The sequence below is a fragment of the Diabrotica virgifera genome, chromosome 9 (genome assembly GCF_917563875.1).
Source record: "Diabrotica virgifera virgifera chromosome 9, PGI_DIABVI_V3a".
NCBI lineage: Eukaryota > Metazoa > Arthropoda > Insecta > Coleoptera > Chrysomelidae > Diabrotica > Diabrotica virgifera.
In genome coordinates, this window is record NC_065451.1 from 67,838,847 (window position 1) to 68,127,204 (window position 288,358).

General features: G+C 33.1%; 5 protein-coding genes and 6 long non-coding RNA genes across 12 annotated transcripts; 5 read left to right on the top strand and 6 right to left on the bottom strand.

Annotated features, from left to right (window-relative positions):
- Positions 1–7,017: 7,017 nt before the first annotated feature.
- Positions 7,018–30,524, top strand: LOC126892478 (autophagy protein 5). Its single transcript, XM_050662011.1, has 4 exons — positions 7,018–7,872; positions 17,079–17,203; positions 25,316–25,513; positions 30,284–30,524. Exons 1-4 carry the CDS (start codon positions 7,511–7,513, stop codon positions 30,391–30,393), a joined length of 795 nt encoding a protein of 264 aa, XP_050517968.1. The 5' UTR covers positions 7,018–7,510; the 3' UTR covers positions 30,394–30,524.
- Positions 30,525–51,849: 21,325 nt separating this feature from the next.
- Positions 51,850–55,547, bottom strand: LOC126892477 (protoporphyrinogen oxidase). The gene has a single exon (XM_050662010.1). The coding sequence runs from the start codon at positions 55,529–55,531 to the stop codon at positions 54,059–54,061; it is 1,473 nt and encodes a 490-aa protein (XP_050517967.1). The 5' UTR covers positions 55,532–55,547; the 3' UTR covers positions 51,850–54,058.
- Positions 55,548–82,111: 26,564 nt separating this feature from the next.
- On the top strand, positions 82,112–85,695 carry LOC126892484 (uncharacterized). The gene is made up of 3 exons (XR_007700860.1): positions 82,112–83,378; positions 84,115–84,272; positions 85,515–85,695. It is a non-coding gene; the product is annotated as an uncharacterized LOC126892484 (long non-coding RNA).
- Positions 85,696–93,594: 7,899 nt separating this feature from the next.
- On the bottom strand, positions 93,595–94,667 carry LOC126892062 (uncharacterized). Its single transcript, XR_007700659.1, has 2 exons — positions 94,095–94,667; positions 93,595–94,038 (listed from the first exon to the last, which is right to left on the bottom strand). It is a non-coding gene; the product is annotated as an uncharacterized LOC126892062 (long non-coding RNA).
- Positions 94,668–99,368: 4,701 nt separating this feature from the next.
- On the bottom strand, positions 99,369–102,699 carry LOC126891799 (uncharacterized). Its single transcript, XR_007700574.1, has 2 exons — positions 101,860–102,699; positions 99,369–99,686 (listed from the first exon to the last, which is right to left on the bottom strand). It is a non-coding gene; the product is annotated as an uncharacterized LOC126891799 (long non-coding RNA).
- Positions 102,700–107,947: 5,248 nt separating this feature from the next.
- LOC126891855 (uncharacterized) lies at positions 107,948–108,369 on the bottom strand. Its single transcript, XR_007700596.1, has 2 exons — positions 108,282–108,369; positions 107,948–108,210 (listed from the first exon to the last, which is right to left on the bottom strand). It is a non-coding gene; the product is annotated as an uncharacterized LOC126891855 (long non-coding RNA).
- Positions 108,370–114,069: 5,700 nt separating this feature from the next.
- On the top strand, positions 114,070–191,528 carry LOC126892873 (aspartate--tRNA ligase, mitochondrial). The gene is made up of 8 exons (XM_050662692.1): positions 114,070–114,284; positions 128,163–128,423; positions 136,210–136,353; positions 141,717–141,938; positions 149,848–150,204; positions 164,534–164,842; positions 175,097–175,306; positions 191,083–191,528. Exons 1-8 carry the CDS (start codon positions 114,207–114,209, stop codon positions 191,437–191,439), a joined length of 1,938 nt encoding a protein of 645 aa, XP_050518649.1. The 5' UTR covers positions 114,070–114,206; the 3' UTR covers positions 191,440–191,528.
- Positions 191,529–198,797: 7,269 nt separating this feature from the next.
- LOC126892754 (protein CNPPD1) lies at positions 198,798–225,201 on the bottom strand. The gene is made up of 5 exons (XM_050662438.1): positions 225,020–225,201; positions 224,869–224,962; positions 209,366–209,571; positions 209,178–209,306; positions 198,798–205,459 (listed from the first exon to the last, which is right to left on the bottom strand). The coding sequence occupies exons 1-5, from the start codon at positions 225,059–225,061 to the stop codon at positions 204,719–204,721; spliced, it is 1,212 nt and encodes a 403-aa protein (XP_050518395.1). The 5' UTR covers positions 225,062–225,201; the 3' UTR covers positions 198,798–204,718.
- A 244-nt stretch (positions 225,202–225,445) lies between these two features.
- Positions 225,446–230,392, top strand: LOC126892756 (uncharacterized). The gene is made up of 2 exons (XR_007700993.1): positions 225,446–226,037; positions 229,004–230,392. It is a non-coding gene; the product is annotated as an uncharacterized LOC126892756 (long non-coding RNA).
- A 1,052-nt stretch (positions 230,393–231,444) lies between these two features.
- Positions 231,445–240,989, bottom strand: LOC126892755 (uncharacterized). 2 transcript variants are annotated; one of them, XR_007700992.1, is made up of 4 exons: positions 240,727–240,989; positions 240,457–240,617; positions 240,102–240,335; positions 231,445–231,972 (listed from the first exon to the last, which is right to left on the bottom strand). It is a non-coding gene; the product is annotated as an uncharacterized LOC126892755 (long non-coding RNA). The 2 variants fall into 2 exon arrangements; XR_007700991.1 differs by lacking the exon at positions 240,727–240,989 and having other exon boundaries at positions 240,457–240,676.
- A 33,977-nt stretch (positions 240,990–274,966) lies between these two features.
- On the top strand, positions 274,967–276,244 carry LOC126890996 (uncharacterized). The gene is made up of 3 exons (XM_050660176.1): positions 274,967–274,973; positions 275,039–275,393; positions 275,530–276,244. Exons 1-3 carry the CDS (start codon positions 274,967–274,969, stop codon positions 275,768–275,770), a joined length of 603 nt encoding a protein of 200 aa, XP_050516133.1. The 3' UTR covers positions 275,771–276,244.
- Positions 276,245–288,358: the final 12,114 nt, after the last annotated feature.

A 288,358-nucleotide genomic window follows, 5' to 3' on the forward strand; every position in this document is an offset into this window, starting at 1 on the left:
TTTTCAAAATTTTGGAATGCATTTAAATCGTAGAACAATTTTAACTTTTGATTTTAATACAGATTTTAATTCTCTACAAGTATTCTCTCATAACTTTTGATGTAAAATAATTAGGGAAGCAGGAATTCAACAATTCAGACTTTTACATTGAGTTTCCTATGGCCCTTTTTACGATTCACCACCCGGTATAAGATAAAATGTGTACTATTTGTCTTATTATTTCATAATAACACAAATAATACACATATATACACAATAACACATTCAATGATCGAAAATCATTTAAAAATATGGGAATGTAAACTCTTGTGACGTAAAGTCAAAAATATAAGTCTCCCCACCACCGTCGGACAAGGCAACCGTAATAAAGTCTAATAACCGTGGGTATGGTTTGTTCCATGATACTATAAATAACAAGATAGTATCTTCCCGTAGCGCAAATACGTCCGAGTTCGCGCATCGCATGACGTAACTGGAGACCGGAATTTGAATTCTTGTTGTTAGCTTATAGTCCAGGCTATATCGTCGCCCCCGTTAGGTAACATATTCCGATTCGATTTTGTTGCACAAACTCACTTAAAAAGAGTTCCTTATAACAAATATACAGAGTGCCGGGAGGTGCCGTGGTCGGAAAATTGTTTAAACAATTTTTTTAAACAAATTAAAAAAAATCAATTTTTTTACTTCAAAAAATCAATTTTTTCACTTCTTATAATTTTTTTTGATTCTTTGGGTCATTATGAGCCAAAAAGGTCTCTTGTAATTTTTCTCTAAAATTTATTGTTGTTGAGTTAAACTCGATTTAAAATTTGAAAAACGCGAAAATGGCCATTTTCAAGGCTTAATAACTCGGTTCAAAATTATTATTATGAAAGTCAAAAAGTGACTGAATCAAAGTTGAAAGCCCCACTACAGGATTCTGAAGAAATTTTGTCATTATTTTATTACTGAGCTGTTATTTTTAATTGTTAACCAAGAGCGCTAAGTGAGGCGGCCGTCAATGTGAGTGCAAGTGAGATGCACCATTAGACGGCCGGAATGGTGCATCTCTTTCGAACTAACTATTGACCACCGCCTATATGCAGTTAGCGCTCATTGTTAATAATTAAAACTAACAGCTTAGTAATAAAATAATGACAAAAATTTCTTCAGGATTTTGTAGGGTGGAGTTTAAACTTTGATTTGGTCACTTTCTAACTTTCATAGTAATAATTTTTAACTGAGTTATTAAGCCTTGAAAATGGCGAATTTCGCGTTTTTCAAATATTAAATAGCGTATAACTCGACAAAAATAAATTTTAGAGAAAAATCAAAAGAGACCTTTTTTGTTTATAGACCTGGATCCCGCTTACCAAAAAAAAGTTGATTAACAGCAAGCTGAAAATTTTTTAATAGCTTAACGGTGTCTAGTCGGACAAATTTTGATATATGGGAACAGTGCCGGCGCTAGGGTATAAGGTGCCCGCCTGCAAAACTAGCACAGGCGCCCCCCACCCCACACACAGATACTCGTACAAACCCAGCCTCGGGAACATTATGTGTGTTCAAATAGAACAGTGAGACCCACATATCCGAAGATCAAACCGGTTACACTGCTAAACCTGACCCCGTATCTGACCCCAAGCTGTACCACCACCCCTCCCCATCGCAGTACATAACGAATAAGGAGGCTTTGTACTGAACGTTACCTTATGTAGATGCCCTGGGCAATGGAACATCCTCTGTATTACTTTATGTGTTAAACCCCCTGATTTTAGGGGTAGCTAGGAGAGCTTTTCTCCCTATTAATGACTTGATTTTGGACTTGTGTCCTAAAAATGTGTGTTCCGGGCAGTGACTTAAGTCGGTGTCCCGCTATTCGCAAATGTACCCGGTAAATAAAGTTCGGTAACAGTTTTATTGGACCCATCATCTGACACAACAACTTCACTTTAACTTTTTTAAGAAATTGAAGAGAACTGACGTTGTTTTTTTGTGTCATTTTTTCTTTTTCGGCTTTTTCTTTTTCGATTTGTGCCCTAGATTCCTAGATAATTTTTTTTGGATCCATTTTTATTTACCTAAATAAAAATAATAACTTAAGTGTAGATTAATAATAGTATGTATCTACTGAGTACTTAACAAATATAATTTTATATTAATTGAATGCTAATAGATTCTTTAACTGCCGAGTACAACTTACAAACTATTCTGTATTATAATCACATGAAATAATACTAAAAATCTAAAGAGCTCTAAGCTAAATTTAAAGTAAAATCTTTATTTTAAATATTATGTTTTTATGGGATTAATACTTAACTTGATACCTACCTATTAATAGGTATTATTAAATTAGACAGGCGCGGGCGGCAAGAAAACAGTATCACAATCTTGTTTACTTTACTAGAAATTATTCATTTCCTCTCATAACTGATGATACAACACTAACAACTTGCAAGAAATTTGAAGAACATAAACAAAGCATTCTCATAGCAAAGTTGTTTGGTTGAAATATGATATCTTTGACCAATAAATTATATTAATTTTTTATTTTAGAATCTTTAAGAAATTGTATGATAATATCATTAATAGTTTTGGTATTGAAGCTTAGTAGATGTGAAATATTCAGCGGTAAACTTACATTCCGCTCCTGAAGTCTAGAAAGCACTAATTGCTAGACTTCAGGAGCGGAATGTAAGTTTACCGCTGAATATTTCACATCTACTAAGCTTCAATACCAAAACTATTAATGATATTATCATACAATTTCTTAAAGATTCTAAAATAAAAATTTAATATGACATCTTCAATCCTCCACTTTCAAATATCTGTGGCAAAAAGTTTATCTAATGCCATCCCCTCTTTGTGAACACACACACATGGTAAGAAATCGCTGCGGCGTTGCATATTTTTGTGTATTATTTGATATGCAAAACTAACAAACACAGATTAGGGTATTTTGACGAAATTAAACCACATTTAAAAAAATTAATTTTTTTATTTTAGTATTTTACATAATACCAGCAGAAAAAATGCTCATCCTGGCGCCCCCCAAACAGGAGCGTCCGCCTGCAATGCATCCCTTGCAGGCCCGTTATCGCCGGCCCTGTATGGGAATACTGGAACAAGGGAAGTTTTAATTGTGGAACAGTTTAAAAATTTGGAACGTCAGATTACGAAAACGTTCCATGTGTTTTGTCGGACAGAACTTCCAATTGTTTTGTTACCATTTCATTAAACCCTCATGCAAAAATCAGACCGGTGTTTATAGCCAACTGGGCATTTTAATGAGTGGAACACGAAGAACATGTCAAATGACAGAAATCATGTTGGTTTGTAATAGCAGTCTGATTTTTGCATGAGAGTTTAATGAAAGGGTAACAAATCAATTGGATGTTCTGTCCGACAAAATACATGGGACGTTTTCGTAATCTGACGTTCCAAATTTTTAAACTGTTCCACAATTAAAACTTCCCCTGTTCCAGTGTTCCAGTACATCAACGTTTGTCCGACTAGACACCGTTAAGCTATTAACAGATTTTCAACTTGCTATTATTCAACTTTTTTTTGATACGCGGGATCCAGGTCTATTATCATGATCCAAAAAATCTAAGAAAATTGAACGAATCGAAAAAATTTATGTTTTGAATTTGTTTAAAAAAATTGTTATAAAATTTTTCTGACCGCGGCACCACCAGGCACCCTTCGGATTTGTTATAAGGACTTCTTTTTTAGTAAGTTTGTGCAAAAAAAATCGAATCGGAATAATTTACCTAACGGAGGCGACCATACAGCCTGGACTATACAACCGCGAGCAGTTCAAACTAATCGGAAATCATTCGGTCATTACGAATTATTACGAACTTGGGTCTCCAGTTATGTCACAATTCCCTTCTCTTCGAGATGCGCAATATATTATCTTGTTATTTATATTATCATGGTTTGTTCAACAGTAAATGGTTTGAGTTCAATTAGTGCGGTCGTAAATATTATTAAATTTATCTGACCTGCCCATTGTTAAGACCCACCCGGAGCGATAAGCCACCGAGGTAGACAGAGTTGGTCTTTTGCAATTAACACTGACTAGACAGTACTCCCATAATAAAGCCTAAAATAAATTTTACCTGAAACCGGGCCTTTTATACTATTATCGGTTAATCCGGGCTGTGGTAACTAATTGAACTTAACCATTTACTGTTTAAGAGGATCGGTACGTATTTTCGGCTGCAATGCTATTCAAATGGGGATTCATTTTTTCGAATCCTGAGAAAACTAATAAGTATTTTTGAAAAATGTAAACGCAGAATGAAAGATCATGTTATTAGCGATGGCCGAAAGTCCCTGAGAATTTCTATAATGTTTATTTTAATAAGTTACAGGGGTGAAAAACTAAGAGAAAATTTAGTGTGATTTTTAATTTTAAATATATCATTCAAAATAAACTTTTTATTTATTCTAAGGGACTTTCGGCCCTCGGTAATAATTTAGTCTTTCATTCTGCGTTTAAATTTTTCAAAAATATTTATTGGTTTTTTCAGGATTCGAAAAAAATAAACACAATGCCGTGGTAATATTTTCCAAATCTATCTTTGTCACAACGCACTCAGCCGAATAGGGCTTTTCATCGATTGTCATTTGTTTAGAGCTTCTGTCATATGTTGTATAATCTGTGTATAATATTAATATACACGGATTATACGACATATGACAGAAGCTCGAAACAAATGACTGTGAATGAAAAGCCCTATATAATATTGTCAGCATATATTGTCAGTCAGACACTGACAATCAGTGACAATTTTAAATATTTGACATTGCATCGGGAATATGTTGAGTTACTGATTAAATATTATTGATATATACAGTCGAACCCGCTTATTGGAATAGCCTTTGTGCAAGGCAAAAATATTCTTATAACCGGGATATTCTAATAACCGATCATTGGTGGCTAATCGAAATAAGTGTTACCGAATATACGTAGGTATAGTAGGTAATAATATTATTTACATACTATGCCAATGTGTAGTTTTACATACTATGCCAATAATGTAGTTTTATTACATACTATGCCAATATGCCAATATGTATATCATATATGTAGGTACCTACATAATCAGCGACATTCGTGAAAGAACAAAGATTACTGATGTCGCAGAACGTATAGCAAGGCTCAAGTGGCAATGGGTCGGACATGTTGCCCGAGGTAATCCCGAAAAATGGACACAGAGACTAACAAACTGGAGACCAAGAGAGAACAGGCGAGGAGTAGGCAGACCGCAGAAGAGGTGGGCAGATGATATCAAACAAGTCGCGGGCAAGCAGTGGATGAGAATTGCCAAGAGTAGAAATCGATGGAAGCAAATGGAAGAGGCCTATGTCCAGCAGTGGACGAACACAGGCTGAAGAAGAAGAAGAAGACATAATCAGTGTATGTAAATGGTTTTAGGTCTTTTTACGTCAATAATACAGTAGTGTAACTAGTACTTATCTATGTATGTGTTAAATACCAAATTACATTACATGTATGTGAATGAATACATTAGGTAATTAATATGAAATGTATGCAATATGTGGATATGTAAATATTTTCTTATTAAAATGGATATATAACAAAATTACTTTTTTTTTTCTTGAGAAATTATTGGTAATTATAGCTTTTTGGTTGTTAATCCGTGTGGTCATCCTTAATCCTTAATCCATTGGTTGAATAGAAGTTTTATTGGCGTCAAGAAATGGATTGTTACATTCTTGTTCTTTTCCCTCCTTTTCGAATTTAACAAAGCCATAATTCCCATCTTGTAAACAAGTAGGTACTCTCTGAGTGAATTCTAAATAAACTGCTTCTAACAATTTTATAACAGGCAACAGTGCCTTTGTGTAGACAAATAAAAATTATTTTATGACCCATGCATTTGTCGGCCATGCTGCCTGCCCATGCTAAAGATCGAATTGGTATTCGTAACAAGTAACAAAGTAATAATTATTACCCTAATAATATCTACGTTGACGACAAACCATAATACCAAACATTTTAGTAAATTGTAAAAAAAATTCTTTGACCTGCAAAATATGCTAATAAGCGGTATTATCTAGTTAGATCCTATTCCAATAAACAGATAAATTTATTAATGAGTAAATAGAAATGTTTCGGGAACTTGAATTTATATTCCATAAACCGGGATATTCCTATAACAGGGATTCTAATAAGCGGGTTCAACTGTAGTGTATTTGATAAATAATTTATTTAAGACGTGAACTTAATAAAAAGTTATTTATTGTGTATTATTTGTGGAAGATCCAAGCAGAGAATACATCAGGATAATATATTCTGTGATCCAAGTATTTTGTTGTTAAAGATGTTCAAAATTGTAAGCGTTCCATAACAATATATTATTAAAAAAGCACTTTAACACTTTTCCTCTTTTCTCGATTGAGTATTAGTCTTGGTTGTACAAATAAATTATTACAATCATTGAATACATGGTTAGTGAAAAAATTATCACATTTATTAACTGAATTAATAATTTGCAATTATAAAAATAACAGTTATCCAAGAACATTCAAAACCCAAAATTAATGATGACATTTTCAAGTAGAATGACATTCTAGTAATGTTTACATATCCATACCAGTGTGAATTTTACTACACGTAATTTGCCGTGTAAAGACAGAAAAAGTAGGGATACACGTAAAATATTTGCGAATTATGTACCCATAGGGCTTTTCATTCACAGTCATTTGTTTCGAGCTTCTGTCATGTGTCACATAATATTAATATATATCTACGTCATACGTTATTGGAATATAACAATGATACAAACCAGAGACGTATGACGTAGATATATTAATATTATGTGACACATGACAGAAGCTCGAAACAAATGACAATCGATGAAAAGCCCTATTGGGACCGTGCAAGTTCGGCAAAGCGACCTCTATTTCTACGCTCTGTACTTTTTTTCGCACTTTTAATTATATTGGCCAATTATATTAGTCCTGGTTGCTGGATAATTGTCAAGACCATAGTCCAAAAAAATAATAAGAAGAAAAAATAAGATGCAGGTTATGTTTAGCAAACGTAAACAATTGTATGTAGTAAATAAAATCAGTTATTAAAATGCAGTACTGCAAGCAAAATACAATTAATTAAATTTACCTTTATATAATAATTGCATATCATATCAATATTGTGGAGCAATATATAATTTTTCTGCGTCAATGACAGAAGGTATGAAATATACGTCAATTTGACAATTTCAATTGACAATATGAATTATTTAAGATAGATGCAATATTTCTCCGCGACTCGCGCACGGTCGTTTCTCGTTTCCCTTTCCAAGTACTTGCACACCGCGGATAGCCTTAACATACCATACTACTGTGATCTGTGATCGACTTTTTTGCAACATAAATATTGACTCCTTTTTACCCAGTGCGGTCCTGGTTTTCAATCCTTTGAAGAAGAAGAAGAAGAGTGAACATTTTTTCGTTTTCCCAACCTCATTTTATAATCTGTCAGATAGAAAAAATAATGGCGAACGATAGAGAAATTCTTCGAGAAATTTGGGAAGGCAAATTGCCGATTTGTTTTCGATTAGACAGTGAAGAAGTTGCAGATGTTCGCGAACCAGACCCATTTTATTTGATGGTTCCAAGACTCAGTTACTTTCCGTTAGTAACAGACAAAATAAAACGACACTTTCTCAAATATGTAGACTGTGAGAAGTCTGAACAAGAAATGTGGCTGGAATACAATGGACAACCCTTAAAATGGCATTATCCAATCGGGGTGTTGTTTGATCTTTCGTTTGACAAAGACGAGATTCTGCCTTGGAATATAATTGTGCATTTTGACAAGTTTCCTGAAGCTGAGATTTTTAGATTTAGTAATAAGTAAGTATCCTAATATACTCATTTATTATAGGATCACCCCGCAATGTTTATATGTTTTGTTATGCCATATGAATATGTCAATACAGTTAACTCTTTCGCTGCTGATGACTCGAAAGATGTTCACTGAGGCTGAGGATATACTAAAGTAAGTTATATGCACGAGCTGATGCACTTATATGCACGAGCTGATGGCGTTGAAAGACATCATCCACCTGTGAGTTAAAAAGCTAATGACATCTTTTTAAGTCATATGTAACGAAAGGGTTAACATATCAGAATATCAACTCCCTGCTGTAAGAAAGTTAAATATGGTAGAGGGAGTACAAGTAAGGTGTTACAGTATTTATGTTGTCAGTTGTAGCATATCAAAAAATTATCGACGCAGGTTGTACATGAAGAAAAAAAGAAGGGAGGAAATGGATTACATCGATACAGTCGATGGATACATTTTTCGAGGAAAAATGTATCCATCGACATAAGAAGAGGGAATATAAACAGAACACTCTCAATGAGATACAAAGTTTATTTAATAAAAATGAAATGAGAAAATACTACAAATCCTTAAATAACAGCCGTCGAGAATTTAAACCATGATTAAAAATTTGTAGAGACACTAACGGTGAAATTCTACATGACAATAGCTCAGTTCTTAACATCTAAATATAAATGATATTGAAGAAGGTTACAACATAGAAAATCAGCAAAATCTACATCATCAACTACACTGTGAAGACCCAACAAGAGAAGTGTCAAATGCCATCCTAAAACTCAGACAATAAAGCCCCAGGAATCGATGAAATCTGTTCTGAAATGTATAAAAAAGGTGGTGATCAACTATTTGCAGCAATCCATAAATTAATAGTACTTATATGGCAGAATGAGCTGGTACCAGAAGAGTGGCTAAAGGGAATAATATGTCTGTTGCATAAAAAAGGTGATCAACTGGATTGTAAGAACTATAGAGGCATTACTCTTCTAGCATCTACTTATAAAATTTTCGGCAATGTATTGTTTGAAAGACTGAAACTTTTCACAAAGGATATTGTTGGTCAAATCAATGAGGATTCACTGCTGGAAGTGAATCAAATTCAAGCACGTAGGGAGAAAGTCACTAGAATATAACATAGATACCCACCATCTCTTCGTCGACTTCAAAGCAGCCTATGACAGTGTTGAAAGAACTGCATTATACAGGGTGTCCCGAAAAGATTGGTCATAAATTATACCACACATTCTGGGGTCAAAAATAGTTCGATTGAACCTAACTTACCTTAGTACAAATGTGCTCATAAAAAAAGTTACAGCCCTTTGAAGTTACAAAATGAAAATCGATTTTTTTCAATATGTTGAAAACTATTAGAGATTTTTTATTGAAAATGGACATGTATCATTCTTGTCGCAGGAACATCTTAAAACAAAATTATAGTGAAATTTTTCCACCCCATAAAAATTTTATGGGGGTTTTGTTCCCTTAAACCCCCTTAAACTTTTGTGTACGTTCCAATTAATTCATTATTGTGGAACCATTAGTTAATTACAACGTTTTTAAAATTTTTTTGCCTCTCAGTATTTTTTCGATAAGGCAGTTTTTATCGAGATGCGGCTTCTTTTTTAATATGTCTACATAAAAAATGTATGGGGGTTTTGTTCCTTTAAACCCCCCAAATGTTTGTGTACGTTCCAATTTAAACTATTATTTTGATACCATGAGTTAAACACAGTATTTTTAAAAATATTTTGCTTCTTAGTCTTTTTTTAATAAGTCACCTTTTATCGAGATGTGGCTTCTTTTTCAAAATATAGCTAAAAATGTAAATTATAAATAAATTTTCAGACTATTAACAGGTCTCTATAATCGTACTTAACCATATACAAATATGTGGTGGATTCGATAAATATTCAAAATATCTCGATAAACAGTGGCTTATCTAAAAAGTCCTGAGGCAAAAAAGTTTTAAAAACATTGTGTTTCACTAATGGTGCCACAATAATAATTTAATTGGAACATACAAAAAAGTTTGGGGGGGTTTAAGGGAACAAAACCCCCATAAAATTTTTATGGGGTGCACAAATTTCACTTCAATTTTTATTTAAGATGTTGCTGCTATAAGAATGCCACATGTCCATTTTCAATAAAAAATCTTTAACAGTTTTCGATACATGAAAAAAAAAATCGATTTTCATTTTGTAACTTCAAAGGGCTGTAACTTTTTTTGTGTGCACTATTGTATATAGGTAAGTGAGGTTCAATCAACCTATTTTTGACCCCAGAATCTCTGGTATAATTTATGACCAATCTTTTCGGGACACCCTGTATAATGCAATGATAGACTTTGGGATCCCATCTAAGTTGGTCTAGTTGACTCAACTAACAATGCAAAATGTAAGCTTATGCATTAGAATTCAAGGAGAAAACTTGACATTCTTTGACATTAATAATGATCTAAGACAGGGGGACACGCTGGCGTGTCTTCTCTTTAATATTGCATTGGAAAAGGCAGCCAGAAAATTAAATATTAGAATGAATGGAACTATTTCTAATAGATTGACACAAATTCTCGCATTTGCTGACGATATAGTTATAGTGGGCAGAATCATGAGAGACATGGTGCAGTGTTTTACAAGACTTTCGGACGCAGCGTATGAATTAGGACTTGTGGTAAATGAGGAAAAAACCAAATATATGTTGGTTTCTAAAAACTCCCAAAATATCGAACAGAGAATTCAAATTAACAACCATACCTTTGAGCAAGTCAAGGAATTCACATATCTTGGATTGCTAGTAAACTCAATAAACACGATGAAATAAAAAGGCACATAGTAATAGCAAACAGCACTGTTCACAGTCTCCAGAAACATTTAAAAAATAAAAATATAAAACGTGCAGTAAAGCTTAATATATACAAGACCTTAATAAGACCGTTTTTGATATATATGGGGATATATATGGATATATATGGGGATATATATGGATTTGATATATATGGGGCTGAAACGTGGACCTTATCTGAAAATGATGAAAGACTTCTTGGTAATTTTGAGAAAAAAATTCTTAGAAAGATTTTTGGTACAGTAAATGAAAATGGGTCGAAGATACAACTTTGAACTGTATGAGGTAATATACCGAAACTTACTGGACTTAGATGGGCTGGACACATTGCTAGAATACCAGATCATGAATACACTAAGAAATTAACTTTCACAAAACCAGAGGACATAAGAAGTAGAGGATGACCACGAAAAAAATGGATTGATGATGTAGAAGAAGACCTAAAGATTCTAGGGGTCAGAAGATGTAGGGAAGGTGCCAGGAATCGACAGGAGTGGCGACTTCTTTGCGAGTAGGCCAAGATCCACAACGGATTGTCGAGCCACTTATGGTGATGATATTGTCAGTTGAAACACCCAAACAAACTGGTGGACAGCAAATATTAAAGGAATACAGTAGAGCGTCGATAATCTGAACTAATTGGTACAGGGGTAGTTCGGATTATCGAACATATGTTCAAAATACATACAAAGCTCATAAACATAGTACATATGTACATACGTTTTAGTTACAAGGAATAAAACACCTGCATAATAAATAAATATATTGTATGTACTTCTGCATAATCAAAACAAAAATCTGCGGTCATATTTTGCCCATATTGTCATACTTAATCCAAAAATTCGGTGTGCAATCATATTTTTTAATTTTATAATTTTTTTTTGCGTTCGGATTAGCGAACGTTCGGATTACCAGGGTTCGGATTATCGACGCTCTACTGTATATCATATTACGAGACATGGGCACATCATTATTTATTTTTATATTCAAGTATGGATTTATAAGGAACAGTAATGACAATTTTGATGAACATAAATTAATGGTTGTAAAAAATAAACAAATATTTGGCTGTAACAGCACTGCCATGAGTCAAGACTACTCAAATGTTTCATATCTGTACATAATATGTAATGTACACTTGCTGGTGATGTAATTTTTTGGCTGTGTGTTTTTTCCATATCTCTCCTATGAAGTATGGGGACTATTCAAATAGGTTTTAAATGTTAAGGCGTGTTATTTATAATTAAACTTCTTCTTCGTCTATGGCAGTGGTTCCCAACCTTTTTCCCTCGAGGACCACAAGATCTATAAGAAAACGTCTGCGGACCACATGATTTTATAACTAGGTAAATTAAATTGAGAACTAGAGAAATATATTTTAAATCCTTTAATATACATTGTATTAAGAGTAAGTAATTAGAAAAAAAACATAGTTATAGTCTTAATATAGTTATAGAAACATTATAAATCTATTGTAAAACGCTTACAAAATATGACACTAAGTCTCTCAGTGACTTCCTTGGTTTTGCATTTTACTGGCAAGATCTTCGATATTTGGCTTCAAAGAGGTCAAACTCAACCTGAATGGAGCATCCAATTTCAACAAACTGTTACGATGCTTATTCTTAATAACATTTAGTGTTGAAAATGCTGTTTCACAAAGATATGTAGAATTGAAAGGAAGTAGAATTTTCAAGGCTTTTTGGCTGAGGGTTTGGTACTCATCAAGTAACTTGATCCAAAAGCTTGCAATATTGTCACATTGTATTTTGACAACTTCAAGCTGAGGATCAGAAGATATCTCAATAAGTTCTTCCTGTTCATTAAGTGTAAGATCAATATCCTTGAGTGGTAAAAAAGGATTTGCCACCCACAAGTTTTTAGAACTGACGTCAGAACTGGCAGGGAAATAGTTGTCAAAATACCCTTGAAGCGATGCTATGTAAGCCTTTACCAAAGATGACAGCTGTTCTTTATTTATATTCATACCTTCCGTTTCTATTATAAATTCAGAAAACAGATTAAACATAGCAAAAGATCCTTTCTCTACTTCAGTTTGCCATAACTTTAACTTTTGTTTGAATGCAGCAATTTTTTTCCACAGATCGAATACTGTGTGTGAGGGCCCTTGAAGACCAAGATTCAGCACATTTATAATTTCAAATATATCAGTCAAAAAAGCAAGTTTAGCCACCCATTGTCCATCCCGAAACACAGCCGCTAGTTCTGGATTGTTTTTGTCAAGGAACATACAAACCTCCTCTCTAAGTTCATAAAATCTGGCCAATACACGCCCTCGGGATAACAATCGTACTTCAGTGTGGAGGAGAAGTTTGGAATGAAGCGAGCCCATATCATCACAAAGCGTAGCAAACAATTTTGAATTAAGAGCTTTGCTCCGGATTAAATTCACAGCCTTTACAACTGTAAGGAGGACTTCATTGAGTTCAGGACTCAACTGTTTGGTTGCTAGCATTTCTCTGTGAATAATGCAGTGTGTTATTTGTACTTCGGTTCCCGCTTCTTTCAGTACAAAACTTTTAAGGCCTTGTTTGGAGCCTGTCATAGCAGCCGCGCCGTCAGTACACAATCCAACACAGTCTTTCCAAGATAGTTTATGCAACTTTAAATACCCATCAACAGCATTAAAAATGTCCCGACCTTTTGTATGACCTGGCAGTTCAATAGATGTCATGTATTCTTCATTTAATTTTTTTTCTTCATGATCAATGTATTTTACATACACCAGTAAAATTGCTTTATTTGTAACATCGGTAGACTCATCTAATTGCAAAGAAAACCACTTAGATTGGTGAAGCTTTATTATGAGTTAATTTTCAACATCTGCTGCCATCGATTCAACTCTTCTAGTAACTGTATTATTTGATAGAGCTATGTTTTTCATTTTTTTAGCTGACTCTTCACCAAGTACTTCTTTAGTGGCTTCAAAAATACAGGGTAAAATTAAATCTTCTCCTATTGTAAATGGTTTTTTTGCTTTTGCTATTTTCAATGAAATTAAAAAAGATGCTTTTAAAGCAGCCTTATCCTGAGAAGAATACTGTTTCATTACTTGTTTTGCATTTTTAAGCTGAGTTTCCTTGCGCTTGAAAAAATCCAATGGTTTTTGAACAAGTTCTTTGTGTTTTGTCTCAAAATGACGCATGAGTTTGGCCGGTTTCATAGCTTCATTGCATAAAACCTCTGAACATACAACACACTGAGGCAAATGAACATCTCCATCTTCTTTAAAAGTAAATCCATATTTTAAGTATTCTGGGCTGTACTTACGATTGGCTGGTTTTCTACTTTTAGGTTCACTTGAAACAAACCTGTCACTAACACTCGTACTAGCACTAGGTCCGGGTTCACTTTCATCATGTGCTCTTTTTAAAAACTTAAACAAATTCACTTGCTTACTTATTGCAGTCTCTCACTCTGTACATACGGTACGTGACACTAGACACTACGACAGACAAATGGCCATGGAACTCAGGAGAAGGTAGACAATGCTGGGCGGGGGTGCGGCTACACAGCGGCGGAGGGGAATGACCGAGCTTGAGAGTGGTGGAAGCATGTGTCCGCCCGCCCCGCAGTGACTATTAATAGCCTACCCTCTCCGCGCTCGCGCTGTGCCACTGTCACTCCACGCCTAACATCAGAAATAAAAACAGCATTACTCGTGTGGCATACTTTCATAACAAACGTATCTCCGAGGATGAATGTCTCATTATATAGCCAGTAAAAACATTGTTATACTCGTATTGATGAAGAAAACCGTGAATTATAAGACGTACTCTGAAACAGCCCGCGGACCACACGTAAACTCGGCGCGGACCACAAGTGGTCCGCGGACCACGGGTTGGGAACCACTGGTCTACGGCACCATAGCCCAAATTGAGTCTTGACCTCCTTTATTTTTTACCTCCACCCTTGTTTGTCTGTGGCTGCTCTTCTCCATACAAAGACTCCTAAAAGTGCTTGTGTGTCGCTACTTACTGTGTTTCCCAGTGCTTTCTTGGTTTCCAACCGGTCTCTTTTCTTGCATTCTAGCGTTCAGTGTTCTTTTTGGTAGACTATCCTCTCCCATTCTTATCACATGTCCGGCCCATTGCAATCTTTGTATTTTAATGAAGTCTGACAGTGGTGTTTCCATATAAAGTTGATAAAGCTCGTTGTTGTATAAAATTCTGAAGATTCCGTTTTTCATCACAGGTCCTAGTATTCTCCTCAGTACTTTCCTTTTGAATGTGTTGAGTTTGTTTTTGGATGTTTCATAATTAAACTTGATTACTGGTAAATGTGATATTGAACTGCTCTCATAAATCATGTCAGAGTGAAATGTTTCAACTGAAGTTATAAAAACTACACCAAGGAAACAAGGAACTTTGAAGATTTGGCACAATTTTTAAAGAGTATGGATTGGTACATTATCAAGTCCAACTTAATGACAGCTATTGTCTAAAACTTCACATTAATCAAATTCGTAAAACCATGTTAACTAAAATGAATGTAACCTTTGTAAGCAAACCAAAAGTAATTCGTTATCAGCCACAATATCAAGGGCCTCTTCTACATTTTCTACCGTCTATCCAACTTTCAGTTCCTTCAGTTAATTTACATCCATTATAAATAAATCATCAACTGGTACCCATTCATGATTCTGCTACTGAAGAACGTATTTCTCTTAACAATTCACTATGTAGCTGCATATACTTGAACTAATTGAACATCCCGATTCAACATTTCAGAATTACATTATTTAATTCTTTTGTAATTTTATCTTCAAAATAGTGTGGGAGACTATAATATCCTCCTTTATTATAGGATTACCTGCAATGTTTATATTTTTTGTTATGTCATATCGCCGGTCCGGAATAAGAATGACGTAACTGCAAAAAGCCAAATTTCTCAGGAGAGCAAAAATTTTTAAATATTTAAAATACGGAAAATGAGGAGTAATCATCGAGGAGCATCGGTATGGCGTTTATTCTTACAATGATGGCTTTTATTTTTATCCCTGTCGGTGGGAATTTCATTATCTTAATTTAATCCCCTCATTTTCAACCCTTTTACAGTGGCGTCATTCTTCATCTAAATTTTTTTAAATATTTAAAACAGTGATTAAATAAAGAGTAGCCGCCCAGAGCATTGGTATGGCTTTTATTCTTACAATGGTGGCTTTTAGTTTCATCCCTATTGGTTCGAATTTCATTATCCTAATTTAATCCTCCCATTTTCAATACTATCTACAGTTGCGCCATTCTTGATCTTAAAATTTTTCTGTACAAAAAAACTATTTTCATATACTTAGTTTGCCGTTTATTCTTACAGCAATGGTTTTTATTTTCATCCCTATTGGTCCGAATTACATTATTTTAATTTAGTCCCCCCATTTTCAACCCTATTTACAGTTGCGTCATTATTCGTTATCTGAAACAAGGTCTAAAACGGTGCGTATTTCAATAACGACGCAACTACCCTGTAGTGGCTCACATAGTTACAATTCTGTCACTTTTGTATCATCTTCACACAGTATTTTAGAAGTTAATTAGGCAATAAACAGGAATTGACAAAATTTGCAGTTACGTCATTTTTATTCCGGAACGGCGATATTATGAAAATGTCGATGCAGTTAACAGTTGTGACATTAGGATTATAAAAATGGGCTAATTATTTTATTGAAAGATGTAATAGTAAGATAGGAATTTGCTTATCATAAATATAAGTATTACTACATATGTATAACTGAAATAAATATTAAGAGGAAACAGTAGCGATCAACAGGTAGCGAAAACGCGTTCCAAGATTGCGGCTGTAATTTTGAATATTTTTTCGAGATATTTGGCACACATATTCGTAATATAATAAAGAATTGCGGTACAGAGCCCAATTTGAAAAATATATTAATATGTGGAAATTACTCTGTAATTAAATACAATATTAAAAAAACGAGCCTGTACCGCCATTAAGAAGAACAAAAAAATACACTTTCTTCAAATAAACTTTTTTATCCGATGCCTATATTTTGTGTCATTTTGGAACTACTAAAATTTTTTATTTCATTAGTAGTTCCAAAATGACACAAAATCTAGGCATCGGATAAAAAAGTTTATTTGAAGAAAGTGTATTTTTTTGTTCTTCTTAATGGCGGTACAGGCTCGTATTTTTAATATTGTATTTAATTACAGAGTAATTTCCACATATTAATATATTTTTCAAATTCGGCTCTGTACCGCCATTCATTATTATATTACGAATACGTGTGCCAAATATCTCGAAAAAATATTCAAAATTACAGCCGCAATCTTGGAACGCGTTTTGGCTACCTGTTGATCGCTACTGTATCACCTTAATATTGATGTATTATTTTTAGAGATATGGTAGAGGCTTATTTTATGTCTTGTTTAAAAGAAGCTGATGTACTTAAACATAGAGGACAAATTGCAGGTAGTATGCAGAAAAAGGACCACAATCAGTTATGGTTGGGATTGCAAAATGGTAAGCAAATCTACAAGAAATCAATAATTTTTTGTGTATATCTATTTTTTGTGTATATGAGTATTGTTTATTTCAATTATTATTTTACTTTTTCTTGTACTATTATTTTTAAGACAGGGTTGTGTGTTATCAACTTTGTTTAACGTATACTCAGAAATAATTTTTAATGAAGCCTTGGAAGGACAATGTGGAGTTCGAATCGGGGGAGAAACTATTAACAACATCAGATATGCAGACGACACCGCGATCATGGCTGAAAATATCGAAGATCTTCAATTCCTTATAGATCGAGTCACTAGAGAATGCTCCAATAACGGATTTAACATAAATGCAACAAAGACAAAGTTACTTGTGGTTAGTAAACAAGACGTCGGCCCTATGCAACTAATTGTCAATGATGAATCAATAACAAAAGTTAACCATTTTAAATACCTAGAATGTTGGATAAACGAGACACTAAATCCGGATGAAGAAATTAAAACTCGTATAGAAATTGCAAGAGGAGCATTTATGAAACTTAGATCTATTCTGAGCAACTCTCAGCTGAACTTACAACTAAGAATCAAGTTCCTAAAATGTTATGTGTATCCTGTATTACTATATGGATGTGAAACCTGGATCATGAAGGTTAACATGATGAACAAATTAGAAGCCTTTGAGATGTGGTCGTATCGTAGAATGCTCAGAATATCTTGGGTTCAACGCATTTCAAACAGAGAAGTCTTAAACAGAGTAGGTCAAGGCGAAGGTGACTTAATGAAGATGATAAAAAAGAGAAAACTTGAATATCTGGGGCATATAATGAGAGGTAGCAGATACAGGATGCTGCAGTTAATACTCAATGGAAAGATCGACGGAAAAAGAGGAATTGGTCGAAAGAAATATTCATGGCTCCGAAACCTTCGTCAATGGACTGGCTTATCAGCAGATCAATTGTTACATGCCGCACAAGATCGAGAACGATATCGGCAAATTGTTATGGAAGCTACCTACGCCTAAAAATTTGGGCACGGTACTTAAAGAAGAAGAAGATTATTTTTAAGATTTATTATTTCTTTACTAGTATTTTTTCCAATAAGAAAATTAGAAAATCATCAAAATTTTTTGACAGCTTCTTATATTTGTATGCATAATATTAAGAGGTTGTATTAAATTATTAAGAGGATCGGTACGTATTTTCGGCTGCAATGCTATTCAAATGGGGATTCATTTTTTTTTCGAATCCTGAGAAAACTAATAAGTATTTTTTTAAAATTTAAACGCAGAATGAAAGATTACGTTATTAGCGAAGGCCGAAAGTCCCTGGGAACTTCTATAATGTTTATTTTAATAAGTTACAGGGGTGAAAAACTAAGAGAAAATGTAGTGTGAATTTTAATTTCAAATATCTCATTCGAAAGAAACTTCTTATATATTCTAAGGGACTTTCGGCGCTCGATAATAATTTAGTCTTTCATTTTGTGTTTAAATTTTTTAAAAATATTTATTAGTTTTTTCAGAATTCGAAAAAATAGACACCATGTCCGTGGAAATCGAACATTCGCTATCTTTGTCATACAACGCACTCATTCGAATATAATATGTTATGACAAGACTCAAGAAAGTGACAAGTAGAGATGTGTCCGACCCGCTATTTTGATATAGCAGTTCATTCTGCTACTGCTTTTTAACGCTTTTACGATGATAATAAAATCAATCAAAGAGTTGTTTATTAAAATAGCATTGATAGTGTATTTGAAAAATAATAATTGATTTAAGGCGTACAATTAATAAAAATTGTTTATTGTTTATATATTATTTATGGAAAATCCAAGTATTTCAAGTCTTAAAGTTCAAATAAAAGTAAGAGTATATAAGAGTTTGTTCCGATAACCGTAAATAGGTATGAGTTTAGCTATAAAGTAAAGTGCCCATGGTGGCATAAAATGTAGTAAATACTAATTCTTCAAGTACGTACTACATTTTTGAAGATTTCACTACACTTAAAAAGCATTTGCTTTTCTCCGTAGTATTTGCTACTATTTACCAGCCTACATAGAAGAATGTACTACGCTTTTGAAGTATGTGCTTGTTTAGTAGTATTTTGCTTCAGTTCAAGTGAAGTTGGTGGGTGGACGTCTTCGGCGTAGGTATTTTTTTGTTACAATATGGCAGCATTTATGAATGTGTGTCATAGAAAAATTTACAAACTAAGAAGAAGATTCTTAATTTTTGGGGTCATTATTTTATCAAATAAAATTTAATAATTGTGAAGAAGATTAACAAATAACAATTGTTCATTTTTATCCTCGCGTAACTCTTTTGTCGCTTCGGATCTGAGTCACTCATTTTTACTCATGTACAATTCTAATAATTTGGTACGCAAAAATGTGAATTTACAAATCACAAGCACATAGAAAACTAATTCCATCACGATGGGTGTAATGCAGACACGGCTGGCGTAACGCTTTGTAGTAGATACTTCTGGTCAGTAGTAGGTACTTCTGTTGTGTAGTAATAAATAGTTTACTCCTTTAAATGAGAATAATATTTAATGCGAAAATTATTGATTTACCGATAGATTTTATAGATCATATTTTCACTATAAATTTAAAATTAATTTGAAAAATACAAAAGTAAATAATTTGATTTATGTAAAAAAGTACTTACTTCAATTGAGCTAACTGTCTATTTCTTCGCTTTTCAGTAACACATTTCTTATAACAACGTCCCATATTTTAATTTGCGCAAATAAAGAAATAAATAAAGTCTTTATAAATTAATTGAGTAATACTACATTTATACAACGCAGTTCTTCACATGTTCAAACCTTATCTAAGCTTTCCATGGTAACAGGACATTATTAAAATAATTTTACAACTTTTTTTCTTTTTCGACTATTTGTATAGTATATAAATAATGGTAACCACTGAATACATAATTAGTGAAAAAATAATCCTATCATTTATACAAGTAAAGGTTATCCAAGAACATTCAAAAACTGAACAAACCGAAATAGCCATCTCTACCTTTCTAATGACAATGTCACTGTCAACTTAATGTTTACATATGCAGTTTCCATACCAGTGAGAATTTTACTACACGTAATTTGCCGTGTAAAGACAGGAAAAGTAGGGATAGCCGTAAAATATTTGCGAATTATGTACCCATAGCCTTAATTAAACCATTAAAGTCATTCATTCTAATATGCACGATGTTTTATCAACTACATACTTCATATTATTGAATAAATGCATCCATATTTAATAAATTGAAATTGATTTCAATAGTTAAAAAATGTTAAGAAATGTTAAAATGTTAATACAAAGAATATAAATAGTTATCAAACAAATGTTAACAAATAGTGTTTTGTGGAAACAAAAACCAAGACAAACGATGAATTACTTTTAAATACATATTTCTTGGCCTTTGTTTAAACTTATAACATTAGTTTGTCTATTAGTAACTTGTAGTCCCAGTAACTTTGTTGTTTTTCGTAGTGTCTTGAGAAGTTATATATTTAATAGAGATATGTTGAATCTCTTCGCTTTCATCACTTTCAGCCCCTTCTTTGTTGATATAATGATCGTCTTTGTCTTTTAATGGTTCTTGGTACTTGGTGTCGATGGTTTACTTATGGTTTGCTGTGTGGTTGTGCCAAGTTGTTTCAAGTTATCAGTGGTGTAGCTGGAACCATTAACGTAAAGTCTATTCCCTTTAAGGGGATGGGTACGTAGTTTCTGCTCCAATGCTGTTTAAATAGGATTCATTTTTTTCGAATCCTGAGAAAACTAATAATAGTATGGTATAACTAGACCCAAACCCAGACATCCAAAGTGAAAGTTATCCTCCAACATCAAATTGTTCTATAATGGTGTGACTTTTTTCTGAACATTATGTGGACCATATTATGGTCCACATTATGGCCGAAATTTTGAGCGTCGGGTTTGGGAGGGTGAGGGGGGGGGGGGGGGGAGAAATCTGTAAATTCGTATTTTTTTACGTTTTTCGCCAATATTTCTAAAACTGTGCTTTAGCATAAACAGTGTCCTACACAAAAATGTTCTACATAAAATTTAAAACAAAAAAGGTCGTTAACAGAATTGTTATAAAATCAACGGTTCCAGAGTTACGGAGGATGAAAAGTGGATGTTTTCGATACTTTTTATATTTTTTGGGCAATTTATAATATTATTACCGCTGAAAGAAATTTTCTTTAACAGAATTGTGTTTTGTAAATAAAATTTGTTGACGATGGTATGTTAGTGATATGCTCTTAAAGAAATGTCAACCTCACACCCCAAAATCATCGTCATTTGCCCAAAAAATATAAAAAGTATCGAAAACTTCAACTTTTCACCCTCCGTAATTCTGGAACCGTTGATTTTATAACAATTATGTATAGGACCTTTTTTCTTTTAAATTGTATGTAGAAAATTTTTGTATAGAACATTGTTTACGCTAAAACATAGTTTTAGAATATTGACGAAAAACGTAAAAAACTACTAATTTACCGACTTCTCCCCCATCTCCCCCCAAACCGGACGCTCAAAATGGTGTAACTTTTTACTGAACAATATGTGGACCATATAGAACAATTTGGTGTTGGAGGGAAACTTTTACTTTGGATGTCTGGGTTAGGCCTTCTTTTTGGACCAATTATACTATACTACCTCCGTGACTTTGGAACCGTTCATTTTAGAAGGATTATGCATAGGACCTTTTTTATTTCAAATTTAATGTAGAACAATTTTGTATAGAGGGTTGTTCATGCTAAACCTCTTAGTTTTAGAAATATTGACGAAAAACGTAAAAAACTACGAATTTGCAGATTTCTCCCCCCTCTCCCCCAAACCCGACGCTCAAAATGGTGTGACTTTTTTCTGAACATTATGTGGACCATATAGAACAATTTGGTGTTGGAGGATAACTTTCACTTTGGATGTCTGGGTTTGGGTCTAACTATACCATACTATCAAGTGTTCTTTTAGTGTTTTTGCTTCTCTATTTGATTATTTGTTAGGTTGTTAGCTTATTTACAATGTAAACTTTCGTGCCTTTTAATTGAAAACAGTTCTTTAAAATTTCCCTCTTTTTTAGGTTTGATATAAAATTTAATTTAAGTGGTGTATTGCAAAACGTTTTTTAAACAATAGTAATTATTCATATCATTTACACTCAATTTAATTTTCAAAAGTTGATTCATTTTATTGCAAAAACGCTTATTTCCAAGTTTTTGGAGTTTTCAATACCAAATATTAATAAAGTATTTTTAATTTGGCCCCATTCTAAACATTCAATTTCCTCTTTCAATTGTGAATTTTCCTTTTCTAGGTTTTTTTATCTTCTCATTCAAGTTTTCAATGTTTAATAATATTCTTACTTCACTTTCTTGTACTGCGTTTTTTAGTTCGGTTCTAATTTTCCATATTTCCTCGGTTAGCTTATCAAATTCACTTAATTCATGAACCATTTTAACATAACAGCAAAAATTTTTTGAGATAATTTTTCAATTTGTGCTTTTTAATTTGACAGTTTTTTGACAATTTTTCATGACATTGTTTGATTTTCATCTAACTTTTTGTGTCACCCTCGTATATTATGTTTATTTATGAGAAAGTTTGTATAATATGTTATATCAAACTCATAATCAAAATTGACGGTTGTATCATCGATACTACTTTTTATTCAGTAGTTTTTAATTTCACTATAAATATTCTTTAAATAATTTTTTGATGAATGATGAATGTTTATGTGTAGAGCTATAGACCAGTAAGGATCTGTTTTTAGGTGGATGTGAGAGGTGGCATTCAGATTTTTGCGGATAAAGTTAGGTGATAACTTCGTTAATAATAATTGATTTATGCTCCTTCTCAAATATGCCCGGAACATTAATAAAAAAATAAAATATTTAAAAATTTCAAAAAATTTCGTTTTTTTTCTAATTTTTTTGCTTATAACTTAAAAACTGTTCATTTTAGAACAAAGTCCTATAGGAATAAAACAAAGATAATTAAATTTTCTATCAGACGCGATTGGTTAAAAATGTCTTAATTTATCACCCTTGCTTCAAAATAGCAATAAATATAAAATAAGGGGGCAAAACAAGCCTGTCCTTATTCAATGATTTTCCATCACTTAGGTTACACTTGGAACCTTCCTAATTCGCTTAGAAAATTTTTGTAATGTGCTAAAACCGTACACCAAATTTCGTTAAAATTGACTTACTAGATTTTGCATAATAATTTTGCAATCTAAACTTTTTTTTAAAAATTAAAATTTTTTAAAATCTTGCACAACAAAAACTAGAACATACAAAGATTTGTCAATTTTTTTACATATAAAGAAGTACTCCACCTATCTAATGCACTTTACAGAATTGAAATCGGATTATTTAAGCAGCCTCAGCAATGTTTTAAAGTTATAAACAATTTTTTGGCTTATAAACAAATTAGTGCTGTGGCTAGGAGGGAGTGCTACGGGCTCCTTTATTTAGATAGACTTAGCCAAGTTTTTTATGTATTTTGACCCGTAGAACACGAATTTTTTGGGTAACAGTTGATCCGGATGTCGATAAGATTGTTATAAACAAAGAACTTGAGGAATTACATAAAATCGATTTTTCGCAAAATAAAACATTTTTTTTTATTTCTTGGGTAATTCTAAGCAAAAAATGTTCTTACAAGTTTTTTCGTAGGATGCATAGTTTTCGAGATAAACGCGGTGGAACTTTCAAAAAATCAAGAAATTGCAATTTTTGAACGCGAATAACGTTTGATTAAAAAATAAAATAGCAATTCTGCTGACAGCATTTGAAAGTTTAAGTCAAATTATACCGGTTTTAATTATTTGCATTGCTAAAAATTAATTTTTTGATTATTAAACAAAGCTATTTGTTTATAAGCCAAAAAATTGTTTATAAATTTAAAACATTGCTGGGGCCCCTTAAATAATCCAATTTTAATTCTGTAAAGTGTATTAGATAGGTAGAGCACCTCTTTATATGTAAAAAAATTAGCCAACTTCTAAATAATCTACTTTTTGTTCAGAAAGATTTTAAAAAATTTGAACTTTTTTAAAAACATTTAGATTGCAAATTTATTATGCAAAATTTATTAGGTCGATTTTAATGAAATTTGGTACACGATTTAAGTATGTTACAAATAATTTCCTAAGCGAATTACTAAGGTTTTAAGTGCCACCAAAGTGGTTAAAAAATATTGAATAACAACAGACTTATTTTGTATTTATTGCTATATTGCAGAAAAGGTAATACCTTAGGACATTTTTTACCAGTCGTATATCATACAAAATTCAATTATCTTTATTTTATTTTTCTACGCCTTTGTTCCAAAACGAATCCTTTTAAAGTTATAAGCAAAGAAAGCAGAAAAAAATCGATGTTTTTCGAAATTTTTAAATATTTTAATTTTTTTATTAATGTTCCGGGCATATTTGAGAAGGAGCATAAGTCAATTATTATTACTAAAGGTGTCACCTAACTTTATCTGCAAAAATCCGAATGCCACCTCTCACATCCAAAAATAGACGTTTTTTCGCAGATGCTTACTGGTCTACTAGCTGATCTACAACATATGCTGTTAGAATGCCATTTACATTTTATTGAAATATCAAATTTCTATACCAATCTAGTTCAATTACCTTTTAATCTTACGTATCTTTTAGAGTCAAACAATCTAGATGTATATAAAATTTTATACAGCCATGTTAATAATTGTTTAAAATTAAAGCTCCGATAAAAAAATTATAAAAAAAAATAATAAAATAAAATAAAAAGTTACTAAGCAGATCTAAACCTCCGAGGTATTGAATCAAGTTTATGTCTTAGCGTAGTAAAAAAATATACAAAAAAAAACAAACGAAAAAAACAAAAAAAAATAATAAAAAAATATAATAAATAAAATAATTGTAAAAAATATGATAAAAAATAATAATAAAAAAACAGAGTAAAAACTTAGTAGTAGTAATAGTTTTAAATGCAGATACTAAGCACATATTTTGTAAAAGAGAGAGCTCAAAACATTGACTGGCCACTTGGTTGCTAAAACCAGTGCCAATAAAACACAAACACACACACAATAATTTTTTAAACTGTAAATTTTAATTTTTTAGACAAATTTGATCAATTTTGGGCTGTAAACAGGAAACTAATGGAAACTACAAATGATCAAGATCATTTTAAATACATACCGTTCAGGTGCTATATGGATAGTGGATATAAGCAAAAACTGGTAAAGCCTGTTACAGAAGGTGGTGCTAAAAAGACTCTACAAGACCTAATTAACGAAATATTTCCAGAAAATGGCGATGGTGAGTGATAATTTCAGATTTAATAAGTGACAGCTTTCTATATAATTAAGTGTTTCATTCAAACTGTGTATTATCTCATATCTGCCGAATTTAACTATGGTGTATGCTAGAAAACCTTACTCCAATTATGCTAAATTAGTACATTATAGCTAGTTTTATGGCTGTTTTCCTTCAGCTTGGTTGGAATTTTCTGAGAATGGACCCTATGACGCGCTTAGGGATATTGTTAAAGATGAAATAGGGTATTAAAAATCATGAAATTATGTACAAAATTATGAGACGAAACGACAGTGTTCTTTATCTATAAAGAAATACAAAAACGAGAGAAAACACAAAATTTATTTGATAAAAATTTTTTCTTCTTAACAGCCAATAATGGATGTGGTGATATAATCTGAAAAAGACGAGGCCTCAGATTCAGAATCTATTTCTATCATTAGCTCATCCTGGTCATCTAAATTCTACATTTCAATGTAGTGATGAGGAGTTGTGTCATTTGGTTTTTCACGAGTTGCCAGCTCAGTCATGGATTGGTCTACGTCTAACAATTTTAATTTGTGAGCAATAAAAGTTACCTTACCAGCCTGTTCGGCAGTAAGCCGGTTTCTTTTAGAGGAGTGGCCGATTGGATAAAGCCATAAGTACTGAAACTTCAGTCGCTACACTGGATGAAGGCATGCTTAAGATATCAACTGCTATTTTAGTTAATTTTGTTCCTAAACATGTACCTTTCCACCATATTTTATGATTGGGTCTAGTTTTTCGACTGATTTTGCAACGTATGGTTTTTCAAAAAATCCCTCCTTAGACGGATAAAGTGCTAAATCTGTCATTATTTCAGCCGAGGCATCACTATATCTTAAAGTCGCTAAATTATCTATAAATTCAGTTCTCTCAACTTGTTTTTCTCTGCTTAAATGGAACACCATTCTAAATATTTGCACGTTAATATAGCACCATAACAATAAATACTAACACTGTAAACACCCCAGCTAGTAGTTCATGGGATTCCCTCGCCCCAGCTACTTCAATATACATGTTTTTTAAATTACAATAATTCTCATATCTAGTTTTTATTTTTATTTCGGTTTTTGTAAATATAGAAAATTCTCACCGAGAATTTTCTGGCCGAGAATATTGCGAGAACGAGAATATTTTTTTATGTACTTTAATATAACTTACTTTTTCGTGTCTGGATCCGACTACAGTTTTTCTGCCCAATATCGGGCTACGTCTACACCCTTTGAATTTGCGAGCCATAAATCCTCGAGGGTACACTGTGATGGGCAAAGTCTGCATACTCTTAGGTGCTCCAGGTTCTGTATTTCCCCACATTCACAAAGTGCGTCGTTATCTGTCTTGATGCCCGATTTAATGAGCTTCTGTTTTACAGGGGCAACACCGTTTTCCGTTTGGGTGTCCGCTAGGTTCTCCAGTCCAGGTTTATTCCATTAGGTCGTTCTGAATGTAGGGGGAACAGTTCGGATGGTTCGACACTGACATTTCTCATAAACCTTTTCCCTGATTTAAATTAGCTGATTCTTGCCGGTTCGTCAAACCCGTATAATTGGTGCCTTTCATCGAAAGTTTGCCTGAACTTCACATATTGTGAGGCGCATCTACGGTCGTCTGGTGATGCGAATCCAGCTGCCAGGTACAGTAGAGGTAAAGGGTAGGCTTCATAAAACCGGTAGTTATTTTACATGTGTCATTTAAGGGCATAGCCGCAAAATGTCGCCTGTCAAAATGATCAATGTGTTTTAAATGTATTCATTTTTTTTAATCCTTTTTTAATCTCATTCAAAAGAAACTTTTTGTTTATTCTAAGGAACTTTCTGCATTCGGTAATATTGTAGTCTTTCATTCTGCGTTTAAATTTTTCAAAACACATTTCACATAAAACACATTGAACATTTTGACAGACGATATTTGGCGCCCATGCCGTTAACGTCCAGGGCCTCGATTTTTGACCCTTCGCTTCGTTATCAAACGTATTCGTTTCGTATCTGTTTAGTATACAAAGCGAATACGTTCGATAACGAAGCTAAGTTTCGTTTCCTTCGCTTCGTTATCGAACGTATTCGCTTCGTATCAGGGTTCTCGATTTTTGACCTTTCGCTTCGTTATCAAACGTATTCGTTTCGTATCTGTTTAGTATACAAAGCGAATACGTTCGATAACGAAGCTAAGTTTCGTTTCCTTCGCTTCATTATCGAACGTATTCGCTTCGTATCAGGGTTCTCGATTTTTGACCTTTCGCTTCGTTATCAAACGTATTCGTTTCGTATCTGTTTAGTATACAAAGCGAATACGTTCGATAACGAAGCTAAGTTTCGTTTCCTTCGCTTCGTTATCGAACGTATTCGCTTCGTATCAGGGTTCTCGATTTTTGACCCTTCGCTTCGTTATCAAACGTATTCGTTTCGTATCTGTTTAGTATACAAAGCGAATACGTTCGATAACGAAGCTAAGTTTCGTTTCCTTCGCTTCGTTATCGAACGTATTCGCTTCGTATCAGGGTTCTCGATTTTTGACCCTTCGCTTCGTTATCAAACGTATTCGTTTCGTATCTGTTTAGTATACAAAGCGAATACGTTCGATAACGAAGCTAAGTTTCGTTTCCTTCGCTTCGTTATCGAACGTATTCGCTTCGTATCAGGGTTCTCGATTTTTGACCCTTCGCTTCGTTATCAAACGTATTCGTTTCGTATCTGTTTAGTATACAAAGCGAATACGTTCGATAACGAAGCTAAGTTTCGTTTCCTTCGCTTCGTTATCGAACGTATTCGCTTCGTATCAGGGTTCTCGATTTTTGACCCTTCGCTTCGTTATCAAACGTATTCGTTTCGTATCTGTTTAGTATACAAAGCGAATACGTTCGATAACGAAGCTAAGTTTCGTTTCCTTCGCTTCGTTATCGAACGTATTCGCTTCGTATCAGGGTTCTCGATTTTTGACCTTTCGCTTCGTTATCAAACGTATTCGTTTCGTATCTGTTTAGTATACAAAGCGAATACGTTCGATAACGAAGCTAAGTTTCGTTTCCTTCGCTTCGTTATCGAACGTATTCGCTTCGTATCAGGGTTCTCGATTTTTGACCTTTCGCTTCGTTATCAAACGTATTCGTTTCGTATCTGTTTAGTATACAAAGCGAATACGTTCGATAACGAAGCTAAGTTTCGTTTCCTTCGCTTCGTTATCGAACGTATTCGCTTCGTATCAGGGTTCTCGATTTTTGACCCTTCGCTTCGTTATCAAACGTATTCGTTTCGTATCTGTTTAGTATACAAAGCGAATACGTTCGATAACGAAGCTAAGTTTCGTTTCCTTCGCTTCGTTATCGAACGTATTCGCTTCGTATCAGGGTTCTCGATTTTTGACCTTTCGCTTCGTTATCGAACGTATTGGATTCATAAACTAAACAGATACGAAACGAATACGTTCGATAACGAAGCGAAGGGTCAAAAATCGAGGCCCTGGTGACTTGTTGGGCGTGTCTAAATCTACCCCAGACGGGACAAGCATATTTCCCTGTTGAGAAACATAAGGCTTCAGCTGTTGACTTTAAGACCTGTAGGTTTGCACCCTCCCTACAAGTTTCCGGAGAAGGTTGTTTCTCGTAGAAACCTTTTGTTTTGTACTCTGACAGTGGAATTTATATGTTACTGACCCGTCTAGTATCGCTCCAAGATATTGGGGCCTATCAGTATGTTCCAAGCGTTGTCCCTCCCAAGAAACATTCAGTTTGACATGCGCCAAATGGTTGTTGAGATGGAATGCACATACATACTTGGGTTTTAGTAGGGTTTGTCTTTAATGAGTTTTGTTTGTAGTAAGTTGACATCATGTTTAAAGGCTCTTCCTTTGTCAACTGTACTTGTGTGAGTGTTTTCCCTTTTACGGCGATACCGTGTCATTAGCTTTCAGTCTGGGGGTGCATTGGTTGGTTGCTGGTGTAGATATTAAATAGGTACGGCACCAGAACGCTTCCTTGGGGTAGGCCATTTTTTTTGGATTCTCCATCTGCTCCTTTCCATTTAGCACAACGTAGAAGCGTCATAGTCAAGCACAGTGTGATAGATCTTAGCAAGGTTCTGTGGTTTATTGTATCATATGTCGCTGTGAGGTCTATCAAGGCTACTCCCACTATCTCTTTTTGCTCAAATCCCTCCTCTATGTACTCTGTTAGGTTCAGCACTTGGTCTGTGCACGATTTACCTGGCCTGAAGGCTGCTTGTTGTGGGATTAGTTGTGCATCTAATTTTTCCTGGATGCGGTTCAAAATGAGGCGTTCATACAACTTAGTGTGCATAGCGGAGATATCGGACTGTAGCTACTCGGTAGTTCAGAGACTTTCCCAGGTGTCAGAAGGGCTACTACTTTTTGAATCTGGTAGAGCGACATATGTTAAATAGATCGAGCACCTATTGTCTCGCTTTTTGTCCGAAGTATTTTATCTGCTCTGTTAGGATTTCGTCCACCCCAGGTGATTTTCCATTTTTCATAAGGTCCATTCCATTTTTGAGCTCTTCGATGGTAAATGGGTTTAGCAAGATAGTTGTTTCCTGTTCTTGAATTCTTATAATCTTTGGGGCTTTGCAACGATGGTTTGCTTTGCGGACAGAACTCAAAATTTTTGTGATAATAAAAAAATGCTAAATATAATTCCTTATATTATTGTTCTCAATGAAAATGTATATTTTCCAAATATTTTTTGATGGATTTTAACAAAAATTGCATTGCTCTTAATACATACTTTTCTTGTTCCAGTAAAAGTAAAGACACATGGACTCATTCCTCCTTCAGATACTCCTCTACAGTGGCTGTCGGAACATTTAAGTTACCCAGACAACTTTTTACATCTTTGTGTTACGAGTTGAAGAGTGATATAAGATACTATATTTATTTTAGATGTATTGTTGGATATTCTGTTGCATTTAAGGATGGACCATTAGTGTACAAGGACCCAATTTTTTCGGATGTGAAAGTAAAACAAAAAACAAATATTAAACCTTTGTAAAAGCGTTCATTATAAGTAATCAAAGAAAGTATTACTAGAGAAAATTGCCTCGTAAAGCAGTTTTCTACGATATAAAATTAATTACGTGGTTGGTCCGATAAGTACTCAGCCTCTCCGCCCGATGGCGCCACTATCACAAGAGAAATATACTATCGTATAATTTAGAGACGGCCTATATCAAAATCTCAGCCGAATCAAACTCGTAGTTTTGTTTTGACCGCATGTGGAAGCGAGCGTATTTTGGGATTTTAGAAAAATAAAAAAATAGTCTGGGCTGATTATCGGAGAATAGGCCATTTTTGGGAAGTTATTTACCAGCAATTTTATTGCTGGAATCGAATTATAAGATCCTATATATTAATAATATAGGTATGCAAAGTCCTCAGATAGTGTGCTACTTTTTTTATAAACAAAATGGCGCCCGAAAATCGTGTTTTTTTCAATTATTGCTCTATAACTCCGAAGATTTTAATTTTACAACAAAAACACCCAAATAAAAATTCACCGTGATTAAATTCTGCATAGAGACGTGTTTTTCCAGATCTGCTCGGATGAAAATTTTCCTCGGAAAATGCGGGTTTTCCCAACAAAATCTTTAATTTTCAAATAAAGTTTTAGATAAGTAATTATCTACCAATAAGTAAATAATTTGGTGACTTAAAAGCCTTCTTGGTAGTCCTGTCGCCAGGGGGGGTACAACGGCCTCCTTAATTCAGATGGACTTACACCCAAGTTTTTTTTTATGTATTTTGACCCGTGGAACACGAATTTTTTGGGTAACAGTTGATCCGGATGTCGATAAGATTGTTATAAACAAAGAACTTGAGGAATTACATAGCAGCGATTTTTCGCAAAACCAAATAATTTTTTGTATTTTTTGGGTGATTCTCAGCAAGAAATGGTCTTACAAGTTTTTTCGTAGGACGCGTAGTTTTCGAGATATACGCGGTTAAACTTTCAAAAAATCGAAAAAGTGCAATATTTGAACCGGAATATCTTTTGATTAAAAAATAAAGTAGCAATTCTGATTACTGCATTTGAAAGTTCAAGTCAAATTATATCGGTTTTGATTGTTTGCATTGCTAAAAAATAAGTTTTTATTTGTTAAACAAAAGTATAAACACATAGTGTTTCTCGGGCCCAATGCATGCGTTTTAATGGACGTAATGTACGTAGAAAATCTGTATGCGCGCCTACTCGTTCGATTTCAAATTAGAAATGCATTGAAAACATCATTCAATCACTATGTGTTGATAGCTTTGTTTAACAATAAAAAAACTAATTTCTAGCAATGAAAATAATCAAAACCGATAGAATTTTACTTGAACTTTCAAATGCGGTAAGCAGAATTGCTATTTTATTTTTCAATCAAAAGTTATTCGGGTTCAAAAATTGCAATTTTTCGATTTTTTGAAAGTTCAACCCCGTTTATGCCAAAAACTATGCATCCTACCAAAAAACTTGTAAAATAATTTTTTGCTTAGAATGACCCAAAGAATACAAAAACATGTTTTGTTTTGCGAAAAATCGCTGTTATGTGATTCCTCAAGTTCTTTGTTTATAACAATCTTATCGACATCCGGATCGACTGTTACCCAAAAAATTCGTGTTCTACGGGTCAAAATACATAAAGAAAACTTGGGTAAGTCCATCTGAATTAAGGAGGCCGTTGTACCCCTACTGGCGACAGGACTATGGCTTAGATTATAGTTCCAGAAGCTGATGAAAATTAAACGAATATTTTAGCAACAATTCAATTGTTAATTAATAATTTAAGGTCGCAATAATAACCAAAATAATTATGATACACTTATCAAACTTTGAAATCTTATAAAGATGAGATGCCTATTTAACATTTTGTCGACAAAATATAAATTTTTTATTTTTTTGCATAATCTTTAAATGTTAAAAAAATAGTTCTAAACAAATTAACGTTTCTCAGAAAGTTTTTATTATATTGTAATTTTAAAAAATAGCTAAAATGCGCATTTCAAATATCTTGAAAATGAATGCTTTAAAACTTTTTTGCAACCATTTGCAAAAAAGTTATGAAACAGCAAAGTAAACCTACGATTAATACGGTGTTTATAATTTTTTTTAATTCTTTCAAAGCGTAGAAGTGAGTTTAAAGTACAAGCTAATTATTTACACATAAATATCGATTATCAGTTTAATGGTTATATTTTAATTAAAGATTATAAATATATTCTTTTGTAATTTACACGCGCGAAAGTAGAATAATACAGTACTGTAGCTAAAATTTTCACTCGGAGCGACGACCGGCCGCGCGAGACGTACACTTTTATAAATAATGTATGCTGCGTGTCAGTCGCTTCGAGTGAACATTTTAGCTCCGACTCTGTATCAGGCCTACTTTTGCGCTAAAAATTACAAAAAAAGTATTTTTAATCTTTGATTAAAATATAACCATTGCACTAATTTTTGACATTCTTTGTGAGTAATTAGATTGTACCATAGACTCACTTTTAAGCTTTGAAACAATTAAAACAAATTATAAACAACGGAGCTATCGTATATTTACTTTGCTGTTTCATAACTTTTTTTCAAATGGTTGGAAAATTTTTTTAAAGCATTCATTTTCAACACCTATGAAATACGCATTTTAAGTATTTTATAAAATTAGAATATAATAAACAATTTCTGAGAAATGTTAATTTTTTATAACAATTTTTTTTAAACATTTAAAGATTATGCAAAAAAATGAAAAATTTATATTTTATCGACAAAATATTAAATATGCATCATATCTTTATAATCTTTCTAAGTTTGATCAATGTCTCATGATTATTTTGGTTGTTATTGCGACTGTAAATTGTTAATTAACAATTCAATTGTTGCTAAAATATTCGTTTCATTTTCACCGGCTTCTGAATTTATAATCTATACCAAGAAAGCTTTTATTTCACCAAGCTATATAATTATTGATAAATAATTACTGGCCCAAAAAATTTATTTGAAAATTCGAGATTTTGTTGGGAAAACCCACATTTTCCGAGGAAAATTTTCATCGGAGCAAATCGGAAAAAACATGCTTCTATGTAGAATTAAATTGGGGTGAATTTTTATTTGAGTGTTTTTGGTGTAAAGTTAAAATCTTCGGAGTTATAGAGCAATAATTGAAAAAAATAAGATTTGTCGGCGCCATTTTGTTTATAAAAAAGTAGCATACTATCTGCGGACTTTGCATACCTATATTAATAATATATAGGATCTTATAATTCGATTCCAGCAATAAAATTGCTGGTAAATAACCTTTCTTTGTACTTTACTAATAATACCAGCGTATTATAACTATTTTTTTTCAAAATTTAAAGATTATGCAAAAAAAAGAAAAATTTATATTTTGTCGATAAAATATTAAAGAAGCATCTCATCTTTATAATCTTTATAAGTTTGATCAATGTATCATGATTATTTTGGTTATTATTGCGATCGTAAATTGTTAATTAACAATTGAATTGTTGCTAAAATATTCGTTTAATTTTCACTGGCTTCTGGAATTACAATCTATACCAAGAAAGCTTTGATGTCACTAAGTTATTTACCTACCTAAAACTTTATTTGAAAATTAGAGTTTTTGTTAGGAAAACCCGCATTTTCCGAGGAAAATTTTCGTCGGAGCAAATCGTGAAAAACATATCTCTATGCAGAATTTAATTGCGGTGAATTTTTATTTGGGTGTTTTTGTTGTAAAGTTAAAATCTTCGGAGTTATAGAGCAATAATTGAAAAAAATACGATTTGTCGGCGCCATTTTGTTTATAAAAAAAGTAGCACACTATCTGCGGACTTTGCATACCTATATTATTAATATATAGGATCTTATAATTCGATTCCAGCAATAAAATTGCTGGTAAATAACTTTTCCATGAATTTTGCTAATTAGCCCAGAGTAAAAAAGCAACATCGGCTGGTGATTCGATTTTTGTTTTTGGAAGGGAAACCGCATATTGAAATTAAAGAGCGCTTGAATGCTGTGTACGGTGACTCCTTCGATGGCGACCGACAAAAATTAGTTTATCGAGTTTCAATGTGGACGAATGCCGCTTTTTGATAAGTCACTTGATAAGTCGAGGCACAAGGTCCCTCGAAAACAGCTACCACGGAGTATAACGTGAAAAAAGTCCACGATCGCCTATTGGCAGACCGTTGATTAAAGCAGGGGTCACCAATTATATTCCCTGAGGGTCCGTTTCGAAAACCTATGACACTTTCGGGGTCCGGATTTAATGGTACCTGTGTCTGATTGTTCTGATTCGGTTTCGGAAATAAATCAGAAGGGCGCCGAGCGAAATTGTTGAAACAATTTTTTTAAACAAATTCAAAACAATACATGAAGAGAAGCATCCATTCTCAAATGTGGTCTCGAGGTAAGGAAGTACAAAACGCAAAGAAGTACATGTGGTACATTTTGTGGTACTTCTTTGAGTTTTGTACTTCCTTCAAAACAATACCTTTTTTGTCCCCTAAAATATGATTTTAGCATTTTTGGGTCATCTTGAACAAAAAATATCCTGTCTCATTTTTCTCAAATATTGATAGATTTCGAATTTTGAGTGATTTAAAATCTGAAAAATGCGAAAATAGGTATTTTCTAAGCTTGAAAACTTATGTGCAAATTATTATTTTTGAGGTTGTCAAGTGCGTAAATTGAAGTTGAAACATTCAATAGGGCTTTTCATCGATTGTCATTTGTTTCGAGCTTCTGTCAGGTGTCACATAATATTAATATATCTACGTCATACGTCTTTGGTTTGTATCCTTGTTATATACCAATAACGTATGACGTAAATATGTTAATATTATGTGACACATGACAGAAGCTCGAAACAAATGACTGTGAATGAAAAGCCCTATTTCAAGATTCTGATAAGTAATCGGGGCTTATTTCAATTTAGACCGTTGTTTTTAATTATCAATTATGGCCGTTTACTCGACTCTTTAGTCGCCGCCCGGCGCGTCTCACTACATGGTGCGTATTGCATGATTGGCGTATTTAGTTAGCACATTGGCAATAATTAATTGAATTGATAAAAAAATTATTTAAAAAAAGCTATGTTAATAATATATTATACAAATAAATGTCAAGTACTTGTTGGGAATTTTTCGCATAAGTAAACGTAGTATAATACGTATACGGCGTGCGACAGAGACACACCATAAAGTGCGACGCGGGACGAATAAAAATTTAAAAAAAAAACGGTCTATATTGAAGTAAGCCCAGATTACTCATCAGAATCTTGAAATTGAAGGTATAAGCTTCAATTTAGGCACTTGTCAACCTGAACACTAATAATAATTTACACATGAATTTTCATGCTTGGAAAATGCATATGCATATTTTCGCATTTTTCAGATTTTAAATCGCTTATAATTCGAAAACTATCAACTTTTGAGAAAAAAATGACCAGAAACTTTTTTGTTTAAAATCACCCGATTACCCAAAAATGCATTTTTCGGGGAAAATAGGTGATTTTGACTTTGTTTAAAAAAATTGTTTCTTATGTAAAAAATGCACCACATATCTGAAATTTGGAATGAATTTAGTGCAACTGATTATCATTAGGGAGTTGAGATTCATCTGTTAGCAGATATCTGTACCTAGGGCTTACAATACCGGGATTCCGGGATCCCGAATACCGGACGATTTTTGTCCGGTATTCGATACCAGTATTTATAATAAAAATACCGGTATTTCGGTGTTAGCTTAATTTATAAAAAGTGAATTGATGCACAATAAACTTTCTTCTAAAATATTTTTTGCTATTACAAGAAATTATTTTTGAAGATAAACAACCAATTACATTGTAAAAAATAGTTATTAAACACTTTTATTACACATACAAGTCAAGTATAGCGCTTTCTAAAAGCGTGAATGTCGTTAATTTAAGGCGAAGGGTTATATCAGCTTCTATAACCAAATTATTAAATTTTGTCCATACAAATACATAAAATGAGTTATATAAAAATTATTAAATATTTAAGATAAGATTTATTAATCAGAATTCTTTTTACATTTTCAGATCTATTTTTCATTTTTTTGTGTATTGTGGTGTATAAATTAGGCTCACTCATTTTCTAAATTATTAATGATAATTGAAAATATATAGGTCTAAATACAGAGTAATCCATATAAAATATTTGTCACAGTAAGTTAATTTTTGTATTAATATATTTCAAAGTTAAATTAATTTACAAATAGCAAATCATAAGTAAAAGTACTATCCCATTATATGCAAAATTTATCCTAGAATCAAATATATAGTTTTTCTATTTGCCCATTTTTTGTATCTATCTATTCCTACTCTCTATGAAATGTTGTAAACAACATCTACTCATTTCAAAACAAAATTTAATAGGTTTCATATATAGTATGGTATAACTAGACCCAAACCCAGACATCCAAAGTGAAAGTTCTCCTCCAACACCAAATTGTTCTATAAGGTTCACATAATGTTCAGAAAAAAGTCACACCATTTTGAGCGTCGGGTTTGGGGGGGGGGGGGAGAGTGGGAGAAATCGGTAAATTTGTAGTTTTTTACGTTTTTCGTAAATATTTCTAAAACTATACGATTTAGCGTAAACAACCTTTTATACAAAAATATTCTACATTAAATTTTAAATAAAAAAGGCCCTATGCATAATCCTTCTAAAATGAACGGTTTCAAAGTAACTGAGGTAGTATAATATAATTGGTCCAAAATAAGGCCTAACCTAAACATCCAAAGTAGAAGTTTTCCTCCAACACCAAATTATTCTATATGGTCCACATATTGTTCAGTAAAAAGTTACACCGTTTTGAGCGTCCGGTTTGGGGGGGAGATGGGGGAGAAGTCGGTAAATTAGTAGTTTTTTTACAGTTTTCCTCAATATTTCTAAAACTATGCTTTAGCGTAAACAATGTTCCATCCAAAAATGTTCTACATAAAATTTAAAACACAAAAGGCCGTGGACATAATTGTTATAAAATCAACAGTTCCAGAGTTACGGAGGGTGAAAAGTGGAGGTTTTAGATACTTTTTATATTTTTTGGGCAATATAGGACCTTTAGGACCTTTTTTGTTTTAAATTTTATGTAGAACATTTTTGTATAGAACATTGTTTACGCTAAAGTATAGTTTTAGAAATATTGACGAAAAACTTAAAAAAAAAAACTACTAATTTACCGACTTCTCCCCCATCTCCCCCCCAAACCGGACGCTCAAAATGGTGCAACTTTTTACTGAACCATATGTGGACCATATAGAACAATTTGGTGTAGGAGGAAAACTTTTATTTTGGATGTCTGGGTTAGGCCTTTTTTGGACCAGTTATACTATACTACCTCCGTAACTTTAAAACCGTTCATTTTAGGAGGATTATGCATCGGACCTTTTTTATTTCAAATTTAATGTAAAACATTTTTGTATAGAAAGTTGTTCATGCTAAACCGCACAGTTTTAGAAATATTGACGAAAAACTTAAAAAACTACGAATTTACCCATTTCTCCCCCCTCTTTCCCCCAAACCCGACGCTCAAAATGATGTGACTTTTTTCTGAACATTATGTGGACCATATAGAACAATTTGGTGTTGGAGGATAACTTTCACTTTGGATGTCTGGGTTATGCCATCTTTTGGATCAATTCTATCATACTAATATTATTTAATAACAAGTCGATATAACAACTGAGGATAGTATAAATATAACGTGTATAGTTTTTATTCATAATACCGGTTTTAATACCGGGATCCCGGTATTTGAAATTTTAAATACCAAATACCGGTATTGAGATTTTTAATAAACTTAATTCTTGAAAAAGCGGCTTCGCACAAATAAGTTGAGTCGAATATAGTACACAATTTTATGGCCAAACATTTTCAAAATTGCAAAACACTATATTCTGAATTTAATCGCGGTCCGTACAAAACTAGGCCACGGTCCGAATGCGGACCGCGGTCCGTTAATTGACGACCCTTGGATTAAAGGATCGCGAGATAGCTGAGACAGTAGCACATCTCAAAAGGTTGCTTGGATCATATCGTGGATGAAATTTTGGGCATGAGAAAAGAGCTGTCGGCGCGATGGGACCGCGTTCTCACACTCAGGCCTACAAGCGCCACCATGAGACCACTTCACAGCATTTCTGAGGCTGTTTAAGCGTAATCTGAAGGAGTTTCTATGTTACTTCATAACCGTCGACGTGAGTACCGGTGCATCCACCGGTACTCGCCAAAAACAAACAGTCGATACAGTGGACGTTACCCCGCGAACGTGCTCCGAGGAAGGCGAAGACTGTCCTATCGACCGGAAAGGTGATGGTCACCGTTTTCTGGGATTCACAAAGTGTGATCTCTATATAGACGAAGCAATAAAGCACTAAAATTGGCCTTACCTGCGAAAAAAAGAATGTGTGTGTACTTTGTACGCACGTAAGAAGATATTCTTCTACACTCACCGGCAGAGAAAACGGGCACCCCAAAAAATGGGTCATTTTTAATGTCTTGTATTTCCTAAACCTGATGTCCGATTTAAGTAATTTTTTTAATATGTTATAGCCTTATTCTTTATCAATATCGCTGTAATAATATTGTTGCTAGACAGGTACATTGTCATTGTATACAGGGTGTACGAATCAAACTGTGTTTTTTTCTCAAACTTTGGAACACCCTGTGGAATGTTCTAGCTTTTATAAAATACTAAAATTAAAACCCAACTATAGCCACAGATTTTCTTAATATTATGTTTTTTTATTCATTCGCTTATGTTGGATAATAAAAAAGTTAGGCACTTTAACAACTACCCCTGTTTTTCGTCAATACAGGGTGTTTTTCAATAAGTACGGCAAGCTTTAAGGGGTAATTCTGCATGATAAAATAATGCCAGTTTGCTTTACAAAGTTAAAACTCAATTGTAGCCGTAGGCTTTCTTAACATTTTCTCTTTTGATTAATTTGCTTATTTTGGATTATAAAAAAGTTAGGTACTTTAACAACTAGCCATGTTCTTCATCAAAACAGGGTTTTTCTAAATAAGTGCGACAAAGTTTAAAAGGTAATTCTGCATGAAAAAATAATGACCGTTTGCTTTATAAACATATGTCCACAAATGCTTCATTTCCGAGATACGGGATGTTGAATTTTTTCTTACAAACTGACGGTTTATTTGTTGCTCTACAACCGGTTGAGATATGCAACTGAAATTTGGTAGATTTTAAGAGCTAGTTATTGAGCATTTTTTGGCATACAATTGAGAATTTTATATTCACCATTGGCGTGCATACGGGATATATCTAAAATATTTATACCCGTATGCACGCCAATGGTGAATATAAAATTCTTAATTGTATGCCAAAAAATGCGCAATAACTACCTCTTAAAACCAAATTCATTTGCATATCACAAACCGTTTTAGAGAAATAAGTAAATCGTCAATTTGTAAGAACAATTTCAACACCCCCTATCTCGGAAACGAAGCAACGAAGTCATTATTTTATCATGCAGAATTACCCCTTAAAGTTTGCCGTACTTATTTAAAAACATCCTGTATTAACTAAAAACAGGGGTAGTTGTTAAAGTGCTTAACTTTTTTATTATCCAACATAAGCGAATGAATAAAAAAACAGAATGTTAAGAAAACCTGAGGCTATAGTTTGGTTATAATTTCAGTATTTTATAAAAGCTAGAACATTCCACAGGGTGTTCCAAAGTTTGAGAAAAACACACAGTTTGATTCGTACACCCTGTATACAATGACAATGTATCTGTCTAGCAACAATATTATTACAGCGATATTGATAAAGAATAAGGCTATAACATATTAAAAAAATTACTTAAATCGGACATCAGGTTTAGGAAATACAAGACATTAAAAATGACCCATTTTTTAGGGTGCCCGATTTCTCTGCCGGTGAGTGTATTATATAGGTAATTTAAACGAAGTAAATATACTTAACAGGTTATTTGTATTTTATTTAAAAATTAAACTAACTTTCTTATCTACCACTTTAAAAAAAATTTTATTAAAACAACCAAACATAAAAAAAATATGAATCGCCCAGGATTCGAACCCGCGTTCTTCCAATCTCGGAGCTAACGCCCTACCAACTACTCCAGCGATTTCCTTGTAATTGACAAATAAGTTTCGGATATAATTACACAACACGGCGACAAATAGTGTAAAAATGTTATGCCTACATAATATTTTATTATTTTACTACAGAGAAACACAAATCCAAAAACACAAGAATTATAATAAATAATATATTTACTAAAAAGACTAATATATTCTTTTAATGACTTATTTGCACGGTTACAGATACATACATACCTATCTTGAAAGATTAGCAACGAACTACAAACTGTCTGTGTGCGCAGGCGCGCAGATTTATGTACAATTTTACCCTCAATCGAATCGCGCCTAAAGAAGAATATCTTCAAAAAAGGACAAGACGGATCTTAATAATTCTTTTTGCATTCGATTCCTGAATGCGCCAGGAAACTTTGTGACCCGGAGCCGTGATATAATATTGAAAAACTGTGTAAAAAAATGCATTCTTAAAGTGCATCTCAAACAGACAATAAAAAAAAAATCAGAACTCGTCAATTATCGACGGAAATGAGTTCAATTTTGTTACTCGGGGGGTTTTGGGGTCGCTGAAAACGAATATGACGTCAAAAGTGATCTCCGGAGTACCTGGTGCCCAGGATACCTACTGTGTACCTGGTCTTGTGAAGTTTTCGGCATATTCATTAAAAATTAGGCAAAAATCATTACTCGGGGGTTTTTGGGGCCGCTAACTACGAATATGACATCGGAAGTGATTTTCGGAGTACCTGGTGCCCAGGGTACCTACTGTTTACCTCTCTTGTGGAGTTTTCGGCAAAAAATTTATTAAAAAATTAGTCAAAAATAATTACTCGGGGTTTTTGGGGTTGCTAACGACGAATATGACATCGGAAGCGATATCCGGAATACCTGGTGCCCAGGGTACCTACTTCTTATGGAGCATTCGGCAAATTCATTAAAAAATTAGCCAAAAATCATTACTCGGGGGTTTTTGGGTCGCTGACGACGAATATGTCATTGGAAGTGATCTACGGAGTACCTGGTACCCAGTACACCTACTGTTTACCTCGTTTTCTGGAGTTTTCGGCAAATTCATTAAAAAATTAGTCAAAAATCATTAGTTACGAGATAAACCGTAGGTACCCTGGGCACCAGGTACACCGGAGATTACTTCCGATGTCATATTCGTCGACAGAGACCCCAAAAACCCCCGAGTAATGAATTTTAACTAATTTTTTAATGAATTTGCCAAAAACTCCAGAAAGCGAGGTAAACAGTAGGTACCCTGGGTACCAAGTACTCCGTAGAGCACTTCCGATGTCATATTCGTCGTCAGCGACCCAAAAACCCCCGAATAATGATTTTTGGCAAATTTTTTTTAATGAATTTGCCGAAAACTCCATAAGAAGTAGCTACCCTGGGCACCAAGTATTCCGGAGATCGCTTCGGATGTCATATTCTTCATTAGTGACCCCAAAAACCCCCGAGTAATTATTTTTGACTAATTTTTCAATAAATTTTTTGCCGAAAACTCCCCAAGACGAGGTAAACAGTAGGTACCCTGGGCACCAGGTACTCCGGAAATTACTTTCAATGTAATGTTCGTCGTTAGCGGCCCCAAAAACCCCCGAGTAATGATTTTTGACTAATTTTTAATGAATTTGCCGAAAACTCCACAAGACCAGGTACACAGTAGGTACCCTGGGCACCAGGTACTCCGGAGATCACCTTCGACATCATATTCGTTTTCAGCGACTCAAAAACCCCCGAGTAACAAAATTGAACTCATTTCCGTCGATAGTTGACGAGTTCTGATTTTTTTTTATTGTCTGTTTGAGATGCACTTTAAGAATGCATTTTTTACGCAGTTTTTCAATATTATATCATGGCTCCGGGTCACAAAGTTTCCTGGCGCATTCAAGAATCGAATGCAAAAATAATTATTAAGATCCGTCTTGTCGTTTTTTTTTCGGAGGTTCAGTGCTTTATTGCTTCGACTAATAAGCTTCATGAAAAAGTGCAAAACGGCCACAGGGCTTTACTATGCCGCATTATTGGTCGATTCGACGCCGATTTGCAGAAAAAACAGTCTCAATTATTATTGTTGAAGACAAAAGTGCTCTTTCACCATGACAACACACCGGCTCACACCTCCGCCGTCGCCATGGCCAAATAGACGGAGAGGCAGCGCTGAAAAATCTATTTCAATTTACTAAAGCTAGATTTTTCACAGTTGATTACTGTGAGTGTGTAGAGAAACATACTGCGGTCGGTCAAGCGAAACGTAGAACAGGGGTTACTGAGAGGGTATCAAAGTTGCATTCCGACGAAGGTAATTATTTCCATTTACTAAGGCTGAAAATCAGTACACACATTCTAAATTAAATATAAATAAAAGTTATTATAGTCGGTCAGCTGTATGACGGGACATAGCCGGTCGGTCGGCCCCAATAGTCGATTGAAGAAATGAAGCATTTTGGCTCGCAATTTTTTCGTCCAGCATGGATTTACTTGAAATTTTCACAGAAGGTAGGGAATAGTCCAAGCATCATTTTCTATATCATGCCACTATCATACGCTAAAACCTTGGGGGTGGTTACCACCCCATCTCGGGGGTGGGAATTTTTTATTACATTTTAACCATGCAATTCGATGGAAAAAGTGATTCTAAGAAAAAAATGTTTTTTACATTTTCTTCGTAAAACTAATATTTTTCGAGTTATTCGCGCTTGAAAATAACAGTTTTTCGACGAAAAAATCGACATTTTTAGAGGGTTTTTTGAGAATACCTCGAAAAATATGCATTTATTACAAAAAACTGTAGATATCAAAATTGTACCTTTTAGTAACACAAACCATATTATTTTCCAGTAATATATTTAAGACGAGTACAAACCGAGATACGGCATGTTAAAGATTAGCTTTTTTCGTAAAATGGAGAATTTGAAATATTTAAAGTCAAATAATGGGAAAAATTTGCATTTTTAGAGGAAAACGTAAATAATCTTTTGTCAAGTAAACACTTGGACCTTTCAAAAAATAATAATAAAAAGATTCTAGCATGAAAATTAAGCGACTTATAATCAAAAAAATGTCGGTACCTGCTTTTCTCTACGACAAAATCAGTGAGAACAACCCCCTAACTACCTTCCTAATTCAAAATTGGTCTTTACCTTACTGTAGTTCCTTTTATATTTATATTATCAATATACTCAAGGAGTTTGATCTATTTAAATGGCCTAATTTTGGAAAAATTGGAGTTTTAAAGAAAAATTGATTTTTTGCAATTTGGTATTTTTCACCTTTTACTTCATAATATCTCCGAAAATACTGAAGATACGGAAAAAATTATAAACTACTAAATTGTAGCTTTTTTAATGACTAAAACTACCCTGTACATAGATTTTCATTACAGTGAACAGTTAGCCAGATATAGCTGTTTAATACCTCTATTTACCAGCAAACACCCCCTTATTTGAGCCCTTTAAACCCGCCCCAATTAAAAACTAAGCGATCTTACGGAATTTAATTTACACAATCTTATAGCTCTTTAAAAATCCTACAAAATCATTTTTGAAGAAACTTTTTATCGCCAAAAATATATAGAATATTTTTCGAGGTATTCTCAAAAAACCCTCTAAAAATGTCGATTTTTTCGTCGAAAAACTGTTATTTTCAAGCGCGAAAAATATTAGTTTTACGAAGAAAATGTAAAATACATTTTTTTCTTAGAATCACTTTTTCCATCGAATTACATGGTTAAAATGTAATAAAAAATTCCCACCCCCGAGATGGGGTGGCAACCACCCCCAAGGCTTTAGCGTATGATAGCGGCATGATATATAAAATGATCCTTGGACTATTCGCTACCTTCTGTGAAAATTTCAAGTAAATCCATGCTGGTCGAAAAAATTGCGAGCCAAAATGCTTCATTTCCTCAATCGACTATTGGGGCCGACCGACCGGCTCTGTCCCGTCATACAGCTGACCGACTATAATAACTTTTATTTATATTTAATTTAGAATGTATGTACTGATTTTCAGCCTTAGTAAATTGATTTAATTACTTTCGTAGGAAAGCAACTTTGATACCCTCTCAGTAACCCCTGTTCTACGTTTCGCTTGACCGACCGCAGTATGTTTCTCTACACACTCACAATAATCAACTGTGAAAAATCTAGCTTTAGTAAATTGAAATAGATTTTTCAGCGCTGCCTCTTGGTCTAAAACTGATCGATTTGGGCTAAGATCTACTGTCTCATCCATCGTATTCTCCAGATTTGGCCCTGTGCGACTTTTTTCTTTCCAAACTTAAAAAAGTCACTCGCCGGGCAGAAATTAAAGTCTAATGAGGAGTTCATTGTCGACACGGAAACCTGCTTTGCAAACTTCGAGAAAACGTATTTTTCAGACGGGTCAAAGAAGTTTGAGCATCGCTGAGTTAAGTGTATCGAGCTAAAAGGAGACAATATTGGAAAACAAATCGCCACTTTTCCAAAATTTTCGTTCTTTTTTTTAGGCTAAGTACTTATCAAACCGCCATAGCAATTTCAAGATTTTGATTAGGCCTGGATCCAGCGTATTAAAAAAATATTAATAGCAAGCTTAAAATTTATTAAAAGCGTAACGGTGTCTAGTCGGACAACCTTTGATGTACGAGAACACTGGAACAGGGGAAGTTTTAATTGTGGAACGTGATTTTAATTGTGGAACATGTCATCCTGACAAGTTTATTAATGTGAAAACTAGCAGATTGTTTTTAAGTTTATTCAATAGCAATATTTAAGTAATATATACTCCGTCTAATATACTTACCGTTGCACGTCATCCGCGTCATAGCCCGTGCCGTCACATGATACCAACAAGAAATATTAAGGCGATAGGTGTGTTCTTCTTTAGAATCATTTTGCCGAGTACACTGGAATTACAGCCACTAGACATATTTTATTATATACGCGTAGAAATAATATTTAAACATTTCTATTAATATTAACTTAAAGAAATACACAATAATATGTTTCATTTAATTTGTGTAAATGGATTATAAAGCGTTTTTATGAAGCACATTTGTTCGGAACACACTGTAACTGTAATCGAACGAAGGTGATATTTTGGCATAAATTGGTAACATTTATTTGACAGTTGCGGTGATTACACTTCATATTTGTTTTTATTCTTTACTACAATATATTGTAAGTATTTGTTTTATTATATTTATTGTTTTTTTATAATCTTTCAATGTCAACTTATATCTCTAATATAGATAATGACGTGCAACGGTAAGTATATTAGACGGACTGTATGAAAAAATGTTTGTTCGACAGATATGTTGGCGACTTTAATAAGTCCGACACCTAGAATATAAAATAAACAGGAAGGAGTCTGTCATATATCAACAACACCTTAAATTTCTAGCGGAAGCGGCCATCTTGACCGTCTGTGGATGACTCATAGGTTTTTGTCAATGAGGTAGAAGGTGTTTGTGTATTGGATCAGCTGTGTGCATAGGCGTACCATCTGGTAAAGCTCCTGTATATGCAATCAATTAACTGTATCCGTATGTATCCGCCATGTTTTACCGTAAGGCGCTACGGTAAAACATGGCGGATACGATTCGTATGGATTGTTCATAATCCCCACAGCTGGTTTATTTTATATTCTAAGGTCCGACACGTAGAACATGTCAAATGACAGCCATGATACTATAAATAAAGAGATAGTATCTTCGCGTAGCGCAAATACGTCCGAGTTCGCTCATTGATGACGTAACTGGAGACCGGAAGTTGAATTTGAATTCTTGTTAAAGTTAAATGGGAAATGTATGCATTATGTGATGAAATTATTCACTTAGCAAAATAACATTAAACTTCAATGTATTCGAAAAAAATTTAGTATCGAGATTCCAGTCAAAATAACTGTTAAAGATAAAATATAAAACACACTTAGCTTACAACCGCGAACAATTCAAACTAATCGGACATTACGAATGATTACGAACCATTACGAACTTGCGGGTCATGACTTCCGGATGTGCAATAATATATATTATCTTGGTATTTATAGTATCATGATGACAGCAATTATGTTGGTGGTAAATAGCAGTCTGATATTTGATTTTTGCATGAGAGTTTAATGAAAGGATAACAAATCAATTGGAAGTTCTGTCCGACAAAATACATGGGACGTTTTCGTAGTCTGACGCTCGAAACTTTTAACCTGTTCCACATTTAAAAGTTACCCTTTTCCAGTACATCAAAGTTTGTCCGACTAGACACCGTTAAGCTATTAACAAATTTTCAGCTTGCTATTAATAAACTTTTTTTGGTATGGTGCTTCTGAGGCTTTTTTCAGTGCGACACAAAAAAGGTACGTATAGTATTTTTACTACAAAAGCAAGATTATGTAGGTCAAAATTTCTGACGTAAAAGCACTGTCAAAACATTAGATTGTGACTTTTTATCATGGCTACGTTAATGTCATTACTTGGCAGATATTTTTCTTTGTTTTTGTTTACTATAAGAATAATATCTATAATTCTTTATTCTAATTAATGTTGTCAATCGGATTTCATCAATTGCCGAAATATACAGTGTGTCCACGGATAGGGTGCCCAATAGGAAAAACTTTTTTATTTTCAATTTTAGCGAAAAATGTCATTCTTGATAAAAAGTTTTGCTTGTTCTAAAACCTCATAAAATGAAATAAAATTCAAGTTTTTCAAATCCTGCTTAATTTTATACCCAATTTTATGTAAATCCCTATAAATTTTTGCACAAGTTCTAAATTGTAACAATAATAACTTGGGAGAACAATTCTTTCGCTTCTCTGAATTATAAAGCCAGACTTTGTCGTTCTCCTTGAATCATCCAATTATTTACTAATTAAATAATTATTAATCCAATAATTTTAATAATGAAAATTATCACAAGAGAAATTCTTTATTGAACGCTTAACATTGTCGAAAAAAAAATGACAATTCGCAAATTATTTATCGGAGTTGACAGTTACTAAGCTACATTATGTCTTGGCAAAACTAGATTATTGTTACGATTTCGAACTTAGTGCAAAAATTTATAGGCATTTACATAAAATTGGCTACAAAATTAAACAGAATTTGAAAAACTTGAATTTTGTTTCGTTTTATAGGGTTTTAGAACAAGCAAAACTTTTTATCAAGAATTACATTTTTCGCCAAAATTGAAAATAAAAAAGTTTTTCCTCTTGGGCACCCCAACCGTGGACACACTGTATTAATCATATGCCAAAATATTTGTTAATGTTAACGAAAATAATGATATTCCATAACATCAACTCTAGAATTGAAATTTGTGTAGCACAGCTAAAATACGACACCAACACGGAACTGCCCGATCTTGTATAAGCGTCCACATGGTATTTTAATAAAAAAACGTAATCGCGATTACATTGAGAATTTTAGAATTATATTAATTAAATAACCAAAAACATTTATCATTATCAATAATATAAATTTTCTAAAACAATTATTTAAGTTCAATATTCCAAAAAATAATAATTTTAGTTAAATATTTTAGACATTCGTACACTACTCATACATTCAAACGCAAATGACAGTTCAGTGTTGCTGGTTGCGGTCAATAATTATGCTGTGAGCTGTGAAATAATCTATGTTAATGATTATACCTACACTATGATAATATTGTTGCTAATTAATATATTTCGGCAAGTAATGAAAACCAATTGACATCATTAATTAGAATAAATAATTATAGATATTATTTTTATAGTAAACAAAAACAAAGAAAAATATCTGTGACTATTGTTTGTTTTTTAACCAAGAGGAGTGATTCAAATTTACCGCGCTGTAATGCTTGTTTCTAATTGGTCTAACCGCAGGCAAGTTTACTCCACTGTTATTAAATTTTGACACTAATGACATTTATGAAATTTTGGCACTTCTGTCATTTTATAGGTTATTTAGGAATATCGGCGATTTTTTGTGTTTTCTGCATTATTCCTTTAATTTTTAGATTTTTAGTCTACTTTTATATAAAAACAGTTGTTTTTAGAACTCTTTAGCGATGTGTTAGTATAATATAATATGTATGGATTATCATCGAAAGCTGATATGATCAACGAAAAAAGAAGATGAATTTGGTGACTTTTCTAGTAACTTTCTTGGGTGTGAAACTGTATTTTTAGTTTACTCCTTTTGGTTAAAAAATCAACTATAGTAATGACATAAACGTGGCCATGATGAAAAGTCACATTCTAATGTTTTGACAGTGCTCATACGTCAAAAATTTTGACCTACGTAATCTTGCTTTTGTAGTAAAAATACTATACGTGATACATACACATTTATTCCAGTTGTTGATAGATGGCGCTATAATCGGAAAAAAAGATTTGGGCATTTACCCATTATTTACCTTCTACATATCTATACGACTATAATTTAAAGTTCTTCTCAGTCTTTCAGTGTGTCATTAATGACGTAATATATGATATTAAGAATGTGGAAAATCAAAGCATGACATTTTAGTTAAATCTGACAGTTGTCAGAATCGTAATTGTAATTTGGTATAAAAACAAATCAGTTGTGTTTATTTCATTTATAAAAAGGTATGTTCTTTGATTTGTATAATCTTATAAATTGTACAGATTATAGGCGTATAGATAGATAATACATAAATCATTTTTTTGTTCGATTGTAGCGCCATCTATCAACAAGTAGAATAAATGTTATAAATGACTTTAATCATGGACGTACCTTTTTTTCTGGCACTTCCAACTTAATGCTTTAGAAAGAAGTCGAAAAACTTTGACGCACTGAAAGGTGCCTCTGAGAAGGAGTATATGCGGGATCCAGGATATATTTGCAAGGTATTTTTTAAAGTTGTCCGTCTTCTAAGTTATGGTTTTAACATAACATACATATAAATAAATTAAATAGTAATTTATTGCACATTTTTTGTTTTTGTTTCACTAATTTCTCGTAAGTACACTGTATATATGGTATTGAGAGAGAATTATAAGCTTTAATTATGTATGCAAAATGCTTATAATGTGAGCACAAATATATTAATAAGTTTCTATAAACATTTACAATGCAATTCGTGCCAAGATTTTTTTTATTTTCCTTTCCGCAAAATCTTTCACTTTTAAGATCCAGAGGACGCGTTTATTCACGTATAGATTGTTCATTGCTGGACGAAGACCAGTTTTTACATTCCACAAATATATAAAATCGTGATTTTATATAAAATATATAAAATCATTCCACAACATAATCTCCAGAAAATTTAATACGCTAATTTCCTCCCAAAAGCCAAAATGCATGGTTATAGCAGCAGATCCAATAAGATGTAAATTGGAGCTGGAAGGTCAGATAATAGAACAAGTGATGGAGTTTAAATATCTAGGCATCACACTATCTGGCTACGGAAGGCTCGAAACAGAAGTGGAAGATCAAGTGAATAGAGCAAACAGAGCCGCAGGTTGCCTGAATGACACAATATGGAGAAATAAAAATATCGGAAAAGAAATGAAAGGCAGAATTTACCAAACAGTCATCAGACCAATAATGACATACGCGGCAGAAACACGACCCGACACAGAGAGGACAAAAAGATTGCTCGAAACAGCGGAGATGAAAACCCTTCGAAAACTCGATGGCAAGACTCTATGGGACAGAGCTAGAAGTACAGATATACGACGGAGATGCAAGGTGTATAACATTAATAACTGGGTAAGAAACATAAGAATAGAATGGAATGACCACATAAGCCGAATGACAACAAATAGGATAGTCAGGACAGCGAGAGACGGTTCCCCAATAGGAAGACCACGAAAACGATGGAACGACAACTTACTAGAGGCATATTGAAAAAACAGACAGTCATGTCTATACAAAAAGAAGAAGAGAAATATATAAAATAAATATAAATACAGATAAAAAAATGGATAGAATCAGAGGAGGCGTAAACTGGGTGGAAGCTCAAAAAAGAATAGAACAGTTACAGGAAGAAGACATAGAAACAATAGGGGATGAGATACAAAGTACATTGAAACAAGTACTGGAAAAAGTAACTTTGGTAAAAGGGACGGAAGAAAACTGCCACATTGGTGGAACCAAGAAATAGACATCTTTAGAAAAATATGGATAGAAATAAGGATGTCATAGGCAAGAAGAGAAAAAGAATGTGTGTGTGTGTGTATTTTGTACGCACGTAAGAAGTTATACTTCTATTATTATGATTTCAACGAAATTAATATACCTAACAGTAAAACGATACCAAAAATATAAAAAAAAAAATATGATCTCCGGTCACACGCTCTACCACCGAGCTATATTCTCTTTGCTTTGACAGGTTGCAAGATTTCTCATACATACTGACAAATTTAATAGACCAAGTGAAGTATACAAAAATACTTTAAATATATGTACTTACTATTATTATAAAATATCTTATTCCCGAGGAAGACAAATCTAAAGACACAAAAATTATAATAAATAATACATTTACTAAAAACACTAATATATCCTTTTATATGATATAATATGACTTATTTCCGCTGACAGCGCGGATACATACATATCTTGAAAGATTAGACTGTCTGTGTGCGCATGCGCCCGGCATTATATAATTTCACTCTTGATTGTAAAGAAGTATAACTTCAAAAAATGAATATGAGGCGAAGAAAATAGAAAGATTCTAAAGATGGAAATAAAAAAGACCAAAAAGAGAATCTTGGAAAACTTTATGTGAAGCACTAGAATGAGACGCCTGGGGGATGCCTACAAAATAGTTGTAAAAACAGTAAAGACGAAAATGCTTAAGAACAAAGCGGAACTAAAACCACGTTAGAGAAACATCAATATGTCATTTCCAAAATATCCGTTTTTGTTCATTTTATCCCTTAGTAAAGCCATTTCCTGAGAAAAATGAAAACCATGCTTTGAGATTTATTTAGAATATTACGAATAAAATATTAATTTACTATGACCAGTTTGGACACAATACATTTTTACATTGCTTGTTTGCTATTCTCTTGGTCCCATAGAAGCAATCTGTCCAGTTATCACCACGTCAAGATGGGTAACTTTCTGAACATAGATGCCTAGTAGTGTTTATCATCTGATCGATAAGTCAGTACAAAAAAAATGACCGATTCATTTTTTGTATTCATACCATACGTCTTATAAAATACATGCAGAAATAATAGTCATACATTGTATCTGTAATGTAAATTGAATAAATAAAAGAAACTTTCAGTAATATTAATCTTTAATAAAATATACAAGGCGACAAAAGTCTTAACAATTTATTTGGAATAACGTTCTTATAAATATAAAAATGTTTGTTACTTTCTCAACAGTCTTGATCTTCTGATTTAAAGAACTAATTAATCAGTTAATATCACTTTTGAACAGAGCCTATTTATTTTACTTCAAATCAGGCCCGAGGCACTGCACAATTTTCGGGCCCCTAAATATGATTTAATGATAATATGTAATAACTTTTTTATATGAATTAATAGAATAGAATAGAATAGAATAGAAATATAGTTGCACCAGAAATTTAAATTTTTATCTATTCTTATTTTAACCCCACATAGCAAATTGCATGAAAAAATTCGCACTTTTAGTTTTTGTAGTATGTGTAGTCAGGACCCTAAAATTCATCTCAGTTGTCCCGAGATGCATGTCGGGCAAGTCAATTTTAAGTTTTAGGGCACTGATTACAAATGTTGAAAAAACTAAAAGTGGCAATTTTGTCATGAAATTTGGTATGTGGGGTTACAATCATATTTGGAACAACTTTTTCACATAACTTTTTCCGATATCTCTAACGTGAAGGAAAATATCGAAAATTTATCCTGTTTGTGGAGTAGCAGTATTAGCAAGCAGTAGGCTGCGTTTAAAATTTAAATTTCAGCTCATAAAAAGTGTGAACATTCAACCTGTATCACTCTGCAAAATTTTAAGTCTGTATTTGTTTTGATAGCCAAAATATAGGGCTGTCTTTATCTTAAATGCGACACACTGTATATATGTCATTTCCTTTTATTTGTAAATAATTTGGTTCTTGAACCAGAAAAGAGTAGACCATTCTTGGAAAAAAATTGAATGGTTGCTATTATTTGTTGAAGAACGTTTCTCCAATGTTCATTTTCTTCTAAATAACTGTTTTTCATTAATGTTACAATTTGTCCTGCTGTAATTACTACTTCTCTTGACTAAATTACCAATTATGAAATATGTTCCGGAGATCGCTCATATTGAATAACTGTCCTATTGATATTTTTCCAGTCATTATAAGCATTGAAAGTTAAAAGAACAATAATTTTCGTGGAAATCAGTTTACAAACGTAACAAAAAACACTGCTATATTTAGGACTGTACTCTAACCACTCGCGAAGAATTTTTTCCCATTAGCTTTCATTTTATAAAAAAATCGCAATTTGCAAATGTCTCCTTTTGTTATTATCCAGTTGTGTAACTCATTCACTAATTTTATCAATATATTGAGTAGGCCGATTATTTATAAAATATTATTGAAATTCCAGATTTAAATGTTTTGGCCAATTCCCTATATCGCTAGGAAAAGAGTTATTGACATTGTCGTTTTCTATAGGAGATGACGGAGATGTACTTGTGACAGGTGAAGTCGCTTGAAAATCAACAGTGGAGTCATCATTTATCATTTTCTGTTCATAAAATGAAATAATTTTGATATTGCAATAAAACACTTTCTTTCCGGGCCCCATTAAAATGTAGGCCCGAGGCAGGTGCCTCACGGGCCTGGTGGTAAAATAGGCCCTGCTTTTGAATAGTACAAAATATTTCTAAAAATATTTTGTTATTTTAAGATATCCTTCAGTTTTCTTTAAATGAACTAATTTTTAAATCAAAACATTAAGGGGTTAATAATAATAATTCTTTCACACTAAAGAGCCTACTAGTCCACTTTAATCACACAAAAATCTCGACAACAACCCATTATAAACATATGTATTATAACAGTGGTCACTCTCATTGTGACATCAATAGAAGACGGTCGGCCGATAGTGGCCAAAAATGAACAATGTATAATTCATGAATTTCACTTTCTTTTTTACAAAATTTTGAGTTTTATTTCAATAAAAATCTTATAAAATTTTCATGGAACTTAATTATGATTTTTTTATTACCATCAAGGAACTGTGAGAAAGGAATATTGTTTGACAGTTTTACAATGAATTTCTATAAAAATATTCAGTTTCCATTTATTATAACAAGACAATTGCCAAAAATACATTTTAACCTCTTCAGGGTTTCTGACGAGGTCTCTTAGACCTCACTCCACCATATGTGAAGCCTTATAAAAATTGATTTTGCCATATACGAAGAACATTAATGGGTTCAAATACACCTTGTCCCGCAGTTAATGTGTTAAATCTTTATTGTGCCAGAACCTGATACTCAGTTTTCAATTATTAAACAATTTTGTCTACAGCATTTTTCGCAGATAAAATTACATCATTAACACCAACACCATAGTAGGAGGACCCACAGAGATACAGAGGTAACTTTTTATCATCAATATACCGATTAATCCTTTCTACAGTTTCGTTATGTCCAACCCTATACTGAGGAATGCACTTTTCAAGTATGCTCACTTTGGACCTTACTGGTTCTTCATTAATATTTAATATCGATCTTATTTGTTCCTTAGCAGTTTGTAAGAGTACATCTGGGCTGGGGTTTTTACCAAAAAGTTGTTCAAACCAGGCACCACCCATCATCACTGTCAGTACTGTGTTGTTCCCTTTAGGAAAACAACAACTGTCGTAAGTAACACCCAGTATCGGAAGGTTTTCTCTAGGAGGAACTAAGAAACCAAATCCTTCTTGTATTATCAGTTTTTGGTCGTACTGTAAATTAACGACACCTACAGTAACACTTTCAATACTGTCTAAAAGTGAAGATAATTCTGGATGTTGATTTCTTAATAATTCTCCTAAGTTTTCTGAAGAAATACAGCTGATTACTTTGGATGCTTCTATGGATTTTCCATTATTTAGCTGCAAAAATATTTTATTGGAAGCAATCTCTACGTTGGTACATCTTGTGTTCAATTCTACTGATATCTTGTTTTTCAAAGACATTTCTAATCTTTGTGTAAGGCTCTCCAAACCATTTTTAAACGAATAGACACTCCAGCGTTCTTTTTTAGATCTTATAGCTAGTTCACTAAGGGTAGATTTGTTGGACTTAGACTTAAAAAGATTGCCTATTAGTCCCCTAAATATGCTTCCATATTTTTGTTCGTAGTCAAACAAAGTTTTCATTAAGAAATTTACACTTATCTCTTTAGCATTGCCAGCACAAATACCACATATCATCGAACTTATTAAATAGTCGGCAAACTCGGTTCCAAATCTCCTCTTTGTAAAGTCATAAATAGATTCATCTTTAACGCTCTTTTTAAAAGCAAATAAATCTTGTGCTAGATACCTAACCAAAGGCTTCGTAAAGGGTGGTATTGTTTTAAATAAACTTCCTGCAGAAGAGGGAAGTAGGTGCAACTGCCCATTAACATATATCATACGATTTTTAGCTGCGGATTGTGTTGAATAAATCGGTAAAACTTCTTTTGCCAAACCAATCTCTTCAATCAAGGACAGGGTGTTTGCGGCGGCTGGTCCGTGGGGCCTAATTGTTCGTGGACCTTCTTCAAAAATGACATTGTTATCCAACGAATTAGTTTTTATCCAGCCCCCTAGGCGATTCGAGGCTTCCAATAGTGTTACTGGCTGTTTAGGAAATTTTTTCAGTAAATAATAACCGACTGAAAGACCGGACAATCCACCACCAACAATAACAGTTGACATTTTGACGTTTAGTGTTATTTTTAGGTTAGTGTGTCCGAGGTTAATTTTAACTTCTTTTTTTTTAATTATTTTCATTAGATCTTTTCTAGCGACCTTAGACCGCCATGCTTGAAGTTTCGAGATGTGGCAACACTGTCAAATAGAGGGCCGATCTATAGATGATCGTATATCGCATAAAGTCCCTTTCATAAGCATTTTTCAGTGCGTCACAGTGTTTCGACTTCTTTCTAACGCATTAAATTGTATGTGACAGAAAAAAGGTACGTCTGTGTTTACAGACATTTATAACATTTATTTATTGTATGTGACAGAAAAAAAGGCACGTCTGTGATTACAGACATTTATAACATTTATTCTAGTTGTCGATAGATGGCGCTATAATCGAAGAAACACTTATTTACGAATTATATAATATATCTACAAATATAATATGTACAATTTATAAGATTATGCAAATTAAAGAAAATACCATTTTATAAATGCAATAAATACAATTGATTTGTTTTTATGCCAAATTGCAAATAAAATGTGACAACTGTCAGATTTAACTAAAATGTCACGTTAGAATAAATGTGTATTATCACACACGGTTATTAGACTTTATTACGGGTGTCTTGACCGACGGTGGTGGGGAGACTTATATTTTTGACTTTACGTCACAAGAGTACACAATCCCATATTTTTAAATGATTTTCGATCATTGAATGTGTGTTATTGTGTACATATTTGTATTATTTGTGTTATTATTATAAGACAAATAATACACATTTTATCTTATACCGGGTGGTGAATCGTAAAACGAGCCATAGGAAACTCAATGTAAAATTCTAAATTGTTGAATTCCTGCCTAATTATTTTACATCAAAAGTCATGAGAGAATACTTGTAGAGAATTAAAATCTGTATTAAAATCAAAAGTTAAAATTGTTCTACGATTTAAATGCATTCCAAAATTTTGAAAAGTATGATACATTTGCTACAATAGCGTGTAAAAGTTAGGCCACACGTTACTATTTAACTGACAGTGCTCACACCAGTGACTGAATAAAAAATCTTTATTATTAATACTTTCTCCGCAACTGAGGGTATATTATCAACTGTATTGTTTTTAAACAATAAATGATAATTGATGGATTCGACCGTTACTTGATGGAAGTTCACTTTATCTAACAATAAAACACTGAAAACGTTTGTTTTCTATACTTCCACAAAATTTATTACAACTATGTGACTACAGCTGTTTCGGCAGAGTGCCTTTCTAAAGTGATATAGTTTACAATGTGTTTGCCTTTTTAAGTCTTTAACTGAAGAGGTTGAGGAGTGGGGAGCTGTTTGTCTCGAGTTGGTCATTCAGAATTATATCTGTATTTTTCAGTTTATTAATTTCCATAGATTCTAAAAAAGATAGCTTTAAGGCCTTTATTTTGAATACGCACAATTTGAAACTCTTCATTGAAAGAATGATTATGATCTAGAAGGTAAAGTGCGTATGTAGAAATGTCTCGTTTTTCTATTGTTGAAAGCCCTTTTGTGTTCTGCTATCCGTTTGTTTGTTATGCCTTGTAAATGATTTATTTTGAGATTGACTGACTTCAAAATTACAATTTAGTTAGCAAATTATAAAATTATTCGCCGGATCTTTTTACAATTTATTTAAAATAAAACGTTAATAAATTGTATTTTGATAGTTTTGGCGATATTGCATTGTGAAGAAAGTCATTTATAAAACGATACCTAGCTAGGAGATACGGCGGCAATATAATGAAAAAATCAATTGATTTTGCAGTTGTGGCCATATTGAATTACATCGGTTGTATAGGGCTTTTCATCGATTGCCATTTGTTTCGAGCTTCTGTCATAATTTGTATAATCTGTGTATAATATAATGTAACAAAACGAGCGTTCGGGTATTTATTTACGACTTTATTATTTATTTATACAAGTTTACTTTACAAACTTTAGCTTAAGACTATAAACTCTATTTACAAATATGCCCGTATTTATACCCAGTTGTTATTCTGGAACAATCGACGCCCATCTCTAGCTATCAGCTTGTTCCGCCTACGGGACGTACGTTCGAGAAGTCTCTCCTCCTCTCCACCGAGGCCTAGATCATTCGATTACGTCATTCTCGAGGTGTTTACTGTTATACGGTGGTCGGCCAAGATTTCTCTTTCGTTACACTGCTCCCCTCTTAAGATCTGAGCGTCCCGATCAGCAACTCTAGATGAAGGCCCAGGATGGCGGAATCTACAGGATTCTCCAGCTCTGCATACACCCCTAGAAAAGAAGTAGCAGTCTACTGTCTTTGAAGGGTATGACATCTTCGGGTTCACGCAACACACAGTAATTCGTACGCCAGTTTCTCTGAAGATCACTTCAAGCATGCTTCTCACAATCTTCCAATCCAGATTTTCTACTGCATGGCCTATTTTTGGTAAAGCCAAATCTTTGATGTCATAATTACACACGATTTTCTTCAAATTAGTTAGAGCACGCCATATGTTCTCGTAGCTTGGCGTGTCCGTATAAGACTTCCTGGTCACCATATACAGCAAAGATCTAGGACCATCTTCCAATCGCAGTAGTCTTCCAATTTTAGGGTGCTGATGTCTTAACTCGTCCAGGCGGCCGAACTTTCTATTGAATACGGACGAGATTCCTTTAGTCATCTCGAGGTCTTGGGCAACACAGTGGGCTAGAGAGACGTTTTCTGGAACACCAAACAGATCTTGCTGAACTTCTGTGGTCACGCCGAATCTAGCACTCTTTCTCGCTGCGTAATTTGACATAAATTGATTAAAACTTGGCTGTGCGGCGTCTTTCATCTCCTGTTGGAGGACTCGAGCTTCTTCTGTTTCGTTTGAGCCAGCATATGGTGCAAGACGATTTATGTGAATAACTTTTGGTTTACCGTTTGGCAACTTCTTAATTCTGTATATTACGTCATTTATTTTCTTCTTAACTTCATACGGACCTTCCCATTGTCTTTGCAGTTTAGGACACAAGCCGCGACGACGTTGTGGATTATAAAGCCAGACAAGATCACCTACTTCGAAGCTTTCATTCTTGCATCGAGAATCATATTGATCTTTCATTCTGTCACTGGCTATCTGGATGTGTTGTCGAGCAAATTCATGAATGTTGTTCATTCGTAACTTCAGGCGGTCGACGTATTCTTCGCCTGCAACATGTTCCTCGGAAGGTCTGCAGCCAAACTCTAGGTCGCAGGGCAAACGAACTTCACGACCCAACATCAGGCAGGTTGGTGTTTGACCTGTAGTTTCATTTACGGCCGAGCGGTAGGCCATCAGGAATAAATGAATGTGTTGGTCCCAATCTCGCTGATTTTCAGATACAACTTTGGACAAGTGTTTACCCATCGTTCGGTTCATCCTCTCGACCATCCCATCTGATTGAGGATGCAGGGGTGTTGTTCTGGTCTTATTGACACCAATCTTTGACACCAAACAAACGCTTTGGAAAAGAGCTGACTCAAAGTTTCGCCCTTGGTCGGAGTGGATCTCCAAGGGAACACCAAATCGGTTGAAGAATTCTTTAACAAGTACCTCTGCAACGGTAGCAGCTTCTTGATTCGGTAATGCATAGGCCTCGGTCCATTTCGTAAAATAATCCATGGCTACCAGGATGCATTTATTTCCAGCATCGGTTTCTGGAAATAGACCTGCAATGTCGATTGCTACTCTTTCCATAGGACTGCCAACATTATACTGTCTCATGGGTGCTCTCTTTTTACCAACTGGACCATTACCGGATGCACACAGTTCACATTTCTGGCACCATCTTCTTACATCATCTTTACAGTTCACCCAATAGAACCGTTCTCGAACCTTTTGCAGAGTCTTCGTAATACCAAAGTGTCCACCTGATGTACCGTCATGCAACTGACGCAATACTTCTGACACTTTACTTTTAGGTACAATCAACTGAAGCTTAGATTCTGTACTATCATCGTTCTCAAAGGTTCTGTACAAAAGATCATCTTTTAGTATCAGGCAATTCCATTGGCTCCAGTAGGCCTTGACTTCCGGACTACATGCACTAATGTTCTGCCAACTAGGTCTCACACCTCGACGCATCCAATCTAATACTCTATTTATACATGGGTCATCTTCTTGGGCGTCTTGTAACTGTTGGGGCTGCCATTGCTCATTAACGAGGGTGGTTCGTCTCACAGGGCAAATCTGCTCCTCTACTTTAAGCCGGTGATTACAACTTTCACCGCATGGCCGTATTGAGGAAGCATCTGTATTTGAACCAACTCTTCCAGCCCTCTTCACGCGTCTCTTCGGGATCGTGTCACGAATCACCCTCCGTACCATTTCCACCAAACGTTCATCTATTCTCTTATCGCCTTTTTCCACGGTTATTACTCGATTGTTTCGTGAAGCTTGGCTAGCTGCTTCGTGTTCCAAGGCAATAGCAAGTGCTTCATCTAAAACTTTCGATCTTGCTAGTCGTAAAGCTTTCTGTAGTTCACTATCTTTCTGCCCATTGACGAAGGTATCTACCGCAATTTCTTCTAAAACGCTGTCTGGCACCTCTGGATAAGCCAACCGCACCACACGAGCCACATCTGCTTCAAATTCTTGCAGATTCTCACTTGCTCGTTGAACTTCTACTTCTCAGTTGTGCTTTGTATACTTGTAGATGGGCATCTCCATAGCGTTTTTCTAGACGAGTGAACAAGGTCTGGTAACATTTTTCTTGGCCCTTAGGAATTGACCTTAATATATCTGCAGCATCACCTCGTAAAGCAGCAGTCAATGAAACAGCCTTTTCTTGTTCGGTCCAATGATTGACGGTCGCAATAGCTTCAAATTGTCTAAGATATATGGACCAAGAGGACTTTCCATCGAATGGTGGTAATTTGAATCTCATAATATGCGACGTGTCGTCTCTCGGTAGTTCATCTTTCACTACAGGATCTAACGCTACTGCATGAACTGACGGTTGTACTTTTGTATCGGTTATCATGCTCTCTAGTTGTTTGATCTTTTCTTCTACGGTCTCTACACTTTTCTGCATCTTATCGAATGTTCTAGAAACCTCTTCAAATTTCTCGTCGTTCTGTCTACAAACGTCTTTAATTACTTGAGAAACACTTTTAAATTTCTCGTCGCTTTTTCTAGAAGTTTCATCGATCTTTTGAGAAACACTTTCAAATTTCTCGTTGCTCTGTCTACAAACTTCTTTAATTACTTGAGAAGTCTCGTCAAATTTTTTAGCAACGTTCTCGAATTTCTCGTCGCTTTTTCTACTAACTTCTTCAAGTTTCTCGTTGTTCTTTATAGAAGTTTCATCGATCTTTTGAGAAACACTTTCGAATTTCGATAAGATTGCTTGTTCTGCTGACTGGAAGTGGAACGTCTTTGGGTCTTCTCCGTTCTTCGTGAGGACATCCTCGAGTCGTGCTTGTAGGACTATCTTGAGCCCACTGCTGTCCACATCCCGTTCCTCTAGCTGTTCACGGAGCTGTTTTACTGTAAGTTCTTGTAGCAACATCTTTGGTCGGCACACACGTACTTTCCAAAATGTCTTTTAAAAGTCTTTCCGAATACCGAACAATCAACGCACTTTAACTATTCCCGACGAATAAAGTCCAAAAGTCTTTTAAAGTCTTTCCGAATGCCGAACAATTAACGCACTCCGGTTATTCCCGACGAATAAAGTTCAAAAGTCTTTGTCTCTGTAATTCACTTATTTATATCGCACTAAGTTTACCGAACACCGACACCAACTGTAACAAAACGAGCGTTCGGGTATTTATTTACGACTTTATTATTTATTTATACAAGTTTACTTTACAAACTATAGCTTAAGACCAAGCTCTATTTACAAATATGCCCGTATTTATACCCAGTTGTTATTCTGGAACAATCGACGCCCATCTCTAGCTATCAGCTTGTTCCGCCTACGGGACGTACGTTCGAGAAGTCTCTCCTCCTCTCCGCCGAGGCCTAGATCATTCGATTACGTCACTCTCGAGGTGTTTACTGTTATACGGTGGTCGGCCAAGATTTCTCTTTCGTTACAATAATATACACGGATTATACAACATTTGACAGAAGCTCGAAACAAATGCATGACTGTGAATGAAAAGCCCTATTGTGGCAGTGTGTATTACCGCCATATCTTACAGTTATGGCCATATTGCATTTCAAAACCCACGTTATTACCCTATAGTGTAATACAGAAATATCTTACTTCGTACTTTTTCAAGACAATATTATTTCAGTTAAGGCTGTATTGCATTAGAAGGGGTATTATATTATAGGCAACCTTTTAAAGCCTTAACCCAAAATTCGAATTTTTTGCAGTTGTGGCACTATTGAACTAGATGTACGATATAGAGGTACAGATAGAGGGAAGAATACAATTTTGAAGAGTTTATATTATTTGATTGAATTAACACAAAATATTATTTATTTTACTTCTTATATAATGGACTCGGTCGTGACTTCGTGAGTACACAAAATAAACTAATTATTAGTGTATTTAGTATTTATATGATACAAAATAATATTTTAAAAGAAAAGGTAGCCAATTAAGATTAAACTCATCAAGAAATGTCTTAAGCACTGAAATTTAGATATTTTTCTTTGTGCACTTGTCTTTTTTTATCAGATTGTATTTTATCCTGAATTTATTTAGTACCTATGCGATAATTCTGAGTTACTTCTTCATCCAATTAGATGTAAAAACTAACAATTTTATTGGAAAATTGCGAAAATAAAATTTCTTCTGTACTTTTTGTACCGATGCTATCAATTCTGCAATTTTTATTCTTTGTTTATCAGTACCTATTAGTAACTAGCAACCACCAAAACCCGGTATGATCACAAAAAATGCAATAGACGTAGTAAGCAGGAGCAGATGGTTGATGATTTATTTCCGGACATAAAAAATGCCTTCAACTGCCTGAGCAGTGGAGTTATAGCTGGTATACAGTCGAACCCACTTATTGGAATAGCCTTTGTACCAGGCAAAAATATTCTTATAACCGGGATATTCTAATAACCGATCATTGGTGGCTAGTCGAAATAAGTGTACCGAATATACGTAATAATATTATTTACATACTATGCCAATGTGTAGTTTTACATAACGTGTGATCCAAAATTATTGTCACCATAGGTGGCTCTGAACGACAGAGATAGCTATACAGTGCATGTCTATTCTTAATTCAGATATACTTTCCAGCTTACGTCAACTTTGCGGTATACGGTATACGTCAACTTAACAAGAAAAGTTAGGTTATGTAGAGATCTTGTTTGATTTTATTTATTATTGTTACTTATAATTTTGTTAATTCTTTTTATATTTAATTAAAGTTCTGGTTTTGACTGATTTTTTAAGTTTTATAATGTTAATCAAAGTTAATTGATAAACCAATGATATAAATTCAGATGAAAACACGACATACGTAATTTTTTGCAAGGCTAGCTTTGATCCCAATAATTGTGGATCGCTCGATCGTTACTATGCCAATATGTAGTTTTACATACTATGCCAATATGTATATCATATATATACCTACATAATCAGTATATGTAAATGTTTTTAGGTCTTTTTACGTCAATAATACAGTAGTGTAACTACTACTTATCTATGTATGTGTTAAATACCAAATTACATTATATTATGTATGTGAATGAATACAGTAGCAGTAGGTAATTAATACAAAATGTATGCAATATGTAGATACGTAAATATTTTCTTATTAAAATGAATATAACAAAATTACTTATTTTTTCTTAAAAAATTATCGGTAATTATAGCTTTTTGTATTGTTAATCCGTGTGGTCATCCTTAATCCATTGGTTGAATAGAACTTTTATTGGCGGCAAGAAATGGATGAATTTAACAAAGCCATAATTCGCATCTTGCAAACAGGTTGGTAAATACTCTCTGGGTGAATTCTAAATAAACTGCTTGTAACAATTTTATAGCAGGAAACAGTGTCTTTGTGTAGACAAATAAAAATTACTTTATGACCCATGCATTTTTCGGCTAAAGTTCGAATTGGTAGGTACTCGTAACAAAGTAATAAATATTTATTACCCTAATAATATCTAATCCAGCACTACAGGCCCTTGACGACTGACCATAATACCAAACATAATTTAAATTTTTAGTAAATTGTAAAAAAAATATTCGTTGACCTGAAAAATATGCTAATAAGCGGTATTATCTAATTAGAACCTATACCAATAAAAGGATAAATTTATTAAGGAGTAAATGGAAACGTTTCGGGAACTAGAATTTATATTCCATAAACCGGGATATTCCTATAACAGGGATTCTAATAAGCGGGTTCGACTGTACTTGAGAAATTGGAAGTATCCCATACCTACAACATAGTGAAGGAATACTCAAGTAGAATGTTAACATAGCGAGAGGACATGTTATGCAGACACCGGCAGGGGTGCCACAAAGCTCAGTCCTATGACCGTTGGTGAAAACGTCGCTGAAAGACTGAGAGTTGACACTCGCTACGCATAAAACGGAAGCTGATATTAAAAGGACCTACAGACAAAGAGCACATCTTTACTCTCTCGAGGGAGAAAGAATAATGCCGGCCAAAGAGATCAGTTATTTAAGAGTGATGCTAGACAGTAAGCAGATATTTGGCGAACACGTCAAATATAGGAGGCCTTCTTCTTCTTCAAGTGCCGTCTCCTAATCGGAGGTTGGATATCATCATCACTATCTTTACTCTATCCACCGCTGCTTTAAAGAGTTCAATAGAACTGCATCTAAACTAGTCCCTTAAATTCCTTAACCATGGCACTCTTCTTCTTCCTATACTCCTTCCGCCTCTTATCTTTCCCTGTATTATCAGTCTTAGCATTTTATATCGCGGTCCCCTCATTACGTGTTCCAGATATTGTAACTTTCTTATTTTTATCGTGTTTATTATTTCGCATTCTTTACCCATTTCTCGCAATACTTCCGTGTTCGTTTTTCTCTGTGTCCATGCTATTCTAAGCATCCTTCTGTAACACCACATTTCAAATGACTGTAGCTTATTTATGTGTTCTTGCTTCAATGTCCAGCATTCAAGTCCATATTGTAGTATCGAGAACACGTAGCATCTCAAAGCTCTTACTCTCAGTTCTAAGCTAAGGTCTCTGTTGCAGAGAACTGTTTTCATTTTTACAGGAGGCCAGATATGGGAAAAAAGAAGGATTCTGATAGAAATGGTCCTTGTCCACAATTCTATATATGCGGCACCGGTGGTATATAGAACGACCTCGATACCACGAATACACCTGCAGGTAAAAGAGAGAGCCAAAACATACGGCAAGAGTAATCAAAAGAAAACAGAAGAAAGAAGAGAAAGCATCACAAAGTGGGTAAACGAGCAGAGGGCTGCATGGACAAGAACTCTGAACCCAGTCGTGGAGGAGTGGGTGAAGTGCAAATTTAAAAGTCCTGAGATGCTTGCGTCTTGGGACAGCCCATTTACGGACTACAAATACCTTATGAAGATACTAAAAGTGCGAATTTTGTCATGAAATTTTATGTGGGTTAGAATAATATTTGGAACAACTTTTCATCTTAAATGCGTAAGGAAAACAATTTAGTGCAGTGAATGTAGAGGGGATTGATTGTATTCCCCGTCGCACGGCGATGGGTAACCGTCAATCAGTTTGTTTGTGTGTGCCAACTGACTTTAAAAATACTCTACCAAGATAATCAATCGATAAATGAACAGCATCTTTTACCAGCAAATTTTACAACCTGCTGGAGCTATAATAAGTTCCGAATCAGAATGTAGAACAGAAAATTTAGGTCGGGAATACAATTTTTTATTTAATAAAAAACAAAGTTTTCATAAAGCTGTTTTATTTTTTAAATTTACTTTTATTATTAAATATAATAATATAGCGTAACATAATATGTATATTATAATATAATAGGTATAGCATAGCCTATAGCAGCGTTTCCCAACCGGTGGGTCGCGACCCACTACTGGGTCGCGGGCGGATTTCAGATGGATCGCGGCGTGGCTCTTACAGTAGCTGAGTAGCATATAGTGACCGTGTTCTTTATTTTATTCTATCATCATGGGTGAGGGATGGGTCGCGAATATGAAAAAACATCAGAAGGTGGGTCGCCAGATATAAAAGGTTGGGAACCACTGGCCTATAGCATAAATATAATAAGTAAAAGTAAAAAAATAATAATATGTAAAAGCGTGTAAAAGTAATAATTTACGTAAAAAGTAAATAAAATAAGTTACAGAGTTACAAATAGGTTGCAACATATAAAATAGATTTGGCACTATGTTGGCCAGTGTTTTTCATGAAGCCCATCAACTGTTAGGCGGATTTTCTCATCCCACACAATATCGTTTAATGGTGACACCAGTCTCTCTGATGCAACCGAATTTCCGACCAACGACATGTATCTTTTGGCTTTAAATGACAAACCTGGCATACAGGTTCTGCTCTGCTCCCAGAAATACAAATGGGTAAAATGGTCTTCATTTGGAAAATAAATTTGAATCTGTGGTTCCAGGGAATCTAAAGTATAACCACTGTTCACTAACTCAAGATCGTCTGAAGACATAAGAGGGTTTGATTTTGAACCCACTTTGGACTCTTTAGTCTGGAAAGAGCAGGAAGGTGAAACAATTTGGGCAAATCACTTCTTGACTTTTGCCTTGCCCTTTCCTTCCTGCTCCATCCTTAATTCTTTTCATGAGCACATTGCTATGCCTAGCAAAAATGACTACGGGTTAAACTTCGGTAATTCAATTTTTTAATGCAGAATTCTTTACATCCTCTAGACAACAAAACTTAATATATTTGCAAAACAATGCAAGTTTTTGTCGTCTCCAAGCAACTTTTTCACTCCAACCACCATGTTTGCTCTACTATTCGTACATGCGCCAAAAACATTGTTTATGTTGCTAATGAGATAAAAATTAAAATTAAGAGGGAAAATTATGGTGGTTATTGGGGTGTTTTACCCTAGTCAAGGGCTTGAGCAGTAAAGATACACTGGTTCATCTATTAATACTTTGTTGTTCGATAAATACTATGAATTGAGCCCAGCTGATGACAATGACTACATTCTATTCTAAACGATAGCGCACCCTAAACTTAGTTGAAACTCTCCCCGTAATCTGACTAATTATAATTATTAATAATCTCGTGTTATTTTGTATATATATTTTTATATATGCGTGTTTGTTTATATTTTCATTTTCAATTCAGTTTTGCAAGCATGATATTATAACAATACGATTTTGCTAAATCGGCGGGATTTCTTTTTGTCACCAAAATACGTGTAATACATCATCCCTAACAACACAAAACATTCCAGGAATGTACTACCAAAGTTCTATCAATATTTGAATGTCCTGGACATTCAGGGAACATTCGGTGAACATCTGATTAAATTATTCCTGGAATGTTACCATAAGACATTCTGTGAACATACTAACTGTTACTAATGTTCCTATATTTTAAGCTGCCAAATAATACTTGTAACAGATATAACATTACTTATAACAGAAACTTGTGCAAAAACAAAGAGAGGCATTTATAATTATTCTTCAATGCGTTCATTTTCAAATTCGCTGCGCGTATATTTGTGCAAGGTGCTTAGAGAGGGCATCACGTGACTAAAAACGACCAACCACCGAACGACCTCGCTTCGGCCATCTTGCCGTTCCTGATGGTTTTTGTTTTGCTAAAGAACGTAAAAGAAACGTGTATCGATTTGTATTTGTGCTTTTTAAGAATATTTTTTCAATTCGGATACTTTTACATATAACTTTAAAGCCAAGCGTCCACAGACCCGCATCGTACGCAACGGATTTTAGTTTGCCTTGTACAGAAACTTATGTAACCGCGTCCACTGATCCGCATCGTACGGATCGCATAATCGGCAATAATTGTAAGGCAAACTAAAATCCGTTGCATACGATGCGGGTCTGTGGACGCTTGGCTTAATAGTATTATTACGATAGTGCATAAAATGGTGTCCTGTTCTCAACGCAGTTGCAGTAGCAGAAGCAATGTAGATAAAAAATCTGCAGAAATAACGTTTCATTCATAGGTTAGTATGCAAATATGTAAACAAAGGAATTACTCATATTTCAGAAAATAAATTAATACTAATACTATTAAGGTACTAGTACACTTTAGAAGACCAAAAATAATAATTTTTTTCTCAGAACCTGTATTAAAAATGAACATAAAACTTTTTATATATTAATAGGTACCTAACTCTTAGAGAGTACAAGAAATATATCTTTTTTCATTTATGCACGTGCACTAATATTGTAGAGGCCGCAAAACTCGAGTCCTCGAAAAATGATGGCGGACAGTTAATCTCAGGATTGGGATATCTGAAACAAAAAAATCGTACTGCATTTGAAAAAGGAAGGTTTCTTACGTGACAATTTACCACAATTTAACCAAAAAATAAAAAATAAATATTTTTTAACCAAGAAAAACTGAAGAAAAACGGGTGATTGTTTCACAAATTTTTTTCAAATTTCCATAAAATCTTATTTTTACGGAATTTTTCGCTAAAGGTGATAAATTGTCACGTAAGAGACCTTCCTTTTTCAAATGCCGTACGATTTTTTTGTTTTAGAGATCCCAATCCTGAGATTAACTGTCCGCCATCGGAACTACTTTTTCGAGGGCTCGACTTTGGGGCCCTCTACAATATTAGTGTACGTGCATAAATGAAAAAAGATATATTTTTTGTATTTTCTAAGAGTTAGATATTAATACGTAAAAAGTTTTATGTTCATTTTTAATAAGGGTTCTCAGAAAAAAAATGCCAATTTTTGGTCTTCTAAAGTGTACTAGTACCTTAATAAAACATCTTTTAAGTAACGTAGATAACGTTTCTCGATTAATTTTTCAGTCATTGAATATTTTTAAACGTTAACAAAAGAATAAAAGTAAAACATAGTAAGCCGTCTACATATCCTTATCTATTATAGTGTACAAAATAAGCTAATTTCGTAGCCTTTTCCCAACTATGGCATATTTGATATGACAAATTTTTAATTTATACAGTTAAAATAATTTTTCTGATTTATGTATTTTATTCACTTTGTAAAGATTTTTTTACTGGCACTGTATACCTACCTGTGTGGCTAAACGATACCATATTTTTTAAATCTTTTCTCAGAACACTATAATGAAAATCTTTACAAAGTGAATAAAATGCATAAATCAGAAGAATTATTCGAAGTTAATAAATTGGTCATATCAATTTATTATTTTAATTGCGAATAAGCCACAACCCTAATAGCACACGACGTCCAATGGACGTCCAAAATAGGTCCATTTTTGGTCCTAACGTCCATGGACTATAAATGGACGTCCTTTGGACGTCCCATGTTGGACGTCCTTCGGAAGGAATAAATATGGACGTCCTTTGGACGTCCGACGTTGGACGTCCTTCGGACGGAATAAAAATGGACGTCCTTTGGACGTCCGACGTTGGACGTCCTTCGGAAGGAATAAATATGGACGTCCTTTGGACGTCCGACGTTGGACGTCCTTCGGACGGAATAAAAATGGACGTCCTTTGGACGTCCGACGTTGGACGTCCTTCGGAAGGAATAAATATGGACGTCCGACGTTGGACGTCCTTCGGAAGGAATAAATATGGACGTCCTTTGGACGTCCGACGTTGGACATTCTTCGGACGGAATAAAAATGGACGTCCGACGTTGGACGTCCTTCGGATGGAACAAATATGGACGTATATATACTGGACGAAATACGGACAATTCCCTAATAGCACACGACGTCATTTGGACGTCCAAAATAGGTCCATTTTTGGTCCTAACGTCCATGGACTATAAACGGACGTCCCATGTTGGACGTCCTTCGGAAGGAATAAATATGGACGTCCTTCGGACGGAATAAATATGGACGTCCTTTGGACGTCCGACTTTGGACGTCCATACTGGACGAAATACGGACGTTTTATGAACGCTTATATTGGACACATTATACCAATTACGAGATCAAATAGCAAAATAATTCAATAAAATATTAACTTGCGTTAACTTTACGTTAATGAAATACAGTCAAACCTGTCACTAACGGCCACTAAAATGAAAGAACTATTGGCCGATATAGAAAAGTGGTCGTTATTGCCAGTTTTTGTAGCCTAGATATACAGTACAACCTGTGTTACTGGCCACCTGTACTAACGGCCAGTTTAAAAATTCCCCAAACCAATTATATCTAGACTACAAAAACTGGCAATACCGGTCACCTTTCTATATCGGCCAATAGCTTTTTCATTTTTAGCGGCCGTTACTGACAGGTTTTACTGTAATTAGTGTGGGGAATTTTTAAACTGGCCGTTAGTACAGGTGGCCGGTGTTGGCAGGGGGCCGGTAACACAAGTTTTACTGTAGTTTAAATCGATTAGATCGAAAGATTAAATCTTAATTCAAAATTGTATATTAAATTATTACAATTATAAAACTATATAGTTTAATATCCAAAACATGTTTTGATTTCATGTAATGTAATGAAAATCTTATTTGTAAATTATTGGTTACAATGTTTAACAACAGGAAATATTCAAGAATAAATAAAATAAAAGTTTCCCCTAACAACAAAACATTCCAGGAATTCTACTATCAAAGTTCTATTCTGTGAACATCTGATTAAATTATGGCTGGAAAGTTACCACAAGATATTCTATGAAAAGAGTACAATGTCCTCCTGGAGGGGTAAAATTTTCCATACTCTAAAGAGAGGCCATTTACTATTCAATTTGCGTTCATTTTCAAATTTGCCGCGCGAGTATCTATGTAGCGTCGCGTGGTCATTGGTCATCAAGTCATCAATTATTTCATTTTCATCATAAGATAACCTAAAAATTTAGTAACAATTTTGATTGGAAAAAAATGCATCGATAAGGGGGTGAAAAATGGAAATTAGTGGCTTTTTTTGCTGTACTCAACTGTACTGTTTAGTATGCTAGTTTTGGCTATGGCTGGATCTCTTAAACAATTATGTAAGTATTATAAAATCCGTTTTCAATTTTCTTTATGAAACGAATCATTTATGCATGTATTACCTGTAAATATTTTGATTTTTAATTGTAAAGAATAGAAAAATTACCGTTCATTTTAATTTTTTTTAGAATCAGCTGAAAGTGGTCTACAAAAAACCAGATATAACCAAAATAAAGATATAAAAAGTGTATTGGCTAATTGGAAGAAACAACATTGTCCATGCATAATAAGTTATTACTTTATAAACAAATATTAATACCTAGGAATGGAACCTGGATATAATCATCAAGAAGATAGAAGGAATCCAGATAAACAACTTAAATAAGTACAAGAATATTGAGGAAATCCTCCTCGATACTACTGGGCAAACTAGAAGATTGAAGAGGACAAAGCCTTTTGAACTAGTTTGAGTGATAGGTGATAGTGAAAAGCAGAGCATAGTGCGTGATGTGGCTGTGTATGTTAGAATAGTGCACGATCTTGTTAGATTAGATAAGAGACGCTATCGGGTAAGCTCTTCATTTTAAGAAACATTAGTAATTTAGGTTAAATTAAAATTGCTCATTGGTCAGTTATGACCAGATTGCTTTTTTTATGTTTGGCAAAAAGGGCGTAAGTCAGAATTGCACATTGCTAATGTTTTGATGATTTCTGGACCAGCAAAAAACTGTTGTAGACGTAAACTGTATGTACCAATAAAAAGAGCCGATTTTTCTGGTCCAGAAATCATCAAAACATTATCGATGTGCATTTCTGACTTAAGCCCTTTTTCCCAAACATCAGAGAATTGTAATGTACAAATTCTCCTATCTGATTTTTCATGAATTTTGTAGGAGACGAAAAACCATTTTTAGGATCATCTCCTGCTTTCACATGTAAATTTTGACATGTCTTGTAGTAAATAGATAGTTGAATTTACTACAAAACATGTCAAAAAATATATGAAAACAGGAGGTAACCATAAAAAAGTTTTTAGTCTCTCTTACAAAACTCATGAAAAAACAAATCGGAGGTATGTCACATCAGTGACTATATCCAGGGAATGTCTAAAAAATATACTTTGATGTCCCAAGAACCAAATATAACCTTTATATATATACAGGGTGTAACAAAAATACAGGTCATAAATTTAATCACATATCCTGGGACCAAAAATAGTTTGATTGGACCTAACTTACCTTAGTACAAATGTGCACAAAAGAAAAGTTACAGCCCTTTGAAGTTATATATTAATAGCACCAAGGGCCTTAGAGGCCCATGGCTTGAAAAGTTTGTTTTTTCTTCATTTTCACGTTTCTTTATGTACTGAGATCTTCTCTGGCTTGATATGTGATTTTTCTCCATTCCTTCCTCTTATTCATTTTTCTTTTCTGACCCTGTAACACCATTCTTTCCAAATCTTTTTCGACCTCTTGCTTCCATCTATTTTCCGGTCTTCCTCTTCTCTTTCTTGAAGCTATAGTGTAGTTTAGTACCCTTTTCGGAGTCCTCGTTTTTGGCATCCTTTCAATGTGACCTCGTGATCTAAGTCTCTGTGCCTTTATCACTCATTTGAAGTTACAAAATGAAAAGTGATTTTTTCCAATGTATCGAAAACAATGTGCTTTTGTGCACGTTTCAATTTAATTATTATTGTAGTACCTACCATTTAAACAACGTTTTAAAAACTTTTTTGCCTCTTATTGCTTTTTCGAAAAGTCAATTTTTATCGAAATATTGTGAATATTTGTCAAATCCACCACATATTTGTATATGGTTAAGTACGATTATGGAGACTTGGTAATAATATGCAAACTTATTTATGCTTTACATTTTTAGGTATATTTTGAACCATATTAAAAAAGAAGCCAGACTCGATAAAACGTGCCTTATCGAAAAAATACAAAGAGGCAAAAAAGTTTTGAAAACACTCTGTTTAACTAATGGTACCTCAGTAATAGTTTAATTGGAACATACAACATTTGGGGGGTTTAAAGGAACAAAACCCCCATAAAATTTTTACGTGGACATATTAAAAAAGAAGTCGCAACTCGATAAAAACTGCCTTATCTGAAAAATACTAAGAAACAAAAATATTGAATTTAACTAATGGTATCACAATAATAAAATTGAATTGGAACATACACAAAAGTTTGGGAGGATTTAAGGGATCAAAACCCCCATAAAATTTTTATGGGGTGCACAAATTTCACCATAATTTTTCTTTAAGATATTCCTGCCATAATAATGCCACATGTCACATGTCCATTTTCAATAAAAAATCGCTAATAGTTTTCGATATAATCGAAAAAATCCATTTTCATTTTGTAATTTCAAAGGGCTGTAACTTTTTATGTGCATATTTGTACAAGGTAAGTTAGGTTCATTTGAACTATTTTTGGTCCCAGAATAATGTGATTTAATTTATGACCTGTATTTTTGTTACACCCTGTATATACAGCCCATTACGCACCACCTTAAAAATTGGGCATTTTTGATGTCTCGAATTTCCTAAACCTGTTGTTGCATCTAAGTGATTTTTTTTATAATATTCTAGCCTAGGCCCTAGAATATGTTACCTCCTTATGCTTGTCATGCACAGGGAGCTATACTGTAATATATATTATATCACATTACTATAGAGAGCGATATGATATAATATACATATATTACAGCATGACAAGCTTAAGGAGGTAACCTATAGCCTAGGCTATAATATTATAAAAACATCACTTAGATGGGACAACAGGTTTAGGAAATACGAGACATCAAATATACCCCATATTTAAGGTGGTGCGTTAATTTCTTGGAGAAGTGTATTGTAATTTAATGTAAATACTGTAATATCCAATAATTGTAATTTGATATAAGATGAAATATAAGTTCCTTAAAAAATATATTTTTTATTTCCCACAATACATTTTCCACAGGTCTAAATATCGTCGCTAGACGTCCACCGAATGACCTTCCAGGACGTTAGATGGATGTTCAGCAGCAAGACATTGGACCAAACTGGGACATCCTATGAATGCCCAAATGACGTCCACCGAACGTCCCCTCCGACGTTAGGTGGACCTCCATTGGACGTTTAACAACTTGGCCTTTGGACCAAAATTGGACGTCCTGTTAAGGTCCAATTCACGTCCCCTAGGACGTCCGATTAAGGTCCAATTCACGTCCCCTAGGACGTCCGATTAAGGTCCAATTTACGTCCGATTAAGGTACAATTTACGTCCGCTTAAGGTCCCATTTACGTCCGATTAAAGTCCAATTTACGTCCGATTAAGGTCCAATTTACGTCCGATTAAGGTCCAATTTACGTCCGATTAAGGTCCAATTTACGTCCGATTAAGGTCAAATTTACGTCCTATTAAGGTCCAATTTATGTCCGATTAAGGTCCAATTTACGTCCGATTAAGGTCCAATTTACGTCCGATTAAGGTCCAATTTACGTCCCCTAGGACGTCCGATTAAGGTCCAATTTATGTCCGATTAAGGTCCAATTTACGTCCGATTAAGGTCCAATTTACGTCCCCTAGGACGTCCGATTAAGGTCCAATTTGCGTCCGATTAAGTTCCAATATACGTCCCCTCGGACCTTAGATGGACGTCCAATGGACGTTCGGTAGCGCGACATTTGGACCAAAATAGGACGTATAAAGGACGTTCCTCGGACGAAAACGGACGTCCAAAGGACGTCCCTAAAGTCCGTGAAGGACGTCCAATGGACGTCCATTGGACGTCCTTGTGCTATTAGGGAAACTTCGCTTATACTTAACCAAAATAGTAAATAGAGATAATAAAAGGATTGTTTGTACAATTAAAATAATTATTCTTCTTTTTGCGTTTTTGCTAATGTATGCGTTTATAAACACGACGGTAGACCACACACTGTAATGGTACCAATTAATGAATACACAGAATATAAAGATACTAATAAACAATTTCTAAGCTGTTTTATAATATTTTGAGTTCATTAATCATATTTTTTATATAAAATATAAATTTTTTAATAATGCTTAGTAATGCATATATTTGTATTTTTAGCTTTCCAGCAAATCCTGAAAGGTGTGAAGTACAGATCAGATTTGTTAATAGAGGAGTATGTTTAAAACATTTTTTAGAAAAAGATATTGTCAGAACTTCACTTTCATCTGTTCATTGAGAGACTGTGCTTTTCCAATAGCTTATGTCACACAGGTATGTGCTTAACCTAATTAATAATACAGTCCGTACAATATAGATACTGTTGCACTTCATTATCTACATCAGAGATCTAAGTTGATATTGTTTAATTATTTGATTAATATTCAATGTAAATAAATAAAAACATCAGAAATAGAAAACAGAAATTAAGTTATAATACTACGTTAAAGTAAATAATAAAAACAATAAATATAATAAAACTTATATTTATTTCTTTTTGAAAAAGCTATTTCTTTGTGGCATTTTTGTAATCAACTATTCTAATTGGGAAATAAGCCACAATTTACTTGAAAAAATAATTTTATTAAGGTTTCTACTTCCACATTGGACGTCATTGTCAAAAAACAAAATATTATTTAATATTTATTTTATTATTTTTTATCCATATTATTACCTGTAAATAGGGGAAGGTGGGGGAATATCGCGCACTTAAGCGGAAAAGGTAATTACGAGCAACTAGAACTGATTTTGAAAATAAAATTTGCATTGGCCTGTTGGGTATGGTATTGGCCAAAACTTGGCTATGCTCAATTTCGTTCTATTCAAACAGTTAAATAATAATAATATTTGCGCGATACACTACACTAGTGCATTTGCGCGATATTTCCCACCGCGTGGGGTAATTTCGCGCACAGAGTGGGGCAATATTGCGCGTTCAAAATTTATGATAGATTCTATGATATTTATGTAAATACTTATTAAAAAAAACACAAAATATTTGCAAACTGTTTAAACAAATTGTTTAAACAAACAAAAAACTTAATTAAAACTGCGCAACAAACTTATTAAACAAAAGCTAAAACACCCTAGATTTACACAAACTCAAAAACAACTAAATAAGTTAAACATTTTGGCTTACCTTGCTTATTTTGTCGAAGCAAAATATTATAACGGCCACGTTGCAAACAGATAAATGCATATTAGCGTCACGGGTGTGAACTTTACAGAATTTGCAATAATCGATTATTCGGTCACTTGACCGCTAGAGATCAGCACTAGCCGAAATTTTATAATAATTCTCAGAGAGCGAGAAACATGGTGCGCGGTATTCCCCTCCTTTCCCTAATATTTCTTCTGATTGTTAATTGTAAAGGATAGAAAAATTACCATTTATTTTAATTTTTTTTAGAATCAGCTGAGAGAAGTGGTCTACAAAAAACCAGGAAGGAAACGGAATATGTGGCTACGAAAGGCAAAAGAAAGGTTTACAAAGCAAATGTGACACATTTTTTTATAGGAATATCAGTAAATTACATTAAAAAAATGTATGAAATATTTTGTGTAATAAAAATGTTTATATTTATCAAGGATGTATTATTTGGTATGGCCACATATTGTCAGTGATGTGACAATACCTCCTATCTGTTTTTTCATGAGATTTGTAAGAGAGACTAAAAACTTGTTTGGGCCACCTCCTGTTTTCATATATTTTTTGACTTGTTTTGTAGTAAATTCAACTATCTATTTACTACAAAACAAGTCAAAACTTACGTATGAAAACAGGAGGTGACCTTAAAAAATGTTTTTCGTCTCCTGCAAAACTCATGAAAAACATATAGGAGGTATTGTCACATCACTGACGATATATTTCAGAGAATGTCTAAAAAATATACTTTGTGTTGTTCTGAAGCTATTTTCTTGTGGCATTTTTACAATTTTAACTATTTATAATGGGAAATAAGCCACAATATTATTAAAAAATGATTTTTATTAACATTTCGACGCCCAAATCGGGTGCCGTTGTCAAAATACAAAATACTACTAACATAAACAAAAATGTTGTTGCTTAGTAAAAAAATTCTTCTAATAATTTATTTAATTTGACTCATTTATATCGGCAATTCAGATACATATGATACATTTTAAAGTAGAAGACTTTAAAATGATATTGCCAATATTTATGAGTTGCGTTCCTAGGACGACTTTACTGAAAGATAGTTCATTCGATTACATGAAATCAACCCCAACTCAAGAATATCCGTCACAAAAAAATCATAGCATGTGATCTGTCTTTAAAAAGACAACCATATGCAACGGTGACATTAAAATTCTCGCGTTAGAGATCTCATAGTAAATCACGAGGGAAAAAATCAGATTTGGGCGTCGAAACGTTAATAAAAATCATTTTTTAATAATATTGTGGCTTATTTCCCATTATAAATAGTTAAAATATACTTTGAATGTCCTAAGAACATTCGTAGACATTCATGGAATGTTTCAACAAGACATTCAGTCTAGAAAATATACTGTGAATGTTCAAAGAACATTCGTAGACATTCATGGAATGTTCCAACAAAACATTCAAGGAATGTTTAAAATGCCGACACAGCACTTTCCTGGGACTTTCCAGGGACGTTCGTGTGCTTTTGGGGACATTCCAGGAATGTTTTCAATGTCCTGTGTGTACCTTCTAGGAACATTCCTGGAATGTTTGGTGTTATTAGGGATTACATTGCATTACACGGCTTAAGGTGGAGCTTGCGGTTTTTCTTCAGTGTGCAATCTAAAATGTCTATTCAAATTACTTTTTTGAGAAAATTGCTTAAAACAAATTTCGCATGTGAAAGGTCTTTCACCGGTGTGTGATCTCAAATGCTTTTTCAAATCACCGGCTTCACTAAACTGCTTAAAACAAATCTCACAGTTGTAATCTTTTTCACCAGTATGCAATCTCCAATGTGTTTTCAAATGACCTTTCCGAGAAAATTGTTTAAAACAAATTTCGCACTTGAAAGCTTTTTCACCAGTGTGCACTTTCAAATGTATTTTCAAATGACATTTCTGAGAAAATTGTTTAAAACAAATCTCACACTTGTAATCTTTTTCACCAGTGTGCACTTTCAAATGTATTTTCAAATAACCTTTCTGAGAAAATTTTTTAAAACAAATTTCACACTTGTAAGCCTTTTCACCAGTGTGCAATTTCAAATGTATATTCAAATTACATTTCTGAGAAAATTTCTTAAAACAAGTTTCGCACTCGTAAGGCTTTTCTCCGCTATGATTGTCAAAAGAAATTTTTTGAGTACGTTTGCACTTGTCACGTTTTTCTCCTGTATGAACTTTTGTATGATCATTCAAAGAACTTTTATGAGTAAACAGCTTAAAACAAAGTTCACACTTGTAAGGTTTTTCTCCAGTGTGTAATCTCAAATGTTCTTTCAAATGACTTTTCTGAAAAAATTGCTTAAAACAAATGTTGCACTCATATTGTTTTTCTTCAGTGTGCCATCTCAAATGTGTTTTCAAATAACCTGCACGAGAAAACTGCTTCAAACAAATTTCACACTTATGAGGTTTTCCTCCAGTGTAAACTATTTTGTGTGCATTCAAAAAACTTTTACGAGCAAACAACTTAAAACAAATTTCACATTGATAAGGCTTTTCTGCAGGGTGCAATCTCAAATGTGCTTTCAAATGATCCAATTGAGTAAACTGCTTAAAACAAATTACACATTTGTGAGTATTTTCTCCAATGTGCAACCTCAAATGTCTTTTCAGATTACCTTTATGAGAAAACACCTTAAAACAAACTTCGCACTTGTTAGGATTTTCTTCAGTGTGCAATCTCACATGCTGATTCAAATTACTTTTGTGCGAAAACTGCTTAAAACAAATTTCACATTTTAATGTTTTTTCTTTAACAGATCGGCTCATACGTTCTTCTTTACCACATGAATGTACCTGTATTGTTTCCATAGTTTCTGATGTGTGCTCTTCATTGAGAAAGTCTGAAAGAAAAATCAAACTTTTATGTTTTTTATTTTAAGGAAATATTTAATGCAATATTTCAATATAATATATGTTACCGGCCAAACCCGATTTCAGGACAAACTAGTTTGGCCTAGGTCAAATTAGTTTAACCTAATATTATTACGGACACTGCAGGATAAACTAGTAAGCCCTTTATAATATACCTGTAATATCAAAATAAATAGATTTTTCGTTTTTTTTTTGTTTTATGGCATAGACTTGGGTGGTGTCAATTAGCCAGTCACAAGTTTTTTGTTTTCTATACATACATAAAGAAGGCAATGAGGTCCTTAGAGTTCCATAGCAAACTCTTCCAGAGCTCTTTACTCAGTTCAAAAGCTGCAGGTGGCCGCTATGGACTGTCCAAGTTGCTCACCACATTTTTCCATTATACATCTTCTTCTTCTTCTTTTTTCATATGTACATAATATATCAAATTATCAGGATTAATAAATTTAGAGGTTAATTTTAGTTTCAGAGATAAATTTCATTAAACAATCATTTATATTTTTGCTGTTCAGAGACAATGGATAGGATATATTGAAAGGTGGAAAAACATTACATTTTATTAAATCTTCGATTAAATTATAGGTGTATGGAATGTATTTTGTGCACTCAAAGAAAGTTTGATTCAAATCACCCACCTTTTGACATTCAGTACAAAGATTTGAATAAAAAACTTTAATTCTTCCTAGATAGATAAAATAAATAGATAAACTGAATAAAATACCCTGTAATTGGAAAATAATCATTTTTAGTAAAAGATAATGACTCGTCGCTAAAATTAATTGACAATAATTATTATTGGTAATACAAACAATCATATAAAAAATAATCGGTGTTTTTTTTTATAAAAGCAATAATAGTAATTATACCTTAAGGCCATCGGTACATAATTCGCAAATATTTTACGGCTATCCCTACTTTTTCTGTGTTTACACGGCAAGTTACGTGTAGTAAAATTCACACTGGTATGGATATGTAAACATTACTAGAATGTCATTCTACTTAATAATGTCATCATTAACTTTAAAGAGATGGCTTTTGAATTTTCTTGGATAACTGTTATTTGTATAATTGTAAATTATTAATTCAGTTAATTAATGTGATTATTTCATTCATAGGAGATTCTGACCAATAGAAATCTACATAAATGAAAATTAAGGTGATTATTTTTTAATGATTTTAACTTCCAATCGTATAGTAAGATATTTGATCACGTGTTTAATTCTGTGCAATCAGATTAAAATTATACTGAGAATTATCTACTGTAGAAAATTACCGATAGAATTTAAAAAAAAATAATCTTACGAATATCACACGACAGTAAGAATAAATAAGAAAATAATGCTTCATTTTTTACTCAAATTTGTTGTCATTGGGCAATAGTCACCCTGCGGGCTCTCGTGTCTATAGCCAGACAACAGATTTTCGAAAAACTGTCGCATTATTTTCAATTTATTCTCACTCTCTTGTGAAATTATACCCGATAATTTTTGATAATATCCGGTTGCCAAGTATTTTACGTCAGATGCCCTTCGTTGCTACGAAAAAATACATTCAGTGACATTAATGACAATTCATGTTTTAAAAGTTATAAAAGTAATGACTTTCAACCGTCAAATATTTATAACAACTGTGTGTTTAATTGTACTAATTTGTACTTACATTACCAGAGAACGGCAGTTCTCGCCAGTGGCGCACACCAACACCCTCCTACACGCGACACTATATATACACGAAATTTTCGATTTTCTAAATCTGACTGAATTGAAAGTTGGGCAAACTCCCAACTTAAAGTTCAGGACAAGACTCACCCATTCATATATCAACCGTCAATTTTGGTCCAAGGGTATGGATTTTACGGCCCTTCCTATCTAGGGTCTGTTTTTCGTTCTCGTCCCCAAAACTCCCAAAAACTTCGAAAATTTAAGACCGACCTTTGCGGCTTCTAATAATACTGATCATTACCTTTCCAACGCATGTCTAATTTTGAAAATCGGTTTGTCAAACTCAAATTTGTTGTCATTGGGCAATAGCCAGACAACAGATTTTCGAAAAACTGTCGCATTATTTTCAATTTATTCTCACTCTCTTGTGATATTATACCCGATAATTTTTGATAATATCCCGTTGCCAAGTATTTTACGTCAGATGCCCTTCGTTGCTACGAAAAAATACATTTAGTGACATTAATGACAATTCATGTTTTAAAAGTTATAAAAGTAATGACTTTCAAGCCATTGTGCAACGCCGCCCCTGATGTGTGCGCCTTTTAATGTATGTTCCCTTTGCCCCTCTGCCATCCCAACGAAGGAAGAAGGAACGCAGTCAACAGTTCATCTAAAGACTTTGAGTGTAGCATACATGTTTTGTATAATATAATAATACTGATCATTACCTGTCCAACGCATGTCTAGTTTTGAAAATCGGTTTGTCAAACTCAAATTTGTTGTCATTGGGCAATAGCCACGAGAGCCCTGCGCCACTCGAGCCCTGCGGGCTCTCGTGTCTATAGCCAGACAACAGATTTTCGAAAAACTGTCGCATTATTTTCAATTTATTCTCACTCTCTTGTGATATTATACCCGATAATTTTTGATAATATCCCGTTGCCAAGTATTTTACGTCAGATGCCCTTCGTTGCTACGAAAAAATACATTCAGTGACATTAATGACAATTCATGTTTTAAAAGTTATAAAAGTAATGACTTTCAACCGTCAAATATTTATAACAACTGTGTGTTTAATTGTAGTAATTTGTACTTACATTGCCAGAGAACGGCAGTGCTCGCCAGTGGCGCACACCAACACCCTCCTACACGCGACACTATATATCGATGGTTAAGAGCGCAGATATAGTATGTCCGAATATCTTAATTGTTGAGGAGAACGTTTTGAAGTTTTCGCGTTACTTTTTGTTTGATACTGCTGATATACCGATATATCATAATGTTTGGGTAATAAGTTCGGGTATCATTATTAGCTTAATATAGACATTTTTTAAAATATTATGTATTATTGGGTTAAAAAATTTTTTTTTTTGAAAATGTGTATGGACATACAACATACGAGTTGTTACCGCATGTTACTGCATGTCCGGACAAACAATATTTACAGCCATGATAAGTTTGATCGCATGAGCACTAATATTGTATGTCCCAAAACATACTACAATATGTGTGTGCACTGTGTTAACGGACATAAAATATCTGTGCAAGTCGGTTTTTAGTACAAATGGGAAATACTATATTTTGGCAAGGCGGTTTAATCCATTTACAATCATTCTGGACTTACAATATAGGGCTGGATCCCGCGTATGAAAAAAAAGTTGATTAATAGCAAGCTGAAAATTTGTTAATAGCTTAAGGGTGTCTAGTCGGACAAACTTTGATATATGGGAAAACTGGAACAGGGGAAGTTTTAATTGTGGAACAGGTTAAAAATTTGGAACGGTCAGACCACGAAAACGGCACATTTATTTTGTCCGACAGAATAGATTTAAACTCTCTGAACAGAGATTAAACTCTCACGCAAAAATCAGACTGCCATTTTTCCCCAAATGGGCGTTTTAATGAGTGGAACATGTAGAATATGTCAAATGACAGGAATTATGACAGGTGATAAATAGCGGTCTGATTTTTGCATGAGAGTTTACACTCTGTTCGGAGCACAGACCATATATACTTATAGACGTTTCACGACCATGTTAATCTTTCGGATCGAATTAACGCCATCTCTTGATTGGAATGGGAACTAAATTGACAAATTTTAGTTACGTGGGAATTTCAACTTATAAATTTTGCGGGATTTTTGATGAAATTTCGCAGGAAATTAAAACAACAGAAAGACAATTCAATGTTTTATTCAATATTTTATTGAAAACTTCAAATATTCCAATTTGTTTTCAAAATGCTAAACACTACTGCCATGTGTCACGTGAAAGCACTGATTGTAATATTGAGTTGAATGAAAATTTTTGAAAAAATCTTGTAGGATGATTGTTTAGATAAATATTACCTTATAATCTTTTACAAACTTCCAAAAATATATAGGCCAGAAATGTTGATGACACACTTGTCTATTGGAATAAACTGTTTCAGGATCTATTATATTGTTTTTTTTAAATGTGGAGAAACACAACACACCCTAACAACACACAACATTCCAGGAATGTACTACCAAAGTTCTATCAATATTTGAATGTCCTGGACATTTAGGGAACATTCGGTGAACATCTGTTTAAATTATTCCTGGAATGTTACCATAAGACATTCTGTGAACATACTACCAATGTTCCTATATTTTAAGTTGCGAAATAATACATACATGTAACAGATACAACATTACTTATATAACATACCAGACAAACTAAGTGACACTTTAGGCCTACAGTGCAATAATATGTCAAATTTAAAGAGTTTCCCAAGTTCAATTAATACAATATTATAAACATACAAATGTAATAAAAATTATTGTTCGCGAATATTCAATTTGGAATGCGATTTTGTTCATAAAAAAAAATACTTATAACTTATGCAAAACCCAAGAGAGGCATTTATATTTATTTCTTTTGCGTTCATTTTCAAATTCGCCGTGCATATATTTTTGTGCATGGCGCTTGAGAGGGCATCACGTGACTAAAAACGACCAACCAACGACCTCGCTTCGGCCATCTTGGCATCTTCATCTTGGACACCTTGCTTTGCCGTGGGTGGATCGTTGTTTGGTATTATTTGTGCTTTTTAAGAATATTTTTTTAATTCGGATACTTTTATAATAGCTTTAATAGTATTATTAACATAGTGAATAAAATGGTGTCCTGTTTTTAACGCAGTTGGAGTAGCAGAAACAAATGTAGATAAAAAATCTGCAGGAATAACGTTTCAATTATGACAGAAGCTCCAAACAAATGACTGTGAATGAAAAGCCCTATTAAAAGGTTAGTATGCAAATATGTAAACGAAGCAAAACGAAGGCATGCCCTGTATTTCAGAAAATAAATTAATACTATTAATACCCTAATAATACTATTCATAAAAAATCTTTTAAGTAACCTAGATATAACAAAGTGAATAAAAGGCATAAATCAGAAGAATTATTATTTTATTTTATAATTTAATAATTGGTCATATCCATTTATTATTTTAATAATAATTGTGAATAAGCCACAAACTTCGCTTATTCCTAACTAAAATAGTAAATAGAGATAATAACAGTAGGATTTGTAAAACTAAAGTAATTCTTTTTGCGTTTTTGCTAATGTATGCCTTTATAAATAGGATGGTAGACCACACACTATAATATGCAGTACCAACTAATGAATACACAGAATATTATAGTCGATTTGCTAAACTCAGTCTCAGTACTACTGAGTCTCAGAGAAAACTGGCTAGTGATTTTAGTAAATAATTTTGCCAATTTGGTAAAATTGGCAAAAAAAAAAATAATAACTAAATAGTTAATAATTACTGTAATTTTGGCAAAATTGGCCAAAAACAAAAAAAATTACCTACTAAAATCACTAGCCAGTTGTGTCAGAGTTTGGGGAACCGACTATACTAATAAACAATTTCTAAGCTGTTTTATAATATTTTGTGAGTCCATTAATCATATTTTTTATTTAAAACTAAAATTTGTTAATAATGCTTAGTAATGCATATATTTTGTATTTTTAGCTTTCCAGAAGATCCTGCGAAGAAGACATGAAGTATAGATCAGATTTGTTAATAGAGGAGTATGTTCAAAACACTTTTTAGAAAAAGATATTGACAGAACTTCACTTTCATCTGTTCGTTTAAGAGACTGTGCTGTTCCAATAGCTTATGTCACACAGGTATATGCATTTTTTTCTTGGTTTTAACATCTTTAAACGCGAAATACGCAATAGCTTATCGAATTGATGCCATGTTATTTTTCTTTATTAAGGTCTTTGTTTATTATTGTGTATGTGTATTAACAACAGAAACATTTTTGGTTATTCTTTATTTTATTTTATATTTTGTCATCAAGTGTTCAGTCAATGTATGTAGTTTTCTTATGTACACCTTTATGGGTTTATACCTGGTGGATGTATATTTCAATAAATAAATAAATAAATAACCTAATTAATAATACAGTCTGTACAATATAGATACTGTTGTAATTCATTATCTACATCAGAGATCTAAGTTGACATTGTTGCCCAACTGCAAAAAATTTTTGAATTCATTTTAAGTCAAATATATCACATAATTATTGCGAAGTAGATTATACAACAAAACAGATTAATATTCAATGTAAATAAATAAAAACATCAGAAATAGAAAACAAGAATTAAGGTATAATCTTATGTTACAGTTATTAAGGTACCAAGGGTATTATAAGGATAATAACGCTTGAGGTCAATGGTGTTTTTAACAAGGGCCTGAGGGATATACGTTGACCGAAAGCGTTATTATTATAATACCTGTGGTGCCTTCAACGTTTAATGTCTGACTAAATTATTCTTTATATGCGAAAAATTTGAATGAATTTTGAATTGATTAGTTTTTAAATAAGTACATTTACCAGTAACAGTAGTAACATAATTGTGGTAACCATAGTTTTACTTAGGTTGATATTTGTCAACTTGACAGTATCTAAGTCGTTATTTAAATTTAATGCCCAAGGGCGTTATATCATACTTAACAGACTTCGAAATGTCATTATTTGTCAAATAATGTACCAGTAGGACATTAAAGTAAATAATAAAAACAATAAATATAATGAATACTAAATACTTATTTGTTTGTGAAAAATCTATTTCTTTGTGGCTTTTTTGTAATTAACTATTCTAATGAGGAAATAAGCCACAATTTACTTGAAAAAATAATTTTATTAAGGTTTCTACTTCCACGTCGGATGTCGTTGTCAAAATACAAAATGATCATTATTATTATTTTATTTATTAAATATTATTTATTATTTATTTAAATATTATTTAATATTTATTTTTTTATTATTATTATTTATGCGTATTATTACCTGTAAATAATATTTCTTCTGATTGTTAATTGTAAAGGATAGAAAAATTACCTTTTATTTTATTTTCTTTTAGAATCAGCTGAGAGAAGTGGTCTACAAAAAACCAGAAAGGAAACGGAATATGTGGCTACGAAAAGCAAAAGAAAGGTTTACAAAGCAAATGTGACACATTTTTTTATAATATTTAGGAATGTCAGTAAATTACATTAAAAAATGTATGTAAAGATTTTTTGCAATAAAAATGTTTATATTTATCAAGGATGTATTATTTGGTATGGCCACATATCGTCAGTGATGTGACAATACCTCCTATCTGTTTTTTTCAAGAGATTTGTAAGATAGACTAAAAACTTGTTTCGGCCACCTCCTGTTTTCATATATTTTTTGACTTGTTTTGCAGTAAATTCAACTATCTATTTACTACAAAAAAGTCAGAATACGTACGAAAACAGAAAGTGACCTTAAAAAATGTTTTTCGTCTCCTGCAAACCTCATGAAAAAACATATAGGAGGTATTGTCACATTACTGACGATATATTTCAGTGAATGTCTAAAAAATATACTGTGAATGTTCAAAGAACGTTCGTAGACATTCATGGAATGTTCTAACAAGACATTCAGTCTAAAAATATACTGTGAATGTCCAAAGAACATTCATGGAATGTTCCAACAAGACATTCAGTCTAAAAAATAGACTGTGAATGTCCAAAGAACATTCGTAGACATTCATGGAATGTTCCAACAGAACATTCTAAGAATATTTAAAATGCTGACACAGCACTTTCCTGGAACTTTCCAGGGACATTCGTGTGCATTTGGAGACATTCCAGGAATGTTTTCAATGTCCTGTGTGTACATTCTAGGAACATTCATGGAATGTTTTGTGTTATTAGGGCATCTGATCAATGTAAACTAAAAATTCTACTCATAAAAACGGATGGTTAATACAATTGATTAATATTGTGATTAAATCTAATTAAAAACGTAACACCACTATAATAAAATAATTAAACCACACACTGTAAAATAAAAAGTAAATAACAAATGAGTTTAATTGTCAACTGTCAGTTGTTAAATATGACAAGAAAATTGACTGACAGCGACTTCTCTGGATTGGAATGGTAACTAATTTGCTGTCTTGACCTTGACAATTTACGTGAAACGTCTATGAGTATGTATGGTTTGTGGTTCGGAGAGCTTAAGTCTATTCTGTCGGACAAAGTAAATGTGCCGTTTTCGTGGTCTGACCGTTCCAAATTTTTAACCTGTTCCACAATTAAAACTGTCCCTGTTCCAGTGTTCCCATATATCAAAGTTTATCCGAATAGACACCCTTAAGGTATTAACAAATTTTCAGCTTGCTATTAATCAACTTTTTTTTCATACGCGGGATCCAGACCTAATAATTATGCAGAACATTCATAATATGACCCTACTGAATATTCTTATGTTATCTTAAAATCAGCAAAAAGTGGACATACTATATCTGCGCTCTCAACCATCGATATACACGAAATTTTCGATTTTCTAAATCTGACTGAATTGAAAATTGGGCCAACTCCCAAATTAAAGTTCAGGACAAGACTCACCCATTCATATATCAACCGTCAATTTTGGTCCTAGGGTATGGATTTTACAGCCCTTCCTATTTAGGGTCTGTTTTTCGTTCTCGTCCCCAAAACTCCCAAAAACTTCGAAAATGTAAGACCGACCTTTGCGGCTTCTAATAATATTGATCATTACCTTTCCAACGCATGTCTAATTTTGAAAATCGGTTATACCATTCAAAAGTTACCGAGCTCAGAAATATGACTCAATTTCTATTTAAAAGGGGAAAATGTTTGTGGATATGTATGTACTATGTATTGTTACGCTCTGTATTTCTCTCTGTTATGATTCAGCAAATTCTTATTTTGATTAATTACTTATTTTAATTACTGCTTATGTAGAACAAAACCAAATTTAAATTAAATTGTCTTATAAACTTTATTCTCAGGGCTATTTTACTACTTTTGGTTTGTGGCTTTAGACCAGGGCATTTAGCACTAAAAACAAACGAATAAATAAATTTTTAAATACAGCACCTAAAGACTTGCAGTTTTTTGCATTATGTTCAGGATGACGTCAGGAAAAAAGTCTACTATTCAAAAATGGGTGGAAATGCATAATTGCACTGTAAAGTGCATAAAATGCATCCAAAATTAAAAATAAAGTCAAAGTCAAATAAAATGTACTAAGGAACATAATTTATTATTTGGGGGGTTTTTGGGGTCACTGCATACGATTACGCCATCAGAACTGATCCCCGGATCACCTGGTGCCCAAGGTCACGGCAAGAGACGTCATCTTCTGGAGTTTCGATGGTTTTCGGCATTAAATCGATGCAAACGGATTACTCATGGATTTTAGGGGTGGCTAAATAAGAATATGATATCAGAATTGACCTCCGGAGAACCTGGTGCCCAGGGTCGCTACTAAGGCACGTCATCTTCTGGAGTTTCGAGGGATTTCGGCACTAAATTGATATAACTGGACTACTCGGGGGGTTTTTTGAGGTGGTTAAACACGAAGATGTCATCAGGATAGACCTTAAGATCACCTGGTGCCCAAGGCCACTGTAAGGGACGTCATCATCTGGAGTTTCGAGGGCTTTCGGTATAAAATTGATGCAAACGGATTACTTACGGGTTTTTGAGGTCGCTAAACACGAATATGCCATCAACAGCGACTCCCTGTGCACCTGGAGCCAAAGCTCATTGCAAGGTGCGTCCTCTTCTGGAGTTTAAGAGATTTCGGCGTTAAATTGATAAACATGGATTACTGGGGGTTTTTGAGTCGTTAAACACGAATATGCCATCAGAACAGACCTCTCGATCACCTGGTGTCCAAGGTCACTGCAAGGGACGTCATCTTCTAGAGTTTCGAGGGCTTTCGGTATTAGATTGATGCAAACGGATTATTTACGTGTTTTTGGGGTTGCTACACACGAATATGATATCAGAATTGAACTCCGGAGTATCTGGTGACCAGGTTCGCTACTAGGGCACGTCATCTTCTGAAGTTTCGAGTGTTTTCGGCATAAAATGGATGCAAATGGATTACTCGGGCAGTTCTTGAGGTCGCTAAGTACGAATATGCCATCAGAACCGAATCCCGGAGAACCTGGTGCCCAAGGTTATTGCTAAGGGCGTCATCTTCTGGAGCTTCGAGAGTCTTCGGAACAAAATTGATGCAAACGGATTACTAATTGGTTTTTGGGGTTGTTGAACGCGAATACGCCATCAGATGTCACCCTCGGAGCACCCGGTGCCTAATGCAGGTCATTTTCTGTAGTTCCGAGGGTATTCGGCAGTCAATTGATGCAAACGGATTACTTACTAATCCGATTTTGGCCTTGTTGAACACGATTGCGTCATCAGAAGGAAACCAGAGCACCTGGTACCTAGGGCACGTCATCTTCTGGAGTTTTGAGGGTTTTCGGTACTTAATTGATGCAAATGGATGACTAATGGGTTTTTGGGGTTTCTAAACATAAATACGCCGTCAGAACAGACACCTGAGAACCTGGTGCCTAAGGCACGTTATCTTCTGTAGTTTCGATAGTTTTCGGTACTAAATTAGTGCAAACGGATTACTCTTGAGTTTTTGGGGCTGCTGAATATGAATATGGCATCAGACCCAACCCACGCAGCATCTGGTGCTTAAGGCAGGTCATCTTCTGGAGTTTTGAGTGTTTTCTGTAGGTACTAAATTGATGAAAACGGATTACTCATGGGTTTTTCAGGTACCTGAACACAAAAACGCCATCAGAACAGACACCGAAGCACCTGGTGCCTAAAGCACGTTATCTTTTGGAGTTTCGAGAGTTTTAGGTAATAAATTGAAGTACGTCAAAGTGACGTCACAATTGCAGTTTTTTTGAAATTCTAAAAATCTGTGCTCTCACTATCAGTCTAGTTTGATCAAATTTTTTGTATTGAGTTGTCAAACTTGTTTGTACTTTATTTAAAATTAAAATTTTTCATTATTATCCACAATGAACACTCATGATGTGACGTCATTAACTGTCACTTTCAGTTTGCTCAAACCAGTTTGATCAAATTATTTGATGGTGGGACGCGGTCTTCAGTTTGCTCAAACCAGTTTGATCAAATTATTTGATGGTGAGACGCGGTCTTAAAAATCTGTGCTCTCACTATCAGTCTAGTTTGATAAAATTTTTTGTATTGAGTTGTCTAACTTGTTTGTACTTTATTTAAAATTAAAATTTTTCATTAGGTATTATCCACAAAGAACACTCAGGATGTGACGTCACTAACTGTCACTTTCAGTTTGCTCAAACCAGTTTGATCAAATTATTTGATGGTGGGACGCGGTCTTAACAGTAGCTCGAAACAAATGACAATCAATTGAAAAACCCTATTGCCCGATTACTGAAATGATCATCACGAAACCGTCACTAAAAGATCACAATTCTTGTTGGAACAGTGGGAAGGACGATCCGATGATGATCATATTTTTGTTGGAACGGATTTTGTTTGCTGCGCAGGAGCGTTACCGTTTCGTGACGGTTCTCGGTCGTGTTGGAACAAACCTATAAATAACAAGATAATATATTGCACATCCGGAAGTCGTGACGTAACTGGAGACTGGCAAGTTCGTAATGGTTCGTAATCATTCGTAATGTCCGATTACTTTGAATTGTTCGCGGTTGTATTTTATATTTTATCTTTGACAGTTATTTTGACTGGAATCTCGACACTAAAATCTTTTCGAATACATTGAAGTTTAATGTTATTTTGTTAATTGAATAATTTCATCACATAATGCATACAAATGCCATTTAACTTGAACAAGAATTCAAATTCAATTTCCGGTCTCCAGTTACGTAATCAATGCGCGAACTCGGACGTATTTGAGCTGCGGGAAAATACTATCTCTTTATTTATAATGGCTCCAACATGAACTTCTGGACGGTCCAGAAACCGTCACGAAACTATTTGTACCGTTTGTTGTGCGCATGTTCCTAATTGTATCGCCCAGTTATCGTCCCATGACGGTAATTTGGAAACCGATGTTGGAACGGTTATCTGACTGATAACTGATTTATCTATCATTATCATATATTTGTCATTTTTGTTGGTGACAGCTTGTGTGCTTTTAGTCGATCAAAGGCTCAAAAAATTTAAAGAATTAAATCCTAGTGCTCAAGTCAGTCCAACCAGCACATTATGCATTTGCCCGATTACTGAAATGATCATCACGAAACCGTCACCGAAAGATCACAATTCTTGTTGGAGCAGTGGGAAGGACGATCCGATGACGATCATATTTTTGTTGGACCGGATTTTGTTTACTGCGCAGGAGCGTTACCGTTTCGTGGCGGTTCTCGGTCGTGTTGGAACAAACCTAATAAAACCACAAATAGGTTTGTTCCAACATAAACTTTTGGACGGTCCAGAAACCGTCGAAACTACTTGTACCGTTTGTTGTGCGCATGTTCGTAATTGTATCGCCGTTATCGTCCCATGACGGTAATTTGTAAACCGATGTTGGAACAGTTACGTCACTGATAACTGATTTATCTAGGTTTGTTCCAACTCGATACAAAACCGTTCTTGAACGGTTCGTGAACCGCGCAGTAACGAAAAATGTGTTACTGCGCATAATTATTCGTTATTGCGCAAAACGGTTTTGTATCGAGTTGGAACAAACCTGATAAAAACCAAAGACGTATGCCGTAGATATATTAATGGTTGCGTTCATCAAACAGAGAGCTTGGAATCGGATTGCAATCGGATTGGAAGCTCTTTTACTAGTGAACGGTGCGCTGAATTAATCGGATTGGAAGCGCTCGCCATTTTATTCAGCCTTAAATTTGTTATTGTGCTGTGATAGCTGAATCCCGCCAACTTTAAAATTAAGTTCAAAGTAAAATGGACAATTTAATTAAAATTGAATATAAATACAATAATTATTGTATGTAATTTATTGTAAATATTTGTAGTTCTTATTTATATGTATCCTATATATAGTTAATATCTAAATTAAGTTAGAACTATTTGTGTTTTTTTATTTATATAGTTACTAGAAATATTAACACAATATGTGTATAGTAGATACCTAACTCATTTATTTTCCAACAATCCAGTTTTTGATTGATTCACAAATCTTATAAAAATTGGTATTGATTGCATACCAACTATTTGTAATTAATATTTACCTACAATAAAATTAAATTTAATATAGGTAGGTAGATACCTATACAATAATACTCCATATTAGTTATTTTCAATAATATTTCCAATTTTTTATTCTTCTTCACCCACCGTTATATTATTAATTTCTTTATTTAGCATACCTACTCAATATTGCATTTATCCAGAACATTATTGCCTTCTATATTATAAAATTGTGTAAAACACAATGTTCGTTAATCGAATATTTTCTGTATCAAATTTTAATCCTCTAATTTTGCATTTTATTAGTTCAAACCTTTCTACAGCTGACCGAATCTTTAATTTATTATCAAAATTTTCTTGTTCTTGTAATAAACGTTTATTATTCTGGTAAGATTTCATTAAGTTAAGTATCTAGATATGCTGAATTTTGAATGCGAGATATATATTCGCTGGTAAAATGGAATCTGCTCGAGTTAAATAGTTAATAGGCCTGGATCCTGCATACAAAAAGAAAGTTTATTAATAGCAAGCTGAAAATTTATTATTAGCTTAACGGTGTCTAGTCGGACAAACTTTGATGTTTTAATTTAAAACAAACACTGGAACGGGAAGTTTTAATTGTTGAACAGGTTACAGGTTTCGAACGTCAGACTACAAAAACGTCTCATGTATTGTGTCGGACATAACTTCCAATTGATTTGCTACTCTTTCATTAGCATGCAAAATCAGACTGCTATTTATCACCAATATAATTCCTATCCTCTGACATGTTCTACGTGTCGGAATTATTAAAATGCCCAACATAGAGAGAGAGACATACTTTATTGATACAATGTACTAAAAGGCCATCGACCAAAGTCTTTCAGCCAACTGCCCAACATATTTTTCGGACAAAAATTTTTTCATATATTATAATATACAAAGTTTGCTATTGAATAAACTTAAAAACAACCTGCTAGTTTTCACAATCATAAACTTGTCAGGATGGCACGTTCCACAATTAAGGCTTCCCCTGTTCCAGTGTTTCTATACATCAAAGTGTGTCCAACTAGACACTGTTAAGCTATTAACAAATCTGAGCTTGCTATTAATCAACTTTTTTTTGGTATGCGGGATCCAGGCCTAGGTACGAAATTTTTAAAAGTAGACGTTTTAAAAAAAATTTAATTATACAGTTTAAACAGCTTTTTCAAAACTATTTACAATCATATTATTTGTTGTCATTTCATGGAATTAGGCATACTCCAAATTTAATATAAGTACTATGAAAAAAGAACTAGAGGGAGATATAATCTATTTTTTAATAAGATTCTTTGATCACAACCAACTAACTCTTGAGATAAACTGGGAATGCAGTAGACATCCCTTTATGATGCTCATACAGAAGCACATTTCCAAGCAATCTTACATTACAAAGTTGTTGCTGGCATCCTATAAAGGGAAAAAATAATTATTTTGCATGGTTACGTTATCTTGAAGCTGTATTCGATAAAAAATTCTGAAACGAGAAAGCTCACTTTAATACTTATCTGGGCAAGACATTTTACTTCCATATAAAAGACATGGCGTTTCGGGCCTATTGAGCCCCACTTGCCCGGATAAGGGTTAAAACAGTAAAAGAAAACGCAGCAGCATAAGGTACTGTTAGTTGGGAGCACTCTGAAGACCACCATGTGTTCGTTGTTCTCTGATAATACCATCAATACAGATAGAATTATTTCTACGAGTATGGCTATGTCAAACGAAATAAGGATTGAGAGACCTTTTAGATGCTCTCAGTGAAACAAATGCAATTTTAGAGCCACAACCAAATACTAGGAACGCTAAGGAAGAAATTCCTCTTATTAAAAAAAGAATGGAGGGACAATTCTTGTTAACAAATTCTGCTTAACAATGGAGGAGGAAGATATATGAAAGGTTGTGTTACAATACATTTAGTTTTTATCTAAGCATGAAAATAAATATTATAACCACATTTGTACTACATTTATTTTCAAACAAACCAGTTTTTTATTGATTCACAAAAATTTTTTATTGATTACGATTTACAATTAACCCATTCGCAGATACGACTATATATGCATGTACTTACAAAGGGAAATTACTGTCTGCATATGAAAATGTGTCCACAAATGTGTTAATACAATATTTACAATAAAATTATATTATAGAATATTTACAATAAAATTAAACTCAATATACACATTGATATTCAAGATTATTTATTTCCAATTTTTTGTAATTCTATATTATTTGGGTGAAAATCTTATGTCCAGAGCTCTTTGGCAAACCAAACGTATCCCCAGCAACAAATTATCTGGTTTACTTAGCATCCACATCATAAACATTAATTTTTTTCAATAGAATTATTCTGTTTTCAAATTGGTGGATATGACCAATACAATTAAATAGTTCCTGGAAATATAACAATATAATATACATGATGTTATTAATTTGTTATACAATTTTACCTGGAAAGTAGTTCTGGACATACGAAAATGTTCTCTAAATTGGATATTGAATTATGGTTTATATATATTTAATTTCATCTCATCCTTCTGGAATAATTTGAGGTAGGTACATCTGCTAAATGTATAACGGCATTTGCTAATTTCGTCCCCAAACAAAAGTTCTTCAAGAATATTATCCATTTTAGTTTAGACAGTTTCAGTTTTATTTAAAATAAAAACAAAACTGTCTAGGTTTAGGTTATAAATTATATAAACAAAGAATAAAAACATAAACAAATGGAATATGGAACACAGAACACTCTCAATCGAATGTCAAACGTCAGTCGTTCACTAGTAAAAAAACTGTCAGCGTTTCAGCGCAAATTAATCGGATTGCACTCGGATTATTCTGGTGAACGCGACCAATATTAGGTCTGTTCCTTTGTTTTAAGTGTAACACTAGTTCTTGAAAAGTGTACGAAAAGTGTAAAAGTGTTACACTGGGTGCATTCAGCAGACTCAATCGATGACTAATCGCTTAGTGATTTTCTGCTGAATGCCACATAAATTGTCGATTAGTTATCATACGATGACTTATCGGTCGCCATTTTAAACATCGGTTTTGAAATATGATTACTTAGCAAATCAAAATGAGATTGACGTATGACGTGTGTCTAACACGTATATTTTAAGTTATGTATCTTAAAAAAACATGAATTGCAGGCAAGGAAGGCTGAAAGGCATATAAATCACACTGATAAATATCTGAACTGCTTTGTTGGATTATTCGTATGTACCTATTAGGTTTACCTATGTCGCAAGAAATTCAAGAATTTGAAACTATGTATGAATTCAATGGGGTTATTTATAAATTACCATTTCATAATAATTCTCATTTCTGTTCTTGGGGTGTCTTTCACGTATTTGCAAATCATTTTGAAAAATGTGACAGTTGTCATAACCTTTTTCGTATGTATGTACATAAAAGTATACCATTCAGAAGAATCGTTAGCGATTACACATCGCTAAGTAATCGATTAGTCATCGCAGTTTTCTGCTGAATGCAGCCACTTTCTTGTTTCTTTGTTTTTCTAGTGTTTACACTTTTTTTCACGATACACTCAACTTCTGTCGTAGAACGCGTACAACTCATTTCTTTGAAATGCTGTAGGAAAAAAAGTGTAACACTTTTCTACACCTACCTCCGAGACGGTGATGGATATTACACTCGTCCTGCGCAGTATCATCCAACCGGAGCCAGCTGTTTAGCCGTTAAATGTGTTTGTTTACAAAAAAGATATATTTCTTTTTAGTTTAATTTAAACTAGATTTATAAATTGAAAAAAACTAAAGTAGCTATAAGTTTTAATTTAATTTTGCTTAACCTCCGAGTGGCACTTTCCTGTAATTTTAAAATTATCACTTTTCAGTGATTTTTTTAATATGCTTTTATGTGCTTTAATATGCTTTTAAGTTCAACAAAGCATTTCCTTTAATTACAATTAAGCCAAAACATCGCAAATCCTGGGCCCTGGACTACTAAAGGTATCCGGTATCCGCATATCAGCCATGAATATGTGTTCACTACTCTACATCAAGAAATTTACTTTCCAATGGCTCTGTCACTGAATATATCAGCAAGTATAGGAAAACCTATTTAAAACTTATAAAATCAGCTAAAAAATCGTACTATCAAAATTGTCTGAGAAGCTCTAAAAGTGTTGCAAAAGAAACTTAGTCCATAATAAACGATCTTCGAAATAAAATTCACCCAGCTTAAACATTTTTCCTTTCAGACCCTGGAAATCTAAATGAATACTTTGTTAATGTGAGTAAAAATATAACATCAACAGCTTCCTGCAATTGTACTTGAGACACTGTGTCAGGTGAGGTGTTTGAAAATTTGAGTAACTTGATTCTGGGGTGTGAATTTCTAAAACTTTTAAGTGTGGTTTTTAACCGTTGAGAAAAATTATTTATTTAGTGTTGTGTTTATAATTTAATATATGTTTTAAAATGAGTTTTGTTTTATTTTTTGAGAAAAAATTAAAAATACAGCATACTTACAGTACTTTTTTTGAAATGCTATTTTCCAAAGTTTATAAAATTTCTTACGCTCGATTTTATATTAATAAAGTTAAAGTGGACTTTAAATTTAAAGTTTTCTTTAACTGTAACAATTGCTTTTTTTAAGGTAACACACACTTTAACTTTATTATGAAATCGAGAGTTAGTCAAAATTCTAAATGCTCAGTAAATAATAACAACAATTAGGTACTTGTATTGAAAACAACATATTTTGTAATTTGAAAAAAAAAACAACATATTTGCAACATAGATAACAAAACAACATGCTTTGTTACGTATTTTAAAAAACTCTCCATCATGCATGCTCCATGAGAAAAGAAAATATAAAACTAATTTCATCCTTATTATGTCTCAGATGGCGTAGCTACTTTTGCTATAACTACTCAATGCTTTGCTACTCTACCTACCTACATACAATTTGTATTGTTTTATCAAAAAACAAGCATTTACGTACTCTGCAAATTGTATATTTTTTCTTTGCATTTTCATATGAAAAAACCGCGGTATTTATCTTGAACTTTTTTTGAACAAGGTGCAATACTTAGGTAATATTATTATTAATAAAACAAAGTATATTAAAATACAATGTTAAAAACTTTAATAATATTAGCAATATTTAAAAACTTCAATATATTATATTATAGTATACATATTATGAATCAGTAGAAACGATTATATTTAAATTTGGTAAATTATAACTCCAATCGACCAGAGCATGACCACACAACCCAAAACACAAGTACGCAAATATGGTTGTGTGAAGCGTGGCTCGAAGCCGTGCAATTTACGAGACTCGCTCGATCTGTAGATCCTTGTGTCCTCATCTCGCCAATTAATGATTCTTTTGAGAAAGGTAAATTTCCAGAGTACCTAAAGACAGCTATCATTATTCCTCTTCATAAGGGTGGTGAAAAATCTAATTCCTGCAAGTATATACCTATTGCATTACTACCGGTACTCCAAAATTATTGAGAGACTCATAAAAGCATGACTTATGTCCTTTCTTGTTGAAAACAACATTTTATTACAAAAGTTCGGCTTTTTAAATAATAAATGTACTGCTGATGCCATGTTTTCTGTACTACATGAGGTTTATCAAGCACTGAGCAATAATCTTCACACTGCCACTGTTTTTTGTGACTATGCCAAAGCTTTTGATTGTGTAAATCATGAAATTTTGATAAAAATAACTAAATTTATATGGAATTCGAAGAATTTCTTTGAATTGGTTTCAATCTTACTTGGATAGTTGGAAACAACTGGTTAGAGCAAATAATACAGACTTTAGTCTCCAAAATATTGTATGTGGGGTCCTCTACAAACCACAAGGTTCAGTATCAGGTCCTCTACTTTTCCTTACGTTTATTAATGACATCCCTAGTTTAAAAATTAATGGAAAAAATTTTCTTTTTGCTGATGATACCAGTATTACTTGGAGCAACTCAAATATTGCTACTATACCTTCTGATCTACTCACGATAAAAACCTGGTCCGATTCTAATTTACCTTTTTTTAACATAAAACAGTAGCATTATCCTATACAGGAGCTCGTCAATCTTTACCTCTTAACACATTCACAGACACAACTGCATATGAAGCCACTTACTCCATAAGATGTGTCTACATCTAAAGTGTGTCTGTGAATGTGTTAATAACAGCCAGATCAGTATCGTTGATTCTGTAAAGTTTCTTGGTATTTTTTTTAGATAGCAATCTTAAGGGTTAAAAGGGTCTAAAGGGATAAACATTCACTGAAAGCGATATTATCTTTAATACCCGTGGTGCCTTCAACATTTAATGTCTTACTAAATTATTCTTTATAGGCAAAAAAATTTAAGGAATTTTGAATTAATTAGTTTTTAAATAAGTACATTTACCAGCAACAGTTGTAACGTAATTGTGTCAACTCGACAGTATTTAACTAGTTATTTGAATTTAATACCCTAGCTAGGGCATTATTTTTCAAAATAAATATTGAAAAATAACGCCCTAGGGCATTATAATATAACTTACTTTGAAATCATGTACAGTGGAACCTCGATTATCCGTCTCTCCATTAACCATCACCTCTGTTAACCGTCAGGGTACATACAGAAGTTGTATTGAGTTATACATTAGCAATCATTTAAATGCAAAAAAATAAAAAAAAAGGTAATTTGATTTGTGATGAGGACACAAACGGCTATCCATTGCTGACAGATAAAGAACTCATTGAAATGGCAACAAAGGCGGACCAAACCTATTCGGAAGCTGACACAGTAGCTATATTGATGCTTGGACACAAGGAAGCTTGACTGTAGCTATATTGATGAACCTATTGTAACTGACAAAGATTTGCGTAAATAATCTAGAGAAGCTGCATCGCATATGCAATAATTCATCGAGTGGTATTCTCAACAAGAAGAAGCCAATAAAGTAGATTGCATGATCTTATGCCTTATGCCGATTAAGAAATTCAGCTGTCGCAAAATATGAAGCAGCAGTAAAACAAACACAAATTTCAGAATATTTTAAATTGATTCGATTGTATGAACACAAATCCCTCTTATATTGTCAAACAAACCATACAAATGAAATTTGAGAGTTGTACTATGAATTTTTATTTTTTTTTAATGTTCTGTTAACCGTCTTTTCGATTATCCGTCATACCCTTGGTCCGGTGCCCTGACAGATAATCGAGGTTCTACTGTAATAATATTAATGTCCGACTCGTATATTATTTGACAAATAATGACATGATTTTGAAGTCAGATTGATAAATAATGACATGATTTCGAAGTCAGTTAAGTATGATATAATGCCCTAGGCTCTAGGGCATTATTTTGAAAAATTACGCCCTAGGGTATTAAATTTAAATAACTAGTTAAATACTGTCAAGTTGACAAATAACAACCCAAGTAAAACTATGGTTACCACAATTACGTTACGACTATTGCTGGTAAATGTACTTATTTGAAAACTAATTAATTCAAAATTCCTTCAATTTTTTGCCTATAAAAAATAATTTAGTCGGACATTAAATGTTGAAGGCACCACGGGTATTAACGATAATATCGCTTTCAGTCAACTTATATCCCTCAGGCCAAAGGCCCTCGGTATATACACCATTGACCTCAAGTGTTATTATCCTTATAATACCCTTGGTACCTTAACTATAATCTCACAATCAGCCCATAGAAGGTGTCAAACAAATAAAATATTTGGGAATCATACTTGATAATTTATTAACAATTAAACGATTACTTTATTGATTACAGTTAATTTATTTAATGGAAATTAAGGTAATAATAATAATAATGTTTATTCAAAAATAATCAAATATAAAATCTTCCTGAGACTAAAAACATATTTAAGTGTATAATTAATAAGAATTAACATAGGAAGCCACAAGGAAATAAATCTGCACATAGCTATAGCCCAAAGTAACTCCTGTTATTTATCCAAATCTTTACTAGTCAAACACATTTGTTTTGAAATTCCAGCAGTTTCTTCTTTTTATACCTTTTAAATATCTGGTGGTTGTTCCTAAAACAAAGACATAAATAAAAATTCTACATTGTGTACCATAAAAAATCATAAAAATGTGGAAAGTATCACAAGAATAAAGAAAAGTCCCAGATATAAAATTCACTATTAAAATAAAAATAGTAAATAATTATTTATATCTGACACTTTTCTTATTGGAACTTCTTTCTGGTAACATCCTTAATCTCTGACTTTTACAATTTATAAGACAAGAGATGATGAATAAAGAAAGGGAAAAGGACTCTGCAGTATATAGTTACATTCTGCTTTCATTAATCTAGAAAAAAGATCAGAAAGATAATTCAAAGTCCGAAATTGTAAAAGTCAAAAAGAGATTAAGGATGTACCAGAAAGGGGTTCCAATAAGAAAAGTTTCAGATTTAAATAATTATTTACTATTTTAATAGTGAATTTTGTATCTGGGACTTTTCTCTTTTCTTTAAGAGATATCGCTGAAGCATCCTAATAGTAGATAACTATTTTTGAAATTCCACTTAAATAGACAATTTGATTTCGTTTTGATTCAGAGGTGTGCAGGCAGCTCCACTGGGGACGCCGTAAGGCAGAAACAACTGTCTGGAGATTGTGTATCGCCTCTGGATCGAAAGGAAACATAAACTGTCTCTTCACTATCACAAGAGTATTTTAATATTTTTATTGAATAAAAGTAGTCAAAAAAAAAGGACTAGTTGGTGGAGCGAAGAGATAAAAATAGCTGTGAAAGAAAAGAAAGTACCATGGAGAGCTTATCTAGAAAATAACAGTTAATAAGCAAGGAAGCTTGTGAAAGAAAAAGTTAAAAAAGCTAAATTGGAACAGTGGGAGAGATTTGGAGAAAAGATGGAGCAAGAAAGTAGTAGGACAAACCAAAAATTGTTCTATTAAGGTCTGAAAAAATGAGAGGTAAATCAGGTAGTACTGTCGTGCAAATAAAAAAAAATAAAATGGAGAAACACTTACCCAACCACAAGATATAGTTAATAGATGGAGTAAATATTCCAAAGAGTTGAGTAATGAAATAACAATGGAAGAATTAACGGAAGCCATTGCAAAAATGAAAAATGGTAGTGGCAGGAATAGATAATATCAAAACACGATTGTTGAAATATATGGGGGAATCTGCATTACACTACTTACACAAATTACTGATAACAATTTGGAAACAGAAACGCATCCCAGAAGATTGGGCAACAGCAGTAATGGCTCTTCTGGTAAAGAAGGGAGGTAAAAAAGTAATGTTCAAATTATCGAGGTATTTTCATGCTAAGTGTACTGGCTAAGATTTATGAATGAACACTGGAGATGAGACTGAGAAAGAAAGTGGAACATCAACTAGACGATGCACAAAAAGGTTTCTGACCGGGCACAGTGTCCAAGATCATATCTTTACTATAAGACAATGGAAAAAGCCTTTGACAAGGTACCCGGACATCACATTTGGAAAGGGCTTGAACTGTTCGATGTTGGAGGAGAACTAATTGATGCAAGTCAAATTTATGTACTGGAACATTGTGCGAGCATTAAACTGTGAATCAAACAAATTTGCTAATACACAAGGAGTAAGGCAAGGTGGAGTTTTAAGCTCACTGCTATTCATTATATTATATATATATGAATGAACCAATAAAAAAATGCAGTAGAGTCCCGAAAATTAGATTTAGGTTACCATTGATTAAAAAGTATAACTCTGAGTAAATGTGTATCTGCAGATGACATTGCATTGATACCAAGTTCAGAGAAATCTTTACAAAGCAACCTAAATTTATAGACGAGAGAACTTGCAGACAAAGGAATGAAAATAAAATTAGCAAAGACTAAAACTTTACTTATTTCCAAGACACTGAGAGAAATCCATATAAACCTAGACGGAAATTTAGTAGAACATATGAATGATTTTGAATATTTATAAACTATAATAGACAAAAAATGCAAAAAAAATAGAACAACACAATTGCTAAAACATCACGATTATATCACTCCCTCACTACAGGTTTCATTAGCAAAAGAGAAATTAGTGAGAAGACAAAAGGGACAGTATATTATATACCTCCCTTCTCTGCTTCATGGAAGTGAAACATGGCTGGCTTTCCTAATAATTAAGCTTGAATTATCACATCTTTATTATTATTGTAGACATTTAAAATCCTTATTAATTGAATTACATTAAACTTACCACTTATAAAATGTTTACTTTTCATATTTTAATTTTAGTTCCCTTATATCTGTTCTTCTTGTGGCTTTTATCCATTGTCCCCGGCTTTGTTTGGATAATTCATTTAAATGTATTGCATGGGGAGCCTTGGGAACAGTACAAAATAAGACTTTTCCCTGTCTGCCCTACTCCCACAATTTACAACAATACAAGTTACATGTATAAGCTTCCCAAGAAAGAAAAACTGATAACTGCTATGGACTAATTCAGTTCTGTAGGCGATAAACTACTTTATATTTGATTTGCTGCACACAATTTCGCTGCACAATCGACAATAAAAACAAACAGGATATTCTTTACAAATGTAAATATTAGGATTAGGTTATGTTATGTTATGTGCCCCCAGTTAGGCCATATTCGGAAGTTCCTTGTCCAGGGTTGCCAACGACCGAACGTCGTTTTCTACTAGATTTAGGTATAAAATCTACTAAATTCTACTAGATGGAGGATAAAATCTACCAAAAATGCTACTAAATTATTTGCTCAAAAAATGACACTTGACAGCCAAAAAAGAAGAAGAAATGACATATGACAGCCCAAAAAAGAAGAAGAAATGACAGATGACAGCTAAAAAGAAGAAGAAATGACAGATGACAGGTTATTATATGTTAAAAACAACAAAAACCATGTTTATTTAAAATATAATAATTTTTATATTTACATAAACCACACATAAACAACATAATTGAAACTTCTAAAAAATAATTAAAAAAATGTTAAATACTTATTCTATAGAAAAGTATATCCTCTCTAGGAGAAAGTGGTGAAAACAAGAGAAACAAGTTGATTTAACTAATACCATTGATTAAGAACTACCTTTTTTTTTTAAATTCTAATACATTTTGTACATTTAATTTTTTTAACGTCACTTTCTTCTGCTTAACACAGTTTACTATCAAAAATTTTACTTCAAAATTAAGTTAGTTTAACGTTTTGAATTGTAAACTGATTTTAATATAAAATTATAGCTTATTTCCAGTAAAAATAGTGCATTACAGTTCATTTCTAACTCTCAATAAACCCCTATTGATAAAATGTTGCAAGTCTGCAAGCATTGGCAATTTCATCTGATTGCAGATATCACAAAAATATCCTCTCCAAGAAGAAATAGGTAAAAATAAGTTGTATTTAACTGAAAGGATAAGTAGTTATTAAAATGAAATAAAGTGTCTCTATCTATTATAATATGGGTAACATATTCATAAATACAAACAAGGAAATAATAATATTATATTATAAGTGTTGTATCGCATAAGTCATTTTTAGGGAGAATGTGACTTACACCGTTTGACTTCTGAGGCATCCATATGTAAACATGTAAAAGACAACTATAAGTTCTAGGCAAAAAATATCAAATCGTATATTTTGTACAAAATTCATTTACTTAAACAACATTTACTCAACTACTTAAAATATTTTCAATTTCCTCTAATTCTAAACCTACAATGGTATGTTTGCTGTCTTTTGTAACGTCTTTAAAGGTAGGTATATCGGAATTAAAATAACATTTGTATATATTTCTTTCTCCTTATGAACTTTTATTTACAATCAATTTCTTAAAAGTTTTAAGTAAGTTTGAATGAAATTTTAAGCAAGGAAGGAGGAGCATCCAATGATGCTTCGTCTTATAGGTTTATTTCACTGTTTTATTAAATCTTGTAGCCACGTTCGCTTGAGTCTTCTGTGTATTCGTCCATTGGTAGATATGTTTGATCAGTTCGTTGTCTTGGTTTCTTGTTCGACTTTCATGGTTGGTCACTTTACGCTGTATTTCATGTATTACGAAGGGAATATTCAGATCATTGTGAGATTACTGACATACCAGGGTGCGCCAGTAATTGGTCTAAAGACTTTTGATTGAAATCTCTGTATGGTTGTGATGTGTGTTAATTTAGCACAATCCCAGAGATGGATACCATACATCCTAATTGATTTCAACATGGCTTTGTATAGTAGTAATTTGTTATTTAATGACAATTTGGATATCCTACCAAGGAGCCAGTACATTTGTCTGAACTTGAGATCCAACTGCCTGCATTTCATTTGGAGGTGTTTGTTCCATGTTATCCTTTGGTTGATATGCAATCTAAGGTATTTAAGATGCAATGTAAATTAATTTGAATGCACAAATATCATTATTGAGACGAGACATTGTGGAAAAGTTTAGAATTTGTTAAAATGCTGGATTCAAAAGTAGGAGTTTAATACAACAGATATATAACATAAATGGTATTAACAATATAAACAGGTTAATACAATAAAACAAAGGTTTAAGTATTTATTTTTTAAATTTTAATACTTTATGCATTAGAATCTATAAAGTTTTGAACTAAGACCAAAAGTATTACACTTTCATTTGCATGCCATCAGCATTTGTTTATTTAAATGTGCTATAAAAAAAACACCATAAATCCAATTCCTTTACTTATTATTTTTTTGTCCTTTAAAACAATTTGTTTATTCATACATTTTTGCTAGCTGTGGAAGTTCTTTTAACGGAATGTGATATAGCATACTTTAAATGATACTTCAAATCAAACACCAATATCATGTACCTATGTATTTATAAATTTATTAACAAACTGCAGTCCAAGAAAAATAATATATTATCAACATTAGCCATTTACAGTAAAACCTCCGTTAACCAAAATAATTGGGGATATGCTGTTTTAAATAACAAGAATTTCAGTTAAAAATGACATTGTTTTTGTACTCTTCTTTTATCAGATTACATAGTATTGGAGAGATATAGCTACAAAACATCATTGTCAAAGGGAAACACAAAAGAAAATAGAAGAATTCTTTAAAAAATACTCTAAACATGTTCATTTTCCTTGATTTTATTGCTTTTTGATTAATTTCCTTTATATTGACAAAATTATTGAAACTGTGAGCCATTTCGGTTAAACGATGTTTTGGTTAAAAAGGTTTCGGTTAACGGAGGTTTTACTGTATTTGCCTTAAATGGCAACATTTTAAAACAAACAAACACACACTACACAAAAAGTTGCACTAGACTTTCTCCTGGTTAAAAATGTATAAATGTACTGCCACAGTTTGTTTGAATTAATAACCGCAGGCTTAGTTGCCAATATTTCAATGTTTTCTCTAAACAACTGCAATATTTGTAAAGCTGCTATTATTGGAACAAAAGGTATGTTGCATTGCATCTCAGTTCACATATTAATACGAAAAATCTCTTTAAAATACCAAACCTTCTTTCAATAACAATTGAAGCAATTTATGATTGATTAAAATGCACTTCAACTGCTGTCGAAGATTCTGCTATGGTGTCATTAATAGGTAGTTGAGAACTGGATATTCCCTAACAATACATTGTCCATAAATTCCCCATTTTATGTGCCCATAATCCATAATATGCAAAAGTATTTGACAACTCCTAAAATAGAGTACTTTTTCTAAATGCACTTCCATAATATTGTAGGATGAGTATTATGGGTTATCTTACTCTTTAAATGACAAAATACTAATTAAATTCAACGTTTTACTCTTTTTCATGATCTTTTTACTTTTTATATATATTACAGGTAACGTAACAAAAATGGAATTTTAGCACATTTTAGAGGTTATTTTTATAATTTTTTACAAAAATAAAAATATTTAATGTCATTGTCATTTGTCAAAATAAAAGATTCCTTTCTTACAACCAAAACCTAGTAAAATCTACTATATTTTCTACCAGATTCTAAAATCTACTAGATTTAAAATTTTCCCACTAAATCACAAGAAATTCTACTAGATCTAGTAGAAAATCTACTAAATTGGCAACCCTGTCCTTGTCCCTTTGCTTGATTGGCACACCGATAATTTTCGTTTAATACTAGGGAGTTTTTGTGCACACAAATACGTAAACGTAACCCATCTTTTTGACATATACGCTTGCGCATTAATGGTTAAACTCCCGTATCTCGATGCGTATTACCTAAAGTAGCGCTCTGATACGTACGTGAGAACGCATCCCTATCGAGACGAAAGTCACCGAATGCACACGAGGATCTTGCCCGATTGGCGATTACCAGATTACCTACCAATGGCTACCAAATGAACATGAACATTTCATCAGCGTACTACCCGTTTATAAATATTTAAGGTTATATTGGTAATTGGTTTAGTCTAATTGAGTAAAATTATTCTGTGTTTGTAATTGGAAATTGGAACTTCATAATAGATTTAAAATTTTATTGTTTTCAAGTTGTCTATTAATAAAGCAAAACAAACAAATCTTGTATTAATTTAAGAAATACTGTGATCACCACAATTAATAACTTGATAAATAAATGACCTAATTTCTGTAAAATTTTCAAATAAATATGAACAAACTATTTACATTATACTGGAATTCTGATGTAGGTACAATAATTTACAACTAAAAAGTAGGTATAAACAAAAATAAAAAAATTTTAACCTAAGGAAAAATAATATTTTTATATTTAAATAGAAGCAATAAAAACCATACAATTTCATCATTCATTTATCTTTTTTTACATTTGTATATTAATTGTATATTGTGTGAACATTGTTTTATTTTTTTAATGTCAACGGAATTTAAAAATTACTTTACGATTTGCTTTACGTTACGTTAAGGCAGTCACAAAAACTACCTATTTTAACGTTCATCCTCTACGACACGTTAGTGGCTTTACGTATACGGAGATGCGTACGTTACGTAGCAACAAAAACTCCCTATTATTGTCCGCTGTCATGAGCCGCTGTCACATCCGCTGTCATTTTACACTCAAATGTCCATAGAATTTCGTACACTTACACTCAAAAGTGTAACACTAAAAAACAAAGGAACAGACCTATTATGTCACACATGACAGAAGCTCGAAACAAATGAACAATCATTGAAAAACCCTATTGGCTCCGTGTGTCTCCCCTCTACTTACAGTCACATGACACGCTGTCAGATTTTGTAAGGACGTTTTAACATTGAGTCTTATGGGATTATTTTGTTAAACTTGAATATTTTATTTTGTAGTGATAATAACCGAATACAATTGTTAGAATTCATTAGTTATTAATTTATACTGTAATTTATAGTGCAACAAAAATATTTTCTTTTTCGTTAATAAAGATTTATTGACATAAACTGCGATAGTGAGGTTATGTATACAAAATCAAACTGATAATCAATATTGGAAAGTGAAGAATTTATATCAGATTAAGTGCGTTTTTATTTTCTGTTTATATTAATACATAGTATCACTAGCGTGACACGGCATTTTTTTTAAATATCTCATTTAAACATACACAAAGCGTCCTTATAAAATTTCAAAAAACCGCCACCATGAGCAGGTCGGTCGATTATGCTTTGACACTTTGTTAACGCTCGGAGCGAATTGCCCGATTACTGAAATGATCATCACGGTTCTTGTTGGAACAGTGTGAAGGACGATCCGATGACAATCATATTTTTGTTGGAACGGATTTTGTTTACTGCGCAGGAGCGTTAAGTTGGATTTATAGTTTGACGTAGCGTAGACGTAGACGCAACGGAGACGTAAGAAACGGACTGGAGACGTAAGAAAATATTATGTCAATAGGGAGTTTTTGTGCACACAAATACGTAAACGTAACCCAAGGTTAATAGATTAGGGCGTAGGTTGTCTCATAACTGTAGACCAATCAAAGGCTGGCTTTTTAAAGGCGGGAATACGTCATCCGTACGACAATTTTAAAATTGTCATAAGAGTCAATGCTAATAAAAGGTTCAAAAACTTAGGTTTTGCAATATATTTTGAGATTTTCTTGGGTATAGGTATATTAAGTGGTTCTTATATTGGTAATTATATCAATTTTTCCCTTAAAAATCAATAGTGTGCTAACAAAAAACTAGAATTTATTTAACACTTATTATGTGTGTTTTAAATGGAGAAAACAATTTAATTAGCACAAAAATCCAAAAAAATAGAAGAAAAAGTTTAAAATCAAAAATACTAATATGTAGGTACTTACTTATTATGTTTTTCGTGGAATGTGCAGCACTTTTATCATTTTTGGTGGTATGCAACAACAAAAGAACGAATAATATAAATAATTTATTATTAGGTTAAAATATAAAAAAGACGTAACATAATATTAACATATTCAGACACGAGGAAATGTTTGCTACCTATTTTCTTATGTTTAGAGGCCCATTTATCTTGTAATATTTTATTATCCATTATTGTTTGATAATGTTAAGGTATTTGGGAAATGTCCCAAAAACATTATTTTGTTTCCATCTGGTTCAGGAATTTTGGAGTTGCTTTTACATATAGCTATGCTACAAATGTTACCACCACTCATCTAAAAAATGTTTTACTATTATAACATACAAAACTACATATTATGTGTAATATTATAATTTTTAAACTAACTTTACACGGTTACGAAAACACACTTCACAAGTCATTACTGCCTTTGTATAGGACCCAAATAAGTAATTATAGTAATATTGTCCTTATACCCAAGTAGCAATTTGTCGACGCGACAACGTTGTCTACCGCGTGGCAACGTTTTGTTACAACGTTGTTATTGCCTAGAAGACGACCCTATTCTGCACTAATTTGGTGGACGATTTTTGAGTTGTCTTGACGTTGCCTAGGCAACCTCCTATGAAGCAACATCGTTTCGTAAGCGTTGCATAAGACAACTGAAGCGACTATAAAAAGAACCTGCGCGTGCAATGGTTGCTCAAGGAGTCAGACTAGTTATGTTTTTTTACCTATATTTTTAACACCTGTATGGTGAATGCGAAAACCAAAATGGTAACTATTTTGACATCGTATTAGGTATTTAAATTTATATCAATACATAAAGGACTTAAACAAAATTACCTGATCTGAAAATTTATAAACGCATCTCAGATTACCGTCAAATATGGATATTTCACCTTTAAAAAACACACGCGCTACTTTTTTACGACATTTTTGACAAAAAATATGCAAATTTAAAAAAATCAAATTTTAATATAAAAGTTAAAATTTATGTTAAAGATGTTCTGTATAAATTTAATGTATTGATGGTGCTTTTAAAGGTATCATTTTTTATATTCTGTATTTTCATTTTCTTTGCATCCCAAAAATCTCAAGTAAAACCAAAATGGTGCATTAAACAATATTACCTTATTACTAAAAAATACCTTATTACCAACCCTAGACCGATAAGACAACTTAGAAGTCCAATCGCCAACCAAGCCCGGCCGCGCTGACTATCCCAACTATTTTAGAACGCACCCTCTTATTGGGTGACAGAGAGGTCATGTGACCAGTGTCAAAAGTGTAGCATTCTCCTTAACAGCGTTGCCACATTTTGGAGATTTCTACTTTTTTGGTAGATTTTTGATATTTTTTAAAATATTCTAGTAGGTAATATTGTTTAGTAGATTTTTGTTATATTTCAACATTTTGTTATGACTAAAATAAAATTTGCTTTTTAATAGTATTTACCCCATTTCTAAATTAATTTTCACACATTTGGTTACAATTTCCCAATCCGAAAATAAGACCGAAAATAAGATTCAGAATAATTAGGTCATTACCGAAAATAAGATTCAGGACGTAGATGATGAATATTACAGAGAAATGAAACGGGAAACTAGATTCTTGTGTAACAAACTTGCAGATTTCAAGTAACAGTGCAAGCAGTATTTCAGGTGTTATTGAAGAGTTCTGGCATTCGGTGAGCCTATTATAGAAGCTAACGATGGAAAACTAAAATATCTAAACATATGTAACTTTGCAAAACACAAAATGTTGTGTTCACGTGTTTCTAATGTTAAATGCGAAACAATTGTTTGAAGAATTTGATCCAGACATGCAGCTGTTAAAATTAGTGGATGACAAAATATTCTAGTTGTTAAATGTACCTATTCATTTTTTTCGAATCATGAGGAAACTATAATAAGTATTTTTGAAAAATTTAAACGCAGAATGAAAGACTGCATTATTTAGAAAAACCAAAACGTTTCTTTTGAATGAGATATTTGGAATTAAAATGACACTACATTTTGTCTTTTTTTCACCCCTGTAACTTATTAAAATAAACATTATAGAAGTTTTCAGTGACTTTCGGTCCTCGGTAATAACGTAATCTTTCTTTCTGCGTTTAAATTTTTCAAAATACTTATTAGTTTTCTCAGGATTCGCAAAAAATGAAAACATTTAAAATACATTGAACATTTTAACGGGCGACATTTTGCGCCTATCCCCTTAAGTTAACTGTTGTTTTTATTATCAAAAATCCCAAATATATCCCAAAAATCCTTAAGTATATTTTAGTTTTTGATTTAGTAGATTTTAGCTAAAAAATGGTAATTACCAGTTGTTGTTTTGGAATAATTAGGTTTCCAATTTTTTGGAATTCCTCTTGGACAGTTAAGACGGATATGCAGATTACTGTATAAGTTTACTGTATTTACATGGCCTAAAAAGAATCTACTGATTTTGTGAAAGCAAAACTAATGAAAGAGTAAAAACTGACCTGGCAACCCCGTCTAGCAGGCAACCCCGTCTAGCAAAGCTGATACAAAGATTGAAAGATTAAGGTTATCAAATCTACTGATAAAACAGAGGACAATGGAATGGAAACCAGCTATTAAAAAAACAAACGAACAGGTTGTTAAATAAATCGAAAATTTCCAGCAAAATAAAACATATAATAATAAGAAAAAAATAAGGTTATAAAGTAAATTCTTTTTCTCCTTCTGAAGTTGCCGCAAAGGTGTCACACACCTAGAACAACACCTAGGGTCGTGACAGACAACTTCAGAGTCGGCCAGGGCGTAAATTAGTTTAGCATTATAACGTTTTTAAGTCGTTGCGATTGTTGAAAAAACTGAACTGTGATATGTAGTTGTCACAATGGTAATAAATTAGTTGCCCGTGTAACTAAAGGCATTACTTAAAGTTGTAACATCGCAATGTCAGTCGGGATAGGGGACGTTGGCCGAAACAACTTAAAATGCTCTCGGGCAACGTTATATACAGTGCATTTGTTTGTACTGACAACCAATGCGTCGAAAAATTGCTACTTGGGTATGCTTAAAAACTCAACAAATATTAAACAAATAAACGATATTATAAGAAAATTCCACAAAAATATACGGAAATATAACCACAAACAACTGTCAAACTTGACTTTGTCGTACGAGTGACGTAGGCATTCCCCTCCCTCTCGCTTCCGCCCACATAGTTATGAGATAACCTAACCCCTATCTATGAACCTTGAACGTAACCCATCTTTTTGACATATACGCTTGCGCATTAATTGTTGCACTCCCGTATCTCGATGCGTATTACCTAAAAATTTATAATTCGACATAGCGTAATTTTTGCGCTTGCGCATGAGTAGAAACAATGACTTATTTCAACAACACACAGCCTATAAATTATACGAACCGTAAACAAACTTTGTGTTCATTTATTTATACTATTATTTATAAAATATTTACCTGTTTTATGTGTTACAATGGATTAGGAAATAAACGAAGGTATGCTCCTTGCTGCCGTGGAATTTCCAACTATGTTGTTTCATTTTCTGGTCTTTAAAATGTTCATTGGATTTAATTATTATCGTATGTGTGTGGATATAACCGATAACCCCGAATTAACAGGCTAATAAACAACTTATATCTTATATTTTTATCTGAAATATTGAAATTACACTATGATATATTTTAAATAAATTAATAACTTAACACCCATTGTATTTAACAAATATGTAATTAACAAAATTCGAATATGTTGGACAAACAACTTTTTACAAAAGGGTTGAGGGGGCGGGTCCACTTTGAGTGACAGAACAAAATTCTGCCTCATGATTGGCCCGACGGAAGAAACGCACTGTAAAAGATGAAAGTTGGTCAAGGTCCCTATACCATAGGTTGTATGGTAACTTTGACATTGACAAATGAAATATTGTCATCGTGACGTCACCCAGACGATCAATTTTACGAATTATTTGTAAACATAATAGGATACGTGGTTTGGAGGCTATATTTTGTTATTAAATACCGTTAGTGTTTTAATTTGTGTTTATATCTTGAGATATAATGTATCTATAGATAGCATTAAGTGTTTTTAGTATAATAACTTAAACCCAAAACTCTTTTACAAGTGTTAAGATACATTTTAATGTGTTTATATTAAGTACCTACTTACTTACTGGATTTTCTTTCTGCTGTGTTGTATAGTAAAGGACATTCTTGTATAGAGACATTACAGTTCTGTAATGTCTCTTGCGGTTCTTCAGCTTAGACTTATTGAACAATATATCTAATTAAGTCTAAGTATAGATAATAGATCTATTATATGTAATTGTTTCATATAAAATTATAACAAATATTGCAGCCATCTGAAGATCGTTCGAATAAACAATTATAAACTAAATGAATATATAAAATGGGGAAAATTCCCTTTATTGCACTGAAATTGTATTTTTTTATAATTTATGTTTATGTAAAACTTCACAGGTACCTATTGAATGGAATCATAATGTTTTAATAGTTTTAGATATTATAATCCAGTACCTAACGTAATCAGATGCTCTTATGTTAAACTTAAGGGAAAAACTACTAATTTTGATACATAAATCTTTAGTTGAATCTCTTTTTCACCATGGTTTACATGTTAGGAGGAATTTATAATAATGTACTACATGCATTATCCCCAATTCAAAATTATTATATACCTACTCAAAATCATTTAAAAAAGTAAATTGTATTCAACCCATTATTAATATACCTAGGATATTTGAATGATTTAGTCCCATATATACACAAGAAAGAATCTCCTTCTGCTTTAATTAAGTAGTAATGCTATTCTACTGCATATATTTAATTGCAATTATATTCTATGATTTTTGTAACTCTACAGGTATCTACCACATTTTTTAAAGAATATATGAAATAAATAGTCATTAAAAATGCAAACGTATTTTTTTTTAAATATACACATTTTCAATACATTCCTACTTTCCGAGTTCATTTCAATGAGTGAAGTGAATGCATTTGAATGCAGCATTCTGGGTGACGTCACTCCCGCCATTAGATTCTCGACGCTGATTGGTGGAAAGTTACCATGCAACCTTGAAAGTTGGTCATCTCTTCCGTTACGTTACACGCTCCGTCAGGCGCTTGCGTTCATTTATAAACAGGAGTACACAAAATTCGGTGTTGATCTTTTCCAGTGCGTCTACGTTACGTCTACGTCTACGCGACGTCAAACTTATAAATCCGACTTTACCGTTTCGTGACGGTTCTCGGTCGTGTTCATAGAGGTATATATTAACATAGAGGGAGCCTACCTTCCGCGCTTCCTGACGACAAGATCTCAAGGACTGGTTTGCTGCATCTCCTTCTAACACATTGTATCGAGAATCTATATAAGGTCTGTTCGTACAGGAATCACTGACTATCAGCAACTGCACGACGCATGCGTGTTTCAATTGTGCGAACGCTAATATTGAAACACGCATGCGTCGTGCAGTTGCTGATAGTCAGTGATAGTTTCTGATTCCTGTACGAACAGACCTATAATGACTTTCAGTGTGAATATAGGCACGGAAGAGGAGGACAACTGTAGCAGCTTTACTATGCGTAAGAGTGAAACAGCACTAATCCAAATAAAAAAGATGGTGTCGTCACTTCGCTCTGAATGACACTCTCTCTATGCTAATATTTAACTCTATGGTCGTGTTGGAACCTTAGAATATAAAAAACCAGGAAGGAGTACAATGCGAACTGACTTCTTGCCAGGAAGGAGGTTGCAAATGGCGATCAGCTGTCAGATTTGCTTTCTATCTCCAGTGACGTACCTTTGAAAGAGGGAAGGAAAGAAATTCTTAACGATTTTATTACATCTTTGATGTTAAACAAACATCTATAGATCAAGAGAAAATACGTATTAATATAATATTTTGTTGAAAAGTCAGTTAAATAACATTTTATTATACTAATAACTTCAGTTAATTGATTGCATATACAGGAGCTTTACCAGATGTTACGCCTATGCACACAGCTGATCCAATACACAAACACTTTCTACCTCGTTGACAAAAACTTATGAGTCATCCACAGACGTTCAAGATGGCCGGTTCCGCTAGAAATTTAAGGTGTTGTTGATATATGACTGACTCCTTCCTGTTTATTTTATATTCTAAGGTTGGAACAAACCTTATGACGGATGACAGCACATTCCTTTCTATGCTCTATGCCAAATGTCTATTGGTGTGTTCTGTGATTATAATTAATAACATAACCTACAAATTAATTCAAAAAAATAATTTTGAGTTTAAATGTTAAAATGAATTATTTTAATAAAATATCTTCCACACCTATTATTAGAGTTATTACGGTTTTAAAGGATTTTAACAGTAAACAGGTAATCAATTTCTTAAAATGTTGCAATATTGATATATTTATAATGTAATTAATTTATATTTTATTGAAATGTAGAAGAATTAAGAACCAATATTACAGAAATGTCTAAATTCAAGTTACTTTTAAAGTATATGAACTTATAAAAGTACTTTCTATTAATTCTTACTTGATTTAATTCTTAAAATACTTTTTATTAATTGAGTGAAAGTAGCAAAGTAGTATGGATAATCTATAGTTTGGAATTAAATTATTGGCTCAAACTTTTTAACTGGAACCATAAAGGTACGATTCCGACAACGACTGCAGACGCCAGTGGCTTGCGTCAGCATTTGTTAACAGCATGAAACAGTTGACATTGGTATCACATAAAAAATATGGATTACGAAATGATGCATATTTTAATGGAAGCAGAAGAAGTTGATGACCAGTTCGTTTTCAGTCGTCGATGTGACCAGTTGTGTTTTGTTTTGGTTGTCATCACGACCGACTTACTCAAATTTGTTTAAGTGTTTTTGTTATTGTTTTGGAGTGTTGTGTAACTAAACTCGTTGTAAGTGTTACCAGATTTGTTTGACTATTCTACATTTTGTTTACTTTTTTAACATTCAACGACCCAATTAAATATTGCTTAACCTTGACCACCATGATCTACAATTGTGATATTTGCTTGATTGAATTTTCCGAAAACGACAAATATAAGATACGTTGTCATGGGGACTGTAGACGATATTTTTGTCTCAAGTGTTCTGGTCTCAATAAAACCGTCTCAAAAACTCTACTAGATCCAAAAAATGCCCATTTAAAATATTTCTGTACCTTATGTGATTCACCTAGCCTCAGATGTTTAAATGAAAAAGTAACAAATTTAACAAAAAATCAAATACCACAAGAGAACTTTGACGCCTTACTTCAAGTTACTAAAAAACTCACAGATAATTTGCCTGTATTTATAGAGACATATGATTTATTAGCAAAAAATGACGACAAATTAGACTATCTTACAAAAAAAATTGACGAGATTCATAAATTAAATAACTTGTTAAATCCTGAGTATCTTTTAAAATCCATAAGGCAGATGGAACAAGATATTTTCAATATATCGTCAGTTTTTTTCGGCTGTTCAAATGACACGATTAAAATACAAGTCCAAGATACACATTCATCTGAGATAAAGTTGGGATTAGAGAGGCTCTCTTCACACATCAGTGAAATATCTAATCAAATGTGTAATCTTTCCAACAAACTACCTACTATACCAACGAAGAAAGAGGTATCGAAGAAAAACATAGTATATGCCACTTCAAGTACCCAAACTGAAGACACCCAGCATTTTGAAACCAGTACAGTCAAAAAAACAAAAATTGCACAAGATAAATGTCACTTTGTCGTCATTAGCAACTTAGCCCCAATATACACACCTATACAAGTAGTTCATTACATTAAAGAGAAGCTAGGTATCAAGGAATTTATAAGATGTTACGCCCTCCTTAAAGATGCCAACTCAGATACTGGCTCCTCATTCAAAATAGGTATTAAGTCTAAAACATCTATTGACTTATTATTTAATAAAGAAATTTGGCCACCGGGTGTAAACGTTAAGTGGTCTACAGAATCCTTATACTCCGAACCAACGACTTCATCTGAGACAGATATAAATCAGAAGAACATCAGAAGCACGGTTAACTTGGAAAATCCAATTACCATTCCAAGTAACAACAAGAATGAAGTTGATACCACAAATATACTGACAGACAAGCAGGCCATTGCAATGTGCAAATCTAAAGATCCTTTCCGTTCTCATATTAATTTCATTAAGAAGGATACTTTAGAACCATCGATAAATCTGGATCCTTTGACCCCACCAAGAGTTAGATTGACCAATAACTCGAATAGTCGATATCTTTTAGCCAGATTAAGGGAACCGGATATCTTGAAGGCCATTAAAATTCATCTTGCTTTTCTACACGACCAACCTGCATCAGTATTTTATGATGGGTATACCAACACAAGTGTTAAACTCTTTCTGGCTTCCAAAGGACTTCCGACTAAGAATGAAGATCTAAGAAAAATTCTTCTAGAATTCAACGATGCTTATGGAATCGGTGCAGATGAAGTAGACGCTGATCTTGCTGCTTTTAGGTCTTTTCTCACTTCGGAAAGAATTATTCACCTGCAAAAATCAAGGGAATGTCACCGAAATTATTATTCCACTAGCTCTCCAAGACGAAATTTTTAAATAATACGACGTGTTCTGAGGAACTAGAAACCTCGAATAATTTTAGTGATGACAACTTTAGTATGGTTCTGATTAATATTCGTTCTATAAGAAATAAAACTGACGAATTGTTTTTGTTTCTAGAGGAATTAGGATTTCCCCAGATAGTTGCTGTTACAGAACACTGGCTTGCAGTCAACGAGCCTTTTTTTGTAGAGAATTATACCACAATTGCTAGGTATGATCGTCCAAACTCAGCTCATGGAGGCACCCTAATTCTTTCTGCAAACAATTATTTTTCTCTGATAACAAAATATGACTTTTTGTTGAATGAAGCCTTCTTTGAATTTTCCTTAGTTTTTAATAAAAATCTTAATCTTTACATTATTTGCATCTATAGATCACCTGACTCTTCCGTGGAACTATTTTTTCAGAACCTGCTAAATTTGTTAGATGACTTGCCTCACAAAAGCAGAAAAATTATATGCGGAGACTTCAACATAAATTATGCTGCTGCTTGTGCTACCCAAATGTTCTTGGTCAACATATTTGAATCATATGGTCTCTCCATGCACGTTAATTCTCCTACAAGGATTACAAAAACTACATCTACCATAATTGATTATATTGTCTCCGATTTCTCACCCCTTGATGTTTGCTCTACAGTTATTAATGCGGAACTATCGGATCATGAAGCAGTATATACGAAATTTAACATCTTCAGCAAACCCTCCTCGAAAACCCGACGTTTAGGTAGGATTTTTTCCGCTCGGAATTTTCATAAATTTCAAAATTTATGTTTAACTTCTGACTGGCATTTTCCTTCTACGGACGTGGACTATAATTTCAGTGATTTTTTGGAGAAGCTTGTCTGTATCTTCAATAAGGCATTTCCTTTAATTACGATTAAGCCAAAACGTCGCAAACCCTGGACTACCAAAGGTATCCGCATATCAGCAAAAAATATGCGTTCACTACTTTATATCAAGAAATTTACTACCAACGTCTCTGTCACTCAATATATCACCAATTACAGAGTCACATACTTAAAACTCATCAAATCAGCTAAAAAAGCCTACTATCAAAATCGTCTGGGAAGCTCCAAAAGTGTTGCAAAAGAAACTTGGTCCATAATAAACGATCTTCGAAACAAAACCCACGCAGCTCAAACATTTGCCCTTCCAAACCCTGAAAATCTAAACGAATACTTCATTAACGTGAGTAAAAATATAACATCCACTATTCAGTCTCAACAAGATCCCATTTCCTATCTCCCTAATTCAGAAATTGTCTCGAATTCATTCTTTATAAGACCAATCTATAAATCTGAATTGATCCAAACGATCAATAGTATCAAAAGCAAATCATCTTGTAGTACTGATGGACTATCTATAAAAATCTTCTCAAATCTCACAGATAATGTGTTAGAACTCCTCGTGTCACTAATTAATGATTCCTTTGAAAACGGTAAATTTCCAGAGTGCCTAAAGACAGCCATTATTATTCCTCTTCATAAAGGTGGCGAAAAATCTAATGCCTGCAACTATAGACCTATTGCCCTACTACCGGTACTCTCCAAAATTATTGAGAGGCTCATAAAAACCCGACTTATGTCCTTTCTCTTTGATAACAATATTTTATCACAAAATCAGTTCGGCTTCTTAACTAATAAATGTACAACTGATGCCATGTTTTCTGTACTTCACGAGGTTTACCAAGCACTAAACAATAATCTTTATACTGCCACTGTTTTCTGTGACTATTCCAAAGCTTTTGATTGTGTAAATCACAACATTTTGATTAAAAAACTTAATTACTATGGAATTCGAGGTATTTCTTTGAATTGGTTTAAATCTTACTTAGATAATAGGAAACAATTGGTTAGAGCAAATGATACTGACTCTAGTCTCAAAAACATTATATGTGGAGTACCACAAGGTTCAGTATTGGGTCCTCTACTTTTCCTGATCTTTATAAATGACATCACTAATTTAAAAATCGATGGAAAAATTTTTCTTTTTGCTGATGATACCAGTATCACTTGGAGCAACTCAACTATTGCAACTCTTCATGCAACTATAACTTCTGATCTTCTTACGATAAAAACCTGGTCTGACTCTAATTTACTCCCCTTTAACGTGGATAAAACGGTAGCATTATCATATAAAGGTGCTCTTCAACCCCTGCTTGTGAATAGCAGCCAGATCTCTACCGTTGATTCTGTAAAATTTCTTGGTATTCTTTTAGACAGCAACCTCAAATGGTCCCTTCATATCGATTTGTTAAGTAAGAAACTCGCCTCGGCCTGCTATGCCATAAGATCTGTTTCGAAGGAACTCAATTTAGCATCTTCTAAAATAACATATTTTTCTTTATTCGAGTCTCATCTTCGATATGGTCTTCCTTTTTGGGGGTCTAGTACAGCTGCCCAATTTGATGTTATTTTCAAATTACAAAAAAGAGCAATAAGATATCTGTTTGGCCTCAGAAGAACAACCCATTGCAGAAGTTACTTTAAAGATCACGAAATTTTAACCCTTCCATCTTTGTATATTTTAGAAACTGTTTGCTTAATTCGTAAACACATGCATGTCTTTCCAGCAAGGCCTCATCATGACTACTCCACCAGAAATTCAACTTTTGATGTCTATTTACCGATCCCGTCTTCTGAGTTAGTAAAGAAATCTATACTATATTCCGCAAAAAAACTATACAACCATCTCCCTTTACAACTTAAATCTGCAACATCCTTTCTCAAGTTCCGTAAAATGACAAAAGCTCATTTATCTAAAAGACCATATTATTCAGTAGAAGAGTTTCTTAATGACTAACTAAGAAATCACAGTAATGTACAAGTAACTAAAGTGTATTTATCTATATTTGGGTGTCACATACAGCAGCTTAAACTTATTAGTTCCTTTGTTTGTGTTTTATTATATTATGTTGTAGGTTCAATTTTGCAATTTATAGTAATTTTGCAATATATTGGTTTTTGTTTTTTTACTTCACTTTTTTTTAACTTGTTTATATATTTTTTTTTATTGACGATTTATCTAATTTTATAAAATTGTATTTGTTATTGTTATTGTTATGTATATCTTTTTCGTGAATCTATGTTAAGCTTTGTCCATAAAATTGTATAATTTTCAGTGACAATAAAGCATATTTCTATTCTATTCTATTTGTTATTGTTTTATTACTCTAGGAGAAATCCTACACAACCATTATACTTAAGAGGCTACAGTAGCGAGCAACAGGTAGCAGCAAACGCGTTCCAATATTGCGGCTCTAATTTTGAATATTTTGTCGAGATATTTGGCACACATATTCGTAATATAATAAAGAATGGCGGTACAGAGCCCAATTTTAGAAACATGTTAGTACGTGGAAATTACTCTATAACTAAATAAAATATTGAAAAAAGGAGCCTGTACCGCCATTAAGAAGAAAAAAATAATAAACTTTCTTCAAATAAACTTTTTTATCGCATGCCTAGATTTTGTGTAATCTTGGAACTACTAAAATTTTTTATTTCTAACAAGAAATCGAACATATTATAACTAAATAACTAATTAGGCAACATAGAGAAATTATCAGTGTCATATTGACAAACCTGCGTCAGATTTTCTCTAATTTGTTCTGTCATCTTTATTGATATCACTCCAGTGCAGTAGTGTGTTAATTTAAGAATTCGTTATAGTTGTTTCATAGGAAAATAGTGTTTATTGATAGTTATTTATTATATTTTTGTTGTTGTTGTATAAGTTGTTGGCCTGTTTGAAATAATAGATTGTTGTTAATTGTGTTTTAGTTCAGTTCTATGTAGGTAGGTAAGTATATTTTACGTTAAAACATTTCGAATTCTAATGCGAGTATAAAGATTTAGGAGGATATTTTATTTTTAACATATTATCAATAGTTTAACGAAATGGGAAAAGTTAATCAAACGACAAATAAAGCGAATAATTCCAAGAAAAAGTCCATTAAAAGCCGTGCCAAAATTATGAGAACATCGAAATTGGAGACACCACAAATTTTAACAATGTAAGTACCTACCTATGAGAAGTAATCTACTCTTGTCATACATAAAAAAAGTGTGAAAAGTTGTTTCCCATGAAAATGAAATTCGTAATAAATCTATGTTTAGGTACAGAAATCCTGACTACAGTACAAATGCCAATTTTTTTTAGGTAGATATTCATAGTCCTGTCGCCAAGGGGGTACAACGGCCTCCTTTATTCAGATGGTCTTACCCAAGATTTTTTTATGTATCTTGACCCTTAGAACACGAATTTGTTGGGTAACAGTTGATCCGGATGTCGATAAGATTGTTATAAACAAAGACCTTGAGGAATTACATAACAGCGATTTCTCGCAAAACAAAACATTTTTTTTTGTATTTTTTGGGTCATTCTAAGCAAAAACTGTTCTGACAAGTTTTTTCGTAGGATGCATAGTTTTCGAGATAAACGCGGTTGAACTTAAAATCGAAAAATTGCAATTTTTGAACCCGAAAAAATTTATTTTTGCTAAAGGTGATACAGTAGCGATCAACAGGTAGCAAAAACGCGTTCCAAGATTGCGGCTGTAATTTTGAATATTTTTCGAGATATTTGGCACACGTATTCGTAATAAAATAAAGAATGGCGGTACAGGGCCCAATTTGAAAAATATATTAATATGTGGAAATTACTCTGTAATTAAATACAATATTAAAAAAACGAGCCTGTACCGCCATTAAGAAGAACAAAAAAATACAATTTCTTCAAATAAACTTTTTTATCCGATGCCTAGATTTTGTGTAATTTTGGAACTACTAAAATTTTTTATTTCATTAGTAGTTCCAAAATGACACAAAATCTAGGCATCGGATAAAAAAATTGAAGAAAGTGTATTTTTATAAAAAGTGCAGGAGCTAACAATGCCGAGGAAGATCTGTCAGGCTGCATCTCACTTCCCGCCTGTCCAGCACGGTAAAATTCCAACAAAGCTTAGTTCCGAATACTCAGATTACGAGTAGAACTAATCAAAATAATAAATAATCATTCCATGAAGTACGACTTAACCTGGTAGATTTCCCTCGGCCTTCTTAGCTCCGGCAATTCGTTGGCTTGCAAATTTTAGAAGCCACAAGCCACGATTGGTTTAACCAGAAGACTAGTTTTAAGTTTTATTTTATTTTTGATATTGTTAATATTAGAAGTAAAACTTTCGTTCGTCTTTAGCAGATACCGCCACGGCATTCATGCCATCATTTCGTTGTGAACCGATAACGGTAGCCCGAATTTTAGTAGTTCAAAGAGAATGAAATATGCACGTCTGATGGGACCCTAAGAAGGGTTAAAGGGTGTTCTAGAGTGCCTTTGGCGCTCTATGAACTAAATAAAATAAGACTGCTCTCGTTTCGCTTCACAATGAAATTATTATTTATTATTATTTTTTCGTACAAATACCTATGTTAACATAAAATTTTCACCCATTTGGGTTTATTTTTATAAATATTTATTTACTAATAACAAAATTGTTTTAGGTTACTTCCATTTAGCGCGCCTATGAGTTAAATTGTCAATAATATTAATCTTACATAATGTCAAAGATTACCAATGTTGCCAAAGTTTATGATACTATCTCCCGAAGTTATATTTTATTGCTACCTGTTGATCGCTACTGTTTACTCTTAAGTAAGAAGACAACTGAATGATAGTGAAGCCAATTTCAGAAGTTATTGCTGTTTAAATAAAGACCAATTTAATTTTTATTCAAATTATAAACTTATTACAATGTAGTATCTTGTGGTACAGAAGGAGATAGATAGAACATATCTAAAAAGTTAGAAATGGGAAAGAAAATACAAAACTCTTCATTCAGTTTACCTGGACAGAAAAATTTACTGGGAACTAATTATATTTTACCACCTTTCTAGTGGGTGATAAAGCTTTTGCTCTTAATACGTTTATGATGAAGCCATTTTTCCAGAGAATTGCAAAATATGACACTTAGAAAGGTAGCAACAAACGCAGTCCAAGATTGCGGTTGTAATTTTGAATATTTTGTCGAGATATGTGGCACACATATTCGTAATATAATAAAGAATGGCGGTACAGAGCCCAATTTGAGAAATATATTAGGATGTGGAAATTACTCTGTAATTAAATACAAAATTAAAATCCCATAGAAAATACTTAATTACAAAATTAAAAAACAAGCTTATACCGCCATTGAGACGAACAAAAAAATACACTTTCTTCAAATAAACTTTTTTATCCCATGCCTAGATTTTTTGTCATTTTGGACCTACTAAAATTTTTTATTTCTAACAAGAAATCGAACATATAACTAATTAGGAAACAGAGAAATTGTCACTGTCATTTTGACAAACCTGCGTCATATTTTCTCTTATCTGTTCTGTTATCTTTATCGATTTCTGTTAAGTGCAGTAGTTTTCATTCATTTTAAGAATTCTTTATTGTTGTTTCATAGGAAAGTAGTGTTTATTAGTTAATTTATTATATTTTTGTGTAATAGAACTAAGTTGTTGGCCTATTTGAAAAAATAGATTATTGTTAATTATGAATTGTAGTTATATGTAGTTATATTTTACGTAAAACTATTTTGAATTCTAATGCGAGTATATAAAGTTAAAGTGCCTTTGGCACTCTATGAACTAAATAAAATAAGACGGCTCTTGTTTCGCTTCACAACGAAATGATTATTTATTATTATTATTTCATGCAAATACCTATGTTAACATAAAATTTTCACCCATTTTGGTTTATTTTTATAAATATTTATTTACCAATAACAAAATTGATTTCTATTACTTCCATTTAGCGCGCCTATGATTTAATGTCACATTCAATCAAGTTATGTCAAACAATTCCAAAGCACTGTTGTTAAAGTTTCGCACACCTTACGAAAAAAGGTGTGATACTTGATACTATCTCCTGAAGTTATATTGATGACGTGCTACTGTATCCTCTTAAATTAAAAGTTCCCAAGTAGGTGAAATATCTTGGTAAAGAGATATAGTAAACTGTACATAATAGTAATCAGTTTATAACTCCTTCCAAACATTTTCTTTTAGACGGGAGTTTTTATAATTCACATGTTTACAGTTGAATGAACAGGGATATTTAGACACTAAATTAACCCTATATTGCATGAATTCTAAATATGCAAACTAAAAATGTTTTTTTCATTTTATCTGGCTTTAATTATGAACATAAATGATCACATAATTTAATTTTTGAGTCGGCCTCCCTTTTTTGGAAAATTCGGAATGTGTACTGTAAGCAACAATATGCAATTAAACTACATTTATCAGATAAAACCAATGAACTGTCAACACTGATGGAATGGCCCCGTCCCATTCCATGAGTGAAGCGAGATAGGCGCCAACATACAAGAGAGAGGTTCTAGCACTTCTAGAGAGACAGAGAATTTGTCAGGTAAAATTTGCTACACCCACAACGTACCTGACTAGCACTGTCCGATTATCTTCCCTCCTTTACCTGATTATCTTCTTTCTCATCCTGACGCCATTAACTTCGTTTTATGGCGATTCCATCAGTGTTGACAGTTCGTTGGATAAAACAAACATTTTGTATCCCACTTTTTCCGTTTTTTTTATTACACTGCTTTATACTGCTTCTTCCTTTGAAAGGAACAATTTGTTCATCTGTTGACAAGAACTCTCCAAGGGGAATTGTAGAACAAACTTTGTTCACTTTAGTGATCAACGGTCTTATTTTGTATGAATTGTCATAATATGGAAATTATTTGGATAGTTGTCTAGTATTGTCGCTCATAATAATTTTTTTATAGCCTCAAATTGATTCACAGACATTACATCGGCTACTTGGGTAATCCTGGTTTTTGGGTTCCAAAACATTGGTTGTTGCGGTAGTTTATATACAGGGTACGCCAAACCTCTGGTTTTCTTTGATTACGGCTAAACTATGAGATATACAAAAAAACGTTTATAACAAAACTAATGTGTATCAAAGAGGTCTATATTCTAAAATTATTTTTGATTATACAGGGTGAGTCAGAACGACGGTATGAACTAAAGTTGTATTTTTTTAAATGGAACACCCTGTATTTTAAATCGTTTTTTAATATATTATTTAAAAATATGAAAAATCTGATTTGTATAAGGTCTTATAGGCCTAAAGTTAATAATTTTCGAAATATTTACATTTTTGTTGAAAAAAATGGTAATATTTATAGGGTTGTGGATTATGTTTCCAAGGAAATAAAAATTTAAGTGATAGGTCAAAATTTTTAAAATACAGTAAAACCTGCCATATCCGGGTCAATGTGGCGACAGACCTATCCGGATATGAAAAAATCCGGATATCAAAACCACTACTTCTTTTACAGTCTCTGAAACGTTTTCTCCTTCATATATTCCAGTAATCAACGCCGTCAATAACTTTCGTCGATAGACACGTTTTATAGCTTCTATAATACATTATTTCGCCATCTTTTAGTTCTTCTTTTAGTGCGTTGTCCAACAGCAGGACTGCCTTTTTCGGTAGATCCGGACGGCACAGAACCGTCCGGATATGGGGAGGTCCGGATATGACAGGTCCGGATATGGGAGGTTGTACTGCATAGTGTTATTTTTAAATAATTTAATATTTTTTTACTTTTAGCCATAAAATATACAGTGTGATCACTATTTGCAAATACAAAATTTTCTCATTTTTTTTAAATGGGACACCCTGTATATTAATTTTGCATTTTGTAGTAAATATTACAACCTTTCTTTTGGTATAAGGTTGTATGTACCTAGCATGTTTCGTTTTGTAGATATTTTAAAAAAACTATAGATTTTACGTTTTTGCGGATTTTTTATTTAAAAATTTTTTTGCAAAAAAAATAATTATAATCTGGTTTTAGAAACATACACTAAAATATAAAATATGAAAATAAAAACGTAATTAAAGATTAAAATAAATCATATGCTAGTACAATTCAATTGAATTTAATAACTTTAAATTATTTTACAAAAAATATTTTACCATATTAATGAATGCATAAATTAGTTACTAAATTAAATAAACAACCAAATTTTAAATCAACCGTAGTAATTTTTCTACTACACCAACTTTCCTGTACCAAATTAATTGTTAGTTAAATTGTATTTAGTTAAACTTTTAATTTACCTTTTAAATTTACTTACATACATCTTGAGAATATAAAAATTATTATAAAGTATGCTTTGAAACAAATGAATGTTAAATGTATCAGCCAAATTATTTATTAATATAAATAGTATTTACTGGTGTCACAAAAGCTGGTAATACTTTTGTAGTTGAAATTTTTGTAACAATTTTTTATATTTTAAATTTAAATTTTTTAACCGAAAAATTTTTGGATATGACATTTGTTTTGGGCGAAACCATTAGAAATTATTACCAGCTTTTGTGACACGAGTAGGTACATAGATACTATTTACTTCTTAATATACTTCCATAACGTTCATTTGTTTCAAAGCATACTTTATACGTTCTCAAGATGTAGGTAAATTAAAAAGTTATTAACTGATCTTACTCGTAAACTACATAACATAACTAACAATTAATGTGGTACAGGAAAGTTGCTGCGGTAGAAGAATTACTACGGTTGATTTAAAATTTGGTTGTTTATTTAATTTAGTAACTAATTTATTCATTCATTAATATCGTAAAATATTTTTTGTAAAATAATTTAAAGTTATTAAATTCAATTGAATTGTACCAGCATACGATTTATTTTAATCTTTAATTACGTTTTTATTTTCATATTTTATATTTTAGTGTATGCTTCTAAAACCAGATTATAATTTTTTTTTGCAAAAAAATTTTTTAATAAAAAATCCGCAAAAACGTAAAATCTATAGTTTTTTTTAAATATCTACAAAACGAAACATGCTAGGTACATACAACCTTATACCAAAAGAAAGGTTGTAATATTTACTACAAAACGCAAAATTAATATACAGGGTGTCCCATTTAAAAAAAATGAGAAAATTTTGTATTTGCAAATAGTGATCACACTGTATATTTTATGGCTAAAAGTAAAAAATATTAAATTATTTAAAAATAACACTATATTTTAAAAATTTTGACCTATCACTTAAATTTTTATTTCCTTGGAAACATAATCCACAACCCTATAAATATTACCATTTTTTTCAATAAAAATGTAAATATTTCGAAAATTGTTAACTTTAGGCCTATAAGACCTTATACAAATTTTTCATATTTTTAAATAATATATTCAAAAATGATTTAATATACAGGGTGTTCCATTTAAAAAAATACAACTTTGGTTCATACCGTCGTTCTGACTCACCCTGTATAGTTGAAAATAATTTTAAATTATAGACCTCTTTGATGCACATTAGTTATGTTATAAACATTTTTTTGTATATCTCATAGTTTAGCCGTAATCAAAGAACACCAGAGGTTTGGCGCACCCTGTATAGGTAGACATGTAGCTTGACATACCAATAAATTGTTCAATTTCATTTTTTGTTACACCAAATGGCTTATTTGGACTTTGTTGAATACTATATAAATTTGACTGCTCTATCAGAGTTCCAAACAACTCGGCATCAAAAAATTTAGTAAAGTATTCTATTGGTTGTTTTATTTTATTTGTCGTAGGTACATTACCTTTCCACTTCGGAATAGGTAATGCAATTTTTTTTACAAAAATAGGTTTTGTACAAGCAGGTTTTGTTTTACTGTCATCAGAATCATCTGGCACTGGTCTTATAACAACCTTTTCATTTCTGTTACTCCGATTTCCACAGAATCGATTTACACTAATTTCAGATAGTTCCATGATTCAATTGCATAAAGTTGCCTCAAAGCAACACCTGTTTACAACTTGATTTGTGATTCTTATTTTATATTTACAATTATAAAATTACTAGGAATTACTTCCCTCACATAAGCTTATTACAAAAAGTATTAAATTTTACGTTCAAAAATGGTGTACAACAACAAAACAAGTTGAAAGATCTTCTACCTCTCGCGTATAACACACGACTGGCAACGCCCGCCAACTTTTGGCGCGAAAACTTGGCTTGACATAATGACATAGGAGTTTGCGTGATTACATAGATAGAATGAATCTTTCAGAACACAATATGCAGTTTAAATTCACTTAATAATTAAAGGTTAGTTTTCTAACGGAAGTTAATTTTGGTGTTGCCGCTCGCTATGCAATATAGGAATATAGGGTTAATAAAATAGTCACTTTCTGCTTTTGTCAACACTTACATGTTGTCCAACTCCACAGCAGTACTGTTTTCTTTTAAGTGTGCTGTCAGTTGAGCTGTAGATGAAAATGTGCCGCTTAGAAAGAGTGTGACGTGCTGGGAGAAATCTGGCAACACTGCCTTATCCATCAACTCTCCCTCTCTCTTACCACACCAGTTTCACCTCGCTGCACTGTACAGTGTCGCCCTAGCAGATGGAAAAGATAGAGGTCCTTGATCCTAGAGAACCCTCGAGGACAAAAAATTCGCCAAAAGGTTCACCTTTACTGGTCTATTGTTACCTATCCTCCAGAGAATATTTTAAAATCATCTGAAGTTTATAGCAAAACTCTTCCACACTTTTTAAACATTTTAACTTTTCTTAATATTAAATCTCTTTTTGATTTTAGCTACTTAACTGCAGTAGAAGATCCTTGAGAAATTATTCAACAAAAACCAAATCAACCACATCATATGTTGAGTGTGATATTAGAGAGCCTGTAAATTTCACTAATAAGTATACACATAGAACATACACTTGTGGCGAATTAAGAAGTGCTAACATAGGTGAACATATAGTTCTATGTGGATGGCTAGAATATCAAAGGATGAATAAGTTTGTTATTCTTAGAGATAGCTATGGGCAAATCCAACTTTTAATAAATGACGAGGTAATTTTAATTTTTTGATCTATGTACATATGGATGCCTCAGAAGTCAAACGGTGTAAGTCACATTCTACCTAAAAATGACAGATATATGACTAGATATAACACATATTATTATAATATATATATAATAATATTATTATTTCTTTGTTTGTATTTATGAATATGTTACCCATATTATGATAAATAAAGACGGTTTATTTGTTTTCCATTACTACTTATATTTCTGCAACTACTTTCAGAAACATCTTAGTATCTCATTTTAAACACTTATTGACTTACACCTATTGGCTTCTGAGGCATCGATCATCTATTTTTATTTATTTATATCAATGGTAGAACCATTTTACAAATGAAAAAAGAAAACATATTATATTCAAGAATAAATGAGATTATAGTAGGCGAGTGGTGCACCCCCAATAGTACAGTAGATATGTGAAACAATTGTGCATTTAATGATAGAAGTATATAATTTGGACCACATATACTACACATATAAAGGTTCAAATTTAGATATGAGGCCATCTCAGATTTTGCCTTTTACAAAAATGACAACCATAGACTTCAAAATTGGTACTAACAGTAAACCTTGCTCACAATCCTCACAGAAATATTTTAATTTCCTAGTATCTGCTGCCAATTGAAGACATCTTACTTCTGTAGCTGTTATACTGGCACAATTAATATGTAGAGCCCTCTTGCATCCATCACACTTGAAAGAAGTCTTATCCTCTGCAGCATCTTTCTTGAATAACAAGCATTTGCCCATATTTGAATATTCATAAAATGTCAACCATAAACCCTTTAATAAAGATAGTAAGTCACTTCACTGGTATATGGTAATTACTTATCTGTCACTATCAATTTGTCCTAATTGCTTCAAGTTTTTGTTTAAAAAAGAAAAACTAAAGGTACAAACTTTTATTATTAAGAATTTATTTAAGAATTTTGAATTATTGTGCAATTAATGGTAGAAGCATATAATTTGGACCACATATACTACACATACAGTAGGAAAAATGAAAGAATACCCATGAACGAACATATAAAACACGCTGTATTTTTCTGTCACCGTGTCACACAAAAAATTGGCCAGCGCAAGTACATGTAATAATTATTATTACATGTATTTGCGCTGGTCTTTTTTTGTGTGACACGGTGACAGGAAAATACAGCGTGTTTTATATGTTCGTTCATGGGTATTCTTTCATTTTTCCTACTGTATAAAGGTTTAAATTTAGATATGAGGCCATCTCAGTTTTTGTTCCTTTTACAAAATTGGCGGGCATTCAAAATGGCGACTACACATATGCGACTAATAGCATGATAACTTTTGAAAAAGACGTCAGATTTCAACCAAATTTGGTATATATGTAGGTTCTTTTTTTTGATTAATAAGATCGAGGTCTTGAACCGGAAGAATCGGTTTACCAGAAGTTGTGTTTTTACTGTTTGTTTATGTAAAAATATGTTGTTTCTTTTTCAATTCTTTCACCCTGTATATATAAATTTTTCAGAAAGGTAATACCGCCATTGAAAAGAGCGTAAAAATATTTTTTTGTAAATATTTTGAACTTTTTAGTTATGTTAATTACCATTTAATAAATGAATAACGTATGTTCACATGTACCTATGGGCAGATTTATTTTGAATGCCCGCCATTTTTGTAAAAGACAAAATCTGAGATGGCCTCATATCTAAATTTGAATCCTTGTCTGTGTAGTATGTGTGGTCCAAATTATATGCTTCTACCATTAAATGTACAATAATTCTTGTTACTATTTGCACGAATCTGCCGCACATAGGTACCTACATGTGAAGATACGTTATGCATTTATTAAATGGTAATTAATATAACAAAGAAGTACAAAATATTTCCTAAAAAATATTTTTACGTTCTTTTTAACGCCTGTACTACCTTTTTGAAAAATTAATATATACAGGGTGAAAGAATTGAAAAAATAATCAACATATTTTTACAGAAAAATCAGGAAAAACACAACTTCTGGTAAACCGATTTTTTCGGTTCAAGAGCTAGATCTTATACATCAAAAAAGAACCTATATATCAAATTTGGTTGAAATCGGGTTTTTCGTTCAAAAGTTATCGTGCTATTAGTAGGGTTACCATACGTCCGGATTTCGTCCGGACAGTCCGGATTGGAAAGACATGTCCGGATTGACGTCCGGATACGAGAAATGTCCGGATTTTTTCTTTACTAAAAAAATGGAAAACACTTGGCCCAACGATAGGAAATTTCATTCTGCGCAGCACCTAGTTAAGTTGGTAGCTCTGTTTGTCATGTTAAAACATAGGTGTATATATTTTTTTAAACTGGCAGAGATTTTCGATGTTAGTTGCACATTGTAAGGAAACAGCTGTACTTTTAATTGTGCCATATGCATTTCGCATATGGACGGCCTCAAGGCAAAAGATAACGAGTCATTTTTCGGATTTTTTATCACGTGATATTCATTGGTTTACCAATGTCTAACTCTGTGCAAAAAGAAACAAGTCCACTACCACTGAAAGCCTAAATTTTGTTACGTGTAGAATGTAACAAGTTTAATATGAAAAATTTCATTTGTGCAAAAGGAAATAAAAGTGGACTTGTTACCTTCAAGGCAGTATTTGAATTTATCACTATAATCGCTGCCTAGTTGACTTGTTTCCAATCAATAAATATACATAAAGTCATTTTATACTAAATTTAGTATTTTTGTACATTGGAGTTGCTAAAAAAAAGAAATAGTACCTGAGTAAGTATGTGTCAATGGTAACAAGTAAGAAAAATATTGTGCATTTTGTAAAAAGTCAAGAAATTTAATTAAATTGAAAGTCCAACCATAAAATTTTTTAAAGTTCAATAATAACCACTATTTTGTATCGTTTTCTGAAAAAATGAAAAAATGAAAAAATTTACCCGAAAAAAACCAAAGAACCGTTTTTCTCGATTCCTCAAAACCAGAAAATTTGACTTGTTACCTTTTGCACTGAGGCCGTCCATATATGTACAATGTAGAGGTAGCAACACAGTCAAATTCACATTTTACATTTTCTACAACCCCTTGAACTACCCCTGTCCGGATTTGGCCTTAATAAATTATGGTAACCCTAGCTATTAGTCACATATGTATAGTCGCCATTTTGGATGCCCGCCTTTTTTGTAAAAGGCAAAATCTGAGATGGCCTCATATCTAAATTTGAACCTTTGTATGTGTACTATATGTGGTCCAAAATATATGCTTCTACCATTAAATGCACAATAATTCTTATAATATTTGCACGAATCTGCCGCACATAGGTACATGTAAAGATAGGTTATGCATTTATAACATGGTAATTAACATAACTTAATAAAAGCAATGAAAGAATTTAATATACCAACACAACTAATAGAACTGATAAAAGAATCTCTAAAAGTAGAAAGTAAAATCCGGATACAAAACGAACTAACGGAAACAATAGATGTGAAAAAGGGACTACGCCAGGGAGACGCTCTATCATGCATCTTGTTTAACATTGTACTCGAGAAAATAATGAGGGACACAACAGTCAATACTCGAGGAACAATAATTAATAAAAGCGTGCAAATACTAGCATTTGCAGATGATGTTGACATAATCGCAAGATCAAGAAGAGAAATGATAGAGGCATTCAATCAAATAGAACGAGCTGCACAAAATAGTGGCCTGAAAATCAACCAGAACAAAACAAAATATATGCAGGTAAGTAAAAACACAGAAATAAGGCAGCCACAAAATATAACAATAGGAGAATACAACATTGAGGGGGTAAAAAACTTTACATACTTGGGATCCCTAGTCACATCTGATAATAACGTAGCAGAGGAAGTGAAGAGGCGAATATTTATTGCCAATAAAAGTTATCATGGCTTAATTGGGCAACTAAGATCAGACAACGTCGCAAGGAAAACAAAATGCCAAATATACAAAACCCTAATAAGACCGGTACTCACATACGGCTCAGAAACCTGGACACTCACTAAAAGAGAGGAAACATTGCTAGCCACCTTTGAAAGAAAAATGTTGCGACACATATATAAGGGCACAAAAGAAAATGGAATTTGGCGAAGAAGGTACAACTTTGAACTATACGAAATATACCAGGATCCAGATATCATAACATTCATTAAAATAGGACGGCTGCGTTGGATGGGACATGTAGAAAGAATGGAAGAAGGCGAAATACCAAACAAAATATTCAAACAGATACCAGTAGGAAAAAGAACAAGAGGAAGACCGAAGCTGAGATATTTAGAACAAATAGAAAATTATATAAAAACCTTAAAAATAAAAAACTGGAGAAAAAAAGCACGAAACAGATCAGAGTGGAGAAGAATCCTGGAACAGGCCAAGACCCAGAAAGGGCTGTCGAGCCAATGATGATGATGATGATGAATTAACATAACTAAAAAGTTCAAAATATTTCCTAAAAGATATTTTTAAGCTCTTTTCAATGCCGGTATTATCTTTTTGAAAAATTAATATATACAGGGTGAAAAAGTAAAAAAAACAACATATTTTTACATAAAAAATCAGGAAAAACACAACTTTTGGTAAACCGATTCTTCCGGTTCAGGAGCTCGATCTCATACATCAAAAAAAGAATCCATATACCTTTGGTTGAAATCGGACTTTTTGTTAAAAAGTTATAGTGATATTAGTCACATATGTATCGTCGCCATTATGAATACCCGCCATTTTTGTAAAAGGAAAAATCTGTCATGGCCTCATATCTAATTTTGAACCTTTGTATGTGTAGTATATGTGGTCCAAATTATATGCGTCTATCATTAAATGCACAATTCTTATAATATTTGTACGAATTTTCCGCATTACAAAAAGATGCACGCAGAAACCAATGAACCCCCCAAATAAAAGAATTACTGATCCAAACCAAGTGTAATCAATTCTTTATATCATTTGACAGAAAAAACCTAAATCATTTTTTTTTGTCCGAATGACAAGTAATCTCCATGCATCTTCCTCTTGCAGTTTCCATAGTATCTTTCTCTCGAAAAGTATCTTCTTAGTATCTTTCCTCCTTAAGTTGCGCTCCATATTTTTTGTCATTACCCAGGTCTCACAACCATAAGATCTAATGGTACTAAAGTTATTAGAATAAATCAATACTTTTTGAGTTATTAAAGATCAAAGATTTTAATTTTTCGTGAAAAAATGCATGCTTAAAGCGGCTTTTCGTAAATCACTTAAATAGTGTAAGTTTTTATAAAAAAGTTATCATTACCAAAATTAAAGCTTTGAAAAACCTTTTATTATTAATTCAAAGTGAGTTATAATAGTTAAATAAATGTATTTTTTTTTGGCGAGAACTCAAATCTAATTATTCAAGCCTAATTAACAGGAAAACGATGCATTTTATAAAATATACTTAATATATATTTGTCAAAGTACTCAGAAATACTTATTAAATGAGCACCGAAAGAAGTTGATATCAAAATTAAGCAAGTGAACATGAAAATAATAGGACCCTTTCAAATTTTTAGAAAAAAGTGAAAAATAAAACGAACGCCATTTCTACAAAAATTAAAATCTTTTGTAATCCCTGTAATACTTTCTTTACTTTAGCATAAGTAATGACCTTAAACATTCTGACCGATTTAGAATGAATATTTTTAAAAAATATATATCTGATTTAAAAAAAAAATCAAAATTTTTCAAATTTTTGTAAATTTTGGAGTATAAATTTTGATGCTATCAACTTCTTCTGGAGCTCATTTGATAGGTATTTCTAAGTACTTTGGCAAATATTTAGTAAGTATTATAAAATGCATCGCTTTCCCGTTATTTAAGATTAGATCCTTGGATTTGAATATGTACTCGCAGAAAAAAATATACATTCAATTACCTATAACTTACTTTAAATTAACATTAAATGGTTTCTCAAGTAAGGAATTTATTACATTTTTTATTAGCTTCAATTTTAGTGATGAAAACTTTTTTGTAAAAACTTACAGTTTTAGAGTTATTTATGAAAAATCGCTTTAAAGCATGCATTTTTTTTTCACAAAAATTAAAATATTTAATATTTAATAACTCAAAAAGTATTGATTTATTTTAATAACGTTATATAACAAATTTTGCTTAGAATTTGTCCCTCTCTCGATTTATGGGGTTATCACTCACCAATTTTTGTGAAAATGAATGGAGGTTCACCGAAATCGAAGATCATATATGATTTTTACCTTCAGTGACTGCACTATAGAAAGAAAATTGCAATTCAATAATTGAAATGCGTGTATTTTGCGAGCTTATAAATTATCAAACGATATGTAGTCGCCAAATAATTAATCTAATTCATTTTAAGTAAAATTATTTCTTAATCCGGGAAGATGGGTTGGTTGTCTTGCGAAGGGGTTCTAGCTTCATAATCGAAATGCGCGTGATTTAACAGTTTATTCTTAGAATATAAGCTATACGAATTAAACTTCTATTAACTTTTTTGTAAAAACTTACAGTTTTTCAGTCATTTATGAAATACCGCTTTATAACATGCATTTTTTTCACGAATAAATTAAAATCTTTAATCTTTCATAACTCAAAAAGTATTAACTTATTTTAATAACTTTATATAACAAATTTTGCTTATAATTTGTGCTTCTATCGATTTGTGAAGTTATTTTTGATATAATAAGTTTCTCCCCCGAGAAGGGGTGGCATCCATCCTCAGGGTAAAGGCGCAAGGTGGCACCATGTCACCTTTGTTTCTTGAGGTTTCCTTTAACCATTCACCAATTTTCGTGAAAATCGATAAAGGTTCACCGAAATTGAAGGTAATAGTTTATTTTTACCTTCAGTGACTGCACTATATAAAAGGAATTACAATTTAATGATCTAAATGCGCGTATTTTGGAAGCTCATAAATTATAAAATGATCTGTAGTTGCCAAATAATTAATTGAATGCATTTTAAGTATAACTCTATCTTAAGCCGGGAAGAAGGGGTGGTTTTCTTGCGAAGGGGTTGCAGCTCAATAATCGAAATGCGCGTGATTTAAGAGTTTATTCTTAGAATATAAAACCTATACAAATTATATCCGCGATTCGATATATTTTAATTTTTCTCAGCATGTTTCTCTAAGTTAAATCAATTAAAGGGTTGTTTGGGGGTGAAGGGGATGAGCTCAAAAATCGAAACTATATGATTTCAAGAGCTCATAAATAGCTCGTAATTCTGCCGCAAAAACCGATTCAATATCCCTATTTTTAAGTAGTGGGGGGGCTGACTCAGCCCCCCCCCTCACTAAAATATTAAATTCCTGCTCAGTGTAACGAGGTCAAAAATTTTAATTTGCGGAATATGAAAGCTCATAAATCAGGGCTATTTGTTTTTTAATATTTGCAAGTGGGGGGGGGGGGCAGCTCAACACGGGTGTTCTTTTGGCGGCCATATACTTTGTTTTTTTTTTAATTATTTTAAACCCTGTTTTTAGTATCTTGGGATCAATTTCCTTGAACACCTCCCTTAGTTGTTGCTTGCTTCTACTAAAAGATACCTACATCATCTGCAGATGCAGTAATTTGTACCGATTTGGTATTTATATGGCCGGTTACATTAGTTTTTCTGAGGACTGCCTCAAGAACTAGGTTGAATAGCATGATTGATAGTGCGTCTCCCTGTCTCACTCCCACATTGTGTCAAATAGGGGAGGCAGTTCTCCATATACTCAAATTGTGGCTTTTGTACCTACAACGCCATTTATATGAGGCTGATTATATTTGTATTATTTGTATATCTAATTTTTAGGATACAGAGACGCAAAAATTGCTTGAAAATATACCATTGGAATCAGTATTAAAAATTGAGGGCACAGTTATGGCTCGACCAATAAATATGATCAACAAAAATCAACCAACAGGTGAAATAGAAGTATTAATAAATAGATTTAAGGTAATTTTTTTAATTATTTGTGATTAATACTAATTAAACCCTATTCCACGAACATACGACTGTTGTGGATTATCTGGACAACGAATATTTTACTGTGCAAATTATGAAGAACGAAAGTAAATTGCAAAATACATTGTTGTTTATTGGAACAATTATTAGAGCCATTAACTTTCACACTTCTTATGTTGCACACTAAAATATTCGTTGTCGCCATAATCCAAGACAGTCGTATATTCGTGGAATAGCCCATACAATCGAAATTATTATAAAAATAAAATAAAAATTCCATTATTCAGTTGCAATGCGAAGGCAAAACAATCTTATTCTTCACTTAGAATACGGAGCGCGGTCCAGCACTCTGAATCGACGATTTTCGACTCTGTTGGAGTCTCATCGGAGAGACGTAGGCCTGCTACTCCATACTCTAAGTGACCAACACCGAGAGTTTATCCCCCACACCTCAACTGACGTGAATGGACTAGGTGACTAGCGTCATCTGGCAATTGAAAGATGAAGTAGTTTTCAATCCTAATAGCAACATTATTAATATTCGAAAAATATTAAAATATTACTAAAAGATTTTTAAATTGAAAACTTATTGGTCCATTTCCTGGGTAACACCTCCATGACTTCTAAAATTTGCAAGCCAGATGGATGCTGAAGCGAAGAAGACAAGAGGGAATTCAAAAAACTTACAATTCACGACCCCGTCTGTTCAGCTGGTAAATTCCAACAGAAAATGGACCTAAGTTACTCAAAAGAAGTAACGACCAATATTAAAATAAAATAAAAATTCCATTTTTATTCAGTTGCAATGCGAAGGCAAAACAATCTTATTTTTCACTTAGAATACGGAGCGCAGTTCCGCAGCGGAAATTATTATATTTAAGTATAGGGTGGAACGCCAAGTATAGGTAAAATCCAAGTTTTTGTAAATAGATGTCTACGTAAAATTCTAAAGGTATATTGGCCCAATACCATAACAAATGTAGCACTATGGTGGAAAACCAAACAAGAACCCATCAGAACAACAATAAAGAGGAAAAGATGGAACTGGCTGGAACACACCCTGAGGAAAGAAAATGCAGACATAACAAAACAGGCACTCAAATGGAATGCAGTTGGACGAAGAAGCAGAGGACGCCCGACCAAAACATGGAGGAGTACCATTGAAGAAGACTACAATAGTATGAAGAAAACCTGGGGAGAAATAGCAACCATGGCCAGAAATAGAGGAGAATGGAGAAGCTTCGTGGATGCCTTATGCTCCTTCATGGAGTAACAGGATTGGATATATATAGGGTGAAAGGCACTTATGGAATAAAATTATTTCTGTCCTTGTTTTATAAAATTATAAAAAACTCTGAGACCCGTCGATTTTTATATGTAAATTTGCGCGTTCTAAACATAAACCTAAATGTGCAGGGTGATTCACACAAGCCTAGCATAGCCCATAAGCTTTATTTTTAATGGAACACCCTGCATATTTTTATATTTTTAAAACCTCCTTCAACCTGATTTCAACGAACTATATCATGTGGGTTGTATTGTGAACAATACAGGTTAAAATTTGAAATTATAAAGTATGGAAACCACTTCTGGAATAAAAGTGTTTGGGTCTTTATTTTAAAAAATAATAAAAAACGCTAGGATAAGTCAATTTTTAAATTTAAATGTGAGCTTTTAAAACAAAAATTTAAATGTATAGTATATTATATTTTAAGTAGTTACTCCAAAAATAAATTACGAAAATGTAAAAAACTATAATTTTTCTTTTTTTTACTTATATTACGTTGCTAAAGATTTTATAGTTGGATCTTTTAATGTTTACTAGCAGCACTAAACCGTTCTAAAATTTTGGAGCACATAATGGTTAAAAGAGCTATTTGATACTTATTCATTTTCCTATACATTTGTACTGCTTTAACAGCATCTAGCAAATCTAGCTGATCATCTAGTATACAAGTCTTTTAACCGACATTTCGCAATAACTTGTCATGAATAGTCAGTCCATTTACTCACGGTTTTTGCTCCGAATAGAAAAACCGCTTGGCTTGACATGAAACTTGACATACACATAGCTAACATGCCAAAGAAAAAAAGTGATATTGTGCCGATGTTTGATTTTGCCCTGGAGAGAGTGCCACACCTTCGGGGTTGAAAAAACATACGTTTAAAATAAGTGCGGAAAGAGATAAAATGATTAATTCTACGTTTTGTTCTATTCGCGGTGTGCAAGTACTTGGAAGGGAAACGAGAAATGACCGTGCGTGAGTCGTGGAGAAATATTGCAACTATCTTTAATAATTCATATTGTCAATTGAAATTGTGAAATTGACATATATTTCATACCTTCTGTCATTGAAGCAGAAAAATTATATATTGCTCCACAATATTGATATGATATGCAATTATTATATAAAGGTAAATTTAATTAATTGTATTTTACTTGCAGTACTGCATTTTAATAACTAATTTTATTTACTACATACAATTGTTTACTTTTGCATAACATAACCTGCATCTTATTTTTTTCTTCTTATTATTTTTTTGGAGTATGGCCTTGACAATTATTCAGCAACCAGGACTAATATAATTGGCCAATATAATTAAAAGTGCGAATAAAAGTACAGAGCGTAGAAATAGAGGTCGCTTTGCCGAACTTGCACGGTCCCAATAGAGTTTTTTCATTAAGTCATTACTTTTCGAGTTATTTGCGAGTGAATATGTTGATTTTTCAACAAAAAAAAAACACGTTTTCAGACGGTTTTTCGCAAACAACTCAAAAATTAAGTATTTTATCGAAAAAATATTCTTAAGGTTTGTTCACTACGGAGAGCAATGGATTGTATCCTCGCCTAGTATCTATTGTTGTCGTCCCCCTTCGTATTTACTCAGTGTTTGTTGTACGTTTGCCGACAGTACGATACATTGATCGGAGTAAGGCTTGGTGCCTCGTAATGAACACAACTTTAGGAATAATATAGTGTATACAAAAGTAAAAAATGGTGTATGTATGAAGTATGTAGACCCAGTCTAAGCAGAGCTGGAGCTAATGAAAAGTAGATTCTTACTCGACAAATTCCAGAGCAAAAGCACACATCGGCACAATATCACTTTTTTTCTTTGACATGTTAGCTACGTGTACGCCAAAGTTCATGTCAATCGAAGCATATTTAAAAAAGGTAAGAAGAATGACAGAAAATTATCGTAGTATATGCATTCAATCCGCAATTCCCAAACTCTTTGATAGTTTGGTAGCTAAGCAGCTGTCGTGGGTGTGCAGGGGTCTGATTTCTGAATCTCAGCACGGTTTTTGCAGACAAAAATCTACAGTAACGAATCTAGTTTGCTACCAATCTGATCTCTTAAAGCATATGAAAGATCGTAAGCAGATTGGTGCTATTTATACGGATTTCAGTAAGGCATTTGATCGTGTTGATCACCAAATTCTCCTTAATAAATTGGCGTCCATAGGTTTTCATGTCCCATTTTGTTGAGTGGGTTAAAAGCTTTTTATCTGGTCGTACTCAACGAGTTAAAGTTGGTGGTCTTTTTTCTGATATTAAAACTGTAAGTTCTGGTGTTCCACAGGGTGGGCATACGTCTCCCCTGTTTTTGACTTATTTGTTAATGATATCGTTAATTGCTTCTTATATAGTAAATGTTTAATGCTGGCTGATGATGTAAAATTTTGGCGAGTTGTGAATGATATTGAGGATCAGAAACTTTTACAGGCTGATATGGATCGCTTATTTGATTGGTGCATTTGCAATAATCTTGAGTTATGTGTTGAGAAGTGTTGTTATATTAGTTTTTCCCGTAAGTTAAACAGAATTCATACTGCTTATCACATAGACAGTAAACCTCTTAGATATGTCTCGTCTATTAGAGATATAGGTGTTATCATGGATGAAAAGCTTTTATTTGTCGAACATATCAATTCATTATCCGTAAAAGCTTCTAAATTACTTGGATTTGTTAAAAGAAACTCTAAATACTTCTCTATTGATGCTGTTAGGTTAATCTATTGTTGTCTAGTCAGATCTATATTAGAATATTGTTCGGTAGTTTGGTCTCCGTACCATCAAATTCATATTGACACTATTGAAAAAGTCCAACATAAGTTCCTAAAATACTGTGCTTATAAAACTCAGACTTATATTGAGAACCATGATTACACTGGGATTGAGCAACGTTTATCATTAGCTCCCCTTAGTGTTAGGCGTGATATTTCGGGAGGTGTCTTTGTTTTCAAAATCATTAATGGACTTATTGATTGTCCCAGTTTGTTGGATAGTATAAGATTTAATGTTCCATATCCAGGTTTACGCTACAATGTTACCTTTAACACGGCCTTTCACAGAACATCCTACGGTAGTAACATGCCTTTAGATAGATATATGTGCTTCCTTAACGGTGTTGATATGGATCTGTTTAATATAAGCCTGGGCCAACTGAGGAGATCTCTTGCCATGTGATAATTAGGTTTCATCTTGCAATGTTGTTGTATTTTATTATTGTATTTGTGTTTTGTATAATTTTATTGATTTGTTTCAGTTACATGTGTACATTTTATATTTTATTTTTCTAATTTTAAGGTTTGGAATTTCTTGCCTGGTGATTTTTCAAGCCTATTATATTTTAATGAATGATTGTACCTAATTTTTTTATTGTGTTTATTGTATTTTTACTGTTAATGGGGTTTTCCCGTGGGTAAATAAATAAATAAATAAGCTCTTCTTTAAAATCCAAAGGTTCTTTAAAATCCGGTTTTGCAATATTTTACCGTGAGTAAATGGAGTATAAGGCCCATCGGTGGGTACAAATAAAAAAAAAACGAATATTTCTTGAATCATACCAAAATAATTAACAGCTTCTAAGCAAAATTTGCTTGCAAAGATTTATTACCAAATTGAGGGAATAATTAGAACATGGAATATAAAATGCCGTTGGAGATAACTGCTTAGTTTAGCTTGAAGGCGGTTGTATTTTCCTGACATATTGGACAGAAGACAAAACAAAAAACTGTTTGATTGGAAAATCATAAATTAACCATTCTCTTTTTTCTTTGTCTCCGTTAGTCCTATTTGATTTATTTAATATTTTACATTTTTTTTAATTACTGCTTAAATAATTCAATATTAATTAATGCATTTGAGCGGGACGCGGGCCCTAGGCGGCCGCCTAGTCCGCCTAATGGTTATTCCGGCTCTGTTCATAGCAGGTGTTATTTTAAATATTTGCAGATATCTTGGCAACCGACACTTCCTCTTGATATGCATTATTTTCTGGTTTTGAATTTTGACAGTTATTTTCTACTTTTAATAATTTATTTAGATAAATGTGTTGAAATTTTGCAGGTACTTAACAAAGCTAAAGAAAATTTGCCTTTCAATATTAGAGAATTTCAAAAAGCAAAAGAGCCTTTGAGGATGCAGTATAGATACCTAGATCTTAGGTTTTCACAAATGCAACGAAATCTGAGGTTTAGATCGAATTTATTTATGAAAATGAGGGAGTTTTTGTGCAATAACAATTTTGTAGATGTAGAAACACCAACGTTGTTTAAAGCAACCCCAGGGGTAAGTACGTAAAACATTACTCTATTTAGTAACAGAAATATATCGAAAAAAGACACTTAGAAATAGAATATACCGACTAATTTTTTTTTCATTTCTACTGCAAAAAACCTTTTTTATTCGATCCTATATATTTTTCTAAGTTTAAATGTATTTTTTTAAAATTTCTCCTAATGGGTCGGAAATTATAATTAACAAATAACTTATAAAAAAAAAACGGAATCGCTTCGAATAAATTTTTGAAGTTATACTTCTTTACGATCGAGAGTGATATTTTATAATGCCGGGCGCATGCGCACACAGACAGTATGTAGTTCGTTGCTAATCTTTCAAGGTATGTATGTATTAGCGCTGTCAGCGCAAATAAGTCATTAATAGGATATCGATGGCTCAGAAGCCAATCGGTGTAAGTCAGTAAATCTTTAAAATGAGATAATAAGATGTTTGTGAAAATAGTTGCAGAAAAATAATGAGTCATTAGAAATAAATAAACCGTCTTTATTTATGATAATATAGGTACTCTATTAATAAATACAAACAAGGAAACTAAAAAACTTTCATTATTTTTGAAAAATAACCGCTTTTCACCAAAAATATTGACTTACGTGAAATGTCCACCGAAAATAAAAAACAATTAAATATTCTTATGACTTAACTTAAACAGCTACACGAAACAGAACAACAACTGAGTACATATTGTTTAATCGATGTATTTTTCAGCATCTGATAATAATTCTGAATCGTTTTCCCTTGCTGAGGCAGCTCTCGTTTGGTTTATTGTCGGCAACTTTCTGTTGAATGAGTGATAATGTGGTGAAATAAATTTCAAGAGATCAAACATGTGTTTCTTTTTAATTTGCTTCACTGGCCTACGCTCAGAATACAAAAGATCTTGAACTATATTAGACAAAATTTGTGGCCTTCCCTTTGATGACGGTTTTGAAATATCAATTTCATCAAATTCAACTCATTCCTGCAATGTTTGTTTATAAAATATAGAGTTTGGTTTATTCTTGCTGAACTGTAACCATTTTATTTGTAACCAGTTCACTTTTTGACCATTTATATCAATTTTTCTGTTGGTAATACGATCCTCCAATTTTTTGTTGATAAAAACTCTTCTCTCTTCATTTCAGCTCTAGAAACGCAATTTTTGTTTTTAGAATTTTTTACAATATCCACCCAGTCACTTAGACCCTAAATAAATTCTTTTTTTTTGCTTTTTCTTCAATCATACCAAAATCAGCATCATTTGGAAGATAGCTGTGTCCTGATACAAGAAATTTGTGATCAACATAATCAACTTTCAAATAAGGTCTTACACAAGGTTGTGGAGAGCTAAGGATAATTTTATATTTCGATTCTGCCCTGTACAACAATCGGAATACATGATTTCATGATTATGTGTTTATGTTTAGAAGCATTTTGCTTAAGGTGCTTTACAAGGCATGTTGCTATTTCCTGGGACCCTGTATAACCCTCAGTTTCATTCCACATGTACATAAAACCCTTATTGGTATTAAAACTATAAACGCCCAGGCTGTAAACATACATGTCCAGTTTGTAATAAGCCACTGACACACTCAATTTTGGAAAAGGAAGTGCCTTTTCTAGATCAAACAGAAAAACATAATTTTCTTCACTTGCCTTCAATTTTTATAATGGCTTACTTACAATTATTATAATGACTTACTTAATCTGACTTCTGAAAATATTAAAAAATTAATTTATTAATTATATCATAATGACTTACTTAATCTGACTTCTGAAAATATTAGAAAATTAATTTGAAGGTGGATCATATACCGCCATCTATCAAAGAAAATCTAAATTAGTGACATATGTGTATAAACAACTGAAATATTTGACCATTTTATTTGTGTTACGTCTCCTAACTCATTTTTAGGAAGAATGTGACTTACACCGTTTGACTTCTGAAGCATCCATATATTAGTGCTTTTAGTAAATGTATTATTTATTATAATTTTTGTGTCTTTGGATTTGTCTTCCTCGGGAATAAGATATTTTATAATAATAGTAAGTATATTAAAGTATTTTTGTATACTTCACTTTTGGTCTATTAAATTTGTCAATATGTATGAGAAATCTTGTAACCTGTCAAAGCAAAAGGGGCATAGCGCAGTGGTAGAGCGTGTGACCGGAGATCGAGAGGTTCCGGGTTCAAATCCCGGACGATTCGTATTTTTTTTTTTTTATTATTTTTGGCATCGTTTTAATAAAAAACTTTTTAAAAGTGGTAGGTAAGAAAGTTAGTTTAATATTTAAATAAAATACAAATAACCTGTTAAGTATATTAATTTCATTGAAATCATAATAATAGAAGTATAACTTCTTATTCTTTTTTTATGCGTATCTCATCGAAATAAATATTTCCTTCTTCCTTGGTCATTTTTTAAAAAAATCCTTTTTTTAGTTATTTGCAATTTTTTATTGACAAAAAAATCCTTAATTAGTAATTTTTTGGACTTGATTTTATAAAAAACTGCTAAAAGTGCAATTCTACAAAATCCAGTGCTTAACAATTGATAGGATCACCTTAAAAATTGGTCATTTTTAATGTTTCCAATTTCCTAAGATAATAGCACTCCTAGAGACAGGCTATAAGATAATAGCACAATGCATACGTGGAAGACTGAACGAATACATGGAGGATACTGTGGGAGAGTACCAGGCAGGCTTTCGATCCAACCGTTCGGTAACAGCCAGATTTTCACGCTAAAAGAATTACAAGCAAATTGCTATGAGTACAAAACGACCCTGTATGCGCTGTTCGTAGATTTCAAACAGGCATATGATCGTATAAATAGAAAAGAAATGTACCGTGCTCTGAAACAACTACAAATCCCCAAAAAATTGATTAGCTTGATTGAAATGACGTTGGCAAAAACGAAAAGCGAAGTAGTGTGGAAAGACATCTCAGAGGACTTCGAAATCAAACAAGGACTCAGGCAGGGTGACTCGATGTCAACCACGTTGTTCAATCTTGTTCTTGAAGTAATAATGAGGAATTGCAGCATAAAAATGGAAGAAACCATATTTAAAAACGAACATCAATGTATTGCTTTTGCGGATGATCTAACAATATTAGCAAAATCAAAGAAAGAATTGAAAATAATTGTGACAAAGATAGAAAAAGAAGCAAATAGGTTTGGTCTAAAGATAAATGAAAAGAAAACTAAATACATGATAATGGGTGATACACAGCAAGACAATGAAAAGTTTATAAAAATACAAGGGGAGAAAGATTACATATACAGTTTTGACAGAGTGGAAGAGTTTACTTACCTTGGTGTGAAAGTAAAGGAAAATGGACATGAAGATAAAGAAATAGAATCCAGAATTACAAAAGGCAACCAGAAATACGGAATGCTGAGATCCTTAATGAAGTCGAAGTTTGTTTCAAGAAAAACAAAAGAAAGAATTTACAAGACAGTGATTAGAGCTATGGTTGTATATGGAGCTGAATTATGGGTTTTAAGAAAGGCAGATGAAGAAAGATTAGAAAGATGGGAGAGGGAAATTCTCCGATCAATTTACGGCGGCATAAATACACAAATGGGATGGAGAAGAAGGACAAATAAAGAGTTGGAAGAGCTGTATACGGAACCAAAAATCACCGCAATAATAAAGGCGCATAGAATAAGATGGCTGGGACATGTGCAAAGATTGGAAAACCATAGAATGACCAGGATGATATTGAACAGGAAACCAGTAGGGAAAAAAAGGAAAGGAAGACCCCGTAAAAGATGGTTTGACAGCGTCCAAGCAGATTTACGAGAATTAAAAATAGATAACTGGAGAAAAAAGGTATTAGACCGAAAAGAATGGAGAGGAGTGGTAAGAAAAGCGCAAGAGAAATTGTAACAGAAGAATGTGCCATGAATTGTAAAGTGAGAGCTATATATATGTATATATTTATATGATGTATTTTTTAAATAGACAAATTAATATTGTATATTTTAGATATGTATAGTAAAAAAAATGTAATGGTGTTTTTCACGCCCAGGGCCTACATGGCCTGTTCAGCAAAATAAATAAATAAATAATTTCCTAAACCTGTTGTGCGATTTAAGTGATTTATTTAATATAGCCTTATTCTTTAACAATATCGCTATAATAATATCGTTGTTAGACTGGTAAATTGTCATTGTATACCAGGTGAACCAATTAAACTGTGATTTTTTCTCAAAGTTCACCACACCCTGTGGAACATTCTAGCATTTATAAAATACTGAAATTGAAACGCAACTATAGCCTCATGTTTTCTTAACAATCTGTTTTTTTATTCATTCTCTTATGTTGGATAATAAAAAAGTTAGGTACTGTAACAACTAGCCTTTTTTTTTCATCAATACAGGGTGTTTTTAAATAAGTGCGACAAACTTAGAGGGGTAATTATGCATGAAAAAATATTTACAGTTTGCTTTATAAACGTATGTCCGCAAATGCTTCGTTTCCAAGATAGGAAGTGTTGAAATTTTTCTTACAAACTGACAATTTATTTATTGATCTTAAATCTGTTGAGATATGCAACTGAAATTTGGTGGGTTTTAAGAGGTAGTTATTGCGCATTAAATGCAAAGTAGAGCAATAAATAAATCGTCAGTTTGTAAGAAAATATTCAACATCCCGTATCTCGTAAACGAAGCATTTGCGGCCATATGTTTATCAAGCAAACGGTCAATATTTTTTCATGCAGAATTACCCCTTAAGGTTTGTCGCACTTCTTTAGAAGTTTTTAGAGCAATTTTTACATAATTTTTTAGAGCAATAAGAAGAGGAAAACTTCCTTTTTAGTTATATTTCTAAAATTTTAGTTTTTCATGTTTTTTTTCTCATTTAGTACAAAAAATCAAAGAAAAAATAAATAGATTGAAAGGTGCAGTTGAGTCCGGGAATCTTTACCCGTGCGTCATCATTTAAAGCATACGAAATAAGTCGATGATAAGTCGGAAATTGAAATTTACTAAACGCAACAGCAAGTCACTTACTGTCACTTGCTGTTGCGTTTAGTAAATTTCAATTTCCGACTTATCATAAGGCTTATTTCGTATGCTTTAAATAATGACGTACGGGTAAAGATTCCCGGACTCAACTGTAATACGAGGTCCTGTATGATTATTTCTTCTTCTTCTTCTTCCTCTTTATAAGCAATTCTGCTTGTTCATTGGCGGATTGATACCTCTGTGGAAGAACGTCACTACATCTTTTGCGCGGTCGGCCGATACTTCTACTGATTGGTGATTTATCTCGTGCTATTTTTACCACACGTGTCTCCCCCATTCTAGTTATGTGGTTGTTCCATTATTTTTTTTTCTATTTAGTGTCCATTCGTTTATACACTACAGTTACATTGTCTTCTAATATCTTCGCTCCTCTTTGGATCTCTCAGTGATTTCCTGTAATTCTTCTCAGCACTCTCATCTCTGCCGTTTCCAGTAGTCTTTGTGTTTGTATGATTATTTAATTATAATAATTATATGATAAAATTTTATTAGGATCTTCAAAAATGAAAAATGAGGATAACGTATACATATTACATATATAAACTATAATTCTATTTAGTAATGTTAATTAAAGTATAAATGTTTATGGCTGAAATTTGCTTAAAACCCTTAAACAAATTATTGTACAAAATTTTTAAGAAAATTATAACTTCAAACGGGTATAACTTTAATACAAATAAAGATAAAGTAATTTAACTAACTCTGTTTGGAAGACTATACATAAAGCTTTGCAATGAGACTTTGTAAAGCTCATTTGCATGAGTAGAAGCAGAGTTACGTTCGAAAAATACTTATTTTGCAATTTGTAATTTGCATTGTCCACTAATTTTACAAGATCTTGAGTGCTAATTATTGGAATTAAGTTTTTTCGCCATTAACGAATTTTCGAAGTAAGAACGCCATTTTCTTTGTTTTTTATTAAGGAACAAATTTTTTTTTTTTGAACAAATTTTATTTCAAACAATTTTGTTTCTTAAAATAAAAATGTACCATTTTTATTCAGTTGCAATGTGAAGGCAAAACAATCTTACTTTTCAATTAGAATACGGAGTGCAATCCAGCTCTCTGAATCGCGATTTTTGATTCTTATTGGAATCTCATCGGAGAGAGCGCAGGCTTGTTCTCCATATCCTAACTGACCAGCACCGAGAGCTTTTCCCACACATTGCAACTTAAACAAATAGGGTAGGTGACTAGCGTCATCTGGCAAATGAAAGATAAAATTTTTCAATCCTAATAGCAACATTAATAATATTGAAAATATTACTAAAAGATTTTTAAATTGAAAAACCTATTGGTACACTTTCCTGGTGACACCTCCAAGGCTTCTACAATTTGCAAGCCAAATGGATGCTGCAGTGAAGACAAAGGGAAGGAATTCTACACTATGCAATTTACATCCCTGTCTGCAGCTTGGTAAAGTTCCAACGGAACTGCACCTAGTTACTCTACGGAGTAATACGACTATAAAATAAAAATGTATACCATTTTTATTCAGTTGCAATGCGAAGGCAAAACAATCGTACTTTTCAATTAGAATACGGAGTGCAATCCAGCTTTCTGAATCGCGATTTTCGATTCTTATTGGAATCTCATCGGAGAGAGCGCAGGCTTGCTCTCCATATCCTAACTGACCAGCACCGAGAGCTTTTCCCACACATTGCAACTGAAACAAATAGGGTAGGTGACTAGCGTCATCTGGCAAATGAAAGATGAAGTTTTTCAATCCTAATAGCAACATTAATAATATGAAAATATTATTGATAATATGAAAATATTGAAAATATTACTAAAAGATTTTTACATTGAAAAACTTATTGGTACACTTTCCTGGTGACACCTCCAACGCTTCTACAATTTGCAAGCCAAATGGATGCAGCAGTGAAGACAAAGGGAAGAATTTCTACACTATGCAATTCACATCCCCGTCTGCAGCTTGGTAAAGTTACAACGGAAAATGCACCTAGTTACTCTACGGAGTAATACGACTATAAAATAAAAATGTATACCATTTTTATTCAGTTGCAATGCAAAGGCAAAACAATCTTACTTTTCAATTAGAATACGGAGTGCAATCCAGCTCTCTGAATCGCGATTTTCGATTCTTATTGGAATCTCATCGGGGAGAGCGCAGGCTTGTTCTCCATATCCTAACTGACCAGCACCGAGAGCTTTTGCCACACATTGCAACTGAAACAAATAGGGTAGGTGACTAGCGTCATCTGGCAATTGAAAGATGAAGTTTTTCAATCCTAATAGCAACATTAATAATTTTGTTTCTCTTTTAGTTTATGAGCTAGAGCTTTCTAAACAATTTATAAACAATTAAATTGTTTATAACAATATTTGACCACTCGGATCGAAAGCCATCTTCGAAATTCGTAATTAGCAGCCAAAAATACATAAAAAACCGTTGAGTTTGCCCATCAGAACTGAAAAGACCACGGAGACCTCTATTTGGCGTCTAGGCGCCTATTGTGAAATATGTTTTAAATATTTTTAATGTTTATTTATTCAGGTTTAATTTGCAATAACTTTTTTGTTGATTTACATTTTTTAATTGAGAAAATCTCATTTTAAAGAGGAAGTATTTTCAAGAAAGTCGTCTGTTGAACTTGTGCATCTACTCGTACAAAATAGTTTTTTTTTTGTTAAGTGTTAATAAACCATTACCCAATAAAAATTTCGATACTTACGAGATGACGCCTTTTCTATTAATTTCTCCGGATATTCCTGTCGAAAAATAAGGCGCAGCACTTTTTTTAGGTGCTTTTTCAGCTTCATTTACTGAGGTATAAATGATATATTTTGTAAAAATAAATCCGGTTATCAAAACTCAGGAAAGATTTTTACTTTTATTTATTTACCGTATGTTATATTAATAGGGAGCCCAGGAATTTATCGTACCGACCAGATTCCCAGGCCAGTTCTACTCATTGGTCCAAAGTCCACAACAGTTCAAACAAATGTTAATGGCCGGAGCTATCGATAGATACTTCCAAATAGCTAGGTGTTACAGAGACGAAGGTGCCAGATCAGATAGGCAACCAGAGTTCACACAATTAGACATAGAAATGTCCTTTACCAGCGATGAAGGAGTTATTAGGCTTATAGAGGAACTACTTCAGTATTGCTTGAGTAAGGAATTAGATATTGGAGATGAAGGATTTAAACGGATTTCTTATAATGAAGCGATGGAGAAGTACGGGTCGGACAAACCAGATGTTTCTTTTGACTTTGAAGTAAGTAAACAATAATCTACACTTATTCCAAGTGGTAAGCTTTTGATAATAATTGTAAAAGTAGTGATTTTGTAACAAGAGTATGTTGAGCTCCAATTACGTAGCCATAGAAGGTTTCTTATTTTCTCTTGTTAAGGTACGTTTCTCTTGTAGTCTGGGCAGATTATCGGAGAATAGGCCATTTTTAGGAAAATTTATTTACCAGAAATTTTATTGCTGGAATCGAATCTTATATTAATAATATAGGTATGCAAAGTCCGCAGATAGTGTGCTACTTTTTTTTATAAACAAAATGGTGCCCGAGAATCGTGTTTTTTTCAATTTTTGCTCTATAACTTCAAAGATTTTAACTTTACACCAAAAAAACCTAAATAAAAATTCACCGTAATTAAATTCTGCATAGATACGTGTTTTTCCCGATTTACTTCGACGAAAATTTTCCCCGGAGAATGCGAGTTTTTCCAACAAAATCTTTAATTTTCAACTAAAATTTTACGTAAGTAATTGTTTATCAATAATTAAATAACTTGGTAATATAAAAGCTCTTTTCGTATAGATTATAATTCCAGAAGCCAATGGAAATTGAATTAACAGTTTAGCAACAATTGAATTGTTAATTAAAAATTTACGGTCACTATAATTACCACAATAATTATGATACATAAGAATAACTATGATTTTTGTATAAAAAAACACTGTACCTATCTATTGTACTTTACAGAATTGAAATTGGACTGTTTAAGCGGCCTCAGGAATACTTTAAAATTATAAACATTTTTTTGGCTTATAAACAAATAGAATATTTCGGAAAATATTAAATTAAATTAAATCATGAGAATGGCATTGGAAAAAAAACGGCAGGACGCTTCTTTTAAAATAAAAAACGTTTAATTGTGATGAGTGATTCCTGGTATACAGCCGGTCAAAGTTGACCGGCTTTTACGGCAAAGTTATAAACAATAGGATCATAATTTTTGAATCATCACCTTTTTATTTCGGTCCCCTTTCTCCACACCAATTTTCATATCTTTAAAATACTCATAACATATATTATTATAATAAAAACTATCGATATTACGAGTGAAAATTGCCAAAAATAGCAAAATTCCAATCAAAAATTAGGTTAAAGAAAATGTAATCTCAAAGTTCAAAACACGTTAACAAAATCTATTTTCTCGGCTTCCCATGGAGCAATCTCCTTCATTCTTTTTTTGTTCCCTAATAACTCGAGTAGAGCCATCGAACTAAAGCATTATTAAATGTCAAAGTTGCTTTTGATTTTGTTATAATAAATTAATTTATTTATTATAACTAAAATTTTTAATTTGGTTAAATAAATATTGTTTAAATAGTTATACAGCTTTCAAATGAGAATATTTGTGTTTTTAACGTTAAAAGGTACACTTGTAGTAAGTTTATCCAAAAAAAGTCTACAACTGGAAAAAATATGTAGTTTTCTTTTCTTATAAATAAATTAATCTATTATAACAAAACAAAAGCAAGTTTGACATTTAATAATGCGTTAGTTAGATGGTTATACTCGAGTTACTTGAGAACAAAAAAAGAATGAAGAAGATTGCTCCATGGGAAGCCGAGAAAGAGCATTTTTTTAACGTATACCGATTTTGAACTTTGAGATTACATTTTCTCCAACCTAATTTTTGATTGGAATTTTGCTATTTTTGGCAATTTTCACACGTAAATGGATAGTTTTTATTATAATAATATATGTTATGAGTATTTTAAAGATATGAAAATTGGTGTGGAGAAAGAGGACCGAAATAACCAGATGATGGTTCGAAAATTATGATCCTATTGTTTATATCTTTGCTGTAAATGTCTGTCAACTTTGACCGGTTGTATCTCAGGAACCACTTATCACAATTCTTTTAAAAGAAGCGTTCTGCCGCTTTTTTTCCAATACCGTTTTCAAGATTTAATTTAATTTATTATTTCCCGAGATATATCCACCGTCATATCCACCCTTCAACAGATCCAGACGACATTAAAAAAGCATTGCTGGATCTCGGGCATACTGCACTGAACATCTCTAATATTAAGCAAAGAGGCACAAAGAAAGATCTGCCGCTATTTAATATAGAACTGGCTATTCACAGCAATAATAAAGATATATATGAGATCACGAAATTACTTAACACTATTGTCACAGTTGAGGCACCACATCCGAAGAGGGAACTACCTCAATGTCAAAGATGTCAACATTTTGGCCACACACACAATTATTGCCACAGGAGTCCGCGCTGCGTAAAATGCGTAGGAGATCACCTATCGTCTAAATGTCCAAAAGAAAAGAATATAAAAGATGTCCAATGTGTTAATTGTCGAGAAAATCATCCTGCAAGCTACAAGGGATGTTCTGTATACAAAGAACTGCAAAAGAAAAAATTTCCATCGCTTCGAGAAAAAAACGCAAGTCAACCACCTCGTGTTGCACATTCGTCAATCACTCAACCAAATATCAGTTATGCGAACATTGCTACAGGAAAAGATAATAAAAATACAACACAAATGAGACTACTCATGAAATAGAAACAGCAACTCCCCAACATATACAAAACAATTTGGAACTTGTGGTACATAAACTAATGGAAAGAATGGATAAGATGTTTGATCTAATAATGTCTCTGATATCTAAGCTTAACCTTCAACACTAAACTTAAGATGTGCTATTGGAATGCCAATGGCTTAACTAATCATTTTCATGAAGTAAAAGCTTTTATTTATTCTCATAATCTAGATGTTTTGTTTATTTCCGAAGCACACATGACTATTAAGAGTTATTTTAATATTCCCAAATATTCAACCTATGTAACTCAACATCCATTAGGAAAGGCCCATGGAGGTACGGCAATTATTATAAGAAATAATATTAAGCATCATGAAATAAACAAAATTAGCAGAGTTAACATTCAAGCCACATCAGTGTCGGTAGAAGATTCACAAGGTTCGATTATTTTATCTGTTGTTTACTGTCCACCGAATAAAATAATTAAAGCTGATCATTTTACTGAATACTTTGAGATACTCGGACACCGTTTCATTGCTGCTGGAGATTACAATGCCAAACATCACAAATGGAGCTCCAGAATCATAACCTCACGAGGGCGAGAATTATTAAAAAGTATTAATGAGAATCATTTAACTTCTCTCTCTACTGGACAGCCTACTTATTGGCCCACTGATAGACAAAAAATTCCTGATCTTATTGATTTCGCTATATTAAAAGGAATAACACACACCCATATCCAAATTTCTCCTTCTTTTGACCTATCATCGGATCATTCCCCTTTCTTCATAGACCTACTAAGCCAAATTCACAACTGTCCTAAACTTCTAACACTGTGTAATAAAAGAACAAACTGGGATAGGTATAGAGACGAAATAAAATCATCCATTAACCTAAACTTGCCTCTTAAAAGTGACAGGGACATAGAAAATGCAGTCACTCACTTAACTACAGTTATTCAGCAATCTGCTTGGTCGTCCACTCCAGAAATTACCTACACACACAACTCCGAGTCGTATTCTGCTCACATAAATACACTTATACTGGAAAAAAGAAATCTAAGAAAGAGGTGGCAGCTCACTAGGCACCCAGAAGATAAAACAAATTTTAATAGAGCTTGCAGATTACTCAAAAGAAACTTGATCCAACATAAAGACAATGGAATCAACAATTATTTAAAGAACCTCTCACCTTCAGATGATACGAATTATTCTCTGTGGAAACTAACACTTAAAGACAACGAACAAATGAATATGCCAATCAGGAAACCAAATGGCACATGGGCTAAAACTGACAACGATAAAGCTTATACTTTCGCAAATCATTTATGCGAGGTATTTCAACCGCATCAGAGGGAAGTCTCAGCTGAAGAAGAAGAAAGAAGATATTCATGAAGTCATAAACGCACCATATCAAATGGCTCCGCCTATTAAAATTTTCAAGAAATCTGAAGTAGAAGAAGTAATTGATAATCTGGAGAATAAGAAGTCACCTGGGTATGATATAATATCTAGTTTGGTACTAAAAAATCTATCCAACGAAGGTGTAAGCTTAATTACTTATATATTTAATTCAATATTAAAAACAGGTTACTTTCCACTCCAATGGAAAGTAGCTCAAATTGTTCTAATCCCAAAACCTAATAAGGATCACGCGGAAGTATCTTCATATCGTCCAATAAGCTTGTTGCCTATTATATCCAAAGTGTTCGAGCGGCTTTTCCTGAGAAGACTAGAGCCTATATTAGACAGCAACAATGTTTTACCTAATTATCAGTTTGGCTTTAGGAAACAACATGGTACCATCGAGCAAATTCATAGGGTAGTAAAAACTATCAGAAGTTCGCTCGAACACAAAAATTACTGTACAGCTGCATTCCTAGATGTCTCACAGGCATTCGACAAAGTTTGGCATGTAGGTCTTATCTCCAAGATTAAATCCATATTTCCTTATCCCGTAAGTTCACTATTAAGATCCTATCTGACAGATAGATTTTTTCAAGTCAAAAGAGGAGGGGAAATTACTAACCTGTTTCCAATATGTTCTGGAGTTCCACAAGGAAGCATATTAGGACCAACACTTTACTTAATATACACATCGGATCTTCCAACCACCATTAATACAACAATTGCTACATATGCGGATGACACAGTTATAATGGCTTCAAATCCTATAGCAACAGAAGCATCCGAGGTATTGCAAAATCATCTGACTGAACTAGAGAGCTGGCTTAAATTGTGGCGAGTACAAGTCAACAGTTTAAAATCCACACAAATAACATTTACTTTAAAAAAAGGTGACGCGCCTCCGGTTTCTATAAATAACACTCCACTACCAGTCAATACCGCCGTAAAATACCTGGGAATTCATTTAGATAGTAAACTTAATTGGGGCACCCACATCTGGAAGAAACGTCTTCAACTCGGCCTAATCTACAGGAAAATGTATTGGTACATGAGTAGGAAATCAAATCTTAGCCTGGAGAACAAAATTATGATTTATAAATGTATTTTAAAACCGGTGTGGCTATATGCAGCACAAATATGGGGAACAGCAAGTAATACCAACATTCAAAAACTTCAACGGTTCCAATCAAAAGTGTTGCGCCAGATCTGCAATGTCCCTTGGTATGTTACGAACCAGAGATTGCACCACGACCTACAGCTACCAACAGTTAGCGAAGCAATATCTGCTGTAAATTCTAGATACAAGACCAGACTATCCTGCCATCCAAATCCACTCGCCACGGACCTGCTCAACATTTCTCATGAAAGACGATTAAAAAGACCTGACCCTTTGGACCTCTAGTACATCCGGACATCAGAGCAACAACAGAGTGCAGTGTCATAGTGCAGTGAAATAATCATGTTTTAGTTTTAGTGATTTTTTAAACTTCTTTCGTATTTTTATTTTTATTCATGTTCCTTAGACTTTTAATAATCATATTTTTATTGTCTGAACTGTCCACTATACTAAATTTTATCTATGTATTATGTTCCAAGTAATAATGTAATTGTTATGTCTTATTTTAAAATTATAATGTTATATGTCTTACTGGGTGCTCGCCACTGGGCGGCTTCCATCTGTGTTATTTTTCAATAATTATATGTATTGCTTATTGTTTGTGATCAGACAGATTGCAATAAACGTTGGATGTTAAAAAAAAATTCCCGAGATATTCTATTTGTTTATAAGCCAAAAAATTGTTTATAATTTTAAAATATTCCTGAGGCCGCTTACATAGTTTAATTTCAATTCTATAAAGTACGTTAGATAGGTACTGTGTCTCTTAATACAAAAATCATAGTTATTCTTATATATCATAATTATTGTGGTTATTATAGCGACCGTAAATTTTTAATTAACAATTCACTTGTTGCTAAACTGTTTCTTCAATTTCCATCGGCTTCTGGAATTATAATCTAGACAAAAAGAGCTTTTATATTACCAAGTTATTTAATTATTGATAAACAATCACTTATCTAAAAATTTAGTTGAAAATTAAAGATTTTGTTGGAAAAACCCGCATTTTCTGGGGAAAATTATCGTCGAAGTAAATCGGGAAAAACACGTCTCTACATATGCAGAATTTAATTACGGTGAATTTTTATTTGGGTGTTTTCGGTGTAAAGTTAAAATCTTTGTAGTTATAGAGCAAAAATTGAAAAAAACACAATTTTCGGGAGCCATTTTGTTAATAAAAAAAGTAGCACACTACCCTGCGGACTTTGCATACCTATATTATTAATACATAAAATCATAGAGATTCGATTCCAGCAATAAAATTGCTGGTAAATACCTTTTCCTTGTATTTTGCTAATTAGCCCAGAGTATTGTTGAGCGACTTCGACTAGCTCTCTCAAGTACGTTCAAGCTACGTTCAAGGTACGTTGCCTACTTCTAGGCGATCTCTAGAAATGCTACCTTTGTCGACCTCCAAGCATCTGGTACATACCCCAGCGCATAACTTGCACGAAGTATTGTACACATTTGCTTGTACATTGCTTCTGTATCTTTTTGCAAAAGTACAGGATAAATCCCGTCCGTACCCGGTAATTTATATGGTTTGAATGAACTTACTACCCATTTTATTTTGTCTGGTGTCACCATTCTTTTGCAGCTCTCCAGCTTCCTCTAGTTTCACATTTCATGACAACTGGTCCTTCTTGCTGTAGACCTTCTGGTGTCATCACTCTTGTTACTGACCCAGGGAAGTGAACATTGAAGAGTTCCCTCTGCATCTCTTGACTGGTCTGTGTGTAGTCGCCTGACTCCAATCCTTTGGAGTCTAGCCACTGCTGCCATCTGTTCTATCTCCTCGCAGTGCTTTCTCCATGATTCTCTTTTGGCTTTCCTTAGGGCTTTGTTGTAATCAGTCAGAACCTTGCGATATTCGCTCCACTTGCCTGATCTTTTTGCAGAATTGAATTCTTTTCTCGTATCTCTTATTCTTTTAGCAAGTTCATTGTTCCACCAGGGCACTTCCCTGCGGTACTGCTTGCTGTTTCGGGACAGTTATCTTTATATGCTTCTGACTACATCCTGAAATGGTTCAGCAGCCATATCTAGCTCTATTGTGTTCCTTATCCTCTTTATAACCCCACGAAAACTGTATGTCAGGTCTACTATATTCGCTTCCCAGTCAATTTTCCTGGGGTTTCGATAAGTCTCTGTTCCATGCTCATAGCCCGTTAAGTTTATGTGTCTGTGGTCTGAAAAACTCGCATCATCAGACACATGCCAGTTCCTAACGATGATGCTTGCAAATGCAGTCGCCATCGTTATATCGATAACCTTCTTCCTATTTACAGTTACAAAGGTAGGTTTGTTGCCGACATTTAGTCAATTTCAGTTGCCGACATGTCTAAATTATATTCCATCATAAACTGTAGTAAGTATTCACTTCTTTCGTTGTTTCCGGTGCTCCACCAGCTGATATGATGCGAATTGCAGTCACAACCGATGATTATCTGCGATCCTTTGCCTCTGCAGTGCCTTATCAGCTTCTTCAATTCCCTTGGTGGTGGCGGGTTAGGATCATCATAGGGCAGCTAGGCTGATCCGAATCTCCTTCATTCTGCCTCCCTCTGTAACTTTTAGTTTTACTGCCGTCAGATCCCTGGAACAGAAATTAGTTAACGGCAGTACTTTGATGTTGCTTTTAGCTATTATGTAGGTTCTAGGTACTTCAGCGGATCTACTGTCATCATCATCATTTGGCTCTACAACTCTATGTGAGTCTTGGCTGCGTTTACTATTTCCCTCCATTGCTGTCGGTCCTGAGCACCTATTTCCCATTGCTGTACTCCCATTTTGCGTGGATTACTGGCTACTGCGCCCTTCCATCTCTTTCTTGGGCAACCAACTGACCTTTTGCCATCGGGCCTTTCCCAGAATGTGGCGTTCAGAAGTCTTTCGTCACTAGATCTTAGCACGAGACCCGCCCATCTTATTCGGTTTGCTTTAATGTACCGTACTAATTTTTCATCTCCATATACTGTCTGGAGTTCATCATTGTGTCTTCTTCTCCATTCTCCTGTTGTCTCTTCTCTGCAAGGCCCATAGATAGTCCGCAGTATCTTTCTTTCGAGTAAGTACCAGTAATTTTGTCGTTTCCCGCTGGTTCAGAGTCCATGTCTCGCTTCCATACGTTATTGTGGGACGAATTATTGTCTTGTATACTATTATTTTTGCTGGTCTTGAGAGTATTATTTATTTAAGTACGGTCATTAATGAGTAATATGCCCAGTTTCCTGTAATGATCCTGGCTGCCACGTCCTTTTCATATTTATTTTCAGATGTTTTGATCGCTACCAGGTACTTGAATTCTGTGATGGCTTCAAAGTTGTATTCATTAATTATTACGTTTTGTCTAACCCTTGGTCTTGGGTTCTTCGTAACCACCATGTACTTGGTCTTGTCCTCGTTGACCTTAAGACCAACTTCCTTGGCTCCATGCTCGAATAGGGTGAAAGCTTCTTTTGCATCTCTGGTGGATTGTGCAATTGTGTCCACGTCATCCGCAAAGGCCAATAGTATTTTTGATCCTTGGGCGGCAAATCCGTTTGTCAGTTGTGGCTGAGCTTTCCTTACTGCATGTTCCAGTGCGAAGTTAAACAACAGGGGAGCCAGAGGATCTCCTTGTGTAAGCCTGGTGTCAATGAGGAATTCCTCTGACGTGGTGCTGCCAATTCTGATCCGTGCGGAAGCGTTCTCCGTGCTCACCTGTGCTAATCGTACCAGCTTTCCAGGTACTCCCATTTCTACCATGGTCTCCCACAATGCTTCTATGCGAACAGAATCGTAAGCTTGTTTAAAGCCCAGGAAGATTTGGTGTACCTCGCGGTCGAATTCCCAGTTTTTTTCCAACACCTGGCGTAGGACGAAGATCTGGTCTATGGTCGACCTTCCCGGTCTGAATCCGCTTTGGTAGTCGCCTATTATTTCCTCTGCAGATCTACTGTAGAGAGGCCTTTTATTTCACCTTGGTTTACCATGAGTTCTTGGATGAAAGCAACATCAAACGTTTCCATCACCACAGCAAGTTCTGCCGAAGCTGCCTTGCCGTGCTGAAGGTTGGCTTGGGTCACTCTCACCTTTACCATCTGTCTCCCTCACGATCCTGAACGCTACCCTTCCCATCCCATAAAAAGGCCTTGAGTTGGGTCTGCTTCAAGGCACTAAGAGAGACCCTGTCGATCGAGTATTCAAGGATTTCTCATTGTCCCTCGATCTTCGGGCTTTTTACGTTTGTAAATACTCGGAGCCTTGTTATTCTGACCACCTTGTTTTGGTGATCCTAAAAGTGTATCAGCAGGTATCAATTGCTTACCAGGAGTATATTTAATATTATAGGAGTATTTCATAACTCCAAAGAGTACGGTAAGAGATGGGGGGCTTGCGGCTCGGTGTTAGTCACTCCACAGATCTCTTCTGGACGAGTGTATACAGGGTGAGGCAAATAAAGGGCCTATTAGAAATATCTCGAGAACTAAAGGTAATAGAATCATGAAAATTAGAATGAAGGGGTTTTGAAGAGTGATCTATTTAATGTAAATATTTGTATCTATTTGCTACTTCCGGTTATACCGGAAGTTGCTTATAACTTCATTTTTTTAAATGGGACACTCTATATATTTTTATTTTTGGATTTTCCTCGATGTCTTCTTTCTTATAATATGAGGTTTTGTAATGTTATACAGGGTAGTTTAAAAGATAATTACGTTTTTTTTTTATTAATTTCGCACAACTTTCACACGCTGTAGAATTGTAGTACTTTGACAACAAAAACTGTGTTTATGTTTAAATGATTTTTAATATTGTTTACTATCGTTAATAGTACATTCTTTCACGGTTTTTGCTCTAAATTTTAAAGAACCGCTTGGATTGACATGAAATTTGACACACGCATAGCTTACATGTCAAAGAAAAAAGTGATATTGTGCCGATGTGTGCTTTTGCCCTGGGGGTGACTTTCACTCCCTCTTGGGGGTGAAAAAATATATGTCCAAAATAAGCCCGGAAATGGGTAAACTGACTAATTTGAAGTAAATTTTGTTCTATAGATCGTTTTCGCCAAGTCAACACTTACACGAGTAATTTACGAGTGAATATGTTCATTTTTCAACAAAATAACCACATTTTTAGACGGTTTTTTGCAAATAACTCAGAAAGTATTTTGTCGAAAAAAAGTTCTTAGCAAAAATAAAGCCTGTAAAAAAGTAAAAAAAAATGGTGTACGCGTTAGGTCTCTGGACCTCGTAGAACCGGAGTTCATATTCATATTCACCAAATTTCAAATAGAATATTTCGGCGTGAAATATCAAAAAAAATAAGCACTTTTTGGGGAAAGCCAAGATAACTTTTTTAAAGTGTTTAAAAAAAGCTTTATTTCTGTTTTTATAAAAAGTTTCTAGCATTCAATTTAAGCAAGTTACGCTCAAAATAAAGTTGGCCCCTTTTGTTTTGACAAAAAAAATCGGGAAGACCACCCCTAATTAGCAACTTAAATGAAATTAATCGTTACCGCTCCACAAATTATTTTACTATGTTGTGTTTATATTATGATCTGTAAGTTTCATCGATTCAAAGTGCTTATTTTTGAAAAAATTTGGTTTGAAAGTAAAATTTTTAAAAATTTTAATTTTGAAAAATATGTTTTTTTCAAAATAACTTAAAAATTGTTAGAGATATCAAAAATCTCGAAAAACAAAAAAAGTCAGCATTGCTTTTCTAAATATCATGTATTTTTTTGATTTTCTGTTAAATGAAAATTGATTAAGATTTGGTGTTTCTAAATTTGCATACATTCGTGATCAGTGACTTGTTCAACCCCTTTTAACTACAGCCCTTTCAAAAATAAGGACTTTGAACCGATGAAACTTACAGATCATATAAACAATACATACGCGAACCAAGAAACTTGTGAAGTCGTAACGATTAAGTTGATTTGAGATACTAATTAGGGGGTGATTTTCCCGATTTTTTTACCAAAAAAAGTGACCAACTTTATTTTGAGCGTAACTTATTTACTTTTGATGCTAGAAATTTTTTTTTAAAAAACAAAAATGAAGCTTTTTTGAACACTTTAAATAAGTTGTAATGAGTTTTCCCCGAAATGTGCTTCATTTTTGGTTATTTCACGTTAAAGTATTATATTTGGAATAGAGACGTTTTATATATACACCATTTTTTAAATTTTTTTACAGGTTATATTTTTGCTAAGAATGTTTTTTCGACAAAATACTTACTATTTGAGATATTTGCGAAAAACGTCTAAAAGCGTGGTTATTTTGTTGAAAAAATGAACATATTCACTGGCAAATAACTCGAAAAGTATTGACTTAGTGAAAAAACTCTATCTGAACAACTGTTACTTAAAATTAGTCAGTTTATCCATTTCCGGACTTACTTTGGACGAATATTTTTTCACCCCCAAGAGGGGGTGAAAACCACCCCCATGGCAAAAGCACATATCGGCACAATATCACTTTTTTCTTTGACTTGTTAGCTATGTGTATGCCAAATTTCATGTAAATCCAAGCGGTTCTTTAAAATTTAGAGGTTTTGCAATATTTTACCGTTAAAGAACGTACTATAAGAATTGTTAGTATAGCTAAATTTTTAATTTTAGTATACAGGGTTGGTCGAAAGTCGGAATGAGTATTTTCTGAGTTTTCTTAAATGGAACACCCTGTATTTTAGTATTGTAATGAAATGATATTTTGTGGTACTTTTTTATTTCTTAAGCATTCCCTATACCTAAGTGCTTTAATTTGTAAGTTATTCGTGATTCTTTAAGCCAAACATTAATTGCAACAAAAATACGTGAAATTTTATTAGGTTGACCGTGAAAATATTCAATCACAAATAATTTTTCGGAAATAAATACATATTAATCTAGATTGATCCTTAAAATTACCAATAATGGTTTAGCTGTCAAAATACCTACGTAGTTAAGATTGTTGGTGTCATTAACAGTTAAGCCCAAATTAAAGCAGTTAGGTATAGGGAATGCTTAAGAAATAAAAAAGTACCATAAAATACCATTTCATGACAATATTAAAATACAGTGTGTTCCATTTAAGAATACTCAGAAAATACTCATTCCGAGTTTTGACCAACCTGTATACTAAAATTTAAGATTTAGCTGTACTAATAATTTTTAACATTAGTAGACTATATTAAAAATCATTAGAACTTAAATAGAGTTTTTGATCTCAACCTACTACAATTCTACAGGGTGTGAAATTTGCTACGAAATTAATAAAAAAACGTAATTAATTTTTAAACAACCCTGTATAACATTACAAAACCTTATATTTTAAGAAAGGATACATCGAGTAGAATCTAAAAATGTAAAAATATACAGGGCGTCCCATTTAAAACAACAAAGTTATAAGCAACTTCCGGTATAACCGGAAGTAGCAAATAGATGAAAATATTTTCATTAAATAGATCAGTCTTCAAGATCCCTTCACTCCAGTTTTCATTATTCTGTTGTATTTAGTTCTCGAGATATTCCTAATAGGCCGTTTATCTGCTTCACCCTATATACTAAAAAAATCAAAATATAGATGATATATAAATATATATGATAGGACATACAAACCTTTATTTTATAAATTCCTGGACAACATTAAATTGATAGTAATTCACACCTGAGAGCCAGAAACTGACTTTTGAAATTGTTCTGGTTGCTATGGTAGCGCTTCACAGTTCACATTTTTAAGAATGTTTTGGCAGTTTTTTCATGTTGTTCTGAAGCTATTTTCTTGTGGCATTTTTACAATTTTAACTATTTGGAAAGGGAAATAAGCCACAATATTATTAAAAAATGATTTTTATTAACGTTTCGACGCCCAAATCGGGTGCCGTTGTCAAAATACAAAATACTATTAATATAAACAAAAATGTTGTTGCTTAGTAAAAAAATTCTTCTAATAATTTATTTAATTTGACTCATTTATATCGGCAATTCAGATACATATGATACATTTTAAAGTAGAAGACTTTAAAATGATATTGCCAATATTTATGAGTTGCGTTCCTGGGACGACTTTACTGAAAGATAGTTCATTCGATTACATGAAATCAACCCCAACTCAAGAATATCCGTCACAAAAAAAAATCATAGCATGTGATCTGTCTTTAAAAAGACAACCACATGCAACGTATGTTGTATGTTGTATGTTGAATGCAGTAGGATGTGGATACCCATACTGAAAGAGGAAGTCAATAGAAAGAAAATACCACAATTAGTAAGTCAATAGTCGAGTTAGTACATATTTTATATTTTAGTATTACTTATATACCCATGTATTATTGATATTATTTATAATTTAAACAAAATTATAGTAAAGTCAGAATTTGGTATTAATTTTGAGAGTAAATTAAATGTAAGACCAAATACTTACGATGTCGGGATAGTATCACGAGGTTTTTCCTGGTTTTCCCTCGTGATTTACCATGAGATCTCTAACGCGAGAATTTTAATGTCACCGTTGCATGTGGTTGTCTTTTTAAAGACAGATCACATGCTATGATTTTTTTTGTGACGGATATTCTTGAGTTGGGGTTGATTTCATGTAATCGAATGAACTATCTTTCAGTAAAGTCGTCCCAGGAACGCAACTCATAAATATTGGCAATATCATTTTAAAGTCTTCTACTTTAAAATGTATCATATGTATCTGAATTGCCGATATAAATGAGTCAAATTAAATAAATTATTAGAAGAATTTTTTTACTAAGCAACAACATTTTTGTTTATATTAATAGTATTTTGTATTTTGACAACGGCACCCGATTTGGGCGTCGAAACGTTAATAAAAATCATTTTTTAATAATATTGTGGCTTATTTCCCATTCTAAATAGTTAAAAAAAGGCAGTTTTTTCGTTTTGATATTCAGTGATGAGCGCGTTAATAACCGGGAAAATAGCTCAAAAGATGTATAACATAATACATTGCGAAATAAAAAGATATGAAACTAGTGGAAGTGGAAATTATCGTTATAAACGTATTAATTAACATTACATTACATAGTTTCCCATCTCTGGCCGTATCAGAGGAGTATGACAACTGTCACTGTGACAGTAGGATTTTATAAAATAGGTACTCCTGTTATAGACGTCTAAAGGTGGGAAACTATGTAATGTAATGTTAATTAATACGTTTATAACGATAATTTCCACCTCCACTAGTTCCATCTCTTTTTGTTTCGCAACGTATTATGTTTTCCATCTTTTGAGCTATTTTGCCGGTTATTAACGCGCTCATGACTGTATGATTTTTGTTACAGCTAAACAACTGCACCGATATCCTCAAGGAAAATAGCAGTTTAGCCACGGACAAAAATTTCGGAGCATATTTCATATGCTTTCCAGAACAATTTGCCGTGTTGAATAACAAGGTGAAAGAACTTACTCAAAATATAGCCAATAAATTTCACCAAGTAAAATTCATACAGAATGTGATAAAGAATAAGCAAGACTGGATAAATAAAGTAGGAAGGTTGTTGTCTAATAGTAAGGCACAAGAGCTTTTGGAGAAAGGGGGAATTTTCGAAAAATCTGTATTATTTTTGGCTTATGGAGACAAAAACGAAACAGTGAGTATTGTTCTGTTCTAATATTACTAAAATAACTGGTTTTCTTTTTGATAAAAAACTGTTTACATATTGCTACAGGTTGTTTCATTTATAATTGGAAATATTTTAACTGTAGATTCGTGGGCTCAAAATATTAAGATTTAACCCGTATCACTTAAATAAAATGTGGCTCCTTACTGAGTTACATGGTGTTTTATTTAAAAATTTAAAAACTATTTGCGCCCAGTACTTTAAAACTATTTTAAAGAATTTAATGAAAAATCCTTTATAAAAGGTATAAACTTTATTAAAATCCCTTTAAGGGCTACATCACAGAACGTATTCGCTATTTAAAATATCATCATCAGTGTTAGCAACTGGTTGATTACAAACTGAGCCATTAAAAAAATATCAGGGCATAAACCCTTTAAATGGTATAAACATTTGTTATATTGGCCGCGTTCACCAGAAATAATCGGTTTACCTTTCAACTAAACCGCTGTGTTTTAGCGCTTTAAAACTGCGTTTCAGTCTGGTGAATGGTATTTTTTCGTTTGACACTTTGATAGTTGGTTTTGTTTTGTGTTCTCACCTGTTCTATGAATTTACCTAAAACGAGATTCGTTGTTTTTGTTTATAACAAATTATAACTATAGTGCTATCGTTCAAAGATAACTTGAACGTGTCTTAAACAAATTTAATTCAAAATTTGATAATATACTACCTTTATTGTTGTTTCATATTGAACAAGAAATAATTTTTACTGCTGTAAAATGCTAGCTGGACTTAGTAGAACCATTGGATGATGTATTCCCATTAGAAAAAAAAATAATGTAACGAGAAATATGAATTATGTTGAAAATATTGTTCCTTATACACAGATTTACAATTTCGTAAGCATATACAATTATGTATCTACTCAGTTTCAATTACATTATAATTAAAATCATTGTAAAAGTAAATAAAGTATTTTCAAATAAGCGTGCCATTACAATATGTATGTTTCTTAAACACGTTCACTATTAAGGGCCGGTTTTTCAGTGCTGGGTTAACCTATTTATTTCTTGGTCACCGAAATATTCATGTTTAATCATGTTTAATCAGTTTTTCAGTACTAGGTTAGAGCTTAAACTCGTTTAAGTTAACCACGATTTTAACCGATCCTCGTTAGATGGTTTAACTCAGATGAATTTTGCGGTTACGCTTGCGCATTGGTGCAGTGAATGTATCATGTTTATTTTTTGAGTACCTGCCTGACAGAAGGGATTAGTTGGGTTATGATATTTTCTTTCTTTCTTCTCCTTATTATAAGGAAATTATTATTATTGAAATTATAAATTATTATCATTATTATATAGGAAGGAATTATAAGGAAATATATTTAAATATAACTGTAACAGGTACCTATGTTTACACTTACTTTAACAGGATTTAATGCATGATTCCTAGTAATATTTTAAAAAGATTATTTTATATTTGTATACACAGCAAAATTCTTAATTATTTACCAAAGAGTCTGACTTCTTATTTCCTGGTCAATCTGTTCAAATAGTGATAAGACCGTGGTCTTTGACCAACAAAATCGGAAAAAAAAGTCTAAATCGTCCCAGTAATTCTAATTCTCTTCTGTTATGAAACCGACGTAGACGTTATGAACTAAACAAAGATTCCAAACTTGATATTGCATTTCATTAATCATTTTTTAAATTTGGTTATGAAATTATCTTTTATTTATTTTTCTGTAAAATTGATCATTATTTATCGAATCGCACATGCGAAAAGTACAGTTACTGCTGCCAACAGAAGAAAAAAAGTGGTTAGCTAACCGAGATTTTCTTAACTTGATTTAAACCACTGAAAAACGCTATGATGGTTAAAATATTGGTTAAAATTTAAACTAGGTTAGCTAACCAAAATTTTAACCGCTCACTGAAAAACCGGGCCTAAGTGATGTAAATCCTACGCTGAATAAAATGGCGACCGTTTTGTCAACACGTTGAAGTTTAGCTTAAATTGACAGTGACATTTACCAGTTTCAAAGCGCTGACACGTTGTTTAAAATTCCAAACGATGGACTATATTTATAAAGATTAGGCCCTTAGGTACTGCATGACTCTCCCATCGCGTGGGTTGCTAAACACGTGGATTTTTCTCTACATGAGGAATGTTAGATGGCAGTGGCGGCTCGTGACCTCAATATGCGGGTAGGCGACACATATACCTTTATATATACTCTATACTCTACATACTATATACTCCTATACCTGTATACACAGTGTGTCGCATTTAAGATGAAGACACCCCTATATTGCGGCTATCAAAATAAATACAGATTTAAAATTTTGCAGTCAAGCCAGTGTGATGGTTCACATTTTTTAAGATAGTCATAGTCAACTCAAATTTAAATTTTAAGTGCTATCTACTGCGAATCTACAAACAGGGCGAATTTTCGATATTTTGCTTCGCGTTAGAGATATCGGAAAAAAAGTTATTTGGAAAAGTTGTTCCAAATATTTTTCTAACCCCACGTAACAAATTTCATGACAAAATTCGCACTTTTAGTTTTTTCAATATTTGTAGTCAGGATCCTAAAACATACAATTGGCTATCCCAAGATACATCTCGGGACAACCATTGTCGAAGGCGCAAAAAATGTAGCCTAACCTAGCCCCAAAAAGTTCCCGGAAATTCTCGTCCACTACGGCTAGACAAGCCACAGTTACAGAGCTGTGCTTAGCGTAAAGAATGAGAGACGCATATCATTCTGTTCTGTTCTTTAGGCGGATTTGAAAAGTGCCTGACTATAGGGTAGTGCCATAATTATAGAAGTGAGTAGCACTACTACGAGGAGCGTACAATAATTACAACTTCGAAGAGAAATTAAAAGAAGCTTTTTTATTTTAGATACTTACGTATTGTGGCAAAATTTATAAGTTACAATTTTGAAATAAGTAATTTATATTAATAAATAATTTATTATTGTATTGTACATTTGAAGAGGTTAGGCGGCACCTACCTTGTCTACCCCGACGGGCCGCCCCTGTTAGGTGGCAACTAACATTCTCACCCACATAACAATTTCATGTTCTTAGTAGATTCATAGAACATACTTTTCAGAAAAAGTATATACTGAGAATATGCGTAATTACCATTGCGAATGTGCAGAGCACATACTGAGTATATACTACATTACAGTACTTAAACGTTCTATGTATATACTTAGAATGTACTACCGCACTTCTTTTCAGTATATACCAAGAATGTTCTTTTTAGAACATTCCAAGGACGTGCTATAAACCTTCTATGTGTATACTTAGAACATACTACCGCACATCTTTTTAGTTTATACCAAGAAGGTACTTTTTAGAATATTCCAAGGAAGTGCTATAAACCTTCTATTTATATACTTAGAACGTACCTACTACCGCACATCTTTGAATGGGAAGAATATATATTTTTAAGAATATTCTAAGAAAGTGCTATATTGCTTAGAAGTATGTTTTCAGCATCACCTAATCTCATCTTAGGTTCTACTGGTTCTACCAAATACTTATTATATTTACATATTTTAATTGCAAATGAGAATGTAGTTAGTACCTATATTCTACAATATTACTTAAAAAGTAAGTACATATTTATAAATTTTAGTTATTTATATAAATCATTATATATTTAGCTAAACTAAACTATGCATAAGTAACTAAAATTTATATAATACTTATATGTACTTACCTATTTAATGAGTTACCAAAATAGATTATATTTTATGTATTTTGAAGCACCGCAAACAAAATAAAGATATTACAATAAAGCTATTGTATGTATGTTCTTTAGTCCTAGTACTACATCATTCGTCTTCATCCTCAACACTACATAGATCGGCCATAGATGATACAAATAATGAAATAATGCCTGTTTTCTTTTTCATATTTTACGGTTTTTTCCTATCCCTGATCCATTCAGGTAAGAAATGGTCAGATGGGGGATATGAATGTATGAATATTGTGGAATAACATCGGTGGTCAGTGTTGCCAAACGGAGAGAAATTTCCCTTTTTGCGGGAATTTTCAACATAAAAGGTGATAAAGGGAAAAAGTTAACTCAAAAGGTAACTTATCCATTCCAAATTGTAAAATATTAAGAAAAAATCAAAATATTTGAAAATAATTAAACATATCTTCTCAGATTTTGTAAACAGGAGGGAAGTTTTTTTTATAAAAGTGAGAATTTTTAAGGTAAGTTGACGGAAAAAGCTTACTCGACGGTTGGCAACGCCAAAGCCTTTGGTTGCTTTGGTTGTGCAGTTTGGCACGTTTTGGTTCTGCGAAATGGCCCATTTTGAATTGAATGTATAAAAATACTCATGATTCATGATAAACTCGAAATGGTAAAGTCATTTCAATTATGAAAACGAATTTTTAATAGTATCTATGTAAACGTTAATACAATTAATGTTTAAACTTTTTTACCATACAACAATTTTGAAATGAAATTCGTCTAATACTACCTACATACATAAATTTTATTAATTATTCTAAAATATAACGAAGTTGATAAGGCTAATATTATTCATACTTCCTATACTATACATACATATTATTTTTAAGATATTTTAAAAGTATCTACTTATAAGTATGTGTTAAGAATGTACTTATAAGTATGTGCTAAGAACATTCGATAAAGGTATATTCTAAGAATAGTATCTACTTATAAGTATGTGTTAAGAATGTACTTATAAGTATGTGCTAAGAATATTCGATAAAGGTATATTCTAAGAATAAACTTTTACGAATATTCCGAGATACTACGTACACGAATGTACTCAGTATATTCGGTACGAGAATATACTTTAAAGTATATGCAAAGAACATGAAATTTAGAATGTTTTTTAAGGTACATGCTATGCTTGTACTACGCATATACTAAACAGAATATACTCCGACGAATGTTGGTAGTATATGCTTAGAACATGATACGAACATCATTGTTATGTGGGCAGTTGCCATCTACTAATATCTAAAATATATATTTTTTTATTTTACGTATATTTTTTCCACGCTTATGTACATAACCGATTCGGTTATCATTTAGTAATCAACTAGAGACTAGGGGGTCCCAATCAATCGCGGGGCTCTGAGCACGTGCCCGGTCGAGAAGAGGAGCTTGATTCTGAATAGCTATGTTATGGATGATGTGATTAATGATTTCGTCAACAATCATGTTGCACTTCCTAGAGACAAAATTCATTAAACTGTTAAAATGTATAACAGTCATAATCAACATATTCAGTTCACAGTTGCATGACTAGCCTTTTGGCTTTGCCAGTGCCAATAATGGTAGGGGAGCCCAAAGGGGGTATTTGGGCGTTACTCGAGCGCTTCAGAAAATCACATGGGGAGAAACATTGTACCCTGTAAATGCGTGCGTTGGGGGCAATGCGTGAAAAATCTATCCTTAGAAAAACTTGATCGCATGAGATTCAGACAAGGTAAGTTAAATACATGAAGAACAGTGTATATTTCAAAAATCTGACGATTCGAGCGGGGCGTAAGGAAATGGGTGAGTCACAAAGTTTCACAAAAAGGCTAATATTTCGCGAAATGAACATCAGATCGAAAAACTGAAAAACATGTGTTTAATATTTTTCAAAAATGTATCGAATGATAGCAAACACGACCCCCACGAAGGTGTTGTGGGGGTAATTTTAAAATCTTAAATAGAAAATGAACATCAGATAGAAAAACTGAAAAATCTTTAATATTTTTCAAAAATCTATCGAATGACACCAAACACGACCCCACACGAAGGTTGAGTGGGGGTAATTTGTAATCTTAAGTAGGATTCGCCATTTTTATTGCAAATTTGGATGTTTTACGTAAAAAAGTAACTTTTATTCGAGACATTTTTTTCGAATTATGGATAGATGTTATAATCGGAAAAAACGATATTTGAAAATTTGTACCCGTTCACCACCCCACACTAAAATGGAAAACTAACTTTTTTGGTATTAGGACCTAATCTTCACAACCCAATAGGTCCCATGACGCTTTAGTGACTGCAAATTTAGCATCCAAGGCTTCCCTACTGTATAACTTAGAAAAAATAAACACAGTTAAGAAATATGTGGGAGATTGTCTAGCATACCTTGATATGATAATAATTATTTAGTCCAGAAAACCACTGCGCATCCGCTAGGAAAAATATTCTGATTCGGATTTTTTGCACAGTTTTACTCAAAAAGGACCCGTTTTAACAAATTTGAATGTTGCCAGGTCCAAACATGAGTCACAAATATTTTAAACTTTTTTTTTGTTTTTTCCCTAAATTTATTTTTTTTTGCATCGAACAAAGTTTTTTTTTAGGTTTTTTGGATAATTCCAAACATAAAAGGTCTTTAGTGACTTTTCTTCAAAGTTGATAGTTTTTGACATGCGATTGTTTATATTATAAGCGATTAAAAATTTAAAAAGTGCGAAGTCGGCCATTTTTAACCCTCAAAAACTATGTGAAAAACTGAAAATTTCAATGTTGCCAGGGTAGGTAGATATTATATAAACATCGACTGATGCAATCCCGAAGAGTTTTTCGCTATACAATATCGAAAACCCCTTTGTTTTTTAATTGCTAATCAAGCGGCCGCTACACTATTTTCAACCGTTGCATATACACAATATTGTATGTACCTAATATGCGTAAATATATGTGCGGAAAAATATTCTGATTAAATTTTTTTCACCATCTGGTTTGAAAATGTTCCCTATTAACAAATTTGCATGTTGCCAGGGTCAAAAAATTTTTTACACAATTTTTTTAAACTTAAAGTGTCGTCCGATTATCTATCATACATGCAACGGTTGAAAATACTGTCGCGCCCGCTTGATTAGCAATTAAAAAACAAAGGGGTTTTCGATATTGTATTGCAAGAAGCTCTTCAGGATTTCACCAATCGATGTTCATAGAATATCTACGTACCTTGGTAACATTGAAATTTTCGGTTTTTCACATAGTTCTTGAGGGTTAAAAATAGCCGGTTTTACAATTTTTTTAATTTTCAATCGCTTATATCTCGAAAACTATTAATTTTAGAGAAAAATCACTTAAAATATTTTCTATGTGGAATGATCCATAAAACCTAAAAAAAATTGTCCGATGCAAAAAATTAGTTTTAGGAAAAAACAAAAAAAAATTTAAAAAATGTTTGACTGCTTTTTGATCCTGGTAACATGCAAATTTGTTAAAAGGGGACATTTTCAAGCAAGATAAAAAAAATTGAATGAGAATATTTTTCCGCATATACATATATTTACCTTGTTACATATACATACTAGACCTGGATCCCGTGTAAGAAAGAAAAGTTGATTAATAGCAAGCTGAAAATTTGTTAATAGCTTAACGGTGTCTAGTCGGACAAACTTTGATGCACGGGAACACTGGAACAGGGGAAGTTTTAACTGTGGAGCATGATAAACGTGTCGTCCTGACAAGTTTATGATTGTGAAAAATAGCAAGTTGTTTTTAAGTTTATTCGATAGCCAACGTTATGTAATTTATGCGAAAATGTTTGTCCGACAAAAATGTTGGGCATTTTAACGAGTCCGACACGTAGAACATGTCACATCACAGGAATTATGTTGGTGATGAATAGCAGTCTGATTTTTGCATGAGAGTTTAATGAAAGGTTAAAAAAGCAATTGAAAGTTCTGTCCGACAAAATTAATGGGAAGTTTTCGTAGTCGGACATTCTAAACAGGTAAGATATAGACAAAAATGCTGGTGATAAATAGCTTTCCGACAAAGACGAAATTTAATTAAGTAAATTATTCCTTACCAAGAATGACTGTTGTCGGAAAAAAATAAGGGGTAGATTTTGTAGTCGGACAATTTAAAAAAATAATTTTTGAAATTTCAATAAGGGGTGATTATTCTATGTCAAAAGTACCTGCAATCAATTACAATCGATGTCTTTCGATTTATGTCAACATCATTTAGATACCTCACTGTAATACATTTATAGTAGATCAGGCAAATTATATTATGGATTGAGTGGTCTAGCTATCTTTGTCTGCCACATGCGCGGGATCGCTTGGTTAAAAGAGATAGATAGACCACCTATCGACTTTTTGCACTGTATTCCCTGTCTACCCTTATGTCTATGAATACATTTCCATTTAAGAAAAACTGTCACTTTTGACAATAATTCATAATAAATTGCAATCGTAACTTCAAATTTAAACTAATCGATTTATTTTGGCAGCAAATTATTTCTTGCCATGTGACATATTAATTACATTATTATTTCATTTGTAGAAAGTTGAGAAAAATTATGTTATAGAATTTTAGTAATAATTTATTTAGGTACCCTTTTTCAATCAAGCAAAGCATTACAGCACGAATAATGATATTCAATAGAACTTTCACAATTATCTGGCAACTGAACCTCATTGAATTGATGACGAAGTATTTTACTAACTTTGTAAAATGTTCGAAAATTGCTCAAAAATGTTCCGTTGAATGGTTTCACTTTTGATTTGGCGACTTAAAATTTAAACTGTTGACACTCAAAAATAGACACAAAAACACTCCATAGTTAATATAAATTTTAATTTCCAACACACGTGGCAAACAGAAACTCGGAGACCATGTACTTTCAAATACTACTTTGTACAGCACAAAGTGTCACACTGACAAATGCAGCCTTCTAATACATACTTCTAAGCATAATGTGTCATATTTACGTTTATTCTTATAAGCACCGAAGTTTTAGACTCTTCACATTTTTCAATGTCGTTTACAGGGTTAAGATTTGAGTGTGGAAAAAAATGTATACAACGTTTTTTGTAGGAAATTTTCCGTACTTTCTGATGCGCCTAATTAGAAAACCCTAAGAGATTGCTTTCACATGTTCTTTGACATTTTTTATTGTCATTTTGAGAATATCTAGAACAAACTCGACCAAAAAAAAAATAATTGTTTTGCAATATATACAAATATACATGCATTGATATTTACCTCACTGTTTTTGGAGTGTGCATGTATATATATGCACATGCAAATATGTGAATATAAATAATAATACACAACTAAAATAGCTTTATCAATATGTGACTAAGTCATTCTGAAAAAATGTTTTTTATTTATTTCCTTCGATTTGCCCAAACTTTTTGTCCGACATATAACTTTTTGCGTTACAAAATATAATTTGTACATAAACAAATCAAAATTAGCTTGCTATTTATCACCAATATTTTTGTCTATATCTTACATGTTTAGAATGTCCGACTAGGAAAATTTCCCATTCATTTTGTCCGACAGAACTTCCAATTGCTTTTTTAACCTTTCATTAAACTCTCATGCAAAAATCAGACTGCTATTCATCACCAACATAGTTCTTGTGATGTGACATGTTCTACGTGTCGGACTCATTAAAATGCCCAACCTTTTTGTCGGACAAACATTTTTTCATATATTATATAACGTTGGCTATTGAATAAACTTAAAAACAACTTGCTATTTTTCACCATCATAAACTTGTCAGGACGACACGTTTATCATGTTCCACCGTTAAAACTTCCCCTGTTTCAGTGTTCCCATGCATCAATATTTGTCCGACTAGACACCGTTAAGCTATTAACAAATTTTCAGCTTGCTATTAATCAACTTTTTTTTCTTACGCGGGATCCAGGTCTATACATGCAACGGTTGAAAATAGTGTCGCGCACGCTTAATTAGCAATTAAAAAACAAAGGGGTTTTCGATATTGTATTGCAAAAAACTCTTCAGAATTTCATCAATCTATGTTTAAAGGATATACCTGCCTTGGCAACATTGAAATTTTCAGTTTTTTACATAGTTTCTGAGGGTTAAAAATGGCTGATTTCGCAATTTTTAATTGCTTATATGTCAAAAAGTATCAATTTTAGAGAAAAGTCACTAAAGACCTTTCCTGTTTGGAATGATCCAAAAAACCTAAAAAAACTTTGTTCGATGCAAAAAAATAATTTTAAGAAAAAAACAAAAAAAAAACGTTTAAAAAATGTTTGACCCATTTTTGGACCTGGCAACATGCAAATTTGTTAAAAGGGACCCTTTTTGAGTAAAATTGTGCCAAAAATCTGGATCAGAATATTTTTCCTAGCGGATGCGGGGCTTTCTGGACTAGTTAGAACTACAAATAATGTGAAAACCAGTTGGTTCAGAAAACCCATTAGCAGCAATAGATTTATAAGCTATTACTCACATTATCCTAAGGAAATAACATAAAGTTTTTTTTTTCAGTTAAATCTTCTGGGGAAAATCCGCACTGAATACGCTGACTACTTGGAAAGCATTGGGATGACTGTACGACGTAAAGGACTGCATTTTTTGTGGGTAGTTGATTTTCCCCTCTTTGAAATATCTGAAGAAGGCACACTTAAATCAGCGCATCATCCCTTTACAGCTCCACATCCAGATGATCTAAGTTTGTTGAAAAGTGATCCACTCAAAGTAAGTGTATCTAGATATAACAATCTGAATATGCGAGAATTATCATAACGAAAACTTTGTTTATTCGGTATGTCGGTATGTATTTATATTCATCAATTACGTAATAATACATAAAGTACGTCATGTAATAAAACATGTCGTGTAATAAACTACGTTTATTACACTAATACTAGTGTATTACACTTATTACTAATACTTTAGACTCATGCGACGGGGACCCAATCAATTGCCATCTACAGTCACTCCAATCAATTTTTAAAAAAATTTAGGATTAACAAACTTTCAAAGGAATTAAAAATTAAATTTTTAAAATACATAGCAGGCTATCCAGAAAGAACGTGATGTTTTGGAATATAATAAAAAATAAGTACAAGCAAAAGATTTTATTACACACATTTGAAAGAGACACTCAATTAAAATCTTTCTACATATCTCGCAACAAATTCAGGCACTTATCGTAGCAGTGAACTTGCTTTGAAATACCATTGTCATAAAATTCTGCCGTCTGAGACTTCAACTTGGCGTTCAACGCCGTCCCGGTAGGCAAGGTAGGCGCCGCCTAACCCCTTCAAATGTACAATAATAAATTATTTATTAATATAAATTACTTATTTCAAAACTGTAATTTATAAATTTTGATACAATACCTAAGTATCTAAAATCTAAAATAAAACAAAGCTACTTTTTAATTCATCTCCGAAGTTGTAATAATTATTGTATGCTCCCCGTAGCGTAGCACTACTAAAGGCAGGCGCTTTTAAAAGTAGCCGAACAGAATTCACATTTGTCTCACTCTTTACGCTAAGCACAGCGCTGTATTGTCGCTTGCCTGGCCGCTGGCCGTGGTGGCAAGCATTTCCAATAATATTTTCGGGCTATAGGTAGGCTAGATTTTTTTGAGTCTTTGACATTGATTGTGCCGAGCTGCATCTCGGGACTGCCAATTGCATGTTTTAGAATCCTGACTACCAATTCTGAAAAAAAAACGAAAAGTTCGAATTTTGTCATGATATTTGGTATGTGGGGTTAGAATAATATTTCTAACAATTTTTCCAAATAGTTTTTGCGTTATCTCTAATGCGAAACAAAATATTGAAAATTCGTCCCGTTTGTGAATTCGTCGTAGGCCGCGTTTAAAATTTAAATTCCAGTTGACTATCTTAAAAAATGTACACCATCAAAATGAATGACTGCAAAATTTCAAATCTGTATTTATTTTGATAGCCGAAATATAAGGGCGTCTTCATCTTAAATGCAACACACTGTATACAGGGTGTTTGTTAAAGAATGGACCGTAGCTTAACACTAGATTCCCGAGGTTAAATATGTCGATTTGAGCTAACTTAGTACGAAAGTTGATAATAACTGAAATACAGGGCGACAAAGTTAAAACTTTGATTTTATTTATTCTTGAATATTTCCTAACAGACATGGGATAATAACACAAAATTTGGTAAGCGGGGATTTTTTGGGACAAGAAATCTAAATTCGCCACCAAAAAGATCCAGAGGGCGCCACATACGCCTTTCAGCGCTCATTTAATAGGTTCAATTTTTTTATTACCCACTCTACATACTTTTTAAATAAAAAATTTTATTCTGTTAATATTTTTACTTAAAAAAGCTATACTACATTCATCTCGCTAAACTCTACCGTTTTCGAGATAAACGCATTTTATAATATCATTGTAGTTACACCCGAAAAATAACTTAAATCATAAAAATTTACAAAAATGTATCCCAAATTTCTTCAAATGGAGTTTACGATGCAATATCATAAATACACTCACCGGCAGAGAAAACGGGCACCCCAAAAAATGGGTCATTTTTAATGTCTTGTATTTCCTAAACCTGATGTCCGATTTAAGTAATTTTTTTAATATGTTATAGCCTTATTCTTTATCAATATCGCTGTAATAATATTGTTGCTAGACAGGTACATTGTCATTGTATACAGGGTGTACGAATCAAACTTTGTTTTTTTCTCAAACTTTGGAACACCCTGTGGAATGTTCTAGCTTTTATAAAATACTGAAATTATAACCAAACTATAGCCTCAGGTTTTCTTAACATTCTGTTTTTTGATTCATTCGCTTATGTTGGATAATAAAAAAGTTAAGCACTTTAACAACTACCCCTGTTTTTCGTTAATACAGGGTGTTTTTAAATATGTACGGCAAACTTTAAGGGGTAATTCTGCATGATAAAATAATGACAGTTTGCTTTATAAACGTATGCCCGCAAATGCTTCGTTTCCGAGATAAGGGGGGTTGAAATTGTTCTTACAAACTGACGATTTATTTATTTCTCTAAAACGGTTTGTGATATGCAAATGAAATGTGGTAGATTTTAAGAATAGTTGAAAGACTGATAAGTTTGTACACACTTGAATGAATAAGGGAAAATGAAAATGTAGTATGTCAAAGTGTGTAAATAATTTTATTTCCTTAGCTGAGCGCTTTCGACATAAACGTCATCATCGGAGCTAATGCTAAAATAAAAAAAGAGATCTTGTAAGAACAAGAAGTACAAAACTCTTTTTTTACTTACGTCAAATACTAAAAAAGTACCGCTACATAGAGGTGTAAAAAAGTGCATCTTAGGAATGTACATTTGATTTTTAAATTTTGAATGCTAACTTAGTCCTCCGTACAACAGCAAACAGCAAAAAACAGAAAGAAACGGCCACATACACGTTGCACAAAAACATATAAACTTTTTTCATGGTCCGGGTGTCGATATCACCCGTCCATCCTTGGCCTAGTAACAACAGCTGACTGACAAGGTCGGATATTCAAATCTGCTTTTATCTGTTCTGCGTTGACGTTGACAGCTGACGTTGAAACATGAATATTTTAAACATATTGAAAGGAAAATTGAAAATTTTTTACAATGAAATTGATAAGGAAATGTACCTTAGATGTTTGTACTAATCAACTATTAAATTAATTGATGACATGCTTGATTTTGAGACTAATTGGCCCAACTTACATACACTGTGTTAAGTTAAAAAATTAAATTAAAAAACAAAAAAAATTATTAAACAGAAAGTAATGAGAAAGATCAATTTTGATTGTGAATTCTCAAATTCAATATTCAGAAGATGTTAGCTTGTTGAAGTTAAAGATTGAGATAATATTATATTGTTGTTATTTATCATCTTTTTGTCATTTATGTAAGTCATTGCAATGACCTTGACTTGGTGTATGGATATTTTATTAAGTTGAAAACCTAATGTTTATGTAGAAATATTAAATGATTTTATTAAATGCTATGATGTTAAAATGGGTATATTCAGTGTCTATTGTTGTAAGACGTTGATGACAAAATAGAAGGATATAGTGTTCGGTGGAATTCAATTTTTAACAAAATAGTTTCGAACACTTTTGTTGTTAGGTGTTTTATTTCTAAGGCTCTCATTACTTGTTGGTAGAATCTGTATTAATAATGTATATATAAATCTGACCAATAGTCAAATGTTTTCCTTTTTTTATATAAAGTTATAAAATTAAATTTTGAATAAAAATACAATAGTTTTTATATACATATTTTATGAGGTAGTTATTGCGCATTTTTTGGCATACAATTAAGAATTTTATATTCACCATTGGCGTGCATACGGGTATAAATATTTTAGATATATCCCGTATGCACGCCAATGGTGAATATAAAATTCTCAATTGTATGCCAAAAAATGCGCAATAACTACCTCTTAAAATCTACCAAATTTCATTTGCATATCACAAACCGTTTTAGAGCAATAAATAAATCGTCAGTTTGTAAGAACAATTTCAACACCCCCTATCTCAGAAACGAAGTATTTGCGGGTATAAGTTTATAAAGCAAACTGTCATTATTTTATCATGCAGAATTACCCCTTAAAGCTTGCCGTACTTATTGAAAAACACCCTGTATTGATGAAAAACAGGGGTAGTTGTTAAAGTGCCTAACTTTTTTATTATTTAACATAAGCGAATGAATAAAAAAACAAAATGTTAAGAAAATCTGTGGCTATAGTTGGGTTTTAATTTTAGTATTTTATAAAAGCTAGAACATTCCACAGGGTGTTCCAAAGTTTGAGAAAAAAACACAGTTTGATTCGTACACCCTGTATACAATGACAATGTACCTGTCTAGCAACAATATTATTACAGCGATATTGATAAAGAATAAGGCTATAACATATTAAAAAAATTACTTAAATCGGACATCAGGTTTAGGAAATACAAGACATTAAAAATGACCCATTTTTGGGGTGCCCGTTTTCTCTGCCGGTGAGTGTATGAGAACTGGCACAAATTATTATGGCTTCAAGTTTATTTTTCGGGTCTAACTATAATGATATGCAAAAATGATGTTGTATCGCAGACTTAAAATGCGTTTATCTCGAAAATGGTTGAGCTTAGCGAGATGAATGTGGTATAACTTTTTTAAGTAAAAATATTAAGAGAATAAAATGTTGATTCAAAAACTACGTGGCGTGGGAAATAAAAAAATTTAACGTATTAAATGAGCGCTCAAAGACGTATGGAGCGCTCAAAAAATCCCCGCTTACCAAATTTCGTGTCGTTATCCCATGTCTATCAGGAAATATTCAAAAATAAATAAAATAAAAGTTTAACTTTGACACCCTGTATTTCGGTTATTATCAACTTTGGTACTAAGGTAAGTTGGCTTAAATCAACCAATTTTAAGCTCAGGAATGTAAGGTTAAGCTATGGCCCATTATTTACCAAACACCCTGTACCTATATAGGTATGTATATATTATATTATACACTATATGTTTCGCCTACCCGCATACTGAGGTCACGAGCCACCACTGCCCCATCGTCATCAAACGCTGCGTTGCAAGCCAGGCCTTCATTGCTCGAAATAGGTGGTAGTCGCTGGGTGCAAGATCCGGACTATACGGCGGATGAGGTAATACCCCCCACTTGAATTGAAGAGACAAGTTCATCAGTCACAATGCTTGGCAGTCCACTTCGTTCTTTACGTACAAATTCATTTAGCCTTTTTTGAATTTAATGCACCATTCACGTATTCCTCTTTCAGTGATCACATTGTTCCCATAAACAGCATAAATTTCGCGATAAATTACAATTGGTTTGTTGTTTTTAGCCAACGAGAACCGTATTATCGCACCTCACAACTGGCGAGGTTTTCAATCGCGGCACACATTTACATTTCAAACAGCGATTGTAAAATAACGAGAAGAGACAGTGACTTCACGCTAGCACAGCTACTGAACGGATGAACGATGAACGCTACGATGCTAAAAATGCCGCGCTAGCCCCGCCCCTAGCGGCTACAGATCAAAACGTAACAAAATTTCTGGATAACCCTCGTAATAAACATCTTGTTATCAAATATAAAGTTACATTAAGCTTTAAATTATTTTTCTGAATAAAGTAACCACTGTTTTTTCAATTTTGCGCAAAATTTAATTACTGATGAAATATACACTGGGGTGCAAAATTAACCGAACACCTTCAAAATGGGTCATTTTTTATGTCTAGAATTTCCTAAACCTTTTGTCCGATTTAAGTGATTTTTTAATATGTTATAGCGTTATTTTTAACAATATCGCTGTAATAATATTGTTGCTAAACAGGTATATTTTCGCTGTATACCGGGTTTACCATTGAAACTGTGTTTTTTCTCAAACTTCGTATCACCCTGTGGATTATTCTAGCATGTATAAAACACTCAAATTAAAACCTAACCATAGCCTCATGTTTTTCAACATTCTGCTGTTTGATTCATTCTCTTATGTTGGACCATAAAAAAGTTAGGTATTTTAACAATTAGCCATGTTTTTCATCAATACAGGGTGTTTTTAAATAAGTATGGCAAACTTCAAGGGGTAATTCTACATGAAAAAATAATGACAGTTTGCTTTATAAACCTATGTCCGCAAATGCTTCGTTTCTGAGATAGAGGGTGTTGAAATTTTTTTTACAGTTTGACGATTTATTTATTGCTTTAAAACCGGTTGAGATATGCAAATGAAATTTGATGGGTTTTAAGACGTAGTTATTGTACAGTTGACAGTTATTGTATAGTATGACATGCAAGTAGGAATTTAATATTCACCATTGGCGCGCATGAGGGTAATATGAGCCGTCATATTACCCGTATGCGAGCCAATGGTGAATATTAAATTCTTAATTGTATGTCAAGAATGCAATAACTACATTTTAAAACCCTCCAAATTTCATTTGCATATCTCAACCGGTTTTAAAGCAATAAATAGTCAGTTTGTAAGAAAAATTTCAACACCCCGTATCTCGGAAACGAAGCATTTGCGGACATACAAAGCAAACTGTCATTATTTTTTCATGCAGAATGACTCCTTAAAGTTTGCTATACTTATTTAAAAACACCTTGTTCATTCATTCTCCTTGCCTTCTCCCTATGCGGGGTCGGCTTCCCTAATTGCATTTCTCCACACAATTCTATCCTGGGTCATACCAATATTAATCCACTTTACCAACATGTCCTGCCTAATCGTCTCCCCCACGTCTTCTTTGGTCTTCCACTCCTACTCCTTCCAGGAATCTGCACTTCAGCTACTCTTCGTATTGGATGATTAACGTCTCGACGTTGAACATGACCAAACAATCTCAACCTATGCTCTCTCATTTTGGCATCAATTGGTGCCACACCTAGACTTCCCCTAATATCCTCTTTTTTAATTTTATCCTTTCTTGTCACTCCACTCATCCATCTAAGCATTCTCTTCTCCGCCACATGCATTCGTTGTTCCTCTTTCTTTTTCACTGCCCAACATTCAGTTCCGTACATACATGATAGCCGGTCTTATGGCTGTTTTATAGAATTTTCCTTTCAGCTTCATTGGAACTTTCTGTCACACAACACACCACTCGCTTCCTTCCACTTCATCCATCCAGCCCTAATTCTACTGCATGCATCTTTATCTATTTCTCCATTACTCTTTAATACCGATCCCAGGTACTTAAAACTATTGCTTTTTACAATCAATTCACCATCCAAAGATACCATTTTATTTGTAGTAGCTCCATCTTTAAATGAACATTCCAAATACTCTGTCTTTGTCCTACTAAGTTTTAAACCTTTTTCCTCCAGAGCTCGTGTACACTGTTCCAGTTTTTGTTCTAAGTCTCTTTCACTACTTCCTACTAACACGACATCATCAGCATACATTAAGCACCATGGAATGTTACGCTGTATCTGGTCTGTAGTTTCGCTGTTATCTGGTCCAAAACTAATGAGAATAAATACGGACTAAGCACCGAGCCTTGGTGCAATCCTACTTTCACATGAAATTTATCAGTCTCTCCCACACCTGTCCTAACACTAGTCGTTACTCCCTCATACATATCCCTCACAATCTTTACATATGCACCAGGGACTCCTTTCTTATTGAGTGCCCATCACAGAATCTCTCGAGGAACTAATATCATATGCTTTCTCAAGATCAATGAATACCATATTAGGGTTTGTTTCTTTACTCCTGTATTTTTCCATCAACTGCCTTATTCGCGGTGTGCAAGTACTTGGAAGGGAAACGAGAAACGACCGTGCGCGAGTTGCGGAGAAATATTGCAACTATCTTAAATAATTCATATTGTCAATTGAAATTGTCAAATTGACGTATATTTCATACCTTCTGTCATTGACGCAGAAAAATTATATATTGCTCCACAATATTGATATGATATGCAATTATTATATAAAGGTAAATTTAATTAATTGTATTTTGCTTGCAGTACTGCATTTTAATAACTAATTTTATTTACTTCTTCTTCTTCTTCCTTTATTGGGTTATATCCCTCGGGATAATTCGCCCAGCTTACACCAGGGAAATACTCTTGTCTTGCTCTGGGCAGTCGAATATTTCCAAATATATATGTTAAAGCCTCAATTTTTTTTTTAAATATATATTAGCAGGAACATCTTCGTATAGGGCCAGACAGTCCCTACAGGAAAGGCAATATTATACCATAAGGGTTAAGGCTTTTATCATTTGGAGGTCCAATATCTTTTTATATCTTTATCTTCTTAATTTTTTTAATTCAAATTTGGGAATTGATTAATTTATAAATTAAGTTTGGCTAAGTTAAGGAATTTAAGGATCAGGTTAATCCTACGTGGATTAAGGTTGGACATAAGTAGGCAAATTTCAATGGGAGTAGGGATATTTGTCTTGGCTAATTCTTTATATAGGTCAAAATTGGGTGACATATTTATAGGGCACTCAAAAATCAGATGATTTAAGGACCCAACTCGGCCACAGTCACAATATGGGTCATCTTTTACTCCTATCCTGAATAGGTGAACTGGAGTAGCACAATGACCTGTCCTCATTCTAATAATGGTGGTTATATGTCTTCTGTCTTGGTATGCAAAATTGTGGTACCAGGGGAGTTTATCTATCTGACCTACAATTTTAGAGTAAAATGAATTATTTCGATTTTTCCCCTGCCATTCTTGCTTCCACCGATTCCAGATGGAATGCTTGATGTCTGGTAGAAAGTTGGAATAGTGAAGAGTGATACCAGCAGCTACATTTAAGGTTCTACCTATATTAGCTAGTTTATCAGCCACCATGTTCCCTTTAATATTCGAGTGTCCTGGAATCCATGCCAGACTAATATTAACGTTATTTTCTTTCGCTTCAATGATGCCTCTCTTGGTCATGAACGATGAATGTTCTGTTTCCATAGAATAGGTTGATCTGCCTATTTTCTGTAAGGCACTTTTAGAGTCCGAGCAGATGATTGCTTGTTTAATCCCATTTTTCAAAATAATTTGGAGGGCATGATTAATTGCGACAATCTCAGCCGTACATATTTGGGTATACTTAGGTAGTTTACTGGTATAAGAATAGTTGATCTCTCGGCTAAAGACACCAAAGCCTGCTGATCCTTCATCATCAACCGAGCCGTCCGTGAAGAATTTGGTGTGACTAGGTTTATTTAGAATTATTTTTTGGAGTTGAACTGAGGCAAGTTCATCTGAACGATTAGATTGGATATTTATGATTGGAATTGTTGATAATTGATGGTCTAGTTCAAAGTTATGGCATGGGTATAAGTCACTTAAATATAAGTTGGTATAAGTACTTTTAAATTTGTTTTTTAAAAGCACTAGAAATGGAATACTTCTGTTTTTCCAATGATTTTGGTTCCTTTGAATTGCCAAGTCTAACAGGTCGAGAGCGGAAATAATTGGGTTGCCAATTAACATTAAATTTTTTAATATAAATTTAGAGCTAAGCCATTCCCATCTAGATTTAAGCGAGATCTGACCACTTTCACTTAAGAGAGCATGAATTGGGGTAGATTTCATGCATCCAGTTATAATTCGGATACTTTTGTATTTTAGTTTCTCCAATCTTTTAATTAAGGAAGTTGGACAATCGAAAATTACCTGGCAGCCAAAGTCCAGATGGCTCTGAATCAGACCATTGTGTACAATTTGTAAGGTTTTTGGATCACTTCCCCAATAAGTCCCACAAAGAGCTCTCATCACATTCAGGCCACGATTTACTTTTAGTTCTATTGAGTTTACATATGAATTCCACTTTAAGTTTTTTTGAATATTTACCCCCAGGTATTTGACTGAATCCACCCAACCAATATTCTGGTTACAAAATATTACGTTAGGGGGAGAGATTCTCGTGTTTCCTTTTGTAAATAATATTGCAGAAGATTTGTTCTTAGACAGATTTAAATTGTGGTCTAGCAACCATGATTCCATCTGAATCAATAATTTATTTACATTAATTACCAATTCATTAATATCACTCCCTCTAATCAGAAGAACCAAATCGTCTGCATACTGAATTAGTTTGCATGAAGAGGGATTAAATTATACAGGGAAAGACAATATAGGTTGAAGAGGATAGGGCTTAATGGGGAACCTTGGGGTAGTCCCAGACTTGATTTTCTTGGGCCATGGGTTTGTCCCAGTTTGTCTTTGACAAATAGCTCTCTATCATTTAGAAGGCAGAAAATCAAATTAGCCAGTTGGGTTGGAATGTTATACTTTAATAATTTGGAATACAAGAGTGATATATTGACATTATCATAAGCAGAAGAGATATCTAGAAATATGCCAATAGTGTATTGATTTTGAGCGAAGCCTATTTGAATTGTTGAGGTGAGGTATGTAAGGCATTCCGTACAACCTCTACCCCTTCTAAATCCTAGTTGTAGTGGATTAAAAATCTTATTATGTTCCACAATCCACTCTATTCTATTCTTTATAAGAGTTTCGAGCATTTTGCCTACACATGAAGAAAGAGCTATTGGTCTAAAGTTTAACGGATTATTACAATCTTTATCTTTTTTGATTATAGGTAAAATTACTGATTGTTTCCACTGAACAGGAACTATACCCGTTCTAAGACTTTCATTGAAAAGTTGAATTAATAACAAAGATCCAACAACGGGAAGATTTTTTAACATTGAGTAGGAAATCTGATCCAAACCAGGAGCCGAGTCAGATTTAATTGAGAGGGAGTTCTGATACTCGTCGAGAGCAAATGGCGGTTCTAGGGCTTGAGGAGATCTAACCAATACTTTATTGACAGCGGAAAGGGGGGTTAAGCAACATAGAATTTCGTGGGATATAGGAGTAGAGGGCAATTGTGTATATATTGAAGGTTTCGAAGCCGATACCTTATTAATTTTCTCCCACACAACTTTTAGAGGAGTGTTTCTATTTAATTTACTGCAAAATAGTCTGAAACTATTTTTACGTTTTGATTTTAGGAATTTTCTTGATTTGGCTATATTCTTTTTAGCCTCGATATAGTTTTCCATTGAGGGGGTATTTTTAAATTTTTTTAAGGCAGACACTCTCGCAGAGACGACTTCAGCACATGAGTCATCCCACCATGGAATGTGGTATTTGGAATTATTAGGAGGGTGAAGCCAAGGTATTGTTTCATCAGCTACCGATGATATGGAGTTAAAAAAAATTCGTAATCTTCCCTGGGAGAAGCTAAGAAAATGCTGTTTAAATTGTTATGATAAGTAGACCAATCAGCTTTCTTTAGATTTCTTCTTTTACATGAATGCGGGGGAGATTGAGGACATACACCTATCTGACATATTATGGGGAAGTGGTCACTAGTTCCAGTATCTGAAATAGTGGACCACTTGCCCACACTGGCTGCCACATCGACTGATGCCATTGTTAGATCTACTACCGACTTACTGCCTCCTGGGGCCACCAGTCTAGTTGGGGACCCATCATTGAGAAATACTAGCTCAAGTTCCTCCAAAGAATCAAAAATAATCCTACCATTGTGACTGTCTCTAGAACTACCCCATGCCTTATGATTACAATTTAGATCACCCATGATTAAAAATGGCTTATTAAGTAATTTAACAAGGGAAAACCAGTTGGATTTGGAGATAGAGTTGTCTTGTGGACAGTATATATTAAGAATATTCAAATTAAAGTTAGGGAGAAATGTGAGTTGGAATTGGACATCATGATTGAAGCCTGGATTGGCAACTTGAATTTCCCTATAATCAATATTATTTTTGATAAGAGTAATTAATCCGCCATAGCCATCCTCTCGATCTTTTCTGATTATTTGATACCCTCTACATCTTATAACATGTTGGTTTGAGAGCCAAGATTCGCTAATAAGGATTATATCTGGGTTAAGGTTTTTTTATAAGGATTTTTAGATTGTCAGAATTAGTGTTATACGAACGTATATTCCACTGAATAATAGTTATCGGAGTGTTAGGATTCATTATAAAGAGTATGTTTGCTAGACCAAGGAGTCAAAAGATCTCGAATCCTCAGGCTCGAGATCCTCTATTCCCCTCCGACCCTGGTTTACATTTATATTGAAAGGTGATACACTTTTGTTTATGCTAGTCTTTAGATCTGCCATATTGTAAGGAATGGAGTATGATTTTGAGTTTATTAAGTCCGCAATGAAGGTCATGACGAGCTCCCTGTGAGATTGGTTCAGCATAGACATGGCCTGATTGAAATCCAAATGAAGTTGGGATAAAGATTGTGAGTTAGTGATTTGAGAATCAGAGTGAGCAGGATTGAATTTTGAAGTCGAAGGCTCATTTATTCTTCTACCTGATGGATTAATAAGTAGTCTTTGGTGGGAGATTTTATCATAACCTGTATTTTCTTGTATTGAAGGTCTTCTTCTTTTTGGTGGAGATTGAGTGACTTGACTAAAAGGTTTTGAATATTGAGCTGAGGCTGCAGACCTCCTCTCCTGTGGTAAGATGCCATTAGAATTATTCTGATCGCTATGTAAGGGGGGGAAATCGTTTATGTTTAAAGATGAAATATTATGGATCCTAGGAACCTGCTGACTTGCCTCATAGAAAGATAGATTAGAAAAGGACATTAGATCCTTAATATCTTTTTGTCTGACTCTCTCTCTACAATTACGACTATTTGATTCATGGTCAGAAGATTTGCAGAAAATGCAATATTTTGTACACGTATTAGATGAAGAATCCTCATGAGAAGTTCCGCATCTAGCACATTTCTTTTTTCCTCTACATTGGTTCGTAGAATGGCCATAAAGTAAGCAATTTCCACATTGAAGAACAGGGCTGATGAATGGTGTAACCCTCATTGGTAGTTGATATATGGAAATTTCTTTAGGAATAGTTTTTCCTGAAAAAGTTATGCTAATAGTTCCCGTGGAGACAAATTCAACCTTTGAATCCACTTGTACTCTCCGGTTCATTCGCTTTACACTTAATATCTTACATAAAGCCAAGTTGGTTTCTGATGCCTCCTTTATTTCTTCCTCTGTGAATCTTTTATTAACTCCCCTTACTATACCCCTACAAGAAATCTGATGAAATGGAATGAACACGTCATACCCTAGGGCTTCCCAATCTTTCCTCACAACGAAATCGTTGGCTGCTTTTCTAGTGGAAAATAATACCCCTATCCTGTTTTTACCTTTCCTACTGATTTTTGTGATGTCTTATAGATTTAGCTATACTTAACACGTGGTAATCTCCAATATTTTTATCCTGACCCTGGACAAATACTTCATAAGGACCTATGTCGGTCTCCGAAAATAGTATTTGTTTTTTTCCTTTAAGACTTTTCTGAATAATTGGAGGTTGAGATTGACATTCATGTTGGTTGATTTTATTAGGAGGGTCAGGTGGTGGAGGAGGATCGGGAGGAACTTCTTCCTCCATCTTATGCGGCAGATTGACGAATTTAAAATCTATGCCAGTCGATGCAAATTAGAAATTAACAGGGAAATATAGATAGTTTTGGCCCTTACCCTTTGGATGAGTCGTCCGTTCACCTCGAACGATAATCACAGATTTGTCTATTTTAAGTTTTCTTCCAAAAAATCAAATGTCAAACACAACAAAATTCACAACAGATATTCACTGCGAAAAGAAGCCGAGGCTGTTCATCCCAGCGGACCTCGACTTCTTATCAACGATAAATAAAAAATTAACAAGAATTAACAACTGTTTTCACACTAAATTAGGTTTGATGAGGTTTTTTTAGCAAAAATTAAAAACTGTCAACTGTGACGTTTTTTCTGGTTTTCAAAAACCTAATTTTATTTACTATATACAATTGTTTACGTTTGCTTAACATAACCTGCATCTTATTTTTTCTTCTTATTATTTTTTTGGACTATGGCCTTGACAATTATCCAATAACCAGGACTAATATAATTGGCCAATATAATTAAAAGTGCGAATAAAAGTACAGAGCGTAGAAATAGAGGTCGCTTTGCCGAACTTGCACGGTCCCAATAATGAAAATTGCGTTTGATCTGCCCTGCATAAAGCCAAATTGATTCTCGGATATGTCGGTCTCTTCACATATCCGTCTATCAATTACTCTCTCCCATATTTTCATGGTGTGGCTAACAGTTTTATAGCCCTGTAGTTTGTACACTGCTGTATATCTCCCTTGTTTTTGTAGACAGGTACTAGTATACTGCTTCTCCATCCGTCTGGCATTTGTCCAACTTCCATAATTATATTAAATAAACCTGCTAGCCACCTTATTCCTGTCTCTCCCAATGCTTTCCATACTTCCCTAGGAATATCATCTGGTCCTACCGCTTTTTTTCTTTATTTTTTGAAGCGCTTGAGCCACTTCCTCGTTTGTTATTTTGGTGACCATTGCTGCTACTGTCTCCGTTGATTCCACAGGCTGTCTGTCAAATTCTTCATTTAATAAGCTGGCAAAGTACTTTGTCCATCTCTTTTTGACATCCTTTTCGTGAGCTAGTATTTTATTATTTTCATCTCGGATACATCTAATCTGATTAAAATCTTTTGCTTTCTTTGCTCTGTGTTTGGCTATTTTATATATCTTCGTTTCGCCTTCCCTGGTATCAAGTTGATCGTATAGGTTTGAATACGCTTCTGCTAAACTTTTGCTACTGCTACTTTCGCTTCCTTTTTCGCGACCATATAGTTTTGAAGATCTGTGTTGGATCTGGTTTCTTGCCACTTTTTATATAATTTTCCCTTCTCTTTCAGTTTTCTTTGAACTTCGTTTGACCACCACCAAGTCTCTTTATCCTCAAACTTTTTTCCTGTATTTAAAAACACCCTGTATTGATGAAAATTATGGCTAGTTGTTAAAGTACGTAACTTTTTTAAGGTCTAATGTAAGTGAATGAATCAAAAACCAAAATGTTGAGAAAACATGAGGTTATTGTTGGATTTTAATTTCAGTATTTTATAAATTATGAATAGGCTAAGAACGGTGAGTACAGAATATGGTTTGAAAATAAATATACAGAAAACCAAAGTAATGATCGTCGATAGAATCAGAAACAACCAACCGGAGATAAGAGACTTGGCAGGCTACGAAGTGGTCAGACAATTTAATTACTTAGGCTCCGTTATTACTAACAGTGGAGGAAGCGAAGACGAGATCCGTAGGCGCATCATAATGGCCAGATTGGCAACAGCCAAACTCACAAAAATATGGAAGAATACTGACATTACAAAAAACACAAAATTACGCCTTGTTCGAGCGTTAATATTTCCTATCGCCACCTACGCTTCAGAGACTTGGACCATCAACAAAGCAGATTCAAAACGTATAATGGCATTTGAAATGTGGGTTTACCGGAGAATGTTGCGCATACCATGGACCGCACATCGCACAAATAATTTAATATTAGCCGAACTTAACATAAAAACTAGACTCAGCACAACTATCAACCAAAATATACTGAGATATTTTGGACATATAACTAGAAGAAGAGAAGGCATGGAACGAATGATAGTTTAAGGTAACGTAGAGGGCAGAGGATCCAGAGGAATATCTCCATTACGATGGTCGGACCAAATAAGGGACATGACTGGTTACTCGTTCTCCGAAGCAAAACAACACGCACAGGAGAGAGAGGATTGGATAGAAATAGTCAAACGACTTACATGACGCCACTACATTCTTACGAAGGAGAACAGATAGAGGAGGATTTTATAAATGCTAGAATATTCCACAGGGTGATGTCAACTTTAAGAAGAAAACACAGTTCGATTGGTACACCCGGTATACAATGAAAATTTAAATGTTTAGCAACAATACCATTTCAGCGATATTGTTAAAGAATTGATACTATAACATATAAAAAGATCACTTAAATCGGACAACAGGTTTAGGAAATTCGAGACATCAAAAATGACCTATTTTTAAGATGTCCGGTTAATTTTGCACCCAGTGTGGTAAATATTTCGAGTAACCGACTTAATTATAATGCTCTATCATATTAATTATTTTGTAGGTACGAGCCATAGCGTACGACTTAGTTCTCAATGGTAATGAAGTAGCAGGTGGTTCCATACGTATTCACGATCCAAACCTACAAAAGACCATCCTGAACCTGTTAAAAATAAGTCCAGATACGATGCAACATATGCTGGACATGTTAGAGTCGGGATGCCCTCCTCATGGGGGTATAGCTTTCGGATTAGACCGACTAGTCAGCATATTGCTGGGCACAACTAGCATACGAGACGTTATAGCATTTCCTAAAAATTATGAGGGAAGAGATCCCATGAGTGGAGCTCCCAGTTACATTTCAGATGAAGATAAGAAGTTGTACCATATAAAAAGTGTAGATGAAGATAAAAATAGGTAAATTATGTAATATGTAAATAAAATATTGTATTATAAATGTGTAATTGTGTTTGTAACTTTTTGTAATATATAATGTTATATTGTTTGTTATACTTTTGTTTGGTTTGCTTTTTTTATTGTCTCCTAGAGAGATCTGCAATCTGCCTAGTAGACAATAAGCGTTTTTTTTCCGACAATGAAGCTGATGACATGTAGAGTATCATTCCAGTGAATAAATAATCTCTTATCTAAACCTAAGTTAAACATTTTTTGTGAGAATATATACCTAATCATTTGTCTTAAGAGCGTAGGTACAAAATTTTAGAGCCAATGGTTTTTAAATGCATTCATTTTTTTTTCGAATACTAAAAAACTAATAAATAATTTTGAATAATTTAAACGCAGAATGAAAGATTACATTATTACCGAGGGCCGAAAGTCCCTTAGAATAAAAAGAAAATTTTTTTTGAATGGTATAATATTTGAAATTAAAAACCGCACTCAATTTTCTCTTCTTTTGCACCCCTGTCATCATCATCATTGGCGCTACAACCGCTGGTGGGTCTTGGCCTGTTCCAGAATCAACTTCCGTTCCTTCGTATCTTTCGCCTTGTTTTTCCAATTTCGCACTCGTAACACTCGCAAGTCGTCTTCCACCTGGTCCTTAAATCGTGCTCTGGGCCTGCCTCTTCTCATCAGTCCATCCAATCTCTGGCTATAAATGTGTTTCGACGGTTCCACCTCATTCATTCTCTCTAAGTGGCCCAGCCATCGCAGCCTGTTTATGTTGATAGATCTACCAATACTAGGCTCACTCAAAATTATAGCGTCTACGCCATAATCCGTTTTCCTGCACGCGTTTATGGATATATTTGAGGATTTTACGTTTAAAACGGCCTAACCGTTCTTCATCAGTTTTTGTTATGGTCCACGATTCTGATGCGTAAGTGAGAACGGGCTTGATTAGAGTTCTGTATATCAATATTTTTGAAAAAGTTAAGACAATACATATTGCTAATAAAACATATAATGGACTTATTAAACATCTAAGATCTAACATCAGGAGAAAAACCAAATGCAAAATATACAAAACCCTGATAAATCCGGTCCTTATATATGGATCAGAGACATGGACACTGTCGAAAAGCGAAGAGAACTTATTAGGTACGTTTGTACGAAAAATCCTCAGACACATATATAAGGGGGTGAAAGAAAATTATGTATAGCGCAAAAGATATAATTTTGAACTATACGCAGCATACAACGAACCCGACGTCATAACATCCATGAAGATCGGGCGTCTGCGCTGGATGGGCCATGTTGAACGGATGTCGGAGACCGAAACACCAAAACATATAATGAGCAAACACCAGTAGGGAGAAGGTCAAAGGGAAGCCTCAAACTTAGATACATGGAACAAGATCTGAAAACACTTAAGATTACCCACTGGAAGAACAAAGCAAGGAACAGAACAGAATGATGGAAAATCCTAGAACAAGCCAGGACCCAAAAAGGGTTGTCGAGCTACTGATGATGATGATACCAATATTTTTGTTCTTTTTGTGACTATGTTTGATATTAAAAGTTTCTTTAATCCATGGTACGCTCTATTTGCTAGATATATACGTCTGTTAATTTCTGCAGTTACTGTATTACTTCGGTTGATTTGTGAGCCGAGATATACGAACTCTCTTACTCCTTCGAAAGTATATCGCTGGTACCTATGATTAATGTGATTCATAATAGATGCCGAAGAAAACAATTATTTCCCTTTCTGTTTCTGTTTCTGCCGACGGAACTCTTTTTGTTTCGCAATGTATTGTTTTCCATCTTTTGCGCTACTTTGCCGGTTATTAGCACGCTCATCACTGTATAATTCTATCTGACTGACAGTCACTCCTCGTCGTATCATGACACTTCTCTTAAGACATACATATATTACCAACACTAATTGTAGATCCGCTTGAAAAGATAAGGCTCCTAGGTTCTCTAAGAAGAATTGTTAGCTTTGTGTGGGTAACAGGTCACTCTAAATATTTCAGGCAATGAAAAAGTAGATTATTTTGCTTAAAACGTTATTTTAGTGGGTCTAGAATACAATGATTTAGTTGCAGCTAGGAAGAAACACGTTAGACTTAGTTGGGAAATTGAGTCTACTCACAGTAGCAAAAATACATATTGCATATATCCAACACAAACGAGAGAAACCCTATCTCTCGGAAAATTTATACCATGTACGTTAGATCATGATACTATAAACGTTAGATGGCTTTTTGGGCATGCTAAAGTAAACGCACCGCATACCTATGTATTGGGACCGTCAGAGACATGTTAACCGTAGATAAGGCATACTGAGCAAAAAAGCGTAACGCGCGGAAGTCGATCGGTGGTCTATCTATCTTTTTTACTAAGCGGTACCGCTCATATGACGGACAAAGATGGCTAGACCACTCAAAATGAATATTGACCAATGGAGTCCTTGATATCGGCGTTACATCTCGATGCACAGAGCGGCCCATAGCTAGCCTAATCTACAGGTTCTTATATCTATGGGGACCGTGCAAGTTCGGAAAAGCGACACCTGGTTTCATAGCTCGGCAACATTTTTCGCACTTTTAATAATATTGGTCAATCATATTGGTCCTGGTTACTGGACAATTGTCAAGTACAAAGCCCAAAAAAATTATAAGAAGAAAAAGTAATATTAAGGTTATGTCACAGAATAACTAACCATACAGAAGCGAAACTGACTGTCGTTTCCATTGATTTTGTGGGAACCGAAATATTTGACCTTGTGCACCAGTTACAGAATAGAACTTGATGTTCTAAGGAATAGACCATTCCAAATAATGTGATATTTTTGACAAGTAGTTATTAATTAATTATGAAATATAAAATTTAACTATAAAACATAAATAAAATATAAAATAAAACATATATAAATATAAAATTTAACTAAAAACAACTGTCACTGTCAGTCTAAAAGTGAGGTTGCACCAGTTACGTTGACACATGAGCATTAAAATTATGTTACCATTTTGGGCCTGAGTTTCGCTTCTGTATGGTTAGTTATTCTGTGGTTATGTTATTAAAAGGTAAACGGTAAACAATTGTATGTAGTAAATAAAATTAATTATTAAAATGCACTACTACAAGCAAAATAGAATTAATTAAATTTACTTTTAAATAATAATTGCATATTATATCAATGTTGTAGAGCAACATATAATTTTTCTTCTTCATTGACAGTAGATATGAAATATACGTCAATTTGACAATTTCAATTGACAATTAATTATTTAAGAAAGTTGCAAGATTTCTCCGCTATTCGCGCACGATCGTTTCTCGTATCCCCTCCAAGTACTTGCACACGGCGAATACAAAACTTTCTCAGAAACAGATACATGTGAATATGACGTCACTTTTGATGTGATGACCTTACTACTGGATGTTTAATTCAGTGTCGGTATAATCAAGAAGCCATAAATTTTTATTTCAAGCCATCTCCCATAAATCATACTGCCACAGAACGTTGTTTCTCTCATCTTTTTAAGTAGTCGAAACCCAACTATTACATCCCTCTAGCGGGAGCGGACACAACCCCAGAATCTTTAATGAAAAGAGGGTTAAGTTATACCTCATTTTAAGGTCGTTCAACTACCTTTTCAAAAATATCACATACATTATAATATAGCAGTACAGTAGAACCCCGATTATCCGTGCTCCTCGGGACCAGAAGTTGGCACGGATAATCCAAACATTTATTTCTCATATACAGTGATGAGCGCGATAATAACCGGCAAAACACCTCAAAAGATGGAAAATGTATTAATTTGTGAGATAAAAAGAAATGAAACTACTGGAGGTGGGATTTTATCGGTATTAACTTATAATTTACATTACCAATATGGACAGTTTCCACCTTTATACCTTTAAACGTCAGCTAGTTAACTTCAGTCATAATTCTACGTGTGACGTTCTTTTAAACCTGAGTTTTAATAAGTTACGTATGTCTTCTTCTTCGTTTATTTATTGGCCTCTACTTGCATGGGTATTTGGCTAGTCCATCGTCTTGGAATAAAGGAATAATCCCTTATTCACCTACAATTTAGAGTTAATATCGGACAAATACAACAAAGGTAAAAACTTTTCTCGTACAGGGATAACTGCCGACCATTACACAATCTGCTTCTACTTCTTCTTCTCGTTCTTTAGTTAATTGGCAATTTTGAATTGTCATGGGACAAATACAACAAAGGCAAACAACTTTCTAGTTCAGGGACAACTGCCGATCATTACAAGATTTCCCTGGTGTAAGCTGGGCGAATTATCCCGAGGGATATAACCCAATAAAGGAAGAAGGAGAAGAAGATTATTACAAGATTGCGTAATGTGGCCTCGGTTATTTGAAGTGAAGAACCCAGATGATGACAGACTGTTATTATTACAAAATATTGTATAGTTATTTTACCCAGATTTTAATTATCTAGTCGTATGTAATTTTTGACATATTATTCAAATTATTTATTATTTTATCCATTCATTTTCAATATTTTACTTTTCTCATAACTACGTATGACGTTAATATGACATTAACATTTTTTTTTATTTCGCATAAAGTAAAAATCAATTGAAGACAATAAAGCAAAATAAAAACAGTTTAATTAGTAGTAATTTTTTATTCTAAAATTAACTTAATTTCTACCATGATTTTAGACGTCCCGCATTTACTCCTGTCACTACAGAATTGTCGAAGGTTGTTTCAAATCCCACATTTGTGATTTTTTTGCAATAATTAAATATTAAAATTTGAAATTATTGAGTTATTAAGTCTAAATTGTAGATGATTACGGGATTTTTCCTTTATTCTCAGAGGATCAACTGGCCAAAATACCCATGCAGGTAGAGGCCAATAAACTAAAGAAGAAGAAGACTTACATAACCTGATAAAACTGAGTTTGAAGGAACGTCATACGTAGAATTAGAATTATGACCGAAGTTAACTAGCTGACGTTTAAAGGTATAAAGGTGGAAACTGTCCATAATGGTAATGTAAATTATAAGTTAATACCGATAAAATCCCACCTCCAGTAGTTTCATTTCTTTTTATCTCACAATTTAATATGTTTTCCATCTTTTGAGCTATTTTGCCGGTTATTAGCGTGCTCATCACTGTATAATACATATGTACGTATACAGAGAGAGTCTGTAAAGTGGAATAAATTCAATATCTCAAATACTAATTGTTTTTTTGGAAAATGCTCAGACCCGTCGATTAGTATTTCAAATTGTCCTTTTTGACATTCAATAATAATGTATACAGGGTGTCCCAATTTAGAGATATGACGTCATCGTCGATTTTCTTAAATGGCAACACTGTCATTTTGATAGCTAATTTGATAGGGTTTGTAAAGTTATACATAACTGCAAAATATCAAATTTTTATTCTCTACCATTTACAAGATAATAGAAAATAACAAAGTTATATCTGTAATTTGGAATATATTCAATAATTAAAATACTAACTGTTTTTTTGAAAAATGCTCAGACCCGTCGATTAGTATATCAAATTGTCCTTTTTGACATATAATAATAATGTATACAGGGTGTCCCAATTTAGAGATCTGACGTCATCGTTGATTTTCTTAAATGGCAACACTGTCATTTTGATAGCTATTTTGATAGGGTGTGTAAAGTTATACACAACTGCAAAATTTCAAATTTGTATTCTCTACCATTTAGATGATAATAAAAAATAACAAAGTTATGAAAAAGAAGTAATCAACTAATAATTGAATTTAATTATTTCAATAAATTAAGCAAAAACTCATAATGTTGCCCTCAATTAAGCATTTGCTTAATTGAAATAAATAAATTCAATTATTATTTGATTACTTCTTGTTCTTCATAACTTTGTTATTTTTTATTATCTTGTAAATGGTAGGGAATAAAATTTTGAAATTTTTCAGATGTGTATAACTTTACACACGCTATCAAAATGATAGTGTTGCCATTTAAGAAAATCAACGATGACGTCATATCTCTAAATTGGGACACCCTGTATACATTATTATTATATGTCAAAAATGACAATTTGATATACTAATCGACGGGTCTGAGCATTTTTCAAAAAAACAGTTAGTATTTTAATTATTGAATTATCTTGTAAATGGTAGAGAATAAAAATTTGATATTTTGCAGTTATGTATAACTTTACAAACCCTATCAAATTAGCTATCAAAATGACAGTGTTGCCATTTAAGAAAATCGACGATGACGTCATATCTCTAAATTGGGACACCCTGTATACATTTTTATTGAATGTCAAAAAGGACAATTTGAAATACTAATCGACGGGTCTGAGCATTTTCCAAAAAAACAATTAGTATTTGAGATATTGAATTTATTCCACTTTACAGACTCTCTCTGTATACATACATATGTACCTACCATAAAAAGTTAACAGAAAAAATAAATCTTTCATTATGAGTCTCCTTCTCGGCGTATAGGGTTTAAATCGAGTGATTTGCGGTGACGCTACTTTGATAAAACCCCAAAAATGCAATTTGAGTAATAGAAAGTCATAGCACGGATAATCCGCACACGGATAATCGGGGTTCTACTGTATGTCTGTTTTTATGTATTCTACAACCTACATCTGCTCTTTTGTGATCTGATGCTAAAATTTTTCAAATACCTAATAAGTTAATTTTTTCTTACTTCATGCATCTGTAGTAGATGCTTTTCATTGTTTGATTTAATTTATTCGTGTCCGTTGTCATCCCAATGTTTTTAAAAATCCTTTTCCCATCTCCATTCCTCTCCATCTACTATATTTTTAAAACCTACTTTGTTCTTAAGTTTTTACATTTCTCAGTTACGTCTTTTCTCTTTCTTTGGTTGTCAGATCATCATTAATGAATACCTTTTTCCCTTTAACCTTTTCAGCTGACTCCTTTTTCCACAATTCTATTTTTCCATGTGTTCTCTCATTTGTAGCAAACAAGTTTTTTACTGTAGTTCTATTGCCTTTTAACAATTACTTCCTCGTTTAGGTGTATTATAAAATTTGTCATATCTTCTTTTACTTTCTATCTGTATCAATCCTTAATTTAATATTATTTACTTGTAATTGGGCTTAAATACTTCGTTGTTAGATGACCTTTTCGTAAGATGCCAAAGTAAGCATGTATAGTTGCATTATTTTTTGACAATTCTTTCCTCATGCATTTAGGTAAAACCATTATCATTTACTTTTAGCTTTAGTTTATATCTTTCTTCTAACATCATATTTTTCTTAGTTTGCTTCTTTGCTTCCCTCGTCTACTAATATTACACTCGTCATCTGTGGTGAAAGTACAAATAGTAAACACCAAAACATTTAACTGATTATTCGTTTATTTGATTAGGCACTTATTAAGAATTTAGCCATAAGGTAACATTGTTTCAACAAATTTTTGATAAGAGAACATAAAAAGTTTTTAAATCACAATACTGATCAACAAAATTAATTTTAGTATACCTAAAGCATATATTTGGTTAAATTAACTACCGTTAAAAATTTAAAGCACCAACAAAACTTTTCATTTTCAAACTTTTATTTTTTTTACCAGCAAAACTTTACCTATTACATATTTGCAAAAGTAAAAGTGAGTCATAAGACTGCAGTTTGCGAAAATATCAGTTTTTGTGGTAAACTTATCAGAAACATAAACTGACAAAAGACGCATTATTTCCAATATTGACGAAGACAACATGAATAGTTTGAAGCTACTAATAGATTACATGTCTTTATGGCTACGTGATTGTTCAGAAAAAAGGATTATTTCTGACCTATAGACAAGGCCACTGTACAACCAGTTGGAACAACCCCTTTTTCCTTGGAAGATATACGGGTTTGAGGGATCGTGACAAGTTTACAGGTCACTGTCTTCGTCGAACATCGACAACTCTTCTGGCAGACGCTGGAGCCCGTATGACAAAGTTGAAGCAGCACGGTGGATAGAAGAGTATGTCAATTGCTGAAGGGTATATAAAAGGTAGTAGACAGGCTATTCCTTACATAAACTTGATACGCAGATAATGAAACATAAATCAAAATTTGCTGCTGGCAATCTATCACCAGATCTTTTCAGAATTGTCAGTTTTATGAGAATTCCACTAAATAATGTTATGTAGTTATAATTTAATTTCATCATTTGTACGATAAAAAGTTATCAATTTTTTATCTTTATGCCTGTGCGTGCCAAAGTGTACTTTATACCCACACTGAAACTCAACCCAAGAAAACTGAAGCTTTTGTTTATTATTTATTCTCGGGTTTTGACCAAAGTCCCATTCTAATTTGTAAAATTTTAGTTGAAATGAATTGATAAACTAAATTCGCTCAGCCGAGCGAACACAAAACAATACAAAACAAAAAATTCCTACCATACACTCTTTTCTGCTCAAATCAACTTAATCTTTCATTAAAAAAAGAAGAGTTATTGAAAATAGTGGGAGTGTATACTAAACTCATAAAATTTTGTGGAATTTATTTCATTCATTATATCAAAATATTTTTAATTTGTACGATAAATAATTTTCTCGTTTGTTATCAATACATTATAATGGTGTAAATAAATAATTATTAATTGGCGTATGGTTTATGTTATTTATGTCTGTTTACTATTAATAATATTGGCTATGAGCAGGCATGTTTGGTTGTGTAGTAATTTCCAGTCACGTCTAGCAACTTAACTTCCAAAAACAAATTTCTAAAATCACTAGACAGTTGTGTCTCAGATTAGCGAATTCAGTATATCCTATATTCAGATAAAACTTTGCAAAAATAGGATTTGATAAAAAGTTTTGTTGACAGTTTGATTTTTTTCGGAGGTATATATCAAAAATAAATGTAACAACTGGGTTGTGCACGACATTTTATGTTAAGGAAGTCCTAAACAAATGTTCCTACATTCCTAAAAGTCGAAAACTAAAATTTTTCAAAAAATAATCATAACAAATTTGGCATTTTGGTTTTTTTAGATTCGATGATTTCGAAAACTCAAAATCAAAATATATCGTTACATAGTGAATTCATGAACGTTACATAAAGTGGGTATTGTTAAGCTTTCTCCATTGACTGAGGCTCTGTCCATGATTTTAGTATAACCTTGCTATTTGTTTTTATCAGATCTCTCTTTGATCTGATATAATAGTGCCATTAGCTGTCACGAACTTTATATGAAGATCTGTTACAAGAACTATATTTTATTACCAGACTTCCATGAATAGAATGAAAGAGAATCATTATCGATAGCTTAAGCACACTTAAGCCTGATTCTCACTAGCATGCAAGGCAAGTGCTCGGCATGGGCAAGGCATCGGCTCGGCAAGATACATTTTACATAAAATCTTATGCACTTCACCGGATGTAATTCACACTATGCGTGGCAGGCACCGGCAAGCGACGGGCTTTGCATGCGACGTTCATTTCGAAACAATCTTTGCCGAGCATGTGCCTTGCCGTTGCCGGTCCGGTTCCTTGCACGTCTAATGAGAATCGGGCTTTAAGAGTAGGTTGGAATGACAAAAACAAATGTGCTTGTAGAATTCCTCGACAAAGAGAACAGCAAAATAGCTCTGGATGAAGACCACACGGGAAAGTCAATTTTCATACCTATGAAGCATTATTTCAGTATAAAACACGAGTGTAGTTAAAAAGAATAATCAAGCAACAGAAATATTAAATATGCTAAATAAGATATGATTACCAAAGGCAATAACTATGTAGAGAAAGCTATAAAAAAGTTATCAAATGTCCAAATGAGTAAGACAAATAAAATCCATAATAGGAAAATTTATTGAGTCCTTTATCGTTTAACCTGATCATGGATGAAATAATTAAAAAAGTAGGAACTAAAAACGGATACCAAATGGTAGAAAAACAACTTAAAATAATATGATATGCAGACGATGCAATACTAATTTCTCAAGGTGAAGATGATCTACAGCGTATGCTGCACCAATTTAACATAACCGCCAGAAAATTTAACATGTTAATTTCCCCAAAAAAAGACTAAGTGCACGGTTATAACAGCAAATCTAATAAGGTGTAAATTGGAGCTGGAGGGCCAGATAATAGAACAAGTGATGGAGTTTAAATATCTAGGCATCACACTATCTAGCTACGGAAGGCTCGAAAGAGAAGTGGAAGATCAAGTGAATAGAGCAAACAGAGCCGCAGGTTGACTGAATGACACAATATGGAGAAATAAAAATATCGGAAAAGAAATGAAAGACAGAATTTACAACACAGTCATCAGACCAATAATGACATATGTGGCAGAAACACGACCCGAGAGGACAAAAAGATTGCTCGAAACAGCGGAGATGAAAACCCTTCGAAAAATCGATGGTAAGACTGTATGAGACAGAGCTAGAAGTACAGATATACGACGGAGATGCAAGGTGTATATTAATAACTGGGTAAGATACAAAAGAATAGAATGGAACGACCACATTAGCCGAATGACAACAAATAGAGTAATAAGGACAGCGAGAGACGGTTCCTCAATAGGAAGACGGTCAGTGGGAAGACCACGAAAACGATGGAACGACAACTTACTACAGGCACATTGAAAAAACAGACAGAGTCATGTCTATACAAAAAGAAAAAGAAGAAGAAAAGCATATAATAACGTAGTAACTAACATTTTTTGGCAATTTTGAGTTACAGTGTTCTTCTTGTACAACTTTTTATGTTCTATCTGCCAATATGATCGGTGTGGCTGTAAATGCATTTATAAGAAATATTCCGAATGGAGTAATACCGTAAATATGAAAAATATTTGAATTACTTATATCCCCAATAGGAAGACGGTTAGTGGGAAGACCAGGAAAACGATGGAACAACAACTTACAAGAGAGGCACATTGAGAAAACAAACAGAGTCATGTCTATACAAAAAGAAGAAGAAGAAGGAAAATTCAAACATATTCAAGCCATAAACAACACAACACAATTAGAAAATGAAACAGAACAATTGAGGGGATTAGATGCTAAGAGGTACAAGTGACAAAATATTGTAAACTGAGTTAAGTGCACAAAATAATACTAGATAGTACTAAAAATTTAGTGGCAATGAGATACAGGTGAATTAACCTACTGGTGGCGGTACGTCGCAGTTTTTAGTTTGACAACTTACGAAATATTTAAAAACAGTTTGCGCCAAACAGGTACAACTTCACTTGTATCCCTTTGCCTGTAATGTGTTGGATATTATTTTTGGTGAATCGTTTAGTATCCTTTCAAATCAAGGCCTTAAAAAAGTATTCAAAATAAGTGAAATAATAACACAAAATGTACCAAGTAATTTTCCATAAATAAAAACATTTATAAGTAAATGATAGTTTTGCTTGTTTTCGATTCAGAGGGATGCACAATCGCCGGGCAGCTGTTTCCACCGTTTCAGGCTTTTTCAACAGCGCTAGCATGCACTCCTCTGAATCGAAAAACAGCTCAACCATCAATTTAAGGGGAATTTGAAAGATCATTCAAATTCCCATCGGGACGCGATCCAGCGACATCTCTTAACAAATTGAAGAGTCTCAGATGCAGAATCCACCATTAAAATGGTAAATAGTTATTTAAATGGCTATCTTAGTGTAAAAGTACGAAATTCATATACTTTTTTCGGGAAATTCTATAATAAAAGTACTGTACCAATTGTTTTGAAAATTTGATAAATTTCATAACAAAATGAAAATTTCATAACAAAATATTGAAAATTAAAAGATTTATGCGCCATCTACTGGCACCGTCAAAATAAAAGCATAGCTCCACTGCTGCAGTGATTGAGACTAATAAATATCCTGAAACATAAAATTTAAAAGTGATTACTGAAATATAAGGTATTTCCTATACCATCAACTAGGATTTTTGAAAAATTTTAAAATTTGGAAAAATGGCGAAGTGTTGAAATTTTTTTTAAAAATTATCTGAAACATTTTCAGTTTCAAAAACCGCCAAATTGACATTTTTTATCCGATCAAAAAACCCCTAGTTGATGGTATAGAAAATAACTTATGTTTCAATAATAACTTTGAAATTTTATGTTTCAGGATCTCTATTAAATCTATTAAATATTAAATCTATTAAATATTAAATCCTGTACATTTAAGTAATTATTGTATATTATAATTGAAAAAAGAAAAGAACAAAAAAAAGAGAAAAGGAAAAAAAAAAAACAAAAACAGAAAAAATAAAAAAAAGAAAAAAAAAACTAAGAAGATGTAAACCTCCGCGAGGATGAATCGGGTTTACGTCTTAGCGTAGTAAAAAAAAAACAATTTATAAAAAATAACAATAAAAAAATTAATAAAAAAAACAAATTAACAATATAAAAAAATGCAAAAAAATACAAAAAAAATAAAAATTTACAAAAAAAAATGAACAACCAAAACAGAAAATTATTTAGATAATAATTGTAGATAATAATGTTAGTTTGTTATGTATTTAGAGTTAGAAATATGGAAAAAATTCCTCTGATTGAAAAATCAAATTTGTTTGTTTTTAAAATAACAAAATGTCTGGCTAATTGGCTCGGCCAAGGCCATCAAATTCACTCAAAAAAAGGATCTCTATTAGTCCCAATCACTGCAGCAGTGGAGCCATGTTTTTATTTTCACGATGCCAGTAGATAGCGCATAACTCCATAATATTTTTTTATGAAAATTGTTTTACATGTACTTCTTTTTACAACAAATTCCTATGCAAATTTTCAAAATAATTGGCACAGTACTTTTTATTTTAGAAATTCCCAAAAAAGTATATGAACTTCGTACTTTTACACTAGGATAGCCCCTTAAATCTAGACTTTTCATGTTGAAAGTTCTTTCTGGTACATCCTTAATCTGCGACTCTAACAATTTATAAGACCGCAGACGACGAATATAGAAAACAAAAAGGATTCCTTGCAATCACATTCCGTTTTCATTCGTCTCGGAAAAGGACAGAAGAGGAACTTTCTAGTACTCAAATCTAAGTAAAGATAGAAAAGTAAATGATGGTTTTGCTTGTTTTTGTCATTTATGCAAAAACATTTATTTTTGCGAAGTTTTTCTTTTATTATAGTTTAAATCCCCTCAATTATAAGATATGACAAGGCATGAAATTCAACAAGAAATGATCAGACTCATGAAAAATAAGCTATCAATTATAAACAAACCTGAATACACCAAAAAAAAACAAAGATCATGTAAATATTCTTAATGTAGAAAAATATGTAACTATTCATGAATTCACTATTTTTTACTCATTTATGAGCCAAAAGAAACAGTTTCTGTATACACCCCAAATTTTATAGACTCTATCCATTCAGTGTGCCAGGAAGACTCCATTTGATCTTGAATCCTTGTTTTGGTAGCCTTATGAATTTGGTCTTCTAATTCAATATGCTTCATATTAATCACAGCAGTCTCCAGGTAATAAGGTAAATAGTTCAACTGTAGTTCATCAGCATAAGACGAGATAATCTGTGAAGACTTAGCCAACCAGTCCATTACGGGATTGTTCCAGTAATCCCAAGAAATGTTCTCGAAGTTGTTGTTAGTCTCAAATGAGGTGGAATTGGTTTTTATAGAAGCTAGTAATATACTAGTTTTCAACATATCTACCACTACTGGGGTTCTCAGTTTATTATCAAGATCAGTCTTTAGGTTAAAATCGGTCCAGTTTTCAACTACGTCATCTGTGAAAGGTGCTACTGTCTCTGTTTTTTCTTCTATCTTTTTCTGGTATAAAACAGTTCCAGGTACTTTGCTTGTCATATGAACAGATGTTAGGAGAGTTAGGAATCCAGCTAGATATGTTACAGCCAATATAGCACCCACAGCGACTATGCAGTTCACTATCTTTTGTATTTCTACTAATGATGATAAGGTATGAAGTTCTGTATAAGTAAAGTGGCCACGAGCATTGCCTTGCTGTATTGCTAATATATTTTCTATGTCTTTGAGCTTCTCATAAAACTTTGATTCATTTACAAAAATTTCCCAATTCTGAAACAAAATAATCAATATTACTCATATGCTAAATACTCTAGGCAAATTAGCAAAAAAAAAGAAGACAAGTTATTTACCAGCTATTTAATTGCCGGAATCGAATCTTAAAATCGCATATTAGTAATATTCGCTCTGAAGCTATTTCCTTGTGGCATTTTTATAATTAACTATTTAGATGGGAAATAAGCCACAATTAAATTGAAAAATATAATTTTATTAACGTTTCGCCGTTAGAATAAAACGTGTCAAAAATTCTTATCTGGAGCTGATAGAAGAAGATTAGAGCTTGAATTTTTATGTATTTCGTAATTTCACAAATTATATTTTTTATTTGTGTTTTTGACCTCGAATATCGTCATGTTTCGTTTTTTTTTCAGTTTTAAACTGTTTCTTACTAGAAAACGATTAACTTTAGAGAAAAACTAAAAAAGATCTTTTTTGTTTCCGATTATCCAAAGAACCTAAAATAATGTCTACTTCGATTTGGAATTGGACGAATAAAAACGAATTTTTCATGAGCTACAAATATGCTTTTGTTGGATCTATAGACTTAAGGAAAACACAACTCTTTTCGTTTTTTTCTAAGCTACATTTTTGCTAAAAATATTTTTTTCGATTATATATTTAATTTTTGAGGTATTTGTGAAAAAACCGTTTGAAAACGTAGTTTTTTTGTCGAAAAATAAACATTTTCAATCGCAAATAACTCGAAAAGTATTGACTTACATAAAAAACTCTATAGAATGAAAGTTGCTTACGATCAGTCAATTTATCCATTTCCGGGCTTATTTTTAACTCGCGCTTTTTCACCTCCGAGAAGGGGTGACTGTCACTCCTAAGTAAAAGCAACCAACAGCACAAATTCAACTTTAAATTGGAGGGTAAGTAGAACCTAAATCCAAATTTTTGTGCAATTCGGAGTTGCCCCTAAAAATTACACTCCAAAACTGTCATTTACTGGGATATACAGAGAGAGTCTGTAATTTGGAATAAATTCAATATCTCAAATACTAATTGTTTTTTTGAAAAATTCTCAGACCCGTCGATTAGTATTTCAAATTGTCCTTTTTGACATACAATAATAATGTATACAGGGTGTCCCAATTTAGAGATATGACGTCATCGTTGATTTCCTTAAATGGCAACACTGTCATTTTGATAGCTATTTTGATAGGGTGTGTAAAGTTATACACAACTGCAAAATATCAAATTTTTATTCTCTACCATTTACAAGATAATAGAAAATAACAAAGTTATGTCTGTAATTTGAAATAAATTCAATAACTAAAATACTAATTGTTTTTTTAAAAAATGCTTAGACCCCTCGATTAGTATTTCAAATTGTCATTTTTGGCATACAATAATAATGTACACAGGGTGTCCCAATTTAGAGATATGACGTCATCGTTGAGTTTCTTAAATGGCAACACTGTCATTTTGATAGTTATTTTGATAGGGTGTGTAAAGTTATACACAACTGCAAAATTTCAAATTGTTGTTCCCTATCATTTACAATATAATAAAAAATAACAAAGTTATGAAAAACTAGTAATCAAATAATAATTGAATTTAATTATTTCAAATAAGCAAATGCTCATAACGTTGCCCATTGACAATTTGGCAATAATTGAGGGCCAACATTATGAGTATTTGCTTAATTGGAATAATTAAATTCAATTATTATTTGATTACTTGTTTTTCATAACTTTGTTCTTTTTTATTTTCTTGTAAATGATAGGGAACAAAATTTGAAATTTTGCAGTTGTGTATAACTTTACACATCATATCAAAATGACAGTATTGCCATTTAAGAAAATCAACGATGACGTCATATCTCTAAATTGGGACACCCTGTATACATTATTATTGTATGTCAAAAATGTCAGTTTAAAATACTAATCGACGGGTCTGAGCATTTTTCAAAAAAACAATTATTATTTTAATTATTGAATTTATTCCAAATTACAGATATAACTTTGTTATTTTCTATTATCTTGTAAATGGTAGAGAATAAAAATTTGATATTTTGCAGTTGTGTATAACTTTACACACCCTATCAAAATAGCTATCAAAATGACAGTGTTGCCATTTAAGAAAATCAACGATGACGTCATATCTCTAAATTGGGACACCCTGTATTCATTATAATTGCATGTCAAAAAGGACAATTTGAAATACTAATCGACGGGTCTGAGCATTTTTCAAAAAAACAATTAGTATTTGAGATATTGAATTTATTCCAAATTACAGACTCTCTCTGTATAAGTAAACTGCTCGTCAAAAGTTAGGGATATAGAAAATTCTGCTGAATTTTTATAGTAGATTTTTTCGTGAACAGATTAACAGATTCCGCTAATTTTTTTTGTTATTTTAGACTTTTCTTTAGTATTTACACAGTTATGCAAAGGTTTACTCATTCTTTTTTTTTTTGTACTTATACCGGGTAGAAGAAAAGAAATATTTTTCTTATGTTAAGTTTGAGACGCCCTGTAGGGAGGACGAGGTACAAATGGGAGTATATATTGAAATCGTATTGTAGTCTTATGTTTTGTGAACATTTTGTTTTTTGAATATCCCTGATATCTTTAGAAATAAAAAATAGACGGTTTTGTAATTTACCATGTGTTTTAACCGAAACAAAAGTTTGAGACACCTTGTAGGGCGAAAAAGACACAAAGGTGAGTATACCTTGATATTTTGTTCTAGTCTCAAATTTTGTGAATATTTTATTTTTTTAATTTCTCTGATATCTTTAATAACAAAGAAATTAGACGATATTACTCTTTAATATGTGTTTTAACTGACGTCATGCGTCACATCACACATGTGAAACATAGAAAAACATATTAAGGATTAATACCGTCTAGTTTCTTTGTTATTAAAGATATCAGAGAAATTAAAAAAATAAAATATTAAAAAAATATGAGACTACAACATAATATCGGGGTATACTCACCTTTGTAACTTTTTCTCCCTACAGCGTGTCTCAAACTTTTGTTTCGGTTAAAACACATGTTAAATTACAAAACCGTCTATTTTTTTTGTTTCTAAAGATATCAGGGACATTCAAACAACACCATGTTCACAAAACATAAGACTACAATATTATTCTGATGTATACTCACTCACATTTGTACCTCGTTCTCCCTACAGGGTGTCTCAAACTTAACACAAGAAAAACATATTTTTTTCTTAAATAAGTTTGAGTAAACCTTTGCACAACTGTGTAAATACTAAAGAAAAAGCTAAAATAAAAAAAATAGCGGATTCCGTCTGTTCGCGAAAAAGTCAACTATGAAAATCAGCATAATTTTCTATATCCCTAAATTTTGACGAGCAGTTCATTATAATATTTCGGCTATCAAAATAAATACAGATTTGAAATTTTGCACAATCATACAAGTTGATGGTTCACATTTTTTAGTCAACTGAAATTTAAATTTTAAACGCAGCCTACTGCGAATCCACGAACAGTGTAAATTTTCGATATTTTGCTTGGCGTTAGAGATATCGAAAATTTCGATATTTTGCTTGGCGTTAGAGATATCGAAAAAAGTTGTTACAAATATTATAATACCTATAACCCCACATACCAAATTTTGCACTTTTAGTTTTTCAAGTATGTATTTTCAGTCAGGATCCTAAAACTTACCACTGGCTGTCCCGAGATGCATCTCGGGAGAGCAAACGGTAGCTTTAATATGTGTTAACATACCATAGCATTTAAGAAATCCTTTTCCAGTCGAACCAATTTTTTAATAGAAATATCTCCAGATGCAGCCCATTCATCTACAAAAACATCATCTCCTTCTCCATCATCAAATAAGAATTTACAAGAAACCATCTGAAACAAACATCTGCATGATCAAAATGAACTATTAGGTAATTATCTAACACTCTTACCAATGATACAAGAAACAAATCCGAAGGTGCAACTTTTTCCAGGTACTGTGCATTACATGTTTTCAGTCTTTCCAAATAAAGAAGGGCTAACACTAGAGAGCATGGAGCTACGCAGGCGTTTCTTGAGATTTGTGCAGCTTTGTAACAGTGTAGTCTCTCCAAAGATTTGCCTCGTTTTGCTTCGGAAAATATTTCGGCAGCCAGTTCTAAAAAATTTTTGATGTAAATTTTACTATTACTCAAGGCGGGATCTCCTTTGAATTTAACAGTTTTACTTTTACATTTTGGGGATTAGTAGGATTGGGGAGTCAGTACCTTTGTATCAGATTGACTGAACACTGGTCCTCTCAATCTTATAGAGCTAGGTGAAGCGAATATAGCTCTTCCAAGAGGAGCCTTAGCCTCTCTCTAGTCAAGACCGTAATGCATGGTGAAAAGCCGCATCCTACACGAGGTGCCCCTGTTAACGCAGAACATTACGGATCTAGACCGGAAGGTCGATAAATATTCCTGAAAATGGTAAGCAGCATTTCCAGTACCATGTTGGGGCGCATGGGAATTGATCCAGGACCGGCCTAATATTGGATAGTAGGAGGCAAGACTGCAGCAGTTTGATTGGCTTCTATACTGCGACTCACCAACCCGTTCGGCAAGCGTGGTGTTTTATGTTGTCAACATCCCCTCAAACAAATCGAAATGTCAGATTTTAAAACAAAGACGGAAAGACTCAGGTGAGTAGGATAAATCCAGAGTCTCACAGTGATTTATCAGTCTGTCCCAAGGATTCTGGGGGGGGGGGGGAGGGGGGACAAAAAACTGACGAAACGAGAAATACGAAAACCCTTTTCTTTCTACGTTGCCACCTATAATGCCAGAACTCTACTGTCAGAAGAAAAATTCTTCGAAATGGAAGATGCAATCAAAGAAATTAAATGGGACGTAATAGGAGTCTGCGAAATAAGACACCGTGGTGAAAACTTAAAGACGCTGAAATCAGGACACCTCTCCTACAGCATTGGCTCCGAAACCGAAGCAGTTGGAGGAGTCGGTTTCTTCATCCATAAAAAACATAAGAAGAACGTAGTTGATATAAAAAGTGTGTCTACCAGAGTTGCTTATGTAACCCTAAAGCTCAACAACAGGTATAAACTGAAAATTATCCAGGTATACGCTCCAACAACACAACATCCAAACGAAGAAGTTGAAGACTTTTATGATGATATATCTGTAGCTCTAAAAGACACACCCACCCACTTTACCATCCTGTGTGGGGATTTTAATGCAAAATTAGGCCTTAAAGAAGACGAAGCAGAGACATCACTAGGACATTTTGGAACTCTAGATAGAAATGAGCAGGGAGAAACACTCTTAGGTTTTTTTCTACAAAATAACCTGTTCCAAATGAACAGTTTTTTCGTTAAAAAACTACATAGAAGGTGGACGTGGGAAAATCCTGATGGTAAAACAAGAAATGAAATAGATTACATTATCAGTGTCAAACGAAATCGTTTGATAAAAAAGAAAACTTTGCAAGCCTGGACGCCCCCATTAAGTATTGATAAATACCAACACCATATAAACGCTGCTTTGGAATGAAATACAACTTCAGATGAAAGTATAAATAACTTAAATGAAAACATAATTAGAGCCATTGAAGAAAGTCAATGAAAAAACTGCCCAGAAACTAGAGAACTAATCAAAACTCGAAGTAAAATGAGAGGAAGCGAAAACACTGAAAAAAAAATGCGTTGACAGACATCAACAAGAAAGTGTCAAAGGAAATAAGAAAAGATCTAAGGAAGTTTAAAACTCAAGGCATCCAGAAAACCATAGAAGAAAACAAAAGTTTGAAAGTTTTACGACGGAAATTAAGAAACATAAAATGCGAAATACATAAATTAAAAAATAAAAAGGGCGAAATAACATCAAACAGAGAAGATTTACTAAATATCGTAGAAAAATTTTATTCGGAACTATATAGGAGCCAAAGGCTAAATCAAAATAATCTGAGGGAAACGGTTTCAAAGAAAATAATAAACCAAGGCTCCCAAATACTACCAGAGATAACCACTAGTGAAATCCATCAAGCACTGAGAAAAAAGAAAAATGGAATATATAATAGAGGCCATTAAAAACGGAGGCCACATTCTTATAGGTAAAATAAAAAATCTCTTCAACTTATGCCTTCATCAAAAGTCGATACCTGAAAAATGGAAAAACACAGTAACGATACTTTTGTATAAGAAGGGAGATAAGACAGACAGAACATTACAGACCCATTAGCCTGCTAAACCACTTATACAAACTCTTTACAAAAGTAGTGACATCAAGAGTAGAAAAGAAGCTAGATTTTTACCAGCCAAAAGAACAAGCTGGATTTCGATCAAACTTTGGAACAAACGACCATCTGCAGGCAGTAAAGTTACTAATTGAAAAGTCAATAGAATATAATAAGCCCCTTGTCCTAGGATTCGTGGATATTCATAAAGCCTTTGACACGATAGAGCTGGATAGCATTTTAGAAGCTCTAAATGAATGCCGCATTGACTATCGTTACAGTACACTCATCTATAATATTTATAAAGAGGCAACAATGAGTGTTACATGATAAAACCAAACAAATAAGCATAGAACGCGGCGTAAGACAAGGCGACGCACTCTCGCCAAAACTATTCATAACTGTTCTGGAATATGCCTTTAACCCTTAAAACGCCCAAGGATGGGTAAAAAATGTCCACCTAATGCGTATTCCCTTGTAACATATTTAATACGTGTTTAAAAATTGTTCAAAAATTATTTATTGTTAAAAATACAGCCCTTTTTCGAATGTTAATTTGGTTTTACCGATATTTTCGAAAATAAAAGTAATATCTTGAGCTAAATATGGGTGGGCTTAAAAAGTACACCCTTGGTAAGACTTGTTACTAAAGGTTTCTCTATAATTTCTCGTAGGTAGGAACATAATCCACATAATTATCAACGTATAATTACATAATCAACATAATTATCCGCCAATGAGGAGGCTGAAAGGAAGAATGTGGAGAAAATCGACAAATCTGAATTACGGGCTTTTACTGGTATGTTAATTTTGATGTACATTGTAATTTTGTTGTAAGGTTTGTAAATTGAATATTTTAGAAGATGTGTTTATTAAGCACAAGATTCTTAAGTTTAATGCATTTCCAACAACTCTCATTAAATATATTAGCTATTTTCGAGGTGGATATTTTTTACCCACCCTTGGGCGTACTTGGGCTAAAAAAGGTTGGGCGTTTAAGGGTTAAGATGCTCAACTGGGACAATAAAGGGATCACAGTAGACGGAGAAAAGTTAAATCATCTTCGTTTTGCAGATGACATAGTCCTTATAACTGATGACCTAGAAGTAAAGGAAATGCTAAATGAGTTAGATGCTATCTGCTGGAAAATAGGCCTGAAAATGAACTTTTCTAAAACTAAATATATGACTAATCTGATTCCTAGTGGACAGCTGATTATATGTGAACAAGAAGTAGAACTAGTGGAAAAGTACATTTACTTGGGCCATGGAATTAGAATTGGCAGAGATAACCAAACATGCGAAATAAAAAGAAGATTAACTCTTGCTTAGGCAGCCTACGGAGCTCTGAGAGACATGTTTAGGAGCAGTATACCGATCGGTTTAAAAAGACAAGTGCTTGATCAATGTGTGCTGCCAGTAATGACATATGGAGCAGAGACACTGACTCTAACCAAGGCAACAGCGTCGAAAAAGCGGGTTGTTTAAAGGCGTATGGAAAGATACATGCTGGGTGAACCATACGGGATAAAATAAGAAATGAAGAGCTCAGACAAAGAACCGGTATCGCAGATGTTGTAGAACGTATCACCAGGCTCAAATGGAACTGGGCAGGACACGTCGCCAGGATGAACGATTCAAGATGGACACGAAAGCTGATGGAATGGAGACCAAGAGAAGATAAACGCAGTAGAGGAAGGCCGCCTACACGATGGACAGATGATATCAGGCGGATTAGTAAAAACTGGCAACAATCAGCACAAAACCGTGAAGTGTGGAAACAATTGGGGGAAGACCTATGTCCAGCAGTGGACGTAAATTGGTTGGATGATGGTGATGATGACTTTTTAATTTAACAGTTGATATTTTTGCTGGAATGACGTCAAGATATACTTCGTATCAATAATGACGATGTGTGCCAGTCACAAACCTTGTGCTTATTTTTTTATACAGAGTGGGCCAAAGAAAACAGTCCACCTCGATATTTGGCAGTATTTATTAGATTTTAAGGAAATGAAGAAACAGGTCGATTTTTCATCTAAGGGGGACACATTTTTACGGTACATACATCTGTCATTTGTCAAACCCCTCCCTTCCACTTCCCCCAACCCTTATTTTTAAATAGGGAATAGGGGTCGTGTGATAGCTCATTTGAAAGGCTATTCAATTCTCTATTCAGCAATATTAACATTAACATAATTATTTATACAGGGTGCCCAAGAAAAATTATTTTGAATTAAATTAATTGACACAAAAAGAAGAATGTACGTAATTTTTTAACTCAATATACATTTTCCTGCTGACAGAAAATAGAAAAAAATGTTTATTTGATAAATAAACATTGTTTGTTGCTTAAATTCAATATTCAACCTACCAAGACGCAGATGGGTGGCAGCTTGAACATTTGAAATTAAGCGAAAAGCAATATTTATTTATCAAAAAACATATTTTTCTGTTTTGTGACAGTAGTAGAATGTATTTTGAATTAAATAAATTACATACATTCTTCTTTTTGTGTAAATTAATTAAATCCAAAATATTTTTTCTTGGACATAGATAATTATTCAAAGTTAATATTACTGAATAGAGAATTGAATAACCTTTCAAATGAGCTAGCACACGACCCCTATTCCCTATTTAAAAATAAGGGGTGCGGGAAATGAAAGTGAGGGGTTGACAAATGGCAGATGTATGTATCGTAAAAATGTGTCCCCATTAGATCAAAAATCAACCTGTTTCGTCATTTCGTTAAAATCTAATAAATACTGCCAAATATCGAGGTGGACTGTTTTTTCTTTGACTCACTCTGTAAAAGATAAAATTTTCGATTTTCAATTTTACATGATACTCTTACTTAACTAGATAGAAATTAAAAAATTTAATGTTCATTGTTTAAAAATTAACAGTTATCGGGAAAAAATGAAGGGTACAGAGAAAAAGGAGTAATGTCACTTTTGTTGAATTTTTCAGGAGAGCGTTTTCAAAGGTATAAGACTCATATTAATGATATGTTTTGTTGTATATGGTATTTTTTAAAAATCATGTTTGATATGTTTACTCTGTGGTTTCATGCGAAAACAATAAAAGCGTTTTAACTTATTTCTGCTTGATTCACAACTGACATTCCACCTTCTTCTCCTCTATATGTATTTTATTATTCGTGTTATATCATGACACAACCCATTTTTAGCCAGTGTTATTTACGTATAGTAAAGTACAGAATATAACCTATCTAATGAATTATTAAAGCAAAAAATGAAAATTTCTGACATTCCTCCTTTTTCCCCTGTACCCTTCAAATGCAAAAATAATGGAGTAAGTATTTCTCGAATTTTTTTCAACCCCTTAACCATAACACACAGTTTGCATATTCCGCCTAGAAAATCTCTATAATATGACTGAAACGTGATAATTTCGTTAGGACCAGTTTTTGCATAATAATTTTGCAATCCAACATCTGCAATAAACTGCAAATCTGCAAAATTATGCTTGGCTCAAAATAAGCACTTAAAGTAGTTGAAAAGTTTTTTACACATAAAGCAACGCTCCAGCTTACAAACGCGCTTTGGAAAATTGCAAATTTAAAAAACTCTCCTAGTTAGCCTATTTCATTTTTTCAAAGTATGTTTGAGAGCTTTAGAGCCGGTACGTTATGTCTACATTACACCTCGGTTACTTAACCGGGGTTTAATCGGGACCTCTTTAGGGTCTCTTGCGTTGTAATAAATGCAATTACAATTATTATTATTATTATAGTTATCGAAGAAGAGGTAAAAGACCAAATAACTAAAGCCAGTAGAACGGCCGGCCGGATACCTAAACGACACAATTTGGAAAAACAAACACCTAAAATTGGAAACAAAGGCCCGAATATATAAGTCAGTTATTAGGCCAGTTATGACTTATACGGCCGAAACAAGACCAGATACAAGCAAAACACGAAGACATCTGGAAACCAACGAAATGAAGATCTTAAAAAGGATTGCTGGAAAAGGACTACAGGATAGGGTAAGAAGTGAGGAAATCAAACGTATATGTGGGGTAGACAATATAAATACCTGGGTAAAGAACAGAAAAGAAGAGTGGAATGAGCACATAAGCAGGATGTCTGAATCAAGGATAGTAAGAATTGCCAGGGACAAGTCACCGTTAGGCAGGAGAAGTATAGGACGCCCAAGGAAAAGATGGAATGACAACTTAGGGGCAGAATGAAAGGCACCGTTGAAGAAAAACAGGCAGTACTGCCTATACAGTGAGCACGTAAAGGTTGGAATAAATTCATTTTCTCGAGAATGGACGATTTTGGAAAAAAATCCCAAAACAGGTCAATTTTTATTTTTAAATTGCGACTTTTTGGCATATGTATCATACTAGTGACGTCACCCATCTGGGCGTGATGACGTCATCTTAAAAATTTTTAAATGAGAATAGGGGCCGTGTGATAGCTCATTTGAAAGGTAATTTAATTCTCTATTCAGTAATATAAACATTAACATATTTATTTATACAGAGTATCCAAAAAAAAAATTTAAATTAAATTTATTGACATAAAAAGAAGAACGTGTGTAATTTATTTAACTCACAATACATTTTACTGCTATCAGAAACAGGAAATAATGTTTATTTGACAAATAAATATTGTTTTTTGCTTAAATTCAATATCAAAGCCGCCACCCACCTTTCTCTGGACAGTTTGAACATTTAGTTTAAGCGAAAAGCATTGAATATTTTTCAAATAAACATTTTTTTGTTTTCTGAGAGCAATAAAATGTATTTTGGATTAAATAAATTACATGCATTCTTCTTTTTATGTCAATAAATTAAATTAAAAAAATGTTTTCTTGGACACCCTGTACAAATAATTATGTAAATGTTTATATTACTGAATAGAGAATTAAATTACCTTTAAAATGAGCTATCACACGACCCCTATTCCCATTTAAAAAAATCATCGATGACGTCATCACGCCCAGATGGATGACGTCACAAGTATGATATGTATGCCAAAAAGTCGTAATTTTAAAATAAAAATTGACCTGTTTCGGGATTTTTTTCCAAAATTGTTCATTCTCGAGAAAATGAATTTATTCCAACCTTTACGTGCTCACTGTATAAAAGAAGAAGAATATATTACAGTTATAAATAAGTATAATAATAATTATTATAATTGCATTTATTACAACGCAAGAGACCCTACAGAGGTCCCGATTAGACCCCAGTTAACTAACCAAGGTTTAATCGAGACATAAAGTACCGGGCCTTAGTGATTATAGCTGAAAAGTTTAGATATTGATTTTCAGCTACTAACACCAAAGAATATAGAAGTTAATAGAAGGGCACTTACTGCCCTGTAACGTTTCAGCATAGGATTTTGTGTTCCTACTGAGTAGGTGCATGTGGACTGTCAATGACTACGGTATTTTCAAGGGACAAATAAACATGACCATCTGTTCCACTCAAACTCTTCTTCTAGGAGAGTATATATTCTTTGTTAACACGTTCGGCGTCCAGAACGACAGTGTATTGTTGCGACGGTTTCATCGAGGGTACTGACGACGCATGAGTGTCAGCGGTGTTATTGTGTTACTAAATGAACCATTTAAGTACATGGTACCAGCCAAGTGGCGTTTGTTCAAGATAGGCACCGAACGTGTTAAGTGCTTTCGGACCCAATATAATTTTGCAAATTTGCAAAATTATTATGCAAAAACTATTAAACTGATCCTAACAAAACTTGTTTCAGTCACATGTTTTGCACTTTTTTCCCAATTATTGAGCTTTTTTTTAAACAATAAGCATTAAATTTTCAATTTCTAGCTAGTGAAATACTAGTTAAAATTGAAAAATTAAACTTTTTCCTTCTATGTATATTTTTTTTCTAGGAGCAATTATCTCTCAAGTTGTAGGCACACATATGGGTGCAAAAAGCAAAAATTTTCGATTTATTTCAGATTTTCTTAAATAAAAAATTAAGCACGAGATTTATGGTTGGCGCTTATCAATATTATTAATATAAGGCACATCTCAAAGTTATTCCAGCAAAAAAGTAGACTCCTATGGAAAATGACCATTATAGTCCGTTTTTCTACAGATTCTGCCTGGACTATGACAATTTATTATTTTTTTACAAAATAAACACAAGATCGTTAAATTTGGCAACCTACTTGTTGATTTTATCAAAATCCTCCATATACAAAACTCTGTTAGCTCAACTCAAGACACATTTTGATAGATTCAGAGTAGGAAATGTACAACACAAAAATTCCTATCTCACACTATTAATAGCTCAAATAAAGTTGTCATAATTCTTTCATTGAAAAAAGATGAATTACTAGAAATAGTAGGAGTGTATACTAAACTTATAAAAGTTTCAGTATATCGAGGGTTCAGAACCATAGGGTTCCAAACGACATTTTGTACAAAATTGGTTTTTGTAAAGGATTCTATTTAATGTGAATCTAAAGAGTTCTGCATCGAATGATATTTGAAATATTTTGAATTGTTTCTATACTAACTTTACAATCAAGATTCAGAAGAAATAAACAAACCAAGGCATGTTAAATGCTACTAGGAGCACTAGCGAATCATAATTTACAATGTATATACAGTCGACTCGCGTTAATTCAAACCTGCGATAATTCGAATCTCTCTATAGTTTAAAGTTATCACGAGTTCCCTACAAAATCTCTCTATATTTCGAACTAAATCAATACATTTTTATACACTTGGTAATTCGAACGAAAAACATCATTGCTATATAACAAAACGACGTGTTAATTCGAACTCATCGGCGTCCAACACTCGACAATTCAAAGATGATGAAGAACCAGCAATAAAACCATTAGTAGTTGACATCAACGGTGTGAGTTTTTCTGACTTTGTTCAAGTGGATGAAGATGTTACTGTCTCAGGTTCACTAACCGATGGCGAAATTTTATCTGCGACAGATACGAATGAAAAAAGTAACGATGAAGATGAGTACGATACATCAGAACCTTTGGCACAGGTGTCAGTTAAGGAAGCAAGATCCTCATTCGATACCTTACAAACCTTCTGTCTACAAAACGAAAGTGATGAAAAAGCATTTCAGGCACTTTTTCTCTTAAAAAAAATTATTGAGTAGTCTGAGCAGCAGCAATGTGCTTTGAAGCAAACCAGTATAATACAGTCTTTCCAAAGATTGATGAATTCACATTAGGAATACATACATGTATGTATGTACACGAATGTAATACCTCTAAACTTTTGTCATCGTTATTGAATATGTAGCAGTTAATAAATAATCAAAACTTAATAATTCGAAGTTTTATTTATTTTCTCTCACAAATTTCGAACCATTTGATATTTCAAACACTCAATAATTCGTAATATTTTAAGAGTCCCTAGAGTTTCTAATTAACGAGAGTCGACTGTACATTGTAAAACCCAAATCATCATTTCCAAAGTTTATACATTGTAAATTATGATTTGGGAGTGCTCCTAGTAGCATTTAACATGTCTTGGTTTGTTAATTGTTGTTGGTTTGTTTATTGCTACTGCATCTTGATTGTAAATTTAGTATAGATGGCGACATAATAATGAAATATGGTTTCAAATATATATTTATTTATTTATTCACAGGCAAGCCCTATTCAGATATAAATGTTACAGTGAAATATGTGAAATATTTTCAGGTTACGCCCATAAGGTTCCAAGCAACAAGAAGGTTAGAAATAAAGTAAAAAGTTTGTGGATTCCTAATATCATCTAATAGGGCTTCTCATTCACAGTCATTTGTTTCGAATAATCTGAAAATCTGTCATATTTCGTATAATCCGTGTATATTAATATTATACACAGATTATACAACATATGACAGAAGCTCGAAACAGATGACAATCCTTGAAAAGTCCTAATCTGTATTGCTGGGAAGATTTTTGTAGTTCTGGTTCACATTAACCCTTTCAGTGCGGCGTTAAATAGAGTTGCACTGTGCTATCATGCTCTACTTATATAGGGTGAGGCAGATAACTGGCCTATTAGAAATATCTCGAGAACTAAAGGCAACAGAATCATGAAAATTTCAATAAAGGGGTTTTGAGGGATGATCTATTAAATGGAAATATTTTCATCTCTTTGCAACTTCCGGTTATACCTGAAGTTGCTTATAAATTGTTTTTTTTTAATGGTACACCCTGTATATTTTTACATTTTTGGATTCTCCTCAATATCTTCTTTCTTAAAATATGAAATTTTCTAATATTATACAGGGTATTTTAAAAGATATTTACGTTTTTTTATTAATTTCGTAGTAATATTCACACCCTGTAGAATTGTAATAGTTTGACATTAAAAACTCTGCTTACGTTCAAGTGATTTTTAATATAGTCTATTATTGTTAAGAATCATTAGTATAGCTAATTTTGAAATTTTAGTATACAGGGTTGGTCGAAACTCAAAATGAATATTTTCTGAGTTTTCTTAAATAGAACACCCTGTATTTTAGTATTGTAATGAAATGATATTTCATAGTACTTTTTTATTTTATAAGTATTCCCTATACCTAACTGCTTTAATTTGTGAGTTATTGGTGATTCAAGCTAAACATTAATTGCAAGAAAAAATACGTAAAATTTTATTAGGTTGGCCTTGAAAATATTCAATCACAAATAATTTTTCAGAAATAAATACATATTAATCCAGACTGATCCTTAAAATTACCAATAATGGTTTAGCTATCAAAATACCTACGTGGTTAAGATTGTTGGTGCGACTAACAATTAAGCACAATTTAAAGCAGTTAGGTATGCCTAAATGCTTAAGAAATAAAAAAGTACCATAAAATATCATTTCATTACAATACTAAAATACAGGGTGTTCCATTTAAGAAAACTCAGAAAATACTCATTCCGAGTTTCGACCAACCCTGTATACTAAAATTAAAAATTTAGCTATATACTAATGATTCTTAACAATAGTAGACTATATTAAAAATCATTTGAACGTAAGTAGAGTTTTAGTTGTCAAACTGCTACAATTCTACAGGGTGTGAATATTGCTATGAAATTAATAAAAAAACGTAATTATCTTTTAAAATACCCTGTATAACATTACAAATCCTCATATTTTAAGAAAGAAGACATCGAAGAGAATCCAAAAATGTAAAAATATACAGGGTGTCCCATTTAAAAAAACGAAGTTATAATCAACTTCCAGTATAACCGGAAGTTACAAAGTGATGAAAATATGTTCATTTATTAGATCATCCTTCAAAACCCCTGTATTCCAATTTTCATGATTCTGTTGCCTTTAGTTCTCGAGATATTTCTAATAGGCCAGTTATCTGCCTCACCCTGTTTAAATTAAAAGTTAATGTGACGAGAGCGCACCAGTGCGCCTTTCGCATTTTATCAAAATGAACAAAGTGCACTGGTGTGCTTTCCGCATTGAAAGGATTATGTCCCATGATGTTGATAGAGCATTCATTGCTCAGAAGAGAGCAATAAGAACAATGCTCCAGATAAAAGCTCGAAGGACCTGTAGGGGAAAATTTAAGGAGTTAGGATTATTAAAGGTGGCAGGGCTTTATATATATGAGTGTTTACTGTTCCTATTCAAGAATAGGTTTACACATTCTGAGCCAAAACACAGCATACCCACTAGGTATCTAGGGCTCAATTTCCCTTTACATAGGCTAGTCGCAACAGAGAGGGGACCTACATATTCGTGTATACAATTTTTTAACAAATTACCTGTTGGAATTAAATTGCAACAGAATTTTATTATATTTAGAACTGAAATAAAAAGCATTTTATTGGATTTAGAACCATATTCTGTGTATGAGCTTTTAAATCACACATTTTAACTTTTAACTAATAGTAGTTGTAATTGTAATTTTGTATGTACAGTGGTACCTCGATATACGAGCGCCATAATATACGAGTGTTTTGAGATACGAGCCGCTGAGGGAGCGATGTTTTGCTTTGAGATGAGAGCAAAATTTAAGATATGAGGAACCGCTTTTCATTAAAATTCATGCCTCTTTTTGACTACCTACTTTTAACTTGAAGGAGTTGATAAAGGGTATAATGCCAGCTAAGGGCGTTACAATAATTTCCAAGCTCCGAACCTCTCTTCATGAAAAGATGGAGAAACTACTGATGGTGTGGGTGAAGGAAGCAGCTTCAAGGAGGAACCTTAACACAAAGCATCATATGTGAGAAGGCATGAGCGATTTATGAAAGGGAGGAAGAAACAAACCTCTTTGGACAGTTTTTTTAAACGAGCTGCAGATGAAAATGAGCAAAGTGTGACGAAAAAAGTGAAGACCACTGATGAAAATTAAGCGTTTCACATTTTTCTTATTTAAAAACACTTAACAAAAACAACTAAGGTGGTTTTTTTGGGACTGGAACGGATTAATGACATTTCAGTTAATTTCAATGGGGAAAATTGATTTGACATACGAGCAATTTGACATATGAGCAAGGTTACGGAACGAATTACCCTCGTATGTCGAGGTACCACTGTATATTAGACACTTATTATTCAATTGTGGCAATTTGCTATAAGTGTGTTGCTTACAATTTTTTTAATAGAAGATATTTTGAATTTGAATGATTCAAGTTTTGTTTTTTAACCTTTTCCCTGCGGGAACCGGATATATACGTAAAATAATTTCGGGCCTGTATAACGGGAACCGGGTAAATACGCGAAGCCTTTTTTGACCTTTGCTGCGACAACCGCGTGAATCAGATATTGTTTGCATATTTTATGTTGCCCATAAAAGACAGTTAGGCATGCTATATCAAACTTTACAATACATTTAAAAATTTATACATTTCAAGAATCTAACCCCACAAATTAACAGTCACAACCAGGTTGATCAGCACAGGCATGAAACAGCCGTACAACACCTGGAAACCTTGGCCTACCGAAACCGAGTGGAACTCGGGTGGGTGCCGGGACATACGGGGGTTGAAGGAAACGAAAGAGCCGACTCACTTGCGAGAGAGGGCTCGGATCCTTGCGCAGCACACCCGACACTGGAACGATATTTCAGGACAGCGGCACAGCAAGTTAATGATGGGGCGGCCAAACCCCTCGCTAACCGATGAGGCCCTACGACTTGGAAGGAAAAAGCTTAGGGCAGTAACTGCACCCTAAGAAAACACCTGCACAACATGGGGATCTTTCACGGAGACCCTGTTTGCAGGAAATGTGGGGAGGCAGATGAAACTGCCTCACATGTCATATTTCACTGTCCAGCCCAAACCCAATGGCGACTGCAATACAGGGTCGAAAACTCGAACCTAAGTGTCAGAAGTCAGGTAAAGAACCTAATAAAGGGTCTTGTCCTGCTAGCTGGGAGAATGGACCTCTTATAGGTAACAGACGACTTAACTTCAAGTTAAGTAATCCCGAACCCATTGGGGACAAAAACCCAATGATGGTTTAACCCGAGACCGAACGGTGTGCAATAAGCCTACTCAGGCTGCAGCACGGGCCCCATGGCCACCTGGTTCGATCTAACAACCAAAAAAAAACAGTCGTACCAGAGACCATATTACCTTTATAACTAGCAGCAGTGAAAAGGTTAAGCTTAATTTAGGAAAAATATGTTTTTGTTTTCTGTTATGATTTTCAATTTAAGAATAAATATTCGTTTTATTTTGAAAGTTATTGCCTAATTTCACCAATAGGGAACTTCCGCCACGTCCGGTCCCAAGGAGCACGGATAATCGGGGTTCTACTGTATTCAAAATATATAATTTCAGGTGTTATAAGTTAACATATTACAGTAAATAATTGTATTATTTGCGCTGTTTATAGTATTATACAGTAGACTCCCCCTATTCGCGGTGTGCAAGTACTTGGAAGGGATATGCGAAACGATTGTGCGAGAATAGCAGAGAAATATTGCAACTTTTTTAAATAATTCATATTGTCAATTGAAATTGTCATTGTAATGATATGCAATTATTATATAAAGGTAAATTTAATTAATTGTATTTTGCTTGCAGTACTGCATTTTAATAACTAATTTTATTTACTACATACAATTGTTTACGTTTTAATAACTAACCTAAATCTTATTTTCTTCTTATTATTTTTTTTGGACTATGGCCTTGACAATTATCCAGTAACCAGGACCATATGATTGGCCAATATAATTAAAAGTGCTAAAAATGTTGCCGAGCTATGAAACCAGGTGTCGCTTTTCTGAACTTGCACGGTCCCAATAACGAGAACTTAAATGGCGGACTAATTTCCTAGTTATAAGCAGATCTCTCTATATCAGACAACGATAATTTTGAAATGTTTTGATGCCTCTTACGTAGTTTATTAGGTATCGATGATCGACTTGAACAATGAGACTTCACCATCATAAATTGTAAATTTCCTGTAATATTCAATATTGGAAGATAAAGGAAGAAGTTTATTACAGCACTGGCCTTGATAATAACACAGATGTTGAGCATTTCTATATACAGGCTGTTAGGGTATTTATTTAAAGCCATTACTGCGCTAAAACTAGGTAGAGGAACATATTATTCTTTGATTTCATTTTTCCTCGTTATAACCAAATATGCCTTGTTATAGAGGTGTTTCTAGTGTACCTCGTTATAAGCGAAACTCGTAATATCTGTGTTTGTTATAGAGAGAGTTCACTGTATTATTGTTCTTCCATTGTTTGTTTATTCTTAATATTGGCTATTAGCCAACGAACTGTCAACACTGATGGAATCGCCATAAAACGAAGTTAATGGCGTCAGGATGAGATAGAAGATAATCAGGTAAAGGAGGGAAGATAATCGGACAGTGCTAGTCAGGTACGTTGTAGTTGTAGCAAATTTTACCTGAAAATTGTCTGTCTCTCTAGAAGTGCTAGAACCTCTCTCTTGTATGTTGGCGCCTATCTCGCTTCACTGTTGGAATGGGACGGGGCCATTCCATCAGTGTTGACAGTTCATTGCTATTAGCACATGTATGTAACTAACTTCGCAAAAAAATAATTACTAAATACTAGACAGTTGTACCACACTACGTTGGTTACCACCTGTTGTGTTAAAACTATATCTACCTCTGATAATGAAGATATTTTATATTTCCTTAAAATGTTATTGTTCCTAGAAGATAACTTATACAATCTACAATAACAAAAATATTTTGAGATACCAATTTGGATCAAATGAGTTTTGGTGGAATGAATCAGTTAATGTAATTATTATTTCATTTTGAATCACCTGTAACGGGTAGACTTAGACAATCAGTTTTGGGAAGTTTTCCATAATAAAGGGTCTTCGTTATTCTTGACAAATATTTCTTTCGATCTCCAAACTAAAAAATGAGTCATGTATGATTCAAAATATGGTACAATATAGTTCAATTACTTACCATGTAGGGCATATCCCCACAATCTTTAGATATTTTAGACATGTTAAAACACTATTATTATGCCAAATGTTATCTACCGCATTTAAACTGAGCAATTCTGACTGCTACGTTTGCAAATATAAATAATTTGCAAAGTGTAGTCCTTCTGTATTTAATTAAATCGCAAAATGTTACAGGGTTGCCAGACCGATTTATACAATTCTCCCAACCTGAATTACAAATTCCCCCAAAAATGACATTTTTTTAAAAAAATCCCCCAAAAGTTAATTTGCCATTTCTTCTTCTTTTTTTCTGAGCTGTCATCTGTCATTTCTTCTTCTTTTTGGGCTGTCATCTGTCATTTTTTCTTCTTTTTTTGGCTGTCAAGTGACATTTTACCAGCGTAGAATTTTAGTAAATTTTATACAATATATTATAAATCTGCCATTAAAGCGCGCCACGCACGGCGAGCTAAGCTATAATATATATTACAGATTTATTCGCGCTGCATATCCCGAACGTATCCTGATTTTTCCCAGGATATAAGTTTTGTTGGTGGAGACATTGACCCAAATTTACTATGTATGTCTTTGTACTCACTAATAATGCTCAAAAAATTACGGGATCTGGATTGTAATGCATTTTTTTTATAATTCTCATATCATAGTTGCGCGTGAAGTTAGGCGTATTGATGACAGTTGATTTTCAGTTCACCAACGGCAGGCGAGTCTTTGCGAATATCCTATGTATATCTCGAATATGCCTACCCGAGCGATATGGGAGCGATATATTTTTGCAAATATTTTGACGCGATGGCAGCGCCATGTGGTAGAATGAAGAAATATTAATGAAAGCAGTCGTGTTGACGGATGTCATTGTCATTTCATCCAAGAATGCAAGGAAAAAAAATTTTAATTTCAATTTCAATGTATAATTTTTATTTTCGCCTAATTTTTCAGGGATCAAAAGACGCAAACAAAACATCTTTATACGTATATTCAAAGAATAATTTGTATTAAGCAAACCTTAGTCAATACAGGTAATAGTGACAAATTAAAATGTGTTCCTCTTTATGATTTTTAAGATCATAAGATTAAACACCAAAAATTATGAATTTTCAGAAAAATGTAACATTTTGTTAATTATTTCTATATTACGTGATTATTTACTTTATTTATGGTACAAGAATTTTTAACCATTATTTTAATGAGTAAGATATTAAATAAAGCACATCATGTTTTCAAAAATGTTTATGCCTACAAAATTTTCAAATTTTTTCTAGCCTTCAAGTTTAATCATTTGTATCACAACTTACGCTGTAAATAAAGGGATGTAACAATTTATGATCTAGTCCATTAATTAACTACATTTATTTAATTACTAAAAATATGTAGGTAAAAAAGTATCATCTTCCTCCATAATTACTGTTTTTAAATAACTTTCTATGTTGTTCTGGATATTATTAAAATGAATTATAATGATATCATCAGCAAATAATTTTATCTTACTTCTAAATGTAGTAGCGATAATGAATTTATGCAAATAAAAAATAGTACAATAAGAACTGATCCCTCAGGTATTTGCATTGGGGTTTATAAATTTTACTTGAATAATTTTCTCTGTCATATCATACAGGGTGTCCAGAAAAGATTGGTCGGTCATAAATTATACCACACATTCCGGGGTCAAAAATAGTTTGATTGCACCTAACTTACCTTAGTACCTAAAAATGCGCTCATAAAAAAAATTTACAGCCCTTTGAAGTTACAAAATGAAAATCGATTTTTTTCAATATATCGAAAATTATTAGAGATTTTTTATTGAAAATGGACATGGGGCATTCTTATGGCAGGAACATCTTAAAATAAAATTATATAGGTAGTGAAATTTGTCCACCCCATAAACATTTTATGGGGGTTTTGTTCCCTTAAGCCCCCCCCCCCCCAACTTTTGTGTATGTTCCATTTAATTCATTATTGTGGTACCATTAGTTAAACAATGTTTCTAAAACTTTTTTGCCTCTTAGTATTTTTTACATAAGCCAGTTTTTATCGGGATGCAGCTTCTTTTTTAAGATGTTTACATAAAAATTTTATGGGCGTTTTATTCCATTAATCCCCCAAATCTTTGTGTACATTCCAATTATACTATTATTTTGGTACCATTAAATAAACACAGTATTACAACTGTTTTGCCTCTTAGTCTTTTTTTGATAAGTCACCTTTTATCAAGATGTAACTTTTTTTTCAAAATATACCAAATGATCTAAATTATAAATAAATTTTCAGATTATTAACAGCTCTCTATAATCGTACTTAATCATATACAAATATGTGGCGGATTCAACAAATATTCAAAATATCTCGATAAACACTAGCTTATCAAAAAAAATACTAGGAAGCAAAAAAGTTTTAAAAATATTGTGTTTACCTAATAGTGCAACAATAATAATTTAATTGGAACGTACACAAAAGTTTGGGGGATTTAAGGGAACAAAACCCCCATATTTTTATGGGGTGCACAAATTTCACTTTAATGTTTTTAAGATGTTGCCGCTATAAGAATGCCACATGTCCATTTTCAATAAAGAATCTCCTGAGCTTTCGATATATGAAAAAAAAATTGATTTTCAGTTTGTAACTTCAAAGGGCTGTAACTTTTTTTGTGTGCACTATTGTATATAGATAAGTGAGGTTTAATCAACCTATTTTTGACCCCAGAATCTGTGGTATAATTTATGACCAATCTTTTCGGGACACCCTGTATAATTTTGAAAAATGCCAGTAATTTCCTCTTATTTCAAAGCTACTTTGTTGACTTTTATTGATTAAGGTAATTCGATAAGTTGACTTTCCTTTTATTGTTTTTGTCAATCGATCAAACAGTTTATCCCTAGTAAATTTCATTAGATCATCTGTCGTTTTATCCAGTCTTTTTACCTTCTTTCCTTCCAAATAAAAAATATGCTTAGGACTTTATGGAATGCTTCTAAATACATATTTGTATTTATTCCCAATCCATACCTATAATAATATGCCCATGATTTCACTCAATTAGCATAGTTATGTTGAAAATAAATAGTAAATTCTTTTGTAGTGCCATTGTTGTGAAGTTCATTTAGGGTATTTTCTAGAAGATTGCTAAATTCATTTTCACTGGTACTGTTCATTAGAAGTCTTAAACATTTATATACTTCAGCTTTAACTTATTGAGAGCCATTATTTACTGTTTTTAATTGTTTTTGCCAGTTTTGATCAACATGCCAAGCACAAAATAAGCAAGGTAGCGGTAAACGCATTACACTTACCCAAGCATTATAGAAAACAGCATCATCATCACACATAAATACTTTAGTAGTTATAGATCCAGTTTCAGTTTTAATAATTTAAAAGAAATGGGCCATAAAAAATTTATCCGTTTTATTTGAAATTAAGTATGGCACAGGAATACCTTCTCCATACTCATCAACAAGAGTACTTAATAGAAAATCATAACTGTTTGTGCTATGTGTGGAATCTATACAAATGAGGTTTCTACCAAATTTCTTTAATAATTCAATCTGATACTGGGTCATTAAGATCAGAACAATATCGTCTTTCTTATACATATTATTTTCTGCTACTTTCGATTGTAATTTGTAATAAATTACAGGTGATTCATCACCTTATTTATTACACATATTATTTATCCAAGGAATCACGCTAACAGCATCATTTTGATGTAAATACATAGATTTATGTGTACAAAACTCCTTTTCAATTCAAGTAGTTTCATTTCATTTTGCAGATCTTTTCGATTCAACAAATTAATTCGTTTAATTAGCAGTCATGATACTTAGTTATAAGTATTTTCAATGATAGTGTAGCCTACCAATTTATTAGAAACATTAATAACAACAGACACAGGTCTTTTTTTTAATGTGAGTTAACATAAACTATTTGCCATGGTCTTCAGGCCATAAATGTACATAATATTTTGTAGCAATGCAATTATTCTTACTTTAAGGTGATTCTGGATATGCTCTAAGTCAGTTGATGTTGACATCCATCCAAAATGCATTACCTGCTACTCTAGAAGAAATATTCATCACAGAAGAACTGAATCCCCTATAGAGAGATGCAATGGGATTTTAAAATGGAGGCATAGAATTTTACACTCCAACCATGGCTGAATAAAATAAATAATAATGCATGCACTGTGCTGCACAATTTGTGCATTGGTATGCATAATGTACCCCCTATTGGTTTAGGTGATGAAGAAAACAATCATATAGATATTGATTATGGAAATGTCAATGGAATAAATATAGAAGGTAGAATTCGTGATAGAGATCTGCTCACAGGAAGAAGACTCCAACAAATGCTAATTCAAATTAATTTTAGAAATTAATTCAATAAGTTTGGAAAAATGTATGTTCTGTGTTATTTGTACTTTATGTAAATATTGTTCTGAAGCTATTTTCTTGTGGCATTTTTATGATTAACTATTTAGATGGGAAATAAGCCACAATTAAATTGAAAAAAATAATTTTATTAACGTTTCGACGTCCAAATCGGGTGTCGTTGTCAAAATACAAAAGACTACTAAATTAAACAAAAATGTTGCTAAGTAAAAAATTCTTCTAATAATTTATTTAATCTGACTCATTTATATTGGCAATTCAGACATATATTATACATTTTAAAGTAGAAGACTTTAAAATGATATTGCCAATATTTATGAGTTGCGTTCCTGGGACGACTTAACTGAAAGATAGTTCATTCGATTACATGAAATCAACCTCAACTCAAGAATATCCATCACAAAAAAAATCATAGCATGTGATCTGTCTTTAAAAAGACAACCAAATGCAAAAAAAGTGATTTACTATGGAATCTCTAACGCGAGAATTTTACTGTCATCGTTGCATTTGGTTGTCTTTTTAAAGACAGATCACATGCTATGATTTTTTTTTGTGACGGATATTCTTGAGTTGAGGTTGATTTCATGTAATCGAATGAACTATCTTTCAGTAAATTTGTCCCAGGAACGCAACTCATAAATATTGGCAATATCATTTTAAAGTCTTCTACTTTAAAATGTATAATATATGTCTGAATTGCCAATATAAATGAGTCAAATTAAATAAATTATTAGAAGAATTTTTTACTTAGCAACAACATTTTTGTTTAATTTAGTAGTATTTTGTATTTTGACAACGACATCCGAGTTGGGTGTCGAAACGTTAATAAAATTATTTATTTAATTGTGGCTTATTTCCTATCTAAATAGTTAATTATGTAAATATGTAGTGTGTTAGCTGTTGTTTTATGAACAACATAAAACATTATGTGAAATATTGACTGTATGTTATCCATGACACAGAACAAAAGTTAAAATGCATGTTTTTACATTTGTAGCCTTTTAATAACCTTATCATAATATAATAAAATAAATGCAAAGAAATTTATGTCTCAGTAAGTTGGAACCATGGACGTATAAATAAAGATATATCTTTATTTATACGTCCATGGTTGGAACCATATGAAAAACTTTTTTATTATCAATTTTAGGAACAAGTTATTCTTTATAAAAGCTTTGCATGATTTGAAACCTTTAGACAACCATCAAATATAAAAAATTTTCAGTTGTATACTAGGTTTGTCAAAAAATATGAATTTTATTAAAGAGTAAACTACCTTTCATTTTTCACAATATCCAAAATTATTATTAACCCTAAAACCACGAAGTGGGGTCACCTGTGACCCCACCGCTCAAATTTTTTTGACATGCGAGTTACTCCGATGATACGTATGTTTTTATGAAAGTTCACATTTAGTCGTAAATGCAGCACATTTCTGATTTTTGACCCCACCTGAGGATAGAAAAGGCTGCTATATTTTTGTTTACTGTGCAGAACATCAATTTAGTATTTGTAAAGATTGTAAATAATATAAAAATAAACTATTCAACTTCTAACTTTGTTTATATCAATGATATCTTATAAAGTATATCGACGGCGGAAAGGCAGGACCTCATAACTGAAAATGAGTTTCTTCGCTTTTCGCTTTAGAATAAGTGTATGTGTAATAGGTGCTGATACACTTATTCTAAAGTGAAAACCGAAGTAACTCATTTTATACAAATTTTTCAGTTATGAGGTCCTGCCTTTCTGCCATCGATATGTCAAATATAAGTGCTTTTATATTTTGACTTACTCTGTATATTAGTATTGCTTATTGTTATGTAACAATACAATTTCTGATTAGAAATCGAATCCTTTATGTTTGCTAAATAAGTTTAAAAAATATTGAAATGTCGTTTATTTTTAAAAATATTTTTGGGGTCGCTGGTGACCCTACCTTGTGAAATTCAGTTCATTCAAAATAAGATAGGAGGTTTTCATACTAAAGCCATCGATACATAGGTTATTATAAAATGATGGTTTGTTTTAATAAAGCAAATAATTTGAAAGTGTCTGAATATAGTTTATTAAACACAATTATTACAAAATCAAATTTAAACCTTGCATGAATTTCTTTTTGTAACACCACCTATATACAGCATCAATTTCATATTTGTTGGTAATGAGAAGATGAGGTGCATCAACATTCAATTGATGGGCAAATTATCATCAATTGCTAAGTTATGTAACACTGCACTAGCCCTTATAAATGGGACTATATCTCTAATATTTCTTAATGGATGGTGATACAGCTGCCTATAAATCTTTGTTTGAGAAATCCAAAACAATATTTTTGAACAATAATTATAATTTCTTTACTGTCTTGTTAAATGACCCTTGTCTTTAACTGGAGTCAAAAAATGTTTAAACATGTGTATTCACTATCACCTAAAATATAGTATTCACCACATCTTTGTGGAAGAGCTGCAAACAAATTGGATCTCCTTAAAACTCTGCTATAGTGTACAGAACCTGGATATACAACAAATATATCCCTGATCATTTTCTCGTGATCATAAACCATTTGTGCCTGAAACAAAAATATGTGCCTATTGAGTGATATGAATATAAAAATTAACTGCAATCTCAAAATTGTGGGTCCAAGCACAGATCTTCTGTAAAGCTTATCAATATAGGTATATTAAATGCACTTTAAGCGCCAGACTCCACTTGTGATTTGTAGTTGTGCGATAGTTTTGTCCCAAAGATTGAACACATTGTTTCAAATACAAGTCAATCCATTTACGACTTAATAATCATGGATTGACTTGTATTTGAAACAATGTGTTCAATCTTCGCGACTGCAAATCGCAAGTGGAGTCCGGCGCTAACCCTTAAAGGAAGCTCTCAGACCAAATGCAACACATACAATAAAATTCATACGTAAAATGTTGCACAGTTCATAATAGCGTATATCTGTTTATACTCAACAGAGATAACGTCCCATAACACATTTTATCATTATGTAGAATACAGGAGCGTGCCAATTTTGGAACTTCCGAATATCAATCAGTATTTGAAATGTCTTCAAGCGAAAAAGATGTTATTGTAGCTTGGCAATTTTTAAGAAGATGTCAGAGAAAAGAAAGAAAAATGCGTCGATGACGCACCCACTGAATGCATTTAACATTATTCATAGTCCAGCAATTGTTTTACATGAACAGACATGAACATTTTTGCTAGGAGTGTTTTTTTTTTGATAAAATTACTTACTTTTTGAGTTATTTGCAAGAAACCGTATAAAAATGTGTTTTTTTTAATGAACATATTTACTCTCAAAAACTCGAAAAGTTTTAACTTAGTGAAAAAATGCTATAGAACAAAAATTGCTCAAAATTACGCAGTTTATCCATTTCCGGCCTTATTTTGAACGTATAATTTTCACCCTCGGGAAGGGATGAAACTCGCCCCACATACTACCTACTTACATATGTCTATGCCAGATTTTCATGTTATTTTAAAGGGTTCTTTACAAATGTATAGGTTTTGCAATATTTTACCGTCAGCATTAACTTTAAAAATATCACAAATTTTTATTTATATAAAAATTGTTTTTTTTTTATATTATTAAAGAAAGAAATATGAAAATAAACATGGAGAAAACAAAGATAATGGTCATGGGAAATGAGGATAAACAAGTAAATATAGAGATAAATAACCAGAAATTATAACAAGTAACAACATATAAATACCTGGGTGTGAAAATATAAAATGGAGGAAGATCAGAAGAAGAAGTCAACGAAAGGATAACCATGCCGTTCAGAATCTACTACAGCTTAAACAGAGCATTCATTGGAAAAAAGGAGTAAGCAGCAGGATGAGGCAAGGATGAGGCAAGATGAGGACAATGATAGAGGTATATAAAACGATCTTCAGGCCAATCCTTACCTATGGTAATGACAGCTGGGTGCTAACACAATCATCGAAAAGTAGAATAAACTCAATGGACATGAAGTACCCAAGAAAAGTAAAAGGAATTACAAGACGCGATAGAATAAGAAACAGCATTGTAAGAGAAGAACACAACTTGGACTGAAGCGAAGCGAAGGGCTAAGAATAAACAAAGTGGAGACGATTTGTATATGATATAGATACATGAAATGTATTTTTTAAACACCTTGCACCGTTAAGTAGAAAGATTTAGATTATGTTATTATGAACATATAAAATTATTTACTACTTGGACTAAAGAAAAATGGGATCTGTGTAACAATTTAATAAATTTAAATTATACTAGAAAATAACATGTTTTTTTTCTCTGATTCTGGCCTTGATTTAGAACTAGAACCTTTAGCCACGTAATTGGATAACTTATCACTAACTCAGATGTAATGTGTAGTGTGTGTGTTGAGTAAATGTCTTGTTACTTTGCAAAGTCGACGTCATTGTCTTTGCAAAGAGACGCTAATTGTATCCGAACGTCTGCGGTCCAACATAGTTAGAATCTCTAAAAAAATGATTTGTCAAAAAACTGTAAAAAGGTATTAATCTGTAAACATTAGATAGATAAGTCAACAAGCACGTTTATCCTTTTAAGACTTTTTTATGTTTATTTTGTAAGTAAACAAATCATTGTAAAAAATTGAATTAAATAAACGTATTATTATCTCAAAACTTACATAAATTTATCCTATTATCCCTAATTATATTCTACGCCCTAATTCCAAACACACACATTTGCACATCTGGGCACTCTTTACTGCCCTTTTCTTGAGAATCCGATCGCCGTTGCATCGGAATTCTAGGAATTTTAGTTTAAGTGCGTTCAAGGGATGCCTGTTAACCGTTGAAACATATTAGACCAGACTATGTCATCGTCCCCGTGAGGTAAATTATTCCGATTCGTATTTTTGTACAAACCTACTCAAAAACAGGTCCTTATAACAAATCCACAGGGTGGCGGGAAGTGGCGCGGTCGGAAAATTGTTTAAATAATTTTTTAAAACAAATTCAAAAAATCAATTTTTTCACTTCGTAGGTATAATTTTTTTAGACTCTTTGGGTCATTATAAGCAAAAAAGGTCGGTTGTATTTTTCTCCAAAATTGATTGTTGTCGAGTTATACGCGATTTAAAAGTTAAAAAACGAGAGAAAATGGCCATTTTTAAGGCTTAATAACTCGGTTAATAGTACATTGTGGATTAGTACATTAATAGTACATTAGTAGGAAAAGTTTAACATTCCCGGACGATATAAAGATTGCTGTCGAGGCGCAAGCCGAGACAAGGGAATACAGAGTCCGGGAATGTTGCTTTTCCTGCAAGGTATACATACTATTTTTTCGAAAATCTAACATTTAAATTATATTAAAATAAATATGTTAAATTTTTCATATAGACATATTCTGACTCAAATATTCGTGATGCCACCAAGTACATGTTTTGTAACTATAGAAACAAAAATATTGAATTGTCAAATTTGACGTATTTGTGTATTTTTGACAGTACTTATAATACATTTGTTCTGAATCTGCTGTAAGGAAAAAATATTTTTCTATGGATGTTATACAATGTGCAACTGTCTCACTACTTACATACATTCAAAACGAACAATTTCTCATGCAGTGAGAAAAGTCGGCCATTGCAGTGGGAAATATTTTTTCTCACGGGTTCTCGTACGGTTTTCCATATCGTCGTCTTAATACTATAACTTGATAACACGAAATTAGTAGTTTTGAGATAAACGAGTTTAAAGATTTTAAAGATATTTGTGCTGCTACCATGATGTTGGTAAATACGGAATTCACTCTGCGGCTCTCAAATACTGTTCCTTAACTTTTTGGCAGCTGATCTATTTGGGAATACGGTGCAAATTTGTTTTCCAATATGGAAAAAACTATGAAAAATTAAAGTTATCAACTTTTAGCATTACCATAATGTTAACATTTGGTAATGTCGCATGTTGTGTCAAGTTGCATATAAGTGAACTTTTTAACACAACTAATATTTTATACATTATTTTGTTGAAAATTAGCCCCCTGCCATGGGGGTTACCAGATCTGCTAACAATTCTCGAATTCTTGCATTAAAATGAACCGAATAAACAGATAGCAATTATGTGGTAAGCTCAATGGTTTCAGAAAAACATGTGCTACAACTAGATAACTCGAGTTATCTAGTTATAGCATTCAGTGTATGTCGTATTCACGATTATTTCGATTAAATAATAGCTTGATAACTTATCTTTGTCAACTTTTAGCACTGAATGTTAGGGGCATTTGAGTTTTATCAACTTTCGTCAATCATAAATAAATACTTAACCCGTTTGGAGCGAGCTATTAAGTTTTTACACAATATGGAGGCAAATAAAATACATCTTGTGAACTAGTTATCTCAAAAACATCAATTTTGGAGTTATTAAGTTATAGTACTAAGGCGACGATATATGATCGATGTTTCCATGGTAACATGCACAATACAAGCACAATTTAATATGGTCAAATAAAATGTGTTGGAGCAAAACTTACCAGGAATTACCTTTCAAAACTGTTCGAAAATAACTGTTAATTAGAATTTTAAATAAATAAGGTAAATATATAAATTTTAAGAATATTAAATAACTACATGTATATGTATTTTATTTCAATTTATGTATATAATATACGTAAAAGCACCTAAATTATTCAATTTTGAAGTTTAAACTCATGACGTCATGACACAACCGCATCCATAGAAAAAGTACAGTATACACATGAGAAAATGACATATTTCTCCCTGTTGTACAATATACTATTCCTTATGTATAGTAAGGAATAGCTATTTGTATAACAAGGGAGGAAAGTGCTACTTTTCCTCCCGAGAATGAAGTTTACTGCCCGACGCGTAGCGGAGGGCAGTAATCATTCAAGGGAGGAAAAGGCACTTTACTCCCATGTTATACATATGGTTTTTCCACCTTCCTCAAATAACAAGTCATTTTTTCATTTTTACTTAATTTATTTATGTAACTAACCAACAAAATTTATTAAAACTAAAACTAACAAGTAGGTACAATATAACTGTCAACTGTTAAATATAAGTAAAATTATTAATGTAAACATTGTTAAATCAAAATAACAATTTACTGTTTTTTACCATTCTGCAAACTACTGGGTGTTTTATAAATAAACGTTAAAATGTATAGATACTTAAGTAATAAAAAAAGATATTGCACAGGGCGTCAATAAGTTATATTTCATGAATGAAATACTATGACGTCACTTTTACTTTTCCTCCCTAGGGAGGAAAAATATTTTCCTCCCTAGGGAGGAAAAGTACAACTTTGCTCCCTACAATCAGGTCCGGAAAAGTATACTTTCGGTAGAGGTGGGTGGAAAATAACATTTTCGTACAGTTATTTTTCATTTCCAGGCAATGGCTAAGTATAAGGAAATATCGAACGTTTCTTTCAAAAATATCTACATTCCTGACCGATTTTCGGAAAAAATTATTATTATGAAAGTTAGAAAGTGAAAAAATAAAAGTTTAAAGTCCCCCTACATGATCCTGAAAAAATTTGTGTCATTAATTTATTACTAAGTTGTTATTTTTAATTATTAACAATGAGCGCTGAAAGCGTATTTAGGCGGCTGTCAATGTGAGTGCGAAAAAGATGCACCATTCCGGCAGTGCAATGGTGCATCTTACTCGTACCCACATTGATGGCCGCCTCAATACGCTGTTAGCGCTCATTGTTAATAATTAAAAATAACAGCTTTTTAATACATTAATGTCACAAAATTCTTCAGGATCATGTAAGGGGGCTTTAAACTTTGATTTAGTCACTTTCTGACTTTCATAATAATAATTTTTAACAGAGTTAAAGCCTTGAATATAACTATTTTCGCGTTTTTCAAATTTTAAATCGCGTATAACTCGACAACAATTAATTCTAGAGAAAAATCATAAGAGATTTTTTGCTCATAATGTCCCAAAGAATCTATAAAAATTGGTACGAAGTGAAAAAATTTATTTTTTAAATTTGTTTAAAAAAATTGTTTAAACAATTATCCGACCGCAGCACCTCCCGGCACCGTGTATTTGTTATAAGGACCTTTTTTTAAGTAAAAACGTTTGTGCAAAAAAAGACGGATCGAAATAATTTACCTAACGGGGGCGACGATACAGTCTGGACTATATGGGAAGTTGCGTGTTACATATATCGATCGGATATCGCTTTTGGTATGAGAGCTTCCTAACTACAGAGATCAGATATTTATTACCGGTGGGCATTCCTACAATGCAAATTTTGTGGTAACCTCACCACTTAAGTTCATGTGTCTCTGTACCTCTCGGGCAGTTTGTATATCAGTACTAGTCAAAGCGGGTAGTGTGTATTGTCAATATTTTTTTCTTTTGTAACCCACATAAAAATCTTAACCGGTAAAAATTACCAGAGGTCTGTTTTAAGTAAGTATTAATTAGTCTTACATGGGTGAAATGTGAAATGTTTATAATATTTTTTTGTGTTTTTATGGAAAAAGTGAAGAAATGGACTGTGGAAATCATCGGGGACCTTTAATGAAGATTAAATTTGGAGGAGGAAACTTTGCAAAAATGGAATTGCCATTTAATTTTGTCACAATTTAAACTCTTGCAGATTTTTTTTTATGGATGTATAAATTTTTGTCAATGCTATTTTCTGTTTCTTTGTAATTCTATGTTAGGTTTATTTGTTACAAAAATCAAAATTTTTGTTCATAGCATTTATGGCCGTTTGTTCCAATAGACCAAAAATGTTACCACAATTATCGTTTATTAGATTATTCTTTAAAAAACTTGTATTATATTATTAAAAATCACTCATTTCACCAGCTCTCCCATATCTAGAGACTCCAGAAAAATAATAATGCATAATTTTTATGTTTTCTTTTTATTAGCTTTACCTATATATCGACTCTATTTTATAATGACCGGTAAAAAATACTGGGGCTCTGTAACATTGTAATAATGGAATGTCTGTAATTAAGGGTTAAAATGTATTTGTTGGTGAGGAGGACAACTTATTGTATCTATCATTGTCTAATGAAAATTTCTGTTAAATTGTTTCATATTTATACACATTTAAAATAATATCCAATGTCTTTGGGTAATAGATAGTACAGATAGTTTAGAGAGGTTTGAAAACTATGAATGGATAACTGGCCCTATTTGTATACATAAACTAATTTTCAAATAAATTGCATGTCTAAGGCCCGGTTTTTCAGTGAGAGGTTAAAATGTTGGTTAGCTAACCTAGTTTAAATTTTAACCAATATTTTAACTGTCCTAGCATTTTTCAGTGCTTTAAACCAAGTTTAAAAAATTTCAGTTAGCTAACCACTTTTTTTCTTATGTTGGCTGCAGTAATTGTACTTGCGCATGTGCAATTCGAGAAATAATGAGCAATTTGACAGAAAAAAGAATGTGTGTGTACTTTGTACGCACCTAAGAAGTTATACTTATATATGATTTCAACGAAATAAATATACTTTCAACAGGTTATTTGTATTTAAAGATTAAACTAATTTTTACTTACTACTTTCCAAAAAATTTTATTAAAACAATACTAAAATAAAAAAAAGTTAGATAACACAAGGCTTTGAACCAGGGACCTCTCGATCTCCGGTCGAACGTGCTACCACTGAGCTAAATCCCTTTGCTTTGACAGGTTACAAGATTTCTCATACATACTGACAAAATACTTTAAAATTTAAAGGAAATATACTTACTATTATTATAAAATATTTTATTACTGAGGAAGACAAATCCAAAGACACAAAAATTATAATAAATAATACATTTACTAAAAACACTAATATATTCTTTTAATGACTTATTTGCGCTGATACATACCTACATAATTTGAAAGATTAGCAACGAACTACATACTGTCTGTCCTGCGCATGCACCAGGCAAGTATAAAATTTCACCCTCGATCGCAAAGAAGTATAACTTCAAAAGAATATATAAAAACAATTTCATAACCAAATTAAAAAAAAATGTTTAATGGAATATCAAGTTCGGATTCTTTATTTAGTTCATAGCATCTACCTCGGTTTCATAACAGAAGAGACCATTTACAATTACTGGGACGATTTAGAATTTTTTTGCCGATTTCGTTTGTCAAAGACCAGGGTGATATCGCTATTGGAAATTAGTAGCCAGGAAATAAGAAGTCGAACTGTGTAGTAAATAATTATTTTGCTGTATAGACATAATTATCTTTTAAAAATATTACTAGGAATCATGCATTAAATCCTGTTAAAGTATGTGTAAACAAAGATACCTGTTACAGTTATAAAAACATATTTCGTTACAATTCCTTCCTATTATAATAACCATAATAATATATAATTTTCTTATAATAATAACAAGGAAGAATACTTCCCACGATAAAAACAAAATACCTAACTATTCTCTTCAAAATAAACATTCCAAATTCGACTCTGATGCATTCACTGCACCCGTGCACAAGCGTAACCACAAAATTCGGAGTTAAACCATCTAACGAGTATCGGTTAAAATCTTGGTTAATTTAAACGGGCTTAATCTCTAACCTAGTACTGAAAAACTGATTAACCATAAATATTTCGGTGACTGAAAAATAAATAGGTTAACCCATCACTGAAAAACCGGCCTTAACCCTGTTTAACTAGGTTAACTCTGTATATGTAATTACAAAAATATTACATATTTTTACCTGTATTGAATATTTTTGTTCCTATTTTAATATGAATCTGGATCTTCCTTTGGTTTATCGATTTTCACATAAGCCCCCTGGGAAATTGCAATAACGAAAATATCTTTAAATAGTCTGTTTTTCATTGTCATTTACTCATTTGGCCAACGAACGTATTCAGCAGATAAAAAAGTGATTCTCCTTACTATTTTGTGTAAACAACTTTTGGATGTGTTGAATGGACCTGTAACATCTCTAAAAGTAATTACCTCATTAGCATGAAAATGGTCAAACATTTTAACGGAGAAATCTTTTGCGAATCTCCTTTTTGATAATGAGAATATTTAGAGTGCCTAAATCTTTCTGATAAGCTTACCTACTACTTTTACTCTGATGATGCCAAAATGTTCCAGGACATACTTATCGCCATCGAACAAAGGCACAGTTTCCTCAAAATAATCTAAATTTTTTGGTACTCCCTAAGTGTCAATTCCTTCTAAATTCTCATCGCTGGATGGATGTAAAATGATCACTCATCTGTAAATAACAATAATTCATTAATAAATTAATACATACTGATAAAAATAATATGTGTACTGTTTTTAGTTCCATATTTATAATGTATTAAAATGTAATAAATACTTACTTTTTTATCTTATTTTTACCATTAAAAAAATGTAAGATTTAGTTATATTTATATAAAAATATGTATTATCACCTCTAAAAATAAATAAGTAATAAGTTAACCAAAAAGTTTTTGGCAAAAAAACAACAATCAAACCAAAAATCTGACAATTTACAGTCAGGAATTGTCAACTGTCTCTTGTCTCCACCAACAAAAGTCAAAGAGACATGCAGCGCGAATAAATCCGAAATCTGAAATATATATTATAGCTTAGCTCGCCGTGCGTGGCGCGCTTTATACATATCTTACAAAATAATTTTGTGTCATCTTCTGATACAGGACCAATCCATCATACATAGAATAATTAATTATTAATGACCCACACCATTAAAATTCTATTAAACAGATTACCTTCCTTGAAGTTCAGCATCCGATTCCCAAGCAAGTCGATATTTTCGGGTATACTCCTTTTCTTTAGGCATATTTTTAGATTAACACGTCTACAAACACTAATTTAAATAAATTATGCGTATTATTGAACACACCCGAAATACAACCTTCTTCAAAGTTAATTCTAGAAAAGTAAATATAAAGTTAAACAATAGGAGATATGATTTTCTGTGTTTCACATAGGTACCATTATGAATATTTAAATACACCATCAAGCGCACAAAAACCAAATTTTGTTGTGTCGCTATTGAAGAAAACTGTAATGCTTTACAAAATAAGTTAAGTAGTTTGTACTAGATGGCAGAATCGATTTTAAATGAATTTATATTCAAAGATTTTTGTGAATCACAGTTTAACTTGAAATTTAAAATCGGCCAAGAAATGGAATGTGTTCTTAAAATTATACCCCAAAAAACTCCAATGCGAAAAAATTTTCCTCCAAAAAATCCCCCATTCAGTGTATACCCCCAAAAAATCCCCCAAACAAGAAAAAATACCCCAAATTTGGGGGAAATTCCCCCAATCTGGCAACCCTGAAATGTTATCAAAATGAGACCACTTCTTCTTCTCTTTTTGAATAAGCAATTCTGCGCTAAGCTAACCGCTACATACCGGTATGCTTCAGCCACATTAATATTAACGAAAATAAATAATATGTAGTTATTAATTTGTTAATGGATTAATTATTTTTATATTGATAGCCTATTAATATGGATATTATAATTTTAAGGAAATTTAATTATCTATTTTATACGAAAGACAAATATTATACCTAACAAGATTTTATAAAAAGGCGGGAACTTGTTCAACCAATAGGAAATCAAAATTGCTATTTAAAATTTTGAATTCATAAAAAGGTAATCCGATAAATTTCTGGATGTAAAACTGAATTAGTTCAGTTACAACATTATTTTATATAACTTTATTAAAATGGTTAATATAATAATATTTGTATAGGTACCTACATGCCCTATAATTGATCAGTTCTTATAACAAGGAATAAGATTGATATAAATTATAAATTATAATATCCCTAAATTGTGATAAATAATATATTGTACATCATTATTAAAGTAAATGGGTATTTATAAATTCATTTTACACTCACATAAACAATTAAATGAGATTGTCATAAAATTTTAAAAATGTTTTTGACTGAATTTGACTATTTTGTTTTAAACGTTTGGTCTAGTTAGTAGACTATGAAAACAAATGAACATCGCCCAAAAGTAAACTGACGCTTCATTTCGTGCTTTATTAGATATCACAGCGTCATAGCTATCTATTATTAATTAATAATTATTATTACTGTTAAAATATTAACTGTGTATAATTAAAACACTTTTCATACTTTAGATATGGATAATATTCTTCAAAATAAAAGTGATAATATGGACGATTGCAGAATGGACTTTGGTAATAATACAGAAGAGTCTTATGTAGATGTGCACACTAAAAATGCTATCCAACAAAATGGCAGTTGCAGTGGTAAGTTAAAATAAAATATTTGCTTTTAAGATTCGTATTATACAGGGTGTCCCGAAAAGATTGGTCATAAATTATACCACAGATTCTGGGGTCAAAAATAGGTTGATTGAACCTCACTTACCTATATACAATAGTGCATACAAAAAAAGTTACAGCCCTTTGAAGTTACAAATTGAAAATAGATTTTGTTTCATATATCGAAAACTCTCAGAGATTTTTTATTGAAAATGGACATGCGGCATTTTTACGGCAGCAACATCTTAAAAAAAAATTTAAGTAAAATTTGTGCGCCCCATAAAAATTTTATGGGGGTTTTGTTCCTTTAAACCCCCCCAAACTTTTGTGTACGTTCCAATTAAATTATTATTGTGGCACCATTAGTTAAACACATTATTTCTAAAACTTTTTTATCTCCTAGTACTTTTTCGATAAGCCAGTTTTTATCGAGATATTTTGAATATTTGTCGAATCCACCACATATTTGTATATGGTTAGGTACGGTTCTAGAGACCTGTTAATAATCTGAAAATTTATTTATAATTTACATTTTTAGGTATATTTTGAAAAAGAAGCTACATCTCGATAAAAGGTGACTTATGAACAAAAGACTAAGAGGCAAAAGTTTTAAAAACACTCTGTTTAACTAATGGTACCACAATAATAGTTTAATTGGAACGTACACAAACATTTGGGGGGTTTAAAGGAACAAAACCCCCATAAAATTTTTACGTAAATATATTGAAAAAGAAGCCGCATCTCGATAAAAACTGGCTTATCGAAAAAATACTAGGAGGCAAAAAAGTTTTAAAAACGTTGTGTTTAACTAATGGTACCACAACAATGAATTAATTGGAACGTACACAAAAGTTTGGGGGGGTTTAAGGGAACAAAATCCCCATAAATTTTTTATGGGGTGGACAACTTTCACTATAATTTTGTTTTAAGATGGTCCTACCATAAGAATGATACATGTCCATTTTCAGTAAAAAATCTCTAATAGTTTTCGATATATTGAAAAAAATCGATTTTCATTTTGTAACTTCAAAGGGCTGTAACTTTTTTTGTGAGCACATTTGTACTAAGGTAAGTTAGGTTCAATCGAACTATTTTTGACCCCAGAATGTGTGGTATAATTTATGACCAATCTTTTTGGGACACCCTGTATATCGTTTTATGTGTTTATTTTTTTTTAGAAATACGTTTTTTATTTAACTTCCCAATTTACACTGCGCGTCAGAGAAAACGTGCACCCCAAAAAATGGGCCATTTTTGATGGCTCGTATCTCCTAAACCTGCTGTTCGATTTAAGTAATTTTTTAATATGTTATAGCCTTATTCTTTAACAAGATCGCTGTACTAATATTGTTGCTAAATAGGTAAATTTTCATTGTATACCGGGTGTACGAATCAAACTGTGTTTTTTTCTCAAAGTTCGCAACACTTGGAATATTCCAGCATTTATAAAATACTGAAATTAAAACTCAACTATAGCCTCAGGTTTTCTTAACATTCTGTTTTTTGCTTCATTATTATGTTGGACAATACAAAAGTTAGGTACCTACTTTAACAACTATGTTCTTCATCATTACAGGATGTTTCTAAATAAGTGAGACAAACTTTAAGGGGCATTTCTGCATTAAAAAATAATGAAAGTTTGCTTTATAATCGTATGTCCGCAAATGCTTCGTTTCCGAGATACGGGAGGTTGAATTTTTTCTTACAAACTGACGATTTATTTATTGCTTTAAAACCGGTTGAGATATGCAAATGAAAGGGCCTAGCCGGGTAAGATGATGAAAAGTGAAAGCCCCCAACTCGATTCGAATTCCATATAGGTCACAGTTTAGCATATAATAGTGAATAGTGAAACTAACTTGCTGAAATTTTTAGCCCCCTAGATGGTCATATGACCCACCTAGAGCCTAATAGGGTTTTTATGTTTTTATTTTTTATCTCAGCCGCATCGAGAACTAGCGAAAAACTTTAAATAAAAAAGTTGTAAGATTTAAAAAGTTCTGTCCGAATTTTTTTTTAATTTTTGGCGGGAAAATTAAATTTAGAACGATTTTAAAATTTTAAATGAGTATAAAAAAATAACTAAGACTTTCGTTTTCACGAAAAAAATATATAACATGTATTTTTGTATAATATTTCACCTTGAATTTTTAAAAATTTTTAAAATTGGTGAATCGGAACTTTAAAAATAAAAAACCGCATTTTTTCGGTTTTTTTTTCGTTTTTTGATACAATTTTATACATATTTTTCAAAAATGGTAACAAAGTCACTAGAATAGGTAAGAAACTGAAAATAATTGGGGTTTGCTTCATAAAAATTTTTTGTAGTGCCATTCATTTTCAAGATACAGGGCGTTGAAGAAAACAAAATTTTACACATTTTTTACGATTTTGCCGAAACTACTGGCAACATTGTAATACAATTTGGCGGGTTTTAAGAGGTAGTTATTGTGCATTTTTTGACATACAATTATACAATTAGGAATTTTATATTTATTATTGGCGCGCATAGGGGTAAGGTCTTAACTTTTTAAAGAAAAAAGATAGTACGCCACTGACATATTTCAAATTAACAATCGTTTTTGAACTCCTCGTTCAATTTTTGACACAAAATCTATCTTCCTATTTTTTTATACGACGCGCCATTTTTATTCAAAAAATAAAACATCTTAACCCTTATAAACTATTCGAACTTCTATGAAATGAAATACATACTACCATTGTTTATATAGGGAGACTATTATATACAATTTATATACCATTGTTTATATATTTCCATATATAAACAATGATACTACTATTAGTATGATAGTTTCTAGATCCATATGTAGGTACATATAAAAAATAATTCGAATACTTTGGAAGCGTTAAGATATTTTATTTTTTTCAGCAAAACGGCGCCTCGTATGAAAAAATGAGAAGATAGTTTTTTTATTGAAAATTGAACGAGAAATTTAAAAATAATTGTTAATTTGAAATATGTGAGTGGCGTACTATGTTTTTTTCTTTGAAAATTTCAGACCATTACCCCTAAGCGCGCCAATGATGAATGTCAAATCCTTAATTGTATGTCGAAACATGCACAATAACTACCTCTTAAAACTCGCCAAGTTTTATTACAATGTTGCCAGTAGTTTCGACAAAATCGTAAAAAATGTGTAAAATTTTGTTTTCTTCAACGCCCTGTATCTTGAAAATGGATGGCGTTACAAAAAATTTTTATTAAGAAAACCCCAATTATTTTTCAGTTTGTTACCTATTCCAGTGACGGTGTTACCTTTTTTGAAAAATATGTATAAAATTGTATCAAAAAACGAAAAAAAACTGAAAAAATGCGGTTTTTTATTTTTAAAGGTGCGTTTCATCAATTGTAAAAATTTGAAAAAATTCAGGGTGAAACATTGTGCAAAAATACACGTTATGTATTTTTTTCGTTAAAACGAATGTCTCAGTTATTTTTTTATACTCATTTAAAATTTTAAAATCGTTCTAAAATTTAAATTTCCCGCCAAAAATTAAAAAAAAATCGGACAGAGCTTTTTAAAGCTTACTACTTTTTTATTTAAAGTTTTTCGCTAGTTCTCGATGCGGCTGAGCTAAAAAATAAAAACATAAAGGCCCTAATTAGGCTCTAGGTGGGTAACATGACCACTTAGGGGGCTAAAAATTTCAGAAAGTTAGTTTCACTATATATGCTAAACGGTGACCTATATGGAATTCGAATCGAGTTGGGGGCACTTTTCATCATCTTAAACGGCTAGGCCCTTTGGTAGGTTTTAAGAGACAGTTATTGCGCATTTTTTGACATATAATTAAGAATTTTATATTCACCATTGGCGTCCATGCGCGCCAATAATCCAGTACATTTTTTTTAAAGTGTGGTAAAATTATGTTATTTTTAAATTAAATAGGCATATTCAGTATAATTCATAGATTATTCAAGAAAAAATTCAAGGAAAAATATTAAAAAATAACCCAACGGTGGCAAATTATTGAAGACACCTCAAAATATAATGAATTTTGCGGTGGACATCAGAACTCAACATTGGATCATAGTAAACGAAAAACTCAAATAGATTTTAATAACTTATGCAATTTTCGAGGTAACGCTGTGGAGTTTTTTTAGTATTATCGACTTTTGACTTTTTGATATGTGTATCACTCACCAAGTCAAAACAACGAATTTTTTTACAAAAAAAGGTGAACATCAACATATTTATTATTATTAAACAAAAAATAAGCATAGGTAATACAAAAATATCTCGACAGCGTTACCTCAAGGAATGTCTAAAGAAAATATACAAAATGGTGCAAATGAAAGGAATAAATTCGTTATTTCGTAAACCGGCGACTTTAGGGAAAAATCCCGAAACAGGTCGATTTTTATTTTTAAATCATGACATTTTGGCATCTATGGCATACTAGTGACGTCATCCATCTGGGTGTGATGATGTAATCGATGATTTTTTTCAATGGGAATAGGGGTTGTGTGCTAGCTCATTTGAAAGGTTATTCAATTTTATATTCAGTAATATAAACATTTATATAACTATTTATAAAGGGTGTCCAAAAAAACTTATTAAATTAAATTATTTGACAAAAAAGAAGAATGTATGTAATTTATTTAATTGAAAATACATTTTACTGCTGTCACAAATTATAAAAAAAAGTTTACTTCACAAATAAACATTGCTTTTCGCTTAAATCAAATGTTCAAACTTACAAAAGGCAAGTGGCTGGCGGTAGTTGGCTTAAACATTGAATTTAATCGAAAAGCAATTTTCGGTCAACAGTAAAATTTAATTTAACAGTATTTTGAATTAAATAAATTACATACTTTCTTCTTTTTTTTTGTCAAATAATTTAATTAAAAAATTTGTTTTTGTCACAGGGGGACACCCTGTATAATTAATTAGGTATATTAATTATGTAAATGTTTATATTAATTAATAGAGAATTCAATAACCTTTTAAATGAGCTAGCACAAGGCCCCTATTCCTATTTAAAAAAATCATCGATTACCTCATCACGCTCAGATGGATAACGTAACTAGTATGACATATATGCCAAAATATCATAATTTAAAAATAAAAATCGACCTATTTCGGGATTTTTCCTTAAAGTCGCCGGTATACGAAATAACGAATTTATTCCTTTCATTTGCACCATACTGTATACAAAATTCCAGGTGGATCGGTCAAGCAGTTTTTGAGTTACAATGTCTACAGCCTTTGCAAAAATCAGTTTTGAGGAAAAAGCGTTTAAAATATTGTCAACTTTTATTTTCAATTTCTTTTTTGTCTGTCAAATCGTAAAACGATGCACACCGGAATATCTTTTTTAATCGCGGAATAATTTACAAAAGAAAATGATAACAGCTGTTGGCCGTTGTCCATTACGTTCCAGCGTGTTGCCGTAAAGCTGCTGCAAAGCAAGTCGAAGATAGGGATATTCAATACTATATACTATATCCCTATCTCCATACCTTTGACTAGCTTTGCAGCATCTTCGCGCCAGCGCGCTTGAGCGTATTGAGAAACGGTCAACAGCTCATTTGCTTTTGTAAATTACCCAGTGATTAAAAAAAAATCCGGTGTGCATCACGATTTGTTAGACAAAAAAAAATTGAAAATAAATCTTGACAATACTTTAAACGCGTTTTTCTCAAAACTACTTTTTTCAAAGTCTGTATACATTGTAAATAAAAAACTACTTGACCAACTCACCTGGAAGTTTGTATATAATTTCTTTAGACATTCCTTGAGGTAACACTGTCGAGATATTTTTTGTTTTATGCTTATTTTTTGTTTAACAATAATAAATATGTTGATTTTCACCCTTTTTGCAAACAATCGTTGTTTTGACTTCCGATGAGTCATAGCAAACAGTCAAAAATCGATAAAACTAAAAAACTCGAGAGCGTTAGTTCGAGAAACTCATGAGCTAATAAAATCTGTTTGAATTTTTTGTTTATCGTGATCCAACCATGACTTCTGATGTCCACCGCAAAATTCATTGTTTCTTGACGTGTCTTTAAAAATTTGCCACCATTGGCTTATTTTTCAATGTTTTCCTTTGAATCTTTTCTTGAATAGTCTATGAATTGTACTGAATATATCTATTTAATTTAAAAACAAGTAATTGGACTTCGCAAGTCCTAGGTTTTCACCCAAAGTAATCGAAAGTAGAACTGAAAGTCGATATTTGAACGCTTCGTGTAACTTTGCGTCGATTGATATACGATTTTACTAATTTTGAGTCATTTTGACTAAACTTTGGGTCATCTTTGTTTAAACAGAAATGACTTTAAAACAGGAACTAAAGATTAAAACTCAACTTTTCAATACGATTCGATTGATTACACGTACTATTTCTGCGACTATAACGGCACTTCTGGTTAGAACTTTTTAAGCAGAAATGATATAAAAACCAAAACCAAAAATTCCCTCATCTTGCTAAGGCACGTCGAATGATATATCTCTTAAACTATTTCGGTGCCCGATGTCAAATTTCTCATCTTTAATACCATCCTTGGGTTATAAGCTTTCATTCGACACCTCATTTGTCATTCTATCTGTATTAATAATGGAGGAGTTGTATTCGGGGACCGAAAGACAGATGAACAGACAGTCATGAAACCGGAAGTATATATTTGTTCTCTTCTTGCGAAGTAGCGTCGAATAATATATCACGTGTACTATTGCGGTGACTTTAAAACAGTACTTCTGTTCGCATTTCTAAAACCGGAAGTCCTAGGTCAAATTTCGCACATTTATTACCATCCTTGGATTATCAGCTTTCATTCGACACCTCAATTGTTATTCTACCTGGTATAGTGATGGAGGAGTTATATTCGCAGTCGGACGGACAGATGGACAGCCAGCCTAGGTCAAATTTCTCACATTTAGTACCATCCTTGCATTATAAGCTTTCATTCGACACCTCAATTGATATTCTACCTGGTATAGTGAGGGAGGAGTTATATTCGCAGTCGGACGGACAGACGGACAGACAGCCTAGGTCAAATTTCTCACATTTAGTACCATCCTTGCATTATAAGCTTTCATTTGACACCTCATTTTTCATTCTACCTGGTATAACGACGGAGGAGTTATATTCGCCGTCAGACGGACCGACGGACAGACAGCCTAGGTAAAATATCTCACCTTTAGTACCATCCTTGCATCGTAAGCTTTCATTTGACACCTCATTTGTTATTCTACCTGGTATAATGAAGGAGGAGTTATATTCGCGGTCGGACGGACCGATGGACAGACAGCCTAAGTAAAATATCTTACCTTTAGTACCATCCTTGCATTATAAGCTTTCATTTGACACCTTATTTGTCATTCTACCTCGTATAATGACGGAGGAGTTATATTCGCAGTCGGACGGACAGACGGGCGGACAGCTTAGGTCAAATTTCTTACATTTAATACCATCCTTGCATTATAAGCTTTCATTTGACACCTCATTTGTCATTCTACCTGGTATAATGACGGAGGAGTTATATTCGCGGTCGGACGGCCCGACGGACAGATAGCCTAGGTGAAATATCTCACCTTTAGTACCATCCTTGGATTATATGCTTTCATTTGACACCTCATTAGTCCTTCTACCTGGTATAATGACGGAGGAGTTATATTCGCGGTCGGACGGACCGACGTACAGACAGCCTAAGTCTAATATCTCACCTTTAGTACCATCCTTGGATTATAAGCTTTCATTTGACACCTCATTTGTCATTCTACGTGATATAATGAGGAGAAGTTATATTCGCGGTAGGACAGACCGACGGACAGACAGCCTAGATCAAATTTATCACCTTTAGTACCATCCTTGAATTATAAGCTTTTATTTGACACCTCATTTGTCATTCTTCCTAGTATAATGACGGAGGAGTTATATTCGCGGTCGTACAGACCGACGGACAGAGAGCCTAGGTCAAATATCTCACCCTTAGTACCATCCTTGGATTATAAGCTTTCATTTGACACCTCATTTGTCATTATAGCTGGTATATTGACGGAGGAGTTGTGATTACAGACAGACGGACAGACGGACGTGGATAATTCAAAGTTTTCACATTTTTTCAAAATTGGGTGAAAACAATAAAATAATTCCATACTTTCAAAAAAATGTTTGAAACATTGATTTCAACTCCTACGCCCCCCCCCCCTTGAGGATAGCTATGACACGATTTTGATAGGCAACCCATGCTAGAAATATTTGTCTATGTATGAAATTTAATAAAAAAAATGTCTCGCCCGGCAAGCAGATGGGTACAGATCGACCTATATTCGGATCCCGTACTATTGGGATATTGTATCAATCTGTCTTCGTATATTTATGAGCAAAGCTAGTAATTTCTTCTTTTACCGTTGCAATTTGTAGGTCGTGTCTAATAATATTATTTGTAACATGCCATGGGCATGGGGGCATTTGTGATAATTCCAAGAATTTTTGACTGGAACTTCTTCAAGATTTCAATGTTGGAGATTAATGCAGTAGCCGAAAGTTGGTTTCCGTAACTCCATATTGGCTTCAAGATTGCTTTATAGACAAATCTTTTATTATTTATTTGATTGTGGTGATTTGTGACCAATCAGCTAGTATACAGGGTGTTTGGTAAAGAATGGGCCATAGCTTAACCTTAGATTCCTGAGGTTAAAATAGTTCGATTTAAGCTAGCTTACCTTAGTACAAAAGTTGATAATAACCGAAATACAGGGTGTCAAAGTTAAACTTTTTTTTATTTTATTTATTTTTGAATATTTCCTGACATGCATGGGACAACAACACGAAATTTGGTAAGTGGTGCTGGCACTGTACACAGTGTACACCCTACTAAATTATGCTAAACAAACGTTTCTGGATACTACCAGAGGCGTACGACGGGGGAACGTGAATAATTGGCCCTTCCCAAATTCTACGCCACTGGCGGAATTGCTATTTTAGTGCAATTTTTTTATTTTCCAATACTTTCTATGTAAATAACATACTGTTCATTCGTAACGATGAAGCCATTAGTTTTCGAGATATTTGAAGCTAAAAACGAAGGAGCATAATACATTAATCAAAATAAGTGTGCCTTTTCATTTTTAACTTCAAATATCTCGAAAACTAATGACTTTATCGTTACGAATGAAGAGTATATTATTTGCATAGAAAGTATTGAAGAATCTAAAAATGATGCTAAAATAGCAGTTTCATCAGTGGCGTAGAATTTGGGAAGGGTCGACCATTCACTTTCCCCTGTCGTACGCCTCTGGTAGTAGCCAGAAACGATTATTTAACATACTTTAGTAGGGTGTACAATGCCAACACTTTCTGCCAAGTATGACACGGATATATCGAATCATTTTAAAGTATTATTTTTTTTAATTTATTCTTTATTTAAAGCTTTAAGAACTATGTGTGCCCGGTACTATAAAACTATTTGACATATTTTTATGATACTTGGCAGAAAGTGTAGGTACTGTACACCCTACTAAACTATGTTAAACAATCGTTTCTGATTAATACCAGAGGCGTACCGTACGACAGGGAAAAGTGAATTGTCGAAACTTCCCAAATTCTACGCCACTGATAAAACTGCTATTTTAGCATCATTTTTAGATTCTGCAATACTTTCTATGCAAATAATATACTCTTCATTCGTAAGGATAAAGTCATTAGTTTTCGAGATATTTGAAGTTAAAAATAAAAAGGTATATGGTTACGTATCAAGATAGAGACCTGGTAACAGGAGCGTCATTTGAAATTTTGTTTGGGGGGAGGGCAAGCACTATATATACATACAATACATTATATATGATATGATGAATATAGTCTGTTCGCTAAACTCAGACGCAACTTTCTAGATAATTTAGTCGGTAATTTTGCCAATTTTAGTAAAATTGGCAAAAAATAATTACTAAACAGTTAATAATCACTAAATAGTTAGTGATTTTGCCAATTTTTGCAAAATTGGCAAAAAACAAAAAAATTATCGACTAAAATATCTAGCCAGTTGCGTCTGAGTTTAGCGAACCGACTATATTGATGTATTTTCTGTAAATTTCAGTCATTTTCAGGGCCAGGGGGGCAAATGCCCCCCTGGACGCCCAAATGACGCCCCTGTGTGGTAATAACATGATTATTTCATTCATAGGAGATTCTGACCAATAGAAAGCTACAGAAATGAAAATTAAATTGATTATTTCATTCATAGGATATTCTGACCAATAGAAAGCTACAGAGATGCAAATTAAGGTGATAATTTTTGATAATCTCCCGTGGTTAAGCATATTACGTTAGATGCCCTTCGTTGCTATGAAAAAATACATTCAGTGACATTAATGACAATTAATGTTTTAAAAATTATAAAAGTGATGGCTTTCAATCGTCAAATATTTATAAAAACTGTGCGTTTAATGGTACTTACATAAATAAGTTACAATAAAATTTTGGTTTTGAACAGTTTTATTCATGAAATAATCGCAACAAATTGCACTCGACCTCTGAAATTAATATAGAATTTTTGCTCTCGTGACACTTTGACATAATTTCACTCGCCTTCGGCTCGTGAAATTAAAACTGTCAAAGTGTCACTCGGGAAAAATTCAATAATTTCAGAGCTCTTGTGCAATTACTACTGATAATTTTTGATAATGTCCTGTCGTCAAGTATATTAGCGCTATAGTCCAACTGTATCGTCGCCCCCGTTAACGGAACTATTTCGATTAGATTTTTTTGCACAAACTTACTCAAAAAGAGGTCCTTATAACATATCCACAGGGTGCCGCCGGGCGGTGCCGTGGTCGAAAAATTTTTTAAACAATTTTTTTTAAACAAATCCACAAAAATAATTTTTTTGTTTCCAACAATTTTTTATTAGATAATTTGGGTCATTCTGAGCAAAAAAGGTCTCCTGTCATTTTTCTCTTAAATTGACTGTTGTCGAGTTATACGCGATTAAAAATTTGAAAAATGCGAAAATGGCCATTTTCAAGGCTTCATAACTCGATCAAAAATGATTATTATGAAATTAAAAAAGTGACAAAATCAAGATTCAAATACTTCTTCAGCGTTCTGAAGAGATTTTTGTCATTAATTTATTACAAAGCTGTTATTTTTAGTTATTAACAATTGGCGCTATAGTCTAACTGTATCGTCGCCCCCGTTAGCGGAACAATTTCGATCAGATTTTTTTGCACAAACTTACTCAAAAAGGGTTCTTCATAACATATCCACAGGGTGCCTTGCGGTGCCGTGGTCGAAAAATTTTAACAATTTTTTTTAAACAAATTCACAAAAATAATTTTTTCATTTCCAACAATTTTTTTAGATAACTTGGGTCATTCTGAGCAAAAAAGGTCTCTTGTAATTTTTCTCTAAAATTGATTGTTGTCGAGTTATATGCGATTAAAAATTTGAAAAATGCGAAAATGGTCATTTCAAGGCTTCATAACTCGATTAAAAATGATTATTATGAAATTCAAAAAGTGACAAAATTAAGATTGAAATACCTTCTTCAGCGTCCTGAAGAGATTTTTGTCATTACTTTATTACAAAGCTGTTATTTTTAGTTATTAACAATTAGCGGTATAGTCCAACTGTATCGTCGCCCCCGTTAGCGGAACTATTTCGATTCGATTTTTTTGCACAAACTTACTCAAAAATAGGTCCTTATAACTAGGGAGCGGATTTATATGCGATCAATTTTGATGAAATATGCGCATATATATGCGGTAAAAAATTACGAACTATGCGCAAAATATGCACAAAAATTCAAAAAATGCGCATTTAGAGATACCACAAATTTTCTGTTCTATTCTATTCTAAGGGGTTCTTTTATAGGGGGGGCGGCAATCTTATTTATTATCTTTCAAATAAAATAATTTGTTTATAATATATGCAATTTATTCACAGTTTTTACAAAAACTGCTACCAATAGTTACCTATTTTAAATAAAACAACAATATCACTATACAGGGTGTCCCGAAAAGATTGGTCATAAATTATACCACACATTCTGCGGTCAAAAATAGTTCGATTGAACCTAACTTGCCTTAGTACAAATGTGCTCACAAAAAAAGTTACAGCCCTTTGAAGTTACAAAATGAAAATCGATTTTTTTCAATATATCGAAAACTAAATTACATCTTACAGTACAACTAACAGTAACATCTTAAAACAAAATTATAGTGAAGTTTGTCCACCCCATAAAAATTTTATGGGGATTTTGTTCCCATAAACCTCCCAAACTTTTGTATCCGTTTCAATAAATTCATTATTGTGGTACCAAGAGTTAAACACAACGTTTTTAAAACTTTTTTGACTCTTAGTATTTTTTGAATAAGCCAGTTTTTATCGAGATACGACTTCTTTTTTAATATATTTACATAAAAATTTTATGGGGGTTTTGTTCCTTTAAACCCCCCAAATGTTTGTGTACGTTCCAATTACACTATTATTGTGGTACCATTAGTTAATCACAATGTTTTTGAAACTTTTTTGCCTCTTAATATTTTTTTGACAAATCACCTTTTATCGAGATATGGCTTCTTTTTCAAAATATACCTAAAAATGTAAATTATAAATACATTTTCAGATTATTAGCAGGTCTCTATAATCGTACTTAACCATACACAAATATGTGGTGGATTCGACAAATATTCAAAATAGGTCTATAAACACTGGCTTATCAAAAAAGTACTGAGAGGCAAAAAAGTTTTAAAAACATTTTGTTTAACTAATGGTGTCACAATATTAATTTAATTGGAACGTACACAAAAGTTTGGGGGGGTTTAAAGGAACAAAACCCCCTTAAAATTTTTATGGGGTGCACAAATTTCACTTTAATTTTTTTTAAGATGTTGCTGCCATAAGAATGCCACATGTCCATTTTAAATGAGAAATCTCGAAGGGTTTTCGATATATGAAAAAAAATCGATTTTCATTTTGTAACTTCCAAGGGTTGTAACTTTTTTTATGTGCACTATTGTATATAGGTAAGTGAGGTTTAATCAACATATTTTTGACCCCAGAATCTGTGGTATAATTTATGACCATTCTTTTCGGGACACCCTGTATAGTTATTTATGATATAATTGTTAAAAGTACACGTTTAAGGCACGCATGTAAAAGTTTGCAGAATGAGCGATAGCGAGTTCTGCAATTCACATGAGTGTCTTAAAAATGTACTTTTTAACACGCATATCATACAATATTTTTCTACAAACGTAATTACAGGACAATATCTACAAAAACTTTTACTTGAACTTGACTGACATTCCAATTTTATATTTTTTTGACATTACATCAAAATTGCATATACGGTCAATACGAACTGCAGTGCCTTAAAATTTTTTTAAAGCACTAGTGCCTTAAAGTAGCATTTTTAACGTTCGTATGGAGTGCTAAAAATGGCATTTTTAATACGGTTGTAGAAAAAATATATTATTATCTTCGATTATAATTCACTAAAATGTGTTTTTCCAAATTTTTTTCGAGGAAACATATTCTTTGATTAGATAAAATATTTTTATAACTTGAAAAACTACTTTCAACATCAATAGAATTGGGGCGTATTTAAAATAACTTGTTAATTTCCGTTAGAAAATCGTAAAGCTATGGTTAAAGGTGTATGTAAATTCTCTTAACAATAGAGGATTTAAAAGAATCACCAGAATTATAGGTACCTACTAAATATAGTAAAAGTAAATAAAATTCGGATTTCCGGGTACCACCCTTCATCACTTTAACATCCTACAATCATTTTATAACGGGTTACTATAAGCACTATAAGCACTTTGTGTAAAGATCGGGTATTTTCTAAGAAAAAATGAAAGGCAGTGAATGAGCCGTCCTCTTCAGGTAGTTCTCGAATTAATAGATACGACAGCTTGTGCGGGGAAATATTTTGTTCTGAAGCTATTTTCTTGTGGCATTTTTTACAATTTTAACTATTTAATGGGAAATAAGCCACAATATTATTAAAAAATGATTTTTATTAAATTTTATTACACCCGATTTGGGCGTCGAAACGTTAATAAAAATCATTTTTTAATAATATTGTGGCTTATTTCCCATTAAATAGTTAAAAAAGAAATATTTTGTGTCAAATTAAAAAATTTAAAATTTTTTTTGGACTTAAATGTTTTTTAATAGGCACAAAATATGCATGTTTCTTTAAAAATATGCAGAATTTAGTAAAGTTCTCAAATATGCGAAATATGCATACAATATGCATTTAGCATAAAATCCGCTCCCTACTTATAACATATCCACAGAGTGCCGGCCGGTGGTTGAAAAATTGATAAACAATTTTTCGGCGTGGATTTATTATGAGGACCTCTTTTTGAGTAAGTTTGTGCAAAACATCTAATCGAAATAGTTTCGCTAACGGGGGCGTTGATACAGCTGGACTATAGCGCTAATTGTGAATAATTAAAAGGAACAGCTTTGTGATAAAATAATGAAAAAAATCTCTTCAGAACCTTGAAGAAGGGATTTAAAACTATGATGTGGCCACTTTTTGAATTTCATAGTGATAATTTTTAATAGAGTTATTAAGCCTTAAAAATGGCCAGTTTCGCATTTTTCAAATTTTTAATCGCGTATAACTCGACAACAGTCAAGTTTAGAGAAAAATGACCAAAGACCTTTTTTACTCACAATGATCCAAATTATCTAAAAAAAATTGTGGGAAATGAAAAAATCATTTATGTGAATTTGTTTAAAAAAAATTGTTTAAAAAATTTTTCGACCACGGCACCGCCCGGCACCCTGTGGATATGTTATAAAGACCTCTTTTTGAGTAAGTTTGTGCAAAAAAATCGAATCGAAATAGTTCCGCTAACGGGGGCGACGATACAGTTGGACTATACCGCTAATTGTTTATAACTAAAAATAACAGCTTTGTAATAAAATAGTGACAAAAATTTCTTCAGGACGTTGAAGAAGGTATTTGAATCTTGATTTTGTCACTTTTTGAATTTCATAATAATAATTTTTAATCGAGTTATGAAGCCTTGAAAATGGCCATTTTCGCATTTTTCAAATTTTTAATCGCGTATAACTCGACAACAGTCAATTTTAGAGAAAAATGACAGGAGACCTTTTTTGCTCAGAATGACCCAAATTATCTAAAAAAAATTGTTGGAAATAAAAAAATTATTTTTGTGAATTTGTTTAAAAAAAATTGTTTAAAAATTTTTTCGAAAACGGCACCGCCCGGCACCCTGTGGATATGTTATAAGGACCTCTTTTTGAGTAAGTTTGTGCAAAAAAATCGAATCGGAATAATTGCGCTAGCGGGAGCGACGATACTGCCCGGTCTATACCTACAACATTATACCCGTAAATCCAAATAAAAACTTGATGATTCGAATACTTTGGAAGCGTTAAGATATTTTATTTTTTGCATGAAATCGACGCGTTGTATGAAAAAAAGGGAAGATAGATTTTTTGTTATAAATTGGACGAGGAATTAAAAAATGATTGTTGATTTAATATATGTCAGTGGCGTACTATGATTTTTCTTTAAAAAATTCAGACCATTACCCGTATGCGCGCCAATGATAATAATTTTTTTTTAATTTTATGTCCAAAAATGTACAATAACTACCTCTTAAAATTCTCCAAATTTTATTACAATGTTGCCAGTAGTTTCGGCAAAATCGTAAAAAATGTATTAAATTTTGTTTTCTTGGATGGCATTACAAAAATTTATTAGGCAAACTCCAATTATTTTTCAGTTTTTTACCTATCCTAGTGACGGTGTTACCTTTTTGAAACACCCTGTATAAAACTGCATCAAAAAGAGAAAAAGTGCGGTTTTTTATTTTTAAAAGTACGTTTCACCAATTTTAAAAATCTGAAAAAATTCAGAGTGAAACATTATGCAAAAATACACGCTATATATTTTTTTAGTGAGAACTTTAAAGTTTTTCGCTAGCTGTCGATGCGGTTGAGATAAAAAATGAAAGCATAAAAAGCCTAATTAGGCTCTAGGTGGGTCACGTGACCACCTAGGGGGCTAACAATTTCAGAAAGTAAGTTTCTCTATATGTGCTATATAGTGAACAATATGGAATTCGAATCGAGTTATTGTCATTTTTTATCATCTTACCCGGCTAGGCCCTTTTTACCTATACCTACCTACCGGCTCTTACTAGTCTATGATTCGTTATAATATTGTCAATCGGTTATTTTAGTAGGTACTAAATGCTTTTATTTTTTTACTTTGAGATGCTCTACCCTGAAATGATGATCGTGGCCGTAATAAATTTAGAAATGAGAAAAATTTTAATTCTGTCAGAATTTTATTTACTAAGATATTTAAATAAATATTTGAATTTTCATATAAATAAATGTTTTAGCTCAAAAGTATCCCAGACGAAATATAAAGCAAAAAAATTATTACGAGGGAGAAGAACCAGCAAATGATCACTACGTGTGTAAGTATTTTATTTTTTTAAATTGTTAGTATATTATTGTACCTTAAAAAGTAGCCTATAGCTATTTTTTAGACCTCTAAGTGATCCTGGGCCTGAGATATGCCCCTCCAAATTTTCAAAAATAGCCCATTTCTTTTGCCCTATATTTGAAGAGCTATATATATCTGAGCCTAGTGAGCCGATTTCAGCATCCAAGATCTCATTTTTCTTGCTATAATGCCAACTTTTTGATAAAATAATTTGCAATATCGCAAAATATACGTTGGATTTTATAGGCTAAGAAGAACAAAACGAAACTTAGAAACTTAGAAAACGACTACACTAGTTTGTCCTAGGCCAAACTAGTGTATTCAGATATAAAGACGCATACTTCAGGCCACACTAGTTTATCCTGAAGTATATGTTTTTATATCAGGATAAACTAGTTTAGCCTAGTCAAAACCAATTTAATCTAGTCGAAAGTAATTGATTACAGACTGGTTGCTGATTTAAACGTAAGTTTAACTTCTTTGTTGATCAGTTGCTGATTTAAACACTATTAAGAGTTGTAAGACTTTTAAGTATTTAGGGTAAATGATATACCGAGATGGCACTTGTATGAAAGATATAGAAATGAAAATAGTACGAGGAAAACAAGCCACGAAAGCACTCCAAGGAATGATTTGGAAGAACACTAACTAAAGAAAACAAAAAAGGATTTTTCAGGGCATAGTGCTGAATATTGGTTCCATGACATAACGCGATGGTTCGTAACGCGACAGTTCGTAACCGGACAGTTGGTAACGGACAATTCGTAGCAGCGACAGTTCGTAACGGCGACACTTCGTAACGGAGACAGTTCGTAACTATACAAATCCGTAACGGACAATTCGTAACCTCCAAATTGAATTATTCTGTTTATTGTTGTTAACGTGGAAACTAACTGTTATTACAGTTAGAAATGAAATTATGTTTATCAATTTAACGAATCACTATCAGGATAAACATTTTTAAGGCATTTCATATTTTGTGTTTCAGAATATAATAAAAGTAGTTCAACCAAGTATTAAAGTATTACAAGCCATCCCTCTTATCAACTATAACCGTTGATTGAATACCCCACAGCTATTAGGTACCAATGATAAGGTTTATTATAATAACAGGTAATTATAATCTTTCCTTTACAAAATGTCTATTTAAAAAGTTTGGAATCTCTAAAGACGGTTGTCAGATTAAAGATATCAGGAATTAAGTACTTCACTGTTCCTTTGTCTAGGTAGGTATATGCAAATTTAAGGAACAATAAGAGTGATAAAATTTTAAAAATAATGTTAAAAGTTTCTATGTATTTTAATATATTTGTTTGTGTTTAAAGACTTTTAAATATTCTGAAACACGAAATATAAAATGTGTTAAACATGTTTATCCGTACTGATTCGTTAAATTGATAAACATAATTTCAATTATAACTGTAATAACAGTTAGTTTCCACGTTAACAAAAATAAACATAATAATTCAATTTGGACGTTACGAATTGTCCGTTACGAATTTGTATAGTTACGAACAGTCGCCGTTACCAAGTGTCGCCGTTACGAACTGTCGCTGTTACGAATTGTCCGTTACCAACTGTCCGGTTATGAACTGTCGCGTTACGAGGTGTCTGGTCACGCTGAATACTACCCTACAAGAGCGGAAGAATAGCCAGTGACAACAATAATACGAAATAAAATACGAACAGTTGAATTGGAGTCTATGAGAAAGTGTCTAAAAATCAACAGGTAGGATAGAATAAGAACAGAGGAAATCTGAAAAGGAATAGAAGTATAAAGCTCAATTACAAAAAAGTTGTGGTAGTAAAAGTAGAGCCCTTAAATGGTACGGGCATGTGCGAGGAATGCCGGAGCACAGGTGGCCGAAAAGATTACTGGACTTGGACCCGCGTGGAGGAAGACGGAGACAAAGACCTGCTGTGAGATAGAAAACTCTCATAGGAAATGCTATGATAGATAGAGATCTCAGAGATAGCGACTGGGAGAATAGAGTGCTATGGAAGACGAAAACGGCAAACTCATAATGGGAAAAAGCCAAGAAGAAGAAAGTAATTCAGCGCACTAGTACTGCTTAATATAAATAATAAATTGAATAAAATATTTTGTTCTTGGAAAAATAATCAATTTTATTAAAATAATCATTATTCATAATAAACAAACAATAATATTGAAATATATTCGCGGTCGCACGGACCGACGAACAAACAGCCTAGGTCAAATTTATCACCTTCAGTACCATCCTTGGATTATAAGCTTTCATTTGACACCTCATTTGTCATTCTACCTGGTATAATGACGGAGGAGTTGAGTTTACGGACAGACAGACAAACGGACGGACAGACGTACGTGGATAATTCAACGTTTTCACATTTTTGCAAAATTGGTGAAAACAATATTAATTCGTACTCGATTTTATTCGTAAGTGTATCTTTTCTTTTAATTTTTGGAGAAAACCTCATCCTTTTATTTATTATTTTTGAAGTTATACTTCTTTACCGGCGATAGAGGGTGATTTTTTTATATGTTAAAACCTATCAGCCCAGCGCATGCGCATTATAACTTTGTTCTGATTGGATGTTTAAATGACATGTCAAAAATTATCCGATATGACAGCTGTAACACAGCTGTGGTTTGGAGGTAAAGGTAAAGGTAAACAAATGTATAATATATTAGTTTTATTGTTGTGAGGACAGAAACAAAAAAGTTTATAATATTGTAATGACTTTTAAATAGTTTTTAAAAGCAACAGGTACGTAATAATTGTTAATGTATCATGGGTATAAACCTACCTATTTGATCTGCCAAAATACATAGTATGTAATACTTTTATTTATATAATTTGATTACCATCAAAATTTATATCAATATTCACCTAATATATTGTTTTCTTACTCTATGTTTTGTTGTATTTTTTCAATTCTAAATCATTTCAATTCAAAATTAAAATAATTTGATCAATTTTCAAAATATCAAAATATCACAAGTTTAATCCGTTTAGTTAGTCGATCTTCGTAAATAATGACACATAGTGTCCGTGGCTAAGCGTTGAAGCGAATGAATTCCAATACCAACCGCGCTTATCAGCGGTGGTTCGAGTCCCAATAGAAACTTTCTTTTTTGTTTTTTTTTAATACATTTTATGATTGTAAGTATATTTATTATATAATTGTATTTTCAGAAAATACGTATTTAGTTAAAAAAAATTTCGACAATTAATGTTCAGACATCATTTGTGGCTTGTTTAATGTGTTTGTGTGTGTTTTATTCTTTTATTATTTTAATTTTTGGCACTGTTCTAATAAAAATGTTTGAGAAGTAGTAAGTATAAATTAGTTTAGTATTTAAACAAAATATAAATAAAAAGTATATTAATTTCGTTTAAATCATATAATAGAAGTATAACTTCTTACGTGCGTACAAAGTACACACACACATTCTTTTTTTATATTATTTAATTATACAAGAATATGTTGATTTATAGCATGTATCAATATCTTCATTCGATGTATCATTATGATACAATATATCGATGTATAATTTTTTTGCCCTCCCTGTTAGGATGTGATTTGGGAATTCCCAGCATGTAAAAGGCCTTACATGTTCGCTAAATTACTTTCAACTCGGCTAAATTGGTTTAGACTAGACCGTTATAGTTTATCCTGAAGTGCGAGTCTTTAATATATCAGGATAAACTAGTTTGGCCTGAAGTGTGTCTATTTATGTCAGGATAAACTAGTTTGGCCAACGTGCGATAGGACAAACTAGTTTGGCTTATGCTATACTAGTTTATCCTAACGCGCTTAGGACAACTAGTTTGTCCTAGGCCAAACTAGTTTGTCCTGAAATCGGGTTTGGCCGGTAACATATACACAACAATTTCTAATTATTGGATTTTTTGGCTCTATTTTTTTGTGACCGCCTAAAAATTGAGCTTTTTGCTCATAAGTAAGCCAATACACGTTGTCGTTAATGATTTCTTTCATCTGTTTGATTATTCTGCAATATTTGAAAATGTTTTTAAATTACGGTCCTATCTCTGCCCCAACTTTCACCTAAATAACTTTTATTCGTAATTATTATTTTATTTACATACTTTTATTCGTATCCCTTACGACAAACGAGTAATTTGATTTCCTCGCGCTTACGCCTGTATGTACCTATGTATAAATATTTAGAAGTTTACATCTTCTGGCAAAAGCTTGCTATTCATCATCTTCATCAACATCATCATCATCGTCATCATTTCTCTCTACAACTCTATGTGAGTCTTGTCCGCGTTTACTATTTCCCTCCATTGTGGTCGGTCCTGAGCAGCTATTTCCTATTGCTGTACTCCCATTTTGCGTAGATCACAGGCTACTGCGTCTTTCCGTCTCTTTCTTGGGCGACCAACAGACCTTTTTCCATGGGCCTTTCTCAGAATGTGGCGTTCAGAATAGAGTTGCTTAAGTTTGACTTGAATGTTTGAACTTGGCTTGAGTTTGACTTAATTTCAAGTCAAACTCAAGTCAATCCTTCTGACAAATATTTCAAGTCAAGTCAAACTGGTCAATCGTACAGGTTTAAAAATTCAAACTGTTTGTCAAACTAGTTTGAAAGAGTTTGAAAAATAATTTATTTAGTAGATATACTTTTTTGTCGAGGTAGACATGTTAGTTGCCAATTAAGATAAGAAAATTAATAATACAATGAGTGTTAGAAATAATACAAAGAAAAAGTCAACATCTTTCAATATGTTTTAATTTAAAACTTTTAAATGTAGATATTTATTTTTTTCGAATCCTGAGAAAACTAATAAGTATTTTTGAAAAATTTAAACGCAGAATGAAAGATAACGTTATTACCGAGGGCCGAAAGTCTCTTAAAATAAACAAAAAGTTTCTTTTGAATGAAATATTTGCAATTAATATTAACACCAAATTTTCCTTTTTATGTTCGCCCCTGTAACTTATTAAAATAAACATTATAGAAGTTTCAGGGATGTTCGTCCCTCAAACATAATGTAATCTTTCATGCTGCGTTTATTTTTTTTTAAATTCTTATTAGTTTTCTAAAGAGTTGAAAAAGATTAATACATTTAAAACACGTTGAACAGTTTCATAACCGACATGTTACGCCTATACCCTTAAGGGTTACAATAAAATAAGACTATTTGGATTGTCAATGCACAGCTCAAAATAAAATGATTTGGAATTTTATGACTTTCTTTTATTAAAAAAGGCATGAGGGCCAGTTCGAAAAAACATGTGGTACCAAGCTGCTAGTTCACTCGAAAATATATACCACAATACAAAAGTTAGTATTGCTGTATATTCGTTGGTATTTCTTTAAAATTCAAAACTTACCATAGGGTTATTAGACCTGGATCTCGCGTACCAAAAAAAGTTGATTAATAGCAAGCTGAAAATTTGTTAATAGCTTAACGGTGTCTAGTCGGACAAACTTTGATGTACGGGAACACTGGAACAGGGGAAGTTTTAATTGTGGAACAGTTTAAAAATTTGGAACGTCAGATTACGAAAACGTCCCATGTATTTTGTCGGTCAGAACATCCAATTGATTTGTTACCCTTTCATTAAACTCTCATGCAAAAATCAGACTGCTATTACTATTTAACCAACATGATTCCTGTCGTTTGACATGTTCTTCGTGTTCCACTCATTAACATGCCCAGTTGGTGATAAACACCAGTCTGATTTTTGCATGAGAGTTTAATGAAATGGTAACAAATCAATTGGAAGTTCTGTCCGACAAAATACGTGGAACGTTTAACGTAGTCTGGCGTTCCAAATTTTTAACTTTTTCCACAATTAAAACTTCTTCTGTTCCAGTGTTCCCATACATCAAAGTTTGTCTGACTAGACACCGTTAAGCTATTAACAAATTTTCAGCTTGCTATTAATCAACTTTTTTTGATACGCGGGATCCAGGTCTATATGGTTTTATATCTACAATTTAAATTTTTTTCGAATACAGGCTACAAATGTTGGGTTTGAATTTAAAAAAAATTAATGTATTATAAATATGCATTAAACTTTCTTAATAATTATCCTAACTGGGGCGTTTATTGGGTTTTATTTGTCTGTCTGCGGTTTAAATATCGTATCAACCAATACATTTCTATGTTTATTGAGATTTGTCAAAAAAAAATTTTTTGGACCTTGTTGGAAGGGGGGAGGGAATTTCCCCTACCCCTCCTCCACCCCTTGTTGAACCGCCACTGAACAAATAAAGGTGTAGGCGGTCTCATAGTTCATAGTCTCATTTAAAATTGAAAATAAACACGTTGCGTAATATTCAAACTTCTCAAACTGTTTGAAGGTGTTTGAATTCAAGTCAAACCTAAAGATATCGAAATCAAGTCAAGTCAAACTTTTTTATACAAAAAGTTTGATTTTCAAGTCAAGTCAAGCTTGTTGAGTAAAATCAAACTAGTTTGACTTGATTCATCTCTAGTTCAGAAGTTGTTCGTCACTCGATCTTAGCACCTTAGCACGTAGCCCATCTTATTCAGTTTGGTTTAATGTAGCGTGCCATGTTTTCATCTTCAATTACTATTACTTTGATGAATTAAATGCAGTACGTGGGGTAGAAGCACACCCTGTTAATTTCTCGTTCTTGAATTGGTAATCAATATAGAGTTATGACGTCCTTTCGCTATCCACTGGCCTCAGACGATGGACTGAATACAAAATCAAACATGAAAGGCCAATGAATGGTCTCCTAACTGTTTCACACTCAAGAGTACAAAGGTGCCATCTACTTTGGTGGCCTTGAACGAAAATTTAATAATATTGTTTTCTGTCCTTTGCGCTATACAAAATGTGTAGAAGTTTACATCTTCTAACAAAAGCTAATGGACCTAAACGCCTAATGAACCGAGTAACGACAGCCTGTAGAGAATTTGGAATAAAATTGAACACAAAGAAGACAAAAACGATGGTCATCAGCAAGCACCAAAACAGAAGAGTAAAGGTCAATGTCGACGGAATAGATCCGGAAGGTGTAAGAATAACGTACCTTGGAAGTAATCTTGGTGAAACTTTTGACCACTCACTAGAGATAGCATGTCTGGAAAAGGCACGTATGTATAGTGTTTTAGAAAATGCCAAAAGTCCTATGCAACTACCAGCTGGGTATCTCATAGAATACTTAAGTGCTAAGTTTTCTCCATCTTGCTCTATGATGTGAAGCTGGACAATGACAGAAGCAACAAAAAAGAATCCAAGCATTCGAACTCTGGTGCTACCGTAAAATGCTCAGAATATCTATCCTACATGAGCCATACGACAAATGCGGAAGTATTGCGAAGGATGAATAAGGAAAGAGAGCTTATGCTTATAATAAAAGAAGGGAAAAGACAATATTTTGGTCACATCGTAAGAAATCAAAAGTATGAACTGCTCCAACTTATAATCGAAGGCAAAATCAATACCAAAAGAGGACCAGAAAGAAGATGCAACTCTTGGCTTAAAAACCTACGAGTCCTACGACAATGGACGAATATGACCTCCATAGAACTATTCAGGGCGGCTGAAAATAAGATTAAACAAGCAAATTGGCCAACGTCCTTTTCAGAAGAAGAAGCAAAAGCTTGCTATCGCTTTGATGTATTAAAGATAGTAAATGGATTCTGCATACAGTTATGCTACCTATAGCAGAGACCTCGGCAATCTTTGCTATGTCTAAGACCCAAATCCCAACCACTTGACCTCGTTCCTTCTATAACTCCATTTTATGTCCCCTGATTTCGCATTTTGCTTTTTTCTTCTGTAGTGCTAAGGTTGGTGATGACTTTTGCAAAGGCTATTTCTTGTCTATTTTGGGCTTTTTTTTATTAAAGTTTGAAAGTCTAATCCTGTCAATTCTTTGATGTTGCGCAGCCAGGCCTCGATTTCTGACCCTTCGCTTCGTTATCAATCATTCGCTATACTATGCACTAAACAGTAGGCGAATTCTATAATAATTATAGAGATAATAATTATATAATTCGTTATTATCGCGAAAGCTAAGCTAAACGATAGCGAAGTTGATTTATGTTCATATTCTATAAAAGTTAGTTTTCCCTTTTGCTTCGTTATCATAGCAGTATATGATAATATACAAGTTTAAACGACGTATGAATAAATAATTATGGCAGCATTGCAAATATATGTGCAGGAAGTAAAAAAGAAGTAAAGAAAGAAGAAGAGTAACTAGAGAGTTGCATAACGTATATAACCACAAGTTTGATTGAATTATTTCCTTGAATAAGTATATTCTTATTATACAGTATAAATTAAAGAAATATGGAACATAGCTTTTTAAGACACAGTGTTTGAACTGCATTTGAAATAGTGGACCAATATAACAGTTCCAGACATTAAAACCAGAAATCATAGCAACATTAACATTGGCATATAGAAAATATCTTTGAACTAGAACCTCCTACTTCTATCTCTCTTTTTGGGAGTTTACTAAAATAGCGAGCCCAGCCGAATGAGCCGAAAGTACATAATCGGACTTAAGGGTCCGCACCGCGCCAAGGAATAGAACCGAACCGAACCCACTACCTACATGCACAGACAAGGCGATTGCAGATACGCGGTACGAATGGGTTATTATTTTTATAAGTTTTTGGATATGTATTTAAAACATATAATTTAACCTAAAATATTTATTTTAATATTTATAGTGCTAAATATTTCATGTGTATCTATTTATGGATAATGATGATTGGCATTATACATAATATTATGTATATTGTTCTAAAGCTATTTTTTGTGGCGTTTGTGTAATTTATTTTTCTAAATGGGAAATAAGCCACAATTTAACTTAAAAAATGATTTTGTTAACGTTTCGACCTCCACTTCGGACGTCGTTGTCAAAATACACAGTATTAATAAATTAAACAAAAATGTTGTTGCTTAGAAAAAAAAAATTCTTCTAATAATATAATTTATTCTAACTCAGTCATATCGGCAATTATTAGAAGATTTTTTTTACTAAGCAACAACATTTTTGTTTAAATTATTAATATTTTGTATTTTGACAACGACGTTCGAAATAAAAGTTAACAAAATAATTTTTTAAGTTAAATTGTGGCTTATTTCGTATTTAGAATAATAAATTATATAAACGCCACAAATAAATAGCTTCAGACAATATTTTAGGTGAAAAAATATGTTTTAAATAGGTACGTATCCATAAACTTAAACTTATAAAAATAAAATAATCTATTCGTACCGCGTATGCACAAAAAGCTAGAAGGATCTGCAAATTCTGCAATCGCCTTCTGCATGTAGTCAGGTCGCCGGTCGGTTCGGTTCTATTCCTTGGCGCGATCGCGAGGCGGACCCTTAAATAGGAACCGGTCGTATAATAATTCTTATACCTGATTCTGACCTAGAGGTGGGCTAGAAGTATTTGCAATCATGTAACCGTAACCCATCGTAATTTTTATCTGTGATTGTGATTTAACAGAGCAACAAAATAGTTGTATTTTAAACTCTTTTTCATTGTCTTAATTGTTATTAGAAAATCTAACAAGAGCATAGGCGCCAAATGTCGGGCCAATGCTTTCTCAATGCATTGATTTTTTCGAATTTTAAGAAAATAATAAGTATTTTTGAAAAATATAAACGCGGAATGAAAGATTACATTATTATGGAGGGCCTAAAGTCCATTAGAATAAAAAGAGTGTCATTTGAATGAGATATTTGAAATTAAAAATCACACTCAATTTTCTCTTCTTTTTACCGCTGTAACTTATTAAAATACACATTATAGAAGTTTTCAGGGACTTTTAGCACTCGGTAATTATGTAATTTTTTATTCTGCTTTTAAACTTTTCAAAAATACTTACTAGTTTTCTTAGGATTCGAAAGAAATAAATGCATTTAAATAGCATTGTCCCGAAATTTTGCGCCTACCCTCTTAAAAAGAAATACAAAGTAAACTTTAAATACCAGTATTTGCTACAAATACTTATTAGTTACTATTTGGTACTTTTAAATTAAAATTTCAGAATAGCAGCCTTTTAACCTTTTTATAATTAACTCGAGTTCTTCAATCAGAAATAATTAGACCAGCTTTGGAAATAACCGTTCGCAAGGCACTGATGTTCCAATGACACTAATTCGTTCTTGAGCTACTTGTGCATGATAAGGAAAAATATATTTATTTTCTCTCCGCCATTTGAACGAATCTTCATTTCGCGGCAACCGATCGCATTCCCTAAATCTTTGCATTTCTATTATTGCCCTGCTTGTCGTAGTGCCTCGTGGCTGATCCTGCGATCCCATAATATCATCCGGATCTGCAATGTTTTCTCATGTTCTAATAAAATTTGAGTCGTAAATCCTTTATCTTTTTGTTCCATTCCAAGTTTTTCTGCAATAAGAGCGATTCTATTTTCTGTGCTATTTCCGCATTTGTTGGATCCTTAAAAGGAATTAGTCGAAACCTTATTCTGCCAAGAAAAGTTGAAATCGACAGTTTATCGACAGTTTATCGACAGTTTAATAAAATACTCGTACATTGTTGAACTAGTGTTTACGTACATATTTGTTATGCTTATAATAGCCTTAACAATTTCTTCTAGCTGAATAAATCTTTCCAACATATAAAATGTCGAATTACAATATGTGGAAACATCTTGCAGTAATTTGAGAGGATTCCCGTTTCCTGGATTTTTTCAAAATCTAAAAGTTTAGCAGTTGCTTGTAGAACTCTTTTTAAAGTGGCTAATGGTATTTTTTATTTTGGTTAAATTTTTAATGATTTTCTTATATCACTTTTGATAACAACATCTGAGGTAGAAGTTGAAACGTATTGTGGCTGATTTCCTCATCCTTTAAGCCATCGTTCACAATAAAGTTTATTTATTGTGTGTGCAAAGCATCCAAAATGTTTCATTTTCACATCATTTTGTACCACCTTTAACATTTTGTGCATTATAGGAAACAATAATGTACCTATTAAAATTTTGTTTTCTAAGTTCTCTAAGTTTGATAAGACAGCTTTATCTTACAAATATTGCATGATGCATAATTATCATCCACTTATATAAAAACGTTCCATAAACTACTAAATTATTCTATTCTTGTTTGGCACTAATGGCATGGTATGCGTTCTAATAGCAAACCCAATTTTGTAATAGTGACTTAAACAAAATAATAACACGTGTAGAATTTTACGATGGTCCACAGTGGTAACACTTTTTATTAGGAGTTTAATATACGAATATTTCGTTGCTCTGTTAAATCACAATTGAATCGGTCATTGCGAAAACAATATAAGACCATATTTTGGGTAAAATGACGACGCTTTTCAACGCCATTAAATTTAATACATATAAATATATACATAAACATTTAAACTTGTTTTGTCTTTCAGAAAGATTCATTTATAACTAGTGTGACCAACTCCAATTCAGTCGAATTCGGGACAAGGCTGAAAAAAATACCTGAAATCCGGGACTTTTTAATGAAAATCGGGCTATTTTTTTTTAATATAGAACTATATCATAATTTTATTGATTACTTAACATTTTTATGTTGATAAAAATTTTCTTGATGGGATGAGTTGTAATAATAATCACATTTTTGTTAGTTTTTGACGTTTCGACTTCCAATCCGGAAATCGTTCTCAAAAAAGGAAAAATTATAAAATCAACTGATGTTGGACTTCCATGTAAATAGAAACTTATAAAAATATAGTTATCATTAGTACATATTCATGTTTTTACATCATCTTTTCAGAAGACGATAATATAAAAGTCTAGAGTTTGAGTTTTCGTAGAACTATAATACCACGACATAAAATGCATGTGTTTTGAATGTGGTGTTAGTATTACACTCTAGAAATTGTCGACTTTTTTTCGCCCCACCTGTGTAGGACGCTTCACCTGTGGTAAAAGGACCTGGTGAATATCTCCTGTCCTTCACACAAGAGGGGAACCAGCTTCTATAGTGGTTGATATAATTAGACTCTGATATTCTTTGTCGAGTCGAAGCAAGGTGTAAATCGGTGTTGAAATGATTAAAATACGTGTGAGATAATTAGTTTATTTAACACAAACACTAATATTTACAAGTATCGTACAAAATAATTATTATTGTTTTTACTACAACAAAAAAACATACATAAATTTGCTATGTGCAATTGACAGTAAAGTGAACCGCGATTTAAGAGTGAAACATGTGATTAGTAACAAGTGAGAGAAGATTCGCGTGAAAAACCGTGTAATGCGATAGGAAAATACGAGACGTGAACACTTTCAGAGTTGAGCGAGAGACGCGACCGATTAGCTCGGTAGTTGACGAATAAGTGATTGAGAGACGAGAGACTAAAAACGACTTAGGCATAAGGATTCCTTTTTCCTTTGGGTCCCCAAAAAGAAGTGGAACTCATTCATCAATGTCCTATGCGTGTCTAATTTACGTTCAGAAATAAACAGAAGGTTTAATTTAGTCCAGTAACGACAAAGGCCTTTATTGGTTTAAGGATACATAAATCCGACAGCAAGACAGCTTCACACATTGTCAAGTTGAAAGAATTGTTCTTAATTTCGATCCAAACCCTGGGAACCGGATATATCTTAACCTAGAATGTTTTCGTAGTGCACGGGTCCTTGTATCGCCGACTGAAATGGGAGGCCACGGGACAAGCAAATGTTTTCTCGGAATTGGTTAATTTTGGAAGCTACAAAGGGCAGATGTGTTCGTTTGAAATTATCAATGATTCGACGAATTTTATTAAGATTCTTATATAAGTAGAAATGATAATTAGCTTTATGTTAGAAAATCTAACATAAATTGCCCCCCGCGCCAGAGGAGGAAAAATAAATGTTAAGAGCAAGATAGAGAAAGAGAGAGCGATGGAGAGAGATAGCGATTGGGAGAGAGAGATCGAAAGAGAGAGAGAGAGCGAGAGAGGGAGAGAGAGAGTGCGGTTTTTAGTAAATTTGCTTGAGAGAAGAAGAGATTATGGGAAACTTTATCTTCAGTTGTGAGTTATTTAAAAATTATATTTACAAATAAATTGCGAAAAATCAAGAGATAATTCTTTACAATAATAAACAAAACTTGTTTTTTTTTTTCATTTTTCTTAGTGTATATACTATTTTGTACAAAAGGGTTTTGACCTAAATTTACAAATCAGTTGTCGCGGGTAACTGTAAATGTGTCATAAATTATAGGCGTTTTGCCCTGAGTGAACTGTTGTGGTGTTTTTATTTTTCAAATTTATTGTCAACAAGTGAAAGTGCGGGTGACTTGGGTACTTGAGTAGATAGAGGCATTGTCTAGTTATGCAATGCTAGCGGTAATATTTTGAGGGTAAGGTCGGTTATTGAACTGTGTTTCCTAAAAAGGGAAGAAATATTTTCATTTTTGTTAATGCCTTTTAAAATGAGATTTTAGACGTTTTCTTGGGATAGGAAATGATTCGTCAATATTCAAATTCTCGGATGGTGTTTTATGGGTTAAATTGATTTTGTCAAAATACACATTTGTAGAGTGAGAAAATAAAGAAATGTTTTGTTGTTTAGAATGGGCTGCGTTTGGAATATTACCGGCGATTACCCATCCAAATATTGTATTGAAGAGTGTGGGTAGATTTTTTCCTAATTTTACGATACCCGGTAAGAGGATTTCGTAGTAAGCATCTGCTCCTATCAGAATTTCAATATTTGATTCCATATAAAAATATTTATCAGCCAGGCTGAGATCTTTTGGAATTTTAAGAAAATCAGGGTTGATATCTAATTGCGGTAGCTGGCAAGAAATCTTTGGAATTATTGCACAGTTTAAATTGACATTACGTTCGAAACCAGGTGTGTAAAGCATGATTTTTGCCATTGATTTCGAAGTGTGAGAACTTTGGGCAATGCCACAAACTTTTAGTTCATTGCCAGAAATTTCGGGATTAATTTTATTAGCGAGATTTTCCGTTATAAAAGAATTTTGACTACCAGAGTCAAGGATTGCCTTAGCAAATATGGCATTTCCAGATTTGTCAATTAAAATTACTTGAGCGGTGGGTAAAAGAGTCGAAGAGTGTGTAAAAGGTTTATTTGTAACGGTTAGAGCTACGTTAGGGTTACATTCATCTTCTTGAGAGTCATTAAAATAAGATGGCTGAGCAATATTTGCGTGGAGTGAGTTAGTGGAATTTATGGCATTTGTGGTGCGGGGTGAGAGACTGCGAGCATCAGCAACTTGTGCTTGCGAATTTGCATCATTATTAAAACGAGAAGCATTATAACGTGTATTTCTGTTACTATTCTGTTGAGCGGTTTCTGCATAGGGTGTAAATCTAGCAGAATTTACATGTGTGCTTGCATTGCGATTATCTTCGTGGTGAGAAGCGTGAGAAGAACGAGTACGTTTAATGTTTTCTGCATACGAGTTTTGGTGCAGAAGGGTGTGATGGTTTTTAGAACAAATAAAACAACCGCGAGAAGTACACTGAGCATGAGTGTGTTTTGTACCAAGACAGTTAGAGCACATGTCTCGCGATTTTAAAAAATTATATTTTTCTGAGTGAGAGAGGGCAGCGAATTGCCTACAGGAATATATTTTGTGCGCTGAATTATTACAGTAATTGCATTTGATATGATTACTAGAGGAGAGAGGTGGAGATGTATTTGAGAGAAGAGAAGTGGAGTTAGATTTAGCGTGTGATTTGTCCCTTTTTGATTCTGGGATATTTGTGAGGTCTGCGAGAATGTTGCAGCGTTCATTGAGGATCTCAAAAAGTTCGACAATTGTGGGAGTGTAATTTCTATCTCTTCTTTCCCCATAATATCGTTTGGTGGCAAAATCGAGCTTTCTTGTTATTAAATTAATTAAGAGATAATCCCACGATTCGACGGGAGCTTGTAGAGCCTTTAAGGAGTCAATATTTCTTTTTAAATCGTTTGTAAAATCACTTAGTGACCGATAGTTGCTCCTTGTGAGTGTAGGGAAATCTATGATAAGATTGATGTGAGAATTGATAATAGCAAGACTGTTGTCGTACTTCTTTTCGAGTATGTCAATAGCGAGATCAAAGTTTTCGTTAGTTACGTCAAGCGAATCAATTAAATTTAAGGGTTCTCCGCGGAGGGAAGATTTCAAATAAATTAGCTTTTGAGCTTTGGTGAGTGTGTGATTATCCTTTATAATTGAGGAAAACAATTGGTAAAATGAGACCCATTTACTGGGCTCGCCATGATATATAGGAACAGAAACAGGTGGTAAGCGTACGTTGGAGTTAGCATGATTACCGTGTTGATACTGAGAAGGTACCGAAGAAGAAGAATTAACTTTCGAAAATTGCGCCAATTTACCGTCAATTCGAGACATAGCAGAGAAGTATTTATTTTCAACTTCTTCTCTATTTTCTGTGTGCAAATCAGCATTTTTGTGAGTGTCTATCTTATTACAAATATCATTATAATTATTAAATGCATTAATTAAGTGAATTCTTCTATGACTTAGTTCAAATGTTTCAGTTTGACTATCGAGAAAATTGCTTATCCAATTCAAATTTCGTTCAAGTGATGATTTGCATGTACCAATCTCCCTCTTCAGTGCGTCCATAATTAAAATATACCAAAATTTAAAAAAAATTAAAATATTGATTGTCCAGTGACAATCTGTAAATATTGTGATTTTAACGGTATTACACAAAGAGAGATCGTGGTTGAAAATAGAGTGAGTAAAGTGAGTATGTAGTGTAAAAAGAAATAAAAATTATGCAAAATATTTAAAAAAGAGATGAGCAGATATATATAAAAAATAAAGAGTAAACAAATAAATTGTCCTTTAAAGCACATGCGTACACAAACTTATTGAGTGAAAGATAATATGTGGAGTAATATTTAAGGAAATAAAATAAAAGTTCATAAAGTTTTTTTTATTATTGCGATGTTACCTTAGTATGCGTCAAGAAAGCGTTGTTCTGGAAGAATGGGACGGTGTCAGCGTGGCGGCGGGCAGCGGGAGCAGCACCAGGCCGAGGTGGAGGCGATCAGCGGGACAGCAACGGTCCAAGTTGGAGGCGGTCAGCGGGACAGCAAACGGTCCAAGGTGGAGGCGGTCAGCGGGACAGCGACGGTCCAAGTTGGATGGCAATCAGCGTGAGAGCAATGGTGCAAGGTGGGGTCGATCAGTGGAACCGCAACGGTCCAAGGTGGAGGCGGTCAGCGGGACAGCGACGGTCCAAGGTGGAGGCGATCAGCGGGACAGCAACGGTCCAAGGTGGAAACGGTCAGCGGGACAGCAATGGTCCAAGGTGGAGTCGATCAGCGGGACAGCAACTGTCCAAGGTAGAGGCGGTCAGCGGGACAGCAACGGTCCAAGGTGGAGGCGATCAGCGGAACAGCAACGGTCCAAGGTGGAGACGGTCAGCGGGACAGCAATGGTCCAAGGTGGAGTCGATCAGCGGGACAGCAACGGTCCAAGGTAGAGGCGGTCAGCGGGACAGCAACGGTCCAAGGTGGAGGCGATCAGCGGGACAGCAACGGTCCAAGGTGGAGACGGTCAGCGGGACAGCAAGGGTCCAAAGTGGTGGCGATCAGCGGGACAGCAACGGTCCAAGGTGGAGTCGATCAGCGGGACAGCAACGGTCCAAGGTGGAGGCGGTCAGCGGGACAGCAACGGTCCAAGTAGAGGTAATACGATCACCGGAACAGCCGATAACGATTCGATTCAATTTCAACACCGCGAGCCTTGCTTCTGGGTATGCAGACGATTCTTTGAATCGTCCCACCAGGGGTACCAAATTATGTGTAGGACGCTTCACCTGTGGTAAAAGGACCTGGTGAATATCTCCTGTCCTTCACACAAGAGGGGAACCAGCTTCTATAGTGGTTGATATAATTAGACTCTGATATTCTTTGTCGAGTCGAAGCAAGGTGTAAATCGGTGTTGAAATGATTAAAATACGTGTGAGATAATTAGTTTATTTAACACAAACACTAATATTTACAAGTATCGTACAAAATAATTATTATTGTTTTTACTACAACAAAAAAACATACATAAATTTGCTATGTGCAATTGACAGTAAAGTGAACCGCGATTTAAGAGTGAAACATGTGATTAGTAACAAGTGAGAGAAGATTCGCGTGAAAAACCGTGTAATGCGATAGGAAAATACGAGACGTGAACACTTTCAGAGTTGAGCGAGAGACGCGACCGATTAGCTCGGTAGTTGACGAATAAGTGATTGAGAGACGAGAGACTAAAAACGACTTAGGCATAAGGATTCCTTTTTCCTTTGGGTCCCCAAAAAGAAGTGGAACTCATTCATCAATGTCCTATGCGTGTCTAATTTACGTTCAGAAATAAACAGAAGGTTTAATTTAGTCCAGTAACGACAAAGGCCTTTATTGGTTTAAGGATACATAAATCCGACAGCAAGACAGCTTCACACATTGTCAAGTTGAAAGAATTGTTCTTAATTTCGATCCAAACCCTGGGAACCGGATATATCTTAACCTAGAATGTTTTCGTAGTGCACGGGTCCTTGTATCGCCGACTGAAATGGGAGGCCACGGGACAAGCAAATGTTTTCTCGGAATTGGTTAATTTTGGAAGCTACAAAGGGCAGATGTGTTCGTTTGAAATTATCAATGATTCGACGAATTTTATTAAGATTCTTATATAAGTAGAAATGATAATTAGCTTTATGTTAGAAAATCTAACACCACCAATTCAATTTGATGTGAAGTCTTAGAAGAATACCATATTCAAAATTTGAAAATACAATTTTACCAAAACGTTGAAAATTCGGATGGCCCGGAAGCCTTATCCGGGACGCCGGGACACGACTTTGTAATTCGGGCCATGTCCCGGATTTTTCGGGCTAGTTGGTCACACTATTTATAACCCATAATACTTATACAGAGAGCACGTAAAGGTTGGAATAAATTAATTTTCTCGAGAATGGACAATTTTGGAAAAAAATCCCGAAAGAGGTCAATTTTTATTTTTAAATTACGACTTTTTGTCATATATATCATACTAGTGACGTCACCCATCTGGGCGTGATGACGTCATCGATTATTTTTTTTAATGGGAATAGGGGTCGTGTGATAGCTCATTTGAAAGGTAATTTAATTCTCTATGCAGTAATATAAACATTTACATAATTATTTATATAGGGTGTCCAAAAGAAATTGTTTTGAATTAAATTTATTGACATAAAAAGAAGGATGAATGTAATTTATTTAGTTCAAAATACATTTTACTGTTCTCAGAAAACAGAAAAAATGTTTATTTGGAAAATAATCATTCCTTTTCGCTTAAATCAAATGTTCCAACTGTTAAGAGGAAGGTGGGTGGCGGCTTTAATATTGAGTTTATGCAAAAAACAATATTTATTTGTCAAATAAACATTATTTCCTGTTTTTTCTGACAGCAGTAAAATGTATTTTAAGTTAAATATATTACACAAATTCTTCTTTTTGTCAATAAATTTAATTCAAAAAAAATTTTTTTTGGACACCCTGTATAAATAATTAGTTAATGTTTATATTACTGAAAAGAGAATTGAATTACCTTGCAAATAAGCTGTCACACGACCCCTATTCTCATTTAAAAAAATTATAGATGACGTCATCACGTACAGATGGGTGACGTCACTAGTATGATACATATGTCAAAAAGTCGCAATTTGAAAATAAAAATTGACCTGTTTTGGGATTTTTTATCAAAATCGTCCATTCTCGATAAAATTCATTTATTCCAACCTTTACGTGCTCACTGTATAAAATATTGTATTATCTCGGAATATCCAACTATTAATGAAAATATTTTTACGTTTCCTTAAAAGTTTACACATTGTAACATGTATTGTTTTCACAATGACTGATTCAGTTACAGACAAAAATCACAATGAATAAAATATCACTATCGTAAATTAGCCCACCTCTAGACTCGTTCGGTTGATTTAAAACAGAATGAAATGGTAAATGTAGGCGGGCTTTTGCATTTACGTAGCTTAGTTCAGAATCCAGCAGTCGACTGAGGTAGGGGAAAGTCGGATAAAATGGTCCCCCTGGGTCAAATGGTCCCCTACCATATTTCTCATAATTTTCATAAAACCATCATTTAGCTTTCTTTATTATATTCAGTACTACTAGAGCCACCTATGTACGAAGCTGTGAAGATGTGCGAAGCATATTAAGCTAGTTTTAATATAACCTATAAAAACACACGTGATATTGTTAATTTCGTGGTCGCAAAAATTGTGTTTTTATGCGTTTTAATTAAAGTAAGTAGAATTTTTTTTAATGGAGTTTAAAAAGGTATCCTTTTTGTTTATATCAGATATGTTACAATTTCTCTAATTATCAGAAGTCACTCATGTAAATTAGTTTTTATATTTGATCAGATTTTGAGGTAAAATGGTCCCTCCATGTTGAGGCAAAATGACCCTGGGGACCATTTTACCCTTGCTTAGCCTACCAAATAAAGTTTTAAGCTATACAGAAATATTTTTTAAAACAATCAAATGTAGTTATATTATCTTTACAGAATTAATGGTTAGAACTTATGTTCGGAAGACGACAAGACAACAATGGGATTCAAATTCAATGAAACTTGCCTTGGAAAATATTTCTAAAGGTATGCCTTTTAAAACAGCTGCTAGGATTTATAATCTGCCTTTAAGTACTTTAAAAAGAAGGGCCAAAAATCAAAATGTATTGGTAAGTGAACTAAAAGTAGACTAGTTTATTTATAAAGGAGATGTCAGAAAATTATCGTTACTTTCTTTTAGGCAACAGGTTATTCGAAAATACTTGGTCGATTCACTACAACATTGCCCGAAAAATTGGAGACTTCCTTAAAGGAGTATCTTTTAGATATGGAAGACCGACTATTTGGTATGACGAAGAAAAACATTTGTGAAATGGCGTACTCCCTTGCGGAGAGGAATGGTATTAAACACAGGTTCTCTAAAAACAAAAAGTCAGCTGGAACAGCTTGGTTTAGAGATTTTCTAAAGAGATACCCAGAGATTTCTTTTAAAACTCCTGAGGCTACCTCAGCTGCCAGGGCGAGAGGCTTTAATAAAGAGGCAGTCGCTAAGTTTTTTTCTCTTTTAGATGAAACACAAAATAAAAATAACTTTAACCCTATGAGGATATGTAATATGGATGAGTGTGGCATCCAAACGGTTCCTAACAAGTTACCCAAAATTTTAGCACATAAAGGACGGAAACAGGTTGGTTTCCTAACAAGCGCTGAAAGAGGACAAAATGTCACCGTTGTTCTCTGTGTAAATGCTGCAGGTCAATTCATCCCTCCAGCAATAATATTCCCACGCAAACGAAGGAATGAATTATTATTTCTAGGTGCCCCACTTGGAACACTTTCTCTTTACAACGAATCTGGATACATGAAATTTGACACCTTTATTCTGTTCTTAAAGCATTTTCAACAGCATACACAGTGCTCAGTTGAAAATAGGGTTCTATTATTGCTTGATGGTCATTCAAGCCACAAATCTGTCGAAGCTATAGAATACTGCAGAGAAAATGGCATTATAATGCTGTCGTTTCCTCCACATTGCACGCACGAGATGCAGCCATTGGATGTAGCAGTATTTTCACCTCTAATGACGTATTTTAATGAGGAAATTATTTTATGGCTTAAAGCAAACCCTGGAAAGATCATAACTCTGTATAACATAGCTAGCTTGTTTGGAAAATCGTACCGACGAGCTGCCACACTTAACAACGGACTCAGTGGATTCGAGAAAACAGGCATTTACCCTTTTAATCCGAACATATTCCCAGAATGGAAATTTAAACCATCGTATACGACTGATCGACCTCTAGTGGAAAATGAAACCGTTGATCCCATCGACGAACAAAGAACTCCTTCTCCACAAAGGGATACTTCTTCTCTTGTAAGGGTTTTATCTATAAAGAAAAGAAAAATTCGTAATATATCTTCATCAGATGATTCAGAGGAGTGGGAAGCTAGTGGAAAATCTTCAGATGATGTCAGCCTTTTTGGAAACAGTCCGGAGGAATTATCGGACAATGAAACTTTAGTCACTGCAGCTTCAAATCCGGAAGTTGTTGCTTCAAATCATAAAATTGACGTTACAAGCTCCGTAGTTGGTAATTCAATCCCAATTTCCGAAGTTAGCACTTAAAAACAAAATGAAATTCCATCATTGCTGGACGATACTTTTGTAACTCCATATGATATATCTCCACTACCTCAGGCACCTCCTCAGACAAGGAGTTCAAGGCCTTCGCAAGGATCGACTGTTTTCACCTCCACACCAAATTATTTTTTGATGAAAGCAAAACAAAAAACACCCAAGCCAACTTCACAATCAGCTAGAATAGCTGTAAGCAAAAAGGTGCTTAGAAAAAACAAAGAAAATAAGAGATTTGATGATGATGAAGATGACGTTGCCTGTATATTTTGCTCGGAATTATTCAGTAAATCGCAGGCGAAGGAGGTTTGGATCAAGTGCAGTTTGTGCAATAAATGGTGTCATTTATTATGTGCGGGTGTAACTGGAAAGCAGAAATTGTATATTTGCGATTTTTGTAAATAAAAATGTAGAAATTACGTTTCCTTTACAAAAGAACTATAGGGGTCATTTTACCTCATGGATGGGTTCATTTTACCCTAACCATGGTGTAAAATGGTCCCTTTAGGGCTCTTTAAAAATAATGTTATTTTACTTTTAACTCTATACTTAAATAAAAAATTTTCAAAGAAATATGTTCTGTTATTACGCAACTTCTTGTCTAATTAAACTGTGCTTAAATATTTCGTTTTTTGTTATGTGTAGCCTAAAAAGAAGTTAGAGGGACCATTTTGCCTCACTTTCCCCTATTGTACTTGTATAATATAATAATTATTTGAAAATATTTTGTTGGCCAACCGCCTAGAGCCGAAATACATGTATTAGCTATGATCCGTTTAAATATCGCTGGACCTGTATGTATTTTAATAAAAATGTTGCCGGTGCAATTTGTTCTATATTATGGAGAACTCTAGCGACGAAACCAACTGCGGTTAACGCGAGAGGAAATCGGGTTCCTTCAGATAGAAGTGACCCATTTGGTTTAACAGATATAAGGTTTATTTATATTTTTCGCTTAAGCAAAGAACTATAGTTTGATTCCTTTTTGATGACCTACAGGAACTTACGGAAGATGGCGTTAGAGCATCACGAATTCGTTATCAACAAAGAACAAAGAATTCTTGTGGAATCAACAACAACGAACAACCCACTTAGCGCTTGCGCTTGGGCTTGTGTATTACGTGAAAATGATCGACCAATCACTATCGAAAGCGAAACGAAAGGCAAGCCAAAAGTTATCGCTTTCGCTTTGTAATCGGCTTCGTGATCTGCTTCTCCGATTCTTCCCGAATGAGCTTACAGAATAGCAAACCGTCGGATAACGAACGTAATTATTTCGCGTTGATCCTATAGAATCGGTCCACAGATACGAAGCGAATACGTTCGATAACGAAGCGAAGCGAAGGGTCAAAAATCGAGGTCCAGGTCATTTGTCGTCTACCCGGGCCGCGTCTGCCTTCTATTTTCCCTTCTATAATTAGTTGAAGGAAGTAGTTATACCTGTCGTGTCTAAATATGTGTCCAAGATAAGATGTCTTACGTTTCTTGACAATTTCTGTGAGTTCACCTTCTCTATTCAATGTTGTCACGTTCAATGTTCTCTAAAGGTCGTAACGAGCTAACTGTTAACGTACAAGCTTCCACGCCGTGTAATAGTACTGTTATAAAACTGACTTTACTATTTTATTATTTATGTTTTTAGGCACTAAGTTTAATTTAAATAAAGGAAGACTTACTTATAATTATTTTATTTTACATCACTTATTTATTTAATAGTTACAAATAACTCAAACTAACACACCTAATTTATTTACAAACTCAAATTTATGATTTTACTAACTAAACATAATAATTCCGATAACTAATATATTTCAAATACACTCGATTCGAATACAATAATATTACGCGTCGATCACTGACTGGACTGCTGATGGAATTTCTCCTCTTATATACTTCGGTAGCGTCCGTCCCGAATGCCGTGGTAAGGACTCGTATTCTCTCGTGACTAGATTCTTCCATCAGAAATAGGCCAGGTTGTGAGCGGCATATTATAAATAATGTCACAGTACACTATATACATAACACTTTATCATACGGTATCGTAGGGACAGATCAAGATTGCGGGTAGTGACAGTCGCATCTTTAAGAAAGTGTTTCTTGACTGTTATATTCTACCGTTGATTGAAATATTAATATTAATAAACGATTCTACATTTAACCTTTTGTTCTTGGTTTAAGGTTTCAGGTATCCAACTTCCTAGGTACTTAAACTTTTTCACTTGTTCAACGAGATTGTTGTTGACTAGTATATGTTTATAACTGGTGTGTGATTTTTTGAAATTACCATTGTTTTAGTTTTTTTTACATTCGTCTTAAGGCCATATGGTTCGCCTTCTCGAACTACTTTGCTTAACAGAATTTGTAGTTCTTCTTCACTGAAAGCAATCAGTGGATACTGTAACATCGGCGTACCTGATGTTATTCACGATTTTTCCATTGACTTTTATTCCTTCTTGTGCTTCATCTAGAGCTCGTGCAAAGATTTCCTCTGAGTACAAGTTGAATACAAGCAGGCCTCTTGGTTGAAGAATATCCGGGAGTGGACAGGAATAAAGAAAGCAGAACACCTATTTAGAATAGCTCGAGACAGAGACAGTTTCGCCATGTTAATCGCCAACGTCAAGGGGACTTGATAGGGCACGTTAAGAAGAAGATAAGTTGAATAATAATAGTGATAGTATACAACCTTGTCTAACTCCTCTTTGGATGTTTATGGTTTCAGTATCACCGATTTAGGTTTTAACAGAGGCGTTTTGCTTTTTTATTTATACAATTTTTGTTTATTTTAATCATGTTTGTATTGAAAATAAGTTGTATTCCACTTTTAAGAAAAAGGGTATGCAACAATTTCTATTCTCGGATATCATTCTTAACTAAAAAACTCAAGTTAATCATTGATATTTTTATTTGACTAACGTACATAATTCGTTCTGTTACAGACTGTGATACCTGCAAAAAAGATTATGTGGACTTTTGTTCAAATTGCGGAGCATTAGTTGTTCTTGAAGATACTCCCCTTCGTATGGGTGTCGAAATGAGAGCCAAGAAAACAGCACCCAAAGGTATCTTGGAGGTGCAAACATCAAAAATTCATGGTTTGGGAGTAATTGCTTTAAGATCTATACAGAAAGGTGTGAGACTTGGACCCTACCAAGGTCAAATAACAAGAGTCGACAGTACCACGGGATATGCTTGGAAATTGAAGGACGGGCGTTTGGTAAGTCAATGCATTATTATATTTATGACAGCATTTTAGCTGGTTTGTTTTTGTTTTGGCTTGCTGTGTATCGGCAGTATTATTCAACATATATATTGATGACACCTTTAGACAATGGAAGAATAAGTGCAATGGAATGGGTCTACCGATAGGAGATACTATACTCTACACGCTGCACTATGCAGATGACCAAATTGTAATTGCACAGGACAAGGAAGATCTTGAATATATGCCACTGAAACTAATAGAGAAATATCTATATAAAATGATGTCCGGAGCTAATTACTAAAAAAAACCCAATACCTATGTATAGAAACGGAAGAAACGGAGGACTTGAACCTGGAACAAGAGATAATTACAAGCTGCAATGAATACATATATCTGGGAATAAAACTAACTAGTACTGGACGAAACGAAAAAAATATTAAAGAAAGGATAGTAAACGGAAAACAGGTGATCATCATAATAGTCATTAACATCTTAGTAGATGTGTTGTGGTTCATAATTGGGCTTCAGCAGCTCGGACAGTTTGATTGATAATATTTCTCCACTGGTCGAGGTCATCAGTTACATGTATTGCCTCAGTATACTGTTTGTTGAGAAGCTTTTTAGTAATGTCCGCCCATCGCTGTGGAGATCTTCCGCGTTGGCGTTGAGTCTGAGGCCTTCCTTGGACCACCAACCGCTCCATTTTGTGATCATTTCGATTGATATGACCAAAGAACTTTAAAATTCTAGAGTAAACGGTACTGGAGCGACGCTGATCCGGTTTAATTTCATCCAGAACCGAGATATTTGTACGGCGAGCCGTCCATGGAATTCGAAGCAGGCGTCTCCATGTCCACATTTCAAAGGCGTCTATATGTCGTCTATCTGATTCTTTGACTGTCCATGTCTCGCATGCATAGTAAAATATGGAAAAGACCAGAGTTGAAACGAGTCTCTTTTTGTTTGCCATAGTAATGTGACGATCACGCCATACCCCGTTTAGTTCACTCATTGCTGCTCTTGCTAGTTGAATGCGTCTTATAATTTCGGGTTCACAACTGCCTGTGTTGTTAACTAGAGCTCCAAGATATATCATAGATGAGACTACCTCGCATCCCGCAATAGTTTGGGTTTCAGGAAACTGTTGTTGGCGATCAATAACCATGATTTTGGTTTTGTTGTAGTTAACCATGAGTCCAAATTTAGCACTTTCTACCTCGAGTTTTTTTAATAATTCAGTAATTTCTTCTGGAGTAGAGGCTAGAAGTGTAGTGTCGTCTGCGAAACGCAAGTTAGATATCTTAACACCACCTAGGTTTACTCCTCCCTCCCAACCATCCAAGACTCTGCGCATTATGAACTCCGAATAGATGTTAAATAATAAGGGAGATAAAACGCATCTTTGGCGTACTCCCTTCTCCAAAGTGCATTTGTCAGACAGGTATCCGTCCATTCGAATATATGCCAGGTTATTTTGGTACAGTTTGCTAATAAGGTGAGTCAAGTGTTTAGGTACACCCATTGTCGTCAATATGTTCCATAGTTTGTCCCATCTAACATTATCAAAGGCCTTTGTATAATCGACGAAACATATAAATATCGGGATCTGGTATTCTCTGGCTTTTTCTATGATGTTTCTTACATTAAGGATTTGTTCTCTAGTACCTCTGCCCTTTACAAATCCAGCCTGCTCAGGTGCTATTTGCCAACTTATGAAGTTTTCTAGACGCCGTTGCAGTATGTAGAGGATCACCTTACTGGCGTGTGATATTAGAGCTAATATCCTGTAGTTGTTACAATTATTTGTTGAACCTTTCTTATGAAGAGGTATGATTATGGTCTTTCTCCAATCCTCAGGCCAGACGCCTGTGTGCTATATTTCATTACACAATCGATGTAATATTTTCACTCCACATTCCGGAAGATGCTTCAAGACGTCTGCAGTAATGAGATCATATCCTGCTGATTTGTTTAACTTAAGTCTTTTTAAAGCGAATTCCACCTCGGAAAAAAGTATGTCAGGTTCAGATTCAAAACTAGTGTGGTGTGTCTCTGTTGAAGGAGAATGGAAAGTGGAGGTCTGGCAGTCAGGTACAAACGGGATGCCCGCTGGCATCTGGTCCGTATTGGCGTATAAAGACTTACAATACGCCCTCCAAACATCAATAACCTTGTCCAAATCCGTCTGTACATTACCTTCATCATCTTTGATAGACCAAGATTTCTGCTTGAATTTACGTGTGAGTAGTCTGACTTTATCAAAGAGTTCTTTGGTGTTATTTGTGTCGGCATGTAGTTGAATTTCTCTGCAGATTTTCTCTATATGTTTGTTTTTGTCTCGTCTACAAGCAGCCTGAATAGCTCTAGATAGCTGTCGGTACTGGGAATTCCTGAGAGGGTTCTCGATTTCAGCAATTTTAAGTTTTCTACGTTCTTCAACGAAGTCAAAAGTATCTGCAGACATCCACACTTTTTTTGGTCCGGTTGAGACGGCATTAGACTGTGCCTCGCAGTCAGTCAAGGTCTGTATCAAGGTATTTTTAAAAGATAACCAAATCTTTTCGGAATCATGAGTGACGATAGTTGGTAAAATATTTTCGAATCTTTCATTACATTGGCTTTTAAATTGTTGTGTATCTTTTATTTTTGATATCCTCTTGTTTCGGATCCTAGCACATGCCTTGAATTTTTTGCTTTAGCGTTGCAAAAAGAAGTTGGTGGTCAGAGCCGCAGTCAGCGCTAGGTCGTGTTTTACATTGGCTAATAGATGTTTTCCAGCGATGTTTAATCATTATGTAATCGATTTGATTTCGGTGTCGTCCGTTAGGTGAGATCCAAGTGTACAATCTTCTGGGGTGGTGCTTATACATAGAGTTCATTATTGTCAAGTCATTGTCAACGCAGAACTGGATAAGGCGGTCTCCCCTTGAATTACGTTCACCTATTCCATATCTACCCACAATATTTCGTATATGTTCGTCAGCCATAGTAACTCCGATTTTTGAGTTTAAATCACCCATGATGATAGCGATTTCTTTATTTGGGATATTTTGCAGATATGATTCCAGTTCGTTGAAGAAAGATTCAGTTGTATCATCATCAGCAGTTGAGGTAGGCGCATAGACCTGAATCAAATGGACGATAGAGGGAGATTCATTTAGTTTTAAGGAAATTATACGATCACTGATAGCTTGATATCCCAGTATATAAGGAGAAAGAGATTTTGAAACCCAAAAGCCTACACCATTGATACTTTTGTTAGTGTTGCCGGAAAAGCACATGAAATGTCCCAAATTAGTTATGTAGTGTCCCTCGTTACGGAAGTGAAGTTCAGAGAGCCCGGCCACAGAGATATTGGTTCGTTCCAGTTCCTTCTCCAGAATAGCTTGTTTGCCCGGTTGTAAAAGGCCACGGACATTCCATGTAGCTATGTTGTATGGTTTGCGGTTATTAAGTTTTTGTTTTTCACCAGTAGCACATTTCGCATGTAAAGCCTGATGAGTCACGTCTACATGCCCGGTAACTGATTTCACACATTCCTCCCCGGACGAGAAGATGCGCCGGATGCCATCCGGATCGCGAAGCTCATCATCCGAGGCCTCGCAGCTATTGCTCATATCATGAACTTTCGTGGGTGAAATAAAGGGGTGGTTTCCCGTTGCCTTCCCCTTTGGTTGGGAGTGCTTAACAGGTGATAGGAGCCCTAAATTCGGTACTGTAGCAAAAAATATAAGAACAGAAAATAAAAAACGAATTTTCAACACAATATTAAAACCACTGAACCTATGGAGCTGAAGTCTGGCAATTAACCAACAAGTATAAAGATAAATTACTTGCCACTGAGATGGATTTTTGAAAAAGGTCAGCAAGAAGATCTAGACTAGAACACATTAGACAACAAGAAACACATTAGAACACATTAGACAAAAAACGACGACATTAGACAACAAATGGAAATAGAAAGAACAATCATAAAGATCTTCGGCCAAGATCCAATACCGGAGAAAAGCCAGGGTAATAAGCCAAAAATATACCTTGTTCGTGTCACTTCAACAGCCAGGGTACTGAAGCGATTTTTCGACAGGTATTACCTATAAGAACAAATTGTAACTATTTCCGACATAGAATCTGGCGGCCATTTTTATTTATAAACAATTTAGTGTCAAAAACGCTCTTTTTTCCTTTTTTTTTTCAAATAAATGAAAAACGGAGAAACTTATGGTTTTTTTAGTACATACATCTTGGAGAGCAACGAAAATATTTAAAATGGCGTATTACAAAGTTTGTTATACTCATTTATTGTTAATATAATTGTGAGAAAAGGTCGAGATTGCAAAAAAAAATAATTTCGCAATAACTATTGTAAAAATTAGTGTACAGCTTTTGTCAAATGAGGGTTCTTTGGTGCTTAATATGTGACAAAAATTTCAAAGCGATTCATTTAATTTTTTAAATTGTACTCAAATTATTTATCCCAGAGAGTTCTTTTTTGCAATAACATAAATCAGAAAAAAATGATGTTAGAACCGTTCTACAGGTGTCAAATGAAAGAGCATGAGCTACATTTTCAAATTGGTTTAAAAAAGTGAATAAATAATAGAATTATTAGTAATAAATAATTATGCAGAAGTATCGTTACTTTTTCGTTATAAACTTTTTAAATATTTCTTTAAAAAAAAACTACCTACTTTTTTTTCCATGTTTTAGGTGCACAATTATTAAGTAGTGTTATGTACATAATCTATATAAATAATAAAAAAATATGAAAAAAAAAATTTTAAGAAACGCTTTTCTTTAGTTACGAGGGACTAAAATTAAAAATAATATAAAAAGAATCAACTAAAAAGCAAAAAATAAAAAAAATTGGAAAATC

Bases quoted from the DNA above. Each gene is read 5' to 3' on its own strand.
- LOC126892478 (XM_050662011.1), top strand. From the start codon at position 7,511: ATGGCGAACGATAGAGAAATTCTTCGAGAAATTTGGGAAGGCAAATTG. The intron at 7,873-17,078 runs GTAAGTATCCTA...TATTATTTTTAG, and splicing joins ATTTTTAGATTTAGTAATAA to AGATATGGTAGAGGCTTATT. The intron at 25,514-30,283 runs GTGAGTGATAAT...TTCTTGTTCCAG, and splicing joins ATTTCCAGAAAATGGCGATG to TAAAAGTAAAGACACATGGA.
- LOC126892477 (XM_050662010.1), bottom strand. From the start codon at position 55,531: ATGAAAATAATTAAAAAAAAAGAAGTTAAAATTAACCTCGGACACACT.
- LOC126892873 (XM_050662692.1), top strand. From the start codon at position 114,207: ATGAATTATTTTAATAAAATATCTTCCACACCTATTATTAGAGTTATT. The intron at 114,285-128,162 runs GTAATCAATTTC...TTTTGATTTTAG, and splicing joins AGGATTTTAACAGTAAACAG to CTACTTAACTGCAGTAGAAG. The intron at 128,424-136,209 runs GTAATTTTAATT...TCTAATTTTTAG, and splicing joins AACTTTTAATAAATGACGAG to GATACAGAGACGCAAAAATT.
- LOC126892754 (XM_050662438.1), bottom strand. From the start codon at position 225,061: ATGTCTAAAATATCTAAAGATTGTGGGGATATGCCCTACATG. The intron at 209,307-209,365 runs GTAAGAGTGTTA...TGTTTGTTTCAG, and splicing joins ATTTGTTTCTTGTATCATTG to ATGGTTTCTTGTAAATTCTT. The intron at 205,460-209,177 runs GTATGTTAACAC...ATTTTGTTTCAG, and splicing joins AGGATTTCTTAAATGCTATG to AATTGGGAAATTTTTGTAAA.
- LOC126890996 (XM_050660176.1), top strand. The intron at 275,394-275,529 runs GTGGAGTCGATC...CAATGGTCCAAG, and splicing joins CGGGACAGCAATGGTCCAAG to GTGGAGTCGATCAGCGGGAC.